General features: G+C 42.0%; 3 protein-coding genes and 4 non-coding genes across 10 annotated transcripts; 2 read left to right on the plus strand and 5 right to left on the minus strand.

Annotated features, from left to right (window-relative positions):
* Positions 1-101583: 101583 nt before the first annotated feature.
* CRH (corticotropin releasing hormone) lies at positions 101584-103551 on the plus strand. Its single transcript, XM_069466439.1, has 2 exons — positions 101584-101753; positions 102437-103551. Exon 2 carries the CDS (start codon positions 102451-102453, stop codon positions 103039-103041), a length of 591 nt encoding a protein of 196 aa, XP_069322540.1. The 5' UTR covers positions 101584-101753; positions 102437-102450; the 3' UTR covers positions 103042-103551.
* Positions 103552-104426: 875 nt separating this feature from the next.
* TRIM55 (tripartite motif containing 55) lies at positions 104427-147753 on the minus strand. Of its 4 annotated transcripts, XM_069466442.1 has the most exons (11): positions 147445-147753; positions 146728-146900; positions 141012-141177; positions 139057-139152; positions 127063-127296; positions 126704-126726; positions 126479-126603; positions 124960-125213; positions 123283-123570; positions 121913-122000; positions 104427-105453 (listed from the first exon to the last, which is right to left on the minus strand). In XM_069466442.1, the coding sequence occupies exons 1-11, from the start codon at positions 147610-147612 to the stop codon at positions 105443-105445; spliced, it is 1626 nt and encodes a 541-aa protein (XP_069322543.1). In that variant the 5' UTR covers positions 147613-147753; the 3' UTR covers positions 104427-105442. The 4 variants fall into 4 exon arrangements, with proteins under 4 accessions (XP_069322543.1, XP_069322542.1, XP_069322544.1 ...); XM_069466441.1 differs by lacking the exon at positions 121913-122000; XM_069466443.1 differs by lacking the exons at positions 121913-122000; positions 123283-123570.
* Positions 147754-158192: 10439 nt separating this feature from the next.
* Positions 158193-158265, minus strand: TRNAA-AGC (transfer RNA alanine (anticodon AGC)). Its single transcript has one exon. It is a non-coding gene; the product is annotated as a tRNA-Ala (tRNA).
* A 121-nt stretch (positions 158266-158386) lies between these two features.
* Positions 158387-158475, minus strand: TRNAY-GUA (transfer RNA tyrosine (anticodon GUA)). Its single transcript is given in 2 exon segments — positions 158387-158422; positions 158439-158475. It is a non-coding gene; the product is annotated as a tRNA-Tyr (tRNA).
* Positions 158476-158974: 499 nt separating this feature from the next.
* On the minus strand, positions 158975-159067 carry TRNAY-GUA (transfer RNA tyrosine (anticodon GUA)). Its single transcript has 2 exons — positions 159031-159067; positions 158975-159010 (listed from the first exon to the last, which is right to left on the minus strand). It is a non-coding gene; the product is annotated as a tRNA-Tyr (tRNA).
* A 351-nt stretch (positions 159068-159418) lies between these two features.
* Positions 159419-159491, plus strand: TRNAR-ACG (transfer RNA arginine (anticodon ACG)). The gene has a single exon. It is a non-coding gene; the product is annotated as a tRNA-Arg (tRNA).
* Positions 159492-173201: 13710 nt separating this feature from the next.
* On the minus strand, positions 173202-215248 carry DNAJC5B (DnaJ heat shock protein family (Hsp40) member C5 beta). Its single transcript, XM_069466445.1, has 4 exons — positions 215130-215248; positions 191579-191792; positions 188586-188757; positions 173202-173296 (listed from the first exon to the last, which is right to left on the minus strand). The coding sequence occupies exons 1-4, from the start codon at positions 215246-215248 to the stop codon at positions 173202-173204; spliced, it is 600 nt and encodes a 199-aa protein (XP_069322546.1).
* Between the last annotated feature and the right edge of the window lie 73110 nt (positions 215249-288358).

A 288358-nucleotide genomic window follows, 5' to 3' on the forward strand; every position in this document is an offset into this window, starting at 1 on the left:
AACCTCTTGTCTTTTGCCTTCATTGACTCTCTTTCTTTAGTTTCATCTCTTGCCACTTCCTGCCCATCCCATCCCCGACGTAGAAGCTGAACTGAAAGTACAGCTCCCCACATACCCCAGGCTCTCTCATCATCTCAGCTCATATGCACATGATATGCCCTCTGCTGTCTTTGCCCGGCTAGCTCCTATTTGTTCTCTAGGCTCAGTTTGAGGACCAACTTTTTAAGATTTTCTTGGCTGCCCTCTTATAAGCTTCCTCAGCACCCAATGCCTCCTGCTATCACAGTGTTTATCACAGTGTATTGTCACTGTCTACTTAGATCTCTCTCTCTTTCCAGACTGTGAGTTCTTCCACTCTGCATACCAGTGCCTGGACTGTGCCTGAAACATAGAGAGGCTCAATAGATGCTAGTTTAACAATATGGAGACAGATTGCTGGTTGGTTATTTTCAAGAAATGACCATGTTTTGTCTTTTAGCAGACTTTGAAATCTGGGCATTGGCTGGTGGACACAGTCAGTTTGCGTCTTGATGGAATAATGAGGCTGTTAAGACTCATTTTCCATGTGCCACCTTTAAACACAGCCCCTGTGAAGCCCCTCGATGCTACTTTGCTAAAAGAAGAGGCTCAAGGTGAATGACTTCTGAGCCTTCATCACCGAGGACAGCATGAAGCTAGCCACCTGCCATCTGGGTACACCTGAATGTGCCAAACCATGTTTAAAGGAGGGAGCTCCAGAAAGATATTAATACATTGCAGGCCCCAAAGAAGGCATGGCTCCTTGTGAGGTTACAATATCTGGCACACACAGGTAGCCGCTTTAGACTTCTGAGGAGGCAGGTAGGAGGTTTCCTTCTGCCACTGGAGGATGGGAAGAGGTAAGTCATTCTCCAAGATTCTCAGAAGCTTTTCCCTCTGAATGTGCTCAGTGGTTTCTAATGTATTTTGCTGACTCAGGCTGCTGCTACTTGCTGCTGATTGCTGGTAAATTGCTGGCAATAGCAAGTGGCTGTCCTGGCAGCAGCAATGGCATATCCAAGACAGCAGGAGTAGGGACAGACTGTGTACGTGGCACTGGGGTGCCTAGACCAGAAGCCCAGTTTGCTTAGGCAGCCTAATGGCTGCTCAGCAAGGGGAGTCCAAACAAAAATGTCACTTGGGAAGCCAGGGGCACTAAGAGGGACAGAAACAGAGGGCATGATTCCAGCAGGAACTGGGATTCTGCTGTGAGAATCTTCCTGCTGAAGGATGAATAGACGTTGGCCACCAAGCTTGAGGAAAGTTGCTTCGCAGTATCTCACTGTGTCAGAATTCTGAAGAAATCCAAGATAAAACAAGAGAAGTAATACCAAATGGAAATAAGGGAATTCAAGATTTTGATAACCTGGTCAAAATTAATGGAGGGTGTGCACACTGACGTGTAACAGGAAATTATTCCAGGCTACTGGGTTACCTGATAATGCCTGGCTCACCCCCTGTCTAGCACACTGTGAAGGAGAGCTTTCCGCCTTCCCCCTTCACTTCTGCTTTTCCTTTTCCTCTTCTGGCTGAGATGGGGATGTGGACAGAGGGAGTCCTTTTGACGTATGATTCATTTATTGGGAAAAACATTTATTGAACCCAATGACTGCATGGTACTAGGCCTTAGGAATATGACATGAAACTAGATAGAATTTAATTTATTTTAGTTCTTTCTGCTTTTTCTTTATTCCTCTGAAAGGCTGAAGCAGCTACTGACCCTGCCTGGATGCTCCTTCCATTTCTGTGGTTGGGGTGGGATGGATGGGGTGGGATAAAGGGAAGGCAAGTGCCACTTGGAGTTCATGTGCCGGCAGAGGACCCAAGGTATGAACATGTGGGGCACCATTCCCTACTCACTGGAACACCTACAAGTGTTAGGAAACTCATTTTACACATGAGGCATGTTAAGGAATTTGCTCAATGTCATATATCCAGTAAGTGGGGGACTGAGATTTGAACTCAGATGTGTCTGTGTCTAAATGTCATATTCTTCTGGCTGCAGCCATTACATCCCTCATTCAAGGCAGTCAGATGTGGGGTTAGGGGTGGCACCATCCTTACCTGTCCCTTTTATGAGGAAAGCAAAAACTACCTTAGATACCACCAGCAGACTTCCACTTATTTCTCACTGAAGAGAATTGTGTTACATGGACCCCTTACATGGCTCCCTTACACCCCCCAGCCACCCCCTTCAGCTGCAAGGAAGGCTGGGAAGGCAAGTGGTTGGCTTTTCCATCCCGTATTGCAGAAGTGACAAGGGAGTAGGGAGTCGAGAATGAATCCTGGGTCAACCAACTAGAGGCTGACTTCCTTTTACTATGGTTTTTGTGCCACTTTCTTTCTTAGGTAACTTTGGACATTCTGTCTGGTTTTGGATAATTAATGCAAGACTCTTCACTTTCTGGGCTTTGAAGGTGACAGCACATGTCTGATTTATTGTGTATTGATTTTACAGTTTAACTCTGAATGCATTTTCATCTGTCCTGTCTCTGAGTTTATGAGGGACACTTGATCAGAAAGCCCATGGACACTAACAATAATGCCTGCAGTGCCAGGATCAGAGATCAAGAGTGGAAAGTCCTGGGCACACTCCCTGTCACATAGCAGGCATTTAGCAAATAGTGACAGCTTTGGTGTGAATGTCCCCTTCCAAGCTCTTGTTGGAATGTAATTGCCATTGTAACAGTATTAGAGGTGGGACCAGTAAGAGGTAATTAGGTGATGAGGGCTCCACCCTCATGAATAGATTAATGCCCATTATAAGGGGGCTTGAGGCTATGAGTTCAGTCTCTTGTTTTCTCTCTCACCCTCTCTTTGCTCTTCCACCAGGTGCTGCCATCAGCCATGTTATGATACAGCAGGAAGGCCCTGGCCACATGTCAGCACCTTATTTTTGGGCTTCCCAGCCTCCAGAATCATACGAAATAAATTTCCCAGTCTGTGGTCTTCTGTTGTAGCAGCACAAAATGAACTGAGACAGCGACTATTCTCCTTATTCATCATTTTTACCTTCGAACGAGTCTTGGATGATAAAGGGAGATCTTGGAGGGAAGTGACTGGCTGTGCAGGTGGCGTTGACAAGTAGGGTTTGGATGTGTGAACCTTAGTTTAAGATACCAGGATGATACATTCTTGGCTGAGTGTAGAGAATGAATGGAATGAATGGATGGCAGAATGCATTTGCTCAGAAGCTAGCTCACAGAGTGCTTTAAACTGAATAGGGAAAGGAAAGAAGAGAAAACTACAATTAGAGTAATTGGTGAAATCTGTTCTATGGAGAATAGGAATTGTGAATTAAAAGAAGGGTAAAATTATGGGAAATAGTCGTGGTGAGTCATAGGAGAGATAATAGAGGAGAGACCTGGAGACTGTAACACTCTATTCATTGCCTTCTCATTGGCTGACCTCATTGTATGACACTTGTGTCATATTTACATTTAATTTGCCTCATCTACATCATCTGAGATAAGACAAGCACCACCCTAATTTTCCCAAAGAGGATGGAAATAGATTCCAGACCTAGAGATGACATTCAGTCTAAGTGACAGCCTAGATGAAGAGGAGATGTTCCTGGGTGCCTGCATGAGTGGTCTATGGAAAATAATATTGATATCACTTAAATAACATTTGCTATCTTCTGGGCACTATTTTAAATACTTCACTTAGATTATTTCATTTAATTTTCACAACAGCCTATATGGTAGATACCATCATCATCCCTGTTTTATAGTTGGGGAAACTGAAGCACAGGGAGGTTAAGTGACTTGATTAGGTCACACAACTCATAGTGCTTCAAACCCAACTGGTCTGCTCTGGATTCAAGGCTGGTTCCCTGTGTCTATGTGGGTAAATTCTGTTGGCTTAAACTGATTTCTTTCTTTGATAGGGTTACTGGATGACAGTTAGGGGCAATATGGTTGCAATGTGCACTTGATTTTGAGAATATTCAATGCTAATATGAAAGATGAATAAGTTTGTAAACCATAGGTGAAACATTTTAAGGCATGTTAGGTGTAGATGAGTCAATAGAGCACGTGTGAGTTAAACATAGATAGGACAGGATAAAAGGACCAAAAGATACCTAATATTCATGAGGCCATGGGTACTAAATATTCATCATACACTAAATATACATGACATGTATGAGATACTAAATAAAAAAACCACAACATATTCAAGTTACACTTGATGAGCACATAATATTCGTGAAGCCCAAATTCTTAGCACTCATTCTAGTCCCATGTGCCATCTGCCCAAGAAGCACAAGTAAACCCAGGGCTATTCATCAGCTAACTGGTGAGCTGCAACCGAATTTCTCCAATGGAACTAATGTGTGTCTTGGGCCCAGGGCACCTTCCTTCCATCCATGGGTCTTCTTGCTCAAATCTCAATTCTGGATCTTGTAACTATGCCATCAGTAGGAAAGGCTAATGTGTGTGTGTGTGTGTGTGTGTGTGTGAGAGAGAGAGAGAGAGACCTGAGAGAGAGAGAGAGAGAGAAAGAGAGGTGACAAATGAAGACTGCTAACCCAGCCCAGGATTCAAGCAGTGAGGTCCTTCTTACTTGTCTATACCCAATTCTAAGTGTATTAACTTATCCTGGTCCCTTTCCCCTCTTTGCTTACTGTGTGTTACAAACCACTCCATGGTAGTATATTTGGAGCCCATAATGACATCCAGATAATTTCCCACATGGCAGTGGTAGACATAGGCTATCAGGACCTCAGCAAGGCCCTGACAACTGTACATGAGCCCCTGGTGGGCTCATATAAGCTGGGAGATACTACAAACAGTGGCACTCCTGGTCTGCTGCTGGTGGCAACATTAGGGGACCAGTGTGACAAGAAGGAGGTTTCTGGTGATGCTCCATGTGGTTTATCTGTTCTGATGATAGGTGAAGACACACAAGATAAGTTATTCACATTTAAAGACAAGGAAAATATTGAAAGATTTTCACATTGGAGAGGAGTTTCATCTATTTTCATTCCATGAGTTGAGCTGCAGGAAATCAATTTCATTTTAGGGAAGATGATGGGATGTGAAGAGGTGGGGACGTGTGGGGACTGGCCCAGGGAATGCCGTGGAGTTGGGAACTTAAAGGTAAAGGATAGAAACAGTGGGGAAGCTGGAGGCAGAGCAGCTGAGTCTGCAGAACTGAGTGAGCTCAGGCAGGGAAGGGTGAGAGCAGGCCCAGGCCGAGGTGTGTTATGGCAGGAGGGAGGTAAGGAAGCAGGTCCCAGGTGAGGAGTACCACAGCAGGAGGTGAACAAACCCAGGGCATCCCAGTTGAGGGGGCCAGTGGTTTCCCTGGGCAATATGAAGGAAGCTGCTCTCACCCAGCTTCCTGGGAAACAAATCTCTTCAGCATCCAAGGGTTTGCTTTGCCTGTGACAAGCCAGCCTGGCTCGCTACACACCACTAACTGGTACGAAGGAATGCACCTCATGCCTGCTCAGGCAATCACTTGAAATCCTGTCCTTACTGTTTCTCATCAGTGCTTATTCTGCTTCCTTCAAACTCTGAATTATTGTGATGTGAGCTTTTGGATGGGGACTTCAAAATCTGGCTTTCTCTAAAGAAGTCGTTTTCAAAAGTTTTGACCCTGACCCACAATAAGAAATACATTTCATATCACAATCCAGTATATGCATACCAACATATACATGTATATGAAACCAAAACAAGAATTTCATGAAATTTACCTTTACTACATTTGCTGAACTCTGATGTAGTCCATTACATTTCACTTAAAAATAATGCTAATCACAGCACACTAAATTGGTGTGCATCCCACGAATGGGTTGTCTTGGTCTGTTTTATGCTGCTATAACAAAAAACCACAGACTGGGTAATTTATAATGAACAGAAATTTATTTGGCTCATGGTTCTGGAGGCTGGGAAGTACAAAGTCAAGGGGCTGCATCTGGTCAGGGCCTTTGTGCGGTCATAACGTGGCAGAGGGCATCATTTGGCGAGAGAGTGAGACAGGACAAGGTGGGGCCGAACTCGCTTTTATGACAAACCCACTCCCTAAATAATGAGATTAATCCATTTATGACCTAAACACCTCCCATTAAGCCCCGCCTTCCAAAACTGCTGTGTTGGGAATTGTTTCCAACATGTGAAGTTTGGGGATCACATTCAAATCATAGCATGGGCACGACTCATAGTTGGAAAAAATAATGTTAAATGCTTTGGACTTGACTTTTGCCCTTTTTGCAGTCAGGTCCCTGCACTACCTCAGGTAGCAACCCCTGCTCTACCCGATCCTGTAGAACGCAATCCCTGACGTCATCCACATGCTTTCCTTTCTCCCTTACAGATGCACCAGAGAAGAATGCGCATTTAGCGGGAAACCCAGACTTATGAACCAAATAATTTGCATTTACTTCTTCATGTAATTCTCATGATCTTCCTGTCCATTTGGATATTTTAATTCTTTCACAAATGAAGAAGACGAAGATCTGAGAAGTTATGTGATTCATCAGTGTTACAAAGGTAATTAGTGGGATAATTGGGCATTGAACCTAGGACTGTTTCACAATAGCTTCTGGACAAGATGCCTTTCCTCTGTCCTGATGCAATTCCCACCCCTAAATCTCTCCACTACAGCAATGCTGGAGCCTGAATTCCCCTTCCTTTTCCCTTCCTGAAGCCCAAATCTTTTCTTTGCTATGTATGCCACTGGAATAACTCAAGAGTAAAGATTCTATGTAGCAAACTTCTTTGTCTTATACAGTTATGAGTGGTGACTGTCCTCAGCCCCAGGGCAACAGTATATATAACCTCGTCTTATCCTCACAAGTGTTTCCTAAGCAACACTTTGACTGATGTAAGAGCTGACATTGCAGATGTAGCTGTCTATTATGTTGTCTCCAATGACATATGACAGTCTTCCTCCTCAATTAGGAAGAGAACCTATGTATGATTTATATCCCCAAGCAATGCCTCTCTAACAGGTGAAGTCTCAGTAGTTAATATTTGAAATATTCCTTTATAAAGCCTAAAGTTAGTGCAATAAAGTGTGAATAGCAAATTGGCAAACTGGTCCCTGGTAAAATTCCTTATTTTTCTATGTCTTCTTTATGTATGAAATAAATGTGCTAATATATATATATAGAGAGAGAGAGAGAGAGAGAGAGAGGTCTAGAATTATAGAATTTTAAAGCTTCAATTATATTTATTCAATTTTAGGGTCAATGTCTTTGTACTTGAAGGAAATTTTGAAATGGGTTGGGGTGGTTTTATTGCTGAAAAGGACACGAATCATGCATGAATAAGTGGAAAGGATTCTAGAATTATTTCAAGAGAATGGAAGCTTGACTATTTAAAAAATTCATTACTTTTTTACTAATGATAAATTTAATATAATTTATTATAGATAATTTTGAAATAAAAATATATAAATAAAAAAATAACATACTCTTAATACCTAGGGTTAAGTACTGTTAGGATTTTGAGGTATATTTCCTTTCAGTCTTTTTTCAGTATTTCTCTAAATGAATATATGTGCTCATGTTTACAAAATTGGGATCAAACTCATTAAACTCTACAACTGAAAATATAGTTTCATATCCTTTGCTTTTTTTTCTTTTCATTTTCTTTTTTTTTTAACTTATCGTTGTATCAAGAACCTTCCCCATGCCACTAAAATTCTTTGGAGATATATATTTAAATATATTCCTTTCTTGGATATTCTGGTTTGTTTTTAGACATTAAGAGTATGGTTAAATATGTCTATGTTTTTACACGCCAAATTGTGAAATCCCTGCATACATGAAAAGCAATATAAGAAGGAGGAAAACTTAGTGAAAACATAACCATTTCATATCAAATTGACTTTTAACATGAATGTTGCCTGCTTACAATGCTTTAGCTTCTGAGGGACACTGTTTTGCTTTTACAATGTCAGTATCTGTTTAAGTGTGTTATATGTGCACAGCACACTTCCTCCAAACACTCTCCTAGCTGTGCTCTGCTCAGAATGCTGCCCATGTCTTGGCAGTGGTCGAGGTTAGCTGATGGTGCTGATCAATTGAATAATTGGTGCCAACTTCAGAAAGAACGCCTTTTATTAATGACATTGTTTGACTGATAGATTTCCCTTGAAATGCCAAGTTTCCATAATAAAATGTTTCAATAAGATCTTATAATTACCATTTATAAAAAGGTTATTTCATAAAGAAAAGAGTTTGAAAGGACAAATACTCCACTATATCCTATGTTACCAATCATTTCTTCTTTTTGTTCTTCTTTTCTAAATTATCTGGCCCTTTTACAGTATAACAGTCACTTCTTAATTTAGCCAAGCCCTGGTCTGGGTTGGTCTTGGGACAGCTCTGGATTCCAGGGATGCTGCCCGTGGCAGCTGCCTGTCAACTGTTCATTGGAGCTCTTGGTTATTCTGTGTCTGCTTAATATTCCCCATAAAGATTTGATTTTTTTTCTCTGTGTTATGTGAATTATTAAACTAACTTTGTAACACAGTGGTTTTCAAATTATGTTCCACAGGCCTGAAGGCAGAGGTCTCTTAAGTTACCTGGGAAGTTGTTAAATAAGCTGGTTAGAGACTTTAAATCTGGAGATTCTGACTTACTAAATCTGGGACAGGATCTACATTTTGAGGATCACTCTCCTGGTGTCTTAGTCCATTCATGCTGCTGTAACAAAATACCATAAACTGAGTGGCTTATATATAACAGAAATTTATTTTTCACAGTTCTGGAGGCAAATCCAAGATCAAAGTGCCAGCAGATTCAGGGTCTGGTGAGGGCCTGTGTCCTGGCTCATAGATGACTGTCTTCTTGCCGTAATCTCACATGGTGGAAGGGGTGAGCAGGCTCTCTGGAGTCTCTTTTATAAGGACACTAATCCCATTGATGAGGACTCTATCCTCATCACCTAATCACCTTCCAAAGGCCCCATGTCCAAACACCATCACATTGGTGATTGGGTTTCAACATACGAATTGTGGGGGAACACAAATGTTTGTTCTATAGCACCTGAGTAGGGGTGGGGTAGTGGTAGGCTGATGGGTGGGCTTCAACAACTTCTGTCCCTATTCTACTAGAATAGAAAATTTTTTAGAAGTCTGAAAATAGCCTTTCTAAAGAATGCTATATTTATTCCACCCTAATATGAGCCTCAGAAAAGCAATGACTTTCAGAAGCTTACAGAGAACCAGGGACTTGCAAGAGGTGACTCTGTAACACAAGGTAGGGTGGCCAGCTACTAGAAAAAACAGAACAGAAAAATCTTCAGGATCTAGGGGTAGGCAATGAGTTCTTAGGCTGGACATCAAAACATGACCCATAAAAAGAAAATTGATCATTTGGACTTGATCAAATTTAAAACTTCTGCTCTGCTAAGACCATGTTAAGAGAATAATAGAAAAGCTACAGGCTGAGAGAATATATTTGTAAGCCATATATCCTACACAGGACTAGTACGTTTGTATGTGTCAAGATTGTTTTGTATTACAGGACTCTTTAGGCACAAGTGGAGCTTATTTAGACAGTGATATTTAACAATGATAATGTACTATGTACAGATAGATGTTTAGTCATTTTTGAAGATAAAAGATTTTTAGGATGTGGGGTGAAAATAAACTTCATTTTTGAGGCAAATAAAACTTCAAAAAGAGTAACTACTTACAATGCTTATTTATAAACTATGATCCCTTGAGGATCCTATACTGAAATAATACCAAAAATAAGCAGAGAGGCCAAATGAAAAGCAAAACAGAAATGAGGACCTGCTTCCCCTCAGAGTTTACTTTTTTTTGTGCTCCATTCCCAGGCCGGAAGCCTCAATTTTTAAATCTTGAGTTTTCAAGAAGGGTACTGTTTTGCATTTCCTGGACAATATATCATGCGGTGACTCACAGACCTGGGGTGCGCAGGGAAGGCACATTGGGTTGCTCTAACTGAGAACAAGACGACATGATGTCACAGAGTCAGCCCCAGGTAATGCGTCATCCACACAACATTACCAGGCAGCTCTTGCCTTGATTCTGAATCTCAGATGATGTTGCAAAATGCTGGAGGGAAAATCTGTCTTATGGGATTGCCTACCTCAGGCATAAAATGAAAACCAATTTGATCCTTTGGAGGTACCTTTGCTCCCAAAGGATCCCAATGTACTCAGCTCCCGCCCCGGGAGGATTAGTCATGCGTCTCTGAAACATCGCCTCCTCTGTGCTGGAAAAGGCAGGCGCCTCTGAGGCAGGCCCCTCTGCAACAGGTTTTATTTTGAGTGGGATATTAAATAGTATTTCTAATGAAAATGACAGGGGAAATTGTAGGGAGGTAAAATGTAATTTCCCATGTTGGAATTTGACTAAGACATAGTGGTTAATAATCCTCCTTTTTTAGAGGACTGTGTGATTTAAGTGGAATAGCCCCTCTTTTATTGCAGAGGATATAGTGTGAATTCTCAGGGACCTGGATTAGGATGGCAGGGTCAGCACCTCTGTTGGAGGAAGGGTGGACAGCGCTCAGTAATAAGGAGAGGAAACCAACCAGTAGGTTTAAATGGCTGAGAAACTGTGAGGTCATCATCTCTATGAGAATATGTGCCTGGTGTTTTATTTATTTATTTATTTATTTTTACTACGTTTTTTTAAATGATAAATCTTTTTTTTTTTCTTTTGAGACAGAGTCTCACTCTGTTGCCTAGGCTAGCGTGCCATGGCGTCAGCCTAGCTCACAGCAACCTCAAACTCCTGGGCTCAACCTCCTGCCTTCGCCCGCCAAGTAGCTGGGACTACAGGTGTGCGCCACCACACCTGGCTAATTTTTTCTATTTTTTGTGGAAACGGGGTCTCACTTTTTGCTCAGGCTAGTTAGTCTCGAACTCCTGAGCTCAAGTGATCCTTCTGCCTTAGCCTCCCGGAGTGCTAGGATTATAGGCGTGAGCCACTGCGCCTGGCCCTGTACCTGATGTTTTAGAATGTTTGTTAGAATTGAATTGGCCATCAAAGAACAATGTATAAAGGTCTTAAAGCTCTCAAATGTCTATCACCTTAAAGATGAAGGGCCCTTAAAGACCATCTTCTCACTCAGGCTGAATTGTTTAAAAGCATCTCAGAAAGATGAGAATCTACCCTATTTAATAAAAGAATTTCAGGGAAGGAATGTCAGAACCAAAGGTAGCATATTATCTATGCTAAATCTATATTAAGTCCCTCAAGTTTCAACTAAGACAAGGCTCTCCTTGCTCTTTGTTTAGAGGAGATAAGAAGTAGCTCTCCCTTGCATGAAAGCCAGTCCCACATTTGAAAGATACTGTTACATGGCTACACTCAACAATCCATTTCTTTAAAGGTTTTTCTAAGTTTTATTTCTTTATTCTGACCCTGTGAAGGTTCATATGAGGGTTTGATACTGAACAGAGGGGTACTTGAACCCTTCCAGGACTTCACTTACTTAAAGCATTTTTACTAGTATTTTCATTTTGAAGATCTACAGAGTCCTTCGTTGAAGAGACGGTAGACAGCTGAAAAGCAGTGGGGTAAGGGAACACCAACAAAATCTTTGAATTTGCCTGTCTGTGTTGCACAAGAACAAGTGACACATTATAAATTGGTGACAAGAAGCACAGCACAAAAGCAATTTGGAGTGACTTGAGCTTCCAGGTGGCACCTGTCAGAAGAGCCTTCAAGCAGGGCATCATGGGAGACACTGGCTAGTGCCTGTTCTTCTGGTCCAGCCACTGGCTGTGAGGTTTAAACACGGTGGCTTCTGTTTTCCTCCCAGCCCTGGTGCCAACTGGCAGTCCCACAGGCACACTTCCCAGGAATGGCTAGGATTAACGGAACAATTGTCATCACGTCATAGATCTGGGTTTGCAAGGGCAGTGCTCCAGACGCCATTGATTTCCTCCCTTGCAGATTGTCTATAATCTGGATTAGTCGATCTAGGTGGATGGTGTTGCTTGGCTTCAGCTTCTTTCTATAGGTGAATAACTATGTTAAAGGTAACATCACACGTTAATTGGATCAATTTTAAACTAACTAAAATGGTAAAATTATTTGTCTAAATAGTACATAGCTGTAGCAAATTAAAAAACCAAATACCTTGACAGGATGAAATGTAGATTTTCACTAACCTTGAACTCACTTCAATTTCTGCTTAGGCTAACCCTATCCTAAGGAAATATTTTTAAAAAACATTCATTCAACAAACGTGCTTTGAGGCATCCTTTGGTACCAACTACCGTGCTAGGCATTGGGTTTGCCATAATGACTAAGACAGAATTGCTCCTTATCTACAGAGAGCTTACATCTGCAGGAACATACTCTTCTAATGGGTTGCAAATCTTTTCTGAAATTGTAGTTATTTCAAGATATATATGGTGCCTGGGGTCTGGCTCTAGTTCCTGGGAGTTTCAGAGCAACACTGGTGCAAAAACCCTTGTAAGAAGCAGGGGAATAAAAATAAAAAATGCACCAGGTGAAGGACAGCCTTTCAATTGCCTGCTCCTAGCCCTCAGAAGAAAAGAATTGTTAACTTCTTCTCCCTGTGGCAAAACAGAAGATGGATCCTGTCTGCAGCATGAGTCTCATATTTTTTCTTTTTCCAGAAAGCAATTGCCCTGCTGGTTTGTAAGTCTTTCAGCTTTCCCCCACCTTCCATCAGATGAACAGTTTAGTTTCACAGAGTGGTTCCCTTACCTCCATCCTCTGATTCCCTGCGGTTTTTATGGTACGGCCACTGAGAGAGTTTACTTATTAATACATTTTCAGATAATTGTTTATTATAAAATATATCCACTAAAAATTGTGCATGCTCATTAAATTTGAAACATACAGGTATGAAGAAGAAAAAGTCTATAATCCCACCAAATAAACATATCCACCATTTATATTTTGGTGAACTGTGCCAGGCTATATATTCTTGTGCATAAGTTTTATTTTAAAATGTGAACTCACAACATATTATATATTATGAACACTTTGGTCCATCCCACATTTTGACTTAGCATTACATCGTAAACCTTTTCCATTGTAGAACATTCTTTTCAGAATCCTTGTTTTAATTATGTCTTAATATTCCATTGAGTGGAGTCACCTTATTTTATTTAACTATGCTCTCTCATACATAGACTTCCAGTTTTTCACTATTATAAACAAGGCTAAAATGAATATCGCTGTGCAGATTATTTTAATCTAAAACTAAGATGATACCAGTTTCTATCAAAACAAATTCATCAAGTACTTTTTAACAAGGCATAGGGCTTTAAAACACAACTCTAAGCCATCTTTGCATCCCAGGAATAAATTCCCCTTGATCATGGTGAATAATTCTTTTAATATGCTGTTGAATTGGGTTTGCTAGTATTTTGTTGAGGATTTTTACATCTATGTCTGTGGGGAGATGTTGGTCAAAGGGTACAAAGTTTCAGTTAGACAGGAGGAATAAGTTTTTGAGATCTATTGCACAGCATGGTGACCATAGTTAATAATGTATATTTCAAAATTGCTAAGAGAGTAAATTTCAAATGTTCTCACCATAAAAAAATGATAATTATATGACGTGATGGATATGTTAATTAGCTTGATTTAGTCATTCTACATTGTATACCTACATCAAAATATCACCTCATACTCCTTAAATATATTACAGTGATAATTTATCAATTAAAAATAAAAATAAAAAGACTCCCAGAACTCTAAATGGACAAACATTCCTGAAACTTTCCAGTCACCTGCTGTGCACCTCCCTCTGGTCCCCTGTTCTCTGTGAGGAGGAGAGTCTTGTTGCTCTGTGGGTTTCTCCTTTCTCCCGTCAGCTCTGTCATTGCTTCCATCCAGCCCTCGTCAGTCTGGTTTTCCAATGACCAGACTGTCTTTCTGGAAATGGTTCAATCAGCCCATATGTTCCTGCCTCTAAGTGAAGCATAGACTTTGGCAACTGTCTGATAAATTTACCTCAAGCTTCCTCGAAACAATTTAGGTCGAGTTTGGCTGGCATCAGGGACATTGTCATTTGGTGATAACCAGGTATGTTTTGTCGGGAGAGGGGCAATTGCATGCTGCTTGCTAGGCTGGGCATGTGAGCTTCTTCGGCCATAGCCTCTGCCACAGGCAGGGCCTCGCACTACTGACCTGCTCTTGGAGTCTGCAGGAAGAAGCTCTCTGTGCTAATTGTTCTCCACATGCACAGCTATCATGTTACAAAGGAACTAAAAAATGAAAGGGGTTAGAAGGGAAGCAAAGGTAGCTCTGCATGTGTATAATTGTGATTTTCTTTGTAGTCCTTCTCCTCTTGGGTTTACTTGCGCTAAGGTAACTGAAGCCACATAGAGCTATTCAGAACTTTCTAAGGGGAGATTAGATCAACCTATCAATACACCTACCATGGTTCCCAGGGCATCTTCCTTCCTGGCTCTGAACAGTGTGAAGAAGGAGATAAACGGGTGCTGTTGTTCTGTTTTGATGTTGTTGGAATATAAAGAATCCGGTGTGTTGCTCACGGTGCTAGATGAGTACTTGTCTTAGAGAAGTGCTAAAAGCTGTAATGTCCACCCAGTTCAATATTAGTGGGAACTAAGTACTCTAAGAAGTCAACATACTTACTGTTAAGGGAGAAGAGTCATTTTTCAAAGCTGATTTTTCCACTTTAGCTGCTGGCATGAGCCACACCTATCAGAATTGACTCAACTCTCCTCTTCTTTGGCACATCCAGTCTCAATCATGTAGTTACCCTGAGACGAGTCATTTCTCACCAAGCCATTCACAAGTGTTGCCCTGAAATGGATTCTGTGAAATCCATTATTGGAGGAATTATTGGTGGATGGAATCAGACCCATGTTAGGATGGGGAGAACTTGGTTTGGGGAACAGGGTCAAGATGGGTGGATGACTGTGATGTCACAAATGCCGGAGAGGAGAAGTTGCTGTTGGTTTTTTGTTTGTACTTTTTGTTTTTTATAAGAGAGGAAGAGTGATAGCTAGAAAAAGGAAGCACATTCACCTATCTTCATGGTGTGCAGGAAGCAAGTGACTGAGCAACCTCCACTCCAGAGGCTCTCAAGGAGGGTGCTATTGATACTCTTTCAGCAAATACTCATTGAGCACATCCTTTGACTAAATCCTGAGTCGGGTGTTGGGAAAGCAATGTTTTTGTGAAGTTTTGATCTGGGGAGATAAACATGGTGCAGTTCCAGTCAGCCTGTTTGTGAGCCCGCTGCCAGTCACGTCAAGAAGGGACGGTAGGTGGAGGCAGACTCTATGGAGTTAGAGGGTGTGGGCTGATTGGTGTGCAATGGACTCCTGGGGGTTTGAGGGGGAAGCGTTGGCTGGGAGGCAGCAGTGAGGGTCTAGGTAAGGGAACCAGGAAGTTCTCTTTCTTTCCTTGTCTTTGTTTCTTCTACAGCTGCTTCCTGCTTCATTTCTCCACCCCGACTTTTCCTATTGCTCATCCACTTGGCAGAAAATAGCTGTCCTCCAAGTCCCTGGCTTTTTCTTCTTTTCTTTTCTTCTTCAAAATCTCCTCTGTTCACAGGACCAGCCAAGATTGAGACTGGACACTCTTAGCCCTGATTCCAAATTCCCAACTGTAGCCCAACTTTGTTGCCCATTGCCAGGGGGTGGGCGGGGGCGGGCACAGGGTGTGTGTCAGAGAGTATGAATATATCTGGACGCTTAGCTTGGCAAGGGACATTTTCCAGAGAAGGGAGATCATTGAGAAATGGATGAACAGCCTAAAAGGTGTCTTCCCTGGGTCACCCCTCCAGAGTCTAAGGGTTGAGGGGATGTGGAGGGTGTGAGTCTTGCCGTGTGGCTTGCATGAGGCAGGTGCTGGAGTTAGGGTTCACTGGCACAGTGTTGCTGTTCCCCTAAAGTCTTCAGAGAACTCCAAAGGCAGAAAAATGCCAAAATATCCTCTGGCTTAATCAGATTAACCTTCATTATAAAGTGACAGCTTTCGAGCCTTACTCTGATAGTAGAAAGAATCAACGTCGGCCTTCCTTTTTCTGAGTAGGTCAACATTAATTGGCAGCATGTTTCTATTCATAAAGAAAATTCAGGGTATCTTTTATCCAGATGAAAATTCATATACATCTCAATGACAAAGTAACATTTTATTATATTCTCTCAACCCACTGAGCACAGGAGTCCTCTTTGCTTCTTAGACACGCTATTTGAGTACACCGGGGCAATCTGCCAAGGAGTGCGCAGTTGCCGGTGTCCCTGAGCTGTGGGACTCGGATGCACCCTCCTCACTTCCTGCTGCCGACGTCAGGATCGGCCCCGTTATTGATGATGGCAGGTTTGGCCTTTGGTGTCTGATGGATAGAGCCCAGCCCAGGTTTATGGATTCTATTTTCTTTTCTTTTCTTTACTTTTTTCTTTTTTTTTTTTTAAATCTTTGCTAGCAAAGTTTTGTTTTTAAAATAAATTGTATTGTGTATATTTGAGGTTTACCATGATGTATGGAATACATGTAGGTAGTTAAATGGTTACTATAGTGGAGCAAATGAACAGATCCATCATCTCACAGTTACTTTTTTTTTAGTGACAGACAAGAGCAGCTAAAATCTACTTATTTCACAAAGATATCTACTTATTTAACAAAAAAAAATGCAATTATATTAACTTTAGTCCTCATGTTGTACATTAGATCTCTAGACTTGTTCATCCTACATAACTGCTACTTTGTATCCTTTGACCTACATCTCCCCATTTCCTCTCCTTCCCCCACAGTGGTAACCACTGTTCCAGTTTCTACCTCTGAGTATTTGAGCTCTTTGAAAAAATATTCCACATATAAGTGAGATCGTATTTTTCTTTCTGTGTCTGGCCTATTCCACTTAGCATAATGCCCTCTAGGTCCACCCATGTTGTGGCAAATGGCAGTATCTCCTTTTTTAAGGCTGAATAATATTCCATTGTATGTACATATATAGATTATATTAATACATACAATAAGCATGGGAGTGAAAATGTCTTTATGTGGTGGTGGTGATTTCACCTTTGGGTATATGCCCAGAAGAAGGATTGCTGGGTCATATGGTACTTCTAGTTTTAATTTCTTTAGAAACTTCCATATTGTTTTCCATAATGGCTGTACCAATCTACATTCCCACTAGCAGTGTACTAGGGTTCCCCTTTCTCTACACCCTTGCCAACATTTGTTGTTTCTTATCTTTTTGATAAGAGCCAGATTATATTTTCAATGGGACACAATTAAAACCCAAAGAACCTGGCTGGATCCTTGGCTTGGCACTCCCTGCTTGGACAGACCTTGTCAACAAGATGAGAGCAGGTGGAAGAGGCCTCTCAGGGGTGGAGGGAATAAATCAGGCTTTATCCCTGCACTCATTTACTCCATTCATCAGTTCACATTTTCAACATGATATTGTCCACTGTGTGCACAGTAATGATACAGTGATCTGGACCCTACCCTCGGGGCGCTTTCTGTCTAGTAACAGGCAACATCCACCATGACGAGTGCTTCAGCAGGGGAGTAGAGGGGCCAGGAAATGCACTGACCTGGATCTCTGGGGAGCTCAGACAGCCTCCAGGAGAGATGCAGAGGATGAGCAGGTGTCAGCTGGTGAGGAGGATGTGGAAATCTGGCTCTAGGAACAGGGAACACCTGTTCTGGAGAGAGGAGAGCAAGGTGTGTCAGAGGATCTGTGGATGCCCAGGAGCACAGGTGTGGCAGTGGCCTGGGCTGGTGCAGAAGCCACGCTGTGCAGGCCTCATAACCAACCAAAGGGCTTGCACTCCCTCCCAAGGGCAATGGGAGCCACTGAAAGGCTTTAGGCGGTGGAGGGAGTTCACCCTCCCGTGGTGCCTCTGGCTCCTCCTGCAGGGTCACCGAGGCTTTAAGTCAATGTCACAAGTCTGGTTTTATAAACATGCTCAGGCTCATGTTCATCTAGTCCATGTGTGGGAATTAGAAGTAAATTAAAATGAAGAAAATTCATGTGTCTGGTCCTGTCTCTGGGGTCAGCCGAGGCCATTTCTCAGCTTCCTCTGTTCAAATACAGAGTTTTTACAAACACTGGACTCCTATACAGCGTGGCCTCTTGCCTTCACACAGGAATGACTTCTGTAGAAACCTGTAACATATTTTTGTCTCTGCTCACCCGGTAGGAGCTGAGTTACTTTCCCTGTGAGGCGTGCAGGAACCAGTGTCATTTCTGCACAGTCTATAGATAGTGCGGAGACAGGAACCCGAGGCACAGCTGTCACAACCAGGCTGTGCAAGGATCCCCACAGGGCCCAATCTGCTGGAGGCTTACTTGGGTACAAGGAGGTTATTTTCTCTCTTTGGTGCTGCTTCATTCTGTGCTTCCACTCAGGTGGCCTTTCTTGCCTCATCCCAACATTTGGATCATCAACTGGGGGACAGTGGGGAATAGGGTAGACAACTGAGGAAGATTCCAGACAGTTTATATGCTCTATGCTGGATGTGCGGAGGACAAGGTTACATCACAGCCCGTTCAGTTCAAAGTTTTGTTTCTGGCTTTGCTTTCTCAAGACCTGTAGGTGCTGAAGGTGATTTAGCCAGCAATGTGGGCCCTGGAATTGAGCCAACCTGGGCAGAACCCCAGATCTGCCACTTACTGACCATGCGAGTGTTTGGCAAATTACCCCTTGGCTTCTTCTCCAATAGAGTAGGGGCACGGCTGCTTAGTTCAGAGGGTGCTTTGAGGTGCTCAATAAATGACTGCTGTTGTTATTAATGAAATAGATAATAAAAAGTGAACCATTATTAGTATAACAACCAGTGACGGAAAGCAAAGGCTCTACTCTTAGGATGGGAACTCACAACCCCGAGAACGTTAAAGCTTCTCTGCAGTATGGAAGCGACAGGATCCTTCCCCCCTGTGCTGGCACTTCCCACACTGCGATTACATGCTTTGCCTTCACCATGAAGGATCTTAGCACATCAAAAGAACATATATAATACAAATTGGGGTGATGCCCCCCAAAACCCACCAGAGCACATTAGGAACAAAAGGGTAAATCCAAACATGATGTCCAATGATATTGTCCTGCTGGCTGGGCAGCCGTGCTGGGAGAAGATAGACTTACCTCACAGTTCATTAAGTTGGAGACTGCTATGGTCTGAATGTTTGTGTCTCCCCAGAATTCAAATGTTGAAACTTAATCTCCAATGCAATAGTTGTAAGAGCTGGAGCCTTTAGGAAGCAATTAGGTCATGAGGGCAAATCTCTTATAAATGGGATTAGTGCCCTTGTAAAAGAGACCTGGGGGAACTTGCTTGTTTCTTCCACCATGAGGACACACATAGAAGGCACCACCTATGAGGAATGGGCCCTCACCAGACAGCAAATTTGCTGGCTCCTTGAGTGTGGACTTCTCAGTGCCCAGAACTATGAGCAATAAATTTCTGTTCTTGATAAATTACCCAGTCTAAGGTATCTTGTTATAGCAGCAGGAACAGACTAAGAGATGAAAATGTCAACATAGGCATGCCAGTTATTGAAAGACAGCTGTGACCCATACTTCCAAATTAATCTTTGACATTATTGCTGCTGAGTAGAAAGTTAGTGGTTTTAATTCCAAAACTTGCTTCGAGCAGACCAGGTGCTACAGACAGAAACAAAGGGCCTGGCACTGAGCAATGTCCTGACTGCTCCAGCAGCGACAGGGACTGGGGCCAGCCCCAAATAGCCTTTGGCTGGTGGGGGCACAAACACGAAGAAGCAGTGGCTGCTGCAGCAGCCTTGTGACCACCTTGCACACTGGACATATTAGCAGCAGCTTTGAGTCTTCTGCTGTTGTCCCATCTCAAGGGCTCTCATCTAGAAGAATGGTTTACAGGGTGCAAAGAATGAGCAGAGAGGAAAACAATCAGAAAAAAAAAAAATCCTTCTTCATTTTGGCAACCACTTACCACCAGAGCTTGAAAAATGACATTGAGGGCAACGGTTTGGAGCTCCTGAAGTTCCACCTCATGGGTCCCTGTCTTTCTGAAGTTTCCAGCTGTTGGGACCAGGCTGGTATGAGACAAATGGGACTAAATTTGCCAGTTCATTTAGAGTTGGGACAGAGGTCACTCAAGCTTGCTGACCACGTGTTCATGTGTAATCCTGCAGTGAAGGCAGGTAATGGAGCCAGTACCATGGGTGGCAAACTCTATCACCATCTGCATTCATTTGTCAAGTGTTGTTTGATGGCCTCATATACCTGGTGCCGGGCTGAGTGGGATCCGGGCTACAGAAGCCTCAGTTCCTTCTCTCAGTGTCACGGTCGGGTGGGGAACACAGACAAGTGGACTCTTCATTATGGTATGAAGAGGACCAAGCAGGACAGAGAAACACAGGGGAAGGACATCCAAGAGACAGTGCTCAAATTGCAGCTTTAAGGACCATTCTGAGTTGAATAGCGACCTCCCCACCCCCAAGAAAGATATGTGGGAATCCTGACCCCCATACCTTAGAATTTTCCCTTAGTTCGAGTTAGGGTCTGTACAGAGGTAATCAAATTAAAATGGGGTCCATTAGGGTAGGCTCTAACCCAACATGACTGATGTCCTTATAAAAAGGGGAAGGTTTAGGCATAAAGACAGCCATGCTCACAGGGAGAACGCCATGTGAAGATTGGAGTTATGTGGCCACAAGCCAAGGAACTATGAGAAGCTAGGAGGGAGGCCTGGAACACATCCTTCCCTAGGGTCTTCAGAGGGGTGCGGACCTGGAGGCACCTTGATTTCAGACTTCTGGTCTCCAGAACTATGAGACAATAAATTTCTGTTGTTTTAATACACCCAGTTTGAGGTATGTTGTTAATGCAGGAACTAGGAAACCAATACAAGGACTGAGGGGCTATATGGGTGTCCCCTCCAAAATTCATGTTGTGACTTAGTCCCCAGTGCAACAGTGTTGAGAGGCAGGTCTTTAGGAGGTGACTAGGCCACGAAGGCTCTGTCCTCATGAATGGATTAGTGCCTTAGAGAAGGGCTTGAGGGAGCAAGTTCGCCCCTTCAGGCCCTTCTGCTGTGTGAAGACGTAGCATTCCGCCCCTCCACTGGATGCAGCAACAAGGCGCCAACATGGAGGCAGAGAGCAGCCCTCACCACATGTGGAACCTGCTGGCGTCTAGATTTTGGACTTCCCAGCCTCTAGAACTATGAGAAATAAAAAAATTCTATTCTTTATAAATTTATACCCAATCTCAGGTATTTTGGTATAGCAGCAGGAAAGGAGTAAGCCATCCTTTTTCTCCACTTGGATAACCTCTGGCTCCTGAATTAGTTCCTTAGTTCCTACCATAACAAAGGCTGGAGAGGAGGGTGTTGCTTAATCATGAAGACCTCGGCCTGGTGCTGTCCTAGGGAGTTTAGGTTTTATCCTAAAAAAAATGGGAGCTACACAGGATCTTCAGCACAGCTGTCATGCCCTGTTGACTAAACTGCAGAGATTGCTGCAAGGGGAGCAGCTCAGGGAGGGAGGCGCTGATGTTCTTCACAGGTTACCATGCAACCCAGAATCAAGGCTGTGCCTAAGGGAATAGGGAGAGGGGCCAGGAGGAGGCGCTGCTGAGGAGGTGGTGATTATTCTCCCCTTATTTGGTGGGAGGGGAGCTGAATGCCTGGCGGTAGTCACTGTGTCGATCGGGGAAGACATGGTGTTTGGGGCCTGCTGCATTTGAGGAGCTGGTAAAACCTCTCAGTAGAGACATCTTGCAGGGGCCTGGATCCGGGCAAGGAATTTAGGGGACTCAGCTAGACTCTGCTGGTGTGGACAGTCACCTGTGAAAAGTATGGAGAGGTGTTAGGGTGTGAAATCCCTAAGCAGGTGAGAAAGATTTCTCAGACAAAGTTTAGGATAGATAGAAGTGCAAAGTTTCTTTACTCTCTCTGAAGAGAGAGAGGGCACAGAACCAGACATGAAGAGAGACTCTGGCCCTGGGGCCACACAACTGTGACTCTTCATTAGGGCAGGCCAGGAGGGGTAGGGAATTATGACCGTAGCCCAACTAGCAGAAGACAGCTGAGAAAGGGCTGTGTTGGCTTTTTCTGTTTCTCACGTAGCAGATTGATAACAGAAATTAGTTTCTTCTTTCCTCTTGATAACGGGAGGCATCCGGTGCCATCTCTTTTTGAGGGACCAGGGGAAGTTCGCACTCCTACTGTCTGCTCAAGAACTTTTCCAAGGCTGTTTAAACAATACTCAAAAAACCCATACAGGCAGTGAATTTTAATGTCAGTTTATCAGATAGTCTATCATTTCCTCCCCCTCTCCTGGAGACATTTTTCCTTTGGAATGTGAATTGACCAGCTCTGGTGAATGTTAATGAGGATTTACATCTCTTTTGTTTGCTCAGCTTCTTTTAATTGCCACGTAAACATCTCTGCATGGGAGATATCCATGTTAGTAACCTTAGAGGCAGGGTTCATGCTAAATGCCTGCCAGTCAGAAATTTAGTTTTCTTGTTAGCCTATTAGTGAGACTGTTCTTTCATTTCCACCCGCTTTGGTCTAAAAAGAATTCTATTTAATGAACTCAGAATCTGGGGAATATGGGCAGAGGTCTCATCTTCTGTAGTTGTTTTCTGCTGGACATGGAGAGCGAGATGACCCTACTTGAGCTGAGGGTTCATTTGGGTTAAGAAGGGGGAGGGGGTTGACAACGAACAATCTTATAAGTAAGGTTAGAGGCAGAATGAGGGTTTCGCTGAAGAGAAGCAGAGAGGGCCTGAATTTGGTTTTGCACGTATGTTGTCAGTGGAGAATCTAGGGCCCGAAATGAGAGCTAAAAGCAGAATCACTAGGAGCCCCATTAGAGGAGCTAACCAAGAGAACCACGGCCACACGTTGAGTTTAAAATCCCACTAGTCAAATCCACTAGAAGTTCCCTGGTCATGAAGTATATTCATTCTTTTTAGAATGTCTTAAATGTTAGTTTGTATTTTCTCTGACTGGTTAACAAAGAAACAGCCATTCTCTCCTAGCATACGTACCACATGTGCCTCCTTGACTAGCAGTTAAGAGATCAAGAGCTTGTGTACTCTGTAAAACCACTCCTGCCATGGAAATTATTTGTTGTTGTACTATAGTAATTTGGGCTGAGTCCGTGGCCATTTGGCTTATTTGTAAAGACAATTTCTGTGCTGTAAAGATTGAACTCAGTAAGCCAGCAATGTTAGTAGCAAGCCCTGCTATTGCTCCAATTATTGCATGGAGGACGAAGGCAGCACACTTTGATAGGGGTATGAGGAATAAATGAGAGAGGCAACGTATCGTTGATAAGAGAAAGATTGGGAATTATGTATATGACAGAGGACAAGTACCCAGTCAATTTGCCAGGAGGCACAGATAAGCATTTGACCCACGAAGAAAGTCAGTTAGGTTTTTAGGGTTTAGACAAACATCTATGTATATACTGAAATAGGGCATTATAAGGTGGGTCTTATAATGTTCTAAGTCTTTATAAGTAGAAGCTAAAGTCATTCCAGCCAATGGAGGTAAGCATGAGGTTTATGCAGGAATAGTAGAGAGGTGGTATGTCCAGTTGAAGGCAGGAATAGTAGGATTTCATCCTACCTTATAGGCCTAAGGGGCTTTTAGTGTTTGACTTTCCCAGCAATTGATACCACTAGATTGGAACCAAAAGTTATGTCCCTTGAAGGGGCAAGATTGAGAGGGTGGGGGACAAACATGAGTCCCCAAATAACTTGTTTGGGTCCAATTCGTAGTAACATTGCAGGGTTTAGGAAAATATATGTTATAAAAAGGGATTCAGGTGGGTATTGTACCCCAAACACGGTTAGCAGTCAGCTGGAACGTGTGATTGTAAGCCGGGTAGTCATCCGAAAACTCTCCCACAAAACGGCCTGGGCCAGAGGGCTGACTGGGCACCAGGGAGCTTGCTGTGCCAGTGAGCCTGAGGCGAATATCTCTCCCTGGAGATGCAAGTTAACTCTGTTATGTAGACAGCCCAGGAGGAGGCAGTTTAGTTTAAAATGAGCTGATGTGTTTATAGTCTGCCCCATGCAACCTGAGTAGGAGGGAGTTACATAGGACTCTAGCTGATTCCATTCACTAGGGGGAACAGGAACAGCAACAAGCCCATTTTGTGGAGAAATATTAGCACATATTCAACATTTTGAGTAGGACTGAGAAGGGTCAACAGTTTTAAGAAGTTGCAGGGCCTCTTGGACTGTAGGCAAACAGGGATGTTGTATAACACCCATGGTGGGGGGTGTGGAAAGCAAGAGTATATTAAGGTTCCCAGCATGGGCAGAAGTAAGATTGGCCTGGTACATGAGCTGTGTTGTGGTGACATTCGTAAGGCCACCTGAAAAATACAAAGAAGAGCAAAAGGGCGATAAGAAGCCATGCATACCACAGTATATTATTATTATTAAAGTTCACGGGTCTGAGGCTTTTTGTCGGGTGAGGTGGAGTCTGGTATCTGCAATGGGCTGGCAGGTGCAGGCAGGTCTCGACTCTCAGGGGGCTGGTGGCGGGTGGAAGGCGGCTCCTCTGGGGGATCTGTAGCTTGAACCTGAAAGGTGAATCCAGGATGGAATTCCCAGAAGTCTAGCTGCAGTGGGGGTGGTAAGACTTACTTAAAAAGGCCCTTCCAGGAGGTTTGTAGGGGCCTTGTCTGTCCTGGCAGATCTCTGAGGAAGACCCAGTCCCCTGGCTGTAAGTGTTGCAGTCCCTTTAAATTAAAAGGTTCAAGTTGAGGAAGGTGCGTGTCTGCATATTCTCTATGAAATTGTCCCTAGTCAGTTTGACTGTTGGCAAGTAAGTGTGGAAAGGGGTGGGACGTTGAGGTGAAAGATGACAAGAGGACTGATCGCCCACACGTAAATTTAAAGGGGGCTGAGAAACAAAGGCGTCTTAGGGGAAATGTGGAGTTTGAACTAATATATCTCTTGAAATAGGCCCTTACAATTTTACATGCCTGTCTTTTTGTGATAGTCCCTGGTCCTAGGGGGAGAATGTTTGTAGTTTCAGTAGCAGTGAATAAGGTCGGGCCAGGCAGGATTTAACAGTTTTAAATCCTGGAGATATTAGATAAACTTTGTTATTTTACTTAATACTTGTCATGACTCTGGAAGACAAAGCAAGAGAATCAGTAATGTTTTTAAACAAAAAGTAGAAACAAATATGTTAGCTCTTTCCAAAATATTTTTTAAAGAAGCAAATCTTGGACCATAGCTGATTATAACTGTTGTTTAAGAAGAATCAAAATAAAACAATAATTGTCTGTGGAGACAAAAGGTCCTACAATAGTCATGGCCAAAGACGCAAAGGAGCCCTGGCCATCTCCGTGGCACACAACAATCTAGCATAGGTAATTATTGTTGACAATATATACCAAGGCATACTAGAACTTCAGGAATCTCACAAGCCTTGGAATAGATATTTATAATATGCTTATATAAATAAAGCCAGTGGTGGTTCCTCTAATCTGAGTCCTGGATCCCAGTTAGGGCCCCAGTCAGGGCCCTGGCCATGGGGAAGGTGGGCAGTGGCCTCGGTCCTGCTGACCGGAAGCTGGGCTGGAGCTGACGTGTTAGTTCATGGAGCAGTGTTTGGGGACCCATCCTAGAGATCCCACCAGTTTGCCAGTCTGAGTTTGCCTACAACTCCTGATCCAAATGCCCCATTTTTCTGATTTTACCGGTCTACACTATACATTATCACTGTGATTATGAGGTGTCGGTTGATGTCAGTGGAAAGACCCCTGGGCTTCAGTGTGGACCCTTCAAATGGGTCAGACCCTGCCACAGGCAGATTGTGTAGGTGGCTTCATTTCACTCAGTCTCCCTGTGCCTCAGTTTCCTCACCTCAGTCCCAGCCACAGTCACCATGGAATCAGACTGCAGAGACATCTGGCAATACAGGAGAATGCTTTGACCTCTCTGAAGGAGAAGCGCTTCACCACTGTACATTTTGTTATATTATTAGTGTTATTAATAAAATCTTCCCTGCTGGAAAGACTGCTGCATTGTTTTCAGCTCTCTGCTGGGAGGTCATGCCAATATTTGATTTCTCTCCATTCATACCTCACCTTTCCCAAACTGGCTCTCTTTTAAGACTCAATTTTCAGGCCCAGATTACCTCAGGACCAGTTTCCCTTGGTGTTTTTCTGTCACCTCTTTTTCAGGTGACTCTTGCAGCACTTGATATGCTTCTATTGAAGAACACACTCACTTTCCTCTCAGCCTGAGATGGGCACCTGGTGTCTCTTCCAGCAGCTGCTGGCTGCATTCACGAAGGACACATTCATCTTCCCGTCCTAAAACTAGGTGAATTATGTTACACTCTGCTCAAGACCGGTAAACCCACCACTCACAGTGAGAGGGAAGAACTGGATTCCCTTTAGAAAATGCTCAGAGGATAAAGGCAAAAGCTTTATTACTATTAATAAAATTTAACATTTACCAAGTGCCCAGGAGGGTACAAGCTCTGTACCTCATAGAGAGTAGCACAGCATTGTCATGGTCCAGAAATTCCGAGCCATTGACCACATGAGGGGGAGGATAATCATGCAGTTTCCCTTGGAGGCTACGGTTTCCAAACCTGGCTGTGCATCAGCTCCCCAGTCCTAGAAATACAGAATCTACAGGGCGAAGTCTAGGAATCTGTATTTTTATTTTTAAGAGGCTCCGTGGGGAGGTTCAGAGGCTTGCTTACATTTGGGGCCTGCTGTAATGCTCCTAGCGGGACCATCACGGACTGTACCGTCAGGGGTCTGAAGCGTTTGATCCTGCTCGCCTGTCTTCCTCCAGGCTCACTCTTACTCATCCATTCATCAAAAATTGTATTGAGGGGCAGGCTCCGGGCCAGATGCCGTGTCGCGTGTTCAACGAGCCCTGTCGACACGCGGATGGGCACGAAGGGCACAGTCCAAGCTGCCAGGGACCCAGCATGCTCCTCTGGACCCTCACCGAGGCTCCTCGGCGCAAAAGGACAGGGCCTGGAGCCCTGCTGAAGGGGGACAGATTCTGCGTGGCCGGGAACACAGAAGGACCATAGCAATTGGGGAAGACCATCCTTTCTCTTTCTTGCTTTTGCCTCTCTGCCACAAATACATACGGAGGCAGCACTTTATGAAGAACAAGTACATGCTGTGGGGCCAGATACCTCCGGGTCCTGATGCCCTGTGCGGGCAGTGGGGTGCAGGGCAAGTTCCTGGGGGACTTTTGGACTCCCAGGGCGCAGTGGGCTGCCGGGCGCGCACATGCGCAGTGCGGGGATGGGGGGGATGGGCGGGACACGTGAGCGACCCGGAAGCCAAGGGACGAGGCCCCGCCTGGCAGAGCGCTCCTTCCGCAGGGAAGAGGCCAGAGCAGACAAAGTCAGTCCAGGTGATAACGCTGCCATGAAGAAATGAAACCAGGCGATGAGATGGACAGTGACTTTAGTGGGGTGTGAGGGGAGGAAAGACGTTCCGTTTACCCTCTTGGGTTCCGTAACTGGGTCAATGAATTCAATGAACATCAAGCAGATTAACAGGAAAAAAGATGTACGAATGTATTGATTTCTAATATTACGTGCACGGGGGCATCACAGGAAACAAGAAAGTGAATACCCAAAAAAGCAGTGTAATATGAGAGCTTATACCCTCTCTTCAGGGGAAAGGAGGGGAGGGAGGCCACCTAGGGGAGAGTGAATGGTTTTTAGGAAGGATGAATGAGCCCTCGGAAGAATAAATGGAAGCTATGACAGTTGGAGACAGTTTGTCTGGGTGTGGTTGGACTAGTCTCCTCGCCTGTGGTAAGAGTCAGTGTCTCTGGTTGATGAAACTTCCAGGGAGGCGGTTGATGACAACGGGCTTCGTTTTGGAGGATCCGTCTCGAGGCAGATAAGGGGCGTGAAGAATGAGCTTCTCCCTGCATTTGCTATTTTTCAAACGCCTTCAGCTCAAAATAATCAATACACCAAAGCAGCGTGTTTTGGGGTGGCATGTCCTGAACTCCTTCAGGGTGACCCTATCAAGGAAGTGCTGGCTCAGCTGTGACCTGACAGCCAGGCTTGCAAAGATCCCAGGTAGGGGGTGGGGCAGGGGACAAGTCCCAGGCTGAGGGATGAGCAGGGGGAGTAGGTGGGGGTGGGGAGCCTCTGAGGGGCAGGCAGGGCTGGACCCTGCAGGGCCTTGTAGGCTAAGGATTTAGGATTTTATTCTAAGTGAAAGAGCAAGCCAATGGAGACGTTTAGGCAAGGGAGATACATGATTTAATTTAAAAGTATATCTTCATGCCCCTTTTGCAATTAAAATATCACCAACCCTCACCCAACATGAAGCTAGGTTGGTTTCAGACAAAATTTCTGAAAAGTGGGCCTTGAAAAGTCAGCAAGATTTGGGATAGACTCTTCCTTCCTCTTTATCCTTCTGGAAACATTGCTTAAATCTTGTTCTCTGGGACAGAGCACTGGGTACAAGACTCCTCTGTTCCCACTCCTTGGTCGTGGAGGGATGCTGCCGGTGTCAGGCTGGTGAGGGCTTTATAGAGGGCTGTGTGAGCAAGCAGCCGGGACTGTCTTTCCAGCCTCCGCCCAGCCCTGCGTCCTGCCCCAGTTGTGCTGTGTTACCAGCTAGGCTTCTAAGTCTCTGCCTGTTCACTCGCCTCTGGTTTGCGGGGAGGGCTTGTGTCCAGGACAGCCAGCAGCTTGTTCACAGTTTCTCCTCGTTCTGGGAGGCGCTTGGGTGCGTGGCTGTCTTGTGTGACTCACCTGGCACTGAGCAGGAATGCCGTGGGGGCTGTCGGGAGGGAGGGCAGCTTCTCCTCAGGCCTGTTTTGATTTTCCCAGGGGATTCAAGTGGATCTTCTGTGGAGTTTGCTTGCTGGCTTGTTTATGCTACCCCTACCTTATCCCTAATATGATTTAAGATATTAAATCATAAAATAGAGACTGGAAAAAGTTGAGAAAGAAAGAGGAAAAACAAGAGTGATGACAAAATGGTGTAGAAGTGAGGCCAATTCAAAATGCAAACTGTAAGATTTCATACTTGCTTATGGGTCAAAACAAATATGCGTCCCTCACAAGCAACCTAAGGGGCGTCCCTCCCCCTGCCTGCTCTGGGCTTACTGCTAGTCTCTGCGGCTGATGGAGGTGAAGGTGCTCCTGGGTCCCAGCCTCGATGTGTTGGATAAGGTTTCTATTCAAACACACATCCCTCCTGGGGACAAAGTGGATGGTTTGCCAGGTGTGTGTGGGGCAGGACTTCTGGAGCCGTGGGACTGAAGCAGAGAAGAGGTTGTGTGCCTTGGGGTGAGGCGCAGCCCAGCGTTAATTTCACCACTCTGCTTATTAGCTGTGTAATGTCGAGCAAGTTTCTTAACCTTTCTGAGCCTTGGTTTCTTCATTATAAAGTGAGGCTAATAATGCTTACCTTGTGAGGATGGAATGTTCTATCTTGACGCATAGCATATGCTTCAGGGGTGCAGCCGTCAGCATCATTACCACCAAGATCAGCATGCTGATTGATATTGGCTAATATTTAGATATTAATAGCTACACGAATATCTGTGTATTAGTTAGGATTCCCCGGAGAAACAGAACCAATAGGATATATAAGAGGAGATTTATTATGGGAATTGGCTCATGTGATTATGGAGGCTGAGAAGTCCCACGGTATGCTGTCTGCAAGTTGGGGAACCAGGAAAGCCAGTGGTATAATTCAGTGTGGGTCTGAAGGCCTTAGAATCAGGAGCTCTTGTGTCAAGGACAGGAGAAGATGCATGTCCCATCTCAAGGAGAGAGAATTTGCCCTTCCTCTGCTTTTTTTTTTTTCTATTCTGGCTCTCAACATATGGGATGGTGCCCACCCACATTGGTGAGGGAATCTTCTAACTCCATTGATTCAAGTGCTAATCTCTTCTGGAAACATTTCACAGACACATCCAGAAATAATGTTTTCCCAACTAACTGAGCATCCCTTAGCCCAGTTAAGTTGACACATATAATTAGCCATCAAACTGTGCCATTTACAATAACCCTAGAAGGAAGGTGTTATTACTCTTGTTAAGGAACTGTAGACTCAGAGAAGTTAAGGAATTTGCCTAGGATTCCCAGACTCTGTCTGCCTTGCCTCTAAGACGTTAAAAAAAGGTGCTTTAAGGAGGAACTTCAGTCCTGCCCAGAGAGTACTAATAGCTAATAGCATTATTAATTGTAAAAATAACAAATAACACTTATTAAATGCCCTTTTATGTTAGGCATTGTGCATTTTACATGAATCATTTTGTTTAATTCTTAAAACAACTCTCTGGCCTAAGTACTGTTGTTATGGTTGTTTTCTTGGTGAAGACACTGAAGATTAGAAAGGTCACCTTAGCAAGTTGAGAATCCAGAATTTCAGAGATGAGTGTAGGAAACTTTGTCCATTTGTGTTTTTCAGCAACTAGTTCCTGAACAGCTACCATCTCGCAGGCACTGCCCTAGGTCCTGAGGCTCCACAATGTACAAAACAGACGGGGTCACTGCCCTATGGAGCGTGGGCAGCTCCCATGGGAGTCAGTCACACCCAGGGCTCCCATCCCAGTCTCCTGTCTCTAATTCTGGGGCTCCTTCTCTTATACTGTACTGAAGGGGAGACATAGATTTTCTCCCAGCCTGCTGGACTGCAATCTGAGGCCCTTTTATTTCTGTAAAAGCCAGGTGGAATTTCATCAGAGTAAATGGCCTCATTTTCTGGACTAATGTTTTTGTTTGTTTGTTTTAGCTACAGCACTCTTCCTTCAAATAGAATCTTCCATATAAGCCCAACTTTGAAACAGAAAAAAGCTGACCCTTTCTGGTAGAAGTGAGGGATCGGTACCCCTGTCATCTCCCGTGCCACCAGGAGGCACCTCTCTGGATTAAAGGGGACCCACTTTGAAACTACTGGTCTGGGTCCTCATCGTGGTACCTGAGGCGTAGGAGCAGAGAGGCATTTCTATCGAAGGAAATGGCCCAGTTGGGGGAAGATGTTGTTCTTTTCATTCTCTTTCTCCCTCTGGTTTCACCTTCTTCACAATATTATTGCTCATTAGCATCTTTACATGAAGGTTGACAGGGAAGGTCAGTGCTGTTCGTTAACAGCTAGAAAAAGGCTTTATGTGATAGGAGGCTGGAAATGGAAATAAGATATGGGGATTTTCCACTGATTGAATTTATCTGAGCTCTGCGAATCCAGTAACCACAGAGAACCAGGAACTGTTGTAAGGTCGAGGGCATTTTTTTCCCCCCTCATTCAGTCATTTTTTTTGTTCTGTTATTTTCCATATTTGTTTTAGTGTTTTTAGTTTTCAGTCCCCTTATCATGAGTGCCAGCCACCAGAACACCACACAGCTAATAGGAGAAAGAACTTATTCCTCCCCTTGCTCTGTAGGCATGTGCAGTAGTCCATGTGACTAGGTGTCTATAGTCGGGTACATACATAAACACACAAACACAAATATATATACATATATGTATATATAGTGTTCCATGATCCGTGCCCATGTCTCGTGGGGCACAGACATAGCGGTTGGTGAGAGGGGATTTGCAAGTGATAGTATCATTTCCAGACTTCTTTTCTTGGTCAGGGCTTTAGGTCCACCCTAAGCAGAGATCATCCATCTCCATAAATGTGAGATTCACATGCTTCCACATACATGGGAGTGCTGAAAAGTTCATACCTCTTACGCCTATATCATCTTCTTCTGTTTATTCCACAAAGATTTCTTGACTACTTGCCAGATGCCACCCCTGGTACAAGCAGCTGGGATACAAGATTAAAAAACAATCCCAGTTTTAAGGGGTTCACAGTCTAGTGGGGAGATGGCCATATAAACACATAATTAAATATTGTCTGATATATATTAGGACAGAGAAGGGCCCACAGTGCTGTGGGAACCAGAGGAGAGAATTCTCAACTCTGCCAGGGCTGAGGAGAGCAATCAGAGAAGACTTCACAGGTGAGAGGGCTTTTGAACTGAGTTGGAAGGATGAGTGAGAGATGGCCAGAGACACAAGGACATTGCAGATGGAAGGAACACGTGTGAAGGCAGAGGGGAGACAACACCATGGTGTGCTTGGGAGTTGCTTGTGGTGCCATGAGTAGAGGATAGCTGTGTTATTGGGGTTGAGTGTTGGGGGAGTACAGGTGATGAGCCGGGAAGGGCTGTCTGGGTCAGGGCATAAAGGGCCCTAGAGCACCCTAGCAAGAGAGCAGAGGGTGGGTTGGAGGGCAGGGGCCCAGCAGCAGAAGTAGAAATAGAGTTGGGGAAACAGATGAAGATTAATTCTGTGGACAGCCTGCATTTGGATAGAGGGACTTTCACTACACGTGGCTGGGGCAAGTGGATGGCTGAAAGTTAAATGGCCTCTAACAGTTGGAAAAAGTTGAGCATGTTCTGGAATATCTTCCCTGGCCTTCTGGCTTTGATTATTGTTACAGCACACGCATAGCCAGGACGGAATTATACATATGTATTTCCCAGTGGCTACTGCTAAGCCAAAGGGAAAAGAGCATTTGCATTTCTTAAAGAATTGATTGAGATGCTAAAGCCACACTGGAAAGTTAGTGGTAAAAATGCACAGCTTGAAAGACTTTGCTTTTTGGCATGAGAGTGCAGACCAGATTGACTCTAACTGTGACGCAGTTTTTAATTAAGTGTTTATAATGAGACATTTATAGCCCTCAAGAGGCCTTTCTGGTCCTTTGGGGAGGAGACATGAAGGAGGAGATGTCTGTGATTCTAGCAGAAATTAATATATAAACAGATCTCATTGTGCGTTTAGAAAGACTCAAACAGGAGGAAGCACTTTGTGAGGTAAAATTTGTCATGCAAATTAAAACTGAATACAGTGGGGAAATCTAGGGAAATATACATACGTAGGTTAAGTGTTTTTCACTCCAAATCATTTGCTACAGGAAATCAGCATCAATATCAATTAGGAAATTAGATAACACTTTCAAGTTGATTAATTCACATATGATTTTGATTCAATAAGCATCATGTTAAGTAAATACCGAATATTTCCTTAAAGCAATAGCATTGCAGCTGAATTGCTGTGAAATGGATGGATCCGTATTTCTTACAGAATTATTAAACTCTGTCAGTGACTTGATACTAAATTCCCAATGACTGGCAGGCCAGTTTGACCAGAATTGTCTAAAACTAGATTCAAGTATGTTATGACTATCAGGGCTGAACTATAAAATAGTGGCTAAATTTCCTTCTTCTTACTCATACTTCCAAACACATAGTCTGAGCTCCACCACTGCTGTGATTCCAAGATAAGTCTCCCTTAGACTGGACTGTCTCTCTGAGAAAAGGGCTTGGTGTCTAATGTTTGTGTTTTTTTGTGTGTGTTTGGCATTTATATTTAACTATTTAAGGATCTGTGGGATACTTCATAGTGTCAGCTTGGTTTTTTCCCAACTGTTATTTGACTGGAAGCCTTTAAGAAGACCTGAGGTTAAATGTAAAGGCATTGTTAAGGGAGGCTGTTTTTTTAAAATGACAAGTTAAAATTGTTTACATTATGGTATACAACATGATGTTTTGATATATGTATATGTGCAGAATGGCTGAATTGAGATATTTAACATATGTATTATCTCACATACTTATTTTTTTTGTAGTGAGCATATTTAAATTGTACAGTCTTTGCAATTTTCCAATGTACAAAATATTGTTATTAACTGTAGATTGTAGTCACCCTTATGTACAATAGATCTCTTGAACTTATTCCTTGCCTCTAACTGAAATTTTGTATCCTTTGACCAACACCTCCCATTTTCCCCACCCCCCATCCTAGAGTAACTGCCATTTTACTCTCTGCTTCTGTGAGTTTGACTTCTTTACATTCCACCTGTAAATGAGCTCAGGTGGTATTTCATTTAACATAAGGTCCTACGGGTTCATCTATGTTATCACAAATGACAGGATTTCCCTTTTTTAAGGCCAAATAATATTCCATTGTGAATATATACCCTATTTCTTTAGCTATTCATCCATTATTGGATACTTAGGTTGATTCCATTTCTTGGCTATTGTGAATAATGCTGCAATAAATATGGAAGTGCAGGTATCTCTTCTACATACTGATTTCATATCCTTTGGATGTATACCAAATAGTGGGATTGCTGAATCACATGGTAGTTCTATTTTTAATTTTTTGAGAAACCTCTATACTGTTTCCTCCCCACAGTATCTGTGAGATACTTCATAGTGTCAGTTCAATTCTCAATTCTCTCCTGTTGCTGCATCCCATAAATTTTGGTGTGTTGCATTTTCATTTTCACTTGTCTTAAGATATTCTTAAATTTCCCTTTAATTTTGTCTTTGACCCATTGGTTACTTAGGATCATGTTTTTAGTTTTCACATAAGTGTAAATTTTCCAAAATTTCTCCTATTATTGATTTCTAGTTTTATACCATTGTGGGTGGTAAAGATATTACTTGATATGATTTCAGTCTTCTTAAATTTGTTAAGACTTGTCTTGTGGCCTAACATATGATCTATCCTAGAGAATGTCCTGTGTGTGCTTGAAAAGAATGTGTATTCTGCTGCTGTTGGATGGCATGTTCTGTGTATGTCTTTTAGGTACATTTGGTCTAAAGTATAATTTAAGTCCAATGTTTTCTTATTGACTTTCTGTCCAGATGATCTGTCCATTGCTGAAAGTGAGGTTTTCCATTCCTCTACCATTATTGTATTGCAGTACCTCTCTCTTCAAATCCATTAGTAATGATTTATATATTTAGGTGCTCCAATGTTGGGTGCATGTATGTTTATAATTGTTATAACACTTGATGAATCGATACCTTTATCATTATATAATGACCTTCTTTGTCTTAACGTTTTTAGCTTATTGGCTATTTTATCTAACATAAGTATAGGTATCTCTTCTCTCTTTTGGTTTCCGGTTGCATGAAATATCTTTTCCCATCCTTTCACTTTCAATGTATGTGTGTTATTAAAGGTAGAATGAGTCTCTTATAGGCAGCAGATAGTTGTGTCTTGTTGATTTATTTATTTATATTTCAGAATATTATGGGGGTTCAAACATTTTGGTTACACGAATTGCTTTTGTACAGTTTGACTCAAAGTTATAAGTGTGTCTATCACCCAGATAGTGTGCATTGTATCCATTAGGTGTGAATTTACTCATCCCTTCCTTTCCCCTTCCACCTGCTTGATTTCTGTTGAATTTTACTACCATATGTGCACATGAGTGTTGATCTATTAGCTCTAATTTAGTAGTGAGTACTAAGTAGATCTACAATTTGTTTTTGTAAATTAATCCATTCATTCACTCCACATTATTAATTGTAGAATTTAATTCATTTATATTCAAGGGCATTATCCATAGATAAGGACTGACTACTGCCATTTTGTTAATTATTTTCTGGTTGTTTCATAGATCTTTTGTTCCTTTCTTCTTCTCTTGCTGTTTCTTGCTTCTTCTCTTCTTCCTTTGTGATTAAATGATTTTCTCTACTGGTACATTTTGATTCTTACTTTTATCTTTTTTCTACCCACTATTGATTTTTACTTTGTGGTTAATATAAGGCTTCTATAATACATCCTGTAGTTATAACAGGCTGATTACACTTGGCTTTGATTGTATAAAATAATTATACACTTTTATTCCACCACACCCATATTTTATGTTTTTGATGTCACAATTTACTTTCTTTTGTATTGTATGTTCCTTAATGGATTATCATATCTATTATTATTTTTAATATTTTGCCTTTTAACCTTCATACTAAAGATATAAGTGATTTATAATACATACTACCATTGTAGTATTAGTGTATTCTGAATTTGACTGTGTACTTACTTGCATGTTTTTATGTTACTAATTAGCATCATTTTTTTCATCTTGAATAATTCCCTTTAGTAATTCTTATAAGACAGGTCTGGTGGCAATGAATTCCCTCAGCTTTTGTGTATCTGGGAAAGTCTTTATCTTTCCTTCATTTCTAAAGGACAGATTTGCCAGGTAAAGTATTCTTGGTTGATAGCTTTTTTCCTTCAGCACTTTGAATATATCATCCCACTCTCTTCTGCCTTATAAGGTTTCTGCTGAGAAGTCTGCTGCTAGCCATATTGGAACTCTGCTATATGAGATTTGCTTTTCTCTTGTTGCTTTCAGGATCTTCTCCTTGTCTTTGACTTTTGACAGTTGTATTAAAATGTTTGATTTAGGCTTGTTTGGATTGAATCTGATTGTACACCTTTGACCTTCCTGTCCCTGGATACTTACGTCTTTCCCAAGAGTTGAAAAGTTGTTTGCTATTATTTCTTTAAATAATCTTTCTACCTTTTTGTTTCTCTCTTCTGTTTCTTTACCATCTGTAACTTGACTGTTTGCTCTTTTGATGCTGTCCCATAAATCCTGTAAGCTTCCTTCATTTTTTTTTTTTTTTTTACTTTTTCTCCACTGAGTGTATATTTTCAAATAACCTGTCTTTGAGTTCACAGATTCTTTCTTTTGCTTGATCAGTTCTGCCATTGACACTCTCTATTGCATTTTTCATCTTATTCATTGTATTTTTCAGCTCCACAATTTCTATTTGATTTTTAAAATAATTTTAGTCTCTTTGCTAAATTTCTAATTTTGATAATTTATTGTTTTCCTGATTTCATTGAATTGTTTTCTCTATTTTTTGAAGTTCACTGAGCTTCCTTAAAACAATTATTTTGAATTCTTTGTCATACAGTTTGTGTATTTCCATTTCTTTGAGGTCAGCTAATGGAAATAATTGTGCTCCTTTGGTTGTGCTGTTTCCTTGATTTTTCATGTTTCTTCTTGCCTTATGTTAATGTTTATGTATTTAGTGGAACAGTCACCTCTTGCAGACTTTACAGGCTAGTTTTCCTATGAAAAGACCTTCCCTTCACAGAGAGGGTATGTGGGCACTTGCTGGCTGGGGTGCCATTGTTCTGGTACCAATGAGGGTGCAGCTTTGTAGTATTTGTGCAGCTATGTCACCTGAGGTCAGTGTTGTCAATGATTGCAGGGATCCTCAGCACTCTATGCTGTGGATGTCTGCAGTGGTAACAAGGGTTGTTGGATCTTTGATGGTGATGGCTGCTAAGGTCCTCCAGATGTATTTTTTTCCAACATGGAAGTTTTGGCTAAAGAGAATCCTTTCGGCATGGAGTCTGGTTTGAAAGCTCACTTGAGGTAGCAGTGGCACTGATGTTGTATGAGTGATGTGCATGGAGTGGCTACAGAGCTGAGGCCTGAAGCATGGGCATGTGCAGAGGGACTGCAGCTCTAGGATCTGGGTGGTAATACCACTGGTGCCCTGCTGCCCCCTTGGTAACAGCATGTGAAGTGTGGATGCTTGTAAAGTATCCAGGGAGCCAAGAATGGGAGCATAGACTAGGGGAGAGTTACAGTGGCCAGGATCATAGCAGGGCCTACCTCTCTGTGGCAGCTGAGCTGGTGCCTACAGCTTGAGCATGTACAGTGGAAGCTTGATGTCAAGGTCCAGAGTGTGAACTAGCTCACTGTGGTGATGGCTATGGTGTCTGTGACATGGGTGACAGGAGTGCAGCCGCAGAGCCCAGGTCTGCAGTGTGGGCACTTGCTGCTCTGCCTTAGCTTGGGGGTCAAGGCATGTGCAAGATTGGGAGAGGTGGTGGTTCCTTTCCTGAAGCAGCTCATTGGCACTGCTTCTTGAGGATGGAGGGGTATGCAGCCATGTCTCCTTCTCTGGGGTTCCATGACATAAATGGCTGTTGGTTACCTCAGTGGCAAATGACACTATTGTCCTCTGTGGAGCAGGTCACTGGGGACCACAGTCGTTCCCATCATGTGGCTGCTACCAATAACCTCTGCCTTTCTTCTTTGTTCCTAGCAGCGTCCTCAACCTTCAGGTATGCCAGTCTCACCGGCAATCCTCTCTGGGTGGATATTCTCAGTATTTTTGCTCCACTGTTTTCCTGTAGATTCTTCAAAGGGCCCTTGAGACCTCTCAGGGATATTCTGATTTTGCAATAGCTATCTATATTTTTTTTGTGGGGGGATGAAGGCTGATATCTCCCCACCCTGCCATCTTGATTATGTCCTAAGGGAAGCTGTTTGAATTGGGTGGACCAAATGATGTTTGTAGTCATTACATGGGTAACCCTTTTGGACAGAGCAAAGTAAACAGACTGCCTTCCAGAATACTCTAAATGACAACAACAAAATGAATTCTCATTTTGTGTGGCCACACAGTGCTAATATTCTGGGAAATCAGTACATATCCATTCCCTTCAAAATTGTGCAGCCTCTGGCTATCATTCTTTCCTACTCTTCTTCTGCATAATTCTGGAATTACAAAACTGAACTCAAATATTTATACATTTCCTGATTTCCCAAATGTAGTTAGAGGCTCCCATCTCTGTGCCCCTTCTTACTTTTTCATGAATCCCTGCTTACAGTAGTGATCATATTACAACTGTTTATCTTTCTACTTCTCCCACCAGACTGTCCTTGAGGGACTGTGCCTTACTCATCTTGTATTCCCAGAACTGTGCTTAGTGCCTGCCCTTCCTACCAAATGCCCATTGAATGAATATATGAAGAAAAGGAAGGCAGTGCTTAATAGATGGAGATATTTTCACCTTTCTCTTTACATTGGAAATGTGTTTCTTCCCTTTTTGATGACACATGTATGTGTGTGTATGCGTGCGTGTGTGTGTGTGTGTGTGTGTGTATGTATGTGTATGTGTATACCTACCTTTACACCTGGGGACTATTTCCTTTCAGTCCTAATTATAACTTACCCTTACCTAAACATAAAGCATATAAAAATAAAAACATAAAAGTAGACAGGGTCTTCTCCACTTGCAGAGACAGGTCCATTTTCCCGTAGGAAATGTACTTTCACTTTGCACCCTTAAACTTTACTCTTCATGCATACTTGTTGAGTGTCTGTCATCTCTCTCTGTCCCTAGGGTCAAGGCTTGAGATTCCTCCAAGCCAGGAGCCCAAAAACTGGGGCACCACTTCAAAGTCTAGCTATGGACTGAACCATGACAACCCCTGTAATAAAAGACATTAATAAGAGAAACCCAAACTAGTTTATTAATATGTATACCTCATATATAATTAGGAGATACCCAGAGAAAGGATTCTACTTAAATCTCAAAGAGGGGGCTTGGAATTCAGGTTTAAATACCATGGCTGCTGAAACAAAGAAAGATTTGGGGAAAGCCATTCATGGGGAAGTAACCAGGAAAAGTAGGATGAACAAGAGTAAGATTTGTTATGCAGATTTAGGTAGATTGCTTCTCTGTTGATTTGAACCTTTAGTGATTTAAAGTCACCTTTCTCTTCCTGGTACAGAGAGGGGGGGATATCCTTACAAGTGGAGATTTCCTTTATAGATGTAAATTTCCCATACAAAAGAGTAACTTCTACTCTGATTTTACAGCTTCTCCTCATTGGAGAATTGTGTCAGCAATTTCTCAGAATAATCAGCTCAAAATAACGACTATGCCAACAAGGCATATTTTGGGGTGGAATATTCTGGTCTCCTATAGTCCTATTTTGGGGGCATATTTTGGTCCCCTATGCTCACATCCTCACCTCACCCCTACAAAAATGTATAAAATATTGTCACTATTTAAAATTTTTTGGTCAGTTTTATGGTAAAAGAAATCTTGCTTAATTTGCACCTCTATAACTACTAGCGAGGTTGAGCATCTTTCATAGTTATTGGACATGGTATTTCATCTTCAAATATTGGTTCAAAACACGTGTCCATATTTTTATGGGCTATTTTTTCTTATTCATTGTTGGAGCTTGTTACATATTCTGGGTAGTAATCCTTTATCTGTACATAGGTTGCAATTTTTTTTCTCCCGATCTCTTGTTTTTAACCTGGTTTATGGGAGTCTTTTGCCATGCATAATTAAACTTTGAGCTTTTTCATTATATTTATTGATCTTTTCTTTGATGATATTTGGGTTTTGTAGCCTGCTTAGTATGACTGCTCCATCATAAGATTGTAAAAGTTTACTGCGTGTTTTCTTTACTTACTTTAAAAAAATGTTTTGCTTTAAATATTAGCTCTTATTCTATCTGGAATTTAGTTTTCTGTGGTGTAAGTAAGGGATAAAAATTTAATATTTTTCCTCAATGGAATAGCTAATAATCCCCAAACTGTTTATTGAATATTTCATTTTTTTAACTGAATTCTATTTTATTTATTTATTTTTTTTTATTTCAGCTTATTATGGGGGTACAAAAGTTCAGGCTATATATATTGCCCATGCCCCCCCATCCCCCTGAGTCTGAGCTTCAAGCGTGTCCATTCCCCAGACAGTGCACATCGCACTCATCATGTAGGTATGTGCCCATCCCCTCCCCCCACCCCCCACCTCAGTCCGATACCCAATTGGTGTTATTCCCAAATGTGCACTTAGGTGATGATCAGGGAAACCAATTTGCTGGTGAGTACATGTGGTGCTTATTTTTACATTCTTGGGATACTTCACTTAATAGAATGGGTTCCAACTCTCTCCAGGAGAACAAAAGAGATGAATATTCCATTTTGTTTCTGTGAACTAAAATAAAATCCTAAAACCCCCAGCTGACTGAACAGACCCTCTCATGGCCAAGGGGACCCCAGAAAAACGTTAAAACTGAGTTGCCAGCTATGAAGAGAAGGGAGGCTGGACTTGCCTCATTATGCCTCCTCCCTTTTGGAGTTAATTCTTTGTAACTCCAAATAAGATACTAAATCACTAACATGACTTGCAGCCATGAAGATAAAGGTTAAACCACATCTGTAGGCCATCAGTTTACTTAACAGATCATCTGAGTCAAGTATACATCAGGTGGCTTGTCTATTATTAACAGACTTCCTTAAAACATTCCAAACCTTTAGACAAGTCTTCATTTCTTTAACCAATTACAAATCAAAGAATCTTTAAACCCATCCACAACCTGTAAGCCCCTTCGTCAAGATGTCCCATCTTTTCAGGCCAAACCAGTATACACCTTCCATATATTGATTTATGATTTTACATGTAATTCCTGTTTCCAAGAATGTATAAAACCAAACTGTAACCTGGCCACCTGGGGCACATTTTCTCAGAACCCCCTGAGGTCATGTGCTCTGGGCTGGAGGTCACACACATTCAGCGCACAATAAACCTCTTTAAATTATTTTGCAAAGTTTGGAGTTTTTCTTTTCTGTTAACCTTTCCCTGCTCTGAAGATAAAATGTCCCATCTAATATAAACTAAATTCCAGAGTGTGAGCGTGTGTGTGTGTGTGTGTGTGTGTGCCTGCGCACACATGCACACAAGTATGTGCGTGTATGGGGCTGGTGGGGGTAGAGGAAGACAGAGAGAGACAAAAAGAGACAAACAGTATTATTTCTGCATTCTTTATTATCATCTATTGTTTAATTAGTCTATTTATGAGTCTACTGAGGGAGAAAAGAATATGCCACCCCAAAATATGAAGGATTGTGGAGCTGAAGACAATTCAGAAGTAGGTGCAAGAAAGCTCTCTGCCTGCCTCCTATTTGTCCTGAAAGCAGGATATAGATTTACAAAGACAAAAGATATCCTGCCCCACTCTTCTAACAGGGAAAACAAAGATAACCTTCGAACTTTATGGGCCCAGAGGTGGTATTAGAGCTTAACTAACTGGCCTTCATCTGCCAGTTATTTGCCTTTCCACAGGTTGTCACCTCTAGAGACTCAGAGTCCTTTCCCTTTGTCATGTCACTTCTCCAAAAATTTACTGTTCTTTGTTGATGATGCTATATAATCTGCAATTTAAAGTCACCTTTTTGGGAATTACTCATTCCCTGGGTATCTCCCATGTATATATAAAATATACATGTTGTTATGTTTCAAAAACATGATATATATAGTTTTCCTCTTTCATGAGAATTTTTGAACCATCTTGTTAAGTTCCCTAAAAATATTCTGTTGGAATTTGTATTGGGATTACATTTACAGATGATTTTTATAGATGATTTGGGGAAAATTGACAACTTTAAAAAATGATTTTGCTCCTTATTTATTCTAATCTTTTATTACATTGTTCAGTTAATTTTTATAGATCCTAAGAATTTCTTATTAGATTTATTACTAGGTTTGTTTATTAGTTTGAATAGAATCCTTTTTCATGACCTTTTAAAAATGATTATTGCTAATATATGAGATGTTTTTGGTTTGTTTGTATTCTGCAACTTTAATCATCTCTTATTTATTTCAATAGTTTTCAGTTGGTTCTGTTGGATTATACAGTATTATTTTGTACAAATCATGACACTTTTCTCTCATGTTTCTCTTTGTCATCTTAATACATTGGACAAGAGCTCAAATAAGTATTGCCTAGCTACCTGCTTCCTTGTTTTCTAGCTGTAGTGAGTTATTTTAACAAAGACTTTAAGTATAATATTTGTTGTATATTTCTGATAAATATGTTTTACCTTAAGGAAGTTTTATCCCTATTCACAGTATATTTCTTTTTATTGAGAAAGGCTTTAAATTTCATCAAATATTTTTTAGAATAATTTGACATAATCATAATTCTTGCATATAGTGTGTTAATCTTGTGAATTATGTCAACATATTCCTAATTATGAATCCTTACAATTCTTGGGTAGAGTCTACTTTTTCATGATGCATATTCAATAAGTATATTGTTGATTTCATTTTCTAATATTTCACATAGAAATGTTTGTAGTTATGTTCATTAGTGAGAATGACCTATAGCTGTGTGTGCATCTGTGTCTCTACTGTTTTTATCCAGTTTTAGTGTTGGGTTTAGGCTAGATTAGCAGAATGAGTTGAGAAGTTTTCTATTTATGTTCTGCAAGGGTGTGAATATTAGAAAATTTATCTGTTTCTCAAGAAATTTGTAGAACTCACCCCAAATCTGGTGGCTTTAATGCCTTTTTATTAGGGTTAGATCTGTGTCTGCTTTTTCATTTTTCTCCACCGTAACTTACTGTGCAGGTTTCTACCCTTCATAAGTTAATTTTGATAATTTTTTTTCTTTTTTTTACCTTTGTGCAACACCTTAGGGATCATTTTCTTTTCCTTAAAAATTATCCATCTCATTTGATTTCCAAATTTATTTCTATAAAATTTTACATAGTATTTTCTTATAATTCTAACATTTTCTTACATATCTCTGTTTCTATGTTCTGTGTTAATTTTTAATATTTTTATTTGTCTTTTCTCTTCTTTATCATTGAAACTTCCAAAGGTTTATCTATTTTATTTGTTTTTTGAATAAACTTGTCTTTGATTTTCTTGATTATGTCTACTCTTCTGTTTTCCATTCCATTGATGTTTTCCTGCATTATATTTTCTTTATTTCTTTTTTCTACTTCTGTTGATATTTGTTTTGTTGTTCTGTTTCTAGTTTGTGAATTTCATGCTTAGTTGATTTATTTTCTAATGTATAAGAGTTTTAAAAGAATATGTATTGTTTTCTGTGGTGTATCTATTTATCTATTAGGTATGCTTCATAATTGTATATTTCAAATACTTCCAGTCTTGTTTTTGTCCGCTTGGTTTGTCTGCCTCTGAGAGAAATAGTCTTATTTCTCTATCATTGCTATGGTTTGAATGTGTCCCCCAAAAAGCAGGTGTTGGAAACTTAATCCCCAATGCAAAAGTGTTGGAAGGTGGGGCCTAATGGGAGATATTTAGGTTGTCAGAGCTCCATCCTCATGAGTAGATTAATGTTGATTATAAAAGCACCTGAGGCTGTGACTTCAATCTCTTGCCCTCTCATGTACCTTCTCTCACCCTTTGTCATGGTGTGATGCAGCAAGAAGGCCTTTGCCAGATGTGGCCCCTTGATCTTGGACTTCCCAGCCTCCAGAACCATGATCCAAATGAATTTCTGTTTATTATGAATTACCCAGTCGCAAGTATTCTGTCATAGCAGGGAAAAAAAACCTAAGACAATGATTATAATTTTGCTATTTTTTCCTCAAGTATTTATGTAGATATTTAAGTGAAAAGTTGGTGGAAGTTGTAATAGAATCTGTTAGCTAGATGCTATTAAAAACTTTATTTGGAGTGTGATGTGCACTGTCTAGGGAATGGACACAATTGAAGCTCAGACTCGGGGGGATGGGGAGGCATGGGCAATGTATATAGCCTGATCTTTTGTACCCCCATAATGAGCTGAAAAACAAACAAAAAATAAAAAAAAAAACTTTATTTGGTGAGTTATTAATAACTCCACAAACACTGTTATTTTACCTTGAAGTGGCTTTACTAAATCATGGTAATTCTTTAGATTTAATGAATCACAACAGTGTCATATTAATAACTCTACCTCTACCTTGGCATTCCACCTTGTGAATATGATAATTTGTGATTTTTGTCTGTTCGCCTCCACCTAGATTGCATATTCTTCAAGGGACCAACTCTTTAATTCTTTTAAAAATTATCTAGTCTAAATACTCTGAGCATTGTGCTAAAAAAAAGTCTTTTTATTTTTCTCTTTATTCTTTCTTATAACCAGTCCTTAAGAGCTAATGAAAGGTGATTTTCTCTTCCCTCCCTCCCTATCTCCCTTTCTTTCTTTTTCCTTTTTGATTATGAGGGTTTAATTAATAGCATGATACATTTATCTAGTTCAGGATATCTGGTTAATTATCATTGACTTGGGTATTATATTTTCAAGCTTTCAGTTTTCATTTTGGTAATTTTCATATTCTATTGTCTTTTACTTAAGAATTCATGATGCAGTCATATTAGCTCAGTTGTATATGTGCTCATTATTATTTATAGAAAGAGAGAAGCTAGAATCTGCCACAGCATGTATTATAAGCATTTTCCTAGTTAATATTTAGTAACTATTATATTGAAATGTGTGATAAACACTCCTGTTTTATGGGTAGTTTTGTATAAAGATTACCTCATATTTCCCAAATTAAGATAAATTAATATTCTCTTGGGAATAAAAGGAATAATCACTATGAAATAGAAATCTGGATAGGATTTAAACCTGCCTCACTTGTTTGCCTCCCCAGAATGCTACTTCATTACGTTCTCCCTATGCAAGACTCTACAGTTAGAGTAGAACTCAATTTTGAAGGGCCAAACACTCATGTAATTTTGATAGTTCGTGTTGAGACAAAAAACATAAAAAAATACAAAAATTAGATACAGGATTATTTATATCAAGAAACCACAGGAAAGTATAGGTTTTTTAAAACTGATAAAAACAATAAATATTACAAAATTAAATACCTGATACTTTGCTATAGTATTTTCCCCCTACATTTTTGGCTGTAAATTCTTTACTATCTCTTCCTGTGACAGTTTTGTAATATTTCCTATAGGAAGAATAGAAAGACAATTCAGTCTTTTCTTTGTCATGGTTGATCAATATGTATTTTTTTTTTTTTTTTTTTTTTTGAGACAAAGTCTCACTTTGTTGCCCAGGCTAGAGTGAGTGCCGTGGCGTCAGCCTAGCTCACAGCAACCTCAAACTCCTGGTCTCAAGCAATCCTCCTGCCTCAGCCTCCCGAGTAGCTGGGACTACAGGCATGCGCCACTATGCCCGGCTAATTTTTCTATATATATATTTTTAGTTGTCTATATAATTTTTTTCTATTTTTAGTAGAGACGGGGTCTTGCTCTTGCTCAGGCTGGTCTCGAACTCCTGACCTTGAGTGATCCACCCGCCTCGGCCTCCCAGAGTGCTAGGATTACAGGCGTGAGCCACCGCGCCCGGCCGATCAATATGTATTGTTATTATTACTACTGATGGTTTAGAAAAAACATTTTCAGCTTCACAACTTGTTATTGTCATACCATATCTTTCTAGGAGTGGTCACAGATGTGCCGGCTCTTAGTAGTAGGGCTTTGTGCCCTGCACTGTAAACCCAGGGATTTTGTGCATTGCTTTCAGGAAGTTGGATATTCACGTGATACAGGAACCTTCCAGGGTATGGGCATGGGCGTCAGATGACATTGTTTGAATCCAGCAGTACCATTTACTGGATGTTCTTAACTCTTGGTTATTTAACTGTGTCTGATAAGATTAGGCTCCTGAGTGCTTCCAAGCCAGTTTTTAAAAAAATGTACATAAACTTTTTATTTTAGAATAATTTGATTCACAGTTTCAAGCTAGTGTTCATATGTTTTCTCATTTAATCCCCTTAATATTGTGAGATGAGAATTTTGAGATTTAAAGGGGTATGAGAATATTACCTAAAGTGACAGCACATGCAGGCTGTAGCTCCATGCTGAAGGGACATTTGTGTTAATAGCATTTATGCAACAAACATTACTGGGGGGAAGTAGCAATGGTTATGAGATTATACTTGGACCAACTTCTTTTTATGAGTTTAGCCATAAAACTTGGTAATTCATTTCTCTGTCTAGATTCTAAAGTGCCTAATGAAGTCCTAATAGGACAACTAACCCCAGCTCTCTTAGACTGACTCTCTGAGCATAGGAGAGCACTGCAGGGCTGAGCTGACCTATTGATTGGTTTCGTTAAGTGACCACTGAGCATAAGAAAGTGTCTTTGCCACTGAACAGGGAACATCTATCTTTTGATTTAATAACATTCTCTTGACCGACCTACCATAACTCTTGGTGAAGGCAAATTAGCTTGAAAGTAGGAAAATATATTATTGGAATAAATCATCACCTACAGGGTTGGTGGATGTCTGTTCTCTGTTGCCTAAAATGCTATTAAACACTAATGGAATAAAGAGTGAGAGCAAAGAAAAGAATAGAAAAGTTGACAGAGCCATTTGTTCCAACTTTTAAAAATTTTCTATCATAAAGAAAACCACTGTGCTAAGATGTCTTTGCTGTTAGTGGTGTAGCATAGTGGAATGAGCAAAGACACTGGAGTAAGACAGAACTCAGTTCAAATCCTGGTTCTGTCACAACTCACTATATGATATTGGGCAAGATATTACAACTGTTAAAAGCCTTGGTTTTCTCATCAGTAAAGTGAGGATAATTGCAAGCTTGTGGGATTGTTGCTGTTAGCATGGAAAACATGTGCAAAGTGCCTAGTATACTACCTGGTACCTGCTACTCATGTAACAATGTTAGCTATGTTATTACATTGAGTTGGAAGGCTTCTTCCTTGTTAAAAAAATAAATGAAAGGGACCTATCAGTGTCTTATTGCAGTTGCAATGGACAAACAGAACAAAGCAATCCACTGATGTATCTGGTAGAATAATAGGCCTATGGGGCTGAGAAGACAAAGATATAAAGAAAATTTATTGAGTAGGCATTTATGAATAACGTGGTATGATGGTTAAGTTCATATATCAATTTGGCTAAGCCACAGTATTCAAATAGTTGGCCAAACACAAATCTGGATATTCTGTAAAGGTACTTTTTAGATGAGATTAGCATTTAAATCAGTGAAGTTTGAGGAAAGCAGATTATCTTCCATAATGTGGGTGGGCCTCTTTCAGTTAGTTGAAGACTGACCTCCCCCGAGGAAAAGGGAACTCTGCCAGGAGGCTGCCTTTGCACTCGAGCTGCAACATCAGCTCTTCCCTGGGGCTCCGGCCCCCTGGCCGGCCCTGCAGAGTGTGGACTTGCTGGCCCCCACAATTGCATGCTCAGTTCATTAAAATAAATACCTCTCTCTCCTCCCTCCCTTCATCCTATTGGTTCTGTTTCTCTGGAGAATCCTGATGATATTGAAAAACATTAGTAAATATTGAGAAAGGTAAGTATTGATTTGTGGGGACCCTTCAGGTTTATATGGGGGCATCCTGTTTGGTTGGAGCCCTGCCTCCCTTTGGCTTATGTCTCTTCTTTTTACCCTCATTTTGATTTTCAGGTTTGTTGGGAGCAGATGTTTAACATCTTTGCTCAGTATTTGCCCTCTATGTTATGGATGATCAATAAAAGTGAAAAAATAGCAAATATTAGGTAATTTGTAATCATTTATTGTGTGTAAATATAAATATATATGTACCCAGGCTGGAATGCAATGAAATAATCATAGTTCACTGCAACGTTGAACTCCTAGGCTCAAGAGATCCTCCCACCTCAGCCTCCTGAGTAGCTGAGACTGAGATTACAGGTGTGTGCCAGCACACCTGGATAATTTTTAAATTTTTTTGTAAAAAAGATGGGGTCTTGCTATATTGCCCAGGCTGGTCTCAAACTCCTGGCCTCAAATGGTCCTCCCTCACAAAGTGCTGGGCTTGGTGTGAGCCACCATGCCTGGCCTATATGTATTATTCAATACAGCAATCCTCTGGGATAATTAAAAATATCCCTGTTTTATAAATGAAAGAATAACAATAAGAACAACAGAGTGTATTGAGTTCTTGCTGGGCTAAACATGTCACAGAGGTTGTCTTAGTCCATTTCATGCTGTTGTAACAGAATATCATGTACTGGGTAATTTATAAAGAACAGAAATATATTCTTTCACAGTTCTGGAGGCTGGGAAGTGCAAGATGGAGGCGCCAACAGGTTAGAGCCCAATCTGTCTGCCAAGTTGGCACCATGAATGCTGTGTCCTGTGGAGGGCAGGAACATGTGTCCTCACATGGCAGAAGAGCAGAGAGAGTGAACCCACTCCTGCAAGCCCTTTTTCATAATGGTGTTAATCCATGCGTGAGGGCAGAGCCCTCATGACCTACACACTTCCCACTAGGTCCCACCTCCCAACACTGTTGCATTGGGGGTTAAGATTCCAATACATGAATTTGGAGGGGACAAAAACATTCAAACCGTAGAAGAAGTTATCGCATGTAAACCTCACAGCAACCCATGGCACGGGTGCTTTTATTACTCCCAATTTATAGATGAGCACACTGAAGAAAGCATGAAATAAGGGACTGGGCTAGAACTTAAAATTAGATCAATTGATACAAAAGAGCCTGTGCTGTTTTCTCCCATGGAGAGGTGTCTTTTTCATTTTTTCCCTCCTAGGTGGAGAAGACTCATCTCTGAGCCTTTTAGTGGTGTAGGTCTCTGTGCTGGTGTTATTTCTGGAACTCAGCTAAAAGTCTGGTACTTAATTAGGATGGAGATCCAATGACTCTAGGCTGCAAGACCGTTGCCTTGCCCCTCCTGAGTTAAAGATTCTCATTTATGGCTATTAATATTGAACGGAATAAAATATATCTTTATATCTGTCATCAATTTTTCCCTGCTTTCATGGTGGAACTGTAGGACAACTCAGGAGAAAATTTAAGGCAACTGAAGAAGGAGAGAAAGTAGATAATTAGAGAACTGAGGAACTGTAGGACTCTGAGAGCTTCTTATCCTTCTCCTTCATTTGACAGATGAAGAAACTGTGGCAGGAAGTATCATTTCTCAGCCTTTTGGCTAATATCAAGTGTAGTATCTAAGGCAGGGAGTTAAGTCACCTGTTCAAGGTATGTTAGACTGGAGCACCTAAAATTTAATGTGCACATTAAATCACTTTGAATTTTATTAAAGTGCAGATTCTGATTCTGTAGGACTGAGTTGGGGCCCAGATGTCTGCATTTCTGACAAGCCCCCAGGTGAAGCTGATGCTGCTGCACAGTGACTAGGAAGGGAGAGTGGAGCCTTATGACAGGTAGGATAGTGCAAGGGGAAGGAAGGAAGCAGGTGCTACAGTTTGAATGTGTTCCCCAAAGTTTATGTGTTGGAAACTTAATCCCCAGTGCGACATTGTTGAGAAGTGGACCTTTAAGATATGATTAGGTCATGAAGGCTTTGCCCTCAGGAATGGATTAATGTCGTTGTCATGAGATTGGGTTTGTTATAAAAGTGAGCTTGGCTGTCCTTTGCACTCTCTGTCCATGTGGTGCCTTCTGCCATGTTATGAGGGAGAAGGAAGGCTCTCACCAGATTCAGTCCCTTGATCTTGGACTTCCCAGCCTCCAGAACCATGAGCCAATTAAATTGATAATAAATTATAAAATATAATAAACTATAAACTACTCAGTCTGTGGCATTTTGTTATAGCAGTACAAAACGGGCTGAGACAAAATCTTGGTAGTGAGAAGTGGGGCTGTTGCTATAAATACCTGAAAATGTGGAAGTGGCCTTGGCACTGTGTAGTGGGTAGAGGCTGGGAGAATTGGTAGGAGAAAGCTAGAAAAAGACTATATTGCCATAAACGAAGCATTAAGGGTGATTCCTGTGGGGGCACAGAAGAAGAGAAGAGCTATATGGAAAGTCTGAAGCTTCTTAGAAATTATAAGTAATCTCTTAAGTGGAAAGATTTGGAAAATTCTCAGCCTGGCCATGTAAAGAATACAAACGTGTGTTTGGAGAGAATTCTAAAGGTGTGGCCAAGTGACCATTTGCCAATGAGATTAATATGGATAGAAGAAAGTCAGGTTCTATTCATCAAGACAGCGGGAGAATGACCTCAAAGGCATTTCAGAGATCTTCGAGGCAAGTTAGGACCTTGAGGGCAGGGTTTCCAGAGAGGTGCCTGAGGGACCTCAGCATTCTCTGCCCTTCATACTCTGGGGACTCTGCTGCCCACATTCTGGTGTGGTGCTCCTTGGCTGCCCCAGCCGTGGCTCCAGCAGGCTCAGGTGTGGCTAGGGTGTGTGGTCACTCTGGAGGGTGAAAGCAGTAAGCTTTGGCAGCATCCACACAGTGTTGACTTTGCAGACATGCAGAGTGTGAGGGCTGTGGGGCCATGGTAGCTTCCACCTGGATTTCAAAGAATGTCACAGACAGCCTGAGGGCCCAGGCAGAGGCTTGTTGTAGGGGCAGAAGCACCACAGAGAGTCCCTAGAAGGGCAGTGCCTAGTAGATCTGTGGGAGTAGGGCAGCCCCCGAGACCCCAGAACTACAGGGCCACCAATGTGCAACCCCAGCCTGGGAAAGCTGAAGGCAGAAGACTCCAACCCATGAGAGCTACTGGTTGTACTGAGCCCAGCAAAGCCATCGAGGCGGGGCTGCCTGAGGATTTGGGAGCCCAGCCCCCACCCCAGTGTGCCTAGGATGTGGGACATGGAGTCAAAGAGATTATTCTCCAGCTTTAAGACTTAGTATTTTTTCTCTTGGATTTTGAACTTACTTGGGACCAGTTACCCATTTCTTCTTGCCTATTTCTTTCTTTTATAATGGGAATGTCTATCCTATGTCTGTCTTATCATTGTATTTTGGAAGCATGTAACTTGTTAATTTCACAGGCTCCCCAGTTGGAGAAGAATTTGCCTTGGGATAAATCGTGCCTTGAATCTCATCCGTATATCAGATGAGACTCTGGACTTTGGACTTCTGAATTGATGCATGAACAAGTTAAGACTTTGGAGGCTACTGGGATGGAAAGAATGTATTTTGCATGTAAGAAAGACATAAATTTGGGGGGCAGAATGTTATGGTTTGAATGTATTCCCCAGAGTTCGTATGTTGGAAACTTAATCCCCAATGCAACGCTGTTGAGAGGTGGGACCTTTAAGAGATGATTAAGTCATGATGTCTCTGCCCTCATGAATGGATTAATGTTACTGTGGAAGTGAGTTTGTTATAAAGATGAGTTTGGCCCTCTTTTGTGCTCTCTTACCATTTGATGCCTTCTGCCATATTATGATGTATCAAGAAGACCCTCACCAAATGTGGTCCCTTGATCTTAGACTTTCCAGCCTCCAGGACGATGAACCAAATAAATTTATGTTCACTATAAATTACCCAGTCTGTGGTATTCTAACAGCAAAAAATGGACTAAGATAATAGGTTTTAATAGGTCCCATAATAGGTGGTGATGGGACAGGCTCATCTGTAAAGTGTTGGTTAATACTCAGATGCTTTCTCAAAAGCACTAATTTATTGATGACATGATTTGGTAGTGTCTGAAATCATGTCATCATCAGTTGACACTGAGTAAATCACTTAGCCACGCAGAGTCTCAGGCTCCCCATTTGTAAAATGGGAAAAATATTTCTCCCTCTCTGGTCATTTTAAGGAGTCAGTGGGGTGATATGTGAAAACACATGGCCAAATGTGCCAGAGTGCTGATTCAATCACTTTTAAAACAACATAAAACTAGACCAGTCTAGCCACAAAAGGGGCTATCTCAGGAAGAAGTGAGCTGCCTGTCAGTGGCGGTATGCAAGTCAAGGACAATTAACTTCTTGGGAATCAGGGGTGAGAACCTTGCACAAGTTTTACTGCCAGACAGGAGGTTGATGTAAAATGAACATAATTTATAGAGTCCCTTCCAATTTTAAGAGTCTGTGCAGACTGGCATCACCATTCTCTTTCCCTGGCTATTAAAAATGCAGGTGGAAAAATTGCTTCATTCAATTGTAACACTATTCACCTCTCAACCGAAGATAGGGAAGCAGAAATGGACTTTATTTTGAGCATTTCATTCCCAACCCCCAAACGGAACTATCTTCCTTTGAATTCTAAAATGGTATCATTTCCATTTTATAAGGTTATCAAGGGCATAGCTCTCTTTAAAAATGGTACCATACAGAGTAGCTTCCTATGTGGTCTGATTTGAGGAGGGCAAAGGAAGACTCAGTTGCACCAAATTATTTTTCCCATTGGACCTGCATCTTAAAATTCTTGGCTTTTTTTTTTTTTTCATTTTTTTTTGTTATAGAGCTATCAAAGTATGAATGTTATCTTGGGTGACTAATGCCTCGAGCCATCATCAGTCCTTAACACCTTGGCCAGACTTGGTCTGCGCATCATTGTGTTACTGTGTGCTCATGAAAATGCACTGCAGTGGGGAGCATCGCTGGCCGGTGCCCCCAGCTGTCAGCTCTCTGGATCCTCCACCGTGTTTGCACACAGGCCTCTCAGCCAGTGGGCTGACCCTGGTGGTGGTACTAATGCAGGTCCATTCCTGAGAGATTCAGGACTCCTCCAGCAGGTGACTTTGACTTGAGGACTTACCATCAAACACCTGAACTTTTCTAGGAACTGGGCCGCAGTTCCAGACTCTTCCTACCCGATTTCCTTCGACCAGCACCGAATACCTAGTGTGGCAATACTCCTTGAGGGGACAGCTGACCTCTTGTGGTGAGCTGACCACATCGGGCTCCTTCCATCCTGAAGGACCAGCAGTTTATTATCGCAGGAATAGACACCTGTTCCGGATACAGATTTGTCTTTCCCTCAGCCAGCACCATTGCCAGGGGCTTATAGAATGCCCGATTCACAGCATGGAATCCCACACATCATGACATCTGGCCAGGGATCTATCTCATAGCAGGAGTGGTCCTATGACCATGTATCACATACCAAATCCAGAAGCAGCCAGCCTCATAGAGTACTGGAATGGCCTCCTAAAGGTGTAGCTGAAACGCCAGTCTGGAGGTGACATTTGGAAAGAATAGGTGCCATCCTTCAGGCTGTAGCAGTGCATGCATTAAATCAAAGACACATGTACGCTACTGTGTCCCCTATAGGAAGAATGCAGGGGTCTGGAACCAAGGGGTGGACGCAGGAGTGGCTCCACTTCCATCACTCCCAATGGGACACTCAGGGATTTTGTGATTCCTGTTCTCACAGTTGGAAGTGCTGGTTCCCAGTGGGGGTGCACTTTTGCAAGAGGTTACAATAAGGTGAACTATAACCTAAGATTGCCACCAAGGCACTTCAGACTCCTTGTGCCCAAGGGCTGGTCCGCAGGAAGAGGGCTGAGCATCCTGACAGGCTAACTGCCCCCGGCCAGCAGGAGGAGGCAGGCTGCCCCTGCACCACGGGGCAGGAGGAATCTGCAGAACCCAGAACCCAGGCATCCACTCGGAGGCCTCCTCATACTCGTTTCCCCATTTTGACTGTGAATGGACACATGCCACAGCTCCGTCCTGAGGAGAATATAACTGCCACCACCTCAGACCCCTCAGGAATGGAGGTTTGCATAGCACTGCCAGGTGAGCCGCCAAGCAGTGCTGAGGTGGTGGCCGAGGTAAGGGCCTTTTGAATGCAGAGTGGAGGAGGGAGAGGGTGAGAACAGGCGGCTCCCAGACTAACCGCAGCAATGGGAGCGATAGTTCCTATTCCCAACCTCCCTCGTCCAAATTTGTCCTCAGGAAGAGTGACCGAGGCAATCCATGGAGGAGCTGCTTCCTGAAACTGTGTAGAGAAGTAGATCGTGCCGTGCAACGGGGTGACCGTGGTGACCCTGAAACGCATAACTCGGATCTCAGTTCTCCTGCCAGTCCCAGCTGCCCCCCTCTGGGTCCACCCCCACATTCACAATGAGGCCAATGTCCCCAGGCAGCTCCCTGTGGTACTAACGCAGGTCCTCCTGAGAGGTATGGGGCTCCTCCGACAGGGGACTGTGGCCCAGGCCTGCCCGTCAGCTGGCCGGACCTTCTGGGAACTGTGCTGAGACCAAGGCTTTCCTTGCCTGTCCCCTCTGTCCCCTCCTGCTTCCATCAAAAGACTCTTCCTGCTTGCTCCTCCCCCCGCCTTTCCTTAACACGGGTTCTTCCGTTGCTTACGTGTTTAATCCTGTCTCCATGTCTGCTTCTCGAAGGACCCAAACTAACACATGTGCAGTGGAAAATGATTGGCTTTTGACTCAGCCCTGGATTCACATGTTATCTCTGCTACTTTATTAACTATATGACCTTCCGTCATTCAGCCTTTCCTTCTTTTCCTCATCAATAAAAATATTTTTTACTCCTAAAGTTATGGTGAATATTGAACGAGTTAACATTTGAAGAGCACCTACGACGTGCCTCCTGTAACAGGTCCCTGATTTGCTCCTTTGTCCTCATTGTCCTTTAGCAGGACAATGACGGAATGGGACTCATACTGTGCAGTTTGGGTGAGAGACGGTGAGGAAGTGAGAGAGGAAGGAGTACCCAGCTCCACGCAGCAAGCCGTGGTGCCTGGGGCATGAAGATGCTGGGTACCAAGGGAGGAAGGGACGGGGCGCAGAAGTAAGACCAAACTTGATAATTTTTTTTCAGTCCAGCACCCAGTTCTCTGTAATTCTCAAAGTTTTTTAAAAGAACATTCAAAGCGATCACAAGGCAGAGAAGTCTGTTTGAGCCGTGCTGGCCAAGCTTGACCACCCCCCGCACCCACCTCTGTCTCAGTGCCTCACACAAAGGGGCCGAGTGTCTGATTCACGCTCTGGGGAGAGCGAGTTCATGGATCAAAAAACATGACTCATGGCTGTGGACCTTTCTGAACAGCCCTGAATGTTTAATTATCATGAACAATTTAGTCTACTTCAAATGAAGTTTTCATAAGCTCTGCACACTTTGGAATTTCTTAGCAATATGGAGTAAAGCTTTCCATGAGGTCCCCAAGGTGACTGGGCCCCCATTTATGCTGGGCCCACTATCGGCACCGTCTGGGCCAGGCTGCAGAACAGCCACTCCTTGTGAATTTCCTTCCTGCCTGTGCTTGGGGACAAGATAAAGGGAGGAGGACGGACGTTGAAATAGGGAGAAAGTGCACAGAACCTGAGTTCTGTGTGGCAGGGCCCTTTAAAGTTAAGCAAAAATGGGGCTTTGAGCCCGTTCTCTCTGGGTTGATGTGAGGATTCAACTAAGTGCAAGACCATATTTAAAGCACAGAGAAAGTACCTGGCAGGCATTTAAGTGCTCAATAAATGCTTATTGTTATTGGGAATAAGAGCAAGATCATCTTTTCTGTACTAACCTTCCTCCTTCCTGTAACACTCCCTTCTCCCCCCCACCCCTCCCCCTCTTACCTGCCGTCTTGGCTGCCTTCAGTGTGACCCAGACCACCATGATAGGTTCTTTGCTTAACACGCTCAGAACTTACGTGTCCCCCTCAGTGGGCACAGACAGCATTTTGTCTTGGATTCTGCCCCAGGCACATATCTTATCTCCTTTGAGGCAGTGGCGGTCATGGTTAGAGCATGGGATGAGGACCCGGAATGACTGGGATCCCATGATTTACTGGCTATGTCTTTCCAAGCCTCAGTTTCCTTCTCTGTAAAATGGGAAACTACAACTTACCTCATAACACTGGTTGTGAAGATTTAGAGAAGAATATACAAAGCACCTGATACCTAGGAAGGAAATTATTTTATTATTAATTTATTATTTTATTTCTCTTTGTATCTGTCAGAGGATATAGCAGAAAGGACACAGTATTCACTTAAAAAATATCTGAAATAAAATTGAATTGTATTTTTGCAACCATTTTAAACATAAATATTGTCATGAAACTAATGGTTCCCTTAGCTTCCTGGGTATAAGAATCTCTTGGAAAATCTGATTTGGTTGGTCTGGAGTAGGATATTTTAACATGTACCTCAGGGTGTTCTAATATACACCATTTGGGAAAAGTGCTGTCAAGTAAACTCAAATGATGCTTAAAACCCTCAATGATTATGTAAATATGTGTGGACTTATACCGGCCTCTTAGTAATAATAAATGACACATTACTACCAAATTGATCTGAACAAAGCAGTCACCGGAAAAGGGCAGTATGGTGGGTAAGTCTCATTGCCGTCTAGGTACAGTTAAGTCTGAGCCACGAGCAGCTACAGTGGTGCTGTGTCTCTAAGTGGGCTCCAGGTACATTTTCTTAATTGAATGAAATCCAAAATTTCAATTTATTCCAAGGCTGCCTAACATGGTAATTAGAAGCCTAGTTACATCTAATGCCCTGAATGGAGCTCCCAGGGCTGTCCTGCCACAGTCAAGAGGTCTGAGCAGGTAATTATGAGCACTTCACTGTGACAACTGCCAGCCTCAGAGCTGCCGCCATGTTAGGCATTGTTATCAATGAAGACATAACCTCTTATGAAAGCAAAGAGGTTCTTTTACACGGCATTGGCTTCCTTTTCATTCTTCCATCCACAGTGAAATGGTTTTAATGAGGCACAAGCTGGGCTGAGATCACAATGAAAGTAGATAGACCAAGGGCCGATGGGAAGGAAAAAAGAACACTCAGCCCAGGGCAGCTTCCATTCTTCAAGGACAGTCTTGAAAGAGCATTTGCAGTTTTAAGAGCAGACTTGAAATTTAAGCTCTATTTCTTTCTGGGCAGTAAAGGAAGTAGCTTTAGAGATATCCAAGATATCTTAACATTCAGGTAGCTTCAAAACTAATAGACAACAGCACCTGAAATATTTCACAGGATGTAACCCAAGCAAAGTAATTCCAGAAAAGCAAGCAGTACTGTATGTGCTCAAGCTTCAAAATCAAGTCCAGAGATCCAACCGGCTGGTTTTTGAGCTCTTGGAATAGGCTGAAAGACCCAGAAAGCAAGGCTCTGTGTATTTGAGTTGCATGTACTACCACAGAGCATCACTGCTCGACATCACTCCTCATTGAAAACATTCCTTCCTTTCTACGTCTCAAAGTGAACAGTGTTATCTCCAGTAGACACCATTATATTACTTGGGGAAAAAAAGTGAGTAAATGTTGGAGACCAAAAATCCCCAAATCTGCTTATAAAAAATATTTTGAAATACTGATAGTAGTATTGATGTCCCTCTTTAGGTGATCATGTATGAGATTTGGTTGTTAATGAAGCATCTTATTTATGCTAAGAAAAGTCATACGTGTGAGTGAAGCCTGCAAGTTGAGACATTATGTCATGGAGACTCAAGCTGGGAGCAGGTTCCAGGATGTGTTGTATTTCCAGCCTGGTCTGTGATGTCAGGACCCTTAGGTAGTGAGTTCACCTAGCTGACTGCCCAGACCTCGTCTCACAGTGGCACTCATGAAATAAAACAAGTTGATATTTCTGTGGTTTAAAAAAAAAAAAAGATTTAAAAAGAAAGGCAACCCAGTGTTGCTGATAGAAGTAAAGAGAAATTTGAGATCAAAGACAGTTTAGTGCATAACTAGAAAATAGAAGTTTGGGGTAAATCAAGCAGTGGAATGTAAAATTCAGCAGTGACCTGGTTCTGGGAATTTAAACAATTCACCATATACTCTCCACAGGGAGAAGGAAAAAAAAAAACACTTTGTGAAACAGTTTCAGCTGGTGTCTCAGCTAGTATGAAAATTGCTCATCAAGTGAGAGATAAAATTTTAGTGGAAATTGAAAAGACAATTTGTGGTGTGATGATATGCACAAGAAGCCTATGCCTGTACAGAAAACTGATTTGGGTGAAATCCAGAAATTTCTATAATTGAAATCCTGGGGATTTGTGAAAACTAGATGCTTAACTTTCAAATGGATTAGGTATCTGAAGAAATTTACATCTGTCTATCTGTCTAATCATTTACCTGTCATCATCTATGTGTGTGTGTACCTGTCACCTATCATCTATTATCCGACTGTGTATCTATCTGTCCCTGTCACTTACCTATGCTCTGTGTGCATGTATGTATCTGTCGTCTAGTATCTACCTGTCTAGCTGTCATCTCTCCACCCATCCCATTATTCTTTTCAGAAAAAAACCAAGAGTGCTGTTTGTCAGACATTGTGCTAGGAGGAGGGATATGGACTTTAGGGGGGCTGCAGACTCCTGACAGAGGAGGTATGAAGCACATCGCCATGAACAGAACACTTACTATGGAATAGGGGAGGGCCTGGTACAAAATGGGAAAGAAAGTAACCCTAATGGTTTAGCTCCTCTTACCCACTTTTCACTCACTCTATTTTTGAGCTTTAAGCAATTTGACAAATGGGCAAATCCACTCAACTTTATTCATTGTTTTATTTCTTTTCTTTCCAAATATTTTTCAAATAATCTTTGATTACTTGGCCCTGTAATTATACATCACAGAGTAGCTTGTCTACAAGGTATAGAGAACTGACACAGGAATGGAAGGAGTAGTTGGTACCTTGGTTTTCTGTGCCTTTCTGTTTTCTATGGGTTTCTGGTGGCGTGAGACCAAGTATTAAGGGCTCTTTCTTGTTGCTGAGTGTGCTGTCCACACAGACGAGGGACCACCATGGGGATGATGGTTAAAATGGCTTTAGAGGGAGGATCCAGAGACTGGGACTGGCTTTCTGTCTTTCAGGGTCTCACCTTATTCCACTCTTTGGCTCCTTTTCTTACACCAATAACAATAATAACAAACTATGCCATAATTGGCAAAGTTATTAATGAGCCTTTCCTGTATTAACTCACCTATGGGTTATAACTACCCTAAGAGGTAGATGCCCTTATTATTCCCATTTTACAAATGAGGAAGAGGTCCAGAGAGATTAAGCAATCGTTCAAAATCACACGGCTCGTAAACTGCATAGCCTGAACTGAAAACCACACAGTCTGGCCCAGTCATTAACCACACTGCCTCTTGCACCAGAAGTGGCCAGACAAGGGAAATGTCCCTCCTCTGCCAAATCCTCACTCACTGGTGGGTGTGACAAGAGACTAGGGTGGTCTTCCTCCCAGTGGATCTTCTATTGAATACTGACTTTCCATCTCCGTTTCATTTGATTGACTCTTATGTTAAAAGGGCAAATATCATCACAAGCTTGACAGCTCATCCCAGGGGGACCCAGGGGGATTCTGAAAACTCTTTCCACGTATGCTGCAGTTGTGCTCCTGGCTCCATGTCAGTTGGATGCCATAAAGACAGTGGAGGTAAAAAAAAATGTCCTCAGAGGAAGACTGTGATGTCTAATAGACACATGTCCCCCTCACTCTTCAACCAGCAGGTGACGAATTGCCACCTGACGAGCAGAAGCAAGAAGCTGTTTGGCTTCCAGGGGCTCCCGTCTCTCCCGTTCCTCGCAGACGGGATGTGAAGGAGCGTCTGGGGCCAGGCCACGCCTTCCCTGACCAACGTCCTGAAGGGCCTTTCACTATCTCCTTTAAAGTAGCAATAAAATATATCAGAAATAAAAATCAAAGTCCGAATCCTAGCTTACAAAATGGGTGAGCCAGCTCTGTGTAACCTTGACCTTTTCTCTTTTCTGAGGAACATTTTTTGAAACTATTTTAAGTTGTTGAAGGAACATGCCACTTGAAGAAAAGGTGAAAGCAGTCGCGACGGTGGGACAGGGGTCCAGGGTAGCGAGCTAAGGTCGGGGGCTTCATTGACCTGTTTCTGCCGGTTTTGCAAAGCAGCGCAGCACCCTCGCTTCGGTGCGGCCGGAGGGCAGTCAGGGCCGAGACAGGCGGCCCCGGAGCCTGGGATTGTTTCTCTGCCCATCGGTGCAGGTGACCACTCCGGAGGGCGTGGTGGGCAGCCTGTCCTGAGCCTCGGCAGAGCTGGAGAAAGCCTCTCCCACAGAACATATTCTCTCTGCTTTTTCCTCTTTTTCCTTTCCTTTAAGCACCTCAAAGGATACGTTTTCATTGGGGGCAGGAATACAATCCAAAAATACGCATCCATATTCATACGCAATACATCCATCTAGACGTGGTTGTGGGTGTTTCTGTCCCAGCTGGGCTGGGTCTGATCTGATCGGACACAGAGGCCCTGAAAGCTTCTGCTGTACCGTGGAGATCCACAGAGCCGGGCGCTGCCGAATTTCTCACTTCACTGCTTGATTTGCCCAAACTTCTGTTTTCTAGTTAAGAGCTAGAACTGTCTTTGATCTCAGCTTTCCCTTTGCTTCTATCAGCAAGGGAACCCCTTGCTCCCTTTTTCTTGTTTGCATTATTTTCTTTCATTTTCCTAATTACAACAGTTTCTTTTGAAATAATTTAGTCTCAGGCTGAACTAAAAAGGCTGTCTGAATCCTCCCTTAGACTGTGCCTTCCCTAAGAGCATGGTTCAGTGACACAGCAGAGCTCAAGAAGTGTCCACTGAGTAAGTGAGTAAACATTCGGGCCGCTGTCCTCCACTGGAAACTGGCCCAGTCACATCCTTCCTTGCCAATGGCTGTAACAAACGTCTCGATTCTTGGTGCCATCTCCCTAAGTGTGAAGCCTGCACTCTACCATGTACTAATTTGTGTGACTCTGAGCAGGTTTTGTCACCTCTGAGTGCCTCAGTGTCCTCATTTATAAAAATGGCCTTCATAACAGGACCTACTTCATTGGGCTGAGGATTAAACGAGAAAACCCACGTGAAATCCTCATGGCATCACCTGGCTCACAGTACGTCCTGGGTGCATGTTGTCTCTTGTTCCCAGTGCAGCTCTCATGCTTCCCATGGGACGCCCAGCTGAGTTCCTCTTTTCTGTGGGAGGACACCGATGCTCAGCACATTTCCATGGCACAGATGACTGGTCTGTCCCTTGTGTAGAGCCTGGGCTTCCGGCTGCCATGTCTGAAACTGGGACGGCCCCTGCTCCACTTACTGCTGTTGCATGACAGACTGCCCAAACTTGCACGCACACAGTCTCCACCGCTGTGTTGCGCCCACACGCTCTGTGGGGCAGGAGTTGAGACAGGGCAGAGTGGCGTGACTGTTCTACAGTGCTGGGTCCTCAGCTGGGAGGACTTGTTTGGCTGGGTCTGGCACGACTCCCACGTTTGGCACCTGGGCTGGTATATTTATTTTTGAGAGCTGCCATAACAACATGCTACAAACTGAGTGGCTTAAAACAACAGAAATATATTCTCTCATAGTTCTGGAGGCAGACACCCAGACGTGCCCCTCCAAAGCCTCTGGGGGAGGATCCTTCTTTGCCTCGTCCAGATTCTGGTAGCCACGTGTGTTCCTTGGCTTGTGGCAGTGTAACTTCAATCTCTGCTACCGTCTTCACGTGACTGTCTTACCTATGTGTCTTCACTTATTGTGGCTCTCATATGAGGACACATTAAGGGCTCACCCTACTGCAATGACCTTATCTTAATTAATTACATCTTCAATGCCTCTACTTTCCAAAAAGGGTGCATTCTGAGGTACGAGGGGTTATACTTGAACATATCATTTTGAGGGTCAAAATTCAACGCTTAATAGCTGGGATACCTCAAAGGCAGGGTTCAGCTGGGACTGTTGACTAAAGCCTACATGTGGCCTCTCCATGTGGCCTCTCCACGTGGCTTGGGTGTCGCGCAGCGTGGTGGCTGATTCTGAGAGGGAGCATCCTGAAAGAAGTATTCCAAGAGAAACAGATGGGAGCGGCACAGCCATCACAGACCCAGCCTTAAAGTCACACAGCCCTACTTCTGCATTTCTCAGTTGGTCAAACCTGTCATGAGCCACCCAAATTCTACCTCTTGAGGGAAGGAATGTTGAAGAATTTTAGGGCCATGTTTTACCCCCCCATCCCTACCACTACCACACAGAGAGCCTGGGAACAGTTTTCTTGAATTTTATCATTTTGATTTCCATATTAAAATACAGAACAGGGCCAGGTGTGGTGGCTCACGCCTGTAATCCTACCACTTTGGGAGTCCAAGGCGGGAGGATTGTCTGAGGCCAGGAATTCAAGACCAGCCTGAGCAAGAGCGAGACCCTGTCTCTATAAAAAATAGAAAAATTGGCCAGGCATGGTGGCACATGGTGGCACAGCTACTTGGCAGGCTGAGGCAGGAGGATTGCTTGAGCCCAGGAGTTTGAGGTTGCTGTGAGCTACGAAGATGCCATTGCACTCCAGCCTGAGCAACAGAGTGAGAAAATAATAAAATAAAATAGAAAATAAAATAACATACAGAACACAGGATGTTCTCTGAGGAAATAGAGGGCTATTCCCTCCCACATTCCCATAAAATGGTTTCCAATGTCATTTTGAAGACAGGATACTTGGCTGAACTAGTGCATCTTTATAGTTTAATTCTCAAATCACCAGGGATTTTAAAGAGGAAAAAATTAGACTGGGAAAAAGTATTCTTGAAAAAAAAAAAAAAGAACTCTATATGAACTGAAAATAAGCATGACTGAGGTGCTTACAAGTTGTTCGGGGAGGTGGGAAGAAGCTGTCAGGTGAGAACAGCAACGAGAGCCAGAGCCGCGGCGCGAGCTTAGTCACCGCTGCTTGCTTTTAGGGAACGAACTGCCAAAATATTGTGCGGAGATGATGCGAATGTCAAATCATCTTATTTTCCTACTTTTTTCCTAATAGATTCCTAAATACACTCAGCAAACACTTTCTTCCTGAGCTTTCTAAAATGGGACCTGGAAAACAGATAAATACACAACCATCCGCCCTCAGGCCAGATAGTACTAAAAAAAGATGACTTGCTTCATACACTTACTAAAAGCATGTGTCAGGCTGTTCATAGCAGTGCTCTTGGAAATAGCCCCCAGCCGGAAGCCAGCAAGATGCCCATCAGCCGCAGAACGGAAACACTACTGTATGTTCACGGTGGGATTCTGCACAGGGAGGAGAACGAGCTACAGCTACACACACCAGCTTGGGTGAATCTCACACACACAGCTGAGGGAAATAACACAGATAGAAAAGAATGCGCTGAACCATTTCAGTTATGGAAAGCACAAACACAGCAACACTACTGTGTACTGTTACAAGGCCAGGCAACAGTTACTCTTTGGGGGCAGAGTGACTGGAAAAGGTCAGAGGAAGGGGCTTCTGGGGACTTCCAGTTTCCTGCTCTGGGTGCCTGCTACACGGGTGTGTGCAGCGTGTGAGGCTACATACACTTATGACATGTGCACTTGTCTCCATGTATATTTTGCTCCAGTGAAAAAATAAATATAAGTACTCACATTACCACCAGACCATGACAGAAGGGAGGATTCGGAGGACACACAATGAAAACTCTTCCTGCTGAGACTTACAGTGCTCATGCCCCAAGTGACTGACTCTCTTGGCCTTTCTGGTTATAGATTTTAATGCAGCAAATTATTTTTTTTACAGTGAAATGGGTACCTTCACGTAAATTTCCAAAAACATATCATTCAACTATGGTCCTTGTTTAAAGAGAGAGAAAGAGGAATAAAACGGCCTTTGGAGGCAGAATATTGTTCACTCATCTCTTTGAAGGGACCTGAGACTGCAGAACAGGAGAACCATTGGCTACATCTGCTGGGGCAGAGGGAGGCTGAGGAAGAGGCCATTATGATGCTACAAAGAAGGTGGGCTCTGCGGGGTCCCCCTGCTCACCTCCCTTCCCTTCAGATCCAGGCTGGTGTTTTCCAGGATTCTACAATTTTTGTTTCGTCTTCCATGGCTCAATTCCTACTGTCCCAAGATATCCCCATGGAATTCTGTGGAAACTTTGTCCTTTTGGGGTCCTCCTTGTTTTACTTCCCCTACTGAGACTAAAGGCCATCTGTCTTGAGGGTCCTTGGTCTTTTGTGACAAACCACCATCAGCAGGTTTCCTTAAGGCTTATTTGCTCAAGGGCCCTAGAGTATTTTGGGGGTGCAGACCCAGCTTCCAGGGGGCCTCCCGTGCCCTGCAGTGAGCTGGAGCCACAGGTAGGATGCATGTGGCATATGACATGTTTCCCATGCAGTGGCGGGAAGGAATGGGGTTTGTTGGTTATTTTGTTAAGGTGGCAGCAGCTGCCTTGGATCAGACCTTGTCACTTGTACTGATTCCAGTGAGCACCCAATGCAGGGAAAAGCAGTCATAAACCAAGGCTTGAGTGAGCGATTCCTTGAGTGCAGCCATCCGGGCACCGTGCACACATCACGGACCAGGAGCGTTTCCCTTTGCTTTGAGCAGCACTCACTTCCCCTGTGTTGGTGAGGTGAGTGCACATTTACTCTCAGCCCCTGGGGTCTTCTGCAAACCTCCCAGCTCTACCCCATTTCTCAGCTGTGTTTGCTCCTCCGTTCTCAGAGAGCAGCATGTTCACTTGATACAAACTGTGAGGCACCGTCTGGGCAAAGCAGATTGGTTGCTAACAAGGAAACTGGCACTGACAGCTTTTTGGGTTCTAATGAGAGAAAAGAGATGCCTTTGCATCCGAATGGTTTAACTCTCAATGTAGCACACCCACTGGCTGAAATTGAGAGAGAGAGGGAGAAATTTAGTTGTCAGGCTGTGGCGCACAGTGTCAAAGCTACTTAGATTATGAGAAATATGTCTTTTCAACAGCTTAAAGGCCACAGCGCTCATCTTTTTTTTTTTCTGGCATGGGCAGCTCAGGCAGAATCCAGAACCCCCAGCCTAATAACTCATAGTTCCGTCAAACACTCAGCAGAGGAAACAAGAAGTATTTGAGTGACGTATTAGCTATGGAATGTTCCCTGTTAATCATAGGATTCTATTAGCTCAGCTCATTCCTGTTAGATTTATAGAAACATCAGATAATTAGAATTAGAAGGGTCCAGAGAGAGTCTCCTGTAAGGATAATCCAGTCCCAGGCTCTCTCATTAAAAAAACTTTTTTTAAAATTAAACAACCACCGCCACCAAACTGGGGCCTGGAGAGATTGAGTAATTTGCCTAAAGTATTCCGTCAGCTGCAGAGCTGGGACCAGAGCCCAATCTCATGGCCCTCGGCCCACTAAGGACCCATTCATGGTGCCACTGTGATGACTAACATGGAGGAGTCTTGCAGAGTCAGAATGACTTCTTGGCTGAGAGAAACATGTCTCTAGGATAAGGAAAATTTCGGAGGTAAACAGGAAAGAAATAATTGAGTCTTTTGCCCCATGCCCTCCTTTCTGCACGAATGCAGAATATTGAACCATTTCCAGCATCCGAGTCGGTCTGGCACTTGAACACTGAGGACTTCTAAGGGGCCTGCTCCAATCTGAAATGGCTCTGGGGGAGCTGCCATGCCCTGAGCCGTTCCTGGTACGCAGGACCCAGGGGCCACTGGGGAGCATCTGGAGATGGGGGCTGCTCTGATTTAAGCCCCCTAGGAATTCAGTTCTTCATGGGACCCCCAATGCCACTCCAAATCTGCCCCATGATTCACAAACACCCAAGAGAGTGGAAATGTCCTCCTTTGTCCCTAAAGTCCTTGTGGTGTTGGAAGACCTAGGATGGGGGCAAAACTTTCAGAAACTTTCTGCTGGGGTTTAGATTTATGTCTTGCAGGCTTTAGACATTAGAAGACTGTAGCATTTTCCTAGATAAATTGCATTTCCCATGGTGGTGTTTATCCTCAGAAGATTTCCACAGTGACTCCAAGAGAAGATTCATGTATCTTCTGAACTGTACTTGCTCAGAGTTTTGGTGAGCAGGGTTTGCATCTAACTGCACTGAAGGGGAAGGACGTCACAGGCCACACTGTGTGCCACACACCACACACTGGATCATGGCGCAGTTAAATGAGCTGGCGATTCTGAGTTTCTGAGTCCACCCTCCCGACTAGTTCCACTGTCAGAACTAGAGGGCATATTTTAGAAAGATGTGAGATTTCAGACACCCGGCTTCCACATATTCTCTGTGTCTATCTCTCATTCCTTAATTTATTCAATAAGTATTTCTTCAACACTCACTGAGACTTGTAGATAACGCTGATAAATGAGCTCTTATTAAGCTCCTTCTGTGTAGCAAGCACTTACCCATATATTGTTTCAGTTGAACTCAAAATACTGTTATGTGTTAAGCTTCTTTCCTACATATTTTGAAATTGTGGCTCAGAGAGTTTAGGTGATTTGTTGAAAATACACAGCAGGCACAGAGCTGTGGCTTAACTCTGGGTCATCTGATTTGGGGTTCTGGGTGCAGACTCTAATAGTATACCCTCAGCAACTGAAATTGTTGACAGGAAAAAAAATGTGATTATTTTACTAAAAAGAACCTACCAGATTCAAAATCTTTGGTTTGGTCAACATTTTAATTTAACTATTTTCAATATGTCAACAATGATGATTTGATATGATGATGATGCATACCTAGAAATGCATCATGCATCATTTTGACAACAGATTTACCTGCATTGTTTGGTCAAAACTAATTTTAAAATTACTTTTTGTTTCCTAAGCTCATATCAATTTAAAAAAGAAGTAATCCAGATAGCAGACAGAAGTCAGCCTGGGACGACTGTGGGTTGTAACCCTGAGAATCCAAACGTAGGCAACAGCAAACAAACACAGCCTTGATGAGTAGAACAGAAGAAAGCATGCACCAGCCACCCTGCAGAACAATTAAGTTCTTCAAGAGTCACATAGTCCTAAACCTGGGATCCTTCGCAGCTGAGAGGATAAGCTTTGGAATCTGAGAAAGTTGGTCTAAAACTAGGCTCTGCCTGCCATGTACAAACTACAAGCAATTGAGAAGTGACTAAACCTGCTCTTAGACCCCAGTTTCCTTCCGTGTAAAATAGGGATGGGGTGAGTGTAATAATATCTCCCTCATAGAACTGTTGGTAGGCATAAAGCCCCCCAGCACAGGGGGTGACCTTGGAAAGTGTATCATAAGTGGCAGCTATTGTTATAATTGCTAAATATGATGTATGATGATAAGCAAAAGAATAATATAGCTTTACAACATTTTCACTGAAAAAATTAAATTTCCATCAGGCAAGCTAAGGAGTTTCTAGGATAAAACATTTGATGAGAGCTTAGACAGGATGACCTGTACAGTTGATTCCAACCCTGAGGGTCTGTGATTTTATAAGCTCTTTTAGGGGTTCAGTGCTACCTCTAAGCAAGTTCCTGGTGCCATGTTTTTGTCAATTAGGTGGAACATTAATGGATAGATAAGGCCACAGATTGAACACACGCATTTATCTCTACTCCTATCCAAAACTTCACAGTGAAGGAATTTAAAATACATGAACCTGTAAGAACTAGAGAAGGGAGAGGCGATGAGAGAAAAAAATAAAATTTTGGAAGGTAGAAAGCAAACAGAAGGGTGGCTTAGCAAACTAGGGACAGGTGAAGGTTGCATGTCTGCATAAGGAAAAGTCAACAAGAAAGAATGAAGGAAAAGCAAGGCAATTTTGATGTGAAAACTTAGAAAGGCTTAGAATAGGAAACAGATACATGAGTTGTGACACCATGGTTGGGATTTCTGTTTTAGCCATTCCAATGTATGCTTGTTTTTCCCTGTAGGTCTTCACTCATTTGTTTTGTCTCCTCTGCCCAGTGAACTTCTACTCATTCTTTGAAACCCAGAACTATTGTTGTTTCTTGGAAAACAGATACCAAAATTCTTTCAGCCTTTGCAGTGTGGATGTGAGTGTCAGAGTGGGAGATGGGGAAACAGTGCCTCTTTCTTTTAATATGCAATGGATTGAGTTCAGTGGGATGTCCAGGCTTCTCCCCTGAATACTTCTGAGATTGCTCAGAGAGTGCCCGCAGGTTCCTCAGGTCCTTCCTGGTTATCACATGTGCCTTCTTGCTCTGCCTACCGCTCCCAGCTTCTTCATGATTGATTACCTCTGGCCGTCTCAGAACTTTTCTGATGTGGCCACAGCCTTTTTCAGTCCACTTTACCCCAAAGCATGGATACAGCACCTTCTCTTCATTCTCTGGTGCTTACTAACACAACAGCACAAGGTAATGGTATCTAACAAATTTCACTATGTAGGAAAGGAAAACCTAAAACAAGATGCCATATATCTATTCCTAGATTTCGTCATCATATCCCTGTGAAGGCAGTCATCTCCTGGTCCTCTCTCATCTCTGTCCCCAGCCTCCTGTCACTGGAACAGGGGTCCACTCTTCTTCATGCTTGGAAGTCTTCTTCATCTTGTCCTCCCCTACAGTCAAAATATGGAAAAAGCTGTTGACAGCATGATAGACAATATGGTAGTTGACAGTGTAATTGATTCACCTTGCTCGATCTGAAGATGGCATGTGTCGTTGTTAGAGTAATGAACCTTCTCCAGGTGAAGCGTCTACAGCTGGAACACTCCTGCTGTCCAGGGCTTCTGCAAGGCCAATGAGTAGGTACTTCTGTCTACATATGACTGAAAAAGACTCACCAAAACCAACTGCCAAGAATAAATGGTGGAGAACCTACCCCAAGGATACAGTCTAAATTCTACCCTGGAGCAGATGCTGCTAACAACTCTCTAAAAAAAGCTTTTTTCTTCCTCTAACCCCAGATATGTCAAGAATAAGACGCAAGCTCTGAGCAACAAGAAATTGTTGGGCGCTTATCTCTAAAATATCATTTGGTTTCTTATTACATTTCCTTCCTGATTTCCCTAGACAGTATTTGTGGCTCCCTTATCAGTGTTCCCATTCTTGTAAGTTTATGCCAACAGCACTAAGACTATAGCTTTTATCATGGTGTACTATTGTTCTTTCTTCATGGGCCTGTGTGTCCGGGTGGGCTGTGAGCTGCTGGAGGGCGGCGAGTGTCCTGCCCGCCTTTGCATTCCTGGCACGTGGCAGGCACTCAGTCGTGCTGCTGCTCAATCAATCGGCTGTGGCGAGAGAACAAAATGCTTCTCCTCAGTCAGCATTTGTTTCCTAGGATCCATTCCAATATATTTCCAACTCAGAAATGTGATTTAAAAGAGAGAAACTGAATTGAACTGAATATTTCACAAAAACACCTTGTCTTTAAAGGTGGAAACAAAACCAACCACCCTCCCAAGATAGCTATTCTGTCTCACATCTTCTCGAGGCAATGAAATGATGAGTGCTGTGATCAGAGAGGACCCTCAGAAAACAAACAAAAACCCAACTCCACTAAGGCAGCCGCAAGCCGGGAGGAGAATGACGAAGGATATCATTATCATCCTGATATTTTTAGAAGTTCTTTGGTGACAGGTCAGATTTTTGAGAATCAGAAAACGATAAAAATAATCTTGTTATTCCACAAAGGAGGCTCTATATATATCAGGCCAATTTTGAGCACTGTCTGAGAATGTTGAGAAAATATTTTTAAATGTTAGTGAAGTGATTGGCTTTGGGGGCAGACCCAGCCTTGCTTTCTAAAAGATTTCTCGTGGGGGTGGAGAGATTTTAGTGACGTGGGTGTCACAGAGACTCAGCAGTGAGTGGCTGCAGGATTTTGCTTCCCACATTTCCAGAGAAGGGTCCGTGTAGAAGAATTTCCTAAAGTATGTAGAAAACTGAAAGTTGCTTTTGAAACTGTTAGAGGTGCCCGGGGAGTCCTCCTTGCCCCCACTAGCTGTCCACCCTGGCCAGGTCTTAAAGGGCCCTCATCTTTCCTCACCTTCAGCCTGCGGGAAATACAGGATTCTCTTTGCAGCCACGGCCACGTGGCCCCATAGCTATGTGGGACTTGGGGCTCTGGATTTCAGGTAGAAATGACCCTCCATTTATTTGAGATGTTTGCTGCTTTAAAGACTCAGCCATCTGACTCTCTAATTGTTCAGGATTAGTCATAAGTTAAGTAGGACAGAGAATATGTTATAAATAGTTTATTGCATATCCATTCAAGAGATTTAGGCAAAGTTTATATATTCTACCCACTAAAAGGAGAAAGCCTATGTGTTTATTTAAAACATTGTAGTTTCTTTCTCATTTAGAATAGGAGTTAATATAAAAATCGATTTTATATGATTTGTAGGTAAGTTGTTCTTTTTCTCATACTTATTTTGCGGCCTTTTTATTTCTTGTTTTATGTAAGTCTGAATGTGAGCTTTTAAAAGCATTCCCTGTATGTCTCTTTTGAATATTTTTGAAAACATGGATTAAAATTGTAACTCTACACATCAAGGAAACTTTGTATGTTTATTCCTTTGGAGTTAGGAGGTGATTTCTGTCATCACCTGAGTTTACTGTACAGCATATTTTTGACAAAGTGGATCTTACTATGACCAATGAGACCTGACTATACAACTGAAATAATGTTAAAATATAATATTAAGAAATATGTAGGTGCCTAAAGGAAAAGGCCTCATATTTCTACATCAGAGCACAGTTAACCGTAGGACCTCTAAGTGGCCTGAGTCACTCCTAGTGGGCCATAGAGGAGTGGCGCTGTGTGTGAATGGCATCGGGTGTTGCCTCCTTGAAGAGATTGGAAGAATCTGAGTCATTCGCTCCAAAGTGTCCTCCTTATCAGTCTGCCTGCCATGGGGCCCACACATTCCTCCACTGCTGAGCCCTGAGACTGAGGCACCAGAGACCTCCTGCAAATTGGGAACATGTCAGTGGGAGGGACAATCCATTAGTATATACCATCTGGTATCGTTAGTTATTAAGTTAACTGACGGGTCTCCTACGTGTGGCTCAGAGAGTAGGGGAAGGAGGAAGAGACCTGAAGAGGCAATGTTGCTCTGACCACCTGGGAGGACTGCCACCGAGTCCATCTCCCGGCAGCCAGCGGTGAGGGAGGGAAAAGGAAGGAAGACGGACCACGTGGGGACCAGGAGCCCACACTAACTTCACAAGGTTGCTACGAGGCTGCAGTTTCCCATTTGGCAGAGCCACATGGAATAAGTAATATTTTCAGTGAAAATGTATATACAGTCTCTCCAGTTTCTCACAGAATTTCTGCAGGTCGAGGACTCTGTTATTTTATTGGCAGGAAATAGCTTCTTTAGGAACTCAGCAGCCCATTGCACCAAGCATGAGTTCGATGCAGGTAACCTGAAGGGGACAGCATTCCCTGGAAGACAGACAGGTGCGGGGAAGTCCTCTCTGGCAGGCATGAGCGGCAGCCCACCCAGAATGTTCCTGGAGTTCCCACTCCTAACGGCTGCCTGTGCCAGAGGCATTCTCCTCCCTGCAGCACGAGAGAGAAATGCAGGAGTCTCTCAGCATCACTCGGGACTTGCAAAAGATGTCAGGAATGAAGGTGGGCCAAGCATAAGGAAAAGCGTTGCAGTCAAGGGTCCAGGTGGTCACATCCAGTGTGCCCTTGGGATGCCGCACACCGCGTTGGTGCCAGTCTCTCAGGGCCAGCCTTTCCAGGTCCTTTGATGAGTCCCTGCAGCCTTGATGAAGTTTGTTGTTAGATCGGGGGTGTCCCTGAGCCCGAGTGGAGAAGGAGGCTACAGTTCCCCAGCTTCCTCCCTCAGATTCCCAAAGGAGCTAACCTGTACCCTCAGGGAAGTGCATTATACAGACATCTCCCTGGGGGCTTGGCTCTTGAGCAGAGAATTTTTCTTATTTTTCTCTTTCTGTCCAAGAAGAGGCAAATATGGCGGGAGAGAAAAGAACTTAGAGTGATGAGGCCATGCATTTAATTTCATTCTAGCAATTTAAAGCTCATGTCATTCAGGACAATTAATTTAGTCTCATTGAATCTCATCTCTGAAATATAGATGATTGCAATAATTGCTTTATAGAGCTGTTGAGAAGATAAAATAAGGTCAGGAGTGAAAATGTGACATTTATCAAAATAATATTCATGAGGTTCCCAGTGGCATGGACAGCTTCTGATCAGATAGTCGGCTAGGATACATACCAGACTTTCTGAAGGGAAAAATTCCACGGTTCTTCCTGAGTGGACTAAGCTTTTTGGGAGCATTTTCCATGGATTTTAGACAAGAAAGGAACCCTAGAAATCATCTTGTTTGGCCACCATGTTTTAGGTTTTAAAAATTATATTTAGAATTTATTTTTTATTAAAGAAATGTCTATATATAGTTTTTAAAATTAAATATTTATAACGAAAAGCAACATTTCCCTACCCCACTGCACCTCAGATCCCACTCACTAGCAGATAACATCCTGATGAATTCAATTTTATACATTGTCTAGTATCTACTGTTCTGAGATGTGAGTATTTAGTTCATTACACACATCATCTTCCTACCCATCCGCCGCCCAGTATAGTCTTACCACTGTTTTTCATTTCTTCGTGGGATAACTTTGTAACTTCAGAAAGTCTACAGTTTCATTTCTAAATTTATCATTAGGCTATAATCCTGGATTCCACACTTTGGGAGATGAAGCCGTTGGCACCCTCCCTTCACTTCACGCCCCTCACTACTTCCCACGTCCGTTTCCGTCATTTCAATTTTTACCTCTACATCGTTAAAGGTGATGACATTTACATTCTATTTTGTGACCGTAACTGTCTCACGCCTTGTTTATGGTTGTGTATAAAAGCTTAAAATCAGTAGGCAGGGTTCACCCAACAGTGTTTTAGAGAGTGTGGTTTACCCTAGAGTCCAGTGGAAGACAGTGATTACACTGCCTTTATTGTGCAGCACTTTGTCTTCCCAAGGGTTTCTAGTTGCCGCGTTTTCTTCATTGCAATTTTGTTCTTATCATCTGCCCATTTCATAAAATGTTAAAACTACATTAGCTGTTCTTCAAGGTCTTTCTCCCTCCCCCAGGACCCGTCCTTATTCTCCTCTTCTGGTCTACACTGCTTGATTTCTAGATTTGTGTTTATATTTGTTATACCGGGATTTGTCTTTTTGCTTTTCTGGGTTGCATCTACTGTTTCCTGGATCCCAAGACTTCTGTTTTCTTGATTTACTTGCTGGGCTGGGTCACGTCCTCAAATAATTTCCTATAGACAGGGTTGCCCTCCGGTGTATGGGCTTCAGACAAACACTTTGTGGGGCCTCTTACTACATAAATAATTTGATTAAAAAGGTATCACAAAATTCACAGACCCATGAGGGGTACAGTATTTTGTCAAAAATGAATTAGAATAATGGAAAAAGATGAAGTATTCACATATTTCTTATTTAGTCAGTGTATGTGAAGCTTCTTCATGGTGTCCAGGCACCATCTCTGTGTTCTTTAATGTTAAATGCACCATGCTTGGCTAATTCCATTTCTCCAATCATGAGAAAAAAATAGCAATACTGTTATTACTCACAGTTCCAAGCTCTTGGGAACCTGTTTGCAATGAACAATATAGATCTGTACTGCTTTTGTAACACCATTTATTGAACTCCGGTGATCTATTACTTACGCTGCTGCATCATCCATCATGCCCCCATCAATGCTGGCTTCCAATGACTTTCTCAAAGGTTGTTGCCGTGCTTCCTTGATGATTAACAAAAATGTAGGTCTTATCCAGAGTATGTAGGAAAATATGAGCAATAATTTTCTTTCTGGTTACATTGAATTTGCCATTTGGAATTTTATAACCTGAACATAGAACAACATGTCTTCCAACTCTGTCTTCTTGAATGAAGTCTCCATGCTGTAATTACTGCATTCCTGGAGAGTGATTCTTTTAATGTTAACTGCATTACTCCCTTCCACTCACTGCCACCAGTGGAGGGGACTAAAGCAATGTCTGGCCCAAGGAATGTCTGTCTCTCATCAGGAATGGCTTTGCTGATCCAGGCATGCATGACATCTCCACGTCGGTGGAGGCAGGGGAGGATGTCAATTGGAAGAGCCCATTGGTGTGGCAGAGCAAAGATCTTGAAAGCACCTGGCAGAGAAAGGTGTAGCCACCCTCAAAAGACTGCCTGTCATGTGAGCAGGGCAGTGGGATGACCACCCTGGGTGTCAGCAGTGGGGTCTAACAGAGTAAAGGGTGCCTGTTGCCACCCCGGCTGCCTGTGGGTGATGAAGATCCAGAGCTGGTATCACAGAACACAGCCAGGTGAGAGCTGACCCATGGGCCCACACATGCAGCTCGAGCCAAGGGGCAGCAGTGCACCATCAGTACCCAGAACACTGCACTTGTCCTGTGTGTGATATGTTTGAGAGTCACTTAAAATCATCATGTCACTGGCATTCTGGCTGCCCAATTTCATGTGATTCTGTGAAAGAAATACAACACTGGGTAGCAGGAGCAATCCACTTGTCAGAAATCCCTCTTGGAACCAGGGCCTGGCCAAGGACTTCAAGACAACCCCTGTGGCACGTGTCCCAGAGCTCCTGGGGGCATCTAGGTAACCTCGCGAGCAGTGTGGGTCTTCTCTGACCCAGCCTGGCTGGTGATGCTGGTCCGATGCTGGCTGAAGTTCCTGGTTTTTATAGATATCTTTTAATTCCTCTCTTTTGTGCTAAACCTTCTCAGTATCTTCTCTTATTACTGATGTACTGAAATTTTCTAATGATGGGTCTAGATGTGTGTGTGCGTGTGCACGTGTATGCACATATGTGAGTTTGTCAACGCTAGCCGTGGGCACTTGTTTGGCTTCTTCATTTGGAGGCTCATGTCCTTTGACTCTGGGGAAATCCTTCGTGATAGTCCTTTGCTTTCTTTCTCTTTGTTTTCTCTTTCTGTCATTCCTATTGATCAGATGTGAGGCTCTTGGATTGATTCTCTATACATCTTATCGTTCCCTCTCATTTTCTCATATCCTTTTGCCTTTGTTTTACTAGCTGGTGGTTTTTATTAGATTTTACCTATTACCTGTTTGAATTTCATTATCATATTTTTATTTTTCAATAGTTTTCCTTTGTTAGCTATTTGTATAATACTGTGTTGACATAGTAATTTCTTTTACTACTCTCTCTAGGAATATTTATTAGAGTTTTTAAAGGTTAAATTATGTTTCTAAATTATTTCTGTTCCTTCCAGAATTACCTATGCTGCTTGTTTATCTCGGTTTCTCTCTTTTGTTTGTTTGTTTGTTTGTTTGTTTTGAGACAGAGTCTCACTCTGTTGCCAGGGCTAGAGTGCCATGGTGTCAGCCTAGCTCACAGCAACCTCAAACTCTGGGGCTCATGTGATCCTCCTGCCTCAGCCTCCTGAGTAGCTGGGACTATAGGCGTTTGCCACCATGCCCAGCTAATTTTTCCTATTTTTTTTTTAGTAGGGACGGGGTCTCACTCTTGCTCAGGCTGGTCTCAGACTCCTGAGCTCAAGCGATCCTCTTGCTTCAGCCTCCCAGAGTGCTAGGATTACAGGCGTGAGCCACCGTGCCAGGCTGGTTTCTCTCTTTTGTGTTGTAGATTTTCCTTAAAAGTCTGGTGATCTCTGGCTGTTCCATTTTATTTAAGAACCAGAGGATAGGCTAGTTCTGAGCTGTGTGTTGGTCGAGGGGCAGGGGTGGCCATGGTGGTGACTCGCAGTCACCTTTCATGTGATGTGGGGAGTGGGCAGTACTTCTGGGGACCCGTAATTGCCAGACTGGAGGTCTTTTCTCTGTGGCCGTTCTGTTTCTTTAGAGAAGAATCCTCTCTTTACTTGCATGGTGGGTGTATTCATTTTCTTGGGCTATCATAATAAATGATTACAGGCTGAATGGCTTAAGCAGCAGAAATTTATTTCTCACAGTTTTGGAGGCTGGAAGTCCAAGATGAAGGTGTGTCGGCAGGGTTGGTTCCTCTGAGGTCTCGCTCTCGGCTTGCAGATGGCCGTGTGCCCCCTCACCGTGTTATTACACGGCCTGTCCTCTGTGCCCACGCATCTCTGGCATCTCTCTGTATGTCCTAATCTCTTCTTACAGAGACCCCTGTCAGATTGGATTAGGGTGAACCTTCAAGGTCTCATTCTGACTTAATGACCTCCTCAAAGGCCCCATCTCCAAACACAGTCACATCCCGAGGCACTGAGAGTTGGGCCTTCAACATATGAACTCTGAGGGGACAAATGCAGCCATAACAGTAGATGAATACCTGTCAGTCTGCAAATAAGGAGACGCTTTGAAAGTGGGAGATCAACTCTTGGGTCTAGAGTGGGGTTCCTTAACTTGGGTATTTTGGACATTTTGGGTTGCGTAATTTTTTGCTGTGGGGGGCTGTCCTGCACATGTGGGATGTTTCGCAGCATCCATGGCCTCTACCCACCAGGTGCCACCTACCCACTAGGTGTCCCCAGTCGTGACAATCAAAGATATCTCCAGACATTGACAAATGTCCCTGACAGTGGGGCAAAATCACCCAGATCAACCTGTGTTTTTCTCCAGTGCTTTATTATAACTGGTGTCGCAGAATCCCAAGTCTCTCCCAGGTTCAGTATGGCAGGTGGCTGCATTGTTTTCCTTTGTTACTGTAACCTGTGGCTTCCTCCACCCTGTTCCATCAGTCACCACCCGCCCCATGTCTTCCACCCCCTGGAAATGTATTGATGTCCTGCACCCACAGTAAGTTCTTATAGTTAAAGAGTTTAACTTTTTTTGTCTTTAATATTTTAGAGGGGTCTTAGGAGGGAACGTAGATAGGTATAGACGGCCAATGCATTAGATTTCAGTAAAGACTCTCCACCCGCTCCATGCATTATTAAATGCATACAGTTACATTTAATAATAGTGAAAAGGGCAGGATTGGCATCCAGTTCAGTCGCTCCAGTGTCCTTGCCACTAACTCAAGTCTGTGGCTTCTGCACGACTTATTGGTAAACATACGACTATTCTCTTTGGAGAGATTTCCTCTCTTTGAAGGGAAAAAATCCCAACAAATTATTGAGTTTTTTAAGATAAGAAACTCTGGTACCAGTAAAAGCTTTTGGAGGGGGGAACCTTTTACTGCAAACTTTTGAATTTTTTTAAAAAATAAACTTCAGTATTAAAAACTAACTTTTGTTTAAAACAGGGAGGGTTGAGAGTGGATGGCTACTGTACTCCATCCTCTGTTAAGTGATTGCAGATAAAATAGTGATTTCATTCATACATTCATTTATTTTTTTAACTATTGTTCTAAACTCTTAGGAGGACAGTCCTTGCCATGGTGTGTGTGCGTGCTTGCGTGTGTGCGTGCGCACAGACACTCAGGTCCCTGTCTGTGTCTATGTGTTCTGGGTGTGTGTGACGTCTGTGCATTTCTATGCGGTATGTGTTCATGTGTACTGGGGACATTAAATTCGGGTTTGCTCAAAAGAAATAAAAAGAATTGCCCTGGAATAATTTACCAAATGCTTCCTCTAAGAGCAGTACACATCCTCATTCAGGTTTGCTGATTTGCATCCTTTGCATCCACACAGCACTCTGAGGTCTTTTCTGACACTTTGCCATTGGGGACTTGACCCCGAGCACCCTCACCCTGGCTCAGGCTGACAGCACTGGCAGTTCCTGCCGCCTGTCAACGATAGCTCTGAGGAGGCTTTCGAAAGATATGCGCGTGCCAAGCTGGTGTGAGACAGCTGCACGGATGGGACCTCCCAGGAGGGACTGAGAACTCTGGAGCTCACGACCTTGACCAGCTGAGGACACTGAATCCTGGGCCGGGAGCAGAGAGGGTGCTGTGGACTGGAGTCTGCAGGGATCCGGGAACCCGGGAGATGCCTGCAGACCAGGCTGCCGGGAAAGAAAGCACAGCCTGGGAGGAAGGAGGACAGGGGTCTGTTGTTTTCTTACCACATGGGCTAATTTTTTTAGTTTCTTCGAATATTAAAAATTCTATGATAGAAGGGGCCTTTCCATTTTCTTTTTCACTATCCCCCATAGGGCCCAGCAGCTAGTTTCTGAATGCTAGCTGAGTGATATGTGTGCCCTAGTCCCTGTTCCAGTGATGCCTACGTGGGGATTTCATTCATCATGGATTCAACAAATAGTTGTTGAGTGGCCACTTTATGGCAAGCATCATTTAACTCTGGGTTAGGGCAGGGAACACAACAGACAAAAACCCCTGTCTTTACGGGTTACATTCTGGGGTGGGAGACGATAATAAATCAGATAATTAAGGAAGTTAGAATGTGAGTGCTAAGAACTAGCAGAAAGGAGATTTCAAGTGTGTGGCAGAAAGTGGGCAAAAGTGTTGGAGGGGTGCGCAGGGGAGGCCTGGGTGAAGATCTGAGTGAATACCGGACAGGTTTCCCAGGCTGGAGGTGCGAGGCGCTTTCTGTTCGGGTCACTCTGTATTAGACCCAGGGCATCAACACATCTCCACCTACAAAGCGCGTGTTTTTGCGGAACGTCTTTCTTTACCGCTCACAGGAGCGGATGTTCTTGCTCCTGGCTCAGCCGACTCCTTACCCTCTGTGCCAGATTCCATCCTTCCCGTCCCCTTCGACACCATCACTCACCAGTATGCAGCTGTCACTGTTTTGCAGACTCAGGCTGAAACTTGCTTCAGGATCTCTCCTCTTAACAGACAAACAATTAAATGCCTTCTTGAGCACCACATCTGCCTCCTCCTCCTACTTTATTCTTGTCTCTCCTTCACCTTCAAAAAGGAAAACTTTCTGAAAAAATGGTTCCAATTTACTGTGTCCACTTCTGTTTCTCAGTGCATTGCTAGATGGCTGCCCTCCAAACCATTAAAACGACTTGTGACGGTCACTGCGCCAACTGCAAAGCAGGTTGCTCAGCCTCGAACCACCTTTCTAAACTCTGCTCTAGGATCCTGGGGCCGGGAGTCTGCCTGCTGCAGTCCTGCTTTGTCACCTGCTCTCCACTGGGCTTTGCAGACAGAGGACCCTAGAGGGAGGCAAGAGGATGGAGAAGTGATGCTCTTTCTCTTTTGTTTGCTGTTCACATCAGCATGGCCAGCAGCCACCCTGCACCCCAGCACCAGGCTCATGCCACCTTTCCCAGCAGTCCCAGCCCCTACGCCCCTGGACCCATCTCCCAAGCTTCTAAGGCACCAGCTCCAGTGGAACAGGACCCCTCCCCTAAGCCCCAGCTCCCTGAGGCCCCTCCCTGAGCCCGGGAGGTCTCAGCACCATGTGGGCAGTGCCCCCTCCTTGGCACTCCATGGGGCCTCCCTGCCAAGGGCCTGGATTCAGGAGACTCCAGTCTCTTCCCCTTTGTTCACCTGGCCCAAAGGGAGATAGTTGCTTCTTGCAGTTACGAGCTTGGTGCTTTCTCAGTGTTCCCTTTTTCTTTTTCAGTCCTCCAACTCCCATTTGCCCGATTCCTTATATTACATTTTTTCTGTTAAAATAACTAGTGTGGCTTCTATTTTGCTGACTGGGCCCTGACTGACACGGTCACCAAAAGTTTCCATGTTGCCAGATTCCATGGATATCATCTCTTAATCCTTATATCACAGTACTTCTAAGTAGCAGTCTACTTTCTGACCACTCTCCCTGGCCTCATGGCACTGTCCTTTCCCAGTTTTCCTTCTCGTGCTTGAACTACCCCTTCCCAGGCTCCCCCACGATCCTGTCTTCCTCCAGCCACCCCTGAAATCCTGGCTTTCCCCAGGCTCCCCCCAGCCCTCTTCTCCTCTCACCCTACTCCGCCCAGGTCAGGGAGAGCCATGGCTCCCGCGTGTTGGGAGAATTCCGGTTCTCTAACCCTGTCCAGATCTCACCAGCGCTCACATTCCTGTTTACAGCTGTTGCCTGGATTATTTTTACCTGAATGGATTATTTCTACCCAGGCTCTTCAGTCTCAGTATTTCCCAAATAAATCTTGTCATCTTCCCATCCCGACTGCTTTCCTTCCCTGTTCACCGTCTGCCTCATTGCCCAGGATGAAGTGATGTGATTGGTTTGGCCATCTCCCGCGGCCTCCTCTTGTTCTTAACGTTTCTCAAGACACTGGCTTCTGTCTCCAGCCTTTACCAGAGTTCAGACAGTGAGAACTACCACTTATACACACCTAACTGGGCTCCAGAAGCTGTACTAAGGACCTTCCATACCTCAGCTCCTTTAATCTGCACAGCAGTGACCCTGTGGGGTGGGTCCTGCTATCCTCAGGTCACAGATGAAGACACTGAGGCCCAGAGAAGTCATGTGACTTACCCAGTCACACAACTGATAACCCAGAGGGCTGACAGTTGGACTAGGGAGGCAGGCTGCCTGCCACTCTGTGTGACAGCGTCTCCAACACCACGGGCTGCTCCCAGCTGGCCAGAGTCAGTGTGAAGATTTCTGACTGGCATCTCTGGCCCTGCCATCTCCAATATCGTGCCTGGCACACATTGGGCACCCGGAAGTGCTTATCGGCATCTTCATCATGTGTGTTATCCATCCAGTGCAACTAGCCTGAGTATGTTTCTAACATGCAAATCCTCCCATGTCCTTTCCCTGTTTAAAGTCCCCCCTGACTCTCTGTCAGCCGGAATCACATTTCAGGTTCAGGAGCGGGCCTCCCCTCACCTCTCCAGCTTTACCTGTGAGGATGTCCCCCTCTGCACACCTTCATGCACTGCAGTAACCACCTGCAGTTCCCGGAACACCGAGAATTTTCTCCTGGCCTTGCATCTTCCCATCTGAGGCTGCGCTGTCCTCCCCTGTCAGGGGCAGACGCCCTTCCCTGTACCCACAGAGTGCTCAGCGTCAGTGTTGCTTCTAGCATGTCTTCCTCCGGTGGGCAGTGTATACCTCAAGGGCGGCAGGGATTTGATTTGTTCATTTTTGTCTCTAGCATTGAGCGTAGAGTCTGGGACATAGTAGATACTCAGGAACTATTTGGGGGATGAGTAAGAACACTTTTCAGTATTCTCTGGCTGGTTGGAGTTCAGTGGTTAGAACTGACTTGGGCCCTTTCTTTGGACACAAGTGAATCAGCTCAGGAACACATCCCAGAAACAGGTACAGAAACAGAAGTCACCTGTGTCAGGTTGAATTTGGCAGGGTCACCTTGGCTGCCTGGAGATCCCTAGGATAATATAAGAAAACTTTGGCAAAACACTGTGACCTGTGCTTGGCTTTCAGAATCTTTCTAATCGGTGGAGAAACAAGAAGCAAGCCTCACAGCAAAGGCAGATGCTAATCAGCTCCCAGTATCTTGTCTTGGGTTATAAGAAAAAAGAATCATGCAAATGTTGTATAATTGTTTGTCTTCATTATGTGAGCTTGTTCCTCACCTCATTATGCACAGAATTTTGCAAGTTGCTTTCTGCCGCCCTCCCATTTCAAATAGCTGATTTGAAACTTCAGCAAAGGTACATATTAATTAGCAGGCCCCCCATAGCAAATATCAATTTAGAAACTGATGTGAAGCATAAACAGCAACTTACAACACCCATTATAGAACGAGATACTGCAAATCTTTTCAAGGCCCTGAAATGTGGGGAGGTTGGAATCTGTTTTGAGGACCTGCATAGGAGCATTTGTTAGTAGGTTGTAACCGTTGCTCCTGGGAATGGCCACTAAGGATGGATACCGTGGGATGTTGAATATGGTTCATACAGAACAGGTGTAAGGATTAAAACTGAAGAGTATGAACCAGAAGCAAAGAGTGGAATGACTAGGGATAATGCTTAGATGAGTTTCCAGGGATGTCCCACAGGGCCGGCTGGTTTAGTCTTGCTTAAATGACATGAGCATAAACAGTATCATGCGTAGTCACACCTTGTAGTCCATGCTGAGGAAAGGGACAACCTGGGAGCATGTCATACAGACGGGGCCTGTTCCCACAAAACATGTGATACCCCCCACCCTCTCCAGAGCTCCGGGAGGCCCGAGTGAAGAGGAGGAGAGAGAGAGGGAAGAGAAGAGGGAGAAGGAGGGGGAGGGGGAGGGGAAGGGAGAGAGGGGGAGAGGGAGGGGGAGAGGGAGAGGGAGGGAGACAGGGAGAGGGAGGGGGAGAGGGAGAGGGAGGGAGACAGGGAGAGGGAGGGGGAGGGGGAAGGGAGAGGGAGAGGGAGGGGGAGGGGGAGAGGGAGAGGGAGAGGGAGGGGTAGGTTACCCGCTCTGAACCTCTGCCTCCCACCCATGCAATGTGGATGATATCTCCTACTTCCTAGCAGGGCTCCAGGGTAGAGGACTAGAGGTAAGAATCATAAGCCTTCTGAAACAAGCATGAACTAAGGAAGCCATTGTACTTTTCTTGACCAAAAGGGAGGGAGCTGCAATGTCCCGAAGTTCCCAGAGGAAAGGTCTCCGTGGTTAGTTCCTGAGAACATGCTCTGCCCCTTTGAGCACTCCCCAGAGGATTTCTGATGAAACCCCAGCAAATACAAACGTGATTCACATTTTTGTATTTCCCCAAAAACCCAAAACCCCAGTTTTCTGCCATTGTTAATGCTTACTTTTAGTCTTATTGGTTCTTAGTCTTGTACTTTGCCCAAAGGCGGTGCTCAGTGCTGGAGAGAGCTGATGTGGTTTCGGCCCCTCAACACTGCTTTGGGGATGTGACTGACAGTGGAGTGGACACGAGGGCCCTGCTTAGAGCCACCCCCTTCTTGGTGCTCCCAGCCCCCTCCGGGCCTCTCTGCCACCCTTTGCTGTGCACGGGGGTTGGCTTATGTGTGTGCAATTGAGTGCCTGTGGTGCCATTCTCCAGGAGCTGCCTGGGGATTAGACCCAGAAATGGGAGCAGGAGGGAAATGACAGCTCTTTGGGAGGAATCCAAATCACCCAGCCTTTGGTCAAGAGCCCTCTCTTCCCTCCTCTGTGAAAAGTTCAAGGACCCAGGGAGATGGCTTTTTAAAGAGCACAGAAAGACTCAAATCAATATATTTGTGCCTTTTCTAAATTAAGAAAAGTCTAAATTAAAAAGTCTCTTGTGGAGAGACTTACTGTTTGTAAGTGCTTGAAGGGTGTATAACTTCAAGAAGCCAAGGGAAGACTGAGGGCTGCAGAGGAAACCGTATCTCAGAGTACCTGGTGAAACAGGATGAACACAAAGTCATCAAGGAAATTAAGTCCGGAAGAGGCCTGCCAGCCTGGGCTGTCCTCCTGGGAAGGCGTGAAGGCAGCTGTGCTTGTGCTGTCTCCACCTCCTCTTTCAGGCTGGAGAAAGGGAGGATCCTCCAGGGATTGATTCAGGGAGACAAGCTGAATGAGTAAAAGGGGAGTTTTAAAATTTATGATGAATGATTATTTTGTATTACCTTGACCTTAGAGCAGAGACTAAGAATGGAATGGTAGTAAGGTTGTTCAGCATCAGTTAAGCTGTGGATAAAAAGAATCCCCAGCCAGCTTGCTATGAGTGGCCATCCATGTCAAATCTGGAGACTCTGACATGGCCATAGCAGCCTTGTGGGACAATAAAGGCTCCCACCAGGAAGTGACAAGCTTACTAATCCTTGAATGGAAAAGGTATGCATATATTCTTGTATTTTATTTTTACTTAATAATGCATTACCAATTAGCTCCTAATTACTAGGCATTTTAAATTATTTCTTTTGGCCCCTCCTTAAGATGCAAAATTCCCCCCCTGAGTGCACCTGCTTTCAGTTAAATTAATAAATGATTAGGCTGAGAATAGAGGTTTCAACATAGAAATACCCTTAAGTGAGCAGACGTTTACTAAGCAGAGATATGTTAGCCAAACGGATAATTCCCAAGTCAAAATGACACTATTCCCAAGTGAAAAATGTATCTTTGCTTGAATAGACTTGAAGGAACCTGAAATGCATATTGTGCAAGCAAAAGAAGCCAGTTAGAAAAGGCTGCATGCTGTCTGATTCCAACTATATGTCATTCAGGAAGAAAGAAAGGCCATAGAGACAATAAAAGGATCAGTAGTTGCCAGGGGTTGGGGGAAGGAAGAGATGAACAGATGGGGCTCAGGAGATTTTTAGGGCAGTGAAATTATCCTGTGTGATATTGCAACGGGGGATACAAATCATTACACATCTGTCATTACTCCTAGAATGTACAACACCAAGAGTGAATCTTAATGTAAACTGTGGACTGTAGTTAATAATAATGTATCAATATTGGCTCATTAATCATAACAAGGTCAAACATTAATGCAAAATGCCCATTATAAAGAGAAACTAAAGCGAGGGATAGTATTGGGGACGGGGAGAAAGCGTCTGTGGAAATTCTGTACTTTCTGCTCTATTTTCTGTCAAACTAAAACTGCTTTTAAGAAATAAAGTCTATTAATCAAAAAATATATATATTTTTTTCAATCAGCTGGGTGGCTGAAAAGCCTCTGGTATTAGAAGAAGAAAAACTTACTGATTACATTTATCTTCTTCTTTTATTTCATTAATAAACATTTATTATGCCTAACAGGTACCAGGCACAGAATGGTGGGCTTATAGGACCTGAGATTGGATAGAATTGCTGCTTTCAACAGGAAGGACAGTAGCATCAGCACGTCTGGGCAGATAGCATTCAGTCTATCCACTAATCATATAAACAATTACCAAACAGTGAGAAAAGCCTAAAGCTGGAGGTAAGTGTATAAAATCCATTTGGGGTGCCAAAAAGGGATGGTCTGGGCCTTTGGGGGCCAGTTTCCTTCAGAGATTTGGTGAGATTTACAAACAGTGTACTGGGAAATAATTTTGTCAGAGATATTATACACCCCAGGACAGTACCAACTATATATATATATATATATATATATTTTCTTAATTATCCCCCATTTGTACTTGTGTTCCATGTAACAGTGTAAGTGTAAGTTAAGAAATAAGTGTAAGTTAAACAGTTAAAAGAAAAGGGGCCATAGGGAGTCTGTTTGGCCCAATTTATAATCTATCCCATATTATAGGTCTATTGGCAATAGGAGGGTCAGCAGAAATTAAGACACATTTCTAAATTGTGTCAACTGTATGGCAGACTCCAGAGGCATATTTGGAGTCTGTGTAAATAGTGGCAGCTTTTATACTACAGGGCTATAGTAGCCAAAACAGCATGGTACTGGCCCCAAAACAGAGACATAGATCTATGGTCAGAACAGAGAACACAGATATGAATCCATCCTCATATTGCCATCCGATCTTTGACAAAGCAGACAAAAACATACACAGGGGTAAAGAATCTCTGTTCCATAAATGGTGCTGTCAAAATTGGAAAGCCACATGTAGACAGCTGAAACAGGATCTGCACTTCTCACCTCTCACAAAAATTAATTCATGATGGATAATAGACTTAAACCTAAGGCATGAAACTGTAAGAAGAAAATGTTGGAAAAATTCTTTTTTTTTTTTTTTTTTTTTTGAGACAGAGTCTCACTCTGTTGCCCAGGCTAGAGTGAGTGCCGTGGCGTCAGCCTAGCTCACAGCAACCTCAAACTCCTGAGCTCAAGCGATCCTCCTGTCTCAGCCTCCCGAGTAGCTGGGACTACAGGCATGCGCCACCATGCCCGGCTAATTTTTTCTATATATATTTTTAGCTGTCCATATAATTTCTTTCTATTTTTAGTAGAGATGGGGTCTCGCTCTTGCTCAGGCTGGTCTCGAACTCCTGAGCTCAAACGATCCGCCCACCTCGGCCTCCCAGAGTGCTAGGATTACAGGCGTGAGCCACCGCGCCCGGCCTGAAAAAATTCTTATATTAGTAGATATCAGCCTAGGCAAAGAGTTTATGAAGAAGATCCCAAAAGCAATCACAGCAACAACAAAAATAAATAAATGGGACCTGATCAAATTAAAAAGTTTCTGCATAGCCAAGGACACAATCAATAGAACAAACAGACAACCTACAGAATGGGAGAAAATATTTGCATACTATACATCCGATAAAGGCCTGATAATCAGAATCTACAAAGAACTCAAGCAAATGAACAAGAAAAAATCAAACAGCACCATTAAAAAGTAGGCAAAGGACACGAACAGAAACTTTTTAAAAGAAGATAAACTAATGACCAACACACATGAAAAAATGCTCAACATCTCTAATCATTAAGGAAATAAAAATCAAAATCACAATGAGATATCATCTAACTCCAGTGAGAACGGCTATTATCAAAAAGTCCCAAAACAACAGATGCTGGCAAGGATGCAGAGAGAAAGGAACATTTATACACTGTTGATGGGACTTCAAACTAGTATAACCTCTATGAAAAGTAGTATAGAGATACCTTAAAGAACTAAAAGTAGAACTACCATTTGATTCAGCAATCCCACTACTAGGTTTTTACCCAAAGAAAAAAAAGACATTTCATAAAAAAGACACATGTTTATAGCAGCACAATTCCTAATTTCAAAGATGTGGAAACAACCCAAGTGCCCATCAATCCATGAGTGGATTAATAAAATGTGGTATATGTATACCATGGAGCACTTACACAGCCATGAAAAAAATGGTGATCTAGTATCTCTTGTAAAAACCTGGTTGGAACTGGGGGCCATTCTTCTTAGTGAAATATTGCAAGGATGGAAAAACAAACACCACATGTACTCAATACTAAATTGGAACTAAGCGATCAACACTTATGTGCACATATGGAAGTAAAATTCAAGGGAAATCAAATAGGTGGGAGGGGGAAGGAGGGGGTGGGTAAATTCACACCTGACGGGTACAAGGCACACTAACTTACTGAAGGGCACACTTACAACTTTGACTCAAACTGTACAAAAGCAAATTATGTAACCAAAACATATGTACCCCTGTTAAATTCTGAAATTAAAAAAAAAATAGTGGCAGCTTTTTCTTTTGCCAATGTGCAAGTGTTAGTGAGGGCTATAACAAATTTGACTCAAGGCATTTTGGGGTGAGCTTTTGAGTATCCTGAGATTTTTCATATCCTAAGTAAGTAACAGTGGTCTGTACCCACTGGAGTTCAGACCTAGAGGCTTTATGGCTTCATTCAGCTAGAGTCTTGAAAAGAATGAGTCTAAGAGAGCACCCTGTTTATAAAGCAAAAGATTATCAACATATTAAACAAGTACTGGACAAGAGTGGATCTCTGGATAAAGGTTACAGAGTCTAAATCAGCTTAGAGAATTTGAGAGAATATTGAAGGAGACACACAGTATCTCTGAGATATTCAGGTCCATGTTAACTATCTCCCTTTGAAGGGGAATGTAAAGAGAAATTGTGAATCAGAGTATAACAGAATCGAAAAGAAAGTTGACCAGAGGCCAATTACTGTATTTTTAAAGTCACATGAACTAAGAAAAGCATTTGAACTAGTTTCTATCTTCTTGATAAAATATTTGATTTAAGTACTTATTATTTTAAAGCTAATTAATTGGAGCTCTTTTATATAATTTGGTAGTGAAATATTATATACAAATGACATATGTAGACACATAGACATATAGATATATAGACAGAAGCAGTTCTAATAGTTCTTTAAAAAAATTTTATTTGCCAGCTCTTAAACGTTACTATTTTTTTATTCCAACTGTTAATCTTTTAATTACCTATTTTGTTGTTTTAAGCAATTACTAGCTAGGCAACAATGTGCTTTTAGTAAGATTTTGCCGTTTCGGTAAGCGCTTGTTGTCTTTAGGGCCTAATATTTATGCATGTATAGGTAGGCATAGCTAGAAAGTACTCAGTTTTTCAGAAATTAAGGATCCTATTTTTACCTAAAAATTGGCTTTGGCTCTCATATTTTCATGATCAACTTTGGCAATGATTCTTCCTTACCCAAGAGCACAATAAAAAGGAACAAAGGGATAGAACACAAAAATCTCTGTGAATTCCTGAAAGCTGGAGTTTGCACCTCCTGTAGCATTTCCATTTACTATGAGTTTCTGTCTGACCTGGTCAGACATTTGAGGCCTCTAACTGGAATCTAAGCAAATCAGTTATCAGATAATCTGATCCCAGACCCAGATTAGTTTGTTGTGATTTCTGAACCCAGTTAGGATCAAAATTTCGCTCAAACAAACTCAGAGAGCTCTAAATACAAATCTGTGGCACTTTGGAATCTGAGAGAGGCCTTACCCACAAGCCTCAGTTGCAATGAGACAGCAAAGGACCACGGGTCCGGCAGATACATCGCTTGGACTCTCGGTGCTCTGGGTGGTCTCTGGGAGCTCTATCTTGGAACACAATTTTGATAAAAATTAAACTTAACAGAGTTTAATTGAGTAAAGAGCAATTCACAAGTTGGATGGCTGTGCTAGATGAGGTTCAGAGAGACTCTAATGCTGAGAAGATTTATGGGCACAAAAGAGAAAGAGACATACAGAAAATAGAAATAGCTGGCTTGGTTATAGCTCAGTATTTGCCTTATGTAATATAGTTTGAACTGTCGGTGTCCTTTGGCCAAAACTCTGTGATTGGCAAAGAGGAAGGAGTAGAAGGGAGTGAAGACGAAGGGAGCGCACTTTAGCTGGGACAAACAGCTGACATTTTGCTTTTGAACTAAAAAAGCCAATAAGTCTTAACCAAGGTTATAACTTAAAGGAAAAACAGGTGTCTTTAAAGAGGTGGAGAACAGTTTTTACAAGATCCAGAAATGCCACAAAACAACTCAAAGAAAGAAAAGTCTCACGAGTCATAAACAAGATGAAAGCCACAGTTTTTTCCAGTCGTATTTTCTAGGGTCCCAGCTTTTTAGTTGACCATTCAAACATGAATATCTAAAAGTCCCGTGTAGATCTACAGAACACAGCAAAGGAAAGCTGTGTACAGAAGGGAAGAGAATCAATGATTGATGAAAGTTGTACCAATATCAAGACAGAACAGGCTCATTCCCTGTCTGGGAACCAAACCTAGGCTATTCAGGTGAAAGCACAGAATTTTAACCATTAGGCTGTAAATTGGCCTGCGTCATTATTCCCACTGGGGCAGTGTTCAAAGGATTTTTAAATTTTTGTTTTAGATCAAATATTTGCTCTTCAATTTTGTCAAGAGAATTTTTAAGGCTAGCCACAACATTATGTGTCTTTCTTTTAATCTAATTTCTCTATTAATGCAAATAAGGCAATTGTTTCAAATAAGAGATCTCTAAAATTTATTTTTAAGAAAATTTGGAAGTTTTTTTAATTTAAAGGATCCATCTTTTGGCCATTCATCTCAATGGTATATTTAGTCCAAAAGTGACTCAGTCCAATGCCTCTTCATAGAAAACCCAGGAGGTAATTTTCCAGGTTTAGCCTGGAGAGGGCACAGAGGAGGCAGTTTCCAAGATCCCCAAAAATTTACTCTCAGAAATAGATGAGATAACAAAGAGGGTGGGACGTGGTAAGACAAAGACTTCCCCTAGAGCTTGACACGTTCAGCACAGTGTGCAGTTCAGAATCTTACCTGTCCGGGACTCCCCATCTTTTCAGTCTGGCTGCCTGACATATTCTGGAAGAAACATACCCCCCAGATGACAGAGACGGAGGAGAGCATTCCCACCCAATCACAACATAGGCTCGGGGACACATTGATTTTAAAACAGGACAAGAGGGAAACCTTATGCAGTTTCTGTTTTAGGGGACCTGCCACAACGTTTGTCTTAACAGAAACGGTCAGAACTGCACAACTGGCCAGTCCGTAGGGCCGGCTCGAACATGGGGCTTATAGAGGTGCCAGGCCTGTGTTCTACCGGTGGTAACCCTCTTTATGACAAAAACAACACAGACAGACAATCATCAAAGGAATGAACAACAACAAAGCAAAAAAAAGCTATTTCTGAGAGGAAAGGGAATCAAACAATATGAATATTCATACCACAAAGTACCAAAAATTATCCCAACACCAGAGTTGCTCACAAGACTAGTCACAAAAACTTTTCTCTCATTAGTCTTAAATTTGGAAAGGACAGTGATCTTTTACCGTCTGCTCACCTGGAGCCCACAGAGAGATGAAAACCGGGGGTCTGACTGGTAAGTAAGTCTTACCACGTTGCCAGCTGGGCAGAATTCTGATTTTCCTCACTGCGGCTGGAGCACAGAGCGGTTTTGAGATTCTGCCGACTACGCCAAATTGCAGGGGTGAGGGGAAACTTGGCCTTCCCCCAGCAAAAGTTTTCTGGAAGATCAACTCACAATTAAGGCAGATTAATAAGAGGAATGTTTATTTGCCAATACCATGCGCACGGGGAGAATTACATAGTGATTACCCAATATCCCAATGAAGTTCAGATATTTTTATATACGCCTTTTAGAGGGGATGGGGAAAATGAAGAGTATAGGCAATTCTGTTTAGGGGCCATCCACAACTAGGGAGGATGAGGGAAACAGACTGACTTGTTAATTAACCTGAGAGACAGGTATTGTGTTTCAAATGTTTTGGGCTAGGTCAGGTTGCCTTCTTGATCTCTTTTCCTGTAATATATTGAGATAACAGGGAGAGGAAGGGAAGTCCATTGTCCCCTTTGATCTTTTGATCAGGTCAGTCTGGTTTATGCAGATAGAGGGAAAACCTCTTCCAAGGGCTTGTTAATCTCTAGGAGCCTTTAATTCAAAAATATTCTTTATACTATGGAGTCATATTTTGGGGTGAAATTTCCAGAGGTCCTTCAAATGCTTATTATATACAAGGCCCTGAATGTATTATCTCATTTAATCCTACAACTTGAAAAGAACAAATAAAGAGACTTATATTTTAATATATTGGTTTGACAAATAAGGAAATAAGGAAATAAGTTTGGAAAATTTAAATAACTTGTCCAGGGTCACTCAACTTGTCCAAGGTCACTCAAATAGAGTCAGAACTGTCAGTCGAGATAGTCTGACATCTGCCATACTCAGATGCCTAGCATGTCCCCACAGAAAAATGTTGCAAAGCTGCTTTGAAGAGTTTTATCCTTAGTGAAATCCTTCAAGTAAAGATATTAGAACAAATTCCATTGAGAACAAGAATCAGATATGTTGTTTGTCTTAGTCAGCTTGGGCTGCTGCTATAACAGAATGCCATAGATGAAGTGGCTTAAACAACAAACACTTATTTCTCACAGTTCTGGAGGCTGGGTAGTCCAAGATCAAGGAGCCCGTGGATCCAGTGTTTGGCGAGGGCTCTTTTCATGTGGTCTCTACCTCCATAACCTAATTACCTTCCAAAGCCTCACCACCGAATTCCATCACATTGGAGATTAGGCTCCAACATATGAATTGGCGGGGGGAGGGGGGGTAGATGGAAACACAAACATTTAGTCCATTGCACCATTCTACTTCAAAAAGCAGAATAACACTTTTTACAGAAGAAATCTATCAGGTTATATAATTATATTTCACCATTCAAATAAAGAAAAATCCCATTATTGCAATTATTGTTGTTTCTGGGAAGATAAAAGTACATTAGCACACGGCAGAACTTTATAGCTATTAAGAATTAAAGTACAAAGAAAACAAGTTGGAAAATGAGGTAAGGCTCAAATATGTATCTATATTTAACTCTGTATGAATAGGAGCTTCAAACATCACTGCTGGCTAAGGCTGTTAAGTCTTTCTCTATTATCCTGGAAATGTTGCTCAGATCACTCCTAAAATTTATGCACAAAAGAAGAGTAAATGTGGCAGATCAGACAGAACCTTTCTTTCCCAGACATAGGTTTCCTATCACCACTCTTCAAGGATTCTTTGGCTTTCATAGTTATGAGACCACCTTGTATTGATGTATACTTTCTCCTAAGTAGGACACGCATGGTCAATTTCCAACAACCAATACTTACCATGTGTAAGCAGTGTATTAGGGTCACAGACGACAGAGAAGCAGGAGATAAACTCACAATACAGCTGGGAGACAGACAAACAAGCACACACACATAACAAAATAACTGTAGCTCTCATAATGGAAGTTAACATCACATTTTCCACAGTTGGATAAAAGAAGCGTTGGAGATGAAAAGATCTTGTTCCAAGGTTCACAAAAGGCCTGAACCCACAACCAGTAACATCTTTGAAATCCACAGCTCCTGAATGTTGGCTGCCCACGCTCCTGTCCACCCCTGCAGCTGTCACTGCTTACTGCCCCTTGAATACCTGAATTTCCTTTATGAAAAACACAACTTGCCCCGTTGCAGTCAGTTTTGTTGCCCATTTCACAATCAAAAAGGGTCCTCCTTTGCAAGGCAGGTCCATAGATTTCCTCTGGGCTAAATTCCTGCAGAGACCAACTCCTCCCCCTGACCAGGAAGTCTGCAAGTAGTCTTGACCATTTCGTGGGTAGTGAGTGGGCGTTCAGCGGTTCCTTGCAGTAAGACGACCCTCCATAGGGCAGGTAATCCCAAGAAGCACTGAACATGGTCGGTTATCCTTACCCAGAGACACTTGCTTCAAAGGCAAAAAGTGCCATTTTTTATTTTCTCCCAGGAGTGGTACAAAATTACCAGTATCTCTAACCATGGACTTAAATATTGGATGGCAAAGAAAGAAAGTCTAGCTGGACTCCTCTTAAAATGCTTTGGGCTTATTACTAATATATTTCCCAACTAGCTCCATGATAAACATGCTCTGTGGTGAAATAGGTCTGGGAAATGCTAAAGACTTGGGGATCTACACGGCCAAATAAAAATTTTAAAACACTAAAAAAATTTGCAGTAAAAAATGAGCTTAACTCCCCACCCCTTAATAATACCAGAAATATTCCCAGGAGAGTTCTTTGGGAAGTCTTTCTTTAGAGTCAAGTACCTGTTCATGAATATAAATACCTCTTCAGGGTGCTTGGTTGATGGATTTCTATCTTATGAGCAACTATTGTAAGATGATTAGTTCCTGCAAATTGCCCTTCAAGACAGAAAGTTCACACATGTCCTCTCACTGCCCTCCATCCGTTACCTGGAGCTTAAAACAGAACATTTGATGTATTATGATGTAAATAGAAAGGGCAGTTATGTCTATCAAGACCAGGGCTTGTCAGAGAAGCAAACACGTGCCCCTTTTCTGATGCTCTGAGTCATCTCCCTGGGGTCAATTATTTCTTAACTTTGGGAAAAATAGACGGGCAGGTAACAAAGTTCTTTCCATTTTCTGAGAATGGAGATCAGGCCCAAGTGATGATGTCTGGATGCTGAGAGAACAATTGATTGATGGGGAACTGTCCCCACCAAAACCTGGACAGTAGTGTGGCCGTCCACAGCAGAGAGTCCTGGGCTTGTGGGACCCCATCATTGCCGTCTACAGCTTCTGTTGTCCCTGGGCAGGTGAGGCTCATTCTACAGAGGTCCAATGCTAAGGACCCAAAGACTATAGCTCATTTCTCTGCCTCCTTGCCCTTCCAATCTACTCTCCACACTGCATTCAGAGGGATCTTTCCAAAATGCATGTGTGTTTACCTTCCCTCCCTCTGAGACCCCATTAAAATGATTGTATAAATCCCAAATGATGAAAAGAACAGGGTAAGGAACATAAGCAGGTGAGAGACTTTAACAAACTTCTGAAATAATGAGAGCAGAAAAGACGAAGTGGAGTTTGAGGGAGCAAGGCAGAGGAAGCGGCCACAGAGGGTCCACGATGGTGCAGGCAGGAGGAGAGCAGAGAAGATGGAGCGGCGACCGAGGGAGAGGCAGACGGCATGGCTGCAGGAGGCATGCAGAAAGGCGGTGGCTGAGGAAAGAGCCCACCTGCAGAACCCAGAAACTCCAAGTATCACCAAAGGCAGGCATGAGAAAAGGGTCAAAAATAAAAGGAATACTTGAAAGTCTATATATGAAAGAGTCAACCCCTCTACCAACTTTTCTCATCCTGTGTGGAGAATGACAGGCATTCAAATGCCTACCTGTTAGGCAAAAATAAATTACACTCAAATAAATAAACATTTGCAGAATATATTCTTATTGGCTGAATTGTGTCACCCCCCCGACCCCCGCAATGTAGAAAAATTCACATATTGATGTCCTAACCTCCCCATATCTCAAAATATGACTGTATTTGGAGATAGGGCCTTTGAAGAGGTAACTAAGGTAAAAGGAGGTCGTATGAGCCCTCTTATTGGCCCTAATCCAATCCGACTAGTGTCCTTATAACAGGAGGAGATTAAAACATGGACACACACAGAGGAAAGACCATGTGAGGGCACCGGGAGAAGACAGCCATCTACAAGCCAAGGAAAGAGGCCCCAGAAGAAATCAACCCTGCTGGCGCCTTGTTCTTGGACTTCTAGCCTTCAGAACTGAGAAAATACATTTCTGTTGTTTAAGCCACAGTCTGAGGGACTTTGTTATGGTAGCCCTGGAAAACTAATACAGATATTTTTCTAAAATGGAACTGAACAGCTCCAGAAAAAAAATTCTCTATAGTATGACATTTATGGGTATCCACAGAGTAATGACCAGTTCACTATCTGATCACCCTAAAGGGCTGTTGGTGACAAGCTCCTTGTCCTCCACATAGAGTTCCTGATCAGCTTTGTACTGACTACTTCTTAAATAAGAGAGTGCAACCATTCATGCACAGGGTCACCTTAAGAGATTTAAGGAAAATCTCCAGCATAAAATTGAGAAACTAAGATAAACAAAATTTTTAAAATGTTCCTGGTTGGAATAGATAATTCAGGGAAAGAAAGAAAATTTAGAGACCTTCTAGTTAATATTCTTTAAAAAATTTGAGAGAACATTTCACCATAAAGAAAGAATTGGGATTATAAAAAGGAAATGGAGAAAGAATAAAAATCCTGGACATTGATTATAGGGTTGTAAAATAAAAGTAACCGAAGAGCTGAAAGATAGTTTAGGTTATTAAGTATGAAATGTCCGATTTCCTTAAGTATTAAGTTTGACAGTTGATATCTCTGATATTTCACTTTGACACTTCTTCTTTTATTGTTATTGTGAAGGTACATCCTCAGTCTTTCCAACACATGTTTTGGCTTGTGATTATCTTTCACATTTTTTTAGAGTAATTTTTATGAAACCATGGATAAATCAAAAATTCGTGTTATTTTTTAATGTAAGTTCTGTCATGGAACAAATGCAGCGCAGACAGCTTGAAATATCAACAAAATGTTTGGGAAGGATGTGGCTAATGAAGGCACAGTATGTCGATGGTTTGAGAAGTTCCGTTCTGGTGATTTTAATCTTGAAAATAAGCCATGTGGGCGACCTGAGACCAAGGTGGATAATGATGAGCTGAAAGCTGTAGTGGAAGTGAGTCCATCTCAATCTACGAGCGAATTAGCATCAAGGTTTGACATTACTATTCCAACAACATTGGACCATTTGAAACAAATTGGCAAGGTAAAAAAGCTGGATAGATGGGTTCCGCATGAATTGAATGAGCATCAGCAGAGAAATAGCCTCAAAGCTTGCCTTTCTTTGCTGTCACGACATAAAGTTGAAACATTTCTATATTGTATTGTTACATTTGATGAAAAATGGATTCTTTTTGACAATCACAAGTGTTTGGCACAATGGCTGGATAAAGATGAAGTGCCAAAACACAGTCCGAAACCAAATATTCATAAAAAAAAAACTCATGGTGTTTGTTTGGTGGTCCAGTGCTGGTATTATCCATTACAGCTTCATGAAACCTGGTCAATCCATTACAGCAGATGTCTGCTGCAACCAACTGGATGAAATGATGAGGATGCTTGTAATTAAGCATCTGAGATTGGTCAATAGAGACAGGTCAATCCTCCTGCAAGACAATCCTCCACCACATGTCACACAAACAACATTGCTCAAACTACAGAGGCTGGACTTGGAAACTCTCTGTTTGTTATCCACCATGTTCACCAGACCTTGCATCAACTGACTACTACTTCTTCCAGACTTTGGACCACTTCTTACAAGGAAAAATGTTCAATTCTCAACAAACAGTGGAAAATACCTTTTGTGATTTCATTGCCACTTGCTCTCCAGCCTTCTTCGGTGCTGGCATGAACAAGCTACCATTAAGATGACAAAACTATGTTGATAATTTAGGCACATACTTTGATTAATTGTACTGCTTCTTGTTTGAGATATAGTAAGCTACACTTTTGACTCAAAATTGAACATTTCATATTTAATGACCTAAATATTTAAGGGTCCTCCCAAAAAGTAGAGCCCTCCCAAAAAGTTCTAACAGGAAAGAAAATAATAAACGTAGAGGGCCAAAAAAAGAGTAACAACTCATAAAGAATAGAGAAAATGGAAGAAATTATCATAGAAATAATACAAGAGATTTTTCCACACTTGAAGAGTAAGAGTCTCCAAATTAAAATGGGTAAATGAAAAAAAGACCTAAAGACCATTGAAAAATTTCAGAACATCAGCAATGAAAAGAAGAGATTAGAAGCTTCAAGACAGAATAAGAAAAAAAAAAAAAGGCCCTATAAAAAATGAAAATCAGAATGACATTGGATTTCTTATCAGCAGCACTGGATAATACAACACAAGGGATCAATACTTAAAGTTCTGCTTTAAGTATTTATTTACTTAAGCAAAATTATGTTTAAACTGAAATAATATACCATGCTAAAGTATCACTCAAGCATATGGGTAAAATAAAGCCATTTTCAGAAATGCAAAAACTCAGAAAATGTACCAGTCATACATCCTTTCTTAGAAAGTTATCTGGAGATGTTCTCTAGCAAAATAAAATGCAGAAATCAAGAAGGAATAAATCATGTGATTCTGGACAGTGAATTCAATCCAGGAAAGCAGAAAAGAGAAGTCCCAGGAAGACAGTTGTGCATCAGATTTGGAAAGTAACTGGTCTGAAAGCAGCAGGTTAGAGCACTCAAGGAGAGAGGTCTTAAAAAGAGGGGGAGGACCTGAAAGATTACTTATCATTGTTGAAAATCTGTAAAAAAGGGGAAAAAATTGAGACATAATTCTAGGAAAAAACAAAACTGGGAATGTAAAAATGGCAATTAGTTCTTGTAGAAAAGGACAAAAGCAAGAAAGGAAATATAACCAGAGTCTATGATGTTATTCTGCAATGAACAATATACAGTCAATATTAAAAATTATATTGATTTCCAACTTTTAGAAATAATCTATAGTCAAAGCACAGAAAACTTAACTATAATTATAAAAAATTAACACTGACAACCTAGAAGTAAAAGTACAGATGAAAGAAACTGGGAGATCAAGGTGCAGGAGGGTACACATGAAAACCTAAAGGGATACTAATATTTTCATCTCACAATCTCATAGTTAATAGATATTGTTTATATTTGAAGGTTCAGGGAATAATTCTGTGGGTATATTACTTAAAGGTGCAAGGGTAAGATATAGAAGAAGACTAAAAACAGTTCCTTAGGGATGAGGAATGAGGAATGAATAGAAACTTTGGCATAGCTCCTTGTTAGAGTACCATGCAGAAAAAAAAAAAAAGTCATTTAGATATAGAAAAATGTTTGAGATATAATTTTTAGTGGAGCAAACTAGATTATAAAGTTTTAGTTACAAAACGTATTTAGTTATTTCTGGATAATAAGCTTATGGGGAATTTTTCTATACTTCATTCAACAGATTTTCTGTATTTCATTCATTTAAGAGCTTACTGGGTATCTACCATGTTGTGGGCCAAAGAAATGGATAGAGCAACTTAGAAAGACAATCAAGGCCTTGCCACACAGCTAGTAGTTCAACAGGGAAGATATATATTGTACTAGTAATGATAACAAAATGTGAGCTTTATGATGAACGACATTTATGATGTTAGGAAAATATAAAGCACAGGTCCTAAACCTAATCTAGGAATCTGGGTAGGTTTTCTTCAACAAATTACTTTGTAATTAATTGATTAATTACTGTAAATTGACAAATAAAAATTGTATATGTTTATAGTGTACAACATGTTTTGATATATGTGTACATTGTGGAATGGCTAAATGAAGCTAATTAACATATCCATTACCTCACGTACCATTTTTTTGTGGTGAGAACATTTAAAATTTACTCTTTTAATTGCTTTTAAGTTTTAAAATAAGAGGTGTTTTTTTTTCTAAAAACAGACATTCACTACTAAGAACACAGTGTTATTTCAATTATGGAAAATGTATGAGCTCAGGAAAAATACTCAAGGGAAACAACAAAATAATAACTGTGACTATCTTTGGATTCTGATAATCTGAGTAATTTTGTCTTCTCCTTTATACTTTTCTAATTCTTCTAAGTTTTCTACAATGAGAGTGTATGGCTTTGATAATCAGAAGAGAAGAATAAGAATTGTTACAGTTAGCAGTTAGATATTTTGCTACTTAGGAGTGGTTGCCTAGCCCTCCTGTAGAAGCAGAAGGCAGCTACTGATCTATCTAAAGAACAGTTACAAGCAATTATCATACCACATGTCCACCCTAGGCATTTTTGAAGGCTGTCATTTGAGATGATTAGATTGATTAGATTGATTTCAACAAATGTTTCAGTCATCAAACCTGTAGACTGTACTTGTTTGTCATGAGCTTTGCTAACAGAAACAAGTGAAGGTACAAGCAGATGCAGGTGACAGAAATATGACAAGTAGTTCTTTATTATTTCTGATATTTCATTATTAATTAGACTGTTGTGCCATGTCTATTTAAATTTACCTACACCCTATGTTATACTGTTATTAAAAAATATGATTTCAAACATGAAATAATCCCTGTTCTTGCGCCCATGTGTCTTGGATTGTGTTTCTAAGTTCTAAAAGCATTTAAATTGGTTCTCTAAAGACTCCTTTCAAGAAGTTACTCCTACATGTAAGATCAGATCTGTCGGTGGTGATTTTTATGGACTTGGATATTTAGTTTACTGCACATATATGTCCTTTGCATTATGTTATTTCTCCAATCACAGGTTTACATCATAACTTTGAGACCCCTTCTTGCCCTCTATACTTTATCAAAAGATTACTTTTTTCAAAGGTCACCTGAGGTAAAATAATCAAATTAATACATTTTAAATTTGTAATACATTTGAAACTCTTGTGTAATAATGACAAGATTTGGCTGAAAGGTAAATTGCAGTGTGCATACAGAGATTTAAAGTCAGGTGCCAGGGACATCAGCATGCAGAGAGAATCTGTGTGTTCTCATGCCTTAGACGATTTAACCAATATAAGGAAAGTCTAAGTAAAGGTACCCCAGGATTGGTGTGTGAATATCTAAATTCATCTTCTCACCTCAATTTGTTCATGTGCCTCTGCTGGAAAAGGAAGTTCAAAAGGTATTCCTACGTTATGCAAATAATATGGGCTGGTAATCAAAAGAACTGGGTTCTAATTCTGATTTTACCACTAACTAACTGAGTGACTTTAGGTAAGTCACTTAACCTCTCTGGTTCTCATTTAAACCAAGTGATTGCTTCAAGTCATTTCTAATGTGAATGTTGGGTGATTTAATGAGATCTAACTTTTGACAAATTGTGGTGAGTAGGAGCTGCCCTGCATAGCTCTTCCTCCTCTGGGGTTCAGGACTTTTGTTCCCTAACCCCAGTTGGAGCCACTTTAGCCCCACCAATGACTTACTCCAGGAGAACCTCACAGCAAGGACTCAACAGTGATGTGGAGCTATACTGGAACAACATCTTCCAGATGGCCCAATGGGAGAGAGATCTGAAGAGGTTAGTCAGAGCTCACAGCTTGTATGAATTCTCTGGAAGAAGCCCCCAGACCTCCCCAGCTAAATGCATAGGTCCACTTCTGTGTCCATTTACTGCAGCTTTCTGCTTCCAAGTCAACTTTTCACCTCCAGATTGACATCCAAGCTGAAATCTGCTAACACAGAGAGAGAAGGGGTCATAAAGTAAGCAAAAACATTGAGATCTGTTTCAACTTAAAAAAAAAAAAGCCTACAACAACAAAAACTAAAGTTCTGTATGCCTTCCTACCAATGTAAAACACAGCTTTCCTCCAGAAGCTCAACCATTTTTCATAATCATGATCTTTTATTAACAACTCATATCTTTCCCAGTAGGCACACTTCTTTTTCTGTTCTCTGTGTCAAAAGTACATAATATACACTGCAGTGATTCAACTATGGGCTGGCTTTTCTGGAAACTGTCAGCATTTCTCTCCCTGCCTTCCTTTTGTTTCTAAGAGCAGTTGTGGATTGGTATAGACCCAAAATAGGAGTTGAAATATGCATTGCATCGTTTGTCACATCAGCTACAAAGGAAGCAGCAGAGGTAACCAGAAATGAGGAACAGGAAATTTCTGATAAACAACTCTGATGGTTATCTGGAAGCTGAATTAAATTACAGACACCAGAGTTTGGAATTGCATTTTGAATTGCAGAATTAAAGATAACTGCCTCCCACCTATATGATAGTGTCAATTTAATTCAAAATTTGGGTGTGCTTTTGTAGGCTTAGCATTCCATTCTGTGGTAGTGCCAGAGAGCTTTTATTTATTCATTAGGCTCACATGGAGCACATTTGAATTTGGAAATAGAAATGATAGAAAATAACATGTTGAGTGCCCTGATAGGAATACTATCATGGATGTTGATAGTATTTGGAGGTGAAATGAATGAGATTACCTTTTTACAGACTCAGTATTCATCAATGAAAATATGTGACTGGGCCAGGCGCGGTGGCTCATGCTTGTAGTCCTAGCACTCTGGGAGGCCGAGGCGGGTGGATTGTTTGAGCTGAGGAGTTCGAGACCAGCCTGAGCAAGAGTGAGACCCATCTCTACTAAAAATAGAAATAAATTATATGGACAGCTAAAGTATATATATAGAAAAAATTAGCTGGGCATGGTGGCACATGCCTGTAGTCCCAGCTACTCGGCAGGCTGAGGCAGAAGGATCGCTTGAGCCCAGGAGTTTGAGGTTGCTGTGAGCTAGGCTGACGCCACGGCACTCTAGTCTGGGCAACAAAGTGAGACTCTGTCTCAAAAAAAAGAAAAAGAAAAAGAAAAAGAAAAAAAGAAAATATGTGACTGAATGAATTCAGCCTTGTTACCAAGCGGTCCAAACCTATTGCAACATAAACATAGAACAGGAAGTTAGAGTGAATGCCTCTCTCATTGGGTTTGCATTGAATAGGCTAAAGATTGTTTAACTCATGTACCTCTCACTGTTCCTCTCTGTCTTTAATTTAGGAATAGAAAAGTCTACCATTTCAGATTCTGAGAGGAGAGACAAAGGAGGAACAGTGAGATTCTGAGAGAACCTGAAATCTTTGCTGTGCCCCTGACTAACCCTGGTTTGTGCCCCTTCGTGGTGGTGGTGGTAGCTCTTGTCATCGTTTGAAAAACTTGAGCTGCTTTTTAAGAGACTTTTTGGTCTTGCTGCTGTGGACTCATAATTCCTTTATCTGCTCTTAGGAGGAAAAAACAGATAGAAGTTTAAAAGCTGGATGTCTCCGCACTCCCACCTCCTGGCTCCCCATCCTTCTCCAGGCAGAAAGATGGTGGCACTCTTTGTCCTTAGCAGGGGGGTATTTTCAGACACTGAGGGGTTGTCAGTCAGAGACGGCTGGCCAGAGAGGTTAGCCCGGAGAGGGACAGGGAGGATCCAGACCCACTGCCTGTCACTGGCTGCTGCTTTCCTGGCAGGACTGCACTGGTAGACCTCCCTGCCTTCCCACGTCCCTTCCTCCTCCCATCTGCTGTCTCTTTTCCAGCCTCTATTTTGGCCTTTCATAGTAAGAGGTCAGTATGTTTTCACACTTGGGAAATTTCATTCAAGAATTTTTGTCAATGGACAAGTCATAAGAAGCCCTTCCATTTTAGGGCTCTTTGACGTCACCACAAAGGCGATAAATATCTGTTGATATAATTGGATGTGAGATTCAGTGTTGAGATAGCAAAATTCTGCCCCTCGCTCCTTGGCAGGGCCCTATGATTTATGCAGGAGCAGAGGCAGCACGCAATCGAGCTGTCAAGAGAGCGTCAGCTTATTAGGCAGATGCTGCGTGCTTTCTGAAGAGGGTCGACGCTATAAAATCCCACTCCAGGCTCTGGTGTGGAAAAACTCGGAGCCCAAGTCTCTTGAGAGACCGGAGGGAAAGAGAAGACAGAAAGAAAAAGAGAGGGGGAACAGGAAGGAGAAGGGAAGAAAACCTCCAGGAAAAGCCCCGGAGACGTCCCTCTGCAGAGAGGCGGCAGCGCCCGGCTCACCTGCGAAGCGCCCGGAAGGTAGGGAGCGCCTGGACGGAACGCGCCGCCGACCTCGCACGGCCTGCCCGCCGCGCCGTGCCCCTGTGCGGGCGTGTGTGTGCGTGTGTGTGCGTGGACTGTGCCTTCAGATTCCAATAGTAGCTGGGATGTGGCAAAAGCAAACTTAGACGGCTGCTCGTAGTTACCCGAACAGCAAGTTGCTCCTCGCTGGCTGTATAAAGGATCCCCCATCTATATACAGACACCCCCCAGAAGGAAGCGAGGGTAGGGATGGAGGCAGAGGAGGAGGAGGAGGCAGTCTCAATTTGGTAGAAAATGCTGAAATATCCAGAAGGGGGGTGGTCAGCACGAGGGAGATCTTACATTCGTGGCTCTTCTCTCGGCTCGGGGTGTTAGTTTTGGGGACCGGTCAGTAGAGGACTCAGGGACCGTCCCTTTGGGGTCTCCAAAGAAGGGTCACTCCTCCCGTGCGAGGGCGTGAGCTTTGGTGCCGAGCAGGCCAGACGTCCCCTTTCCCGCTCCGCAGGCGCTTCAGCACCGCGGACAGCGCCCACCCCGACCCCCGAGGCCAGAGCCAGGCACTTCTGGGGGTGTCCCGTAGGAAGACCCCGAGAGCACCTCCCAGTTGAGCTAAACTCTGACCAACTCTTTCTTTCTCTCTTCCCTTCTCATTCCGCCCCCCGCCCACCTCTGTGCCGCAGCGAGCGCCCCTAACATGCGGCTTCCGCTGCTCGTGTCCGCGGGCGTCCTGCTGGTGGCTCTGCTGCCCTGCCCGCCATGCAGGGCCCTCCTCAGCAGGGGGCCAGCCCCGGGCGCCCGGCAGGCTCCGCAGTCGCCCCAGCGCCTGGATTTCCTGCAGCCGCCGCCGCAGCCCGAGCAGCCCCAGCAGCCGCAGCCTCGGCCCGTCCTGCTCCGCATGGGAGAGGAGTACTTCCTCCGCCTGGGGAACCTCCACAAGAGCCCCGCCGCTCCCGTCCCGCCCGCCTCCCCGCTCCTCGCCGGCGGCAGCGGCGGCCGCCCCTCGCCGGACCAGGCGGCCGCCAACTTTTTCCGCGTGTTGCTGCAGCAGCTGCTGCCGCCTCGGCGCCCGCTCGACAGCCCCGCGGGTCTCGCGGAGCGCGGCGCCGAGAACGCCCTCGGCGGCCACCAGGAGGCACCGGAGAGGGAGAGGCGGTCTGAGGAGCCGCCCATCTCCCTGGATCTCACCTTCCACCTCCTCCGGGAAGTCTTGGAAATGGCCAGGGCCGAGCAGTTAGCGCAGCAAGCTCACAGCAACAGGAAACTGATGGAGATCATTGGAAAGTGAATCGGTGCGTTTGGCCGAAAAGATTCTGCATTTAGCACAAAAAATGAAAAAAAAAATTACAGTATTCTGTACTATAGCGCTGCTCTGATACCATTTGTTTATTTTTATATAGCTTGAAACATAGAGGATGTACAGGGAGAGAGCCTATACCCCTTAATTAGCATGCACAAAGTGTATTCACGTGCAGTAACAACACAATGTTATTCGTATCATCTACTTTTAGTTTCCACTTCCAGGTGTCTTTTAGTGGTGTTTTAAAGAGCAGGTAGATCCGGGAGGAAACGTTTTGAAGAAGCAGACAGAAGTCACCTAATTGTTTTTGTTGTTGTTTGAGCCAAAGAGAATGCCATTCTCTTGGGTGGGTAAGACAAAATCTGTAAGCTCTTTGAATCAACTTTTTCTTGTAAACGTTTCAGTAATAAAACATCTTTCCAATCCTTGGTCAGTTTGGTTGTGTAAGAGAATGTTGGATATTTATATTTTTAATAAAAGCTGCAAAGGTAATTGTGACTTTATTTTTCCTCTTCAATGTTAATACACTGGAAATACTCTCAGCTCTTAACTTTTTCAAAATTGTCTTCAGCACAAGGAAAAAACAAAACAAAATTTCCTGCATTTTATTTTCTACTAAAAATACAAATATGTGTCAGTGGCTCACACAGACCATGCAATCACCTTGGGCTCGTCTCTATACCTCAGACCACTACTCTGAGGTTGAGTTAAATAATTTGGGAAGTTGCTTCCAGGTCTAAAACTTGGTCATTCTATAAAGGAAAGATCAATTTATAATGGAAATAACATTTAACCCTGATTGATTATAAGATGTGAATTAATTGGGAGAGTGGGGAAGATGAAAAGAGAAGAGTCGAAGCAGACATTCCTCCTAACTATATGGCCAAAATGATGCATTTTTTTTTCCTGTGAGAAAGGTTCATTTTTTTATCAAACTACTACTTTGGTACCATGAAAAAAACTTTTTTCTTAAGCTATTTTCCAGTGACTACTTCTAATAGGAGAAACTTGATAGCATCTCCACTTAAGACAACCACATTTAGTTGTTATAAAATGGCACTTGGGAAAAATTTTCTTATAAAGAACATTTTGATTTTAATAACTACACAAATACCCTGCACATTTATGTCTATGCCAACCCTAATCACTTTGAGCAGCATGAACAATCTTCATTCACTTCTAAAACTGAACAGCACATCTAATTAGTTTTACAATGCATTTGCCTTTGGTAGTTTAGTTATGGTTTTAAAAAATTCAATTAAATGTTTAACACTTCAAAATTAATTTTGCTTCTTCCTCTGGGACCCTTGAAATACACATAACTAATAATTAATGAGATAATATGAAACACTGAATAAATCATAAGACTAAGTTTTTAAAAACAGCATTTATTTAAGAGTTCATAAAGAGTAAAGTTACACTTGTGTTCTGAAGGAGGCATTATGGTGAGACAAATTAAGCATGATTTAAATATATATATATTTTTTAATGTGTGATGTGTGTGTACATATATTTAAATACAAGCAGTTTTTCTATAATTTACCAGATTGGTGCCACAGTAGATACATGAGAAAGTAGACAGCTCCTGTTGAAAGGCCTTTTGTGATTAAAGTGCCTAATATTATCTAAAACTAAGACTAGAAAAGTGTCACAAGAGATGTCCTAGACCTTCAGCCTCTGGACTATGAAAGTGTCACCAGATTCAAAGGACATTTCAGGATATACCATCCCATGACATCTATTATGAAAAAGAGGAAAACTCCGTGAAACATTTCATAGCTTTGGTCAATGATTTACCTTTTGTCCATACATTGATAAATCAGTCACTTCTGAATTGACACTGAATTTCACTGACCACCGGCATTGTCAAAGAGGAAAGTAAATAAGGGCCATTATGATATAATAACAAAAAGCCAGTGCCTATTAGGACAAGAGTGTAGTGCCCACTTTTTTCAACACTTGCCACATTTTATGACACACACATGTACCACACCTACACATCCTTAATAAAGTTTCTCACACAATAAAAGATTTGCATAAGCTCAAGTTTCTTTTTTCCAGTGTTTTCTGCAACTATTTTCCCAAAGTACACTTCTTCCTTAATGTGTTAGAGAAGTCATCTGGAATTAAAGTTGTAGGTTTTGTTTTGTTTCATTTGGCTGAAATCCTGTTCAGCGGTCCCTTTCATTATCTGCATCATATTAACTTCACCTAGGTTCCCTGCCGCCTGTGTGCATCTCAGCCTGGCAGACACAGGAGCAGCAGTTGGAATGAACATCATTCATTTAGGGAGTTCAACCAGGAAAAGGAAAAGACGTGGCGAGCTGGCTCAGAATCAGATCCATTCCCACTCCCTGAAGCTGCAGCCTGTCCCTGGAGGGGAGGGGCTTCATAGCCAGTCTGCAACAGAAGAAAATGTGAATCAGAGAAAGCAGCAGCTAGTCCTTTTTAGATGGGCCCAATCGCTCTTTTACTAAAGAGAAAAGATAATAATAATAATAGTTATTATTATTATATGGGACATAATTATTATTAGGGCTGGGAAGCAAGCTCAGGTTACCTTGGCTACGGCCAAGAGCCATGAAAGTAATTCACACTCATGATGCACGAAGGGACAACAGTAATGCATGCAGTGGAGGAAAGTCCTTGGGGAAAAGAATCCAGTCTACTTTTTTTTCTTACGTCCACTTGTACATGAAAGTCTCATTGAAACTAATGGGAATTTGGGCTTAGAAAAGCTTGCAGAATAAAAACAAATTCCTAATTTAACTGACATTGCTTTACCACATAACATTGCAGGGCCTATAAAATAATCCCTCCACTGCTAAAGTAAGAAGTTTCTAATATATATACACATTATACTAAGTACATACATACATACATATACCTGTACTTAGTATAAGTTTTGCAAAACTGCAGGCTTAGTTTTGGGCAAACCACAAAGGAATTTTTTTCTCTATGTAATAAAATCTAATAACAACATCTATATCAAATCAAATCTAATATCAATTATTTCTAAAGAGATAACTATCTTTTATAAATACCTGACAGGCACAGGTTGTGATTCTGAATTAACGATTAACCTAATCTGAATAATAAGTAATATTTATTCATGTTGTTTTGGGTTTCAAAACTAACAACTTAATGAAACGAGGGACACTCATAAAAAGAAGTCTTGCTGAAATACAGTTCAATTTTATAAACTCTAACTCTTCACATTTAAAGACACCATGACAAACACAGTTCTTCCCAGGAGAACGATGGATAAACGAGCAAACACATTCTGAGGCTGTTACTGGTAAAACAATCCCACCAGATTAGAATGCTACTGATTTGAAAGCAATGAGGGAGCCACATGCATTCAGCTCAGCAGCCCTGGGTGATTTTATGAAGCTGCTATATGAATGGACAATATCTGGCACAGACAAAGCAGAACTTTGTTAAGTATGTTGTTTTATTGCCACTCAAAATAGCTTTGAGAGAAAATGAATTCTTGGCTTGCACCTTACTGGATGTTACCCACAACATATGATTGGGGATGATGGGTCAAGTGTAATAAAATGAACCCAAGTTCTTATAGCTTTGGGATCATACCTCACACTGCCACATTGCTCTCTGCCAGAAAGTTAAGAAGGGCTATGAAGCACACTAGCCACAGTGGAATAAAACTGAAGTACACAGTATTCTATGAAGAAATAGTTGAGGCATCAAGTGAAATTGGGCTTTTTGAAAAAAGACGTTACTAGATTTTACTGGTGATGGGTTAGATACTTCAATGTCCTTGAAACTGAAGTGGAATTAAACATCATCCTGATAGAATCCCATGCCTATTTGTACAGGTCAAACTCTTCCTTTCCCCACCATACACACCTTACTCTCACTAATCCTAAAAAAAAAAAAAAAAAAAAAAAAAATCCCACAAACACACACAAAAAGCAAGTGACCTGGGCATATCACGGATATTTTTCTAACCATGCAATACGAGTGAAGACTGAATTCTGCCTGCAGGAACAGACTGTCAGGGTCCATTTTATATCCTCTCTCTCTCTCTTTTTTTTAAGGCAATTCCTAATCTAGAGGAAAATCCCATGACAGCTGTTCTCAAATATCTAAAGGGTGCAACAAGTGGGGTAAGACATTTTCTGCAGAAGAATATCATCTTTGGAAAACTGGTGGTGGCCAGTAAGCTACTGGGACTGCTTTTGGAATGTGTGTAAATGTTTGTGCTTTTCTGTAGTAGGGGTTAAAATCTATTTTCCATTTAAAATGTTTTAGTTGTTAATGCCCTATAGCCTTCAAAATTTGAGATTAAACAGTTTGGGTTTGCTTCTCCTACACCCCCATGCTTCCAGGCAGTTATTAGGTTTTCCTCCAAACGATATGGACTGATGATATCTTCCAGAGAAGAAAAGCCAGTACCAGAGCGGGGCGAGAGTAGAGATTATCTTAAGTATCTTTAGATGATCGCATCACCTCCTTGGTCTTGTTTATATAAACTAAGGACCCGCCAACCACCATCTCAGCAGGGAAGTTCTGTGCAAAGAGGCTTAGTCTAGTTTTGAATCCCGGACCAACCACTGACTAGCTGTGTGACTTGGACAAGTTACTTAACCACTCTGAGCCTTAATTTTCTCTTTTTTAAAATAGAAATGAGAGCCTACTTCACAAGGTTGGTGTAAGGACTGAATAAATGAAGTACCACACATAAAGCACTTTACACATTCCTCACTTAATTAGGTCCTTCCTTCCTTCTTTCTTTCCTTCCTTCCTTCCTTCCTTCCTTCCTTCCCTCCTTTTCCCCCTCTCTCCCACTCTCTCCCCTTCTCCCCCTTCTTCCTTACAGCAGTGAAAAGGCTCCTCTGCCATTTGGAATCACCTGGGGACTGTTTATGGCGAACTATATACAACAGCACTGACCCCTAGTAAGGCAATACAATCGCATTTGCATTCTCATCATTACAGAATTGGACATCATTTAAATGATTTAATCCCTTCAGTGTGTTGCAATCATGGACAGCGATGACATGGTTGAGTGGATCTTCAAGAGGCCCAACTTTATATATGGCTACCTCATAAAGGAAGGAGTTAAAGATCTAGAGACCTCCTTTCTGTAAGCACAGCCCATCAAATCAAAAGCAGCCATTTTTCTACAGCATTCCCCAAATGGAACTGTATATATGTGTCCCTTCGAACAGTAATAGTTTTCTAAATGCTGGCTCTCCTTCATCACAGGAAGTGCTATTTCTTGGGAATACTGATGTCCCATGAAGCAGAACAGAAGACAGACAGTTACAAGCACTGATCTCCTCTACCTGCCTTTGAGCTTGTCTTGCATTCCAGTTTAGTCTGATAATGTATAAAAAGGATTGCTAGCACCATGTTACAGTCACCTGTTAACAATGAATATACATTGTAAGAAATGCATCATTACGTGACGTCATTGTGCAAACACCATGCAGTGTACTCACACAGACCTAGATGGTACAGCCTACTGCACACCTAGGCTACATGGGACAGCCTATTGCTCCTAGGCTACAAACCTGTGCACACTGTACTCAATAGTGGAGGCAACTGTAATACAATAGTAAGTATTTCTGTATCTAAACATAGAAAAGGTACTGTAAAAATATAGTATAAAAGATACAGAATGGTACACCTGTATAGGCAGCTCCATTATAATCTTATGGGACCGTCATTGTACTTGCACTTCATTGTTGACCAAAATGTGGTTATGCAGCACATGACTATATTTCTAAATTTTACACATTTTCCTCAGGTGATCAAACAAACAAACATACAACCATCATTCAACACTGTGCTCTAGCACTATGAGGCTACAGATGATATGACAAATATGACTTCTAGTCATAAAAGGAAACTGGGAAATTGAATAGAGAGGTGGCATTTTCTCGCCACCTCAACTGTCAGATGCGATTCAGCCGAGATCCACAGAAGACCAGCAGAAGGGGGTGATGTGTTTTTGCTCAGAGGAAAAACTATTGTTCTTACATGAGCCTGACCGGGAGTTCTGGGTATTCATGAACCAGACTCACTCAAGAACACAAAATCTTTTATTTTCCTTTGATTTTCTTTTCTGTTACTATCAAATGTCCTTTAAGAGGAAAAAATTAATGTCAGATTATGGCACTAGGGTATTGCTTCACTACACAGAAGAGAGGTGAGGTGAGGCACTTCCACCCAGAGCTGCATGATGTGCAGACATCCTCCTCGACAAGTTACATCATCCAGAACCATTTCTTGTTGGTGGGGATTAAGGAGTATCTATTCTGCCAGGGCCTTGTGGCCACCTGTCACTGTGCACAGGGCAGTTCCAGGTTACAGACAGTGTTTGCTTGACCTGAATTATGCATATGCACGGTATTTTGAAAAAACATGAAAACATTAAAAATCTAGAAGCAAGGATGTGGTAAAATTGGAACCCTTGTGCACTGCTGGTGGGAATGTAAAATGGCAGATGCTATAGAAAATAGTATAGAGGTTCCTCAAAAAATTAAACAAAGTTACCATATGATCCAGCAATTCCAGTTCTGAGTATATACTCAAAAGAATTAAAAACAGGAACTCATGCAGGTATTTGCACATCCGTGTTCACAGCAACAGTATTCACAACAGCCAAGAGGTAGAAGCAACCCAAGTGTCCATCCATGGAGAAACAGATAAACAAAATATGGTATGTACACACAATGTAATACTTTTCAGCCTTGAAAAGGAAGGAAATTCTGACACGTGCTACACAACATGAATGAAACTTGAGGACCTTATGCAAGTGAAATAAGCCGGACACAAAAGGGCAAATATTGTATGATTCCACTTACATGAGGTACCCAGAGTAGTCAAATTCATAGAAACAGAAAGTAGGATGATGGTTACCAGGGGCTGGATGGAGAGGGAAATGGGGAGTTTTTGTTTAATGGGTATAGATTTTCAGTTTTACAAGATGAAAAAGTTCTGTAGATTGGTTACACAACCACGTGAATAGACTTAAGGCTACTGAACTGCCCACTTGGGAATGGTTAAGATAGTAAATTTTATGCTCTGTTTTTTTTACAATTTTTTTTGAAAAAACTCAGGGGATATCACATTAAAATCTAGACTTACAGGTTCTCTGGACAAAGCAGACATTTAGCAGCCCAGAACTTGCTCAGAGAGCTGAGCTGCGCTGTGAGGTGGACGGGGCTGCTCCCTGCCGCTCCTGCACTGCTGGAACCAGCCGGTTCTCGCTGCGCCTGTACAGCTGCTACGCTCAGAGCACAGTTCAGAGAAAAGCAAGCCGTGTCCTGTATGTATGCTTCCATCAACATCTTTCTGCTACCGGCCTGGACTGCCTTTTCATTCATGTTACCTCCTTGTCCTCTAAAGGCAAGCAAGTTTGTTGCTCTTAACAGCAGGTGATTTTTTTAATATGAAAGTGTCAACAGAAAGTAAAATGCTCAACGGAGGCTTGATTTTTATGCTAAAGGCGATGAATAATCATAATAATAAAAAAGCCAAAATTTGTCTCATGGCAAGATTCTTGACAAGGAAAGCATGAAACTGCCTTCCAAGTTCATTTGCGGGCAGATGAGTCCTGGGCACCTCGCATGGGGGTATAACCAGGGGCATACTGGCGTGGGGTTAATACCAGTAGCCCCCTTTACCTAAATCTGTCTTGCCCCACATGAGGCACTGAACGAAATGACATTCACGCTGATGCAAGTCTGGGTAGCCACAGTTAGGACGGGCATTATATTTTAGCTGGGCCAAAGTAGAAGAACGAGCTTATTTTCCTCAGTGACCAGTGCCCTCACACTGCCCCCAAGCTGCCCAGGGCCTCCATGGTGTGCCAGCGTCAGCCTTTTCCCAAATGACTACTCTCTACACCACGCATGACTCAGCTCCCGTTAAATCTACCTGTCTTATGTTCCATTCTCTCAGGTTCAGCCAAGTGACAGTTATCAGTCTGATAAACTGCACTGCAACTAAGACATTGATGGATGACGATGGCTCAGTGTCTACCCTGCCACACAACATTTTACCTAGGGATGCCCATGCCTTCTGAGGGGTGACTGATGCCAGGCCATTGGGGACATATTGGGAGCAGTGAGGGAACTTGTGTCCAGACCCCCACATTTGGGCTGCCACCTCCTCAATCTCTGAGTGCTGCAGTGAATGCCAATCAGAAATTCATCCCAAAAGAGGATCTGTCTGGTTACCACTGTAGACTAAATGCCAATCTTTCTAGGTCAATTCAAAAGAAGCCTTGCCCACCTATATTGAACTCCATTTGCCTTAAAGGAACGTGGATAGGAAGGGCAAGGCCAGACTTGAGACCGATGAATGGGCAATGACCCAGGATCTATTCACCCTGCACCTGCTGGGCTGGATCAGAGACTCAGAGGCAGGCCCAGGGACAGGTGTGCGTAGGAATGCCGAGATCATGTTTGGAATGCTTACTCAGAAAGACCAAACCCGAGCGCTGGCCTGCTCCCCCGCCTAGCATTCCTGAAGCTCAGGCTGTTGGATGCCTCAGCGTTACAGATTCCTAACCGGAAGAGCGAGTACAGCCAAGAATCCGGGCCAGTTGCTCACCAAGAAGAAACTGAGGCATCGTCTGTGGCTCACCGCCAAGGGTCTGAGCCCTGGAAACTCTGCTAGGCAGCTCCGCCTTCATGGCCTTTCTGTCACAGGAATGTAGACGTTTCTGCTCAGGACAGAGCAATCAGGATATGTTAGGAGAGAGGCCAGAGCTGTGAATATGGCGCACACACTCCGTGAATGCTACAGGAAGCAGAAAATGGGAACCCCCATAAAGAGCTCTGGAAGGAAACACTCACTGCGAAGCACTTTTCCTTGGGAGGATTCACAGCCTTACACACTGCACGAATGATGGGATGGGAGAAGGAACTGATTTGGGGGCTCTGTTGCTATCAGCTGCCTCCTTCTTGCTGAGGGAAGATCAGAAACCAGAGTAATTTCCAGAGACCCGTGAAATAAAAAGAAGTTAAATTCACTCACTTTTTCTTAACCCAGAGGAGGATGGAGTGGTGTGTTCTGTTTGGTGTGTTTCAAGCACAGCGTCCAGGAATTGAGGGGCCAGAGTGGTGGGGAGCAGGTGATGGATGTCAAAGCCTTAAAGCCGGTCTTCCCAGCTGTGGCTCTGACCGTTGTGTGTCCTGTCCTGTCAGGGGTGTGTGTGTGTGTGTGTGTGTGTGTCTGTGTGTCCTCACTCTTTCTGAAAAGAGAACTGAATTACAAAGAATCGGATCATTAATTCTTCACAGACAGGGGCTTCTTTGCCCTGTGTTAGCCAAACAGGCCAAACAGATTGTCCTCAAGTCCTATGAGCACTCGATAGTGTTCTTACACCCAACTGACAGATGAGAAAACTCACACCCAAAACTTTGAGGCTCTTGCTCACAGTGAGGATCAAGTGCTGGCTGAGGGTTAACAGGGACCGCAGATCCAAAGGGAAAAGGGGGTAGCTGGTGCTGCTGAGCATGTAAGACTGGGGGAGAGGGCCAACCCTGCATTGGGAGGCAGGAGAGGCGGGTTGCTCTGCGGCATGGGATACAGCTAAAGGATTGGGTGGCTCTCCCTTGCCACAGACAGCCACTTCCCTGCCAGCAGTGGAGGCCTGGAAATGACCTCCCTGTGCTGTGCGGGGCTGTGCTGATCTGTCACGAGTGGTCAAAGGAGAGGACGCCTTGGCCACACTGATTTTTGTTTCAGTTCCAATGACCCAGATGAAGTAGGGCCTCACTCCCTTTTCTTAGATGCTGGCGTGGATTCTATTCTACCGCACACGACACTCCGTGGAGGAGGACAAGAGATCAGAAAGCAACAAGCTCTAGCTACTCTGTGATCTCTAGCAAGTCACGCATCCTCTAGGACTCTCATTTTCCTCCACTATAACATGGGGAAGTTTGACAGTTCCCACGGGAGAGGGCTGTTGTGGGGTTTAAATGGGAACATTTCTATGAAAGACTCTGTAGATGAGAAAGCGTTTAGATGCTCTTTAGACTCTTTAGACGCATGCACACAATGGTGCATTAACCCTTCACTTCGTGGGCTGCAGCGGGGGAAAAGGTGTGTCATGGAAATCACTGAGATACACAAATAAAGACAGAAAAAATCCACAGGATGTACAACACTAACAGGGGTCTTAGGTTAAATCAGAATAATAAACAATTTAAAAACACAGGAAGCGAAGCTCAACTAGCTGTGTCATAACAACTCCCCCAGAGAGCTCTCTCCGCGCCCGTGGTCCCGGAATCGCAGAGCTGTAGGCACAGGTTGCCAGGGGAAATGAATTCATTATACTGCTCACAATTTACATCATCTTTCCCTCTTTCGGATGGATACACCCATTTTAGCTTCCTATTAAAGTGACATTTACTCAGGATGCTACTTGAACCTGAGAAATATAGTCTACAGTTTTAGTATTGATTTTTTTTTCTTTTTTTGTGTATGTGTCCTTCTAGTAACGCCTCCAAACTGACAGTTACTAGGATGTCACTTTCCCAGAAAGGGAACAAAGAAGCCTAGAAAATTAAAACTGCAGTTGTAGGCTACAAAGGAAAAGGCATTAATAGTGTTAACATAGTGGTCTCCTTAAAACTTAATTGTTAAGAAAAACCTTACTCCTTTCTACAGTTTTTTCCCTGGGTCAAAATGCCTGCATTTCACTATCATAACTTCTTATAATTTCCAGGACAATGTTTTGCAGTAAATGTAGGCCAGTCCTGAGCACTGATCAGTTTTCTCTCTATTTTTATCAAGTTGAAATTCCAGCACAGTCAGGGTACGCCTGGCACATCAACGATCTGTGAGCTCGAATCTCCTAATTCATAAAACACAGAGCAATCACTCTCAGGAGGGATTTCTGTTTGAAAATAATTTGACACCCTGAAACCCTCAATTAAATTTAGAGAACAAAGTTAAATTTTCAGTCATTTCAGTTTGCTTTGGAAAATTAAATGGATCATTTCAAAGAACACGGGACCTATAGTCACACTCATGGGAAATCATGTTCTTGGTCTCCTGTTTTATTTTTTTTTAAATGCTCTATAATACCTTGTGAAATTAATCGTGCTCAGAAAAGCAGCTTCCTGGCCCTCTAGCCTCCCGCGCCCCTCACCTCTCAGTCTCTAGGAGCTGCTGGAGTGGATGTTTGTGCTTGAAATCAGAATGAACGGTTTGGTCTCAAAGGTCATTTGCATAAAAATGATTTTATCTTTTTGTCTGTTACACCTGGTGGAGATACAGCGCTCTGCACTGGCTGCTTCTCCTTGGAACTTTGGCCCATTGTTCATCCTGGCTTAGGAAAATCAGAATATTTTCATGAGGACTGAATCTTGGGTGAGGAGAAACTTGAGGGCTCAGGTCTAGGGACACAAGGGTGGGTTTTCTGAGAGCCTAGGAAATGAACCCTGGGCTTCAAGAGGGAAAAGACTCTTTGCTAGCCCCCCTACCTTGCTCCTCATCTGTCTTTTTAACCACTTAAACCATAGCTCTCTCTGTCCCTCCCTCTCTTTCGTCCTCTTTCCCTCCTTTCATTTTTCCTTTCCTCCTCCCTCCTCAATCTTTTTTTTTTTTTTTTAAATGAAATGTGTTTTATTTTCCTCTGGGGGCACCTTTATAATCTCACAGGACAATACTCCGTAGAGCCTGGGCTGGGGACTAAGATGGCCATGGGCTGGTTTTTCTGGGTGACACTTGCCCCACGGCATCTGTCTATGATCAGCCACTGGCCTTAACCTCCACACAGCCCCTCTGCTGTTTTAGAGTGCAGAGCCCTAAGGTGTGAGTGACCCATGTTGTTCCTGAGGCTCTGTCTCTGAGCTAATGATGTGTCAGAAAGAAAGAATCTGGGGACACGGGACGAGGAAGGGACCCTCTGCACCTTCTTGTTGACACTTGGGCTGGGGACCATTGGACCTTCTCGGCCAAGAGGACAAGCCTGGTGCTGGAAGCCACTGGCCTGTGACAGGAAGCCCCTGCAGTTCTATGGAAACTGGTTTAGCAAGGACAAGGGATGAACTAGGACATAGGTATGTCATGAAATGTCGGAGGTATTAGCTCATAAAGCAATTGGTACAAAACTAAAAACAGGGTCCCACAGAACAGTGACGACTAATTGCCAGATTGTGAAGTTCACTTCGCCATTTAAAAGTATCGAGAACCTCAACTGTCCTGGCCCTGGTTGTCTTTGGTGGAGTGTGGCTGAGGGAGGAAGGGAGACAGGCTTCTTGGGTTCAAGCTGTGAAATCTTTCTCATGGCCTGCCATTCGGAATGACACCTTCAGGACTGTCAGCACAGCTCTCCTCCAGGTACCCCTCCTTGCTCCTATCTTTTTAAAAGTACCTTGAAAGAGAGTGTATGGGAATGAGGGCCCTCTCTGCACCCATTCAGCATGCAGACACACAAAGGGAGAGGCAGATAAGAAGTTTTGTTTCTAAATACCACTTAACTTGCGGTCAGTTCTTCAAGAAAATAAACAATGCTAAATGTGAATGCACCTAAACAGAGTTTCAAAATACATGAGGCAAAAACTGACAGAACTGCAAGGAGAAATAGACAAATGCACAATTATAATCAAAGATCTCAAAACTCCTTTTTCAGCAATTGATAAAACAGGTAAAGAGAAAATCAGTACAGTATAGTAAACTTGAACAACACTATCAATCAACAGACTTAATTGATTTTTATAGAATACTCCACTCAACAACAGAAATACTTGTGTTTTCAAGTACACAAAGAATAGTCACCAAAGTAGATCATATTATGGACCATAAAACAATCTTAATAAACTTAAAAGGACTGGAAACATACAAAGTATATTCTCTCTCCACAACAGAATTAAATTGGAAGTCAAATAGAAAGATATCTGGAAAATCTCCAAATATCTGAAAATTAAATGCCACTCATCTAAATAACTCATGGATCAAAGAAGAAACCACAAGATAAATTAGAAAATATTTTGAATTAAATAAGAATATCAAACATATCAAAACTTGTGGGATGCAGCTAAAGCTGTGATTATAAGAAAATTTATAGCATTAAATGTATACATTAGAAAGCAAGAAAGATCTCAAATCAATGTTCCAAACTTTCAACCCCAGACACCAGAAAAAAAAGAGAAAATTAAGCCCCAAGTAAGCATAAGGAAGAAAATAATAAAGAGAAGAAATGAATGAAATAGAAAAACTGAAAAAAAAATTGAGAAAACAAATAAAGCCAAAATCTGGTTCTTTGAAAAGATCTGTAAAACTAATAAATAATCAAAATAATCTTGAAACCAGATCAAAGTTGGAGACTTATATTACCGTATTTGGAGACTTCTCTGAAGCTACAATAATCAAAACAGTGTGGTATTGGCAGAGGGACAAACATACAAATCAATGGTATAAAATACAGAGTCCAGAAATAGACGCACACATATATGGTCACCTGAATTTCTACAAAGTTATCAAGGTAATTCACTGAGGAAAAGGATAATCTTTTTAACAAATAGTGCTGGAACAAATGGTTATCTTGTAAAAAACAAAAAAGCAATAAAAAACCCCAAATTTTAATTCTTACCTCACATATACAAAAATTAACAAAATGATCTTAGATCTAATTTAAAAGCTAACGCTATAAAAATTCTAGAAAAAACAAGACAGAAAATCTGTGTGATTTTGAGTCAAGCAAGGATTTCTTAAATAGGACACCAAAGCAAAAACCATAAAAGAAAAAATGATGAATTGAACTACATCAAAACTAAAAATGTTTGCTCTTCAAAATACACTAAAAAAATGAAAAGAAAAGCCACAGACTGGGAGAAAATATTTGCAAAAAAAAAAAAATCCATCTGATAAGGAAGTTTTATTTAGAATACATAGCTTCTCTCTAAGAAGACAGACAACCCAATAAAAAGTGGGCAAAAGATGTGAACAGGTACTTACTTCACCAAAGAAAGTATAAAAATGGGCAATTAAGCACAACAAATAGTGCTAAATGTTAGTCCCCAGAAAACTGCAAATTAAAACTGTAAGGAAATATCATATATAACGATCCCTCCAGAATGGGTGAAATGTAAAAGACTCACAATACCATGAACTGGCTAGGATGTTGAGTAGCTAGAACTCTCTTATATTGCTGGTAGAAACACAAAATTGAATAGCCAGCATGGAAAACAGTTTCTTACAAATTTACTGTAAACTTACCATAAAATGCAGCATTTCATGCCTACACATTTACACGGGAGAAATGAAAATATATATTCACACAAAGACTTACATGTGAATGTTCATAGCAGCTCTATTTATAACAGCCAAAGCTGCTAACATCACAAACATCCATCAAGTGGTGAATAGATAAATTGTGACGTACCCACACAAAAAATAGAATGGAGATGCTGATACATGCAACAAAATGAATGAATCTCAAAAGCGCTATGTTAATTGAAAAAAGCCAGTGGCAAAAGTCTACATACTGGATGTTTTTATTTCTATGACCTTTGAGACTACGTGACAAGCAAATACATCAGTGGTTGCCAGAGGCTGGATGCAGGGAAGGGATTAACTGTAAAGGCACGTGAGGGAACATTTGGGGATGATGGAAACATTCTAGATCTTAATTGTGGTGGTAGCTGTACAATGCTACGCATCTGTCAAAACTCACCAAACTATGCACTTAAAATGGGTAAATTCAAGTGTTATACCTCGATTTAAAAAAATCACATGTCTATCATTTCTTCACCCATCTACTATTCTGTGACTGCCTCTAATGTCTATACTCTATTTTAGCTCTACTGGGCAATGAGGTCTATAAGTGCCTTTATGTGCAATTTTCATGGATTTTATGGACCATCATGGACTTTATGGAGTTTATGAATGTAAAGGAGGTAAGAGCAACTGCGTAAACATTCAGCTAAATGAGCGCTGAGGGAGAGATTTGGAAAACAGTTTGGGAAATGGAGATTTAAGTAAGAGCTTCAAGATAAGAAATATATTTTGAGAAATGCAATGGACTATTTCACTGAGAATCTATGTAATTATTGTCACTCATCACGACTTATGTCAGGCCTAAGTCCATAACCCTCCCAGTGAAAACATCCTGAAACAAATTATCAAATTCTTAGTACTCGGTTCTTCACTGCCTGATGTTGTGTAAATCCTTGAATCTGTTCATTGAGTAGTCCCTTTATTTTCCTAGTGAGAAAACTGAGGCTCAAAGAAATTGAGTGTCCTGAGTCAGATGCAGAAGCAGCTCCAGGACTAGGACCAAAGTCCTTTCTCCTAATTTCACTGATCTCTCTACTGCCTTGAGCCTTGGCAGAATTTTTACCCAATTTGTTTGTCTATTTTCAGGCTTGAAGAATGGGATGTGAAAAATGGGTATTCTATTCTTGAAATAACAAATAACTATGATGTAGTAAAGCTTTTAGGGTCTCTTACCATTACAGCTTCATGCCCTGGTGAAATACACAAGCTGTGGTTCTTTGTAGAGGCAGAAATTGCAGAGATTTCAATGCCAAGGTCTCCATCTCCAAAGCAATTGTCTCTTGCTGGTGTGTGTGTTGTGCATGTGTGTGCATGTGTGTGTGTGTGTGTGTGCGCGTGTGTGAGTGCATGTGATGTGGTGGGGGGATCCTCTGACCTTGAGGCAGCTGGAGTGTCCAGCTCAAGTGTCATCCAGAGCAGCTGCTGAGTTAATCCACCAAACAGGGAGCCACTTCTCTGGAAACCCCTGTTCCTCGCACAGCTCCCATGAAATGGTTTGGGCAAATTCTTCCACATGAGGCCACTAAGCTGCACTGGGAAGGGAGGAAGGGAACCAGGCGGGGGTTTTCATTGCTGCTGCTCTCACCTCTGTAAAAATTTAATTGCCACACGTACTCCCGGTAAAATGCCCAACTGTCCACGGGGAGTGGGTGAGGGTGGGAGCGGTCCCTGTGTTAACACTCAGGTGTCATTGGCATGGAAGTGCCATGGCAAGGGGAGGGGCAGTGGATGGAGGCACATGGGACCAGACAGGGCCACACAAGGCATGCCCAAGGGACAAAGCCCCCAGAAACTGCTTTCCAAGGGCAGCCAACCTGTCTCTCAGCGTCCTTCTTCCCACTACTATTGCCTTGTTTTCTAAGGTTGACTAGGGCATGGTGGAAGTTTTTCAAAATAAATTTTTAAACTAACTCATGGAGTAGATCAAATATTATTTCTGCCAAACTCTCTTTGCATTGACTGAGCATACAGCAGGCACAGCCCAGTTGGGTGGAAACTTAGAGGGCAATTCTACAGCTAAAGACCATGCAGGTAGGGGGGCTCTGCACAGTTTCCTGGGGGAACAGGGTGTGGAAGGGCTCCAAGTGCATCCGCAGAAGGATGGATGGGAATCAGGGCCTTTTATGAGATTCAAATTCCCAATAGGGCCGAACGCAAACCTTGTTGAAAAATGATGTTTTCTTAGAGAATGCGAGTGGGGAAGGCAACAATGCTCCTCTGATCTAACAAAAAGTAGAAGTCCCGCCATCACGAGTGGAGAGAGATGACATCTGGTTTTTGCCATGACTAGTATTTTTTTTTCTTTTTGCCTATGTGCTTGTGTGAAAAGAAAAGGCACATGATAAAAGTGGAGATTGTCTGGCATCAGAAATCACAGGCAGCAAAACCAAGGGCAGGTTTCACTGTGTAAAAGGATATGAGTAAAGCACCTAGAAATAGAGCATTTGCCTTGTTAAAAGGTTTGCAGTTCAGCTGATCGGGACTGAAGTGAGTTTACAGATCAGATAAGCCTGAGATGCTGCCGAGTTTCTAAGGCAACCTCACTCTCTGACAAGGGACCATCTAGCTAAGAGAGGTTAAGACCAGTGAATCAAGGTCTCTTACCAACACAGAGAAATCATAAATGTTTGAGATAATGGATATGCTAATTACTCAGCTTTGTTCCCTATACATTATAGGTATTGAAACATCACTATATACCCCATGAATATGTACAATTATTTAGTGTCAATTTAAAAAATAAGATTTGAAACAAAGAACTCTCGTAACACATCATAAATGTTCAAGGTGAGACTAATGATGAAATGTGAAATTCCAAAAAGCTAAGCTTGCACTGGAAAAATATTAATCTGACAAATTGGGTTCTGGGTGGTAGAGGTGAATCGGGCCTGCAAAAAGTTCACAGAGGCCAGGAATTTGCTAGATGGTAAGGTTGCTATCCACCTGTGCATTATCCCATCTCAGGGATCAAAGAGTGATACTCTATCATGAACAGGTTTCTTCTCTATGTGAAAGGCCCTTTCTCAAGCACTGAGAACTACGCAAGTAAGGTTCTTTGCAATCCTGAATGTCAATCCCCCCCAACACACACACCCCGCCCTCCTCATCCTCATCTCACCAGACAGGCGTGTGAATGTCAGCATACATGACATGGACTCGTGGATGGCAGCCATGAAGCGTGGCACTCCCCCTGCAGCCTCAGAGAAGCATTTCGAGGATATATACATGTGGTGACAAAGCCCCAAGCCCGAATTCTCAGAATGTAAACGGAACCCTTCAGACAATTATTCAGATCCACAATTAGGTCCTGGTTCCAATAAAGCATGGAGTTTTCTCTCTCCCCATCTGCCCCACCTAGTGCATGGCTGGTACTTCCTGCCACTGCTCTTCCCCACGAATAATGCTGGGAAGAGTTGGGCAGATGAGCAGGCTATAAGGACGCTCAGGATAGTCTAGGGCGCACAGGTTTCCAGCTGATTATTAGGCATTGGGGGCAGGTCCTACTCACAAACAGTTACAGACACAGCAGGGACCCATGGACACCCCACCGCCATTGCCAAGCTGACGGCTAATGAGGCAGAAGGGAAGTCTATGATGGGAGCTTCTGGAAGAGTCAGTGTCAACCCAGGGAAAAGCCAGTGAGCCACAAATAGCTGAGGCCTTTTGGCATCATTGACCCTGAACTGCTTCTGGGCTGCAGGTACAAGGAGCCGGGTCTTGGGCCCAGCAGGGTCATTTACTCAAAAATACATGAGGTTTGGATCTTTGAATATTAATTAAACTGATAACCTTCAAAAGGCTAATAAAAGAGTAAGAGGTCAGTCCTAGAGCAAACCTCATAGCAGTAATAAAGCAAAGACTTGACGGTGAGAAAGGTGACTCAAAAATACTAATAATGTGCAGGGACTGTTTGATGACTTTATGGCTTTTCTTTGGTTCTAATTCACTATGGCTGGTGAGTGCACTCTGAGCTGCTGGCTCTGTCCATTCGGGGCTCCCCCGGCTGCAATCCTCCAGACATGGCTACACCTGGGGCAGCTTTCTCTCAGGGGCCTCCTCTCCCAGGAGAAACACTGTAGAGCCTGAGGGTTCACAGAGAAGCCACCTGCTCACCCCTGTAGGAACTGCCTGGGGCAGCATTCCAGACAGCAGTCACCGGGCCACCTCCTGGGCATGTGGTGTAAGCAGATGAAATGTTGCTGTGTCATCTATAGAAACTTGCACTTTTTTGAAGGAGCCCTTTCCTGCTACTCTCTCTGCCTGAAGAGCAGCCAGTCCTCACAGCATGGTGGACAACTGTTGAAACTGGCCTTCCCTAGTGACCATTCGGGAAGGTTCATTCCTACTGGATTACTGAATAATTGCCCACAGAGTCACTGTTCTGAGTCAGGGTTCCCTCCATGCAGGAATAGATAATGGAGCAATTCTCCTCAGTGCCTTGAGGTCGCCAGTATTATCTGCAAACACCGTTCTTTTTAGATGACTGGGCCTCAAGGTTTGGGGAGAAACTCATCTCTGGGCCTACAGAAAAGGAACATTACGGAAGAAACTACATGAGATGTTAGTCAAGGGAAAAGAAAATATTTCCTACCCATTAAAGTAAAAATCAAGCACTGAATCTGACTCCAGATGTAGTGAAGTATAAGAAAAGCCAAAAGTGCTAGGCAGATTGCTAACTCCTGTGAGAAAACAAGAAAAAAACTTCACCGATATTATCACAAAATAATTTTTTTCAGCATCATTTAGATGGACTCTTCATTTTGGTTTGGAGCCTGACTGCGAGCTCCTTGTGGAGTATGGCACTACTGTTTTCAGAAAACAGCTCCTCCGCACACGACTTCCACTAAACAGGAAAGAATTTTACAAACTTTCTAGACATAAAGTCTACTCCGTTTTTTTAACCTAAAAACCACCTCAAAAGGTTTCCTCACACCAAACATTTATTTTTGTCACTTTTCAGCTGTGAAAACAAATATCTGGCCCCAAAGCATGTTATTTTTAATTTCCCAAATATCATTTCAAGTGGAAATGGAGGTCCATTTGAACAGATAGAATCAAGATAATGAAGTCATTTTCCCATTTTTTGAAAAAATGTTGTTTGTTGTTTATAATCACCTGATGACCCAGGAGCAGGAGAGTGTTTTTTTTTGACAGCCTCTTGTCCGGGCAACACTCACACCCTCACACCCCACACAGCATTTAAGAATGCTCATGAGTGTAACTATGAACATTCTTCCTGGTGAAGAAATTGTAAAAGATTTCTACCGACTCTCAGAGACATGCAAACAGCTAACCAGGTGTTAGGGAGAACATGTGGACTTCAGACTCTCACTATATAAAGAAAACAAGGTATCAAGAGCCTCTTCAAAATCTCCATGGAGGAAAACCTGTGCTTTTCTGCTCCCAGGAGCACATGCTTAGGAAGCACGGGTTTAGTCGAGCAAGACCGTGTCTAGCCGTAGCCGGCACACTCCCAGAACCCACGAATCAGAGGTTATTTTCCAGAGCAGGCTTAAAACTCAATTCAGATGTGCTCCTTGGGGGTTGCTGGGAACGACACAGAAGCAGGTGATTAGTCTTTGGAAGCCCAAGGAGGACACAGGGAAGCTTGAGCAAGGGCAGGTGGCTGTCGCAAAGGAGGACCAGGGACACAGCCAGTCACTGCAGACCAAGCGGCGCTCCGCGGCATGCCTAGGGCCAGGCTCGCTCACGCCCCTCCCTGGGAAGCCAGGTGTGAAGTCACCACGCATGGGCAGAGTGAAGTCAAATTTGTTTTGGTCTGTGTTTTGTTTCATATAACACTTTAAAAATAAGCCAACATGGCTGGTGAGTTGTATCTGTATTTTTCCCATGGCGGTGGTTTCTCTCTGTCCTTTGAAAGCCCTATTTTTTGCTGAGGCCTATTCTAGCGGGCCCCTGGGGCGTGGGAGAGCATTCAGACACAAGTTCATCAACACTAACCTTAGAAGTAGCTGCAGGTGCGCTAGTTTCCTTACCACTCACTGCTGCCCTCTCCCTGGTTGCAGCTCCTGCCACTGCTGCGTTCTGCACATTCGAGTCCTCAGAACGCGGAGGCCCTATTTGCCCCAGAACTTCGCTCCCTGGGGTGCAAGGTGGGTTGGTGGTGGCTTTCCGGGTTTGGCCTTTATACCAACTAGGGTAAAACAAGGGATCCGCAGTTTCCGCTGCTGCAGGGACTGGAGTTTCAGACTCTGTGGTCTGCTGAGAGCCACTGGGCACAACCTCCCCCTTAATTAGGACAGATAAATTCAAAAGTAAAAAAACAAAAAAAAAAAAAAAGAAGAAGAAGAAGAAGAAGAAAAGCAGTCGATTTTAGTTCCCTTCAGGTTTGAACACTGAGTTCTGTGTGCGGTGCCTGACTTAGTGGCTGTTTTAGTTCATCCCACCCTCCGAAGTGCTCAGGGTGCAAGACCAACACTAGCGGCCCTCTGTCTGGCGTTTGGACGTGCTGTGCTTGTCTTTCACTAGGTGGTAGCGTGGGTGGGCAGAAAGCAGACGTCTCAAGTGAAAGTTGCTTATAAAATATCAGATATGGGAGAAGGGTCAAACTATTGACCAGAATTAATTTGTTGGCATTATCTGTGGGCCCCCAAAATTAACCTCACTGATTATATCCAACCCTCATTTAGTAACTATACCTCTCTCGATTTCAACGTGATTGGTATACCCAGATTTTCAAGATTCTAGGAACTATAAATAACATTTTAGCCTGGTGTCCTGTGGAGACAGAGCATAGAAATACAATTCCACCTCTGAGTTCCCTTCTGGAGTTTTGGTTCTGCAGATGATTTCAATCTACTCTGAAAGCAGTTGCAAAACCAGGGTTTTTCTTTGCTGAGTCTGCATTGCCCACAAACTCACAGGTTGGGATCCTGTCTGTTGAGGTGTCATACATTTTAGCACGAAGGCTTGAAAACTGGGCAGTGACATCTTAAAAACACAAGGTCAGCCAATCTGGGATGAGCTGATTTCTTAAGATGTATTTTAAACAATTCTGTCAATATACAACCTTGTTGAATGGCCAATACATAGAAAACCAGGCTTCACTGCTTGCCCACTGAAGGAAAGACATACAAGCTGTATTTCAGGGTAAGCAGCAGGGACATAAACCAGTGTAGTTTCTCTACTTCCTCTATTATCTACAGAAAATTCAAAGTTCTGAAAGTGTAATAACTTCTATTTCTGACCCTATATCCTATATCATTTCTCATCTTACACCCTATATCTCTATTCACTAAGTAACAGAGAGCAGAGAATCCCCGTGATACAGGCTGTCTATGTTACTTACATAGACATGTTACATCAGTTAACATGTTACTTACATACACACACAGACACAAAATTTCCAGACAAAGATTACCTTAGATTTGAGGGTATTATTGATGGGAAAACTGTACTAAATTAGTCTTGCCAACCAGCTATAACAATGAACCTGTTGAATCACCTAGAGGACTTTTCTCCCTGACTTTGTGACTGTCCTGAAATCTTTTGTCTGCCACACACAAATGTCTGACATATATTATCTTTTTCTTAAGATAGACTCAAATACATTCTTTAGGCTGTTCATCAAGGAGACACGGCCACATGTCCTGCAGGAAGGGACTCATGAGTGGTTACCTTCATCACTGGGGCGTCCGCAGCAGGTGGCAGGGCTGGAGGTGGCTCTGGAGAGGAAACTGAAAGTGCCCCAGGGGCAGCCTGCGGCTCCAAGGACAGCTGAGCGGGCTCCAGAGCTTTTCCCAGACTTTCACCGTCTCCTGGAGCCTCTGTTTGAACATTTTCTACCTCTTCCACTTCTCCTACTTCTCCTTCCCCTTCCCCTTCTCCTTCTCCTTCTTCTTCTCCTTCTTCTTCTTCTTCCTCTTCATCCTCTGGTAAGGTAAGGAATCTTTTAAATCGTATAACTACCACTGCAGTCATGGAAACAGTTAATGCCCAGCTTAAGGTCGGGCTAGGGAAGTCCTTGCAAACAGACTCTGAACAATGGTCCCTGTGTGCCGTGAAGGGGCTTTGTGCTTCTAGTGAAACGTGGACAGGACGAGTGGGAAGGAACGTCCCCATCCTCCTTGCTCTCCTTCCCAGGACAAAGTCCTCACCCTCAAAGAGCACCGTCCATCTTACCCCCCTGCCCAAAGCTTGTTCACATTTTTATCATACTCTGCCACATCTACAAGTGCCTTGAGGGCTGCGATTGTCACTTGTTTATCTCTGTCAAACTAAATGGAGATGCAACTCTCTTCCCTATCTCAGAAAGCACACAAACCCTTGTCTCTTTTTCATTTCTTACTTCCTTCGTGCAGTGAAGACTGACCCTTGCCACAGTTAATGCCGCGACTCTTTTCCAAACCCACAGATCTTAATATTCTCTCAGGCAACATTAAGAATAGACAATATTAAGTAATAGTTTTTCAAAATCCACCCTGAAGATTTGCCCCTCTGAAACCAGTGGATGTTGGTGCAGCCTTTTGGCCTTATTTGTGGTGTAACCGAGGGGTGTAGTCACCTAGATGGGCTAGAATAAGTCAAGGTGATCAAAGTTTTGGTCAGCCCCAAGATTATTGTCCTCTTTTCAATTATTTCATCAGGATAAATTTCCAGGAGTGGGATTTCTGGGCCAAAGGGTAGGAATGCATTTATAGCTCATGGAGCACATCTGGTCACATAGACCCAGCTTTATTTACATGTTGTGACTTAGTCTAAGACTGTTACTATTCTTGTCCTCTAATGTTTGCTTAAGTTGATGGGCTCTAATATCTAGCCTAGATGTTGTCTATGTTTTATTTTTATCTCATCCTTAACCTTGCTCTTGACGACACCTCACATCACTGGGGCTAACAGTTTGTGTAAGGATGAAGTTGAGATATCATCATCACCACCAATTAAGTATTTGACTACTCAGAGTCAAATGCCCAATAATGGCATCAAAATAGGCTCTATAATATGCAAAGCAAATAAACACTGTCAACAAACTATATGATCCTGCAATGAAACAGAGCTTCACATTGGATCATGATTCTTGTAAAGTTGTCGACATTGATTCTGGACGCGATTCTGAATCCCCCTTCCCTCCCACCCAACCCCTCTGCAGCTCTCACACACCTGCAACTTTGACCAAGTGGTCAAAAGAATAACAAACCTCTGTAAAAATCAATTTCGCGTATTATTTTTTCTTCTCTATTGAGGTTGACTGTGAAGTGGTTCATGTTCTCATAGCCATGTTCTATTTTTTCCATCTGAAATGCCTTCGATGCTTCAGAGATTCTGCAACGAAGACAAGTTGCCACTTTGTCACTATTTAAAATTTGATAGCCTTGGGTAAAAGAGAAAATATGTGTTTTTCCACAAAATAAAAATTACTTACTTTTGTAACAGGGTTTTGGCATTCTGTGAAAGCAAAAGATAGGCTTACTTAAATTCTTTTCATCAAAGACAGTGGTGAGACAATTATTTCTTTTGCTGACTCTGAGAATCTCATAGCTTAGTTTCTAAATGCCATAAATAACTGCTGTTTTATATCTGAACCCTCTTATATTTCAGCAATGCCATAGATATATGTTTACTGAATTGTTTAAATAGATGGAGATAGAAGCGTAAAGGGGGTTCATATTTTTGTTGGCAAAATAGATAAAAAATGAAATGTACATAAAACAATGAAATGTGATAAATAATTTCCAGTACCTATCTTTTGGGTTGTTTCCCTGGTGCCAGAGAGAGACTCACCTGTAGAAACACTGCCATTTCTGGTTCATCCATGAACTGGATTCCTGACTCAACCAACTTTGTGACATTCTCCAAATGATCAGAATACTTTTTGATTAGAGCACGGACGTGTTCCAGTTTCTCCTCTTGGGTTCGTGTAATGACTTGGGTCATTTCATTCTTCCTCTGCTCCAGGATGCCGTACAGGTAATCAAACTTCTCGCAGAGCTCCTGCTTCTGCTGTCTGCAACATTCCTGTCAGTGGGGTTAGCTGATGTTAGAAAGTGTCCGAAAGGACGTCTGTTTGGAGAAATCACCCATACATTTTGGGAGAAAAGAACATTTACTTATGAAGGATATTTTTTTTTCTTTTCCCTTAAGATGTCACTTTAAGTATAGATATCTACTGTGTTGGTGCTTTGAAAAATCCCATTTTTAGCAAATTTGATACTTAGACAATCCAAAAATCAATCAAATTGGCTAAATGAATCAATGATTTTTCAATTTTCTATCTTCATAAATGGAGAATTTCATAGAAATTAGGATATATTTTCTTTTACATTATACCTGGAATATATAGGTTATAGGTTATATATTGCTTTGGAGAGTGTGTGTGTGTGAGGAAACACTGTGGTACCTTCTGGATTGTACCTCCAGTCTTTCTCTGCTCCACCTGTGCCAATACTGTCCTAGTTCCAGTCCTCCCATGTGAATTGTGTTGCTTCCCAAAGGCCTCTGAATCTGGGATTCCTCCTGTCCCTCCTAGCCAAGTTCACACAGCAACCAAATTAATTTTCTCGGAGTATAGTTCTAATCATGTTTTTTCTGTTATGACTCCCCCATGACACAAAGAATAACATTTAAACTTGACAACTGGCCTTCAAGGCCCTCCATGACCTGGTTCCAGCTTTCCTTCATAACAGTCCACCGTTCTCCACTGCATACCCTGTATTCCAGCAAAAATGAACCACTCACTCTCTTTGTTCATGCTGTCTCCTCTGTCTACAATGTTCTCCCCCAAGTCATAGTCACAAACTCTAAGCAATCTCAAAGTCATTGCTGGACTTCCACCTCTTCCATAAAGCTTCACTTGATTTTTATGGCTGAATATCATTTTTTAACTCTCTGAAATCCCATAACAGTTACCATTTATGGTATATACCTGTTTCTGCTAGATCCTTTATTTATTGAATACTTTCTAAAAAGGGGAAATACTGGATCTGGTTGTTTTTTTGTTTTCTCTTGAGACTGAGTCTCGTTCTGTCACCCTGGGTGGCAGTGGCATCATCACAGCTCGCTGCAACCTCAAACTGCTGGGCTCAAGCAATCCTCCTGCCTCAGCCTCCTGAGTAGCTGGGACTACAGGCATGCACCACAATACTCGTCTAATTTTTCTATTTTTAGTAGAGCCAGGGTCTCACTCTTGCTCAGACTGGTCTTGAACTCTCCTGAGCTTAAGCAATCCTCTCACCTCGGCCTCCCAGAGTGCTAGGATTACAGGCGTGAGCCACCGCACCTGGCCTGGATCTGGTTTTGCACTTGGGGAGAAAGGCTGTATTGGAAATCTGGCTTGCATGCTTGTGTTATGTGTCTGAAGCCTTACAGTACCATCCAGCTTCCTTTACTCTGAGACAAAGTTTAACTCATAATTAATTTTCCAGTTCACTATTCATTGGCCTTTTGGTATTTTAGGCTCCAATAAGTTTGGTATGTGTGTGTGCCAATCTCCTTGGACCTGGCCATCTCTGGATCCAGGACCTTTACAGCTGAGAGCAGGTTGTGAGCCATGACCACCCAACCTAGCTCTCTCACCTACTGGGGCTTCTTAGGAACACAGCTAATTTATCTCTGATCTCTCTGTGACCTTTATCACATGTTCTTTCATTTTGGTAGATATTGATCTCTTTGATGTCATGTATTGCTTTCTTCATTTATATGAGTTTCTTAAATACCTAAACTATAGTCTCCTTGAGGGCAGAATCTGGGTCTGCCTAGGAGACGTAGCACCTTGGATAGTAGATGTTCAATGAATATCCATTGAATCAATTTTTTAAAATTATGTTTCATTTCCCCCCAAGTCCTCTACTATTCTTAGAGTAAGAGAGGAACAAAAGGATGACCTAAACCAAATTGTTGGTTACGAAAATATTCCATAAAAGCAGAAGAAATACATCTGTCACTCCACTGCTTCCCCTGGAACACAGTCAATTCCCACTGCAGTTTCTGACCGAATAGTAACGCATGAAGGAGATCCAATGGAGCAAACCATTTTAATAGTCAATACCAGGTACTGTTGTCATCCATCCATCCACTCATTCATTTAACAAACAATTCTTAAGCATGTCATTTGTGTCATGCACTATTGCAAGACTCTGGGGATCCGAAAATGAATGAAATACAATTCCTTGTTCCCAAGGAGCTCACAGTTCACTGAGTGACAAAGACTATGGGCCAATAATGTAATTCAGTGTAGTAGGCTGAATAATGGAAACATATTAGAGATTTATAGATGGGACCTTGGTCCACCCCTTCATGCAGGTGGGGGGCATTTGAGGGAACTCAGGAGTGTTGACTCAGGAAAAGCTTCTTAGAGGAAGTGGTGCCTGAGTTGGCCTTAAAGGATGGGGAGGAGGAGAGGTGAGGAGTGGGACAAAAATGCTTGGAGTCCTGGTAATTGTCAGAGTAACAGGACAAGGGTCATGCAGCATGTCAAGACATGGAAATTTGGGGGGTTGCCAAATTTCCATCCATTTCCAGTCCTTTAGTTTAAGATTTGGACTGTTGCAACCCGGCCTAAGAACTGCAGCCTGTTAGTAGCTTTCCAATCAAACTTTCTTTCACTATATTACCTTCTGCTCTAAGTTTGCAGGCAGCCATGTGCCCACTGTATACGTGAAATACGCCTCTCTGATATTTAGAAGCTCTACTGCCGACTGTGCACATACAATGTTTTCCAGCTTGTTCTTCTGGAATGAATTGTGCACTTAAAACATTTATAAAAAGTATTATATTAAGATGTAATACTGGTAGAATGTCTTCACAAAAGTTTTCTTCTATGTGATTTAGTATGTGTGAAAACATTCAAGATCATGACAGCCAATCTTTTGCAATGAGACTGATGTGAAGTCATGTGCACCCTGGTGTATTCTCTCGAGTCTAATAAAGATCAGATCACTTATTTCAGCCATATAAATTTTATTTAGTGGTATAAAATGAAATAACTACTTTCATTCCTATATTAGTTTCAGTTCTGAGTATTATATTATTTCTATTCTGGTTTTTTTAATGACTTATACTATATTGAATTTTAGTAAAATTGCTACCATTTTAATAGCAAACTCATATGTGGTTATATTTTACAGTACAGAAAATGCTACCCCATGCATGGTCTATGCTTTATTGTAATTATTATATCATACACACTTTGTAAAGCACTTCTAATATTACCTAGACATAGTAGGTACTATATCAGTGTTTATTAAATTTAGGTCCAAATTCTTTAATTTGAATTACTCAGTTGTGGAATTTAGAAGCTGCATGGAATTCATTAGACTCCCAATTAATCATTTCACTCATGTGGAAAATGAAACCCAGCGGAGCTGTCACTTTCTCAAGGCCATTCTGCCATTTAATATTGGTGCCTGGCCTAGAATCAAGGTCTTTGAACTCCTGGCTCACTGCTGCTCTCGCCACACCCAGCTGGGCCCATACTTTTAAGTGACTTGAAAAAAATTTATACAAAGTACTTATAAATTGAATATATGCCTTTTAATAAATTTGCTATGTTGAGAATAGACTTTTTAAAGGCAAGAAACCTCAAATTGTTTCAGAATTATATTAATTAGTTCCTTTCTTCAACAAAATTCACTAGGTGCTTACTGTGTAACAGGATTTAAGATCTAAAAACCTGCCATCATTTTCCATTCTTTAGGAGAATAATAAATATAAAATTAATCATGAATGATACACATAAAATATAAAATCATTACATTAATATTTTCTAATTCTTAACAGAAAAAAATTTTTTTCTCTTGTTCAGTTTGCTTTTAATATAATTCTATGTAAAATATGGTAAAAGTTAGACAAATCTGTTTCTGAAATGGAAAAAAAATACATGCTTCTTCCTTGGAATTGTGCAACTGGGACTTATAAACTTTTAGAAATCTACTTAAGATATTCAGGTTAACCTAATGTCAGATTCAAATGTGAAATGCTCCATGAAATTGAAAATCTCCTATTTTTTCATACCCTACGAGGTAAAACCAATGCATAAGAGACTAACTTAGGTGCCCTTCAAACTTTCTTGGCAACAAGACCATCAAAGTGCTGTGAAAGTCAGAGAATAACAAACACCTCAGGTTATCAATTTCCCCTGCAAGCTAACTGGGGAACAGGTAAGTGCTATGAAAAAAAATGTTCTCAGAGACCACCTAGCTATTCTGAATTTTAGTACCTTTGTAAATGTGCCTTTGTAAATGTGAATCTGCAACACTTTCAACAGTGACTTTCTAGCAACCTGAAAAATGGAAGAGGAAAAAATGTGAACTTTTGCATTATCAAAATATCTGCAGATACCACACTTTAAAGGACCATTGTTACCTGCAAAAGGATGACAGCAACCTCGTTTATCTCTTCTCCACAAAAACTTCCTAACCCCAAAGATTTCTCTTTGCTTTTAGCATACTTTTTCATTTATTTAAGCAAAAGGGTATGTATCTTAAAGCCTAATTCCAGGCTGTATACCTACCCTCCTCCGTCCCCCTATTTCTCTGGATAGTAATTGAATCAAAATGTATACTTTTTGAACTTTCAAGTTTATCTTTTCAAATATTCTCCATATTCTTCCTTTGGATGCCTGTGGTTCCTGCATCCTGTTGCGTGCACGTGGCACCTGAGTGAGTGTGCTTAGCAAGTGCAGTGACCTCCATCACAAATGCACAATGTGTTGGTCCCCAAGCATATTCGGATGCAAAGCCTCTTGCTGCAGCACAACCTTCCTCCCGCGTCTGTCATGACAGCTATATTTACTGGTTTCTTAGGAGAACCAAATAAAAGTTGTCTGTAATTAAATGAGTGAGAATAAAATTCATCCCATCTCCAGGGAGAACCCAGTGTGGATGCAATGTATCAAAAAGGGGTGATTTTATAAAGTGATCCTGCCCATATTGAAATGGTAAGATGATGATGGGTGGACTATTTGTTTCTAACCAATACCAAAACTTCTGGATGAAAAGAAAAAAATCAAGTAGTCATTTGGTTGTTTCCTTAGAAGTCAGTAGGTAACCTTTAACTTTTATCTAAAGCCATTATTTAACTGTTGCCTTTGTAGTAATGTTAAAATTGGCAACTCCAATTTTTACCATTTTTATATATGAGAAGCTATAAGAAAAAATAAGATAGAAAACTACAAAGAGAAGCTTTTCATGGGGAAAAAAATCAACTGCAGATGATCTTTTACTAAAAGAGCAGATAGCCTATCAAGCAAAGTACCGACGTTTTTAATGCGTAGATTTTTATTGGCTCATTTTTCTCCCAGACACTTAATACTGTCTGAAATGATCCTGTTATTCATTTGTTTATTGTATAACTCCTCTGCTAGAATAAAATCTTCTTGAGAGCAGAAAGCTTTTACATTTAGTTTGCCACTGCTTCCCCAACATTATGTGTACAGAATATGACACATAGTGCACACTTGAGAAATATGGGTTTCCTGATGGATTGGATGAATGTATGAAATATGACTTGTGTCTGGAAATACTCAGCCCTCACACAAAAGCTTTAATTTTGCTCTGTTCCAAAAGAATAGGTATTTAAGTGGATACTTTAAGCTTCTGCTTCATTCAATGCTAAAAAAACCAAAGCAAAAACAAAAACAAAAAACAGTAAAATGTAACCTTAGGGAAACCATTTAACCTCAGGACAGTAGTTTGTTTGCTTTAATCTGTGCAATGAGGGATTGGATTGAATAATTGCTAAGGTCCCCTCTAACTCTACAGTTCCAAGATTCTACAACTTCAGGTAAACGTGGAGATATTTCAGAGAGTCTTCAAGCTATGACAGGCCTCTCTCTGTTCCCATCTGTCTCACTAAGACATACATTACATGCCCTAGCTCTGAAATGTCAGCACTTGCTTGGGCAAATGCCATGGCCACAACAGGAAAAACCTAAGGCAGCTATGACCACTGATCTTACCATGTAAGGATCCTGGTTCTGTGACTGAAATAGAACTGAAGATAAGCTCTCAGCCCTGCCACTTGTCACTGAGCAACTGTGGCTCTACCAGGCCCATTCATATCTCTACCACATTCCTCCAACATGCATCAAGACACATTTGTTTGGAGCTGCAGCTTCATTTGAAATACAGAACTTCAAAAGTCCCTTTATTAAGCCAAACAGGGTTTCCTCCCACTACCCTCCAAAAGAAAAAAAAAAAAAAAAGCAGCCAGTAGGTTAATAATATTGAAGAAAGAACTATAGTAAAGAAGGAAGTTCCTTCCAAGAAAATCAAGTCCAGCCCTTCATTCATAAAGCTCCAGTTACAAGAGCTTGGTGAAATTCCATGAGTACAGGCTAGGATGTCCCCAGAAAAGGGACAGATAAATCAGAAACACCACCATCCTCCAGGCACCCAGGCTGGGGGTCAGCCCTCCCTCGCCAGCGCTCAGCTCCATTCAGTGGCCGTGGGGCTTGGGTCTCCAGAATTCTGGCTCCTTTGTATTGTATCACCTTACCACTCCACGTTAAAAAGATAATTGTGTCTTAATTTGTGGCGTTTCTAATGCTTAATCTTGGGGTCCTTGGCATTCAATGTTTTCTGGGCTAGTCCAGATCATTACAATCTCCTCAAGTAACCCTATGAAGGCTGAGGGCCAGGTGGGCGGGCTATGACTCGAGCCCCGAGGTCCGGCAAGAGCCACATGGCAAGCCGAGCAGATGTGTAACTCACTCGGGTCTGCTGTGAGTAGTCAGCATGTTTCCCGGAAGAGGCTCTATCTCCCTTGGTTGCCAACATTTCCAGTTGCCACAAAGCCTCTTCCATAAAGAAGAGAGCTAATATTGAGTGCCATTCTCTCTCGATTTTTCCCTCTGAGACTGCTGCTCAGCCCCGCCATCACAATTAACCAGGGACTGTCTTTTTATGACACTGTTTAAAAGATGCTCCAGTGGTTCCAATGATCGGTGGTTCACATCACCAGAGTAAGTGTGCACTTTCCAAGCTGACTCTGAGGCTGACATGTGGTGACATTTACTGAGCCCTTGGCATGGGCCTCTTACCCCGATTTAGTCATCACAGCAACCCTGTGAAGAAGGTATTATCATCCCTACTGTAAAGCTGAGGAAGTTGAGGGACAGAAAGCATAAACAATTTGCCCAACATCATATAATTAAGTGGCAGAGCTAAAACTCAAACTCTGCAATCTGTTCTTTTAACGTATATGCTATATTGCCTTAAAAATTGTGGTATACCTATTAAAATTACTCTAAATATATTCAGACTTCATATTTGTAACTGCATGGACAGCGTCTCAGAGATGAGAAAAAGCTGTTTGGGGTAAAAATCACTGTTTTGAAAATACAGTGAATTCGTTCTCACTGTAGCTGGAGGATTGGAGGATTTTATTCAGTTGTTCAGAAAATAGAAATGCTCAGTATCAAGTATTTGTTCTTCAGCTTATAGCAGTTTCCTCTAGACAGGTATTCATACAAAACAGGGTTATTTCTAGGCCTGCCAGCCTGCCTTTGGGAGGGTCTTCCCCTTGGGCATCCAGTGACATAGGATAAGTGCCACTGGTAAAGACTACAAGGGGTAAAGACTGCAAGACTATGTTTTCTAGGGATGAAAAGTGAAAGTCAAGCACGAGTTTCCAGAAGCAGAGAGCTCCCGAGTGCACTTCCCCACTCCTACGAGCAGCCCCCCTCCCCAGTCCCAGCCTGCCCCAGAACATCTGCAGGCCTGGAAAGGCAAGTGAGGCTCCAGACCATGCTGGGCTCCTCCACAACAGCCCAGAAGTCTCTGCCAAGCTGCAATCCGGAGCTCAGGGGATGCCGTAGGCTGAGCCACCCTCAAGCAGCAGAGCTAAACAACCTCACAGCTCCTTCACCCACCATCAGCCCACAGCACAGAATGAAAATGCCACTCCCCTTTGACACAATTCAGACTGCCCTTTTGTGACTAATAGTCATTCTCAAAGCCTCTTGCATTATCACTGTAAATTCACATCAACTGTGTACATTATTTTTAAAGGATAACAGGAGTCCACTGTGTGATTTACCCAAACCTCAACAATGCTCCAGGGCTGGTCCTGGGCCAGAGGCCTGCCTGGGCCAGCCCTGCAAGACATTCCATGATTAGGGACAAAATTAGACATGTGCAAGGAACAGGTGCTACTACAAAAGGGCAGGCATCAGGGCCCCAGGCAGGGGGGCAAGGTAATTTTGGAAGGACAGTGCCCACCCCAGGGGCTGCTCTGTTTCCCATCCCTGAGGAGTTCCTTGCCAATCAGAAAAGGGAATCCTTTAACAACAGCTTCCCACCCCCTGGCCAGGAACCACTCCTGGCTTCTCTGAAAATGTTTCCAAGCAGGTGGTGAGCAAAGCCAGAAAGGGAAACAACAACCCCAGGCAGAGCAGGAGACACAGGAGCTGTGTCCCTAATGACAGAATTCACCCGCTCTGCAAGGCAGGACCATTTCCCTCCGTGCTGTCCTGCCTTGCAGGCTGGCAAGAAGCTGAGCCTCTGGGATTTTGCCCACTGGTATGGACCTGGCTCTGTGGGAGATCACCTCAGCAATTACAGGTGCACAGGATGGCCATTTGTGACAGTGTCTTTGTCCTCAGGGACTCTTCAAACAGAAGATATTGTGTCAAACCGGAATCATAAAATCAGAGACCTCCACAGGGCTTCGAGGCAACTCCTACATCTCCAGATGAACCACCTAAACTGATCTAAAAGAGGCATGCTTATGTGAGTCATATTCATTCATTCATTCTTTATTTTACTGGTTATTATTAACAAAAATATCAGACTTAATAGAAATGTGAGATACAGGAATATATAAGGAAGGCATTGAAAATGACCTGTGGTCCCACTATTCACTGCCCTTAACCTTTTGGTGTTTTTCTTTCCTCATTTTCCCCCGAAGAATGTATAGGAGGTTACATATGAATATATAAAGTCATGCACCACTTAACAATGGGGATATGTTCGGAGAAATGTGCCATTAGGTGATTGCATTCTGGTGGGAACATCATTGCATGTGCCTACACAAAACTAAATGATACACCCAGACTATATGATCTAGCCTATTGTTCTTAGGCTGCAAACCTGTGCAGCGTGTTTCTGTACTGGCGAACAACTGTAACACATGGTATTTGTTTATCTAAGCATATCTGAACATAGAAAAGGTAGAGTAAAAATACTGTATTATAATCTTATGGGACCACCCTCATATATGTGGTCTGAACAATTGACCAAAACATCAGTATTTGGTGAATGATGTACTTTTTATAGTGTTGTGTATGAATGTTTACATCCTATACAGTGTATATAAATATATATTTGCTTTGCTTTTTCATCTTATTTCCCTAAGATAAGATCCCAGAAGTGAAATAAACAGAAAAAGGATGGGCACTTTTAAAACTCCTGCCAATCTGCAGCCTCATCTTAAAGCCCTGCAGGGAGTGATTACACACCCTCCTCTAGTAACCTGTCAACATACTCGCAAAAGTGTGTCGTGCTGATGAATATTATTATCAGTTGAGAATGGGGTAATGATCCTGACTTTCATGCCCTGGACGTTCTTCCTGATATCCGCACTAATCCCTTCTGCAGAATTAACTTCAAACTTGTTCCTTCGTGTCTTGTTTTCAGTGAATAAAAACAGTGATTCGTACTGTGCCTCTGACCCGCTTCTATGAAGAAAACCTGTTGTGAATCTCTCCCCTCCCTCTTGGTGTCCTCCGATGCTGGCTAAACGGAGCCTGAGTCATTTGCATTTGCTCAAGGCCCAAATGTGATCCACAGGCCTTTTCTCCCGTGTGCATTCCCAGGCTGTCTGTCCCAGACAGTAAGCCTCTTCCTTCCAGCAGACATCTCTGATAAAGGCCTGAGATTACCTCATTCACCCACAAGCAACATGCTCCTATTTATACACTCAACGCTCAATGTGGGACCACACTGGACTGCTGATTCATGGCTTAATGATCAAATTGTATTTGCCCTTTATTGTAAATAAGTACAAACAAAAAAAGTTTATATTGTCCATTTCTGAATCTCTTTAGGCTCTTCACCAAGAGAAAACTTGCCTTCTATAAAAGGATCCCAGATTGATGGTAGATATTTTCAGGAATATGAACGTGGAGAAGAAAGGAGATTGATTTTAATGATGTGTAAATCTAAAATGGGATAATTATGGCTAATGTCTTGAAGCCATCATTTAGGAAATGGCCTTTGGCTTTTAATAGAATTTGCCTTTCTTTCTTTCTTTTTTTTTTTTTTAAGACACGGTCTCACTCAGTTGCCCCAGGCAGAGTACAGAGGCAGCATCAAGCTCACTGCAACCTCAAACTCCTGGGCTCAAGTTATCCTCCTACCTTGGCCTCCCAGAGTGCTGGGATTACTAGAATTTGCCTTTCTGATGATAAAGTAGTAAGAATAGTATTCATCGGACACTCGCCACATGCCAGGCACTGTGCTAAACACTTAGCTTCTGCTCATTTACTTCATTCTTCATGGTAACTCTATAAAGTAGGTACTAAGATTGCCCCATTTTTACAGAAGAGAACTGAGGAACTAAATGTCATTGTAGCAACATGAATGGATCTTAAAAAAATAATGCTTAGTTTTAAAAAAAAGTAAGAAGCAGAATGAGAATACAACACAATACCATTTATAAAATTAAAAGACATATATATAAAACAATACACATTTTTAAGAATATAGATAGAACATCAAACACATCAGAGAAGTTATCTATGGGGAGGAGAACAGGAGTGAGAAATGGCGATAAAAGGAAACAAATAGTAACAAGAGAAGCCTTGCACACAGCAACGAGAACAGTGCGCCAGGGACGGAGCAGGATAACATCTCTACCCTCGGCACTGAGGTCCAACGAAAATAACAAATGACCCCACGGCTTACAGCAGGGAGACAGTAACAGACTTCTCTGGCTGTCAGAGCCAGGGACCTGGACTTGAATCCAGGCGTCCTGCACCTGCCCCCTATGCAGCACAGCTGTAACTAGTCTGGGAATTTTCAATTCCTGAAAAAATATCTGCCACATAGCTAAACCTCTCAGGCTTCCACATTTTGCCTTGAGTAATTACGTGGTTTATCTGATCTCGAAGGAAAAGTAGATTTGCTCTATTTCTTATATGACAAGTTCAAATGTGAGCTGAACAGCCAGCCATTCATCCATTCATCCACCAAGTTTTTATTGAGTGTTTATTATGTGCGGGCATTGGGCCAGGCAGAGGACAGACAGAGAGGAATGAGCCAGAACTTTGGCCTCTGTGAGCTCCCAGACACTGAGCCACTCTCTAACCACAGTCAGGCAGATCTTTCTCCTCCTGATGGCTGGTGTGCAGCACTGCTGCTAGAGCACAGATGTGCCCCTCAAACCTGCACATGACTTTCTAAAGCACTAACCAGCATTCCTTAAGACAGTTGAGATTTCCACCAAGGAAGTTTGCTATAATAGCGACAACACTGATTTCTATGACCAGCAGAATTGATTTTTCTTGCAGCTAATCTTTCAAAAGGAGTTGAACAAGAAAGAAGAACATATGCAACAACAACCCTAGTAATTGTGGTAAAATCTGCCTCACTGACTCATGTCATCACTTCTCTTTCTGTGCCAAGAGGTGAGTATCTCAGAGACATAGCGGGAAGTAGGCCATTCTATAAGGAAAGAATGACATGTCGGAATGGGGATGTTTAGGGTGGCACTGAGGAAGCCACTAACTCCCAGGAGCTGCAGGCTTGGTTGAGACCCCCTGGGAGTCACCTGACTTACCTCAATAATTTTACAGGTGTCTTCCAGCTGGCTGATCACTCCCTGGACTCGATCATTGCTTCCCACAAGGACGGCGATGCCATTGCTGAGCTCAGACTAAACGAAGAGAAAAGAAGAACTCAAGATCCAGGGGTTTCCTAGTCACCACTGATTGTGGACTAGTTGTATTTAATAGTATTGTCCTTATGTGTTCTTAGGGTCCATGCAGCCCCTAAGGAGTGACAGGGAGGCTTGAACCTTCCAGTATTGCAAGCAAACTTTTGTATATGAATTCATTTGTGCAGGAAGAGGTTTCACAGATTTCACCACATTCTTAATAGAGACTCTGTTAAAAACATTAAGAACACTGAATTTATAGGCCATTGAGAATAGCATGTTCAAGCTAAAGAATTCTAAGTATGGTTTGTAAATGTAACGGAGTCTAATATATGACTTTAGGGACCCAAAATAATTATTTGCCTAGTGTAGCTCAGAATCAGTTTTACTTGGGCAATGTATATAGTAAATATTCATTTATTCGACATATACCTATTATGGGCCTACTATGCTAAGAATATAGTGTATAACATATATGCACAAACATCCACACACTAGACTAAGTCATTACAGACTTATAAAACTGGAACATGCAGCTGGTTCTAGGGGGAATATGTTAACTTTGAAATTCCTTTTTTCTTTTGCCCTGAGAAGCTATCCTACTGTTCATATTCACCCCTTTCCCGAGGCTGGCTTATGGAGCCTCAGGGAGCACTGAATGGGGACTTCAGATGCCTCTGTGCTTGGTCTAACTCTGTCCCTAACTTCTTGATGATGTTGCGTAAAACATATCAATTTGGACGTTAATTATTCCACATTTAAAGGAAGAAGGTTAGACCAGAACAGTAATTATAAAATATTTCAAAGCTGCAGAACCCTTTCTTCAAATGGAAGTCAATATGGAAACCTGTAGGTAAAAGTGAAGCTGCTTTGGCCAAACAGGATGTGGAACAGTCTGTCCTGTCCATCTCTCATGAATCTCCAGGGCTCTGAGGGAGGCAGTGTGAAACAGTGTCATCTAACTTGACTTTGGGAGATGTGAGGCTAGAAGAAGGGGGAATGAATTATAAGTGGATTGAGAAATAAATAAATGTTATAGATAACTTGAAGAATCCTGCTTCTTTAGCAGTTGGTGGTTACTGGTTGTAAATGCTGCCCAAGAGTTTGGCTTCCAAATTTGATTCCAACACTGATCTTCACAGGGAACCCCTGACGGACCGTGGAAGGATGATTCTAACTGAAAGCAGCTGGGAGGTGGAGTTGATCAGATCCTCAGCGCCTGGAGGGGCTGCGCCCATTGGGGCACCCAACCCCACCTTCATCTGCACCAAGTGGGTCAGCCCTGGCCCACTGGTGCATGAAACCAGGGTGGCAGGTTGGTGCTGAGCTAACGGAGATGCTACCCTTGGTCAGGATGAGGGGCTGTGGCTGAGGCCCTGGGGCAAGGAAGATGCACCTACTCCAAGGGGGCCTTTTAGCAACCGGCCCAGTGGCATGAGGGCCAGCACAAGGCAGTCTGTGACTACATGTCATTGTAGCTCTCCCTCACTAGGAGTGGGGGAGAAAAAGCCTTGAGGAGGGTAAAAGAAAGCTTTCATTGGTGAATGAAGGAAAGCATTCGGTGACAGGGGTAAAAAGCTATCCTTTCCTTTCCATAGTCTAAACTTCAAATAATCTTGAGCAGTGTGAGCTTAGGCTGGGTTCCCTAACACTACTCATCTTCAGCAACTTCCAAAGGGGCCAAAAACAGCGACCTTCTCCTGCACCCTTCCTGAAACCCGGCACCTCTGCCATGTCCGGCCTTCCTCCCCGCCCTCTAGGGCACCCAGCCCCGGCCACGTGCCCAGCAAGGAACCTGTCACACTGGCACTTGGAAGGTGCTGCTTGTGGGAGTGGGTGGGGGGGGGAGCAGCTCTTACCTTCTGCCTCTGGAACACGTGAGTGAGGGGAGCCACCTGGCAGTCCTTGTGTGCGCCGAACACCTTGCACAGGGAGCAGGTGGGCACCTCGCAGTTCAGACAGTAGATGTTGATGCGCTCCTCGTCGTGCTCCTCGCACATGGGCTGGTCGGACTTCTTTTCTGGCCTGCGAGGAGGTAGGCAGATAAAAGTCCGTCAACTCGCCCTGGGGCACAGCGGGGATTGGTGATGCGCCCTGCAACTCCATTCTAGAAGACTCCCAGGGGCCCTTTCTTGTCCCCGGAGCCCACCAAATTCCGCTTCTGGACGAGTTTAGCAGTGGCGTGCTCACAAATCTCTAACCACCTGCTTGGGGCTGGGGCCGGGACGTGGAGACCCTGATTCGTAGCATTTGCCTGTTTCTGTGGTGTGTTTCCACTCTGGCCGATTTCGAGTTATTTAAGATTTGGGAACGGGCCAGTGAGATTCCTGAAGGTCAAACCCTGGGCCCTGGCGAGTCGTTGGGAGCCCACTCCGGCGCCGTGTCCACACGCTCACGAGTTTCTCAGGAGACACTTTCCGATTATGAGCAAAGAAGGGGAGGTGGCTGATAACTAAGTCTCAAGTTTGCACAGCTTTGCGGAGGAGCTCGATCCTATTCCTCCAGCCTCTGGCCCCAGGAAACACTTTTTCCACCTGAAGGAGTGGCTAGCGGGAACTGAAATCTTCTCATTGTTGGTCTGGGAGGTGCTGGTCGGAAGTAGCTGTGCGTAAGAGGGAGGTGTAGCCTCCTTATACAAACCCAGGGATTTAGATATGTCCTGTCTAAAGACTGAGGCTGTTAATGGTTTTCAGAACTATTTTAGGAACTCCAATCCCAAAGCTTTCCTCATAGTCCCAAACCTATAGTTATTTAGATATATCTTAGATTTGGGGCTACATTTTGTTAGTTGCTCTAGAGATACATTGTTTTTAAACTGCAGGTTTTTTATGGGCCATGAAATCAATTATTATGGGCTATGAAATCAAATTAGAGGGTCATGACCAGCATTGTTAGAATCAAAATAAAATAGAATAGCAAAAGTATGTGTAAGTGTGTATATATACATTTATATATCCATTCATGTATGTAAATGGTCACTGGATCACAGTACTGGGTCACAGTACTTCTTACTGTGAATGGGGAATAAAAATGAACACCATTGATATTGATGTGTGTTACCATGCAGCTGCAGTGCCAGAAAGAGAAAGTCAGCGAAGGTGCTGACGTATCTCTCTACGCTGCTAGGTAGAAGTCCGGTACTCAGGGTTGGGCTAAACGTTGAGGGAAGCCCTGGGTCTGAAGAGGAAATTGCATGACTTCCAGTTTCAAGATGCTGCAGTCTGATTTTTACAAAAGGGATTTCCATCTGGTCTTGTAGCAATACGCTTTGCATGAAGTCTATGATCGCCTGACTCAACCATATGCTTGGAACTCAGATAAGGCAAGTGAACTCCACAATTGAGAAAATTATCCCCCCTCTCAGGTCCAGATCTGTTTCCTCGACTAGAATGCGAGCTCCGTGAGGCAGGGGCCGAGGGGTGTCTTCTGTTTTGCTGGAGCCCCAGGACCCAGAACAGTGCCTTGCATAGAGGAGGGCTCAGCAAATACTTGTTGAATTAATAAGTGAGAAGGTGAAAGGGAAATTGCCCTGTTAATGGACAGTATTTCCTGTGTTCTAACATAGCATCGCCCAGCTGGAGAAGGGGTGGGAAATACAGGGGAAGCCCAGGGTCACCTGGTACTCGGCAAAGGAAGAGACCAGACAACATCCTGTATACTCTACTAATAAATGACAACTCCCTCTGGAGGTTTTCTAGAGATTAGGACTAGTGAGTTGGTCTCTGCTTGGTCAAAGGCTTCTCTGCCTCAAAGCCCTTCCCTCCCGTGTATGTCCACCTTGTGACAGGTGTGGGTTAAGCAAGAGTCTGGAGCACATCTACTGGAAAAGGCACGGGCTGTGCTTCTGCAGCTCTTTTTCTCTAGACATTTCCTGAGGGCAGCCTGTGCCCCACATGCTGTTCTGATGTCAACAGCTGTGACTAGAGACAGTGTCATAGAGCACAGGCCTATGCAGTATATGCAAACATTGAAAGTGGGGAAACAGCCATAAGGCTCTATATTTAGTTTGTGATTCTTTTTGTCCCAATGGTACAATATGCACTGAGAACTATTTCCCATATTACTTATTGGGTTCTTCTTACTTCATTTGCTACCTAGGCCCAGAGGCACCGCCCACTTATAAATGAATGTGTAATGAAAACCTCTGTACTACTTAAAATGTGTAAGATACTGGAAACAGATAATGGCATGTAGAATAAAGATGTAAAATACATATTTATGAAGTGAGAGTGGCCAAGTTCACAATGGTGGTCAGGCCGGACTGAAGGATTCTGTAGCCTACTCTGTCTGGTCTCTGAGGTTGCCAGGACCACCCTAGGGTCTCCTGAGGGGTGGGCATCTGGTCTTGGTCAGGTAAATCAGGCAGTACCTTTGTTGTCAAATGGACCTTAAAGCTTTATTCCAGCTCAGCTTCTCTGTGTGGTGGCTGTGTGGCCTTAGGCAAGTTACTTAAACTATTTTCGTCTCAATTTTTACTCACATCTAAAAATTGGACTAAGGGTCTTCTAATTAAATATAGCAGAATGAACATAGGCATTTATTTATTTATGTTTTCTGCTGAAATCCTAGTAAAATGAGAGTAATGAAATAAAAAGGTATAAATCAGTGAGGACAAAAAGTAAGAAGATGACAGCAGAGAGATGTCAAAACATGTTGGAAATTAGGAACATCTGGATGATGTTTGCATCTCAGCTCTTCTAAGTGCCTGCAGGGAAAGAGCCTACGAGAAGCAAGCTGACTTGAGCTGTAGAACCCTGGAAAGGTCTGGAACTGCAGAAGCCGGGCAGGAGCCTGAAGGCAGAAGTGTGGAAAGTGTGAAAAGAGGAGGACTTTGTGCACATTTTAGGAGATTACTTGCGGATGTGCTCCATGAAAAGAAGAGAGTAAACCAACAAAGAGGGAGACCTGGGATAAAGGAAGAAAGAGTTCAATCCAGGGGAGAGTAAAGGGAATTCCCAAGTTGAGGGCAAAGCCCAGCCATGTGAGGGCCCAGTCCTGATCATCTACTGTGGAAAGTCAATAGATAATGTCTCAAAATGAAAAATCAAAGAATAAGAGCATACCAGTAGTACATATATGTCGTTGGTGATAAATAGCAGAAAAACAACTAAAAGAATTAAAAGTGATTGACTTTGGGGAGTGAGACTTGGAAGTGAAGAAAAAGTAGGCCTTGTAGTACTGTTTTAATTTTTTTAATTATATACTTTAATTACTTTGATTAAAATATTGAAAACCTTTAATAGAGTAATAATAATAATAATAATCACCACCTCACAGGATTGTAGTGAGAATTAAAGAATGCACATAATTCATGTGCAAAGCACCCTGAATAGTGTCTGACACATAGCACATAGTCATAGAATAGTTTTACTTATTCTATTTTAAAGTTAATTATGACTATGTTAATTACTAATGTTAGCCAAAATAGTGCCTTCTCTTGCCACTATCCCCCGCCCCGCCCCGCCCCAAACTATGGCTAGTTCAGCACCATGCCAGAATTCTAGACAAGAAGGCCAGGTTTTGTGGAGACCTACAGTCTCTAGCTTTTCTGTGGGAGGTCAGAGTTGACCAGTACTTCACAGTTAGTTGACACCCCCTCCCATTTTTGTTGCTGCCTCCAATGACCAGAGCTGGGCTCTTCTTACTCTGCATATCCAAGGTTATTCCAGGGTCTTCCAATAGACCCTGGGGCTCAGGTTCTGATAAGGCTGCCAGCCTTCAGGGGACAACTGGGTTTATGCCCAGACATGTGGCTAAGCCCTCTGGGCAACTTGTGGTTTTGCTACCAAGTAAAACTGTTCCAAAGCCAAGTCTCAAGTTCAAGAAACAACAGCATAAGAGTTTAAAAATCACAAAACCACTCCTGGTCCAATCAGCTATGCGCTGTATTGTTGGAAATTTGGTTCATTGCCTTTATGCAATTTGCTCCCCAGCCCCTGGGTATTATTTTTGGCAGCTACAACAAGCAGACTTGTAGTTAAGGTAACAATGTGTCTTATAGTTTTACTAATGCTACAAAGTTCAACATCTCCTCTTCTCTGGATTTCATAACAAGTATTGTTATTTTTTCACATTTCAAGTTCCCACTGCGGCAAATGGCAAAACAGAAAATTATTGCAATAAATAGAACATGTAAGAATATTTGTGGTGTTACTTAATCAGCTGCCACCTATGGAGCAACTATTCTGTGCAAGGCACTGTAACAGTTGTTATATAAACTCCCTTAATAATTGGTTGGTTATTAACTGGCTGCTTAAGTTTTTAAAGAGATAGTGGGTGTATTTGTATTTTAAAGTCATGAAATACAACGAGATAAGATCTGGAAAGTAACAACAACACTGGTACTTTCATTCTTGTCAAGAGACCTTGGAAGCAAGGGAAGCAGCTGGCTGCAATCTCTGCAATATGTCATCAGCAATTCTTTTTCTTCCCCAAACCCGTCTGTATCCTGGTACTATCTAATTTAGTTTTGGATCTTAAGCAGAAACTAATAGCCATAATAATTATAATAATTATGTTAGATTTATAGAACAGCTCTCCTTCCAAGAGTGTGAACCTCTTAAAGCCCTGCAGATGTTCCACAAATACATGTCCCCCAATAGAATCACAATGAGGCCATTTCTAGATGGTCTCAATGTGCTATCAAGCTTTGTGGACCGGACTGACCTGTACACAACTGAAAAAAGGGCTCTTCACACCGTGCCTTCTAGGAACAAACTCCCGCTATGTTGTCTCTAGGAAAGGAATTCTATAGCCAATGTGGTTCATGATTAAGAAGACTTTTTTGTTTTTTAAGTGAGTGGAGAGATATATGTACACACACACATATATGTGCATATGCATATATATGTATATGTGTGTATATATATGCATATATGTGTGTGTGTATATAGAGAGAGCATATCAGTCAGTCAAGTGAATGCTAAGACTATATGCAGTAAATAGAATCTAACAAATAGGGAAACATAATCTAAACTCCATCTTTTCTTCCCTCTAGTGTCTCTAAACTTCAAGTCCCTAAAGACCAGGGCTATGCCTTGCTTTGCAACTTGCCATAGAGTCAATATGGTAACAAACTGTGTTAGGGGATTTTGTTTTTATTATTATCATCCAGACAATTTTAAGACAAGACTGTCTGTACTAGGAACTGGGCCACTTTGGAAGATGCCAATTGCAAAACTTAATTTTCTATTAAGTTTTATACTAGAATTTTTCTGCTTTGTAGGATCTGGATCTACAAAGGACCTGTGAAGTGCAAAAATAACTAAAATGTCTGTAATACTAGTATTCAAGGGAGGAGGGGCAGCATTATGCCTCTTTCAGCATCACCATCTGGAAGGGATTAGTGCTAATGAGTCACGTCAGTCTTAAATTGATACAAAAGCATGGACACCAGCTTCCTTCTTTCTTCCCATGAGCAACTCTTGGTCTCATTGGGAAGGACTGACTTGGAAAAGCATTTTCCTATAAAACAATCAGTCTGTGATCGGCAAACAAGCATTCAGTGTAGCAACCCATTAAAACAAACAAACAAAAACAAGCCTCGCATGGGTTTGACACACCGAAGAGCGTTACCTCGTGGACTCCTGTTTGTAGATGTCAATGATGTTTTCCACCAGCAGGTTCCTCTGAAGTCCGTATACCCCATGTCTGTCCAAAACCACTTCATGTCTACAGGATGGGCAGCGGAATCGGCCCCCCGACGCCACAGTGGTGCCTCCTCTCGTGGGCAAGTACGGGTTAGAGGCCTGTTCTTGCCAAGCAAGGAAAGAGGAATTGAGTCATGCCTCAAGACAGCTTTTCTGAGACTTCTTTTCACTCTCTGTTACTACAAACAACATGAACTTCTATTTTAAGTTTGCTATAAGATAATCCCTCCAGGCCTTATCAGCAAGTGGTCCTGAAACACGGGCCAGCCATTACCCACAGTCATCTGCAATGTGCCATTGTCAGGATAAGGTGCTTTTCCAGCCAACGTTTTCATAACCAAAAGTTCCAGCCAGAAACTCCATATTAAAGTCTTGGGCGGTAATTCATTTACAATTTTGAAACAGATTCAATGGTTTGGATTTTTTAAAACACTAATGTGATTCTTAGTATTAAAATAAAACTAGATGTAGGAGTAAGGAGGAGCTGGATAGCAAAGCACAAAGCAAATCATTAAAAGAAATTTGTTTTTCTTGAAAATAAATGCGGCCTTATAAAGCTTTCTAGAGGAGTTCACCTCAGTGTTCAGACTTGATTCCAAGAGGAGGGAATTTGTTCCATTCCCCAAATTCCAAACAAACCTACCTGGAAAATATCACTGGCACATTTCCTACACAGGTTATGCTGACAAGGGAGAATGACCACGGGCTTTGTGAACATCTCTAAGCAGATGGGACAGATGAGTTGCTTCTCCAAGTTATCCATGGTCTGCTGCTCTTTGGAAAAAGACTTGTAATTCAAAGATGCGCTCATCTCCTGGCCGTCCCCACGTGCACCGCCAGGGAAAGGGTGCTCCGAATGGCTCCTGCAAGTGTTTCCTGGAAATAATTCCGAGGATTGTGTGATCAAGTGTCCTTTACATTTCTCTCGGTGGAGGACATTGTTTCAGGCCCTGGTTCGGAGCGGGTGCTGGAGCTGTTTTTAGCAGCCTACGGTCACGTGGCAGTGGGCTGACTTGTCCATATAAGCCAGTGACAGGAGGACGGATGCTGACAGCTGATGGAGAGCAAGAGTCAACATTCTTGCCCAAGGGAGGGAAGCGAGTGGGTGGGAAGGAGGATTACAAACCCCATTTAGACAGAGGTTGTGAGGACCGGGAGCTGACAGTTGTCAACAACAAATGCAAATGTGCATGCCCGGTCACAGAGCTGTGCCCTCTGTGAGCACTCAGACCTTGGTGACGGGCTTCTCCAGGAAGGGGCAGAATGCAGCCTGAGAGTCTGAGTGTATAATGAACACCGTTTCTGTCTTGAGAGTTTAGGGACCTAGTCACCAATAGTAGCATGATAACACCACCTTAGGTGAAAACAAACAAAACACGTCTTGAAAATGGTTATCCTGGCTTCACAGGGGCAATCAGCAAAAAAGACTTTCTTCATGTTACATACTTCATCTTTGCCAGGGTGATGGTCTGGGGAAAATTCCAATTTAAGAGTTGAATTCAAATCATTTCAGCATAAAAGTGTACACACACACACACACACACACACACAGAGACAAGTTCAAACACCAGTTGATTATCCAATTATTTAAGAAAAAAAGTTATATAATAAAACTCTAGCAAGCCCTTTTCCACGTTGCTTTCCTTCTCCCTGGGAAGGTAGGAACCTCTTTCATCCTGTAGCCTCCCACCCCTCTACATACACCCAAATACAGAAAGAAAATTTGACAGTCTTTAAAAAATCTAAATTTAGTTTGCAATAGTAATCAGTACTAAGGTAGCAACTGGCACAGGGAGGGGCAGGGGCTGGTGGTGGCAGAGCTATTGTTTCATTTTGCCACACATTGGGGGTCAGATAGGAGTGCCCTTAACAACTGCAGTGAGGATGGAGTCCTGCTTCCATTTCCGTTTTATCTGCCTCGGAAATACCTACACTCCTTTGCATTTGCCCCTTCTTCCAAGGCGATTTTTTAAATGACAGTTTCCCTAGTCATTTTTTATATTCTTGATCTGCTCTTAAGTCAGAAATATTAATTCTGACATTGGCCAGGATTTTGGGAAGCAACTGTTTAGCCAATGTATATTGTATTTAAAAATGTTAAATCAGATCAAAAATGAAAAAAAATCCATGTCTATTTATATGTGAATAATTTGCACTTTTATTTCTCGTTGATTTTTAAAAACCTTGGACAAGGAACATATTTTGTTAACATATCCCTGGTATAAAGTTAATTACCAGTAAAGGGTAGGTCAGTGTGACTAGCTCTGTGTGATTTTAGTGGTTTGCACGGAGAGCTTATTAAGAATCTAATAAGATCTATTAAGTAATAATAGGTTATATGTATTCATAAACATTTCAGGGATCTTTGGAGAATTCTTTTATTCCTTTCAATATTTATTTAGCAATGACAGTGAAGAAGGGAACTGGTGAAAATTTTTACTGAGTTACTTGAGTTCACCTAGCCTAGGCATTTAAAAGTGTTTATCATTACATGGGCTATGGGAGGGAAATCTGAGCACAATATGTGAGATATTTCCTAGGAAAGATGAAGTTTCTACTGTGAAAGTAGAAGACCTTGCAATCTAAGGAAAAGCACTTAAAGTAATAATGTACAGAATACATTAGTATTCACCTACTAATAATGTAGCGGAGCCTGTTCTTATAGAAGGAATTCATTCCCTTAAGACACGTTCGTTGAGAATTTATCATGTATGTTCATTGAACAAGTCTCTGGGAACCGAAAGATTAGCAAGACACAGGTCATCACCCTCAAGGAGCTCAGCCCAATAGTGGAGGGAGACAAGACACACATAACAGAACCATAGCACAAAACAAAATGTGATCCAGACACCTAACGGGTCCGATAACTTTGACTCAAACTGTACAAAAGCAATGTATGTAACCAAAACGTTTGTACCCACATAATATTCCGAAATTTAAAAAAAATTAAAAATTTTCTTAAAAAATGTGATCCAGAGCTGCAAAATTTCCTCAGTGGCTTCCCACTCGGGAGAGCTGCCCGGTGGGGGAAGCGTTTGAGCTGCTGCACGGAGGAACTGGGATGGACGCATGTGCAGTTAAGTGGGGCAGAGTTGGGGCTTCCAAGGGAAGGTGCAGAAGCGGGACACGGAGGCACAGGCGTGCAGGACTCTGAGAGCACAGGGAGGCTTGTGCTGGAGCGCAGACACGCTGCTGATGCATTGGCGGGCCGGGAATACTGGGCTAAAGAGTTTTTAACACATAATAAATTAGGCAACAGGAAGTCATTAAGTTTCTCACAGGGACATTTCCGTAAGAGCAGTGGTTGGTTAAGTTTATTGATTGATCTCGCAGTGGTGATTGGGGCAGTTGGGCACAAAGGGGACCTGGCTAATGTCCAGATCGGAGCCTGTTGCCCATAGTTCAAGTGACAGGTCATGAAGCCCTGGCACTGGCGATGGCAGTGGGGAAGGAAAGGAGGAAATGGACTCTGGGGCAGCTATGAAAGTGGAATCCACGGGGATGACTCAGATGCCCGAGTCTGATCAACATGATGCGGTAAGAGGCTGCAGTGAGTCAGAGACAGGCTTCTCTCCGGCTTCGGTGTCTACCTCGCTTAGTGGTCTGGGGAAGGTGACCTCACCTAGCAGGATTTCGGTTCTTTCATCTATAAGTAAGTGAGGTTCATAACGTCACTTGGCAGTATTTGTAGGAAAAAATATCTCTGAAACGGTATTAATTTTGGAGTAGAAAATTCCCAGTTGGATTATTTGATGTGCAGTTGATCTTTAGCCTTCTCTTTCTTTTTTCTCTCTGTTCCGTCTTGCTCTCTGTCTTTCACTTTTTCTTAGAACTGTCGCTGAAGGCTATGCAGGAAACTAGCATGAATCCCACAGGAATAAGAGCCAAGCTGATGAACAGCATCCACCTTCCCTCTTCATCCTCTTTTCTCCACTCCTTGCTACCCCTATTCTCAGAGACCCACCACCTATGGGTGGGGGTGGCAGCTGGGAGAGGGATACAGGCAGAGTGCTCTGCTCTAGGGAGGAACTAGATTTTAGTCTACTCCCAAATCATTTACAGAGTCCAGGAGGTAGGGAAAATTCTAGAATTGAATCGGAATTTAAGTCATCTTCAAGGCCCTGGAATTTGGTGTGAACATGAGTCTCCACAGGGACATGAAAACCAGCTGTTAAAAGAAAAACTTTAGACAAATTAAATTTAACAGAGTTTAACTGAGCAAATTGGACAGCCTCCCCAGAACCAGAAGTGATTCAGAGTGACTCCAGGGCTGCCTCAGGGCCAGATAACATTCATGGACAGAAAAAGGAAAGTGACATGTAGAAAACGGAGGTGAGGTCCAGAAGCTGGATTGGTTACAGCTGGACCTTGGGCGTATCTGACCCTGGTTCGAACAGTTGGCCATCTGTGATTAGCTGAGACTGGGTCATTTGTTACAAGAGTAGGTTACAGTCTGTTTACACCTCCAGTTAGGTGATGGTTCATTATGTACATAGAAACCTTTAGGCCAAATTTAAAATATGCAAGGAGGCAGCTTTAGGCTAAACTTAACACAGCTTAGTCTCCTACAGAGGGGTGCACAGCCTCGCCTTCTCCCTCCCCTGCCCTCGCCACACACAGAGGACACCGGCTGGAAACCGCTGGGAGTGATTACACAGGGAGCTGCCTTGGTCGGAAGCCCTAGTTGTCCCACATTTCTGAGTCCCACCAGCCTGGAAAAACAGTATGTTTAGACACATTGAGAAACTGAAGCGAAATCAGCACCACTCTCCCCTCCTCTAGCAGTTTCCCGATATTTTCCAGATAAGTCTGGGGAAATGAGGTGGGTCCCTAGGAAACTGAGTATGCACCCAACAGTGGATTTGGCACTGAGGGGTGACAACAAACAGAGAGGGCTTTTGACCTCTTTAAACCTCTAGCTGCCAGGCCAATTGGAACCAGGCTTCAGGGGCCAGGGCAGGGGAATGAAACATAGGCCTGCAATGCAATTCTGACACCAGCAGCCTGGAGTTAGGCCAAACTTCACAAGTTAAGGGCACAGTCTTCCATAGGGCTTTCCTCACTGCAGACACCAGCAGCAAATGTGGGGGTTCCCAGGCCTGCACTTCTGACCAACTGGTTACAAATTTGGGGGTTCCCACTACCCCCTCAGTTTGAAAATGTGCTAGAAGGAGTCACAGAATTCAGGAAAGCATATTTATGATTATAGCTTTATTAGAGCAAAAAAGAATACAAATTAGGCCCAGGCTAACAAAGGATTGCACAGGGATAGGCTGGGGGTGGGTGTCCCAAATGTGAACTTCCATGTCCTTTCCCAGTGGGATCAGGATTTGTCACCCTCCTGGCACATTGAAGCATGGCAATGCACACAGAGTGTTGTTATCTGGGAAAGCTCACCCGAGCTTCTGTGCCCAGAGTTTTTGTCAGGGTTTCATTACATAGGCATAATTGATTAAATCATTAGCCACGTGATGGAACTCTACCTTCAGTCCCCCTTGCCTCCCCTGAGGTTAGGCTGATGCCACGTCAGCTCAGTGCCTCAGCATTCTCATCACATGGTTGGTCTTCCTGGTGTGGCCGACCCCCAACCTAGATAACCTTTCAGGGCCCACAATGAATAACAAAGACATACCTATCACTCAGGAAATTCTAAGGATTTGGAGGCTCCCTCCCCAGGAACTTGGGATAAAGGCCAGTCAAATTCTTTAATATACAATAAGACCTCAGTGAGTTTTTCATCTCAGAAAAGGAGAAAAGGGGATGCTAAAATTACTTTTACTGTTATACCACCACAACCAATATAATAATATATACTGAGTACCTGGCATTTCATGTACTATCTCCCTGCATTAGGTATTATTATCTCCATTGAGCCAACTGTGGCTGAGCGAAGTTCTGTGACACAAATCAAAGACATATCTTTTGACTTCAGAGCCCATGACCTCACCTACTAAGCTCCACCATACCCACAGAAGGGCACTGCCCATTAGAGTTTTCTCCAGTGATGGATATGTTCTATCTCTGTGGTGTTCAACCTCTGGCCACCTGTGGCTACTTAGTGCCTGGAATGTGTATAGTGAAATTCTGGAATTTGATTTTAAACTTTATTTAATTTAAATGTAAATGGAAATGGCCACATTTGGGTGGTGGTTACCATATTGGACAATCAGCCCTAGGACCTGAGATACAAAAAAATCTTGGGGGAAAATTAAAATGTATTTGAAGGATTCTCCAGCAGGGACTGGGTCACCTCTTTTGGTGGATTTTGTACTCTCTTGTTGGGTGATAGGAATCCCCACTGGCCCCAGAATGGTTACAAGAACAACCCCAACTCTTGTCAGATCATTCCAGGAATAGGAGGCATTAGTAAAGTCCCAGGGAGTCAGTGTTAGGAGTGCTCCCTTTCCTGAGGATACCACAACATCCTTGGCATTTCACTTATCCTTGTTCTCTTTGTCTCTTTAGCACAGATAATAACAAGTCCAGGTAATTGAAAATAATCCAGGCTTAGCTTAAAGAACTATTTGTTCATCAAACAAAATAAAGAACTTCCAGTCAGATGGAGGGTAGAGCTAAAGGCAAATAAAAAACAGGGCTTAAAGCAAAGCAGACGGCAGACAGAGTACAGCTCTGGTGAAAGAAAACAGAAGGAACTGGAAGATTGATTTTGCTTCTGGCTCTACCTCTAAGGTAGGGGAAAAGGAGAATTCTTGCCTTCTTATGCACAGTGGAAGTAAGAAAGTTGGTGGCTGACTAAATAATTAAAACAGAGAAAGAACAGCAGATGATGTGCATGTGGAGGCAGAGAGTTGGGGACTGCTGAAGAAGAAGGGTTAGTTAGGCTGGAAAATGAGGGCATGAGTGGAACAAGACTTTCAGATCAACTCCAGCAGCGGTTAGATCTGAAAATTATTTTAATCCCATTCCAGAACAAAGGCTAACACCTAATCTTGTGCAGACCAGGTCCTCTTAAACTAAGACAATGATATTCTTAATTCTTCCCTGCAATATCCATCCATCCATCCATCCACCCATCCACCCATCTGTTTTTTAGTGAGAACACCATACATGACCAGTGGAGAGAAGGCTGCAATTCATTTGGGATTTAGATGAGCTGGTGTTCCAAGCACCAGCCTCTATTAATCAGTCCTGCCAGATATGACCCATCTGACCCTAAGAGGCATATATGGGGATATCATATCATTCCTTTCCTATCGTGGAGCTCAGGGTGTGGTCTAAAAAAAGCACTTTCTGTTACTTGGCTTAGGAATTTGCCCTATATAATACCTTTAAAAGTTACTCCAAAAAATACAGTCTAGAACTCTTTTTCCAGTAAAAAAGTTCTTGACATCTCCTTATGCTAAGGACTTGACTCATGACATCTACAAAATATTTAACATTTTCCTTCTGTCTACATTGTCAGCCTTTTCAATTTAGCTGTCTTGTCTGGTAACAGGCAGCTAGGATGTGTGATTTTAAAATTTATAAAGAAAACATTTTCCAAATCTAAAATCAAAAAGAAATGAACTAAGTTGAAAAGCACTTCACAGAAGCTAACACTATGGCATTTCTTTCATTAGAGAGTTTGCAAACTTCTAATTGAAAGATCTTTTCCATCTTGATAATTACTCCTTCAAATCTGTTGTTTATAGATTTTACTTCATCATAAAGATCTCTGAGGAAATGTTAGAAAACTAACATATTTTACTTTTCTCTGAACATTTCTTGGCATAATTCACGTGCCAGAAATAAGTAGTGATAGTCCCAAAAAGTAGCAAATGCTTTTGCCCAAGGTCTTCCCAATGCCACATGTCTGAACTCCTCACCTTGGCTCCATCCTCACCACACATACCATCCCCCACCTCCCCTCCGTCCTGGCGTCCTAACTGATTTCCCTGAATTCACTCTTCTCACACATCACTCCTCATTTAAATCCCATTAATGGTCACACTGCCCCTAGGATAAAGACAATTAATCCTCACCGTGGTCCCTAAGGCCTGAAGCGGTCTGGCCCCTGTCTGTCTCTCTTACCTGGTGAGCTGGTGTTCCAAGCACCAGGCTGTGTCCAAGGAAACAAGATATGAGTGACAAATGTGAGGCATAGATATAATTTTAAATTTCCTAGTAGCCATATTTAAAAAATCTAAAAAGAAGCAAATACATTAATTTTATTAATATATTTTTAACCTCAAAACACATAAAATATTATCATTTCAACATGTAATCTATAGTTTTAAAAATGAGATAGGTGTGAATGGAGACAGTTTTACTTCTTCCTTTCCAATCTGGAGGACTTTTACTTCATTTTTCTTGCTTTATTGCACTTAGTGTAGCCGAAAACGCAGAATGGACATCTGTGCCTTGTTTCTGATCCTAGGAGGAAAGAATTTAGTCTTTTACTGTTAAGTATAATGTAAGCTATTTGGTGTTTGTTGATGCCCTTTATCAGGTTGAAGAAGTTTCTCTCCCTTCCAAATTGCTGATGGTTTTTTACAATCAGGAATGGATGTTGAATTTGGTTAAGTTCTTTTTCTGCAACTACTGGAATGATTATAAGATTTTTCGTCTTGGTCTATTTGATGTTATGAATTACATTGCTTTTTGGATATTGAACCAGTTTTGTATTCCTGGGATAAATGCCACTTGGTCATGATGTATTTTCCTTTTTATATATTGTTGGATTTAATTGGTTAAAATTTCATTGAGAATGTTTGCATCTATGTTCATGAGCCATATTAGTATGTAGTTTTCTTTTCCTGTAATCTCTTTACCAGGTTTTGGATATCAGGATCATATTAACTTCATAGAATGAGTTGGGAAGTACTTCCACTTCTTCAATATTTTGGAGGAGTTTTCTATAATTGGTAATTATTTTTCCTTCTTTAAATGTTTGGTAAAATGCTCTCATCTGGAACTCACTGGGTAGTGAAGGCCTTGGTCCCTGCACCCATGATTAACCCATGACAGACAGAATGCTCTCTGGGACAGAGCCCTCTTTCAGTCCAGAGAGGCCAGGAATGCTAGGTGGGGAGGAATTGACATTCCAGAGCCTAGGCCAGATTGGGACCACTGAAGCCAGCTGGGCCTGGTGTTTTCTTTATGAGAGAAATAAATGAGTTAAGATATGTAAAGTACCTAGAACTGTGCTTGGCTTATAGAAAGTGCTAAATAAACATTAGCTGTTAATTTTTAAAAGTTATCTATATTTCCAATTAAAAAATAATAATTTCTTACTTCAGAAAACCTAGAAAATAGTTTAGAATTTTAAGGAAGAAAAAAAAATCACAGTAATCCTACTATCCAAAGGTCACTACTGTTAACATTTTAGTGCATTTTCCCAGTCTTTTCTATAGATAATTCATGCTTGTTTACATTGTTATTGCTTATATTGCTCTGTACCTACTTTGTTTGCTTAGCACTTCATTATTGACATTTCCCATGGTCAATAGAAGTTCTTAATAAATATAATTTCAAAGGCTATATATTTTCCATTGCATGGTCACACCATAATGTATTTAACCATCATTTTGTATTTTCAGGATTGTTCTTTCTACTTTCCCTACACAGTAGATCCAAGTACCTCTTTCCTGCACTTCCATATGTATCTATATAAACACACATGCAAACCCTCAGAATAATTCCCTAGGCCTTCACTTGATGTATGGTATGTTTACCAGGCCTCTAGATGCTAAAATGTGCCTCAGTCTCTGCAATTTGCCCAGAAAATGACACTTTATGTTTATGTCCCTCCCTCTCTTCCTTTCTTTCCTTCCTTCCACACTGATGCCACTTAACGTTTATTGTATGTTTACTATGTGCCAGGCACTGTACTAAGGGCTTTACACGTTATATCTTAATTAAAAGTAGGTACCATTATTATAATCCCCATTTACAAATGAAGAAACTGAAGCCCCAGGATGTCAAGATGTCAAGTGACCTGGCCCAGGTCATACAGCTAGGAAGTGGCAAAGCCAAGAAAGGCTACCAGGTTTCCCAGCCCTCCTGACTAGACGCTACACAATGCTGCCTCCTGATTTAGACCTTTGAACTTTTTATGTGAATTCCTTCCCTGCCTGGGTAGCTGACCCTGAGATGTTTCAGTTCTGGCCCAGGCCACCCGCCCCAAACATGTGTCCTCCCCCGTGGTTTCGGGTGCATTTCTTCCTCTTCCTTTGACTTACTATTCATTTCTTGCTCTTTTGGTCTGCCAGCACCTCCCCTCAGCCAGCTGGAACACCCATAATCCCAAACTAGTAATTGGGACATATCATCTGATTAAAGGATTCTTTCTCTTACTTTAAAAATTTGTTTTTATGAACATCATGATATTTTCAGTGACTCACCACACATTCAATTAAAAGACTATTAAAAATAATAAAATGAGGTAAAAATGGAGACCACCCTAGAAAATGAAAGATACAGCAATAAACCACAGCAGGTTGTACACATTGGTAACAAAAGTGTACAGGTTACCTAGGACCTTAAAACGAGCATGACATAAAGAAATATGATTTATTTATTGCAATTCTCAAAAAGGATAATACAGTAGTATTTCTGCGTTTGGAAGATTTGTGTTTCGTCTGGGGAGAACTGCAGGATGACTTCAATAGCTTTTTTTGTGGCTGTATTCTAGAAAATTAGGATAGGCCAAATTTATTTCCAGAAAAGTCTTTGTGCGTGTTCTGTTTAATCTCTGAATATTTCTCAGAGTGTGTGTATGTGTGTTTGTTTTGCTTGTTTGGTTTTGTCGTGCCTTTGTCTAACAAAATTGTGCTCAAGGGCTGCCCTAGAGGGAACACTTTTTTCCCCTCCCAAATCATTCTCTCCCAGTGCTGGCCTCTAGTTAACTCTGCACAGTTACTTCCCAGGAGGACGACGCCACTAGAACCCTAGTCCTGCAGCAAGCCCCTGGGTCCAGGGCCGTGCTCCATTTCTTCACCTCTCCCTCATCGGCCTTTTCGTATCTGCCTGGGATCTGCCCAGAGCCCCGCACCTCGCCGTGCGGAGTTGAGACGCAGCGCAACAGTCTCGCTTCCCCGGCTTAGCAGACGTTTAAAATAATCAGCGTCCGTTTCCAATTTCTGTTTCTTGTTATATTTTTCCATCTGTGAGTCCCCCCAACTATGGTCAGCTTAACCTCAGACGGGACCCTGGAAATGCAGGCATCAGCCATTTGTGAAATAAAAATAACCAATTTAATGAAGTAAATGGGTCTACAACTTTAAAATTAGGAAGATAAACAGCTAGAACCCAACATCCCGTGTGCGGGAAGTTTTACAGAGCGGTAACCTGGAGCTCGCCCTACTCTTCACTCGCCTGACGTCCTAACGTTTGGCTTTGGTTCGGGCTGAGAGAATCGAAAGAAAAACCACGCCGGACCAGGAAGAAAACTGGAGGATGCGGGCATCGATCCCGCTACCTCTCGCATGCTAAGCGAGCGCTCTACCATTTGAGCTAATCCCCCACCGCTGGGCACGGCTGCTTATCTGTTCCTCTAGAGAAGGGTCAGAGCATTGCGACGTGAAGATAGATTTTCTAGGTCATACTTCGCAAGTGAAGACAAAGTGACAAAATGAACACTCCTCTCCTTCGAGCCGGAATCGAACCAGCGACCTAAGGATGGCCACGGGAACGCGCCTACAGTCCTCCGCTCTACCAGCTGAGCTATCGAAGGGAGCAAGCGGGGAGCCCAGGTGCCCGTTTATCCCCATCGGACTATGTCATTTACTAGGCTTCGTGTGATTCGTACTGTGTTCTTCTTCGGGTTCCCAGGTTTCTGGAGCACAAGATCCCTCTTCCCACGGACTTCACGCGGCCGGAGCGAGCCCCGGGGTCGCTGACGATGCCCGGGGCTCTGAGGAGAAGATCTCCGCTGGCCGCAGGGCGTTCGTCCCCTCCTGTGTGACTTGGGGACCCGGGAAATGCCATAGACGGCTAGGGAACAAGCCTAACCCGGTGCCCCAGCGGAGCGCAGACACACACCTGCGCTGGGAACCTGCCCGGGCGCGTACCCTCTTGGGGAACTAACTGAAAAAGACTTCCCCCGTGGGATGCCATGGGCCCACGCTGCAGCGAGAGCGCGAGCCCTTCCAAGTGCTCGTTACCAGTAACTGGAGTGGCGCCTTGTGGCGAGGGGCATAAATCGTCGGCAACTGGGAAAAAACACACCCGTCTCCTTCGAGCCGGAATCGAACCAGCGACCTAAGGATGTCTCCCGCTCAGGAATCAGCTACAGTCCTCCGCTCTACCAGCTGAGCTATCGAAGGGACACGGGACACCTTTTGCGTCTCCTGAGATTCAACACATAATAACCAGAATGTGTACCCAATCGGCCGGAGTGTCCACTGAGCATGCGCCGGGGGACTGAGCGTGCGGCGGCATGTTGTACGCATGCGCAGAAAGGCAGCCCTATTCTGGCTCGCGAGCCTGACTGACCCGGGAAATGACCCCAGCCTGCGCGTTCAGCGCCGGCGGTGCCAAGACTCCGCGACTCCCCCGCCACCCTCGCCTGCCTGTTGTACTTTTCCTTCGTAGTCCGCGTTGTCCCCTGAAGTGACTATCGGAGATGGTCTCACCAAGCTGTAATCGAAATGGCCTCCGGAATCAGCCCATGTGAGGGGCCAGTGGCGCAATGGATAACGCGTCTGACTACGGATCAGAAGATTGTAGGTTCGACTCCTGCCTGGCTCGATCTTTTTGTCACTTGGGTTTGTAAAACCAGATGTCATTATTCCCCTCGAGGTCCCCAAATGCCCACACTTTAGGTTCCTGCAGTGTGGGTCCGGAGAGCCTTCCGCAGCCGCTGCCCGCGCGAAAGCCGGGCTGGGAAGGGGCGAGGAGCCCGCGGTCCCTGCAGACAGAGCTGGTTCGACCGCAGCTTGATTCGTAGGCTCTTGAAAATTATTTTAAGACATTACAGTCACTAAATTACTAGAGAAAGTCACCCCACCCGCCCCCTACAATACAATGCAAAGAGAGGGAAGAAAATTAAAATTATTTAAAATTATCTCTTCGATCCGATTCCTATTTTACATTTAATTGTAACGAAGATATTCACTCCAGATAGGCCTGTCATCCTGCTTGTCTGCCTATTTTTGTAGGCAGAGAGGGCGAATAAATTGTTAATGATTTGGGGTGATGCTCCCACACTCCGTGCCCCTTCGCAGTTGTTAGCACCGCGTGAAAACCTTCTAACGACTTGGGTTCTGCCCTTACCCATCTTTAACCACGACTGCGTAATGTTGGTTTGAGCAAACTGAGTTTTCTGTGTTCATGTTATTATGTTAATCTTATTTGCAGAAGGGAGTTTGGAATTATTTCTTAAATCTCCCTGATAAAATAGCAATGCCCCAAAGTGAAAGCTTTGATAAAATGTTAAGTTAGGAAAGAGAAAAACCGAAGTTAGGGAAAAAGAAAGGACTAAATTTTTAAGTGGGAAAGCAGCTTCCTCACGCCTGCACAAACATGGTCAAAAGAAGCTAAAATTTTAGAGGAGAGCAAACAGACTATTTGAACAAAATAATGGTGAGTTTTGTTTCTTAGTGAACATTTTGCTATTTTTGCATGTAATAGGCTGATATATCTTTAAAGTTATATAACATTTCTGAGAGTTAAAAAAAATAGATCTTCAGGGGAAGTTGAGATGTGTTGCACCCCCTCTGCCCAAGTTCATGGACAGAACCATGTAAGTCAGGCTAAGAGGAAAGAGCCTCCCTCTTATTCTTACCTTCTCTTTATTTTACAGTGGTGGCAAGCAAGGCATTTATTGTCTGGAAGAGGTCACCTTCATTGCCATCATTGTATTTTGGCAGAAACCCGGGCCTCTGGTGCACCCTCTTCCCGGACAGCCAAACTTTCTGGAGTAACAGGTTCCAAGGGGGCCAAGACCATGATTTCTGACCTTCTTACTTGTCAGTGACAGAAAATCGTAAGAGCTAATGTAACTTACAGTGACACTTATTATAATGATGTAGGAGTGTCCTCAGGAATGTAACTAGACTTCCTTAAGGTTTCTTGTTGAGTGCCTCTTGGCTCCTCTCTCTGCTCCTCTAGCACACACAGTTGGAAACACGGTGCTGCTCCCACCCTACAAGTTCCTGAACTTTATCCCTCATAGTCGGTCACCCAAAGACTCACTTCTCTTTCTCAGGCCTGACTGCAAGACTCTCCATTATTCTGGCCTCATTTAGGTGCTCACCCCCTATGTCCAGAGATCAGGATTATTTGGATGGTTGGGCACATATAATTGCATCTCCTCCTTCCCAGGAGTGCAGTGAAAAGACAATAAAGATATACAAAAAGAAAAAGTCTATTATAACATGGAAAACTACAATAGGTACAATCAACAAACCAGAGAGTTTAAATAATTTCTGGGAGGTGGAAGTCAAATGAGATTGTATGGACGTATAGGTCCCATACGGAGAAAAACAACAGCTCAAAAGACCATTCTGCAAGCTAGCAGAGACAGAACCATTCTCCCTGTGAGCTCCCAAGAGGTTCCAGGCACAGAGGCAGCAGCAAAGAGGTCAGTTACCCGAAGCACTGTGCAGCTGCTGCTGAATTTGTTCCAAGTTAGAGCCCCCTGGAGAACTGCTGAAGCAAACTAATTTGCCTGGAGAGAGCCTGTAGGGTGCTTATAGGGGTAGGAAGTGAGGCAGAGTAGAGCCTAGTAATAGACATGGTGAGAACAGAAAGGCCAGCCCACCCCACTCTCAGAGTGAGTCCCTCCTTGAGTTGGCAGTTTGGGGGATCCCGGCCAGCATGACTGTTACCATTACCGACCCATGCACTGTAAGTGGAAAAAGCCTGATTGTCCTCAGGATCCAGGCATTTTATGGATATGAATCAATGTAGTCCTTCATTCAGGAGTATGGACAAATGTTTAACAGACATTTGAGAGGAAACAGCAACGAAAATTTAAAAAAGCAAGTCCAAGATGAGCAAATTAAATAAATGACCCAGGAGGAAACAGAGATAATGCATAGAATAGAACTAGTTTTTTTAAAATTCTTAGTGATACCCTCAGAGACATCTAAGAGGGTACTACAGCCCTGAAAACCAGAACATAATGATTTAAAAGGAGCAACTAGAGAATGATAGAGTTCTTGAAAACTAAAAGTGTGATTGCTAAGATGAAAAATAACATATTGGTCATGGCCAAAGATCAAATATGAAGATACAGAAGATAAAATGGAAAATACCTCCCAAGACACCAGACCACAAAAGCAAAAAATACAAAAATAAAAGTATGGATGATAGATCCAGAAGACTCCAAAACTGTCTAATAAAGAGTTCCAGAAAGGGAAAACAGTGACAATTCTGGGGAAGGAATGGAAGAAAGACATTGGTCATCAGATGGAAAGGGCTATCCAAGTTAGGATGAATGAAAAACAACCAGGCCTTGACACAGCCTAGTAAATTTAATTTTGAGGATAAAGGTGAAACCCTAAAAGCTTTTGGAGATTGGGGAAAACAAAACAAAATATTAATGCAAACAGAAAACAGGCTAGCTATGAAGAAATAAGAATTCAATTATGATCAGACTTTTTGTTAGCAATATTGGTTGTTAGAAGACAGTAGAGCGAGGCCTTCAAAGTTCTGCAGGGAAATAATGTTGAACCTAGGATTGCATACCCAATCAAAATAACAATCACATATGAGGACAAATAGTTCACACTTGTTAGGCCTCATAAAGTTTAAACCCATGATTCCTTTCTGAAAGAAACAAGAAGTAAATAAACGTTATTTGTAGATATTATACCAATTGAGTTCTCCAAGAAGATGAAGGTGAAACAGAATTAGAGTACAAAATTTTATGGTGGAATAATATGTGAATGGAAAAGGGAGGGCACAGGATTTAGTAGGGGAAGCCATCAGACACTGATTTAGACCTGACTGAGTCTCTGCCAGCTCCTTCAGTAGCTCCAGAGCAAAGATTTCCTTTTCGAGGGGTCTGAAGTTGGGCAGAAATGGCTGGGCCTTAGTACCACTGCCTTGCTCAATCATTGGCCAGAGGCTGCTTACCTCAATTGGAAAGCTGAGGTGGACAATGATTGAGTTAGCACCTGTGGGTTGTTAGGTAACCATGCTCCTGGCAGCTGGGCAGTGAGTTCTTTCTTGGAAGGCAATGTAGCTGCGTAGCTTTGTGTCTGCCCCACGGGCACCTCAGCAAAACACAGTAAGACTCTAAGAAGGAGGAGTACATAGGATTTAAGAAAAAAGGGAACCAACCCAGGAATTCAATGAAAATAAAATCTCAGGTTGACAGTGATACAGTAGGCTAAGAAAGCAATCAGGACAAATTAGGGAGAAAAAAAAAAAAGGTCAGAGGACTCTGGGAAGATTATCTTTCAAAAAGAAGTGGATTCTTTTATGACAGTAATGTGATTAAGGACCTGGAAGACCTTTGAAATATGATAAAGGCACATAGCATTTTTCTCAAAAAGACAGAACAAAGATACTTATGAATTTCTAAAAAATACAAAAAGTTTTATTAAAAAAAACAGCGTTCTAATATAAAGCAAACTGACAGATGGCACAATTTTGAGAAATTGATGGCATATGTTGTGGGCTGAATTATGTCATGTCACTATCCTTCTGCTGCAGCCTTTACCCCCAGCACCTCAGAATGTGACTGTATTCAGAGATAGGGTCTTTAAGAGGCAAAGTAAAAATGAGGTCATTAGGATGGGCTCTATCCAATACAACTGGTATCCCTATAAGAAGAGGAGATTAGGGCACAGAGGGAGATGGCAGGGAGAAGACAGCCATCTGCAAGCTGAGGAGAGAAGTCTCAGTAAAAACCAAACCTGCCACCACCTTGAATTTTGGCTTCTAGCCTCTGTAAGGGTAAGAAAATAAATTTTTGTTGTTAAAAGCCACCTAGTCTATGGTATTTTGTTATGACAGCTCTAGAAAACTAAACTACATGGGGATGGTGAAGAAAAAGAAATTTACTTTCTTTTTTGCATTCTTTGACATTGTTACCTTTTTGTTTAACTTAATGTATATTATTTCATATAGCATGTGTGGGTCAGATAGTCCCATAATTGTCATCTAATTATAGACAACATCTAATAAAAATTGCTTAAAAATTAAGGAACTGATGCCCAAAGATGTGAAATAACTTAAGTCATAACAAAATGCCATAGACTAAGGTAACAGATTTGAGCAGTGGCTGATAGGACCTCAGGCCTCCTGAGTCACAGCAGGGACCCTTTCCTGTGGCACTGCTTGGTATTCTTGTCCCCAGTTGGACACTTGGGTTAAGGAAACTGGACTAATGGCTGCTACTCTGGGAGGAAGGAGGTTGAAAGGCAGATTTGATGCTAGTATGGTTAGACAACGACCCCAACATTCTGGGAGTAGCAAAGTGTTCCATTTATTAAGGGGAATCATCTTCTCACTTCTAAAACTCAGAGGCCAAATCACCCAAATTGGTTAACAATAGTGCTCCAAGGAAGTGTGTCAGGACTTAATGAGATGTGAAGAAAAAAAAACATTGTTCAACTTGAAAAATTATACGTTAGACATTTGTACATTAAAGAGCTTTCAAATTCTTCCTCTCAGTTGAGGAAATCATTCTCTGGATCAGGAAACTCTTACCAGAAAGGTTAAATAATCTGTGCAGGGAGACCATCCAGGTTAGGGAAGCAGGGCTGAACTCAGGTTTGCTGACTCCACATCCATGGCTTTCTCTAAATATGTATTGTCTCCAAGAAGGGTATTTGTGAGAAACCACAGAGATAATGTTTACAAGATCAGAAAGGGAAACATTCTGGGGGAATGCCAGGGGAGACACACTTGATTCCCATTATTCATGTAATTAGGTTCCATAAAGTCATTTTGAACACTGATTCAGTAAATGCTGAGCCATCTCTCCCAGGGAGAACACAGGGTTAGATTCCTGCAAGCCTCAGGTTATACTGTTTTCATCACCTGATGAATATATAACCTTGTTTTATGCGTGTTGAAGGACACCTTATTTAATACAATTGACCCTTTGACAACACAGGTTTGAACTGTGAGGGTCCACTTATATGTGGATTTTTTTCAATAAACATATTGGAAAATTTTTTGGAGATTTTTGACAATTTGAAAAAACTTGCAGATCAACTGAGTATCTTAGAAATACCGAAAAAATTAAGAAAAAGTTAAGTATGTCATGAAATGCATAAAATATATGTAGATACTATTTTATCATTTGTTACCATAAAATATACACCAATCTATTATTAAAAAAGTTAAAATTTATTAAAACGTACACAAACACAGATTGTACATGGTGCCATGCACAGTGGAGAGAAATGTAAACAAACATACAGATGTACTATTAAATCATAGCTACATAAAATTAACTGTAGTACATACTGTACTACTACAGTAATTTTGTAGCTACTTCCTGTTGCTATTGCGGTAAGCTCAAGTGTTGCGAGTATCCACTTAAAATGCTATGTGACACTAATCATTTCCAAATGAGCAGTTCCTCTCTCTAGTAAATTGTGTATCACAGGCTGGGCGTGGTGGCTCACGCCTGTAATCCTAGCTCTCTGGGAGGCCAAGGCGGGCGGATCGTTTGAGCTCAGGAGTTTGAGACCAGCCTGAGCAAGAGCAAGACCCCGTCTCTACTAAAAAAATAGAGAGAAATTAGCTGCACAACTAAAAAAAAAAAAAAAAATATATATATATATATATATATATATATATATATTAGCCGGGCATGGTGGCACATGCCTGTAGTCCCAGCTACTCAGGAGGCTGAGGCAGGAGGATTGCTTGAGCCCAGGAGTTTGAGGTTGCTGTGAGCTAGGCTGACACCATGGCACTCTAGTCCAGACAACAGAGTGAGCCTCTGTCTCAAAAAAAAAAAAAAAAAAAAAAAAAAAATTATGTATCACAGTAAAAAGTGATTACTCGTGGTTCTCAAGGATTTTTCATCCTGTTTAGTGCAATATCATCAACTCTGAATAACACCATGGGACCCAAACACACTGCCACTCGTAATGCTGGAAGTGCTCCCAAGAAGCATAGAAAAGTCATGACATAACAAGAAAAAGTTGAATTGCTTGGTATGTACTGTAGATTGAGGTCTGCAGCTGCAGCTGCCCGCCATTTCAAGATAGATGAATCCAACATAAGGATTATAAAACAAGAAAAGGAAATTTGTGAAGCTGTCACTACAGCTACACCAGCAGGCACAAAAACCTTGCACCATTGGGGAAATACCTTTTTATCTTGTATTGAAAATGCAACCTTTATTTGGGTACAGGATTACTATAAGAAAGGCATACCTATAGACTAATATGATTTGGGATAAATCAAAGTCAGTACATGACAACTTAAAGCAAAAGGAAGGTAAAGAACCTAAAGCTAGAGTATTTAATGCCAGCAAAGGATGGTTTGATAATTTTAGAAAGAGATTTGGCCTAAAAAGGGTCAAAATAACAGGAGAGGCTGGCCGCAATGTCTCATGCCTGTAATCCTGATGCTTTGGGAAACTGAAGCAGGAGGATCGCTTGAGGCCAGGAATTCAAGACCAGCCTAGGCAACATAAGGAAACCCCCACCTCTACAAAAAAATAAAAAATACAAAATTAGCCAGGGTGGCTCCTGTAGGCCCAGTTACTTGAGAGGTAGAGGTGGGAGGATCGCTTGAGCCCAGGAGTTGGAGGTTAGAGTGAGCTGTGATTGGGCCACTGCACTCCAGCCTGGGAAACAGAGTGAGATCCTGTCTCTAAAAAGATAAAAAATAAAACCTTAGGAGAAGCACCTGCGCTGACCAAGAGGTAACAGATGAGTTCCCAGATGCTGTTAAGAAAACCATTGAGGAGAAAGGGTGTCTGCCTGAACAGGTTTTTTAATACAGACAAAAGTGCCCTATTCTGGAGCAGAATGCCACAAAGGACGTTTATTAATAAGGAAGAGAAGTCAGCACCAGGATTTAAGGCAGGAAGGAATAGGTTAACTCTACTGTTTTGTGCAAATGCAATCGAGTTTATGATCAAGACTGTTTTTATCTGTAAAACTGCTAAACCCTGAGCCATCAAGGAAAAAAAGATAAACACCAGCTGCTTGTCTTTTGGTTGTACAGCAAGAAGGCTTGGACAATGAGAATATTTTTCTGGATTGATTCCTTAGATGCTTTGCCACTAAAGTCAGGAAGTACACTTTGCTAGAAAAGGGCTGCCTTTTAAAGTTCTTTTGATACTGAAAAATGCCCCTGGACACCCAGAATCCCATGAGTTCAACACCAAAGGCAACAAAGTGATCTACCTGCCCCCAGACACTATGTCTCTATTTCAGCCTCTAGATCGTGTCATAGAACCTTTAAGGCCCATTACACACGATACTCTGTGGAAAGGATTGTCAACACTATGGAAGAGAATCCCAAAAGAGAACATCGTGAAAGCCTGGAAGGATTACATCATCGAAGATGCCATCATTTGTTATTTTAAAAAGGCTGTGAAAGCCATCAAGCCAAAAACAATAAATTCCTGCTGGAAAAAACTGTACAGTTGTTGTACATGACTTCCCTGGATTTATAACAGAGCCAATCAAGGAAGTTACAAAAGTGATTGTGGATATGGCAAAAAAGGTAGGAGGTGATGGGTTTCAAGATATAGATCTTGGAAAAATTCAAGAGAAGACCGGAGAAATTAACACGAGATGACTTGGTGGAGACGAATGCCTCCAAACCAGTGCCAGACAATAATGAAGAAGCAGTGCTGGAAAACAAGCTGACATTAGACAAACTTGCAGAAGTGTTCTGATAATTCAGGATGGCTTTTGACTTCTTTTATGATGTGGACCTTTCTATCATATGGGCACTGAAACCAAAGTAAATGGCAGAAGAAGGATTGGTACTGTATAGAAAGATTTTTAGAGAAGTGAGAAAGCAAAATAGTCAGACAGAAACTACAATGTATTCCCATAAAGTTACACTGAGTGTGCCTGCTCTCTCTTGCCTCCCCTTCCACTGCCCCCACCTATTCTGCCTCCCCTGAGACAGCAAGACCAACCCCTCCTCTTCCTCCTCCTCCTCAGCCTACTCAATGTGAAGACAAAGAGGACAAAGAACTTTATAATGATCCACTTCTACTTAATGAGCAGTAAATATATTTTCTCTTCCTTATGATTTTCTTAATAGCATTTTCTTTTCTCTAGCTTACTTTATTGTAAGAATCCAGTATATAATAGAGTATACAATATGTGTTAATCAGCTGTTTATATTATCAGTAAGGCTTCCAGTCAACAGTAGGCTATCAGTAGTTAAGTTTTGGGGGACTCACAAGTTATACATGGATTTTCGATTGTGCAGGAGGTCAGTGCCCCCAGCCCCTGCACTGTTCAAGGGTCAACTGTATATACTGTTGGTTCATTAACATTGCACTCACTGCCAATAGCACTGTAACTCGTGCCTGAAGAAAGCTTATCTAACACACGTGTTTTCTCCCTAACACATTCTTGAGCTTAGGAACACTAGACAGCACTTCAGCACTGTGCTTGGGGGCCATTTTAAACAGCAAAATCACAAAAAAAAAAAAAAAAAAAAAGGCACAAATATGTGAAAACAAAATATGGCACTAAGTAAACCATGGAAAGGACAAGGTGAGGGGAAGAGAAGGGATGATAGAGGAAGTCTTCGAATTTGTTCTGGAGAAAGTCACAGGGAGTTAAGAAGGGAGATTACTTAGAGGAATCTCCTTGAGCTGCAAAGGGCAGTTGAAGAGGAAGGTAGATAATAAAGGGAGTGACAGGAGTGAGCATATTCTCTTGAAAATAAGAGAACTCTGGGAAGGAGTTGGCAGGGAGTGGGAGGTGGACAGCGTTAGTTGTTGGAAACACAGGATCATCCTGCAATATAGTGCAGCTGTTAATATTGTGGCCTCTGGACCAGCCTGCTCCACTCCCAACCAGCTGGGTGATCTTGGCCAAGTTACTTGACCTTTTTGTGTTCTAGTTTCTTAGTCTAAAAATGGGGAATGATGATGGTGCTAGTACTTGTCTCATAAATTGTTGTATTAAGTGAATCAGCATAAAGCTCTTAGGGTAGTGTCTGGTACTAAGCACTCCAGCTATTGGTTATTATTCTTCATTGGGAAGATTTATTAATACTTTTAATTTAAGAAAGAATGAATTGTCTTTCACAAATACCAGTAAATGCACCTATGATCTTAAAAGCCAACACTTTCAAATCCTCTATTTTAGGGGACAGGATGTGGTAGGAAGAGGTAAGAGAGAAAGCCAAGAAATGCAGAACATAAGCAGGGAAACAAATTGTTTTATTTTCTATTAAAACTTTACCCTCTTACTCAGGATAATATGTATCTTTCATGTTTTGGTAGCTAAAAATTTAATTTCTTAGTGTGTTACACATTGATTTAAAAAATAACTTCCATGCCAAATACAATAAAGTAAACTTCAAAATGAAAGCATTTTATATAAAACCATTATGCTAATAAGTTAATCAATGAATAGACTTAGTTTTTTTCATTGCCTGATGGCTTTCATTTATTACTTTTAAACCTAGGTTAGCTTTAAAATATTGCTTTCTGGAATTATAATACAATATAATACGTTTCTGCAATTATAATACATAATCCCCAAATGGCAGTTTAATAATTAGTTAATATATATATGCCTAAATAGATCATTTTAAAATTTTTAACAAAATGTTGGGATTTCATTCCCAAAGTGAAAATCTGCACTAAAAACTTTCCCCCAATTATTCTTCACCAGAAAAGAAAATGTGTTATATATGAAAACTTTGAGACAAGAAGATGAATCTGGACATCTCAGGAGTGGAGATACTGGGGTATCAGAGGAGATTACTCAAAAGTAAAGGAAAAAAACCCTTGCTAGCTAGGATTCCCTCTTTCTGGCCCTGGGAACAAGGATGTGCCTGGTGGGCTCTCAGGCATTGGGGAAGCTGATGATCCGATTTTCAGCTATTAGAAGGCTCAATTGGCAGCCCAGTGGTGAGCAGGATATATTAACAGATGTCCTATAATTGCTGATTTGATTCTAGGAATTTAGTTTTGCTTTTTGGGGACAGCCCTGGAACAGCAAGACAATTCCAGAAAGTTGTATCACACTTACCCTTTCATTTGGCACTAAGTATGTTTAGGTCTTTTTTTTTTTAGAGAAAGGCTTTTCCCAGAAATGGCTTATGTTGTGAGAATTAATCAATTAATCAACAGGTATTAATATTTATTAGTTTCCTACTTTGTTTTTAGCACTGTGGGGAATACAGATGTAAACTCTGATTCTAAGATGCAGTTCTGAAACTCACTTCTAATTGGAGTCATCTACAACTTGGAAATGGCTTTGTTTTACAAAACCCAGTCATACAGGACTTAATTTCTAGCCATTTATAGTCTAGGGTTGCTCAGGAATTATATAGAGATGAGTGTTACCTAGGTGCTTAGGAGGGCTGCAGGCTGGAGAAACGGTCTGGAAATCAGGACATGCACATCTTGGCAGGCCATTATCTTGCCCATCACAGAGATCACGTAGCCTTAGTTGGAACCCTCTGTGTAAGTCACAGAATCAGGCAGTGCACTACCGGGTGAGCCCATTTCCAAACTAGGCCATGGCAAATGTGTTTTAGCCTATGTACCGTTTGAAATGTAGAAACAGAATGTCATTTATTCTCAAATAATTAAGATTTATGTATTTTGGTATAGAAAAATGCGTATGTATTTTTTTCTATTATGTTCTAATGTAAGAAAACAGGAAAATAAATGGATGACTCATGAAACCTTATGAGACATCTCCCACTCTGGTAGCATGGTGCCCAGGGTTAGGTAGTGAGCCCCTGAAGTGTGCTGTTCATCCGGCCCTGCAGGACCACTGCTGGGGCTCACGGTCAGCATACCCCTTTCTTGACGCTTCTCTGCTAAGATGCTTGTGGGCTCAGAATGATTGCAGATAATTCTGGATAGCAGCGCCTGTTTGCCCCACAAGATCCTTATGCAGCTTCTCGTCAGATGAAGAGTTGATCCTTGTTTCCCCGTAGCTGAAGGGGCATTCTGCAGAACTCATTCCCTCATTCATAGGCATCCATGTGCTTGCATTTGCTGCACATCATTGTAACCAGAAACTAGCACTTTGTGAAGAACATTGGCCAGAATCCATCTAGCAATTTGATTCTACCATCTGATTCTGATTCTAATTCATGCCCTGTTCTCATTTTAACCACTCTTGGACCAGCTGCCTGGGCAAGCTGGGAGTGGAAGTAAAAAATTCCATGTGAGAAAGGAAAATGAGGTCTAGGAAACAAAAGGAAGGTGAGCTTTGTGATTTGTAAGTTGCTATTCAAAATAGTCCTGACCTTTTGCTTAAAAAGACCACAAAAAGGAAATGTAGTGGCTCAAATTATGCACGGTCTGGGCTATTTATCCTAGTGTTTCCTCTAAATGGAAAGCAGCATTTGTTTATTGAGTAGGGTTCCAAGCACTTGTTGGTTACTGGGGCCATTAATACTGCGTATCTTCAAAGGTCTTGTTGGGTGAGAGAGTTTATATGCTTCAGAAATCACATTACATTTGTCTGTATTTGTCAACATATACAAATTCATGTAAAACCACGTTACATTTGGTAAACACTTGACTTTTCAAAATGCTTTCACCTCTGCTATTTTATCTGGTCATATAGCAATTCAGAAGGTAGTCAGGGCAAGTATGAAAACAGAATCATAGATTAGCCATCTTCTTCTAATCTCACTTGATCACAGGGCTGGTTAGCGAGAGGTCAGATTAAACCAGGACTCTTAACTTTCAAACCAAGGCTCTGTCTACTTTATTATGCAGGAAAAAAAATTCCAGTAACTCAAGAGTTAGAACAGAATTTTAATGACTTCAGAACTGTCAGAGCTATGACACTAATTCTCACTTACAATATATATTTAGCAGCAATTGACTATAATTTTGTGGTGGGGGGAATAAGAAACAAATGGCATTTCATGCAATATTATATAAAAACATAACATCTTGAAAAATGTAATATTATATAAAGAAGTAAGAAAGACCTAGATAAAACAAACACTTTTGCTGCTGTACTATTTTAGAAATAGCACATGGTTTCCACCACATGATGAAGATAAGAATCAAGCAAATGCAGAGACCACCTCTAGGCTTAAATTGCCCAACATGCACAGAGTTGAACAATTTCTGGTCAAAACAATTAACTCCACCAAAAATGGGGTGATATGCCTTTAAATTTAAATGTAGACTACAGGATTTAAAATCCTTACCTCATGTGTTTTTGTTCCTTAGTCTGGCGAATCTGGGCCAATTATACAAAAATTAGTTTACTAAAAAATGATAACACACTGGGGCTGGTTCAGGCTCAGAATGATTTTCTGGGTCATTTATAAGATTTAACCAGGTCGAAGAGTTTATTTATTTATTTATTTATTTTTGTTTTGCTTTTAAGCTACAGCTGCTGGAATGGGATGTTTTGTTTAGTTTTTCAAGACAGAGTCTTGCTTTGTCTCATGGGAGTACCGGAGTGTCATCATAGCTGACTGCAACCTCAAACTCTTGGGCTCAACCTATGCTCCTGCTTCAGCCTCCAAGTAGCTGGGACTACAGATGCACGCCACCACACCTGGCTAATTTTTTCTATTTTTGGTAGAGACAGGGTCTTGCTATTACTCAGGCTGGTCTAACTCCTGAGTTCAAGCGATCCTCCCGCCTTGGCCTCCCAAAGTGCTAGGATTATAGGCGTGAGGCACCGCCCCCGGCCTTGTTTTGTTTTTAAGCCAACCAAAAAGTATATGCAAAACCTTTTTCTTCCTGGTTTTATTTGTCAGTTTTCAGTAAAAGCCAATTTTTAATGTTCCACAAATATACTTTAAAATAATGTGATTTGTCTTTTTAAAACCTAACCATCTCTTCCTGCCTCTTGAAATACTTCTGTAACCTTATTGAATATCAACAGGGAAAAGGCTAAACACACACAAGAAAATTCCTTGTAAATTCTCATGTGTGTTCGGGTGATGATGCTCATGGTAGATATGAATACTGCATTTAGTTAAAGGGATGAAAAGTGGCTTCTGTTTTGGAATATGACTTTGGTCTGTGAGGAATCAGGTCTGGCTCACAGAAAGGGCTGGCTCATACAGGCTGTTCAGTGCCACTGTCTTACCTCATGCAAAGAGTATAAAATAACTCCTCAGGCCTTTATTCATCAAAGTTGAATGTGTTTCATTAGGAATTCTACTCAGAGAGAAAGTCTGCATACTGAGAAAATTATGTAGCAATCATCTTTCCCTTACCTAAAAACATAATACAAATATGGAAAAGTTCACAGCATTTTATGCCCCACACGCTCCCCCATGACCACCTGGAGATGTGGCCGAACTGAGGGGAGGTCCTGTGGACTCTCCATGGGGTCACTATCAAGAGTCTGTGCAGTAGCATCGAGGTTCTTCTCTGATCAGCTGTGTTTTCTCATTTGCATTTGAAGGCTGGAGAACAACTGGAAAGTCTGCATCTAAAAATAAACAAAGCAAAACAATAAACACCCTCTTATCATGTTATAGTTATTTTAATGGGGCAAGTGATGGGTATTGTCGAAATTATGTCTGAAAAATCAATTCAATTTATCAGATATTAATATGCCTACCTTTTGAAGGATTTCAAAAGAGTGGAGGCACTGCCTTCACTCTTCATTCAAGTTGTTTCAGTTACATAATTATAAAACCAAAGCACTAAACCCAGCTTTCACCTTGAGGGCACTTGTTGAACCTGGTGAACTTAAACTTTAGGTTTCACCATCTTGTGGGGATAGAGACAGGACTACCACATATAGTTGTGCAGGTTGGACACTGCACAACTACAGGGGGCACCTTTCATATAGACTACACTGTATATCTAGGTTAAAGGTGTAGTTTATGTGAAAGATGCCCCCTCAAATTCTGTAGTGTGCAGTTGTATGTGTGGCCCTTGTTGGGACAAAAGTCAAAACCGAGGGCTTATTTAGGTAGAGAGTGTAATAGGAAGCTCCTCACATGAAGCTAGTGCCCAAAATGGTTATGCTCTCTCTAAAATCACTATGCCTCTAAATCTACAAAGATATTTGTTAGTCTTAAATTTTGATGCTGAGTTGAGGGAGCTACCCTAAAAATGTTTAATGGCAAGCCAATGAACACACAAGTTGGCAGACCAAGTTTTCAGTACTTGTGTGTTCTAAGAAACCTCAAGATGATAATTTAGTTTAACGTGGTACAATGTAAGATGTATTCCCAGGTACCTAGCAGAAGTGAATGACTTTATCTTCAAACTAGGCCTCAAAGAATCACTATAAGATTGAAAAAAACATATGCTCATAGTAAAAACAAATAGAGATAGAAAGATAGGAGAAAAAGTGATTACACTTAAAAACAATGCACACTCAATGAGATCCAACAGAAATAACAGAAGTCCAAATCAGACCCAGAAAGATTTCAAATACTGCACTTATCCGACACAAATACAAGAGAATTACATGTTTTTAAAGTTATCAAATAGATCTTGAAATTAATAAAAATCAAACTTTTAGAGATTAAAACATGAAATTAAAAAAAAACTTCATGAAAAGATTTAATAGCTAAAGAAAGAATTAGTGAAGTAGAAGACAAGTCTGAAGAAACTATCCAGCATGTAACACGGAGACAAAGAGAAAATATGAAAGCGGTTAAAAGACATGAAGAACAGAGTAATAAGATCTGATTTATATCTAATTTGACTTTCAGGAAAAAAATGAATAAAAAGAAGAGAGGCAATATTTGAATATTTGATGGGTGAAAATTTTCTAGAATTGATGAAAGACACCAATACACAAATCCAAGAACTAGTTAGCATAAATGAAAAAGAAACTCATATTTAAAACATCTTAGTGACATTGAAGAACACGAAAGACTAAATAGTTTTAAAAACAATCTTACTTCTCAATAGCCAATATGGAAGCTAAAAAAAACCCTGTGGAATTATATCTTCAATATGCTAAAAGAGGATAACCTAGATTTGTTGACAGACCCTCTTATTAAGTTACATTCCTTTTTCAAAAGGCTATCATATACAGGTATTTTTAGACAATAAAAACAGAAATTTTGTCACCAGCAGATCCAATTACAAAGATGTAATTCAGGCAGAAAGGCAGTGTTATTAGATAGAATATTTGAGCTGTAAAAAGAAATAATTAACAAAGAAAGTGGAAAATATGTGAATAAAACCAAACAATTATTGACTATATAAAGCAATGACAAAAATTTATGAGGTTTAAAATTGAGAAAAATCTAGAATACAATAGTGTGTAAGTCAAAAAGAGGATGATCAGAGCTATACCATTATAAAATTCTTGTATTGTTCAAGAGAAAGGTAGAGATAAGAAATAACTTTAAGCTTTGATAAACTGTGTGCTTGATAAATTTCTAGGGTAACTCTAAAAGCATAGAACAGAGAATATCATTTCCAAATCAGAGGAGGGAAAGAAATGAAATAAGAAAAAAAAAAATACTCTATAAAAAAAAAGAAAAAAGAGGAACATAAAAAATATGTCAATTTAAATTGATAATTATAATGATAAAAATATTAACAGAAAACATGTATATAGCACTTTTTGTGTTCCCAGCACTATTCTTAGCACTTTATTAACTCAGTAGTTATAATAGTGCTATGAGGTAGGGTTACTATGCCCATTTTAAAGATGAGGAAACTGAAGCACAGACTGTGTAACTAGTCCAAGGTTAGACAGGTAATAATAGGGCTTATATTCAAACCTAGACAGTATTTCTCAGAGTCTGTTCTTTAAAAACTATTTTTATACTGTCTCTCACAAAAAGTAAGTTAGAAAAAAAATCAAAATATATCATTTATTATAATAAATGCAAATGGTTTGATACTCTATTCAGAATAAAAATATTATCATCCTGAATCTTAAAAACCCCAGCTATATGCTGTTTACAAAAGAAACATCAAAAAACGTAATGATAAGGAGTAGAGATTAAAGGATGAAAACATATTTACCACACACACTCTAATGAAAAGAAAGCTAACATAACTATATTTTAACAGACAAAATAAAATATAAGACAAAAAGCATTGCTAGACATAATAATTACATGTTCAAGTCACCAAGTAGCTATAAAAATTCTAAACTTAAATACACTAAAAACATAGCCTCAAGATATATAAAGCAAAAATTGACAGAACTTTATAAAGAAACAGAAAAATCCATCATTGCAGTGGAAGATGACTGCTTCACTCAGTAACTGAAAGCAACCAAAAAAATATCTAACCATATGAAGAATTTGAAAAGTACTGTGTCATGGACTGAATTGTGTCTCCCTCAAAATTCCTATGTTGAAGTCCTAAATCCCAGTACCTCAGAATGTGACCATATTTGGAGATAGGGTCTTTAAAGAGGTAATAAAGTTAAAATGAAGTCGTGAGAGTGAGCCCTAATCCAGTAGGACTGGTGTCATTATAAGAAGAGATTTGGAAACACCACATGAAGTCAGAGAGATGACCAGCTATAAGACAAGAAGAGAGGTCTCAGAAACCAACCCTGCTACCTTGATCTCTGACTTCTAATCTCCAGAACTGTGAGAGAATAAATTTCTGTTTAAACTACGCAGTCTGTGATACTTCTATTGGCAGCCCTAGCAAGCTAACACATATAATAAATTACCCTTATTTATTAGGCATATATGGAACAAGAACCTAACAAATGCAGAATGCATTGTTTTGAAGCAATGTAGAACATTTGTAAAAATTGACTAAGTTCTAGGCTGTAAAGCAACTCTGAAGACATTTCAACGTATTGGAATCATACCACTGACATTCTCTGATCAAAGAGCAATTAGATGCAAACAACAAAAAGAAACCGGGAAAACACACACAGGTTAAAAATTAAGATACACACAAGCCTAATTTATAGACCAAAGAAAAAAATCATAATAGAAATCAGAAGATATTTAGAACTCAGATGATAAGAACAATATAAGAACATGTATGTTTGCATGTTTCTCTGTGTGTGTGTCTGAAGCTAAAGTGTAACTTATAGGAAAATTTATAGTCTTTAATGCTTAATATAAGAAAAGGGCTGAAAATTAAGAAGTATAAAATTTAAAAAATTAGAAAATGAATAATAGAATAAATTGAAAAATAGTAAAGAACAGAAACTAAGTAGAAACAAATATAAAAGAGAATAAAAAGTTGTTTATTTGAGAACACTGATAAATTGTCAAACATCTGGTGAGAATGGTTAAAGAAAGAGACAGTGGAAATGCCAATATAAGGAATGAAAAATGGGTCAATGATGTAGATACTATAGAAGTATAAAAATATGAGAAAAATTTGAAGAATCCATTTTTTTGAAAGAAGAAAGGAAACCTGAATGGTTTATAAACATTAAATTAATTAAATTAATAATTTAAAATTTGCACAATCACACATTAGCCCAGAAAGTTCTGCAAAACCCTATAGAAAGAATCCCAATATTACACAAATGTTTCAAGAGAAGTAAAGAAAGAAGGAATACTTCCTACTTTATTTCATGAGGCATAATCTTGATCCCAAGCCCAGTAACAAAGTTTGAGAAAGAAAAATTATAGGCTGCTTTCATTCATTAACGTTGTTACAAACATCTCAAACAAAGTATTAGCTAATTCATTTCATCAAAGAATAAAATAGTTAATACATCATTACTGCATTGGGTTTAATGATCTCAGGAATGCAAGTTTGTTTAAACGTTGCAAAATCAATTCATATAATTCTTCATCATAATAGCTTAAAGGAGAAAAATCATAATGATCTTAATTGATGAAAAAAGTATTTGATAAACTTTCACACTCATGATGAAATAAAGTTCTAACAAAATAAGAATAGAGGACAACTTTGTTAACCTGACTGAAAACCTACAGCAAACCTAACACCTATGATGCAACCTTGAAAGCAACTTCTTGTCAATATTTTACTAGTAGCCTTAGCAAACACATAAAGGCAAGAAAAAGGAAAAAAAAATGACAAGGGATGGAAAGGAAAAAATCAAAGCTATCACTACTCACAGAAAATATAAACAGTTATGTAGAAATCCTAAAGAATTTACAAATAAACAATTGGACATGGTAAGAGAATTTAGCTAGTTTCTTAGATTCAAAATGAATGTTTTTAAAAAGTTCATTTCTATATACCAAAAAAACAAGCAGAAATCTAATATATATATAATTTATTGATTGATAATAAATGGTAAAGTATTCAAGAATAAATGTAACCAAAATATATAAGATATATCTTTAGTGAAAGCCCATGAAGAAGACCTAAATAAATGGATATACCACATCACATATTAGAAGACTCAAATTCTTGAAGATGTCAGTTCTACCTAATTGATGTGTACAGTCACCACAATTCTAACCCAGATCCCAAAAAGTTTTGCTTAAAGAACTTATATTAAAGAATTTGACAAAGCTGATTCTGAAATTTATATAGAAAAGCAAAAGGCCAAGGATGCGTGACTTTCACAAAGAACAAGTGAGGAGGACTTGCCTAAATAGATATTGGGACTAGGCCTGGTATTGCATACAGATATTAATGGACAACCTGACCAATGGACCAGAACAGAAAGCCCAGCAACTACTCCATATATCTACAGAAACTCAATGAATATGAAACTAATATTAGAAATCAACGTGTTGGGACACATTGTTTTCTATCTGGAAAAAAAAATGAAATTGGAACCCTACATCATACCGCACGTAAAAGTCAATTCCAGGTGATTAAACACTTACATGTGAAAATGCAAAACTATAAAATTTTTAGAAGAGTGTATAGGAGAACACATTTATATCCTTGAGATGGGAAAGGATTTCTTAATCAAAACACAAAAAAACATAGTGGCAAAATTGAAAGTTTGTCTACATTAAAATTAAGAACTGTGGTTCATCAATAGATACTATAAAGAGTGAAACACCAAGTCACAAACTGGAAGAATTTTTTTTTTGAGATGGGTTCTCACTATTTTGCCCAGGCTGGTCTTGAACTCCTGGGCTCACACATTCCTTCTGCCTCAGCCTCCTGAGTAGCTGAGATTAGAGGCGCACTCCACTGCATCCGCATAAGAAGAATATATTTTAAACAAGCATAATCAGTGAAGAATTAATACCCAGGATATTTTAAAAATCACTAATGAAAGGGTAGATAATATAATTAAAAACTTGCAAAAGATCTGAATGGGCATTTCATAGAAGGAGAAACCCAAATGACCAATAAGCATATGAAAAGATGTTCAACCTTCCTAGTAATTAAGGAGATAAAAATAGAACCACAATGATATACCATTTCCCACCCACCAGATGGGTGCACATTTACAGTCTGGTGATGTCAAGTGTTGGCAAGGATGTGGGACAACAGGAACTCTTGTTAACTGTTACTGGGAATGTAAATTAGTGCAATAATTTTGTAGAACTACTTAGTCTTATCTATTAAGTTGTAGATGTACATATCCTTTGACTAAGGAATTCCACTCCTGTGTATATACCTAGAAAAACCCTAGCATACGTGCACCAAGAGATACGTACAAGAGCATTCATGACAGCACTGTTTGTAATGGCAAAAAAGTAGAAACTACTCAAATGCCCATCAACAGCAGAATGGATAAACAATGGGATGTTCTCCCAGAATATTATACAACAGTGAAAATAAATGAATGATAGTCACAGTGTGAATGAATCTCGGAGATATAATGTTGAGTGAAAAAAAAAAGCGAGTTGAAGAAGGATAATTATGAAGTATAAGTCCATTCATTTAAAGTTCAAAAATATGCAAAACCAAGTGATGGATATACCGATTAGGAATGTAAATACATAGCTGTAATAGTAAAAAGAATAGTAAGAAATCATCACAAGCGATTTAAGATAAGTACTTCTGAGAAAGGAAAAGCAAACAAGGAAGTCTAAAGGTAATGGTACTATTCTTTTTCTGAGATAGAAAGTCAGGGCATATTTATTTGTATCTATTTAATACTTAATAAAAACAATAACAGATAAAAGAGGTAAGAGAGTTACCCCAAAGCCTCAACCAGTAACTAACAGAGTTGGGGCTCGACACGGCATTGTCCGACTCTACAGTCCTCTGCCTCAGCCCTGGCAGTACTGCTCTCCAGGTGGCAGTGTGAAAGGTGACAGGTCCCTTTCCCAGCTCTGTGACGCCTCCCCTTAGGCCTGTGGGATCCTCCACTCCCGGCCATGGAAGAATTTGTAGGGAACAAAGAACCTTCTCCTTTTCTGAAGGAAGCACATTTATGGATAGTTTCTTTCTCCAGTCAAATTTTAGCTTACCCTTCCCTCTACTATTTTTCTTTTAATTGAGGTGAGATTCACTTAAAATTAACCATTTTAAAGTGACAATTCAGGGTCATTTGGTATATTCACAATGTGTAAGTATATAATTCACCATCTCTATCTAGTCGAAAAACATTTTCATCGCCCCAAAGGAAAACCGGCATCCACTAAGCAGTTGCTCCCTGTTACCTTCTTCCCCCTAGTCCCTGGCAACCCCCAATCTATATGCCTTCCGCATTTATGGATTTACCAATGCCGAATATTTTACATGAACAGAATCATATGATGTTTGTCCTTTTGTGCCTGGCTTTTTTCATTTAACATAATGTTCCCAGGTTCATCCACATTGTAACATGTAGCAGGACTTCATTCCTGTTTTTATGGCTGAATAATATTTCCCGTCTCCTCTACTTGTTTGCACTTTTCTCCACAGAGTGTCTTGATTCCTTTCCCCCTTTTCTGAGTTAATCCTACTGGTCTTGCTCTTCTCCAGAAGACTGTTGGGGATTCCAGCTCTTCCATTTATTACATTGCATTTTGACGGTTTGATCCCTTGTCTAAGCTTATCTCAGTTTAGGTTTCTTTGCAAATACAGTCTTTGTACAACTTCTGCTTCATTCAATTACTTGATAAAACTACTGAATAAAACAGCCCAATATGACTACACCTGCCCTGCCTGACATGTAGGACACCATTTGCCGTCTTATTCACAAGGACATAGGGAAAGACTGTGCCAAATGCTCTGCTTGTTTTAAGATTCACCCCTTCTAGAGTTCTCCATCTCCATAATCCCCTACTCCTTAACTCCTTCTCAATTCTTTAAATCTGCTTTAAATGTCACTAGCTGTCCTCACCTGCATCCAGGTGAGGCCCCCTAGTGTTCGCTTTCACAGCCCCTATGTGTCTCCTTTGGTGGGCTTATTGTACCTGTAAATTAACTAGCTCTTTGTATAGGTATCTGCTTAATATTTGTCTCCTCATCTCCTCTGCTGGGTTGTAAGGTCCAAGATACTGGGAACCATGTCTTTCTTTTATCCAGCCCCTTGCATAGTATCAGGCAAATATTAAGTGATCAATAAAAGTTTGCTGTTGAACAACTATCTCAATAAACCTTGGCAGCCAAAACTCAAAGAAATGTCAGGTCCACTCTGAGCTGCTTTTTGGGGGAGCTTTGTGAGCTGACTCACCTGTCCTACTGCCCTGGCCCAAGGCCTTGATAATTTTTACTTGATATTTTTATGTAAAGAAGCAGCAAAGTGTTCTGGACTAGGTGCAAGCATTATTTTCTATGCATTGTTTTCAGAAATCTGTTCCTTTTGATCAGAGGGAAAGGGGTAGGAAGGAGATTGAATGGGGAGTGGCAAAAAGAGGAAGGATAAATTTAATCTCTTCCTTGGTGCCCTTTTCCTGGGCAGTAAGATGTGATGAATGCTGAACAGCAAATGTAATAAATGTCTCAATATCTTGGCCAAGAGAGAGAGTCTAATTACAAGCCATATGGCCTTTTCAGCTCAATGGTTGTGAATGTGTTTGGGTTTTATCCAGGTGAGCGGCAAGAACAGTTAAGCAGTCAACAGAGTTTTCTGTGCACCGAATCTCACATTTTAGATCCAAGGTCAACACTATAAAATCTCCTTCTCCTTTAGATACTTTATACCCCCCTCCTCAGAAAAAAAAAAAAGGGAAAACCATGACTCCACAGAAATTTTTAGAGTATAGCTGGGAATTTTGGTTGAATTTTATTCCACTGCCTTCAGCTCGGAAGAAACATTGAATTTAGCTCTTGTATTTTCGGTTTGCTTTGCCAGGGTGTTCAGAGGTAACCGGTAACAATTCAAGCTTTTTCTTCTACACCTTGTTACACTGTCACACATACACATGTGCACACACACTCATACAACACACACATACACTTTCTCATGGAACAAGGTTCTACCTTAAGAGGGCTTTATAGGCTATAGGTTCTATCTCAAGATGGTCTATAAAGTTCTCTTAGCTAACACAATTCAGATTTCGCTATGGTTTTCAGCTAACAGAGGAGGAGTACAGTACAGGGTCTAAATGAGCTTGTTTAAGCACACTACTCAAAATCTCACAAAGTAGAACTTCTAATTTGTGAACATGTGAAAGTAAGAGAAATAACCAGGTACCCATTACCTTTTACCTTTCATGTTTTAAACAATGGGGTAAGGGCTTCTCTAAGACACTCTCTCTTTTCCGTTTAATCTTGATTGATTCATAAGAACAAAAGAATTCCCCTGTGTTCCTAGCATCCCACTGGAATCATTATTTTGAGAAAGAGATGGGAATCTGTCTACAAGTTCTGTAGTTACCAGTGAATACTGATGATACCACTGTTTGAACTTCACTCCTTTTATTTCTTAAGGGTAGAAGCTAGATTATGTCCTTTGATAAAGTTGAAAGAGACAAAAAAACCCAAACAAATCTCTACCTCCTGCTACCAAATCCCACCCGCACCATCACTGCTGAACAGAGACTGGTACCAGGTTACACCATCAAAAGGTATCTTAGACGTTAGCTAAGGTCAAGAACTAGGCATGTTTGAAATATATAACAGAATAAAAAAATATAAACAGAATAACAAATGTTCAAGAAGAAACCTTACATATATAAAATTAGAATTGTTAAAACTATCTCAAGGCAGGTGAAAATTTTCCAATGGTTTTTTATAAGTCAATTAGTAAAAAATGATTTGATATTTCAAATTTGAATTTTCATAAATTAAGAAACATTTATAATGTCCTATAACATGTTCTGAGAAGTGAGATTTGTGGTGTTTAGTCCCTGAATTCAAATTATACATGTAGTTTTCTACTTAACCCCTGTTCTTTCCTCTTATTTGTTATTCTAGCAAGGTATAAGAACACAAAGGGTTAAGCAGCTATTACTTTTATTCTGGAGGGAGGATTGCCTCATATTAATTTTGCTATACTTTGTATCTTGATGTTTCTGGATAAAAGACGGAGAATAATAGAAGAAAGAACTGCTAACCATGCTTCTTTAAAATCAGTGTTCATGTATGAAAAATAAATTTCTAGTTGGAATCTTCATATACTGGCCAAATCTCTAAGCACAATATGATCTGTAGCATAGCATTTAGATGGATAATTAATATAAATCCCTGGCTCCATCTACTCTTACCCACCCCATCCTGTCTCATCTCAATGAGCTTCCCTCCCCTACACCCGCCACCAACCAAAAGCAGAGTATTAAGCTCTGGTGACATTTTGTCTTAGTCCTTGCCAGTAAGTATTGGCTCCTCTGTTTTTATAAATATCCTTATCTAATATAGATTTTAAAATGTAAATGTAAAGGTAGACTATAGTTCCTTCAAAGAAAAATTTCTACTGACAAAAGTCATCAAGCTTGAAATCCAGATTTATAGCCCACACAGGGAAATACCCTCAGTACAGGCTATATAATTTGCAAAACCCAGTGCAAAGTGAAAATATGATATGCTTTATTCAAAAATTAAGAATTTTAAGACAGTGACAGCAGAGTAGTAAACCAATTGCTAGAAATCCTAGTCAGTGCAATAAGGCGAGAAAAAGAAATAAAAGGCATACAGGTTGTAATGGGAGAAATAAAACTGTTCCTATTCGCAGGTGACACGATTGTCTACATAGAAAAATCCCAAGGAATTCACATACATACACAAATCCAAACTACTAAGTGACCTTAGCAAAGACACAGGATACAAAGATACAAAGCCAATATACAAAGGTAATTGTAAATACTTGCAACGAACAATTGGAAACAAAATTTAAAATCAATGCTATGTGTAATAGCTCCCCCCAAAATGAAATATTTAAGTATCCATCTAACCAAACATATAGCAGCTCTGTATGCTGAAAACCACAAAACACTCATGGAATAAATCAAATGAGACCTAGATAAATGGAGATACACGATGTGTTCATGGATTGGAATATTCAACATAGTAAAGATGTCAGTTCTTTCCAAACTCATCTACAAATTTAATGCAATTCCAATAAAAACCTCAGCAGTATTTTTCTGTAGATCTAGACAACCTGATTATAAAATTTATATAAATTTTACATAAAGGCAAAGATACTAGAATAGCAAAAACAATTTTGAAAAAGAATGAAGTTGGAGGAATCACACTACCTGGTTTTAAGATTTATTTTAAAGCTTCAGACAGCAAGACAGTGGGATTGGTGAAGGGACAGACATGTACATCAATGGGGCAGACTAGACAGTACAGATATTGACCAATAGATTTTTGGCCAATTGATTTTTGACAAAGGTGAAAAGACAATTCAAGGAAGAAAGGATAATCTTTTCAACAAATGGTATTAGAACAATTAGATTCCATATGCCAAAATAACAAACAACAACAAAAAAGAGTCTGGACTTAAACCTCACACCTTACATAAAAATTGTCTCAAAATGGGTCATAGATCTCAACATTAAACATAAAACTATAAAATTTTTTGAAAACATTAGAGAAAATCTTCATGACATAAGATTAGGCTAAGAGTTCTCAGACATGACCAAAGGTACAATCCATTTAAAAAAAATCGATAAATTTTATCAAAATTTTTCCTCTGCAAAGAAGCCAGAAAAAAAACATAATAACATGTGGATATGATGTCATTTTTGTAAAACAAACAAAACTCCATAAATATTTGCACAAAAGTTTTAAAAAGTATTATGGTATCCTTCTGGCTGAAGGGTAGAATGTAGAGTTACCTCTGACTCTATACCCTCCTGTTGTGGTTGAATTTTTACGGGCGATTCTTTCTTTCATAAAAGGTCCCAAATCTCCCCACCATGGGCAGCTTTCTAAAGTGCAGACTCCTAGAAAACCCCTGTAGAGGTGAGGATTGACTCCTCTGATCCCTCCCCACTCTAGCACCCTAGGATTTTATCATTAGATCTGATGTGAGTATTGAAAATCCTCTAAGTGAGAAAATGTTTGCCATTTTTTATTTAATTTCAGAATCACTAAAATAAAATTCTCAAATCCCCAATGTCACCCCAGTGCCTCCTAATGGACTCAGACCTTGATGAATGCTGTTTATCATGTGGCATGAGTCATTTAATTTCCAAGTGACTAGTAGCCTCTTTCAAGTGTATTTTCCTAAATAACCTTGAGTGGGTCCCCTTCTTTTGCAGAATGGATCAGACCACAGTCCACTTATTGGACCACAGTTCAGAAAGCAAAGTCTTCAGATGGAGTCTGATTTCCATCCTTACCATCCTTAACTGGCATTAATTTTGCCTGTAACTACATTCAGTCTCTGAATTGGTGGAGTGCAAATCTGCATCTAACTAATGCAACTAACTGACTGCAAATCAGGCATAGATTCTCATCATGAAATGTTAGCCCCAAGAGCAGTGGCAGGTTTACCACACAGTTCATGAAACTTAAGCTCAAGGACCCTCACCTGTGCGGAGCCTTCCAAGGGCCTGTCAGGGCCCTCGCAATGTGTTTACATTTTTGTAGATTTTCAAAAGTAAGATATTTTGACCACAACATCCCTTTTCACTTTGATTTTCCTTCTGTCACTCTTCTCTGCCTGACGAGTGGCAATGCAGGGGCTGTGGACACTTTGGAGATTTGGTTAAGGTGATAAAGAGTTGGGGACAGGTTTTGTTTGAGTTCAGTGTGATATGTTTTTGTGGTTTGTAACAACTTGGTGTATAGTTAATTATTGTTAGCGGTACAGGTGTACGAATTTCTTTAGGTAGACTCCTACAGCTCACTGTGCCAGTTCACTCGCTGAAGCATCACACAATATGAATGTGTCTGATGGGCTCTGCCCCTGGATGGTGTAGGGACAGCAAGGCTTGAAATGTACAGAGTCAAAGGTGGTCTGTGGAAAATTCCTCCAAATCTTACAACCTATATATGAAATAAACTAGACAGGAGTTTTTCTGAATTTGACAACAACCCCTAAAAATGTAGACAGTATTATCAATAATGAGTTGTAAAGCTGAAGGAAAATTTTATAATTCGCCAAAAATAAAAAAAAAATTAATCAAACATGCTAGAGGAAAGGCAATTATTTTTCTATTCTTCCTATAGAAAGTGATATTAGAAAATTATGGTTACATGAAGAGGCAATCAAAGAATATGTAACCACAAAGCATCAGGGCCAAAGTATGACAGGTGTGCCAGGCAGTTGATTAAACGATTGCTATTTTCCTAGATTTTGTGATATTTATGGTGTTTGTCAGTTTTTAAGCTTTGCGATTTGTTGTGATTTTCTTTTTTTCATTCTAAATAAATATTCGCTTTCAGATCTAATTATGTGCTCTTTTTTTAAAGAGAGCCGCCCAAATTGTGTAAATTTCAGGCCCCAGAAAACCTGGACTGTCCCTGGATAGGAGCTTTTAAATATTTAGAAATAAGATAAAGCTTTCCCTTTTGGTTAAGGATTCTTAATAACACAGCCAAATGAGACTGTGGTTTACTTCATCTAGAATCTGACCTCTGCAATGGAATTGGTAGCTCTGGGGCGTCAGCACTGAGAACAGTCACCAATCACTCAGCAGGGAGGACACCTGGGTGGAATCTGGCACCTAGTGTGGATTTCTGTTCCAGAAAAGAAATATTCCACAAGGAAGGTCTAATGAAATGACCTGGTGGAGCTTTTATCTGATTAAAAACAAGAAAGACTTTTCAGAGAAGAGTGTGATAGACTGGATTTGGGATATCCAGGTTCAATTCACCTACGTTTGGTTTCCCCACTCTAAAAGAGAAGTTAAGAGAAGGTCGGCACAGTGGATGATGATGGCAATACTCTCCTCTCTCACTGTCCCTTCCTGTCATCTGTCAGTGACTGAGTACTGGGCCGGACTGATGGGTGTTATGGGAGATCCTGTGGACAGTGGAGCCAGAAACCCCGACATAATCTTACAACAATTTGTCTCTCTCACAAGAGCAGATGGCATTAAAGCACCGGGGTCATCACTTGTAAGCAAGTTGTGCCAATGTCACCGGCCCTTGCCTGGAGAGAAGGAGTTTCCATGCATATATCACTGCCTAACCCATTTATTAGTAATCTTGCTTGCTTGATCTTTTTGGTATATATGCCCCCATTAAAAGATTAATTCCTCCTTTTATAGCTCAAATAAAACAAAGGAATATTATAATTACATTTCACCGTGGGCCCACAATTTGGCTCCAAGGGCAGTCATAAAAAATGGTCTGAACACCTCCTCTGTTTGCTGGCCTGGCCACCCAGGGGTCCGCACAGCAAGGGGTCGCAGGTTGCAAGAAAACCCCTCTGTCCTCTCCGAGCTCCCAATCCTGAAAGAGTCTGGGACTCAGTCCAATTCACATGATTGAAGACTCCTTCCTTTGAATTGGACTCAGGGTGGGGAGTAACTGAATGTTACTTAGTACCATATTTGATAGGGAATAAAAGTTGTGTGGAAGCCTTTACACAGTCCCTGGGGCTTTCTGTCCTGGAATTTCTGTTTCAATGAGATCAAAAGTATCAGAGTATGGCACAATCCAGAGAAATGCACCGATCCCAATGTCAGCAGTTCTGGCAATGGCCCCTATCTGAGTTATCAAGTAATTCTTTTATTTGGCTGTCTAGGATTTTGAGGGGTTTAGTGATAAAGTCCGTAATCCAGAATAATGGTACATTCTGCAGGAGAGAATTTGACAGTAGGATTTTGGCGGCAAGAAAAAAGCAAGACAACAGCAGGTCTGACCCCACCTTGTTCAAACAAAGGCATTTCCCAGAGAACATAAAGTATTCCCGGTGCTGTGAATTCTGTGAGATCTTAACTTTCTTTACATTTTTTTTCCCTTTCCGGGTATGATTAACTGGAAGCACCAAGTACTCCGTCACAGCCGTGCATGCACAGCGGCACACAGCGTGCTTTAGCGAAGCAGACACTCCCATCCTCCACGCTGGTGGAGGCTAGCCCTGAAAGAAGCTGCATTTCAGGGAAGAAGGACCTCTTTCCCTCAGTTTTATCCAAAGTCATTACCAAGTTATCAAAAAGAAGAAAAGTCAAGGGTTGGCGGCTTTTCTTGAAGTGCATTCCCTTCTATTCCAATAGAGATCCCAAAAGCAACAGGCTGAAATTCTTTTCCTAGGAGAAATTTCTACCTGGCTTCTCCCGCCCTGGTCAGTCTCACCCAAACCTCCTGACTCCAGAGCTCACTGTTGTAATGAGACCGTGAATTGCATTTGCTTTCCTTTGTTGTCAGCATATTTCATGATTTCTTTCTAACAGTGTCAGGCTCTGCTTTTGTCTCTGCCTGGTAAAGGTAACTGTCTTTTCATCCATCTTGAAAAATGCACCGAAGCTGATGGTCTGTGAGATCCCCCCATTTGGTTGTTGGGTCTCTCCCACTCCCGTGGTAGCTGTTGCTGCCGTGGGACCTGGTGCTTGGTCGGGCCTATGAAGGGCCACCCACTACCCCTGTCCCCTGCTCTGATCTTACTCCACCTTTTTCCATGTCGGTCTTGATCTGCTCCTCGAGATCCTCTGGGGACACGTAGAAGTCCTCCTCTGGCGTCGATGATTTGGGCCGGCAGTGTCCACAGCAACAGTTGCAGCAGCAGCACAGACAGCAGCAAAAATAGCAGCCCGTCAAGAGGCCGATGATGACAAACAGGGTCTAGGGGAAACAGAGGCAGGGCAAAATGGGGGGGTGAGGGGTGGTGGGGCGAGGGGAGAACCCCAGAAATCAAGTCTGCACCCTTGTACCCCCAGAGACCTGAAGAAATCACAGTGCACCCCCCAGACCACATATTGAATTAATGAATGTATAAAGTAATAAATAAATGATTAACTTTATCTAGTGATCAGCCCCACAAACATAAAAAAGGTTTACTCACTAAGTTTGTCATAGCTAAAGATTAAAAGAAACTCTTGACTTCCCCAATTTGAAATTGTAAGAAGTCCATTTTTGTGAATTGAGCAAAATCAAAGTATGATTTTATTAAAAATATATTATTTGAAATAGAAAGTGGCTTACACATCACTCATTGGAATGCACCGGTTATCCAACTAAGGGAGCATGAGAGATAAGGATCACCTGTGTGCCCCTGTGCTTCCTCAGTAACCTTAGATCAAAACCTTAATGGTAACGACCCTTACCTGGGTCCTGCCTGGCCTCCTGCTGCCTGGCTCTGGCCCCAGGTGTGGGGTGGAGCCTCTGAGAGCTTGGGGAGCTTCGGTGACACACTTGCATGCAGGATCTCTTTGCTAAGGAAACTTTACATTTTCATTGTCTCAGGTGAATTACTCTGAAAACAACTATAACATCCTCTCCTCACCAACTGCCTCCAAGGCCCTTCTGTGCAGTGTTCTTGAGCCATTGCCCCAAGAAGCTCCTCCCTTCTTTAGCTACTTTTGCCCTTTTTGTTTTTACTATGCAATTTCCACATTATTCTCGTCTCTGAAAATTTTCTTCCCATTCATACACTGTTTTGTTCTTTCATTACTCCAACTAGATTGTTTGCCTTTTGTGGGAAATAACCTTGCCTATCCCTTACAATGTTCAGCACAGTACTAGGCACAAGTAGATGTCCAGGATTTTTTAAATACCTATCTTTGATGGCATGTTGATTCATTCAGGTAGTGCATACATGATTGCTGTGTGCAAGGCCACTCTGATGGGCACCGTGCAATTGGGTTTTGGTACAAGTAGAAGGGAAAGGTATATTTTCTTTTCTTTTTTTTTTTTTTTTTTTGTTTTTTTGTTTTTTTTTTTTTTTGAGACAGAGTCTCACTCTGTTGCCCAGGCTAGAGTGAGTGCCGTGGTGTCAGCCTAGCTCACAGCAACCTCAAACTCCTGAGCTCAAGGGATCCTCCTGTCTCAGCCTCCCGAGTAGCTGGGACTACAGGCATGCGCCACCATGCCCGGCTAATTTTTTCTATATATATTTTTAGCTGTCCATATAATTTCTTTCTATTTTTAGTAGAGGTGAGGTCTCGCTCTTGCTCAGGCTGGTCTCGAACTCCTGAGCTCAAACGATCCGCCCACCTCGGCCTCCCAGAGTGCTAGGATTACAGGCGTGAGCCACCGCGCCCGGCCTGGAAAGGTATATTTTCTATGGCCTTATTTTTTAAAGAGCCACATCAGAAATTATTTTGTATATCTCTCACACTAGTAGGCAGACTCAGCTTGTCTGTATGAATTTTGATCAATTTTGTCAACTTCCTGGGCAAAGAACCATATTCTCATTTTTACACAAGCAGGCCCCTGTAGGCACTCAGGTGCTGCCCGTGGGTGATTATCTGGAACTGCAGGTGTATCTTCCCATGGGAAGAAAACATGCCTAGAGCTGAGGTTCCTGTGCAAGCCCATATTGTCATATAAACGTTCAACCTATTGTCATAAATGACACTGTCAGTATGTACACTCTCATTCCAAGTTCCAAATCTGCTCAACAGGAACTTGTCTCCCTCCCAAGTCTTCAACAACAATGGAGAAAAGGGTTTCAATGGGACTTCCAGGTATCTCCAAGAAAAAGAACCCTGGGGATTGCAGTAGGCACATGAAGCTGTAGGTTGCAGACTCAGCATGCATATCCATAAAAACATATGCTCTAGCGGAAAAAAACAGCAATCAGAATGCTACCAAGCATGAAACCTGCCTTTTTTGGAGATTTGGGTTTTTATACTATAACAATAATAATAATGATGATTGTTATTATTAATTGCAACTTATATGAATGTGGAGTGAACTGTCCATAAAATATGCTGATGGACTAGATGTATGGCCCGTGTATAAATATACTTTCATCAGAAGATAAGGATATTAGAATTCATAAACACATAACAACCATCACCAAACATACATATATTAGAGATTCCTAGGAAACCAAACAAAATTTACTATAGAAAAGCTAATCCTGATTGCACCGAGTCCTTAAAAATGTTGCCTTTTTCTTAACCAGATATCCATTTCAGTCTGTCTCCCCCTCTCTGCCTCTCCAACTCCCTGTCCTTCACTACTTAATTCTCACCTTTCCCCCTCATTTCCTTCTCCACGACCTCACAGCAGGCTCCATGTGAGCCTCTGACATAATTACCACTCATTCTGCCCAGTATTGTGTTTGCTGATGTAGCCTAAGCTATAGATAGTAGAGTACATGGCTAAATTTGTTCTATAATAATTTATTAAGCAGTTGTCACACTAATAAATTATTTTTGGTTTTGAGCAATGAGTCAGTTCTTAATTAGTCATTACAGGGGACGAGGGGGCACTCAGAATTAACCTGAAGCTTCAATTTCAAATATAATTAATGTCTAAAAGTATTTTAAGTCATGTGGTATTTTATAATTATTTGGTGAGCTAAACCAAAAATGAACCTCAAATAACAGCTTTCGGTGGAAGCAATATCTCCTATGAGGTGGAGTCTTAAAGAGTGAATAAGACCATGGTCTTCCAGGAAATTGTTTTTGAGGAAAAATAAATAAATCTGATTCACCTTTGCCCACCAGCTTGACAGCATGAAGTAGGTGTTAACATTTTCGTCCCCAAATTGCTCGGCCACGTAGAGTCCCAGTGATCCGTACTTGTCGTATATGCTTCTCTTGGAGAGATCCGTGAGTATGGTGTGGGCGTTGTTGATTTCTTTAAACTTTTCGGCAGCAGCTGGATCATCGGGATTCTTGTCTGGATGATGTTTCAGGGCCAATTTTCTTTTAAAATAAAAAGAAGGGAGGAAAAGGGTTATTTGGCAAGAATTAAGGATGACATTTTAGAAGGGCACCGTTCATTTGTATAACCTTTATTCATGCAGATACTGTGAAGTTAGTTTCATATTCATGGTGATTTAACTAAGAAATAAGGTTTTCTTTCAATGGTGTCTCTTGTTTGTAATGTGGAGGCACAGTGGTCTTACATCTCTCATAACGTCAAAGGAATTCTCAGTGGCTGTGTGAGGCAGCTAGCAAGGGATTCCGGGTCACCTAAGGAAGAAAGCAAAACGCCCATGCGGTTCACCCCCCTACCCAGGCTTTCAGAGAGGCTCATGGGAGATCCGCATGCGCAGTAAGACCCAGGTCACATAACTGCAACTGTCCAATCAAGGTGGTTCCATGGTGACATCTGAACCATGAGGGAGGTCCCAGTCCCGACACTATAAAACAAGATCCAGACCATAACCGCACCCTTTTTGCTGTGACAGTGGGTCCGACCATTATCTGTGGCGTGTGTATCTATCTCGCTTTGCAAACCTGTATCTTGCTCTTACGCTATAATCCTATCCTTTTCTCCTCAATAAACCTCATTTTCCTGCTTGCCTTACTTTGGTGCATCTGGTCATTCTTTGGGCTATGAGTGTATCAAGAACAGACACTTCAGACAGCGACCCAACAGCTGCATTGTCGTTGAGCCTGAGACATTTTGCTGTTGGCAGCAAATGTGAAGTTTCTCTTTACCTGGAAGCTGATCTCTAGCCCATCCCAAGATACAGAGGCCCTTAAGAGTTCCAGCAACAGGACCAGTTTACACGAAAATGCCATTTAGAACTGGAAGAAATTTCCGGAATTAACAGAACTTCACATCACATATTCTAAAAGTTCAACTCAGCTAACAAAAAAAAAAAAAAAAAAAAATCTCTAATTTATCCTCTCTTGAACAACATTATGACCCCTTCATTAATCTTCCACAAGTCCTAACTCCCTTTTGGTTTTCTGAGCAAATACTGTGACTTCTCTTGTATTCAAATGCATATTTGGCCTCTTTCCAAATAGGTCTTTCCACTTCAAATAATCCGTAGAAATTTACTTGTGAGTGAAAGGCCCTCTGTCCTCTGCGGATCAGAACAGTTCCTGAGGGGTATGGCTGTGCGCTCTGCGTGTGGGGAGGTGAGGGTGGGATTTGGGGGTGTCCTTTATTCTTCACTTATGCTCGAGTATAAAAGGCAACCTGGAATATGGAAGTGAGAGCTCAGCTGTGAGTGTCAGACTCTTGGCTGGGGCCATGCCCCTCATTTCCCCTGCAGGCAGATTTAAATAATGATTAAAGCTATGTTCAAAATTGAGTCTGTGCCATTTTTGCCATTAAAAAGTCAATTAATTTTATGACTCTGTACTGGAAATTCCACATGACTCATTCTTCCTACTGTGCCTATCATGGGTATAGGTGGGAATACACAGTGAGCTTTTGTTTATTGTATGGGTTTAGATCCAATTGTTTCATTTTAGTACAGTAATAAAAATCCAGAGGCAGAGCAGCAAAGTAAAGTAGACTTTATATATCAAGGGACATGAGAAACTGAACAAATCATGCTCATTTTAGGAATTAAAGTGATTAGGAAGTAGATGAATATTTAAGCAGCTCAGCAATAGGAGGCTTAAAAAGTACCAAAATATTTAGAAGCATAAATCATGGCATATAATCCATTCTAACCCTGAACTCAGAATAAATTAAAAAGCATAAAACAATGAGGTTCATTTTAAATCTATTCAACCAGAACATTTTTCATCCTTTTTGATAGATGTTTGGAGTATTTAGAAATTCTTATACATAGGATCATTTGGCAACATGGGTTTTACGTGCAAGATTTCTGATGAACTTCTGTTGCTAATAGCATAAATGCCTATTTTTTCATTTTTAAAATTTTTATGTTTACCATGTGCCAGCACAATTGTAAGCATGCTATAAATATTAATTCATTAATCCTCACAATAACCCTATGAGATAAATATCATTGTCTCATTTTACAGATGAGGGAATTTAGACACTAAAAAGTTAAGCAACTTGCCTAACATCACACAGCTAATAATTAAAGCCAGGCTTTGAACACAAGCAAACAGGCCCTGACCTCATACTTGTAACCACCACTATGCTGCCTCCTGTATTTATGTTTTTAAATTAAAAAAGTAAGGCACACCGAATATTTAGTAGGCCATTGTAAAGACATTGGCTTTAGTCTGGGTGATGTGGGAAGCCATCAGAGTGTTTTGAGAAGAGAGATAGGAGGATCACTCAGTCTTGGAGAGGACGAAGGCAAGGCAGGGGAGACTCTTGTAGGAGACTGTCGTAGTGATCCAGGCACACAGTTCGTTGGTGTTTGGACTAGTGCAGTGGCGGAAACCATAGTGAGAAGTGGTTGGATTCTGGATATATTTTGAGGACTAGCTGATGGGTTGGATGTGGGGTGGGAGAGAAAAAGAAGAATTAGGAGGCACCAAAGTTTTGGCCTGAGCAATTAAAAGTTTGGAGTACTATGTAATGAGATGGCACGAGAATTTTTTTGGTAATGGGGAGTGGTTTGCTAGGATTCAGGAGTTCTATTTTGGACACCTTTGAGATGCCTATCAGACTTCCAAGTGGAGATGGAGGTAGAGGGAAATGAGTCTGGAGTTCAAGCAAGAATTACTGCAGGAAATGTACATTTGGGAGTTCTCAGCAGGCAGATGATATTTAGAACCATGGAACCAGAAGAGTGGGTCCAAGAAGTACAAAGACTGAGCTTTGGGAAGGGATAACCAGAAGAGGAGGCTAAGAAAGAAAGGCCGATGATGCAGAAGGAAAAGCCCAGAGAGTGTGGAGTCTTGGGATCCGAATGAAGAAAGTATTTTAAGGAAGAGAGTGATTATCTGTATCAAATGATGCTAGCAGGTCCTGTAAGATGAGGACTAAGAATTGACCACTGGATGTAGTGATATGAAAATCCTTGGTGACCTACACACACGCACACACACACACACATGCACACACACGCACACATATGCACATACATACACACACAATTGCATATGTGTATTTACACAGAGAAAAATAAGTAGAAAAGAAATAGGAAAATGGAAGATTATAACCAAAATTAATGATTCTTATAGCTGCACATTGGAATTACATATTTAGTTTTAGGTTTTTTGTTAAACTTAATTTTAGTTAACTAAATTTACTTAGTTAAACTAAAAATTCAGTTTTCTGTCAAACTTTGTTTAAGCTTTGTTTATTATAAAAATTTATACATAGCATTCGTGTGGTTTTTCCCCCTAAGCATTTTAAAGCTCTTGTCACAAATTTTGTTGTCTTTGGATAGCTGAAAGTTTGGAATTTGTTCCCGTAGCTGACCCATTACCAAATTAAAGGGGAGAAGGTTAAAAAAAAAAAAAGGAAGAAAGAAAAGTCCTCAAACCGTAACAATACAACAATCATCATGAAAAGACCTCAAGTGAACATTAGTTTTAACGGCGTAATATTAAACGGCATAATATTCAACGGCATACTATTCCTGGAATTCCCTCTCTGGGCCCTGGAATAGGTATCGCAGCATTTCCCCCTAATGGTTCCAAAGATATCGTGTCCGGCCCTATCAAATGAAAGGGCTGTTACTTCTGCCTTAAAAGCAAGAAATCCCTGGAAAACGCCTCTTTACATACATTTTCTTTTTTCTGGGGTTCAGTTGTAGACCGACGCACACTACCCGAGACTTCACCAGAGAAGCCTGGCCTCCTGCCAGGCTGCTTGGATTTCTGTCAGCTCACAAGGGCAGATGCACTCCATCCATTTATCACACTCCCAACAATGGACTTGGCAAATTCGGAGGGCTGGAACACCTCCATTTGTAACAAATCCAATTCCCGGTCATCTGCAGCATTTTGACTGCTCTTGGCAGATACTCTTGGCTCTGAGGAATCCTTGGGAGATAGGGCGAGCAGAGGCAGCTGCCAAAATTACACAACCATTCAAGCAGCTAGTAGTGCAATGCCCCACCCACCTGCAAATTGTCATTAGAGCAAGAAAAAACACCTGTGGAATTTAGGGTTTAAGGAAGTGCTTGGAGTGCATTTAAATGGAATAGTCACCTATTCATTTTAAAGGTATTCCTTGTCATTTCTAATTTTATACTGAAAGTGACATAATATCCAACCAGAATGTAAGCCTTTAATTCTGAATCTCTCTATACTCTTTGTCATCTGTTAATGTGGTATGGCTATAACATTAGAAATAGCATTCAATGCCTCTGATTTCCACTTCAAAACCTAATGACAGCTGTCAACTAAAATGCATAGTGAGTTCAATGAGTGGCAGATAAGATAGACAAACACGGAGTTTATAGTTGTCATTATCAAAGGTCTACCTATCAAAGGTCTACTAACATCCACCTACTTTGAGGCAATGGAATAATTCTAAGAATTGTAATGTTTTGCCCTGTTCTCTTCCTCACTCCATCTAACACTTTTAGTCTTCTAGAAATTTTTTATTTGGTTTTTAAAATTAATTTGTGGTATTAAAAAACACATATTCTACATATAAATTCTTTGTCAGTTATATGTATGACATGTAGCTTCTCCCTTTCTGGGGCTTTGTTGTTGTGACTTTCTTTACAGTAGCTTTTGGTGAACTGCAGTTCTTAATTTAGTTAAATTAATCAATCTGTTCCTGAATTCAGGAAGATATTGTTCTATAAAATCTTTGTAACTCTAAAATCTATATAGTTTTGCCTTTCTTATTTATTTTTTTTTAATTTTTTTTTTTTATAGCAGGTGAATTGTTACACATTCCTTAGCGGATTCCGACTTCCATGGCCACTGTCCTGCTTAGTTTTGCCTTTCATGTGGCAGTCTACAGCCCATTGATAGCTGACTTTTTAATGTAGTGGAAGGTAGGTGTCAATCTCACTTAATTTGTGTCAATTCCAGCTGTTGTAGCACCGCTGCTATATTGACTCTATAGATAAATTTGGAGATTGGCATTTTATAATATGTTTACCTATTTAGATATTTTTAATGAATCTTAAAGTTTTATAATTTTTACCATTTTTAGGTCGTATATATATTTTATTGGACTTATTCCTAGAAGTTCATTTTTTTGTGGTTTTGACATTTAAAATTTTTTTCCCAATTTTTCATTGCAGACAAAGAATTTTTATATGTTGATTTTTTTTATCCTACAAGCTTCCTAAGAGTACGTATAAATTGTATTAAGTTATAGGTTCTTTGGATTTTCTAACTACACAATTATATAACCTCAAATCATAATTGGATTTTTTCCTTTCAAATCCTTATATCACTTGCATTTTTCCTTACTGCCCTGGTTAAGAACTTCAGTGCAATGTCAAATAAAAGTGGCTAAGCAGGCGTTTTTCTTCATTTACTACAAGTGAATGAATGGGTATTGATTTTATCAAATGTTTTTTCTGCATCTAAGATATGTTGTTTCTCTTTTAATTTGTTAATGTGGTTGAGTTTTTGGTGTGTGTGGGTTTTTTTTTTTTTTCTTTTAAATAGGGTCTAGCTCTGTCACTGGCTAGAGTGCGGTGGAGTGATCATAGCTCACTGCAGCCTCAAACTCCTGTGCTCAAGCGATCCTCCTGCCTCAACTCCCCAAGTAGCTGGGACTACAGGTGTATGCCACCATGCCTGGCTAATTTTTCTATTTTTTGTAGAGACAGGGTGGTCTTCCTCTTGTTCAGGCTGGTCTCGAATTCCTGGCCTCAAGTGATCCTCCCATCTTGGCCTCCCAGAGTGTTAGGATTACAGGCATGAGCCACCATGCCTGGCCTGATTGAGTTTCTAAATGTTAATGAAGTTTGTGTTCCTGGCATAAACTCAACTTGGTCATTATGTATTTTTTAAAATTTATTGCTGATTCAGTTTTCTAATATGTGTGTTCAGCTCTACACATTTTCCTCTAAGTACTACTCTAATTGCATTTCATGTCTCAATATGAAATTGAGTTCTAGATATTTTCTAATTTTAATTGTGGTTTGTTATTTTGTCCATGAGTTACTTTAAACTATACCTCCTAATTTTCAAACATACAGAAATTTTCTAGTTATTTTAAAATTTTTGCTCTCTAGTTTAATTGTATTGTCCTTAGGGAACATATTTTGTATGATTGAAATCTTTTAAGATTTGAGACTTGCTTTCTGTCTCATTGTTTTTATAAATGTTCCACATAGACTTGAAAACAATATATATTGTGTACCTATTGGGTGCTTTGTTTGTATATAACAGCATTTGGTTTTGTTTGTTAATTGTTTTGTTCAAATCTTCTATATCCTCAGCCATTTTATTGATCTATCAAGCAAGATGTGTTAAAATTTCCTGCTATGACTATGAGTTTGAGGATTTCTCCTCAAAGTTCTGTCAACTCTCTGCTTTGTATATTTTAAGTCATGTGTTTTAGAAGCATACAAATTTACCACTGCTACATATTCTTGATGAATCAAACTTTTATTTTTATGAAGTATCCTTCTTTATCTCTAGTAATGGTTTCTATCTTGGTTTTAATAAAGCTATACTGCTTTCTTTTGGTAAGTGTCTGCATAGTATATCTTTGCCCCTCTTTTTATTTTCAAATTTTCTGTATTCTTAAATATCAGATGTATAGTTTTGGTTTTTTATTCAGAATGACTTTTTTTGTTTTAATTGAAGCATTTAATCTATATTTATTTTTAACATAATTACTGTTATTTTTCAGGTTTAATCTACCACTTCCTCATGTTCTATTTGTCCCCTCTAAAATATATTTCTTTTCCCTCTCCTTTTTTGCCTTCTTTTGGATTGATTCTTTCTTACTATTTTACATTTTTCTTCTGTTGGTTTGGAAATTATATATTCTTTTATTATTCTTTTTGGGGTCTTTCCAGAGATTACAAAATCCTTGGCTTATCAAAGTCTAATGTTAATGTATTTTTGTCTTTGTTCAAGATTATTTGAAAAGCTTAGAACATTAACACTGTTACTCCCCTCTCAACTTGTGTTGCTGGCAGCAGATACTTTAATTCTCTAAATTTTTTTAATCCCTAAAGAATTATGTCATACAATTAGTAGTTAAAGATATTTTATACAATTAGTATTTGTGTGCATTTACTTGCATATTTGCCATTTTTATTACTATTGGTTCTTTCCTGCATCTTTGACCATCCATCTGGGATCGTTTTTCTTCTGCCTATGAACATCTCTTATTATCCTCTTTAGCACAAAATCCGCTGGTGATTATTTTTCAGGTTTTTTTTTAAAAAAACTTGAGATGTCTTTATTTCATCTCAATTTTGAAGTGTATTTTTCCTGGATACAGACTTGTAGGTTATCAGTTATTTTCTTTCATCACATTGAAGATTTCAGTCCACTATCTTCTGGCTTCCATTATCTTGGTTGAAAGATCAGTTGTAAGTCTAATTGTTGTTCTTTAAAGGTAATGTGTATTTTTTCTCTAGTTGTCATAAAAACTTTATATCTTTGGTTTTTTGGAAGCTTTTCTGTGTTGTGACTGACCATAGAGTTCTTTTATTTATTCTACGTGGCTTTTAGTGAGTATATGTGGATTAATATCTTTCATGAACCTGGAAAATTCACATATATTATTTTTTTCAAATGGCTTCCTCCATGCTTTTTCTACTGTAGTTTTCAGACTCCAATTGCATATATCTACCTTCTTAATGAATCCTCAATATCTTTTATCTTTTCATATTTTTTCCCTGTCCTTTGTAATTTTTTCTAGCAATTTTCTTCTGACCTATCTTCCAGTCACCTCTCTAACCTGGTAAAACCCACTGTTGAGTTCTTGAGTTTGGTTGTTGTATTTTTTAGTTGTAGAGTTTCTCTCTTTCTTTTCTAAATCTGAAATATCCCTTTTCATAATTTTCAGTTTTCTTTAAAATTCTCAATCTTATATTTTATCTTCTTGGTCTAGATAGTTATTTAAAAAATCTGTGTCTGATAATTCACATGTCTAAAATTCCTATTGTTCTGTTTGTACCATCTTATTTCTACTGATTCTTGTTCATATTGTCTTGACTTGTGTGCTTACTTATCTCTGTGTGACAGATATTATATTTTTAAAATTTTTAAGAAATAATTTGAGGACTAAGAAGATGTTGTCTTATACCAGGAAACATTTTTATTTCCTACTTCCAGGTATCTGGGGATCTTTGAAAAACTGAGATCATCTTAATCCAATATTAAAAATCAAGATTTTCTTGGCTACCCAGATGGCTCAAAGTTCAGTTGCCATGCATTCAAGACTGGTGCTTTTATTATTATTTCTCTGTAACACATTACAGTAAAGTTTAAAGTTTAGTAACCTAAAAAACAACAAGCATTTTATTATTTGCTCACATGTTGTAAGTGGGCAGAACTTGGTGGGGACAAGTTCTACTTGGCTCTACTTGGCATTGGTTGAGGGAACTCCAATTGGAGCTGAGCATCTGTTTCCATCCAAGAGGGCTTCACTTACACGTTAGTGAGCTGGTGCTGCATGTGGCAGGGAGCTCAGCTAGAGCTGTTGGATAGGGGACTCTGTTCTCCATGCGGCTTCTCCTCATGGCTAGGTGGGACTTCTCATAAGGTGGTCTCAGGGTAGTTAAATTTCTTAAATGGTGGCTAGCTTAAAACAAAAGCAGAAACTCATAGGCCTTTTTAAGATTTAGATAGAGCATCACTTCTGCCACATTGTGTTGGTTAAATCAGGTCAGAGAGCCAGCCCAGATTCAGGACTACAAGACAAAGACACAAATACCAGGGGCATGATTTATTGAGGACCACCAATGTAACTGTCAACCACAGATGATTTGCTTCCAGTTTATGCTTTCTCCTGGGTTACAGAACTTTGGAGTCAATAAAATTGTAGGACTCTCATCCTTGTTGAGCTAGTGTCCAAGTTTTTTTTTCATTGCCCTGTAGAACTGTTTAAAAGCCTTCCTCCACCTCTCAGTTTTTCTTCTCCCAGAACACGGCCACATCAGTCAGCAGTAATTCTTTACTGTCCAATGCTTTTACAATATGTAGATATATGTGTGTGTGTATATATATAATTTTGCTTTCAATTTTTCTAGTTGTTCTCAGCAGAAGGAACAAGTGGTACACATTACCTAGTCACTCATAACCAGGAAAGTCCTTATTATCTTTTATTTCCATGTTCCCTTCTTTCCACTATATATTAATCCCACCAAAGGCTTTATACCACTGTTGTATAAATGAACCAACAATGGCCTCTGTGTATCGGCCCCTAGGTTGTTTATTTCCTCACTGAACTCTGAAACCCATTAGCTCAAAAGCCCACCAGAACCAAAGTCAAATTTTTACATATCCAATTATTTAAAACATAGCCTAACAAGCAGATTTTTAGCCACTCAGAGCCAGCCTGCTTTATATACCCTTCAAGACCTCACTCTACTTCTGCTGACTGTTGATAAGATAGAGCTTTGTGGTTAAAAGACCCCAAGCTGTTACAGCCCTTTGGGACTCTGACTCAGAGACTCTGTCATGTTTAGTGACACCACTAGACCCATAAGACCCCTCTTCAGCCCCCTCTCCCCTTGGAGTTCCCTCACCCTCCTCTCCTTCTGGATGCTGGCCCCTTGCTGAGAGCCGTAGGACAGTCTCATGCTGTGAGGACCTCCTCTTGCAGCACCACCCAACAAAGGTTATGTGCTACTGCCTCTCATGGTCGTATCTTTTCCCCCCGATCACCCCCCAAGTCCCCCAAACCCCTCACGACCACCTCATACGTTTGTATCAGTATGGTGGCCCTCCCCACAAGCAGCTTTAATGCCTTGTGCTGCTGAGAGAAAGCTGGAGCTGGAGTATCCATGGGGCTCAGGAAAGTAGGAGCCACTGGGCCGGGATTGGTGTCTGTCCTTCATGAGGGACAGAATAGAGAGCCCAGGGCACCATTTGGCTTCAAATTGCAGATAATGATGCCAGGACTACCCCTGCTGTGTAATTATTTCTGAAACACCTGCTACCGTAGCCCGTGGTTCAAGTATTTTGACCACCAAAGGCCCCACTGAAGGCACGCTGAAGACCACATCACACAGTCCTATGACTTCCTCACATTTGCAGATGGAATATCTGAGCAACTCACACTAGCAATTGTTACGATGTTCTCTAGTTTTCTGGGCTCTACAGTCGCCTTTGTGATTCAAGACAGACAGGATGGCATGAGATAACAGGAAGCCCAACTGATGATCTCTTTCAGAGAATAGGTCTTTTCTCTCCTAAAGAATCTCAGCAAATGTCAAGTGCTGCCCTCTGGTGGCAGTGAAGATGGTGACACTGGTATACGTCAGTGATTCCTTGACAAGTATCTTCCCAAATTTTTGCTAGAATGTGTATTAACTTGACTTTAGGAAGAATTATACTTAAAAATTTTCAAATATAAGGGTCTAAAATATAACAATACTTAAGCTTTCAAAAAGTTCAAATGCCAATTGATAGAGCTATGTTTTGGTAGTCACTACAATTCTTTTCTGTGGCTGATTAAGAGCCAGCTCGAATAGACTGGGATATTTGTACAAGCACATCAGATATTCACACCCAACTTTAGAAGTATTCATCTACCCCAATCATAAAGTACTACTTCAGGGAATGAAGGCCTGAAGTTCTAACATTAGTGGGTCACTGGCATGCTTCATAAGATCTCTGTGTGCTATATTATAATCCTTTCCTCACCAGTGACACTCACCCAGAATCTGCAGGCTGCATACAGGTCAAGATCTCTGTATCTGGCTCAAGCTCCCAACAAAGGTTTTGAGGCCTCTAACTTTAGTATGTTTCCTGGGGGGAAAATTGCATTCTTGTTTTTTCAAGGCCAGCAATCTCTACTGAACTTGAATGTCAAGCAAGAATAAAACTGGGCTGTAGGAGAAATGGCTGGATAGACCTTCTCAGCCTGATACCTCGTCTGCTATTCCAGCATCAGCTCCCACCATTGGTTCTAGGTACAGCTCTCAGCAGGCACTTGCTCCCTGCTGGTCTTCCCTCTGCTGGCTCCCGCCCAAGCTCCAGTGAAGGTGAATCACAGCAAAGCTCCAAGCAGGTCCTGGTAATTTCCAGAGGAAGTGCTGGCCGGTGGCTCTTGTAGGGCTCTTGGAGCCTCTAGTATTCTATTCTTTTCAGTGCAAAAACATACAGCATTATCCTCTGATACAGCTTTCCATCAAGCTCCCATTTTCTTCTTCTTCCTAAACCTGTTTTCCCCCTAGACTCACTTTTAAACCTAACAAGACCTATTCTTCTAGACGGGCAGTCTCACTGACTTCATTTCCTTAACTGTACAGTCTGAACTTTGTGTTCCAGGCACTTGAGTGCTGCTCAAGCAATCTTACTCAATTCCTTACTCATCCTTATTGCCTGTTTTACCCTTCAAGGAGATGACTCTATCCAATCTGCTAGATTCCACTCCCATTTCTGGTTTGCAACATCTGGTGCTAAGAAACATCTGTGAAAGGTGTTGTTTTTAAAACTCACATGCTATAGTTCCACTCTTGAAGATTTTGGTTCTGTAGGTCTAGGGCACCTGAATGTTTGCAAAAGCATGTCTCTAGTAACTTCTGTTTTAAAGTCTGTTTTGTCCGATACTAGAGCCACTTCAACTCTCTTTTGGTTACTGTTTGCATGTACTATCTATTTCCATCCTTTTATTTTCAACCTATTTTTCTTTGAATCTAAAGTAAATTCTATAGTCAAATTATGTTTTTTATAAATCCATTTGCCAATCTCTTCCTTTTAGTTGGAGCATTTAGGCCATTTACATTTAATTACTGATAATAAAGCACTTCTACCATTTTTCTATTTGTCTTTCATCCTTTTTCTCTGAATTCCTTCTTTTATGTCATTTTAATTTCTTTATCATTTTTTTGCCATATATTTTTGTAGGTCTTTTTTGTGGTTGCCTTTGTGATCACAATTAACATCTTAATTTATGACAATCTAGTAATACAATTTATTGTCAAAAGTATACAAAAACTTTATTGCTGTATAATTTCACCTTCCCCCATTTGTGCTCTTATTGTCACAAATTACATCCTTATACATTGTGTGCCCCCAACATAGATTTATAATCATTGCTTTATGCAATTGTCTTTTAAATCAGATTTTTAAAAGGAGTTAAAAGATATTAATTCTTTTATATTTATCTATGAAGTTACTTTTGCTTGTTCTCTCTATTTTTTAATGTGGATTAAAGCTACTGCCTAGAGTTTCAGCCTAAAGAACTCCCTTTAGCATTTCTTGTGTGACAGGTCTGCTAATGACTCAGTTTTTATTTATCTAGGAATGTCTTGATTTCTCCATTTTTTAAAGTAATTTTGCTGAAAATATAATTCTTAGTGTATATATTTTTTTCTTTCAGCATTTTGAATATGCCATCCTGCTGGCCTGCACAGATTCTAATAAGAAATCAGCTGTTGATCTTATTGAAAATCCCTCATGTATGATGAGTTGCTTCACTCTTGCTGCCTTCAAGATACTTGCTGACTTTGAACAGTTGGTTATGATCTATCTTGGTTAGGATCTATTTTAGTTTATCCTACATGAAGTTTATAGAACTTCTTGGATATGTAAGTTAATGTTCTTCATCAAATTTGGGAAGTTTTCAGCAATATTTCTTCAAATGTTCTTCTGTCCTTTTCTTTTTTTCCTCTCTTCTGGGACTCTGGTTATGTATATGTTGATGGTGTACCACAGGTCTCTTGGGCTCTGTTCATTTTTCTTCATTCTTTTATCTTTCTGTTCCTCAGACTGGATAATCTTAATTGATCTATGTTCACCTCTTCAATATTGATCCAGGAAGTCTACAGCTCTGCCTTGGCCTTAGCCTGCTTGCACAGAGCTTCAAGGTCTGCCATAGGTGGGAGCTTAGGGCCTTCTCAGGTCTTTCCTGAGCATGCGCACAACTCTGGGCATGAGAATGGTTTCTAGATGCCTCAGAATATGTCAGAGCTTTCCAAAGCTCTTTTCCCAAAAGCATCTCATTCCCTAGCCTTTCCTCCCAAGCTTATTATTTGCCCCAACTGTTATCTATTGCCACTGACAGCAGTGACTAAAACATTTGCCTGTAAATGTTTCAGCAACCCCTCCCTCCCAATCCAGATAGCAGTTTTAGTGCCAGGTGCTGGGTAAATTCTGATATAGGTGAGATAAGAAAAGTCTTTGAAGCAGGTCTTTCAAGAGGAAGCCACCAGATAGATAAACCAATGATAATTCTTCACAAATGAAGACTTCTCTGATCCCTCTTATTCCAGTACTGTGGTGGTACTAAGAGTATGGGGTTGTTTTCAAGGCAACCCCTGAGCTGGGGAGCAGGTATGAGGCTAGAGAAAACTAAAATGCCATGAAGTTTTCTGTCCTTACTGATATGTGACTTTTCTTTAAATAAGTGCACTCTGGTTGCTGCAAGCATTTGGTTAGTTTCCAGATTCCAAAAGAGTTGATTCCGACAGTTCTTGTCAGATATTATGCCACAGCCTCCCTTGTTTTCCTTGTCTTTGAGTGTGTGTGCGCACGTGTGTGTGTGTGTGTGTGTGTGTACTTCCTACTATGTAAAGAGCTTACTATATAGAGTGAAAAATAGTAAAGTTTAGAAGATATGTACAAAGGAGACTGTGATGAATGGAACAAACTTGAGCATAGAGTTCATATTAATGAACATAATAAACATATATGTATATTCATCTCTCATAGCATAATATAAATCAGTATGCAATACTGAATAGATATTGAGTGAATGAGTGAGTGAATGAGCAAGTGAAAAAGAAAACTTACTGATTGTAATGATTCTAGTGTCCAGGAATGACTGAGGTTGACGCTGCATGAAGAGCTAAAAGGATGGAGGGGAAGGTTGGGCGCAGAGAAGGAAGGTTACGCACCCCACCTGGAAGACAGCTCTGCCTTGGCCTCATATACTCTTCTTTTTAGTGGAAGGTTTTAGAATTCAGGAAACAGATTAGTGCTTGACAGAGATTAATTTCAATTAATCTTGTGAGCTTGAATCACCACTCTGCCTTGTAAATATTTACAATTCTTTTATTAGCTATGCATTCCCCTGACATTTACACTTTATTCATAAGCAGCCTCTGTTTTCACCTGTAATTGCTAATAAAGATGGGTGAAAGCACCACAGGTTGGGGTGGCCACAGATCATTATGGAAATGACACGCTTTCCTGCTCCTTGTGAAAACAGCATTTGCCTCACTTTGTTCTACTCTAAGGAAACGAGTCTCTTCAGATTTGGAAGATAATTTCCAGAAAGTTCCATGTGAAATCAAATGAAAAAGAAGAATCAGGAGTCCCCTGCTGTCCTGTGAACCTGATATTTGGTACCTTGTCAACAAGGAGAAATTAAGCTCTGTGTAATGTCTTCCATGACCCAGTGGGCTAGCATTTTGTTAGGCTCTTGCACCTAGAATGGCAGAGAAACCAGCCAGCCTCACTTTTGAGCATCTTAATCTTGTTCCTTTCTAATTTCAAAAATGTACATATCAGTGTAAATTAAAACCAACATTTATATTACACATGAGATTTTGAACCCTCGGGGCTCACATTCTCTAAATTGCGTCTGCACCTACTGGCTGTTTCCTGCAGAGTTTTCCTTTCCTTATCCCCTAAGTGACTGCTTTTCACTTGAAGGTCTCAGAGTCACACGAAATGCCCTGTGTGGCCAAGCAGAAGTTGTCATCTTTCCTGGCCGACCAGCCCCTCTTCTGTTTACTGGGCCAATGAATGACTCCCTGTTCAGCAAAGAAACCAAAGCAATCATTTGAGAAATGGTCCTGAAGAAGCCAAGACTACCATCCAGGAGAAAACAGACATACACCCACAGCAAAATCTATGCGCTGATCAATTCAGTTTTGCATTCAGCAAATATTAGCACAGTGCTAGGGCTGGAAGTGCCATGGGAGGCAAGGCACAGAGTCTGCCCTCAAGGAATGATAAGAGTAGGAGAGGCAGGAAAGAAACGCAGGAGTTACAACCCTGGAGGACTTGGTGTGCTGATGGGGTGCACAGCCGACCTCAGAATGGGCTCAGCTACAGCCCCACAGCCACATAAATGCCTCCTTGTAATCATTCCGAGTGTGATGCTTGGATTCCTTCTCTCTTCCACTCCCCACCCACTCTGCCAATTAGATTCTAACTTTTTGCTTAGGTATTCCTTAAAATAATTTTGAGAAACTGTTCCCCTTCAACATTTCTAACTTGGTATCTAAAAATTTTTGTAAGATTAAACAGATGTTGTAAGCATTGGCACGTTAAAACAGTTGTAACACTCTTTTAAACGTACTCAATGGAATTTAAATGTCACAGAATCTAAATATGCACCCCTGCGACACGCCTTGCAGAGTCACCCTTCGTCCAAGCCTTGCCAGGTTTGAAGACGGTGCTCCAAAAGACTGTTTCTCTGACCCTTATAGGTGTGCCGCAGTACCTGTGTGCCACACCTGGGCTGAGCATTTTATGTGTATCACCTCATTTAATCCTCAGCAATCCTATGAGGTTGGTACTGTTATCTACATTTTCTTTATGAAGAAAAAGAGGCTAAGAGATGGGATTTGATTTGAGGTCTTTCTTAGACCTGCACTCTTAACTGCTCCTTCACACTCAGAATACACTGCATCTGATGGATTTTAAGTGTTAAAGTCTATGCGTTCAACCTCCAAGGGGAAGGTGTGACTTCCAGCACGCTCGTGACACTCTACCCTCCTGCCCTGCTTTGCTTTTCTCCACAGCACTTAACAACAGCTGATATGTTGTATGTATTGCTTATTTGTTTATTATTAAGGCTTCCCCTTCCCCCTGGCCCAGAATATAGGCTTCAGGAAGCAGGGACTTGGTCCGATTTGTTCACTGCTCAATACCTAGAATGGTGCCCAGCACATAAGTGGTGCTCAAAAGATGTTAGTTGGATAATGAACAAGACTTACTGGCATAAAGCCATTGATGCTGTCAGAGATTCTGGACAGACCAGTGGTTTCAGAGGATCAGCCTTCCTGGCTTCTGCTATAATGAAGTAGCAGTATGAGGTGGGTCAACAATCTGCCGATTTCAGAGTGAAGGTTCTTTATGTTCCAGTGTCAAGAAAAGAGGAGATCTAATCACACACCCGAGTGCTTGCTGAGCAGCAGCAAAATGGCAAACTCTGTTTACCTCATTCAAGTTACTACAGAGAACACAGACTCGGGTAGCCTTGTCGTAGGACTGTGAGAGGGCTGCATCTTTGAGTCACTGAAGCCCATTGTTCATTGCTGGACGTTTGAGCACATCGGCACGTGTTTGGAAAGCTGAAGGCAGCAGCCTCCCAGAAGTCCCACAGGGCTGAAGAAACTTCCAGAAAGGAATCAATCCACTGCTGGGGCAGCCCCATCTGGGCACGTCTGAAGAACTGGAGGGACAGCCTGAGAGAGGCCTTTTTGAGGGTGGGATGGGAATGGCCGAATCTTCTGGAAAAGACTGCATTTTAGGGAAGAAAGAGCCAGGCATGATGATCTTGACCTAGGAGCAAAGCTAATCTGTCAGAGAGGATCGAGGTGCTAAGTACAGTGTCATCATTGCTAGCTCTGGCTCACCCATCAGCATGAGTCTGGGTCCTAGAGAGAAAGAGCTGCAAGGAGTATTGGAAGGAGCTTTTCTCCCAGACTCTGACACTCACGATGGCTCTAACAAAGAGGAGGGAGCCCTCCCCTCGCCCAGCCTCACACTTCCCAGTGGCACAGCCCAGCAGGCCTTGGGGACTCTCTCAAGTCTCAGGAGAAATAGCGGAGGAGGCTTCTGGGCCTGAAGGAGTAGTCTGAGGACTTGTGGACTGAGTCATTAGCAAGGAGCACCTGCTGTGCCTGCCCGACCCGGTGGGTGGTGCAGCCGAGAGGCCCTGGAGCTGCAGCAGCAGAGTCCAGAGCCCTGAGCTGCATCCTGCAGTGACCATGGACGTGCCCACTGAGGGAACCGCAAAGCAGGATCATCCACGCGGCGGACACTTGGCTTGGAAGACAACACGCTGCATGGGAATGAACTGACTCCCAGGCCCTGGGAGATTGTCTCAGAGGAGACTCCTAAAAGGCTGGGGTGGTGGAGACTTTGCAGGGAACCCAGGTTCCTAAGTCACTTGAAAAGGACTGGAGCCTGAGTCCTGGGGTTATGTGCAGAACACTCTTTGAGTCCTTTATTTCAGTAGCTATTCTCTCTCCAATTGTTCAGTTATCCCTCCGTTCACCCCCGTCTCTCTCCTCCTCACCTCCTTCCCCGGCTTCCTGACTCAAAATTCCTGTTGGCTCAGACAGACGATCTAAATTAGATGGGAAGCAAACATGCCAGTTTGAAGTAAAGGCAAAGATGTGAAAGATGGATAACCTCTTAGAAATTCTAGGTGTACTGGAATTTTTAAAAAATAATTCAAATGAGTCTCCTTCAAACAGCATGATAAGGAGAGGTAACAACTTTTAGGCAGTGGGAGAATGGGGTGAAGTATTTGCTCATCTAATGCAAACACTGGTAGGATTAAGTGATGTGACCCAGCAATGATAGAATTGGATTAAATGAGCCTTAGACTTCAAACACCATGGAGTGATTATGCTCTGCAATGCTAAAGGCAGATTTATTCCATAATGAAGGCTCTCGATGAGACTTACACCATGAGTTTCACTCCGTGATATTTCACTTTTGACATGGACCACAAATTCACCTTGTGCTAGATAAATGTTTTCTGAACAGTGGCACCAAATGGCAAGATAATTTTAGACTTAGAAGGATGATGAGGCTATTTGTTCTTTCACAATAGTACCTGGGATTTTTGCTGTGCTATTCCACAAAGGGCTCTACATACCTTGAAAAAATGATCTCATTTCACTTTACAAAATCTCAGTGAGGCAAGAGCTGCAGTACCTGGTGGGTTGACATGGTAAAAGCCTTCCTCTTGTCACCTTTCCCAGCTGTCCTTTGAGGTAGCTGGGGACTCCAATTTATCAGCTGACTAATGGAGTATGGTTGAGTTTCAGACGATGTAGGGAAAAGATGATCTATTCATAGGCAGTCTCTATGATAAAGATCTATACATAGACATGGAAGGGACTTTGAGGCTGCTCTTTATGGAAATTCTCTAAAGGAATAAAGAACTAGAGATATTTCATAGTTCTGAAGGCTGGGAAATAAAAAGGAAAAAAAAAAAAAAAGAACTAGAGATACTGATAATTTCCTTCCTTCCCAACTTTGTTCCTTCTCTTAGAGAACATTGCCTTTTTTCCTTCCCATAAAGTGGGATCTCACATCCTTGGTAAGTGGTCATGAGGCACTGTGATTCCAGATCTCTCAGCAGAGCTGGTTGGACTTGGATGGGCATCTGACCCAGCTGGCTCCATTAGGTGCTTGCTCCAGGAATTTGGGATTGGGACATGCAAATACTGGAAAGTGATCAGGAACCAAGATAAACTCCCTCTCCCCACCTCTATCTACCTTTCAGGGGCCATGGGGTTTCCCTTTCTGAAACATAACAAGTTGGTTTAAAAAGACAGCCTCGATAGGAAACAGCCTAAATATCTACCAAGAAGAAACTGACTAAATCATGGGACATCACGGAATACTACACGGCAGTCTGAAAAGAATGAGGCAGTGTTTTATATGATCTGCAAGACATACTGTTAAGAGAAGAATAGGCTGGTCTGAAGGTAGTGAGTTATCTCACTTGATTGTTCACAGTCAGTTACAGATTGAACTCCTTGTTCTACTACTTCCCCCCTCTTCTCACTACTGCACTTGACTAGCCTTAAAAAAAGAGAGAGAGGGAAGAATAAAAGCTACAGGATAGGAGGGACACCACCAATTGCATAAGAGAGGAAAATTATAACATACATGCTTACATTGTCTACACTTAATATAATTATTAGGTTAGGGCTTACGTCTACCATTTTTTTGTTTTCTGTTTCTTGTTCTCCCGTTTCTTTTCTTTTCTTTCTTTCTTTTTTTGTCTTCCTGTGCATTATTTGAACATTTTAAGGATTCCATATTGATTTATGAATAGTGTTTTGGAGTGAATTACTTTGCATAATTGTCTCAGTGGCTGGGCATTACATATACACAGGGGTGTGTGACTTACCGCAGTCTATTGATATCCGTGTTTTCCAATCTGAGTGAAGTGTGGAAGCCCTGCTGCCATTTAGGTCCCTGTTTAAATATCATTGTCTTGGCAGATGGTATTATAATTTTTGTACCAACCATCATATAGTAATATAATTTAGAAAACTCATGAGGAGGATAGTCTTTTGCATTTACCCATATTTCTGCTTTCTCCCTTGTTCGATCTTTCTTCCTTATGATCTAAAATTCCTTCCTTTATCATTTCTTTTCTTTTGAAGAACTTCCTTTATCTGTTCTTTAAGAGTAGATCTGCTAGTGACAAACTCCCTTAGATTTCCTGCATCTGAGAATGCCTTTGTTTCCCGTTCATTTCTAAAATACAGTTTCAGCAGATACAGAATTTGCAGTTGACAGTTCTTTTCTTTCAGCACTTGAAAAACGTTGTGTCACTTCCTTCTGGCCTTTATTGCTTCAGATGATAAAAATGCTGTCATTCAAATGTGTGTCCCCCTGTAGGTAACGTGTTGTTTTCCCTCTGGCTGCTTTCAAGATATTTTCTTTGTGTTTAGTTTTCAGAAGTTTAATTATGGTCTCCCTGGGCAGGGATTGCTTTGGGTTTATCTTTTGGAGTTCTCTCAGCTTCTTAAATCCATAGATTTGTATTTTTTGCCAAATCTGGGGAATTTTCAGTCATTACTTCTTTGAGTACTCTTTCCATTCCATTCCTTTTCTCCTCTCCTTCTAGGACGCCAATGCTACAAATGTTGGATCCATTGTTACTGTTCCACAGGCCTGAGACTCTCTGTTGTTCAGACTGGGTACATTCTATTGCTCTGTCCTCAATTGCACTGATTCTGTCCTCTGTCATTTCCACTTTATTAGAAAGCTTATCCAATTCGTTTTGCTATTTCTGCTATTTTTCAGTTGTGTAATTTCCATTGGGTTCTTTTTTAAAATAGTTTCTCTTTTTTTGCCAAGATTTTCTATTTTTTACTTGTTTTGAGAGAATTTGGAATTGCCTACTAAATTTTGTTTTTTTGGATGGTGGTTACTTTAAAATATTTAGCAGGTAATTCCAATATCTAGTTCATCTCAATGTGGAAGTCAGATGATTGGTTTTGCTTATTGAAGTTGTGATTTTCTTGGTTCTTTGCAGGGTGGGTAATTTTGACTGTATCTGGATATTTTGGCTATTACATTGAGAGATTCTGGATCCTATTTAAAGTTTTCATTTTAATAGGCAGGCAGTCATCATGTTTAGGTTTAGCATGCAGGTTGCAGCCTACTTTTGCAGATGATTTAGAGGACAATCTAATTTTCAGAGCCTTTACATGCTTTTCTGGCCTCCTTGGTTTGTCTTCTGCCCCTGAGGCTCCCACAGGTCCTTGTTGGTGGTAGTTGAGGAGCAGAAAGGAGTTTCTCCACGCTGGGGCCCCTGGTGCCTTTAGGTGAGGAAAGGGATCTCCAGCCCACAGGGACAAAAGCACTTCCAGGGCTGGATGCTGGTTGTGGTGGAATCCCCCTTGCTAATGTCCTCTGTCTAGTGGGGTCTCCAGGTCACAGAGCTGAGTCTCAGGCCATTGGAGGAAGGAGAGCACTTTCCCTGGCTAGTTATTGTTGGAGGGGTGGCTGCTCCTTCCTGTTTCTGCTGGGCTTGTCTGGTGGTTTGGCAGAACTCCTGCTCAATTTGGAGAAAAAATAAGGCTACCTAGATGCCTTCTCTCCTTGCTACTGTGTGGTTCCTAACCAATTCACCTTCCTCTTTCTACCTTTCAGAGTTCTCTTTTGGTTGTCTCTGTGTTATTTCCGAGGTTTTTAGTCATGCTTAGCAGGGACAGACAGGGAGAGACTGGTCTACATCATCTTCCTTGGACCAGAAGTTCTCTACATATGCTTGTATAGGCATAAGATCTCTCTAGAAGGGAACACAAGGATTGGATAATATTGCTTTCCTGGAGAGGTGAGCTGGGGGATATGAGGTAAGGGGGAGACTTTTTAATATACCTGTTTGTATGTTCTCATTTTAATCATATGAATAAATATATTATTTCTTCAAAGGTAATAATAAAATGTAAAAGAAGAAAGAAGACTTCTAACTCAGCTGTGTTGTCAAGAGCACAGCCAAAGATTACAACAGAGGTCAAGCAGCGTATGGATTCAACAGCTGGTAATTTTATTAAATTTCTCTGACTTTTAATTTCACTATATTGTGACTGCTTTGATCCAGATCCCCGAATATAAGAATAATATTCTCAGTAGATTTTCAGCTTGCTCATACATTTTGAATAACTTGCAGAATACAAATGTGTAATTTAGATAGAAGTAGATGCTTTTGGCAGCATACTAGTACCCTAATCAGCTGAAAAATAATATTTGTATGACATTAAAACAAAATTAATAGCAAGACACTAATTACATGAAAAGACTTTATGTTGTAATTATTTAACTTGCAAACAATTCAGCATAATTAATGCCTTAATTAACATATGACCTGAAATTTTAGCTTACAAAATTGGTAAAGACAATTAAAAGTCACATTTGTAAAGTGGGTTTTAAAAATTACAAAGTAGTTGGATATCACCTTTTTTGTCCTCATTTTGGGGAACATTTTTGTAGGTATTAAGTTTACAATCAAGGATTATGATTCCCACCCCATTCCCTAGCACAGTCTCTCAGCCTGAAGCCTTAAGAGTTACGTTTAGTGACCTTCAGCCAAGGATGTCCAACAGGGGGCTGGGCAGCTCCTAGGCACACGCCTTCTGGATGGATAGCTGTGGGGCGAGATGGAACCGCAAAGACTTTTCTTTCCCTAGCACCTTAAGTGAAATATAAACTATAAGAATCGACATTGACTTTGATTAGATTCTACCATTTTCACAGAATTATTTAGATCCAAACGGCAGTTTGCACCACTGTCATGTTTACTTTGATATGTGCTTCTTGAAGGCATTTCGGTTCCCACAGTTCACCGCATGGCGAAGGTTCTAATCCAAGGCCAAGGAATTTCCCATTAGCAGACAAAAATGAAGAATTCAATAAACAATGGTGGGCTAGTGATTTGGAAGAATAAATAAACCTGGAATCCTAACTCATTCCTTATGCCAAACTAAATTCCGAATGGATGAAAGATTTAGTGTAAAAGCAAAATCATAAGTGTACTAGAAGAAGATAGGGGTTAATACCTTTATAATATTATAATTGGAAGAGGGTTTTTAACCATGACAGGTAAAACAAAAGCCATAAAGGAAATGACTAACATATTTGCCTACTTAATTAAACATTTTAAACTCTCGTACATTAAAAAAGAGCCAATAAGTTTTAAAAACCCAATTCAAGATCAAATCAAGAAGTAACTCTGTCATTTATATTTTGATTCATGTTTTCCTATAAAGGCATACCTTTATTTCTCAATAAGAAAATAAGGAAATAATTGGAAATATTAAGTATAGGGGAAAATTTTAAAAAATTACATGTTATATAATAGCTCTTAAAGTGACTAAATAAATTAAAGAATAACTAAACCTAGGCTGCAGCCATTTAAAATGAGAATATTTCATAACAGCAAAATATTTGCATGATAAGACCTTATTAAAAAGAGAGGTAGTTGGAGAATATAGATGAATACAATTTGATTTTTGAATGTATTTTCTAGACAGAAAAAAAAAAAGACTAGAAGGAAACAATATCAATGACAGTTACTGCTAGAAGTGGAGTTCTGGATAAATGTTATTGTCCTCATTTTTGGTCATTTGCAAACTCTCTACAATAGGCAGTTATTTTTGTATTCAGTATCTTTTTTATTCCTTGGAGCTTTAAATAGAAGGATATTTCAAAATTTTCCCAAAATAGCTAACTTGGAACTAGATTAGGTATGAAATATCAAATTAAGGGCTTAAAAAGTGTAGCTTACAAATACAGCAATTACACCAAAGATGTTATATTCTATGGGTTAAATTACAGCTATTGGTTGTGGTTGGTTCTCTCTGTCTGTCTCTCTCTGTCTCACTGCAAGCTGCCCTCTCCTAAGGTCTGGCATCACCAGACAGTTCTTTCAGTGTCATGCCTGTCTCTTCCTAACTGCCTATGTTGTAGACTAGGGAACATGGGGCCCAAAATTTGGATTACCTAATCTTGGCAAGAAATGTATGTCTTTAATTGGAGGCACCTTCCACTTATAAAATAACTATGACTAGTAGCACAGGAAATGTCATCATTGAACTTCCTCTGTACCTGTAGGTTTTCTTAATTTCTTCATTTGATGCTCCCTTTTGCAGACCAAGAATTTCATATAGAGCTTCTCCAGTTGTTGACAGAGTCCGCTGTCTTTGGTTAGGTATGTTACATGCCATTTTCTCAGGCTGCAAAACCAAAGATGGAAAATAGCCATTATGCACACTGGAACCTACTCTCGAAAGGGGAAGACAGTTCATTTTTGACTGTTGTACATGATAATATGAAGCACATTTGTGTGCCAGCTGCAAAAGGAGGGGAGGAAAGAGTTAGAAGAGTCAAAAGCAGAGCTTTGAGACAGGGTGTTAAAGGACACAGGAAGCCACACAAATGGAATACACCCTCATCCCCATGGTTCAATAGAAGCAAAATGTTAACTAAACACCTAGCTAATTCAGTATTGTTGAGAACCAATCCTCACAAATCAGACAAAAGTAGGGTGTTTTTTTTTCTCGTTGGAATTTGCACAACTTCTTTTTTGTATGTTTTCCAAATGTCACCCACAATGGAAGTGATCATTCATTTTACTCCAACTCTAGTGGCCCACCCATTGTAAGAGTTTCTTTAAAAAAAAACAATTTTTTGGTTGGGTGCAGTGGCTCACATCTATAATCTTAGCACTCTTGGAGGCCAAGGTGGAGGATTGCTAGAGCTCAGGAGTTCAAGACCAGTCTGAGCAAAAGTGAGACTCCCTCTTTACAAAAATAGAAAAATTAGCTGGGCGTGGTGGCGCATGCCTGTAGTCCCAGCTACTCAGGAGGCTGAGCCAGGAGGATTGCTTGAGGCCAGGAGTTTGAGGTTGCAGTGAGCTATGATGACACCACTGTATTCTAGCCTGGGCAACAGAGGGAGACTCTGTCTCAAAAAAACAGAAACAAAGAAAACAATTTTGTTAAGTATCAGAGAAAAAATTTCCTAGGTTAGTACTTCTCTGCAGCTGTGGAGTCCCAGAGTCCTCCGCAGTGCTCATGGGTTTCTGCACCTGAGATAGCTCCTTTCCCCATGGTCTAGCCAAAAGGGGTTGGGCTGTCCCAGGTCCCAGGGAACCATGTGCCTGCTGCATTCTGACTCTGACAGGGAAGCAAGCCCACCTGGGGAGGGTGTTCCTGTATCTACCACTTAACCTCTCTGAGCATTAACGTCTTCACCTGTAATATTAATAGAAGCATGGTAAAGCCCACCTCATAAGAATACCTTCAGGATTTAGAAATAATGCCTATAATGTATCCAGGACATTATAAGTTCAAAGAAAAAGGTAACTATTTTTATTAAAGGCGGCACAGTGTGCAATTCAGACGGCACACTCCATGTTGGCATACTGGCCTTGCCGTGGCCGGCTGCATGACCATCTCATGTCTCAAATTTGAGACAAAAATATGCCTGAACTCATGGAACTGTTGTAAGAATTAAAGGAGTTAATATGTTTTTAAAATGTATACCAATGTTCATAGCAGTATTATTCATAAAAGCTGAAAGGTTGAAACAACCTGTGTCCATCAGCAGATGAATGGATAAACCAAATGTAGTATGTACATAAAATGGAACATTACTGAACCCCAAAAAGAAGTGGAACGCTGATACATGCTAAAACACAGATGAACCTTGAAAATATTATGCTCAGTGAAATAAGCCAGTCATAAAAGGACAAATATTATATGATTCCACTTATCTGAGGTGCCTAAAATAGGCCAATTCTTAGAGACAGAAAGTAGAGGTTGTTGCCAGGGGCTGGGGAGAGTGGGAGATGGGGAGTTATTGCTTACTCATCCCAGTCAGAGACTCTATCTCTGGAAATAGATAGCGGTGATGGTTAGATAACATTGTGAATATACTTAATGCCACTGCATCATACACTTAAAATGATTAAAATGGTAATTTTCATGTTACGTATATTTTATCACAAAATAAGAAAATTAGACTGCAAGCTCCCCTGACTAGAAATTCCTTGAAAATCATTATCCATCTCTTGGCCTTCTGTCTTGTGCAGAGGCTGCTGTAAGCATGAACAGATGTGAATGAATGAATATACCAGGGCTCAGGAGATGGTCAGGGCTTTGAAGACTCACATACAACACAAGGAATCCCTGGTGACAGTGACGGTGGCAGCAGAGCAGGAGACCTGTTGTACAACATGGTGACTATGGTTACAACAGTGTGTTGTATATGTACTTGGAAACTACTAGGAAAGTAGATTTTAAATGTTCTCTCTCACCACCAAAAAAGATAAATATGTGATGCAATGCATATGTTAATTAGTTTGATTTGACCTTTCCACAATGTGTACATATGTCAAAAGATCAGGTTGTATATTGTCAATGTAAACAATTTTTATTTGTCAATTTAAATAAATAAAAAATAAATAAATGCATCAGCATAATGATTAAAATCCTAGGACTATAGAATATGGAGTTAGAAGTTATCTAGGCCAGCTTAACAAAGGCCTTTTGGGGCATTGTGGCCAGACACCATTGCAGTAGATACTTTTCCTGTTAGCCAGTTAGCTCTCCCTTTTCTGGGGAGCACATAGGTCCCCACTGCTACGTGTGCTTTTCCTGAGACCTGCCTCCGTCTTACCCCATCTCAGCTGAGTAGACCAGCAGTGGGTACCCGACCCAGGCCAGATCGATTAGATTGCTTCCCTAGGATTTTTAAAATACACCGTCTTAGATGGTGAAACCCATAAAACGTAACATCCGAGTACTGTTGCCTGGCCTGAAAGGACAGAGGTTGAAACTGCAGACGAGGAGCAGGGCGGGAGACAGAGAGAGAGCCTCAGTTGTTCTCGGGCTTCAGTTCCTGGTTCCAGCTGTTCCTGGGTCCACTTGCAACTCTTACCCTCCAACAGTTTTCTCATCAATCCTTCCTTGGGTTGAACCAATAAAATCCCTCCCCATACAGAAATTGACACACATTTTCTTTTCTTTTGACTTGTGTTTTAGCAAGGTTTGGGTTGCTGTCAACCAAGACTCCTAAGTGCCCTATACTCTCTTAAACATGAGTGTGGTTCCCTGAGCACCTGCAAGCCAGGATAATCCATTGTGGATATTTCTTAAATCACTGCACCTACTCGTCCTTTAAGTTGAATATAGCTTCTGGGAACTTGGGAAAGAATACCGTGGAAAAATCATAGCGATATATTAATATATTAGACCAAACAGATTCAGATGTATTGTGTAGAAATTTCTAGTACAGATAAGAAGTGATAAATCTGGGTCAAGATGCTTTCATGAGGAAAATGAGTGAAGAGCCACTCAAGAGGACTAAGAAGAAATAAGACAAACAGTTAGCTTTGCTTTATAGATTTTTCTCTATATCCAGCATCCAGAAGTAAGTTTTGATAGTTTCCATTTGAGGGAGGGAAATGTATTCCCTCTTCGTCATCAGTGTCATGAAATAAGAGAGATGTGATAGTTCCTGTAAGTCAACAGACAGTCCTAAAATCAATTTAACAAGGCACAGAGAAGCACAATTACCACAACTGTGAGCAGCTGTGGAACCAGCTTTGGTTTCTTCCCACTTGGGTCTTGCTGTCACTAATCCAGGAAAAAGATTTCCAGGTTACTGAAGATAATCTGCTAAGTGGATTAAGATAACACCCACAGCAGACAATTCAATTACAGTCATGCATGGCTTAACGACAGGCATGTGCTTTGAGAAATGCGTCATTAGGTGATTTTGACATTGCGTGAACATTGTAGAGTATCCTTACACAAATCTAGAAGGTACGGCCTACCACACACTTAGGCTATATTGCTCCTAGGCTGAAAACCTGTGTAGCATGTTACTATGCTGAATACTGCAGGCAATTGTAACACAATGGTAAGTATTCGTGTGCCTAAATGTACCTAAGCAGAGAAAAGGGACAGTAAAAATACAGTATAAAAGATAATATATGGTACACCTGTATGGGGCACTTACCATGAATGGAGCTTGCAGGACTGGAAGTTGCTCTGAGTGAGGCAGTGAGTAGTGAGTGAGTGTGAAGGCCCAGGTCATTGCTGTATACTTTTTATGATTGGCAGCACAATAGGCTTATTTACACCAGAATCACCCACAAACATGGAAGCAGTGTGTTGCACTGAGCCTTACTACAGCTACCACATCACTAGGCCATAGGAATTCTTCAGCGCCATTATAATCTTATGGGACCACCATCACAAATGCACTTGATCACGGACCAAAACACTGTTATTCAGCGCATGACTATATTTACTCAAAGCCTGCAGTGTCGGCCAAGCCTTTAGGGAGGTTGCAGACTAATATGGGATACAAAAGTATAAGCCAATAATGTAACTAGTGTTCAGGGTCAGAGAAGTGCCAAGTCCAGAGGTCAAACAGCACAAGAGGGAATCTCCTGGAGGACAAGGATTCTGCATGAGAATTGTGTCACCAGAGCCTTAGTATCATGCCTGGCACAGATTAGGTACCCAATAAATGTCCACTGGGTGACTCAAGAATGGGTGTTTAACTTCAATCTGAGGAACAGCTTCACAGAGAAGGTGAAGTCTGAGCTGATGATAACGCTACCGCTTGTTTCTGAGGAACCTGGTATGCATTTTTCTATTACAGCCCTTATGTCTAAGCCTAACCTTGCATCCATGTCCAAATGAGGACTTTGTGGGTTTGGGGGCTGAAAGAGGAGGGAAAAAGTCTTGGTTGGGACCGAGCTCAGAGAGAGGATGAGGGGAGTCTACACTAGATAATGACTGAAAGGTCCCCTGCCTGCCCAAGGACATGTTTTTGAGCTCCTCTGGGGAGAGGGGTTAGAACCTGAAGAGATGTTTTCATGAACCCTGTTTAAGAATTAAAGGAAACAAAGATCTGGAACCTTGAAACCTCATCACAGGGAGAAGCAGCACCCAGGCCAGGCCAAGCCAGCATTTTCCTACCAAGGACGTTGAGGCAGAGGATGTGGCAGAGGGGCCAGGGGACCAGCTGCCCACCCATCCCTGGCCTGACGGGAGAAGAGTTGGTCTCGGACGGCCCAGAGTCACTTCTGAAAACATTTGCAATACCCCCTGAGGATACTCAGAAATATTTGGAATCCTTGGAAGCTCCCAAATTGCAATGAAAGTAAGATTTAGTACCAGCAAGAGGCAGGGCGGTGAGGGCGGGCAGCAGGGAGGGGCTTAAAGTTGCTTTGCCTATACTTTAGGTGGGATTTAAAAAAATCAATGATTCAAATAAAAAATGGGGTGATGTGGACTAATGTTGATGGAGATAATGGGGCGAAGGGTGGACACTAACACCCCTCTCTGCAAGGCTCCCTGAGCTCTGGCACGTCTTCAGGAGGATTTTGCAGGGGCAGGGATGACCTGCAGCTGTACAGATGAGGTCAAGCGCACAGCAGAACGGGTACCAGTGAGGCCACATTTATCCCCACTGCTTGTGGGCCCGAAAACAATAAGGTTATTATGCTCAACAAAACATTGTTATTCACTTCCATGTCTCCTTTCACCACTATATTCTGAGCCTCTTAGGGGTGGAACTCTATTTTGCTTTAGTTGTTTTAATCTCAGTGGCATAGCTCAGGGCTATGGCCCGTGGGGTCTTGGGAGCTGTTATACTGCATGAAAGGGAAGAACAGGGCACTGGCAGTCACTGAGCCCCCTTCTGTGGACCAGAAGGACAGCTTTCATACATTGTGTCATTTAATCCTGTTATCAGCACTTGGAGGAACAGAGAGGGACCGTAGGAACTTGTGACAAAGAGAAGTAAGATTGCTTTCTGAGAGTTAAACTGAGACATCATTGCGTGAAGGACCAGAGAAGAACTATCTTAACGTCATCTTCAGAGATAAATGGCTCCTAGGCCTGCACGACTTGATGGAGCCTGACTAACTGCATAAACTCAACAGAGAGCCTCAGGTTCTTGTGTTGGTTATTCAGAAGGATGATCAGATGTGGGCAGGGACAGAAGAACAAGTGCAGAGGCAAGTGCTGGCTGGGCCATCCAAGCACTGTCGAGAGAAACGGGCCAAAGGATTCAAGTCCCGCTGGCCAGGTGGTTCCTCTTCCAGGCCGAAGAAACCCATCTTCAGCCCAAAGTGGTTAGACATTTGATTCATCTAACGCCACACTCGTCAAGACACCTCTGATTACGACATGGTATCCCAGGTGGGTCTTCCTTGAGGAGGAGAAGATGCTGGTCACATGGAATCAGCTCTTCACACTGGCCCATGTGACAATTATGTCTCATAGTGTAAGAATAAACTGGCATCTTGAAGTTGATTTGTCTTTCCCCAAGGTCCACCCACAGGGAGGGCACAGGCTGGTGACATGTGGTCTAGTTCCCAGCAGAGCTGTTGCCCTTCGTGAAATAACAAACAGACACCCAGAGTTTCTGCACCACCCTGGAGGACATGGCTACCTGCATCGCACCCTCAGCGTGGCCCTGCTTCTTGGCAGCTGCCAAGTCAGCTGGTCCAGCTGATGAGGCTGAGAACCGGACAGTCTATTACCATTTTGACGACGGTAAGTTCACGACATAATGACAAATGCCACTTTGTGAAGCCTCTTAGAAGACAAATGGCTGGTGGCCCCCAACTGGTAGCAAGCACACTTTGCCGCTTTGCCATCCCATTGTATAGATGAGGAAACTGAGTCTGACAAAAGTAAAGTAACTTGTTCAGGTTCACAGGTGAGTCTTGCATTCAGAGGTGTCTGATTCTAAAGCCTATGTTCTTGCTAGTGTGCCATATTGAATAATACTTGAAATTTGTAGATGCTTTACAATTTACAAATAATTTTCCCCTACCAGTATCTCATTTAATCCTCACAAGAACTCTGAATAGTGGTGACAGGGAACCCAGGCAGCTTTGCACTGTATCCGGCGGTAGGCTGTGAGGGGCCCAGGCATGAGGGTCCAAGGTGAGAGGCCACAGGAGGGCACAGTGGGATCTAAGGGCTATGACCACAAGTTTTCTCCTTCAGTGCAGCCACTGAGCATGCATATGGACTAAGGCGGGTTCCTGAGGGTGAGAGTCAGGAAAGAAGGAGTTGGAAGTAGAGGAATGCATGGCTTACAAGAGAATTTAAGAACTGCTGGGAGCCCCGTTTTGTAACCCATATAGGAAAGAAGATTCCTGGCTGTTGGGTCAAAACTACCTGTGGCATCTCCAGTAAGCCCTGTGGCTACTCTCAGGGCTGTGGACACCAAATCATCCATAGCTCTGTGGTCTTCCAATCTTTGCTAAACTTCCTCCTACCACCCATGGAAAAACACTCTTCCTGCTCCATTCCGAAACTCCTGGTTCTTACTTATTTTCCCTACTGACTGGGTGGTGATGGGAAGGGGGAACATTAGATTGGGCATTGGGTACCATTTTTACCAGGTACACCAGTATCTGTGATCAAAGCAGCCTAGCCATTAGTATTCATGCTTTTCACAGAGGAAGACACTGAGGTTCCTAGAGGTTAGGGTTCCTGGACCTGGTCCAGTATCCTTTTCAGTATAAGGCAGCCCCAGGGAGCCTGCAAAGCCCTCTGGCAGCTTTTGTGAAAGTTCTGTTCCAAGGTTGCATCCTCAAAATTATCCCTGGTGTGGAACAAGGGAGACAGCTCAGGCAGGCTGTTCCCTTCCAGGTAACAGCCCTGGAAACAGCCTGGGACTTGCCTTTCCCTGCCCCAGGTCCATGCCTCTCCACACTCCCCTTTCCAGTGGAAAAAAGAAAAGCAATTCCATTTTTCAAACAGTTTCATACATAGGCACTCACACTCAGGAAGACATAGTAGCTAGCTATTCCTTTGCTTTATGTATTCTTTCAAATCATCATTTCATTTAGAAATCTAATCATATTATAATCTATTCCTGATAAATGAAACCTGCTAAATGGTGTGGATGGATCAGTATTCAGAAGGGGTGGCGGAGAGAGTTTATTGTCTGTTTCATCTTCTTTGCCCTATTGCCAAAAGATACCCTCAAGTAATTTTCTTAAAAGTCCATTTGCATCATATTGGAATGCAAGAAAAAGATAGTTGGTCAATGCGGTTAGTAGTTGCCTGACTGTATAGACTGAAACATGAAGGAACCAAAAGACTGTAAGGCTGCTTTGTGCACCAAGCAGCACCAACACACTACATTTTCTGTCCCCTTGCTGAGCTAGAAACCAGACTCTTCATGTATTATTGATTTAGATGACATTTAGTTTCAGATTCAATAGTGTGTAATACATTGAAATCCTTAATGTGTGCAAATAAAGATATTATGCCCTGAGAACATACTAACTACAGAGTAGTTGTCAAAACATTCTCTAAAAGCTCTCCCTAAATAATCTTAAACTACATAATGGAGTCATAACCTTATTTAACTCCTTATATAATATACAATTTTTATAAATCCTTTTCCTATAACCTTTTGAATTCTAATATGCCTATGCAAATTTCAAGTCTTTATTATTTATTCATAGTCCCTCATCTCTAAGCCATCCCAATGGGGAAAAATGTTGTCATGCAAGGTCATTAAGTAATTTAATTTTGATCATCCAGTACATGATACTTAATCTTCTGAACTTAAAATTACTTTCTAGCTGCCTTACAAGGCCATTAATGTCAGAATTTCTTAAAGCGTTCACCTCTATACAGCCACTACCAAACCACATATTGCTCACTCGTTTCTCAATAATAGAATTGAACAAAGGCAGAGCACCCCAATGACATGGGCATTGACTGAAAATAAACACAAATTTTAAAGGTTCTAACTCCAGGATTCCTAAGAGTGCTGTTTGCAATTTTTCATTTTGAAATGAAGTTTTCTTTTCAAAATGAAAGAAACTTCACCCATATCTGTTATGTGAACTTTGGAAAGTGAAAAAAGTCAAACTATGCCTTTCTTGACAGGGTCCCTTCACGACTAAGAAAATGGATGTGGGCAGAGGAGATTAGATCATTAAACACAGGAAAAACACGTTCAATGGCTGTCACTGGGGAAACCAAAACGCATTACCATTTTGTCATGACTTCCAATTCCTCCATAGGAATCTATTTAGTGAGGCAAAATCCACGTAATCCAAATGATGTATCTTAAAGCTAAACAAACATCCAAAGTGCTAATCCTATGTTTAAAAGTAATAATTCTCCCTAACATGATTACTTATTTGCTATTTGAAAATAATTGTCTCTTAATTGTACGAGGACTTGTATCAACAAGTTATCCTGGAGATGGGTAACTCGGAAAGGTTACAAACAACCCACTGTACCTGTTCCTGTAACTCCGATTCTCAAGCAGGAACAACTTGCTGTTTTCAGCTGGTCTGGAAATAGACGTGCAAAGAAACAGAAGGCAGGGGTGGAGGGAGTGGTTCCATACCTGTTCCACTCTTTCAGAGCACACAACTGCTCCTTTCCATCATTGCCCCCGCGCGGGGTTAAGCGGGTCGATAGAGTCAGGTTACTTTTCATTTGTGACTCCGTCAGCCAATTGGTTATCCCTCTGGAAAACACAACAGAGACAGAATAAAACATGCATGACCATCCAGTTTGCTATTACAAGGCATCCAGTGATACCAAAATACATGCTGCATCCACTTTTAATCCTTTGTCAACAGGTGCTTGGCTCAACCAAACCTACTTAGGGAACTGCCTCAGTGTTTCCACCAGGACTTTCCACTAAGAAACTATGCTAACCTCCTGATCTATGAAGTGAGTTTTTTCCAATTTTATTTTCTTTTTAATCTAAGGCCAGTACTAATCAATTGATTTAAAATTACTGGAAAAACCATGCAAGATTAATAAGGGAGAAACTTTAATTGCTCATTACATTAATCCAACTATTTACAAATTTCCACATTTTACCCTAACCTTAGGCAAGAGGCACTGAATCACAGTAGTGACTGAGGTGGTTTTAAGAAGTAATTTGGAGATATCTCAAAGAGCTAAAAATAGAAATAGCATTTGATCCAGCAATAGCACTACTAGGCATCTACCCAAAGGAAAAAAAGACAGTCTATCATAAAGACATCTGCACTCGAATGTTTATGGCAGCACAATTCACAATTGCAAAGATGTGGAAACAACCCAAGTGCCCATCAATACATGAGTGGATTAATAAAATGTGGTATATGTATACCATGGAGTTCTACTCAACCATAAAAAACAATGGTGAACTAGCACCTCTTGTATTATCCTGGATAGAGCTTGAGCCCATCCTTCGAAGTGAGGTATCACAAGAACGGAAAAACAAGCACCACATGTACTCGCCATCAGATTGGTACTAACTGTTCAACACTAAGGTGCTCACGTGGTAGTAATATTCACTGGGTGTGGGTCAGGTGGGGGGGGCGGAAGGGGTGGGTAAACTCACAACTAATGGGTGCAGACCGCACTGTGTGGGGGAAGGGCACGCTTGTAGCCGTGGCTTGGGCAAGGTGAAGGCACTATATGTAACCACAATGTTTGTACCCCCATAATATTCTAAAATTAAAAAAAGGAATTAAAAAATCTCTTGTTAAAACATATATTGATACAAAAAAAATTCATGTGAGATGACAGTTCCTATGATTTCAAGTAGTATCTTACAGACTGAAAAAGTCTTAAATGAAACAGGTTTTATTCCTGAATTTGGCCCTGTGGGATCTGGGAGGCTGAAAGAGAAGTTTAAGTGCTGCCTTGCAGGACAGGTAGCCAAGCCCGAGGCTATTTTGTGAGAGTGGTGCAGCTCACTCTTGCCTCTAGAGGGCGTTGGTTTTTCAGATACGGAGGAATAAAAGGCTATTTCTCATAGATCTGATTTCCAGCCAGAGTTTAGGAACCAGCCCATCATCACACAGAGAAATAGAAACAAAAACAAAAACAAAAACCCAAAAGCAAAAAGACTGAAGAAATTTAGAACCAAATACCCAAGTTCCAACATCAATTCAGCTTAAGGACAGTGTCCTTTGATGGAATGGAAATAGTTGCCATATTAATATGGTGAGATTATGGGTAGCTTTTTAAAAACTTTTTTCAAATTCAGTTGAATAAGAAATATTTTTAGTAAAATCCATTATTTTACACAATTAATCACTCTCCTTAAATCATTAATTTTTAATTTTTGAGAGTATTGCATAAAACATTAGCTTTAAAAAATTAAGTATTGTAAAACTCTTGAGTGAAGTGGAACTGTAGCTATGTTTCAAAGAGAAAGCATAGTTCCGTAATTAGCTACTCATTCAATAATTAGACACCTACTGGATCCAGGCACTGGACTCAGAGCTAGAAATATATTTGATAAACAAAAGCAAATACAGACCCGGAGTTTGTGGGTCAGAGAGTTATAGCCTTCCAAGAGAGACAGACAACAGAATAATCAAATGGTCACTCAAATAAGTGTAAAAGTGAAACTTTGGAGAGATGCTATAAGAACAAATAAATCAGTGAACAGAGGAATATCAGAGAAAGCTTCCCTGAACAAAAACAACCGCGCAGAGTTCTGCAAAGACTAGACGAAGGGGTTGCTATTAGAAGCAAATATATTCCAGGCAGGTGGAAGAGCATGTTCAAAGGCCCTAGGAGTTTAGATCGGAGAAGTGAGAGGGACATTCTGATGTGTGCTGTCACGCACAGGATGTCACTACATGCCTATACGTATATGGCTTCTGATATGTCATCAAAAGATACAGCCAGAGACCAACAGGGTCATGTTCCACTTAACCAGGTGAGGCTTTCTACAAGTGGTGAGTTGCAAGTGATGTTTGAAAAAGGAAATAACTCGTGGCAAGCACACAAACAATTCCTTGCTGCAAAATACACTAAATGTAAAAGCATAGCCAAGTGAATTATTAATGTTTTGAAGACGAGAACTTACAAGATCTTCCAAGAGTGAACCAGGGGGGCCAAAGGGGCCTTGCTGTGAGGTAGAAAATTAGAGAGAGAACCGTGTATATGTGGGGGGGGGGGGTGAGGGATGTTACATGCTAATTTTCCTTGTGTGTTCTAGTTATGGGGCCTTCACCGTTCCATTAGAGGCTCATAAGGACCTCTTATATCTCTCTCTCTCAATTACCACAGAGGGTCAGAGTTTATAAGAAATGACTAGTACCCCAGCACAGGATCTGCCGCAGGTACCAGATGAATTATCTGAATACTCAACCAAAACAATCTAACACATAAGCATTAGGGAATTAAATTTTATATCTCAGCAGGCTCGAGCACCACTCGTTTTGAACCTGTGACGTGCAGGGGCACATGGCTCCAACAGACAAACCCTGATCTGAAGACGAACAAGGCATCCAACGTGACAAACAAGGGCATCATTATTGCTATTGCTGTTGTTATCTTTATTACCTCTCTATGTCATTTATGTTGCTATTATTATAATATATGGAATTTATACCAGCACTTTGTATATTTCAAAGAGATAAGTCATCTGGTCAAGAGTCATTGTGTTAAGTGAATTTAGAGGGAAAAAAACAGGTGATTTATTTGATTGTATAAATTAAAAAAGCTGTCACTACCACTCCAATAGTACCTCAAACATAGCTATTCTGGCACTTCTTCTGTTAAATTAAGTGTTTATATGTTTCAGAAGAGCAAATTTGTTAATTCTTATTATGTTTCATAATTTTCCAAAGTTAAAATATGTCCCTTTTAAATGGAAGTTACAAAAGGGGACAGAATTTTAATGTGCTGGAATCTGTACATATGTAGAAAGTATAGAATCGTAGAAGGCTGAGGGGGAAGAACTAGACTGGAACTCTCTCTAGAATCACTTGGATAGATTTTAGGAGTTCTGATGCCTGGAGCCCACCCAGACTAAAAACCAAAATCTTACAGACTGGGGCTGGGCTGGGGCATTTTTAAGGCTCCCAGAGAGGTTCTAAAGCGCTGCTTGGGCCGAGAGCCACTGTGGACGCAACGTCAGAGAGATCTGACTGCAGAGAGCCCTGCAGTTGAGCAATGTGGAAAACACCTGCTGATCAGGCAGCTCTGGAGGAATTTTCCTCTGCCTGGGTTTCCTAAGAAAACATTTACTGAAGATAATGGCATCTGTGTGATTAAACACAAAATAAAATTTGGTTTAACTCAAGAAGGAGTATCCAAAAATAACATTCTTCTTTCTTAAACTTTGAGCAAGTTGCTCTCTTTAAGCCTATGTTTTCTCTATAAAACTGTACTAAAACATGAACTCTTTTTTTTCTACCAGACCTTTTGTAAAATGTCTACTACACTGTGCAAAGAATTATAGTAGGAGCTTTTATGTAGGTTTTTTCCTAGGGTTGAGGTCTGGGAAATTAAGAAGGTACCTTCTCCCTGGCCCCCAATATTGGAACAGAGTACACTGGAAGTGCTTTAAGATTTGAGTATGTAATCCCAGTAGATTTCATCCCAATTCTATAATTCATCAGTAGGTTGAATGAGTTATACAACAAATGGAAATTGCTCCTCTGTTATTAAAGGACAAGGCAGTGTACTGAGTATTGTGGGGGATTAAGAGGTGATGATGGTGATGGTGATTGTAATGATAGTAACTAACACTTTAACTAGATTATCTCATTTAAGTCCTAAAAAGTGTAAAGTGGGTGCTTTTATAACCTCATTCTCTAGAGGAGGAATATGAGATTGAGGAGGTTGCATGAACTGCCAAGGTCACCAGCCAGTAAACAGTGGGCTCCGGCTGTGGTTGATTCCATAGCTCAAGCTTTAACCCATTACCAAGCTTTGCTTCAGGAGCTTGTAATTCCCGGGGAATGCTGCCTGCTATAGTACCTTTTTTTAATCAGTCTGCGACTGAGCCAGGTGGTGCATCTGTTAAAGCTCAAGAAAAAAATTGAGGAATGGATTTAAACAAGGAACCACCAGCAAGCATGCTCACTAACGAGGTCCAACTTGCAGTTCAAGTGTCAAGGACAGTATCTATTTGGTTTAGCAAAGCTCTGAATCTGAGAACTGTGTTACTGGAAAAATTATTGACTGAGTCTTGTCCCCTGCTAGGAAACGTAATATGTATTTCACATGTGTGAAATTTAAACACCTTGTTGCTTACTTATAGTAAGCAATTGCTATAATAAACCAAGGTGGCTTCAGGTCCAACAGATGTGTTTATTTGACAAAATATCTGTAAACAGAACCTTGATCCTTGATTTTGCCAGTAGTGATTCCCTGTTCACATTAGTCCAAGATGTCTTTTATGTCGGTCAGCTAAAAGAGGTAAAAGACAAAAACAAGGAAGGTACTCCCTGCTCAGGGCAAAAGTCCTTTTCAGTAGGGTTTCTAAGACAGACATCATTCTGCAAATTGTCATCTGAATGTGGGTGAGCAGCCTACAAAACCAAGGGTACCCAGAAACGAAAATAATTTTCAATCCTGTATGTTTTGTGAAGGTGATAGGACTGGCCTGAAGATATATTTTTATCTTAACTCTAAATAAGCCACCTTTCAAATGGAGCCTCATTCAGCCCAAGGAACAGAGGTACATTTGAAAAAGAAGGAGATGCTAAAGATCCCCTCTTAAGATGAATAATTGTGTTTATATCACACTTGATCATTTCCTCAGTGCTTTTACAAATCATATATATTATGTGATAGTAGATGCTCATTTTAAGAAAGATATGCTATTGGGTGTGTGTTTATGTGACTTCTCCCAAACATGAACATCTATAATGAGGGGCAAAGATCTGAAACTGGAATTCAAGTGATCTGCTACCAAATTATGTTTTTCTATATACTTATTAAATAAAAAGACCAAACTGAGCAAGATAAATGACAAAGGGAATCCCCTCATTGTTGCACACGGCCAGCCAGCCCTGGCAAAGGTCACTGGTCTGGCCAACAGGATGGTCCTTGGCCTGCCTTCTGGGCCCATTACACCAAGCAGGTCAAGGCCTTGCATGAAGTTCTGGTATCCACAGTGGATCTTCTCAGTGGTACATTTCAGCTCATCAAGATAATGGGGAAGGAGCTCAGGAAATTTCACCCCAAAATATGACTCCTTGGTACAAAGAATATTTTGAATTACAGGCCATTCAAGATCGAAAAGCACTGGAAGGGGCTTTCCCTCTATCTGCAAAAACAGGACTGACCATACAAAAGGACTTCCTGTCCCTTCCCTGAATCTCAATATATTGCAGAAAGAAGATCAGAAAGCAACCAGATCTGGCCCAAATCATTTGAAACATAATACCTGTCTCTAAGGTGCATTTACAATTCAATCTGTTTCCCCCATCTATTCATCCTCCCTAAACAGAATCACCTATACTCCTCATTTCCCCCCTTCCCTCTAAAAGGTGTGTATAAAAATGTCTGGATCCCACTGGGATATTACTGGGTAATCGCTCTGTGATTACCCCCATGCGCACGGTAAGTAAAACTTTCTGTCATTAATCTGCCTTAATTGTGAGTTGATCTTTCAGCGTTGGGAGGAAAGGGAAGTTTCCCTGCACCCCTACAATGGCGCCTTGTAACTCTCTTTTATAGATGCATATTCCCTCTTCGATTTGTTAAAGTTTCTCTTTCATATGAACAGCCAGTTTTCACTAAATCAACTCACTAGTACAGCTTTTGGTCTGCTAGGCCTGCTTCCTTCCTGCAGAGTGGTACTTTGCTATTCATAGCAGGCCATTGGTGAGAACAGTCTCACCTCTGCTGAGTGTCACCGCAAGGTGCCCCAAACTGTACGGCTAAAAGCGAGCGGACTCTCCCAGGGGTGAGCGTGGAAAGGCCCTTTCTGAATGAGTTGTGTCATCCAGTGCAGATTCTTCCACAATGGCACACACACACCCTGGGGCTCCAGATGTGCAAGGTGACACAGGCCCTGGTGCCCACCTCAGGCAGGCACCTCTCCTGCCTGGGCTCTCCTCACAGGCCTCAGGGCTCCAAAGCCGAGCCCTCCCCTGGAGCCCGGCCACCCTTCCCAGGACCCTAACCACCCTGACAAGCCTCACCACGGCCCCTCAACAGCGCTATTCCTGCTGCTTCCAGAGTCTTCTAAGGGCCCTACCGAGTTGTCTGTATTGCTCCAGAAACCATGAATGCTCTGCCATTAGCAGGAAGCTACCAGAGGGTATCACTGGGAAACTGTCCCAAAGCCCCAGACACACAGACTGGTCAACTGGCCACTGTCACCCAAGCCTGGCTGCTGTTGGGGAAACAACAGTAGGACCTCCGCAATCCCTCGACCCTCGACCCTCCTCACGGGGTCTCCTCCATTGTCTCAGGGCCAGGCCTCACCTCCACACAGGAAGAGGAACAACCCCAGATAACAGGTTTAAAAGGACTGGCCCTGCAAGTGACAAGCTGGGTCCCTGAGAAAGGTAGCTCTTATCTGGAATACAGTCCAAACTCTCCCACAGAACTGGCCAGAACCGGGCAATCTCAGGACTAGGTGGGAGGGTGGGTGGCAAGCGTTTCCCCACAGGTCTCCCTGTCCGGGGCAGGGACATGCAGCAAGTGGCCCCAAAGCCTTCTCTGTACCTTTCCTAGAAGCCTGAGAAAAATAGTCAAACGAACAAATAGGTAATTCAGCACTTGTTCTTAAATGAAGAAAAAAAAATCATATATATAAATAGTGGTTGCTTCCCAGGATTTCAGTCCTAAAGCAAGGCAGACCCACTATTCACTATGGCTGTGTCGCCCTCTGGTGTTCGAAAAGAAATAGACTACGGACAGCAGTGTTGCCTTCAAAGTATTCCTCACCCCAAATCCCCCTTGATTTTCCCTATCCCGATGCCTCTCCCCCAGCCACCTGAGAGTACGAGAATTGCCGAGAAAAACACTCGTGGGAACAGCAGGGTGGGGCGAGCCCTGTCTAGAGAGGACGCCGCCCTTTCGTTGCATTCTTCAGAAACTGGAGTTTTGCAATAGTGTCCAAGAGCTCCTCAGTTGGGGAATTTAAATTACAATCTTACAAAAATCTGTTTGTGAAGCTTCTGTCTGAAGGGAGAAACTTTGGGGCAACTGTTGAACTTCTGAGACTTCAGATCTGGCTGAAGTCGGCTCATGGGCTGGGTCAAGACAGAAGACCCTTGAGTGATCCAGGTGTCGCAGATGACGGCGAGAGACCAGGAGTCGGCCGGAGACAAGCAGCCCATTCACAAGCCGAGAATGAACGCCTGTCACCTGCCAGGGCTCAGAGACGTCTCTCACCTGTCCGGGCATGTCAAAGAGTTCCCGGGTTTTCCTTGGCCGGCTTAGTGGGGTAAGCGTTTCACGTACACGTGGACACACTCTCCAGTTTGAAAAGGCTCTTCCACCACCCCAGCCAACATTCAACTGCACGTCCGTCTGCCGGTGTGGGAACTCTGGCACCACACACCTGGGCTCTCCGGGCCTGGGGGAGCTGCAGCCCCACCAGCATCCTCTGTAGGTCCAGTAGGGACTTCGACCCTTCTCTTCCGCTCCTCAATTCTCCCACCTCACTTCCAAGCAAAAGACTTTACCTCCTACATCACAGGAAAAAATAGAGACAATATTCTACCATTAACGAAGTATTTTCATGTAGGGTCACTTGACCTACACCACAGCTGGGACAGGTGCACAGGGAAAGTGTTATTCCCATTTTAAGAGTCAAGAACTGGAAGCTGAGAGGGGTTTCCTGTAAACATCAGTTATGAAGAGGCTGGGTAGGAACACGGGTCTGCCAGTTCTCAGAATCCCAGGTCAAGCCGTGAAGTGAGTGATTTGTCCATGGGCACCGGTGAGGCCTTGGTAGCCAGGACAAGTTCCCATGTCTCTGGGGTCCTTCCAAATGCTTTCTCCACCTCTAGAGTGTGCTGTCTTCTCAACGATGACTCTATTGCTCTCAAAGCACCTGAAGTTTATTTACTATTTATGTTAAAAAAAAAAAAAAAAGTAGAATGATCTTGAAAGGAAGAAGTTGTTTTATTTTCCTTTCCTTTGAGAATTGTTACCACCAACAATGTGTTTCCTTGTGAAAGTGTTTGTCTGGTAGAGTATTCTCAGAGTCCCAGGCTGAAACAAGACGGTTTGCCCTCTGCTCCTGTCGTCTGGCTCACGGCTCTGGAGACAATACCAGCCCTGCGACGCAGGGAGCCAGGGCAGGGGTCTGATCTGGAAGCGGCGTCCCATAGACGCCACATGCGTGTCCCGGGGCCTGCAGAGGAGTCACAGAGGACATCCACCGGGTGGATCCAACCCCGCGGACTCACGGATGAGCTGATTGTCTGTAAACACATGACAAGAGCCAAAGCCACTTCCGCTGAGAATTGGGGACCCAAGTGAGTCACTCGCTGCAATTCCAGACGGATAGGAATGTTCTCTCTTTCCCAGGCCTTCCAGGGAAGCACGTAGACCAGAGAGAATCTGCTTCTGCTTCTGTCAATAAAAAAAAGTACTTCCCTATCCAGTTTCTCTCCTAATACCTTCTTCGTGCTGTACCCACTTCTCTGCGCACAGAGGCGGATGTGCTGACCTCCCGCGTGGGCTGGGCCAGCCCGCGTGCCTGGCCACAAACGCCGCCTCCCGCTGCCCTACCCTCTGACCTGCCAGCACTGGGTGGCACCGGGAGGCGGCCCCCTCCCACCCGATCAGAACTGAGAGCTGATGTCCACGGGGCACACCAGCCGCGCTGCACCGGGACCTGGGTGACTCGGCTTCCAGCTGTGCGAACCTGGGAAAGGCACACGCCTTCCTGAGGCTCGGGTTCCTCCTCAGCCCAGTGAGAGGGTTGGTGTGGCCGACGGACTGCTTAGGCCCTCACGTCGTCGCGGGAGCCCGGCCGCAACCAGAGAGGGCTGCAGGGAGCAGAGGTCGGGGGAGTCCCCTTTACATGAGATTGATTTAGGGGCTTATGGTAAGTTTACCACCGGACGTTTCCTTAAAGTGCTGGTGGGAAGGCAGCACGAGGAACGACATGTCAGGCAAAGAGGAGTGAACCTAACGCAGGGAGAGCCCGGGCCTGTCCCGGGGTGAATCAGCAGACAGCACACCTGCAGAATTATTGATTCATGCACATTTTAAGCTGGTTTTATGGGCAGATTTTGAGGAGGGGTGGAACAGGATCAGACTGGCCCACGGGGACATTTAAGGCAACCTGGGGCACTCTTGGGGGCTCTGAGGACAGTGGTTTGAAAGGGAAGCCTCACAGTCCTTGCCCGTGGCAGACCCGTGGGGACCCCCTCCCTGCCCCAAGCAGAGCAGGGTGGTGGGAAGACCGCAGGATGCTGTGAGCGTTAAACAATAGCATCCACGTGAAGCACAAGCGCGTAGTTCAATAAGCGCTAGCAGCAGTTAATGCTCTGTGAATCACCTCGAAGGAAAGTGGAGCCCTCCGAGTAGCTCCCAGCTGCACTCAAGTCCCACATGCTCAGACGCCCGAAGACAAGAACGAGCCTGCCCTGCCCCGCTGCTGCCCCTGAGCTTTGAGCAACCGCCAGTGCTTTCAGCTCTCTTCCACCCCAGCGGGGAGCCGGGGGCTGGTGAGGAGTGCGGCACCCACACTGGGGGCAGGGACACGCCGGAGCAGCGGGCCCAGCTGAGTCATGCAGAGCTGGGCTGGAGTCCTGGCTCTGCCGTTTACCAGCTGTGGTACCTTAGACAGGTTACTGCCACTCTCGGAACCCCATTCCCCTCCTCTCCAAATGTGCAAACATTGGTTGAATAAATAGCTATTGAGCAAATGGGAATGAGACTACTTTCCACACGGGGTCTCTGTGACAATTACATGAGGTAATTACTCAACCTGCTGGGGACACAGTAGATGCGACGGTTAATTTTATGTGTCAGCTTGACTGGGCTGCAGGGTGCCCAGATGTTTGGTCAGACAGTAGTCCAGGGGTGAGTGTGAGGTTGCTTTGGAAGAGATAAACATTTGAGTCAGCAGACCCCATAAAGCTGATGGCCCTCCCGGCATGGGTGGCCCCCATCTACCAGCTGAAGGGCTGCCTAGAACAAGACTGACCCTCCCCCAGGTAAGAGGGAGTTTGCTCCGCCTGACTGCCTGGCGCTGGGACGCTGCTTTCTTCCTGCCTCTAGGCTGGAACGCAAACATTGGCCCTTCCTCGGTCTCCGGCCTGCCTGCTGTGTGGCTGGAGATCTCGGGACTTGTCAGCCTCCACCGGCAGTTCTGCTATCTCACAACTAAGCAAGAAATGGTGTCTATACGTAGAGCTGATTGAAATCACGTTGCTTAAGAAGTAGGGAAAATGCCGATAATGGCCTAAATGCAATGACTATTCATGGGCTACTCAGAAGGTGTATTTGATCTTCTAAAACCAGCATGCATAAAAGCCTATGTGTGTACGTGTGTGTGTGTGTGTGTGCATCAGCTGTGGCAATATTACTACCTAAAACTCTGGGAAAGGTACTTTTATATTTATATTTATAATTAACATCTGTTTGTATAGCTCTCTAAAATTTAAGAATATTACTTGTGCAACGATTTTATCGTTCCTTAGCTATGATGAAATCATCGAAATGCAAACCTGACTGTCTGCTAAACACAGGATGAAGAAAGAGCTCAGTAATTGCCTCCCTCTGCAGCTTGCAGAGGTGGTAAAGGGCTCCTGTGAGCACGGGCCCAGGACAAGGTCATCGCAACAAGATTCCAGGCACGAGGGAGGAGGGCTGCAAGCAGCCTCAAGAAGTCAGTAAAGGAAGGACATGCCACAAAAGGACAGGGAGAAGAGTGAAGGTCCCAGGAGGAGGGAAAGGAGGAAGTGGAGGAGGAGGAGACCTCCCACTTTGGCAGGTGGGATGGCCACTCACCAGTTGGGGGAGGGGGCACTGGTGGCAGGGTGGGGACAGAGCAAGTCCACCTTGACAGGTCATTTTGGAGATGTGCTGCTTCCTGATGACACGGGTGTGCCTCAAAGTGATGCATAAGGAAAGAAAAGATGCGGGCAGAAGAAACTGGATCTTCAGTTCCTTTAAAGTTCTAGGTAGTTCAAAGGACTTAGGTCTCCAGTGGTTTTTAGCTTTTCTTGTACAGCCCATGACTTTGAAAGAGAAAGGAAGATGCAGGAAGTGAAACATTCGCTTGGGGCTGGTGTCAAAGAACATGATTGCTTTTCTGGTGATGACTTTGACTACCAGACAATAAACACACTGCAGGGGACACCACGAGGCCTACATTAGGAGCTTAGCCAGGTTTCAACTGAAATCTGAGTTGGGGAGGAAAAGAAAGGGTGCGTCACAATTTAGTCTATGAAGTACAATAAAGGACAAAATGATCAGCAGATCTTAGAAAAAAAAAAACAAATGAATGAGACCCAGGCCCCATATCAGCCGGAAGCGTCTTCTAAAAAGCAGAGTGGGTGAGGAGCACTGGAATGTTCCTCTCTGAGGAGGAAGAAAACTCCTTCCTCTGAGCTTAATTCTCACTGGCAAAGAACTGGTTGCAGGTTGGCAGTGGGGCTGTGACATTTTTTAGTTTGTAACACCCTCGGTGTGGTTGAATAAGTATGCACTTTAGAAAGTGCATTTCACAAATTTACAGAAAATATTGATTGATTTCTTGCTGAAAGACTATGGATCTGATAAGGCAGATTGATGTCATAATCGCTACAATTGCCGATGATTCCAGGGAGGAAGAGGAAGGATCCACTAAATTCGTGTGGCTGCAGAGGGAGTTCTCTTACCTGGGACCTGACAAGAGATATGCATGGAAACTGTGGAAGGAGAACGCGACCCAGGGTGAGACCGGGGAATGGTTTAAAGCAGTAAGTGCACCAGGAGTTGAGCGTTGTAGGCAAGGAAAAGACAGGAAGGACGCTTTTAAAACCAAGTTTGACTTCAATGTTCATCAATAAGGGACTTGAGAAATGATGTAGGTATATTCTTTGCAGACATCAAAAAGAATGAAGCAGAACTACATGAGTGGATTTTCAAGTGGTACAGCAAAATATGTTTGCACACTTAAAAATAAAAAGCAAGGCATAGAAGAGTATGGAGAGTAATCTCATGGAAAACGAAAGTGGATCTGTATGTATGTATACAGACATAAGCATGTCTACGTACGTGCCAGTGAGAGTGTACACGGTATATGCTCAGACACGATTGTGTATGCACAGGAAATTCCTGGAGAGTATGTAAAACGTAAAAAGTTCCACAGAGGAGGCGAACTGGATCTGGAGTGGGAGTAGAATTGTTTTTTGTAGTGTAACATTTTGTACTGTTTAATTTTTTTTTTTTTTACCATGTACACATACGACTTTTCAATTAAAACCCTATTTTTTTTTTCATGAAACTGTGTGGGGCGGGCTCGCCGGGGCTGAGATGGGCCCCCTGCTCTGAGCAGCTGTGCCCAGCAGCACGTTGTGTCGCCCTCCACAGCCAGTGCCCTCCAGCCCATCCCGACCGGTCCTCCCCTTCCCAGGTTATCGGTCCTCCACACCACTTCCAGGCGTCGCTTTCAAAAATGTACGTTTACCTAAGCCAAGAAATCCTCGTTGCCTCCTATTTCCTGCTGGATAAAATCCAGTCTCCTTAGTGGCCATTAGCAGGAAGTGATGCCGCACCAGGGATGGTATTATCTCTGTGCCCCACCAGAAATCCTGGCGTCTCCCTTCACTCACCCTCTCTGTTTGATCCGTGCCTGATCCATGAGCCAGACCTAATCACTTCTCCCTTCTAGAGCTCTCTGGAGTCCACTGTCTTCCTCTGCTCCCCCGTCCCTACCCTAGACAATGTCATGTTCTCCGTGGTTTGTGCCACCAGCCTCCTAACAGATAGCCCTCGCTCCGTCTTTCTCCACCTGTTCCCCATATACTACATTCCTTTAAAATGCAAATCTTATTCTATCGCTGCTGCTCGGCTTAGAACCCCTCAAGCCTGCCCTCTGATGTTAAGCTAAAAATCCAACTCCTTAGCAGGGCCAGCAACCTTGGACTTGGCCCCTGCCTCTGTCTCCAGGGCCGTCTCTTACCAATTTCTTCCTGTCCACTCAGACCAATTCCCACTCACTGCTGTACACTGCGCAGTTCCTCGAACACACCGTTCTCATTCTCCTCCAAGTCTTTACACATGCTGTTATTCTCTGCCTTAGAACATTCTTCTACTCCTGCACCCTGGTTTTCCAGTCCCACCTGGCTCACTTCTCCAGCATAGAGGTCAAAAATAATAAAAATGTCACTAGCATGTCGTAAAAATGGAGGTAGAGCGCAGAGAGAAGACAGTAGTGGCCTTGTGAGGCTGCATTAGGAGCTCGACTGCCAGAAAAGCTGAAGAAACTGCATGAGTAAGACCACGGAGGCGAGGAAGGACCGGGCGGGCTAGGAAATAGAAAGTAGACAGCTGTGTCTGGCCCGTAAGGCGTGAGGAGGAACGAGTGAATGGGTGGCTGGGGGAGAGGCACGACCCAGCAACGCTAGAGAAGGTGAAGGCCCTGGAAGCCAAGGTGAGCAGTCTGGTCCTCGTTTTGTAAGCAATAGGAGAAACTTGAACTGTTTTTAAACTGGGGAGTGACAGTGTTTAATCCACCCTTTAGAAAGGTGTTCAGGGTGCACCAAGAGATTGCAAAGAGGCTGGATAGACGAGTGATCTCAGGGGAAGAGGGTGAGGGCCTGGGGTGGCAGCAGGCAGACCTGCCTGGAGGCAACGCATTTGACACAGACATGGAGATGCAACCCTCTAGGCTCAGGTTCAAGTGCAGGGGAGAGAGTGAGCACAAGGAATTGGAGAGGACTGGAGATTCTCACCGGAGTAACTGGGAATACGGTGAGGTCATGGGCCGAGATGGGAATCACAGAGAAGGAGCAAGTTTGGGAAAGAGAATGAATTAGATTTGGAACATGTTGACATGAAGGAGTAGGCTCAGGAAGCTCGTGTGCATGATTCAATCAGACACAGCCCTGGTTACTGGATGCAGGGCCTTTCACAGAAACCACCTGTCAGGGTGCATGTCATTGTTCCTGGAGCCAGCATGTTCCCATGACTCCTGTTTCCCATATTCCAGTGAAGCGATGTGAATTGTTTGCTTTGCACAAAGAACGAGTTGTTAAAGCAAGGGGAGAGTGGACACAAGGCTGGTGAGTGGGATGGGCTAGAGCCAAAATTTTCACTAGGAAATTGTTTTTCTCCCTAAGTTTGTGTCAGTCAGTCATATTCTGTTTCTCTTCCTTCAAGATTCCTCCCACGTCCCGAGGCTGCCCTGGCAAACCACCTGAACACTTCAGACAACTTCAGCTCCTCTTAGTTCTGAGCCTCTGGGGCACTTTGAAGTCTACAACAGCACATTTTTCACATAGTTACGTAGTTCTTTCTTTGCTTTTGAATTCTTTGCAGGTGTACATCTTGTCTCCCCAACAAAATTCTTACTTAACTCTTAAAGAGCCCAATTTATGTCAAACATTTTATTTTGCTATTGCCAAATAGTGTCTGGTACAGCCTTAGGTGCATATTAAGTTTTAAAAAAAATTGGATTGAAACTGACACTGAATTCATGCAGGGTAGGAAGGAGAGTGGACGATAACCACTTCAAGGGACCTGGTACAGCAGGAGGTGAGTTGTTGGTCAGGGGAGTCAGACAACTATCAGTGCCTAACACGCCAAGGAACATAGCCTAACATACAAAGGGTTTCCCTCTCTTTTAATAATAATGCCTTTGCACTCTAAATATCCTTGAAAGGAGGAGAATACTGGCATTCTAATTGACGAGGAAGTTGTCTTGTCAACTATTAATAGCTAAAAGGTCTATTTTCCTGGGACCACCTTTTGTGTATAAACAATATTGGTGACATAAAATATAGAACTTGTCATTTACAGTTACTTGTACTCAGTAGCACTAAACAGCACACAAACGGCAAGACTGAAGGTAAATCTTTCACTTCCTGCTCATTACAATTTCATTTGTGTGGCCATCATGTTTGGGCAACTTAAAAGAAGGATATTCATGACTCTGCTCAGGACATTTTCTCCAGGAAGAAGAGGTAGGACAGCCCCAAGTACTACGGTGGCCAGATTGTGTGTTTGTTATATGGAGGAAGATGTCTGTGGAGGAGGTGAGTAGAGGGGACAGGAAGCTAGTTTTGTGTCATGAGTTCATGAGTCAAAGATTTCCCAGGCTGCCCTGCCCCCAGTGCCTGGCACTCTGCCATGAACATCATGATTGAATATGGAGCCTCCGCTAGGACACCCTTCACCCTGTTCAGGGCCTTGGAATGATGGGACCTACCACGGGCAGGAGGAGGAGAAGAGTGGCTCAAAAGTGGATGGGGCCGGGCACAGTGGCTCACGCCTGTAATCCCAGCACTTTGGGAGGCCAAGGTAAGAGGATCACTTGAGGCCAGGAGTTTGAGACCAACCTGGGCAACATAGTGAAACCCCATCTCTACAAAACATTTAAAAAATTAGCTGGATGTGGTGGTGCGTGCCTGTAGTCCTGGCTACTCTGGAGGCTGAGGCAGGAGGATCACTTGAGCCCAGGAATTGGGGGCTGCAGTGAGCTATGGTCAGGCCACTGCACTCCAGCCTGGGCAACAGAGCAAGACCCTGTCTCTAAAAAAAAAAAAACACCAAAGAAAAAGTGACTGGGGTCTACTCTCTGAAGCAGCAGGAAGCACGCCTCTGTGGAGTTGGGCAAAGACGAAGGGAAGAGATACTACAGCGCTTGCTTCACAGTTCTGCCAAGGACTCTCTTCCCCCACTCATTTTAGAGCACACCTTCGTCCTCCTGAGGTTCCCACGGGGCACTGGGGTAAACAGCAGGAGAGCTCCTGCTGGGCCCTGGTGGCACCAACGCCCGTTGGCTCTGGGTCACATTCCTTTCCAGACTTCACAGGCCTCGGGTTACAAAGGCCTGTTGCACAATTCTCAGGAGAGTGGGCATGGGGGCTGGGCTGCAAGGAAGGGCCGTGTCCCACGTGTGTCAGAGATCCAGTGCGGCCAGACGCCAGGGGACTTCAGGAGGTGGCAGCAAGAGTGAGAATCTAATGTCTCAGGATCTCTGAAGACATAGCTTGCTTTTACTTTTTTTTTTTTTTTTTCCTCTCAAGGCTCTTAAGTAAGACGTATCAAGGCTGTATCTTTTCGGGTAATTTGAAGGAAAACATTTCAAAAGTTGACTTGGCATACCTGTGTTTCAGTTTACTGGAGAGATTTGAGACTTCAAAACCACCACGAAGAATTCTGAAACTAAAGCCCCTTTTATTCCCTCCGTCTTTCACTATTAGCTTTCTCCTGCAGTTCTACGCTGCAGTACATGAAAAATTACTCAATATATTACACAACTTTTAAAATTAATATGGAAACTGAAAGATCTTACCATAGCACTGTTTAAACCCTATGCCATGATGGAATGTTCTTTCTTGTTGGTAATAATTTCATAATTCTCTTTTATTAAAGACAATCTGCATGGAAAACCAGAAACATATGGAAGATCCCTACGGGAAGTACACATTTCAGTTGGCTGAGAAACAATCTAATGGCCTAGAAAATATTCATCAGACCTTTCCAAGGCCCGTGATGGAGCTGAGGACTATGAAAAATAGGTCTACATTTTTATTAAACAATTCATTTCATTTCATTTTCTTGCAGAATTTGGATCTTTGGGCAGACGTTAATACATTTACAATAAGTTCAATTGGAAAAGCTTGGAGTGCCTTCAACCAGGAGTGCCTGGGCTCAAACTAGCAGATTCACTGGGGACGCAAGACATGTGCAGCTCTACATAAAACAAACCCTGGACAAGCCTAAGGAGGCTCCTAAATTGTTGAGATCATTCCAAATAAAATATTAACTATTAGGGTAAGTCAGCGAAGGCTCATAGAGGAGATGCGTTAGCTAATAAGGGTAGGCTGGTTACCACGGATGGGTGTAATAGCCCCACACCTGCCAGATGAAGTGTTTGCTCACATGTACATTCACAGGGTGCACACATTCTTGTAAACAAAGTGTGACCTACCTATACTGGAAACAGGGCCACAGGAAGACTGTATATTTATTATAAAGCAAAAAGCTGGTAAGTTGTATAAATGCTTTTTTTTTTTTTTTTGACAGAGTTTTGCTCTGTTGCCCTGGCTAGAGTGCCGTGGCGTTGGCCTAGCTCACAGCAACCTCAAACTCCTGGGCTTAAGCAATCCTTCTGTCTCAGCCTCCTGAGTAGCTGGGACTACAGGCATGTGCCACCATGCGTGACTAATTTCTTTCTATATATATTTTTAGCTGTCCAAATCATTTCTTTCTATTTTTAGTAGAGATGGGGTCTCGCTCTTGCTCAGGCTGGCCTCGAACTCCTGACCTCGAGCGATCCACCCGCCTCGGCCTCCCAGAGTGCTAGGATTACAGGCATGAGCCACCGCGCCTGGCCTAAATGCTTTTATTTTAATGGACTACTTCTAATCAGGCCTCCATTCCCAATAGCCTGTCAATGTCCCTGGACTTATTTTCATCGTTATCTCAGCCTTTGAGATGGGGTCTTGGGTGTCTTTTCTTGCCCTTGACTAAAGCTTATTTTGTTTGGAGCTGCAGCGGCTAGGAGAACGCTTGCAGTTACCAATAACCACATCCAGGTGAGCAAAGGCGTTTTCCTACTTGTAGAATATTCTAAGTTAGAAATTAACAGAGTTCAAATGTGAACTAATAAATTCATTCAACATGCAGGGGGGTGGGGCAGAGTGTATTGCGGGGATCACCAGGCTGGGGGTGGGAGGATTTGCACTTCAGTCCCCAGCACTAACTAGCTGGATGCCCTTAGCCAAGGCACTTAACCTGTCTGCCCCGGTTTCTTCTTCTGGAACTGGAACTGTTGGAATGGAAGATCTCAGATCCCCCCAACTCTAACATTCTGCGATATGTGACTGACGGTGGCAGTATGTGACTAACGCAACAGTCAGAGAATATTATAGTCAATAAATGCAAATGTAGATGAGTTAGGACATTCTGTGTTTTGTGGACATTATTTTAGCCTAAACTTAGTTTTCCATGACTATCAAATGAATGAAGTCTAAAAACTGGACCAATGAGATTTTAATATTAAGGCCTGAAGAGGCTGGATCATAATGAAAGTCACAGTGACTTCTTTAGGTAGAAGTTGAATGCGTTCTATCAAGTTAACATGCAGGTATGTTCTGTTTTGCTGGATCTCTCAATATTTTGCATGCTTTGGGCTACTACTACTTTCATGGAGTATGAGAGACTGGGCCTTGCTGCCGTGATATATTTACTCACGATGTGTTGGTCAAGGAGCATTAAAGTTGTGTCTTGTGGACAGAGATTCCAACTCCTCCTCCTGCTGTCTACTGCCCTTGGGGTCCCCTCGGGGTAACTGATCTACCTGTCACAGCAGCGACTGCAGCTTCCACTAAACTGATCTTGCAGGCACATCTCGGCCTGGGATGTCCCGTGCGCTGACTCTGGGGTCGCAGTGTGCTGAGACCCAAGGGAGTCCAGATGGAGATGAGTCAGCCCTGGCACCCACCCCACGCTCCACCCTGCTGGTAAACAGAGCAGCTCTTTGCCGTCACTTGGAGCCTCTCAGGGCCCCAAGACTCCAGGAAGAAACAAATATTGCAGAAGCCAAAACCCCAAGGCAAGGTAAAGAAAACAGAACTGTCCGCATCACCAGCAGCGATCGCACTGGCGACAGTTTCTCGGAGGTGGGGGAGCTGTGGATGGTTCCAGCTGAACCGTCTCACTTGCTTCTCAACCAGAAGGCCCTTCTCTTTCACTGTTTACAGGAGGTGGCCTTTTGCCCTTTAAGCCTTGAAATTTCAAAACTTGCCTTTAGAGTCAGTCTTGGTTGCTAATCCATAATACATTTTTCCCTCCTCCTTTTATTACTTTGTAGTTTTTTTGTACTAGCTTCTATTAAAATACTTCTTATTAACTTCTTACTAACTTCTTGTTAACTTAGTTTTGCTTACTCTTCCCTGTCATTCCGGGGAGAAGCTATTGAAAGAAAAAACATCTAGATAGAAAAATAGCACCAGGCGACACATGTGGACCACAGCCTTGGAAATGTCCTCGTGACCTAGCTTCACGACAAGAAGCCTGGCTGGTGGCAGGATGTGCCCAGCTCTGGGCTGTTCATGCGGAACTTCACATCACCCCAACGTAGCTGGGGCGCAGTCTCTGTGCCTAGACTGTTCTTCCTAAGTCTGGAGACACACTCGCCTTGGGGACCTCTCCTCCTCCTTCAGATCTCAGCAAGTCCTGTTCTGAGCTTAGCAAAAGGCACGTACCTGAGCCGGAGGCATGGCTGGCCGATCCTGTCGAGCTCCTTCAGGTAGCGTCCCACCTCTGCTACTTCACTAACTGAACCTCCTGCCGCTTCTCCTTCTGGGGAGCTGAGGTCACACCTGGAGGGGGGATATTGTGATGTCACAGAGCGGAATTCTCCCTCCTCCCCCTGATCCCTTGGAGACCCTCCTGGACGGCACTTCCTCTCCTGCCCAGGGCGGGAGCTGGCAAGGACAACCCCCCCAGCCCCCAGCCCCCATCCTGTTTCCATTTTCTCAGCCACTCAAAACCTTGTCAGGGATCACAAGGAAGAATGGATACCCTGGCAGGTCACACGGCGACCCACAGAATCATGGGTTCTTACTGTGGGGACAGACCTAGGAGACCATCCACTGATTAGATCCTCACCCAACTTCCTTATTTGACAGATGAGGAAACTGAGGCCTCGCATGGGGAAGTAGCAGAGCTAACCCTGGAGCCCAGGTGCCCTCCGTGTGAGCCCCCGCCCCTCTGACCACACTCACACACACCCTGCTGGGCTTTCTGGATTTTGTTGACATTATGGTTTTCTGGTTGGCAGCTCATTGGATGATTTTTTACCTGAATCCATCTGCAACAAGAGACCAACTAGATAATGTTTATTATGGGAAGAGAATAGAGTCTCAGTGAAAATTATTAGTTTTTCCGACAACCTGTAAAGGTGCCAGAGTAGCTGGCCCTGGTCCTAGCCTGGACTCGGAAATCCCGAGCCGCCACAGACCGGTTCTAGACGAGCAAGTGATATGACTTCTGTGTAACCAATATTTTCATTGAGATTTGATGATCAATAAGCAACAAAGCTGGAATCAAAGTACAGAATTAGCAGTGACTGCAAGGCCGGATCAGGTTCTGGTGCTGTCAAGGAGGGGCCGCCGGGGAGGAACAATCTGTAAAGAGATACATTCTCACTGGAATTTAGTTCTTTTTTTCTTTTATACCGTTCACTTTTTCTAGACACTAACCCCATATGGTACTAAAAATTATCTGCATTGCATGAGACGACTTGTGTCTGTGAAGTCGGAGAATCGTGCCTTAAGAGTCTCTCAAGAGGAGAACATACCTTGCACTTTTATAATACCAACAACTAACATTTTATATCGTGCTTCAGCATTTACAAGCTATTTTCACATATATCACTTCATTTAATCTTCACAACTTGGTGAGGTAAACCGAGTTATTTTTAGTATAAAAATAATAGATGAGAAAATTACAGCATAGAGAGGTTGTGACTTGCGCAAGATCACAAAGCTAATTAAGTGCAAAGGCTAACATTAGCTACAAACCAGATCTTACAGCCAAGCATTTTCCCCACCGCAGGGCTCCCCCGTGGGGCTGGGGGTGGGGGGAGGATTGTCATTTGGTCCCAGAACACACTTGAAGACATCAAGCGTTAAGCAACCCTTTGAGTAACAAAGAAGACATTATTCCCATGGGTCATTAATACTGCTTTACTGACCTCCTTAATGGCTTCATAAAAACTTAGAGAAATGGTTAATGAACACTAATTTCAAACTTTAAAATAATTAATGCCCTTTCACCCAACAATGCCACAGCTGTGAATTCTCCTAAGGGAACTGTCTTGGATATGAGCCATATTTGGCTACAAGAGGTTCCATAAAGCATTGTCCATAATAGAAAACAACCTGAAAGCTCAACATTAGAGAAGTGGTAAAATGAATTATGCTGGACTCATGGCAATAACGTTGTAGGCCAGTTTCCCAGACATTGATCATTCACATGCCGTCTTCAGAATATTACGATCTTCACCCGTGTTTACTTAACATTTTCCTTTAAATTAACTCGCACATTTTACTCAAATAAAAGTATTTAAAGGTAATTTTTTATCCTTACCATGAGTGGAAATACAGTATTAATTACCTTAAGTGTCAGATAATGATAAAAACAAATATAATGAAAACAGAGTAATGTTATTAATACATGAATTTGGTCCTGATACCTTGCAGAAAACATATGACTGATTTAATGGAATCACAATTAGTACCCTTTATTTCCATGACAAACTCCACCTTACTGCATTAAAAAGCTTTTTTCACCACTGATCTATAACAGGTTCAGTGGAGAAAAGAAATGAAGTATGTGTCTGATTCCAAATCACAGTTAGGGGTATTTACACACACCTTGCATATTAAATCAATAATTCCCAAAATTTGCTTTAAAGGTCACCCTGCTTTGACCAGGGTTTTCCCATGGCAGGATGTGCAGGATGAAAGCCCCTTTTCCCGAAGTGATCTTCCTCCAGCTCTCATCTTAGAGGGAAAAAATTAGATCCTCACCCGTGCTTTGTCTTGGATGAGCATGTACGTAACATGTTACGTTCTACGGGAATGTGGTTTATGCTGTTTCCCTTTAGCACACGCTCCTGCAGTGAAATGCACACGGCGCCTGTCCCAGAGGTGGGCAAAGCCTCACACCAAGGACAGACAGAGGCTCCAGGTCCCCGCAGCAGTGGGATGAGAGAGGCCTATGTACCCCTCCATAAGCAGACATTCTTCAGGCCAAATGAAAGTTGCAGATATTTGTAAGTCAAATTCAAAGGTTTTTGCTCAGTTACGGAGGAGGATTTTGTAGGAGAAATAATGTTAATTTGTCAACATTTAAATTCCACTTCAAGCCACAATTTCTTAAATTGTCTACAGACCCCTTCATGAGAATCACCTACTTATTAAAAAAATTTTTATACACACACACACACACACACACACGCAGATTCCTCCACAGCTCCCTGGATTTACTGCCTCCCAATCTCTGGGGCTGAGTGAGGGACCCACATTTAGTCAAACCCTCCAGGGCTTCTGAGGCAATGCCTGAGAACAATGCTCTAAGGACAGAGGTTCCCAAATTTGCTTGTTAAAACACAAATTGATGGCCCCATCCATCAAGTTTCTGGTTCTGCAGGTGTGGTGTGGAGGGAGGCCCAGCACTTGATATTTTTAACAAATCCCTAGGGCCGATGATTGAGAACACATTTTGAGAACTTTTGCACTTGGCCCAAGAAACTGGGGAGATTCTTCTAAAGGCATTTTTAAAGGCCTAGAAAATGCAGTTTGGGAACTTGCATCTCTACCTACTAAATACTCAGAAAATAATTTGTAGATGAAGGAATTTTGTTCTTATTTTACATTTGTTTTTTAATTAGGATGTTTTCCTACACATAATTTTATTTTCCCACTAAAATGCTCACCGTCCATGTCCATCTGTCCAGGATTCTCCAAGGTTAGACAGAATCACTTTTCCTTATTTTGTACCTTTTAAAAATCTTAATGAATGAATTTTAATGAATGGATACAATTGGTGTCTGACTTTTCAAATACCTACATTCATGATTTTAATGACCCACCAAACACCGGTGTCAGCATAACCACGGCTACCAGAGCTAAACCTACCAAATAGGTAAGGGATAAGAACAGAATATGCGCTAGAGATTTTAGCTGAGCCTTAGTGACTCTGAAGCTGGACTCTCCTTTAAAGAATGTTATGAGAATTCAACATAATCCCGGAAAAGTATACGTAATTCCAGGTTTTTTTCTAAACCAAACTATTAATGCTTAAGAGAAATGGAAGCATTGCCTGTAGAATCAGAAAAATATTTCTTTTGAATCAGAAAGATATTGCTAATGTTTGCAACAACAAAACCTACCTTGTGTACTCACAAAACCATAATATTTTCTTGAAACAAAGGTAGTACTCTATACCCCAACAGAATTCATTTTTAAGTAGTACTAATGACATTATTAGAAGAAAATGTCAGCCAAGCTGCAATAAAACTTTTCCAGGCCAATAAAAATGTTTTGGGCTGAATGCTTTATAATTATTGGCTTTGAAAGGTTAAAATAATAAGTGATCACAGATCCGAGAAATACAATGCTCAAGTCTGTCAAAGGAAAAGAAGACAAAGTCTGTAAAATAATTTAAGGAGGTTTATTCTGAGCCAAATTTGAGGACCATAGCCCAGAGCCACACCCAAGAAGCCTTGAGCAAGTGGTCTCACTGTGGCTGGGTTACAGTTTGGTTTTATGCATTTAGGGGAGACAGGAATTACAGATAAAGTCATAAATCAATACATGGAAGGCATACATTGGTTTGGCCCAAAAAGCTGGGACATCTCAAAGTGGGGACTTCCAAGTCATAGGTGGGGTTAGGGATTCTTTAGCTGACAACTGGCAGAAAGAGTTCAGCTTTGTCCAAAAGACTAGGAATCAGCGGAAAGGAATGCTTGAGTTAAGATAAGGGTCTTCTATCTTTTATGTGATGCTATACTGGAATCAGTTCAGAAAGTAAACCACATCACAAAAACCTGTTTACTGAGATTTTATCATGTGTAGGCATGACTCACCAGGCCCCCTTAGAAAGGAATTTTTTGGATAAAGAAAAAGATCAGAGTTCAGTCCTCAAGTCAGTAGCAGAGACATTTTATGCTGTATCCTAAGTAAAGTATAAGGGACATCTTGGTTTTAGATCCTGTAAGGTGGTGGCTATAGGACCAGTGCTTGCCTTGTTACAGGGCCCTTCTCTGCAGAGAAGAAAGTTATCTATAGGAGCAAGAACCCAAACATTTTAGAAACTAAAAAAATTTATATTTGGCTTTCTAATACATTTGTGTGATTCCATTCAGACATGACTACCTGATATTTGGGAAATGCTTTAAACCAAACAAAAGACACACTGGTGACCTACATTCCCAGTGACTGGAGCTAATATTGGTCCAACTTTCTTATTAAGCCAGGTTCTCAGAATACTTTTTTACTTCTTCAATCTATGATAGTAACTCACCTCTTCTCTTTCTTTACCCCAAATAGTTATCATGGTTGCAGAAACTCATAACACCACGCAGACCACTCCACAGTGAAGAAGCTGCTAACACTGTGCAGACCACCCCAACCACACATAGTCTCTTCTGTGGTCTGAATGTTCTCCAAAATTCATGCCTTGAAACTTAATCCCCATTGTAGTGGCATTAAGAGGTGGGGCCTTTGGGGAAGTGATTAAGTCACTCATGAACAGGTTGGTGCCTTATAAAAGGGCTGGAGGGAACTGGCTTGGGCCCTTTTGCTCTTCTGCTTTCCTGCCATGTGAAGACGCAGCATTTGACTCCCCCAGACGGTGCAGCAGCCAGGCGCCATCTTGAAAGCCAAGAGCAGCCCTCACCAGACACCAAACCTGCCAGAGCCTTGATCTTGGACTTCCCAGCCTCCAGAACTGTGAGAAATACATTTCTATTATTTATACATTACCCAGTCCATGATACTTTGTTATAGCCATACAATGGGCCAACACAGTCTCCAACCTCAATTATGCACGCAACACAAGGCAGCTCTCCCATTGTCCACTGAATAGTCATCGTAAACCTTCTCCAGTCTCCTGAAGCCTCTCTCTTGCTTGTGTCCCTTTCAAGCTCAGCAATGAGCCTTATCTCCTCCGCAAAGAACTCAGAAGCCCTTAAGTATTCCCTCTTGCAACTCCAGCCCCACAGCACTCTGAACACATCCACCCCTGTGCTTACTCTTAACTTCTTCCTGCAGCTCAGTGGAAAGGCCTGTCTCCTTCAGACCAAGGCCGGCACCTCCCTGTGTGCCCTGAGCCCCATTTAATATTGCTATTAATACTTTTGGGAACTTGCTACTTTAATTATCCCCTTTAGTTAATTTCTGCCACAGTTTCTCTCTCTGTTGGCTCTCTGTTCTCAGCATAAAAACATTCTCAAGTCTCTTCTACTTATAAAAACACAAAACCTCCCTTAATCCCAGACCCCTCTCCCTACACAGCTACTTTCAGTTCATTCTTCTCATGCAAGCCAAGCTAATGGAAAGAATAATCTACTACATTTCCTTTCAAGCCACAATGCCAATGTCCAAAGCAAGACCAGGAGGATACAAAAGTACACAGGCTTGATAATAATTTCATACTTAATGACTTCCCTTCATAACATCCCTGCCAAATTCTCTCAGGACTTCTTTCAAGCTACAGCTAGAACACAGACTACCCCGCATCCTCGACGCATACACTGTTGGCAGTATTGTAATGTGATTTTTCTCATTATAATGCTGTTGCCAGGACATCTGGGAATGGAGTGTGTGCGGTTCAGGGTCAGATGGACTCAGGGCTCCTCCCAGTTCCCCCCTAGCTGTGTTTGTAGCTCACCTTGGCGTTGGGATCACAAAGAAATAAGCATTTGGAAGTTTCTGCCTGCTCAGGAAATCTCGGTGTCATCTGTATGTTTCCTTGAGACCAGTGACCTCACAATTTTTTATTTCTACTAAACTACCTCTGATCACCCTCCTGTTCACTTTTAAATGGATTCCACTCTAGATCCCTTCTCTGTTTAAGAAATCGAAAGGAATCTACCTCTCTAGTGACCCAATATTTTCTCTGAGCAGTTTGGGTTGAATTCAACCCAGGTGTATTTCCACAACTACTCCTTGATTCCACAATCAAATTGGTTAGGGAGACACTAAAAGGTTACTAACAGCTTTTCAGGAAAAGAAAAGAGGGGAAGACTACCATGTAAATCAAGGCATCAGTTGGACGTATGTTCCAATTGAAGAGACACTTAATGCTTTTTGGCATATAGGTATAGTATATACTTATGGAATATACAGTATAGAATATACAGTATAGACACTGTGATGGGATACAAAGAGATACAGAAAGTTACATAATCGTATCTGCTGCAACAAACTATCCCACTGAGTAGGGAGATAAAAACCACACAGAATTCAAATGCAAATCAAGTGTTCAAAGCGGTGTTGTTAAAAATACCATTTCCGGAGTTAAATCCTGAGTTCAAATCTTTACCCAGTGTTTTCATCTATAAAGCGGAAACAAGGATATCTCCTTTGCAGGAGTGCCGTAAGGAAGAAATGAGACACTGAATGCAGAGTTTAGCATGCTTGAAGCACAGTGGAAGTTTTCAATGATAAGTCAGTAAGATTTTTACCATTATTAGCTTTATTATATTATAGAGAAACAAACCAGATACTCTTTGGATTTAAAGGTGGTAGAGATCATATTTGCTTGGGAGACTCAAGAAAGACTTCATTCAGTAGATGGCCTTTGTGACGAGCCTTTAGCGTGAGTCAGAGGACCACAGCTCTCTGCCATCGTGGCACAGCGACCTTGAGCCTGCCAGTGCAGCCAGCAGGAGGGGCATGGGCAGAGATAAAACTTCGCACATGTTAAAATTTACAATACCTATTTATGATCATACCTGGTGAATTCATTTATTCAATAGATTCCTATTTATATCTTGGGTTTGAAACAGGCAATACTTGTTGAGCTGCTATAATGTTCATGAAATAGTCAAAAAAGCAAATAAAGGATACTTTGAATAAGTGCTATTGTGAAATAGTTTCAAAAGCGCGTACTGGTTATTAATGACAGGCGCTGTATTATGTACTTCTTGGCTTGTCATCCTGTCTCTGGAGTACATGTTGTAGAGGAAGAAAAGTGGGTAATTATATTTCACATGAACATCAACTGAGTGTTCCTTCCTGTGGATTTGTAAAGTAAAATTATGGCAAGATTGTCCCCAGTTAATGCCAGGAAAAAATGAAAAATAAATGTCTTTTTAAAAAATGTCTCCTAGATAAACCAGTAAAATCTATTAATGTGGCTTGCAGTCATTGAACTCACATCGATTCCCACTAAAACAGACTCCATGGATAAATCCAAATTATTTTGTGATGTTGGAATTTTGTTGTAGCAAACATTGCTTAGCATGAAATCAAATATCTAGTTTGTATCAGAGTGAAATAAATATCAATATTATTAGTTAAGCCATTCTTGGCAAACTCAAATATCTTTGTTATAAAAAGGGTTAAAATTCTATCTATATTCATCTTAACAAGTATAAATTTATAGTTCAGAAAATGAACAAGTAACTTTTCAAGCTTGTTCTATAAATATAGAAGTTAATTTCTGTCTCAGATGTCTGTTTTAATAATTGCTTTCAAGATATTTATCAGAGAAACACAGTTGAGAATGTGTCTTTTTTTTTTTTTTTTTTTTGCTCTGTCACTCAGGCTAGAGTGCCGTGGCCTCAGCCTAGCTCATAGCAGCCTCAAACTCCTGAGCTCAAGCAATCCTCCTGCTTCAGTCTCCCGAGTAGCTGGGACTACAGGCATGAGCCACTATGCCCAGCTAATTTTTCTATTTTTTCATAGAGACGGAGGTCTCGCTTGTGCTCAGGCTGGTCTCAAATTCCTGAGCTCAAGCAACCCTCTTGCCTTGGCTTTCCAGAGTGCTAGGATTACAGGCATGAACCACCACACCTCGCCAAGAGTATGTCCTTAAGACTTATGTATTCTGCATAAAAACGATCTAACATAGATCATTCTAGAACATAAAAATGTTCTAAGGTTCATTGGCATTCTATATCTTAGTCTGATATGTTTCTTTATTATAGGACTTTGGGACTATAATTATTGCCTGGGTTTTAATAGTATCACTAATTATTAAGGTTTGATATAAAACTCTACATAAAGAATACTTTATTGGATTCTAGTCACTTGAAAACATTTCTAGCACCTCTCACAGATGTGATGTTTGGAGCACTCTAACCCGATTTTGGAGGCAGAGCTAATCATTATCCGAAGAGGCCCTTCACCTTTCTCCCCCACTTACTCCCTCACTTTCAAATCCTATATAGAGCCATTCCTCAGTTCCCTTTGTCAGATGTGTTAATCAGCTTTTTCTGTGATAATGCTGTGTAACAAAAATACTCCATGATTTGCAATACCAAAACATTTCCATCTTGCCCACAGGTTGGCTGGTCAGCAGCCCTCAGCCCTACCCTGTGCAGTGGGTGAGGTTCAGGTCTGGTCCATGAGTCTCTCATGCTGGGACCTGGGCTGAAGGAACAGGGGCTACAGGGGGCAAGCTCTTCTTAATGGTAGAGTGGGAGGGAACACAAAAGGCGGAGAGGTCAAGCCAAATAGTGCAGCACATTCAAAGCCTCTGCTCACATTCATTGGCCAAATCAGCTCACATGCCCAGCCCCAACAACAGTGGAGAGGCTAAGATACTCTTAATATGGTGAGGAAAGGGGGACAGAAGTGAGTATTTGCCCACTGGTGCCCCCACTCAGCAGATAAAAGTGGAACAGAGAGAGGTTGACAAAATTAAACAGCTCGTTCCAAAAGGGGAAGTAGTCACCAGTCTGTGGCACTTGTGAAATCCATCGGGGACACATTCTACGGGACAGGCCCACTGGGTAGCACAGTAGGCCTGAGAGCCCACCTACCCCTCCAAGCCTGCTTTCCACCTCAGTGCAACCCCCCCCCCACAAACCCCAAACTCCCCAAAAGGGGAAATGACCACTGACAGAAGTGAGTTAAACTGTCAAACACATGGTATCTGCTCCACGAACTGTGAAACTTAAGTCCTGCACCCACGTAAACCTTTGTCTCTGTGGTCCCAGGAAGTAAGTAAAGAAAGAGCTACTGCAAAGTGAGTGGTGCAGTAAAAAATCAGTCAATCAATGCAGAAAATTTGAAATAATTCTGTTTATTAGCATTCAGAGAACTAGAAGGAAACAATTCCTGCCTGCGATAAAAAGAGACGACCTCACAAGATACCTTCTTCAGACTCTGACAGCCTTTTAGGAGGTGGAGAACATTGTCCATTATTCCTTCCACTTCCTGTATTGCAGATGAGGAGGGACTTGAACAAAGTCATGCAGAGGCTGGCACCATCAGGAATAATCCGTACCCTCATGTTTACTCTAAACAGATCTCTCTTTCCCTGGACAAAATTACTGTTCTCTTCTGCAACTGTTTTAATCAAGGCTTTTTGTTTTCAAGTAACATAAACGCACATCAAACTCACTCAGGCAAAATTGAATGACTATGGGTAAGGATTAGGGGGTGTCTCATAAAACCCAAGGTCAGGAAAGTTGGCCTTGAGAGTAACTGGAATGAGAAAGTGGCTGCTACAGTATAAACCGAGGACAAATCCGAGCACTATGTGTTGGTATCGATGCTTTCATGTAACTATTAATGCCACTTGCCCAGGGGACCAAATACTGGACTTGTCAAGTGCCAGCTGTGTCTATTGTCTCTTTTGCACTGAAATTGAGCATCCCACCACTTTCTACACAGAGAACAAGCGTGGAGCTGTTGTGACACATGGCAGCTGCTGGTGGAACCAGATGTGGGCACACAACCCGAAGGCAGCTTGTACATTGCTGGCCAGAAACCTGTGAGGTGGGCCGGTGGAAAGGGCTCACCCAAAGGTAACGGTGGCAGTTGGCCAAGCCGAATATTATAGTGCAGGTTACTTCAGGTTGGGCCATAAAGAAGGACGAGCCAGTGAATGGCCAAGGTAAACGGAGCCAACTTCCAGAAAGACATTCGAGCCGTAGCTAAGAGGCCGTGCTGGCTCTGAGAGCTGGAGTCAGCAGATGGCCCTGCAAGTGCCTTCCCTGTCCTAGTCTACATGTGCCTGTGTGGTCTGCCAGGGCTGCTGTGACCAAGTGCCACAGACCAGGTAGCTTAAACAACAGAAACTTACTTTCTCACCGTTCTGGAGGCTGGAAGTCTGAGCTCAAGGTGTCAGCAGGGTTGATTTCTTCTGAGGCCTCTCGCCCTGGCTTGTAGATGGCCACCTTCTCCCTGTGTCTTCACGTGGTCTTCTTTCTGTACATGTCTGTGTCCTAATCTCTTCTTACAAAGGCACCAATCATACTGAATTAGGACACCGCCCATGGCCTCATTTTAACTTAATTCCCCCTTTAAAGACTAACTCCAAATACAGTCAGAGTCTGAGGTATTGGGGTTTAGGACTTTGACATGTGAATTTGGGGAGACACAATTCAGCTCATAACGGTGCCTTCCCCCTTTCTTGAAGTGTCCTTTGTGGGTCTATGCAACGAAAAGGCCCTAACAAACTGTGTCAGGGCTGTCTGTTGAAAGCAACAGAAAAACCACGTCAAACAGCCTTAAAGAAAAAGGGCATTTACTGGCTTGAATAGCTGAAAAGTCCAAGAGTATCACTATCTCTAAGCAGGTCTGAATCTAGAACTCAAATGCTGGCATCGTGTCTGTTTGAGCCCCGACAGGAAAGAGGTGGCTCCATCCAACTGGATTTTAAAAAGGGGACAACTTACAAAGATGAGGGCAGGGTTTAGGAAAATGAGAAGGTATAAAAAATTGAAGTAACAGAGTAAGCAATAGCGGCACATTGCTGCATCTCCAGGCCGGCAAGAGAAAAGCAAGAGTGGTTGCTGGAGCCTGAAGACCTAGAGTTGTGTGGAGAGTCCCCGACAGGAGCTGCAGCCTTCAGTAGAGAGACACAGCCGGCCCAAGGAGACCCCCTAGAAAGGGAAATAATCAACCCAATTCTCCTCTCATCTCTTGACAGCATGGCCACCTGGAAGCCAGAGAGGAAGAGAGCTTGATAGAGTTTTTCTGGTCAGCCAATGGAGAGGAGGAAAGTGGAAAATGCTCCGAGGAAAGTGCTCGGAGCAAGTGGAAAATACCCCATACCATTACAAAGACATTCTCGTGCCACCTTCTTCCTAACCAGGGTCTCAGCTTGCCCTCGCAGCTTGCAATCTGTGGGAAGAGAGCTTCTCTTGCTCAAGTTTTTCCAGAAAAAAACAACAAACAAACCCCTGAATTTCTTCTCATTGGCCTGGCTTGTCTCACCAAACCCATCTCTACTTCAATCTACATTTATGCCCACCTCTAAATCACTTTGGCCAAAGTATGACTGCGCAGGTGATGATCACCCGAAGACCCGTGGAGCCAGGAGGATGGGGTCGATCCCATCAAGCACAAGGTGTGGAGTGGGAGACAGTGGCCACCCAAAGGAAAATTCAGGCATTGTCAACAGAGGAAGGGGAACACATGAAGGCTGGACAGGCAGAAACAGCATATGGACATTATGTCATCCACACGGCATCATCCACGTGGTACAACCTTTGGTAAATATGTACCCACTGACTGTGATGACTGGATGCAGTGTGTTTTGAGAACTATTCATTGCATGTAGTTGGTGCTCAATAAACATTTGCAAAAATTTGTTGGAAGGTAAGTGTTAATAATCATCAGATTGGAACTCCAAGGACAGAATTATTTTGCAATTGACTAGGAGACTTTTCTGAATCCAGAAAATACTTTTTTCCATTTTCAATCTTTACAGTGATCCTTATGAATGTTGACTTATGATCATTAACTTCTTGTTTGTAGAAATCTATATTTACACCCCCAAACACTGCCTCTTTCAGTATTCTGAATTATTTTGTAAACTCTGTTTATTTGCTTTCATTAGACCACAGTCTTGAGGATTTCTGGCTTGTTTATACACATCACCAAGTATTTTTTTAGACTCATTTACCAAAAGATCATCATGAAAGAGGCAATAAACTAAAGTAAGATTAGTGAACAATTTCAATTTAACTGTTAATAAGGCATCTTTGTTTCTATTCATTAAAGATGACTATCAATGTTGCTAAGAGCTGTTTATTAAACTGATAAAAATAAATATTGCCTTTAAAAAGTCAAGCTGTCTTTATCTGATCTCAAAGGTGAGCTTGTAAAATTAATCTTTCAGGTGTTTGCTTGTCATTCAAGCATAACTTTTCTTCTACCCACACCCACTGTTTTTTTTTGTTCAGCTCCAGCAAGTTTTTGGCAGTGGTTCTATCAATGGCTCTCTGAACAAGAAATTCTGCCGGTAGGATTTAAGCAACACTTTTTTCAGAGAGTGAGAGCAGGGGGTTGGATTGGGCTGACATTGAAAACCAAAGATTCTCCAAAGTATAAGAATCCCCATTATTAGGGTTTTCATACCATTGAAAGTTTCAGATAGGAAAAGTTCCCCTGTATGTCTCCCATATTCTGGAGAGTAATGACACTTTTACTTATTTATTCTATAAATATTGGTTGAAGGCCTGCTTTGTGGGAGGTGCTCCATATACAGTGGACAAGAGATACACCAGGGGACTCCACCTTAATGGAACTTCCTTTACTGTGGGGGACCCCAGGCGCACAGATGATGGAGGTTGTTACGGCCTCTGCAAGTGCGTGTGTGTAAATGTGTGTCATGGAGTGAACTGACCATGCACATTCACTTTGCACAGAACAGTAGTCATTAGCGGGATGTCAGGAAGAGTAGGAGAGAAGGGCTGAAGTCACGAGGCATCCACTTCTCCATCATCTGAGCCAGCAAAGGCAAGCAGCATGTAAAGAACTCCTCAAATCTCACCCGTTAGATTTGGAATACACCATGCACATGAACAGCAGGAGATTTAACTTCCTTCTTATGTCTCACACAGACATGCCGTCTATCTGAATTCCTGCCTTTTCTATTAAGCCTTACTGATTATTCCAGCTCAGAATGATCTTACTGTCTCCTGTCAACTCTTGCAGTGCTTCGACTGAATTATGTACTTCCTCATAGCAGTATCTGATTTTTGGCTGTCTCCCTATGCTCTTTGAGGGCAGGGACCAGATTTAATGCTTTTTTATAGTCTCTATGGCCCGTCGTCTGCGACAGAGAGGGAGCTCTAAAACCACTGACCAAATTGACACGAATCCTTTGCTTAAGTTAATGTTAGACTTAGTTTGTGTTCTTGGGCCATAAACCACCTAGTAATTAGAGGCCCATTTATGTAGGAGCAGCCCTGAATACACCAGTAACGGAATAGAGCTTGTCTGTTGGCTGGAGGAAGTAGACAAGGCCTAATAAACCACCTGATAAATTAGGTCAAAACTGACCCAGAGAATAGCAGAACTGGAAGAGTTTGTACAAAAACCATTTGGTTCACAACCTTCTCATTTTAGAGAAAGGGAACCAGGGCCCACAGAGGTCACAGCTTGCTCAAGGTCACATTGAATCAGTGATAAGAGCCCAGGAAGGTAACTATAGTTATTGACCAAGTCTGTGTTGGGTAAAGAGTCCGGCTTGAGAGCCAACTCGATGAAGGCTCAACCAGGTGTTTGCCACCTTCTCGTATCAATAAGTACCCTTTTTCAAACCCTTTTTAATGTTTCTGGCACCATGTTAAGTACTTCATCTAATCTTCACAACACATCTGAGGGAGGTACTGTATCAGTCAGAGTTCCACCTGAGAAACAGAACCAGTAGGAGGCGTATATTAAGAGATTTCTGTGCTGTAGTTTTATGTAATTGTGGGAGTTAGTTGGGAAAGTCCAAAATGCATAGGGCAGGCCGGCAGGAAAGGCAGGCTGGGACTTTGGGCACCAGGCGAAGCTGCTGTTCCCCGGTGGACTTTCTTCTTCAGGGAAGCCGCAGACCTGCTTTTAAGTCCTTTCAACTGACCGAATCAGGCCCACTCAGATTGTCTAGGCTGACCTCCCTGACTTACGGTCAGTTGACTGTGGACTTTAACCACATCTACACAACATGTTCACAGCAATACCTAGAATGGTCTGATTGAATAATTGGAGACAGTATCCTAGCCAAGTTGACACACAACACTGACCATCAAGGGTACTATTTTTTTTTAACTAGTTACCCAAGTCACAGGGCTGGTTAGCGACAAAGCCAGACCCGGGCCTGTTCTGCCTGTCTCCGTGGTCCCTGTCTGAGCCACACAGTGTGTGGTCTGTGTGTGCAAACTTGGGCAAGTTCTTACACTGCTCTGAGCCACAGATTCTCCCCCCTGCGAAATGAAGAAAATCATATTATGGCTCAGTGTTGATATGTGAATTAAATGGAAAAAAGTGAGTTAGCACATAGTGGGGACTCCACAAGTGTTAGTTTCCTTTGCTTCTCCTTCGTATTGCAGTTTCAAGGAGTGGCACATCTGTGACCTTCTCCACACATCCTTGGACGTTCTTTCCAGTGCTCCTCATATCCGTGTTCCGCTTTGACTCCCATCTGCCAGATTGGTTCATTTTCCCAGCCAAGCACAAGAGAACAAACTGGGTCATACTGGCTCTTGCTCTCTTACCCTTACTCCTGCCTTATCTAAATTCAGATCTCTTTTTTAAGAAAAAAGTATCTCTGCCTTCATGCAATAGTTATAAGAAATGATCTCATATGCTGGATGCTTCATGACATGTTCCCAAAATTCACTGTCCTACTGTTTCCTTTAAAGGTTGCCTGCAAGACTGAAAGGATTGGATCTGTGGGAAATTCTTTTGTCTCCCTGGATCTGGGTAGAGCAAGAAGGAAGTTAATTGCTCCTGTTTTGTTCTCAAGATAAGGGCAGGCACAACCCCAGGTCCAATAACCAAGGGGCACCATCTGATATTTTGCAGTTTGTCTGCCCAAACTTGAAATCAACAATTTTAGAAGACCTTCATAGCCTTGACATTAACTTCACCAAATGAAAACATTTCTTTCCCCTGGGAAGTCACAACTGCGTGTTTTCTCTACTACCAATCTGCACTTCCTAGTGGGGGAGCTAGTATCTTCTAAATGCCTCACCTGCCCCCACCAGCTCATCTCGTGACAGCGTCTCTGCACCTCATTCAGGTGCAGCTGGGGAAAAAAATATCCTTTGAGTCTCAGATATACTTGGTGTCTCAAACATGTGGTTCCACATGAGTGAGCCGTCTGTCATTTATCTTGTCCCTCTCCCATTCTTTACCGTCACTATTCCAAACTTCTCCCAATGTCCCCTGAACCAATCACTCTCTCCTTTGCTCACTCTCAGCAGATGATCTTGCCAGCTCCCTTGCTGAGAACTTGAGGCTACCAGACACCCCCCTCAGCCTCCGCCTAATCACTTCCTGGTTTCCTGCTAAAACCCTCCTGCGCACGCCACTCACCTCACTCCCTTCCCTCTGCTCTCAGAAGAACGGATATTCCTTCTATTCAAGGTCAATGCCTCCATCTCTGCCATTTCCATCCTGGACTTTCAGACTCTTCCATCACAAGATCCTACTCAACAGCCTTTAAAGAGGTTTACGTGTTGTCCAGCAGGAAGTAAGGAAAGGAAGGAGAGAGGAAGGATAGAGGGAAGGAAGGAGAGACAGAGGAAGGGAGGAGACAAACTCCTCTGGTTGCTGTCCCGTGCCACTCCTCAGATAGGCTTTCCAGGAGACTTTTCCTGGTGTCTGGAGTTTCTCACCTTTCGCTCTCTAGGAGCACACTGCAAGCTACCTTTCCCCGTACTACGCCACTAAAGATGCTTTTGCCGAGGCCATCAGTGACCTCCCAATTGCAAAGCCCAGCAGATACTTTACATTCTGTATTGGACTTGACCATTATGAAACATTTGACACTGTCTCCTTAAAAATGCTTCCTAATTTCCAGGACACCACACACTACTGGTCTTTGTCCACATTCCTGACAGTTTCTTATTAGATTCCTTCATTGGCTCTTTTCACCGGCTCCCTAAGCTTCTGTCCTGACTCTTGTTTTCTTTACACCTTCTCACTTTACACCTTCTTCCAGTGATGTCCGAATCTTACCAGCACTTTTAGGGCCTCCTTTCTCTGTGTGCCAGAGGCCACTAGAATCTGTACAAGCGTGGCAGCAGTTCTCTGCAGCTCAGGAATTTCTCCAGGCGACACCTTTCACCTACTGCTTAGAACCTTCTTCTCTCATTTGGTTGCCATCCCACTTCCTGGTATTAATACAAGGATCCTTGCTCTCCGCTAAGCCTCTTTGCACGCATGACTTATTTAGAGGATCAGCCTGGCTTTTGATTCCACTGTAACAGAAACAGAATCGTTAATGCAAGACTCCTTCCCACCTTTCCCCCACTCCCGACCTCTAAAAGAATCCTGACTTCGCTGGCTTCATTTCTTCTCCCCCCTGCCCTCCATAGAAGCCTCTTCCTGCCTCAACAGACTTTGGAAATCTTTGTAAAGAAGATTTGAAATCTTTGACATCTTCTTTGGAGATTACAGGATGTACAATAAGATGTAGAATAAAATGTAGAAGAAGGAGAAAGTGGGAGGGAGAGAGAAACAGGAGATGTGGGTGCTAGGACTAGAAGAAGGCTTTTCAGAACATGTAGGAGTGTTGCAGGAGCAGTTTGTGATGAGAGGGAAGGGAATGGGAAAGAGACAGGGGGGTTTAAGAAGTATTTCTATGGTCTGTGTATTCATTCAAAATGTTAAAGAGATACAAGCAAATAAAATAACTTGAAGGATTTGGGCAGCACTTTTGGCAGATTTTCCTTGATGACAGTTCTGACCTAAAGATGGGCCATGGAGTTCTTCAAGCATATCACTTCTCTCCCCAGGACTCTGAACTGTGGATCCCCATGTGAACACTGCCCTTGAACCCCAAGCTTCCTTATGCTGGCCTGAGGTCATCCTGTGCAGAGGGGAAGATCCACATATTCATCTGGCCCCACAAATAAGGCTCTGGGTTCTGAGCCTGAATCTCCAGGTCGGTTCTCTCTCCTGAGCTCCAAGAATACACTGAACTGTTTCCAAGACATGTCATCTAGACGGTCAAAGTACGCTCACATTTAACTTGTCCCAATGTTATCTCTTTATCTTCATCACGTCGTCTCCTTCTTTTTTTTTTTAGCCAGTCAAATTTAGGCATCCTCTTCTTAATGTCCTTCTTACATCTCTCAGGTTAAGGACATCACCCTTTGCCGAGACGGTCAATGCAGAAAACTGGGTGTCATTCTTCCCTTTGCTAAACCTTCTCACCCAGATGGCCACCAAGCTGCTTTTGCTTCTCAAACATACAGAGATGCTGAGCAACTTGATGTTTCCTGAACTCTTGAAGTTTTGAATTTGTTCACAATGTCAAGTCATTGAGCATCCTGTTGTTTTTGCACTTAATGTCTTTCCATTGTCCACTTCTGCTCATCTGTTCAGCTTCAGATGATGCTTAAATTTCTCTTCTTCAAAGTCTTCTTTGATTGTACCAAGTGGACCTGATCACTTTCTCCTTTGTACCACCATGAACTTACCAATATTAAGATAGTTTCACAATGTACTGAAATTATTTTATGCATTCAACAGTCTCCTAGACAGTGAAATCTTCAAGGGAGAACATTGTATCTTATTTTTGAATCTCTAGCACCTAGCTCAATAAATAAACACTTATTAATTACTTGACTGAATGAACAGTACATTTATGAGGTAGTTAGGAACCCAATTTTAAAGATAGGAAAGGTAACCTTCATAAAGTTAAGTCATTTGCCCAAAGTTACACAGTTACTAAGTGAGGAAGCAGATTATGAACCTGCTCTGTTACAAAGTCCATACTTTTTTCCACAACAATCATACTGCCTCCTAGCTGGTCAAAGCTCCTCTTATACTTTAGAAGTTTATGTAGAGATTTCCTTTGCTGACAACAATAATATGGTCTCTCTTTATGGTGACATTTTTAGGACATTTCCTTGGAGGCATTTCAAGGATGCAAGAAGCATCTCTACAATTCCGTATTCAGTACATAATCTTTACGCTCATCTTTGAAGTTTCCCCGGGGTTGTTCAAACTTTTTATGCCTTTTCTTCAGCACTTATTTGACAAATCCTAGGCGATGATGTTGTTGGGAGGTAGGTCACATTTGGACTGCCCCAGCTCTACTCATTGTCATTCATGGAAGGCCAGTCTTCAAAGCCAAGGTCACCTGGAACAAAGATAAAGGGAAGAGTTTATTTTGAAAAACAAATTAAGGGACACAGCTAGTTGTCTGAGAGACAGTGTTTTGTGCTCAATAAACCCTCACAATCACTCAGTAAGAACCTCCCTGTAGATTCCTCAGAAATCAACTAGAGTAGCCACTAATGCCCAGTAAATATACTTCATTGAATTTATTTCTGAACCTGTATCCTATTCATCTTCTGTAACTGCTGCCTATGGCAATGTGGTATGTGATGTCTGGACATATTATCTCAGAGTAGAAAAAGGAAATGTTTGGCAGTCCACACTCCAGTTCAAAAAAACCAGTTGGTCCGCCCCCATTAGAGGGTAGAGAGTAAGTGAATCAAATTCATGTTTGTTTGGTTTTTTTTGCTTGGTTAGAATACCTTTTTATTGTATCTGACACAAGAATGTACTATGATATATGGTCATTTTTAGTCATGAAAAAGCAATTGTACCACCTTGCTAAGTAGTGAAAGGCACCTGTATTCTTTATAAGCAGAGTATGAGGAAAGATGTGGCAATAACCACAGATTGGAGTCATTATTGTGTTTTGGAATTTGTATGGCCCCTTTCCTCCAAAGAGCTTAAGTTTCCTTACAAAACCTTCATTGACAAATAGGCATTACTCTTTCCAACACCCAGGGAAAGGTGAAAGTGTACACTTCTTCAACACTATTTAACTATTTGGGGAGAGCAGCCAGCAGCTCGCTTTCAGATAGAGCACGTAGGGAAGAAAGCAATGGAGATTTTTAATACTTTGTTCCACCGGCATTTACTAAGCCCTTTCTATGCGTCAGGCACTGTGCTGTGTGTTAGGGACACAGAGATTACACAAACAAACAGGGTCTCTACTCTCGACAAACTTATAGGAAGGCTAGAGGTCATAGCAATACATACCGAGTGAGGAGGGCCACGATGGCCACCGCACTGAGACCACGGGACACATGGAGGAGCGCCTTGTGGTGGGGACAGGGATGAAGGGACACTGCCCGGAGGTGGCGCCTGGGCTGGGTCTTGAGGACATACACAGATAGGCCAAAAAGAATACTAAAGACAGAGGAGCCTTTAATAAATGGCGCCTTTAATAAATAGAGGAGAGAAGACAAGGCCCTTTAGGGCACTGGAAGGATTTCAGCATGGCTGACGCAGAGACGTGGAGGCAGGGAGTCCTGTGAAGGGCACGGCAAGGGGTGAGAGCAGACCAGGCAGGACAAAGGTAAGAGCAGGGAAAGAGTTGGGGGGAGGGAGGGGCTATGGGACAGTCCCCTGGCTCCCTGTCTAGTCGGTCTGGGGGGACACAGCCATTTCCGAGGTACGCCCTCTCTTTAGAAACAGCCCTGAGAGAGTCGTGGCCTCAGAGCCCACAGAGCCCGCTCCCCTGTAGCTCAGGGACGCCAAGAGGCGGGGGAACAACCCTCCTCCCACCTCCCCCTTCCGGAAAGAACATACCCGGGAACCTCTCGGCCCCGTGTGAGAACAGGCCCTCCTCAGAGTCAAACACCGCAGGTCTTTACTTTCCATCCAGGCCCGCGGCCATCAGCATCCCAGCCCAGCGTGGCCCTGGGCTGTGGATAGCCACTGGCATTGCGTCACCGCGCGGCTGTGTACCCACAGGGCAGGGACCCGGCACTCAGTCTCCGACCTGTCTCTCCCAGCTCATTGCTTCTGGTAATTGCTTAGTAAATCCTCACATACACATTGACTCTCCTGAACTATTATTTAGTGATAATGGATTGGTGTTCAATAAATATTTACAAATAATAATTACCATGGGGCCCCACGGAGAGAGAAGAACAAAGGAAAGGGAAACGAAGCAGAGCGAGAGAGAGCGAGGGAGCAGAAAGAATGTGGAAGAAGCAGTCATTGACACTAACTTATTGAGTGCTTGCGAAATCACAAGTCCAAAGCGTAGGGCTCTATGTACATTACCTCACTTCATGTTTATGACAACTTATGATGAGCATTATTCTTATCTTTATTTAACAGGCAAGGAAACTGAGGCCCAGAGAAGTTGAGTAACCCTTCGCACCAAGGGAGTGGTTCTCTGACTGCAGACCAGGTCCTTATTTGTTCTATCTAGCTTCTGGGAAGAGAGGGAGAGGCCTTAGGTTCCTCTGTGGAAGCTTTACTAAGAGCTCTTCCTTGAGAAAAACAGCAGGAGATTCTGCCTTGTGTTTCAGTAACTAAAGATATAACTTTAAATCTTGCTTGGAAGGCTTAAACAATCAATGGACCCGGACAATGTTCAAGGACCACACCGTTTTCCCTGGACATTCTGAATCACCATTGTCACCTCCCTGCCCTGTCCCCTCCGTGCCCCCCACCCCCACCCTCAACACCGATTATCCTGGTCTTTGTTTGTAATCCTTTCATAGCCATTTTGAACGTCAACCTCCCAGGAATGACAAATGTGTGTGTACTTTTTAGGGCTCTCTGACTTAGCCGGAAAGTCAAAGATTAGGATCTGCTGTCTAACGTCTGACACCACGACTCATGCCCACGTTGACAAATGCTTTCCCACGGTGTAGGCTTGAGACTTCCCATCAGATAGGAGAAAAGGTTTTTCAATAGAATTACCAATGAATGACTAGTGGGTGGCTTTAAAAGCATGAATTTGTAAATGCACTCTGGCTATCAGATTGTCAAAAGTCCCACTAGAAGACTCATTTAAGGATTAAACACGAGTGTGTACGAAAACCCCTGCTTTTGCTGTACCTAACCTGAGTCTGTGCTTTCACGACTGATCATATATATCTAGGATGCAGACGTTCGGCCTTATTTAGCCTGAAGATAAAATATTGCTGAGTAAGTGAGCAGTAACATATTTCAGAATAGGTTAAGGGTGATTAAAAAGGTATATAAAAATGAGGAGAATGTCCCTCCGTGTCACAATGTCCATAAACAGAAGGTTAGTTTGTAGTTAAATGCAATAAAATTAAAAACACTAGGCTGTTTTCACATAAACAGATTGTTTATATGGTCCAATAATAATGGTTACTTAGTTGAACTGAAATACTGATTAAGAATGTAGTTTTAAGCATCAGATTTTAAAATTCATATTTGTTTCTACCTTCAATCATTCGTTCATCAAAATAGTTAATGAGCGCCTGCCTCATACCAGACACCAGGCCGGGGAGTGAGGAAACACTAGTGAAAAAAACAAAGTTGTTCCTTCCTAAAGCTGATGAATTCTAGTGGGGGGAGACAGAAAGAGACTGAAAAATATCTGATATGTCAAGTGGGCAGAAAATGAAGCCAGACAAAAGATCTAGAGAGTGGTGGGTGGTGTTATTTTAGATAAGGAGTCAGACAGGGCCTTCCTGCTGTGGGGGACATTGGAGCAGAGACCTGAAGGACGTGAACACATGAGCAATGCAGAGAACTGAGACAAGAACATTCCACAACACAGGAGCGACACAGGGAACTGAAAAAAAGAATGTTCTAGAACGCATGAGCCATGCAGAGAACTGAGAAAAGAATGTTCCAGAACACACGAGCCAGGCGGGGAACTGAGGGAAGGACATTCCAGGCAGAGGGAACAGCAAATATGATGGCCCTGAAGTGTGAGGCTGCTTGGCACATTTGAGGAACATTGAGGGTAAAATACTTGGGATTTAACACATTAACTGCCATCCGAGTTGTATTTAATTTACACTAGTTTTGAGCCAGGGGCCTAGTGAAGCATATGTAACTCACATGTCTCTTCACCTTGGGAGCCGTAAGAATTATTTTTCAAGTTGCATATAACTCATGCACAGAAAACAATAAAAAGATAACAAAATTTTCTTTAGATTAGAAAGGATCATTTTATTTTGGAAGTTTTTATTCTATTTTTATAATAAAACACCATGGCCCCAAGGAAAAAAAATTTTTTTCTAGTATGGCAGTCAATGTGTTAAATCTCAATTAATCATAAATACATTAATATAAAGCCTTTAATTCTAAATTTTCTCATTAAGCTGAAATATTTTTGTTTTAATCCAATTAAAAATCTTTCTGAGTTTCCTACTTTCAGTAAATACTATATAATCAACTTTTTAAAATTTTTTGTTCTTTCATTCATGTCTACCCTCTGCCAGGCACATGCACGTGCCATTAGGGGCCGGGCGAGCCTTGGTGAACATCTTAGACGTGGTCCCACTTCCAAGGAGTGCTCAGTGCTGAAGGATTTGCAATACCTTACAATCTTCATTTTGATGATTCAGTGGACCAGGGTTTGAGAATTCAGATAGAAAGAGGGACAGGGGAGTGCTGAGAGGACGGCTCCTCTTGTGCCAAGTATTGACTGTATACATAGACTTATTTGCCTCTCTCTGAAACACTCTCAATCCTGTGCTAGGAAAGGCCATTGTACTGCCTGTGCCAAACACATCCCAGGGAGCAGCACCAGGGGCATTATTCTTTATGTCTAATACCTTGCGGCCTACGTGTTGTCTGCCCACTCTATGCATCCATTGGACATTCTGCTGCCTGTACCTCAAGCTCAACATTGAAACTTGAGCTAATCAACTGCTTCATGATACCAGCTTTTTGTTTGATTTCCTATTCTGTTGTGTGTATTCCCAGTCATCCAGGCTTAAAGCCTTAAAGCCATCTTTGACGCTCCTTCCTGGTCCTCTATCAGTTGAAAATTCCTGACCACTTTGAATGTCATCACATCTGTTGTATTCCTGTTCCATTTTACTTCTGGAAAAATTATGTGAATTAGTGTAGAAATGTGGATTCAATAAAATGTCCTTATGGGGGCTGAGAGCCAAAAGAGGAGTAGTGCTACATTTCTCATGTACTCAGCTGCATTGAAGATTCTTGTCTCAGAAACATTGCAACCATTCTTAAAAAATTGTTAAATTTCCCTTCGTTGGACTGTTGAAAATGTCTGAATTTTTTTCCTTCCTTCTTTCCTTTCCCCTTCTTTAGTTTGATGGAGAAAAGAAGAGGGAGGTGGAATTGTTTATTTGATGTCCTAGAAGTAACAGAAAGGTTAAAGTTAACCTCTTCTAATAAATAAAGATGGTGACTCTGTTTAATAACAGAAGCTATATTTTAGTTGATTACTATGGCCTGGCACAGATGTGCTATTAACTAGTAGTCACAAAACTCAGGACTCATTGTTTACCTGGATTTCAGCAGATCTCTTTACAGAGATGTTAAGTTTTTTTTGTTTTTTTTTCCAGAATGCACTCAGGAAGTTACCATGTCAAATTGGCCAACCCGCAAACTGTTGAGCTTTAGTCCACAAAGTAGCTATAGAAACCGAAAGGGTCATTTAGAAAGGCCATGTTGAGTTAAAGACACCTGTGGTTAACACCAAAAAAGAAAGAAGGCAAGCCCGTTTACCCTCAATCCACTCTATGAACAGTTTTACTTCTGTTTCTGAACAGTGAAGTGTAAACCAATTTCAAAATAAAATGTCTCTGAACAAAAGAAGTTATAACGCAACAATGGCTGTCAAGGTCAAATCAAGCTATCCCTTTGGAGATAGGCAAATCATGTTTGATCCACTGCACATTTGACTAATATGGCTTAATAATCAACACTTTTCTAAAAGTTCTTATAAAAACATCATTTCCTAAAAGATTTCAATTCTGGTATTTATGAGGAACATCAGTTTCTAAAAGGAAATACTGGTCACATTTGTTTCACAACAGTCACATGTTTAGTCATGGTAGAGAGTTGTAAGGTCAGGGTCATAGGCACACGCTTGTGAAAGCCAAAGTCCAATATTAATATATTCCAATGTGGATAAGAAGAGTGACCATATTTATCACCAACCAGTGAAAAACCAAGAGTAGAAGGAGGAATGGGAAGAAGGAGAAAGCAAGTGAGGGCATGCGGAGTGGACGGGAAGAGCACAAAGTGGGGTCAAATCTTCATGCCTTACCACATCCCCCAGGGTTCTTTCAGTGAAAAATACACAGGCCCAGTGCCAAGCTCAAGTGTAGTGTGGGTGTGGGTTTGCCCAGAATGCATGATGCTTCCCTTAAGATCTCACAGTCTGGTGGGGGAGGCTGACATAGATCATGGAGTGCAATGGAAAGCCAGTCTTGTCGAGTACTTAACGGCTTTCTGGTACATAGCAGAACAGGGGCAGGAAGTTTTTTTTTCTTCCCCCTGGTAGGAGCAGGAATGTTCTGACAGAGAGGGTGAGATTTGAGCAGGTCTTGAATGATGAGTTGGATCAAGAAAGGTGGGAGATGCAAGAAAAGGCATCATCCAGACAGGTAGTGCGAGTTATTCTCGAGAAACAGCAAATGAGTTACGCTCTTGGAGCACAGTTTGCATGGGGAGTGATTGTTTTAGTCTGTTTGTGCTGCTGTAACAAAATATCTGGGACTGGGTAATTTATAAAGAAGAGAAATTTATTTTCTTACTGTTCTGGAGGCTGAGGAGTCTCAGATGAAGGTGCCACAGGTTCAGTTGTCTGCTGAGGGCTGCTTTCTGCTTCCACGACGGTGCCTTGTTGCTACATCCCCAGAAGGGAGGAATGCTGTATGCTCACGTGGCATAAAGTGGAAGGGCAAGAGAGTCAAATGCTGTGTGAAGCCTCTTTTATAGTGCCATCCAGGAGGGGCGAACTCTCATGACCATTTCTTAATCACTTCTTAAGGGCCCCACCTCTTAATACCATCACATTGGCCATTAAGTTTCAACACCTGAAATTTGGAAGAAACACATTCAAACTCAGCATTCCACTCCAGCCCCGCAAAATTCATGTTCTCACATGCAATATGCATTCATTGTACCCCAATAGGCCCAAAATCTTAACTCGTTCCAGCATCAACTCAAAAGCCTATCATCCAGACTCTTGTCTACACCAGGTATGGATGAGACATGAGGCATAATCACCCTGAGACAAATTTCCTTCCAGATGTGAGCTTGGGAAACCAAACAAGATACGTGCTTCCAAAATACAATAGTGGGATAAGCATAGGACAGACATTTCCATTCCAAAAGGGAGAAACAGGAAAGATGAAGGGATAACAGGTCCCGAGTAAGACCACCCCCCCCCCCAAATCAAATAACATTACATCTTGAGGCTTGAGAATAATCTTTGACTCCATGTCCTGCCTTCTGGACACACTGGGCCAGGGGTTGGGCCCCCACATCTCCTGGCAGTCCCACCTCTACGGCTTTGCTGGGCACAGCCCACACCACAGCTCTCAAAAGTTGGAATCAGGTGTCTGCACCTCTCCCAGGCTGGCATTGCACACTGGTGGCACTACAGTTTTGAGGTCTTGGGGGCAGCCCTGCTCCTGTGAATCACTGAGCATTGTGCTAGTGGGGACTTTCTGAAGTGACCCTGCCCCCTTGCCTCCAATAAGCATCGGACTAGTGGGGGCTCTCTTTGACATCCCTGCCCTTGCCCCTTTGACAGTTCTCTGCCTGGTTCTTGAGAGTCTCTGAGGCATCCTTTGAAGTTTAGACAGAGGCAGCCCTGCCTTCGCAGCTGTTGTACTCTGTGAGCCTGCAGAATTAGCACCACATTGTTGCTACCAAGGTCTACAGCCTGCACCAAGCCACACCTGGGCCTGCTCGAGCCACAGCTGGGGCAGCCCAGGAGCACTGCAGCAAGATGTGGAAAGCAGAGACTTAAGACGGCCCCGGGCAGTGGGTCCCCAGGTCCCATGGGCACCCTGGGCTTCTCCCTCACAGCCATTCTATCCTCAAGACCCTGGCACTCTGGGCCAGTGATGAGAGTGGTAGACTCAAAAACCTCCAAAATGCCTTCAGGGTCATTCACACATTGTCTTGAAGAACAGCACCTGGCTTCCTTCGGTCCATACTAATCTCCTCACCAATGGTCGCTTGGGCACACCTTGGTGCTCTCTCCTGTATATGCTTCTTCATTTACTGTACATGGCCAGGCTGAGAATTTTTCAAATCTTAAATTCTGCTTCCCTTTTGATGATAAATTCTGCCTTTATTCATTTCTGTCTTCTCACATCATACAATAAACAGTTAAGGGAAACCATGCACCACCACCCTGAACACTTAGCTGCTTAGAAATTTCTTCTGCCAAATATCCTAGTTCATCACTCTTAAGTTCTGCCTTCTACAAAGTCATAGGACATGGACATAGTTCAGCCAGGTTCTTGGCCACTTCATAACCAGGGTGGTCTTTCCGCCATTGTCCAATACCTTGTTTTTCATTTCCATATTAGACCTCATCAAACGGCCTTTAGTGTCCATATTTCTCCAGCATTCTGTTCACAACCATTTAGATAATCTCTGAAAAGACTGAGGCTCTCTCCACAGCCACCCTCTTCTTCTGGGCCCTCTCCAAACTCACCCTTAATGCTCTGCTCGTGGCAATACACTCTGTTCCTGGCATTCACTTCCAAACTCTTCCAGCCTCTACCAACACCCGGTTCCAAAGCCATTTCCACATTTTCAGATATTTGTTATAGCAACACCCCCACTTCTCTATACCGATTTCTCTCTATAGTCTTGGGCTGCTATAAACAACAGAAATTTATTTCTCACAGTTCTGGAGGCTGGGAAGGCCAATACCAAGGTGCTGGCAGATTCAGCGTCTGATAAGGGCCTGCTCTCTGCTCCATAGATGGCACCTTGTCATTGCGTCTTCACACAGCAGAAGGGCAAAGGAGCTCCCTTCAACCTCTTTTATAAAGTCACTAATCCCACTCATGGGGTTCTGCCCTCACGACTTCACCGCCTCCCAAAGGCCCCACCACTTTGTACTGTTGTATTGGAGATTAAGTTTCAACATGAATTTTGGTGGGGACATAAACATTCAAACCGTAGCAACTTCCCAGACATTTACTTTTTTGTCTAAGTTCATTTAAGACAGGGTTCTGTCCCTTGCAGTCAGAAGGATCCTGAGTACAGGATGCTTGGGCTAGTTCTCTCCATTCACTCGTCCAGTTACTCCAGCCATGGACCCTGTTTTGCTCTGTGTCCCCAGAAGCTCACTGTGTGGACTGCACCATGGGCTCCCTCGGCCTCCTGCTTCTAGCTGGGGTCAGCCAATGGGAGTCCCTAGCAGGAGACAGAGGGAAGGAGGAGCGAGGCTGGCTGTTTATTCCCCTGGCCCTGTTCTGGCCAGGCCCTGCGGCTTGTGTGCTGGCCTGTCCTGCGTGCACAGCTCCTGGCAGCAGCCCTGTCCACGCAGCTGTCTCCAGCCTTGGGAACCGCTCCCTTCCTCCACCCCTCCCCACTGAGGGGTGGAAATGGCTCCCCGCTTTGACTGGCCTAAAGTAGGGCACAGTCCTTTGTTGCTTTTTCTAAACCCTGCTCACACACTTGCAAATAGTCCTTTTACAAAAATCACCTAATTACTCAGCTGGAGAGTGTTACCTCCTTTCTTCCAGGTGACTGGTGAGGGATATGAATCTTTCCTAGACCAGGACTCTTGGGATCTAAAGTATAAACAAATTTCTAAACATCTTGGATTATTCTGTTTTGAAACAATAATTTTCAAATTACCATCATCAACTGATTTTAGCCTGTAGGAGACGTGCTTAGCCCAGGGTCCGTGGCCGAGGCTCCGACACCTCCCATTCCCACACCTTATATGAGCTCGTTAATGAGAGTCCATCACCCTCAGCTCTGTCCACTGTGCCCTCCGCAGTCACCATTAGTCCATTGCACGATTTTCCACTTTTGTCCTGGTATCTGCCATGCCCAAGACACGTCCTCACAGCACAGGGACAGCCAAGAATCCCAGTGCTCCACCTGGGCCCCACTTAGGTGAGAATCCTTAGGCCAGAGCTAAGTTGGGGATCATTTGCCCTGGAAGTGCCTGATCTTAGCTTTTCTTAGGGCAATTTTTGGAAACAGACTCCTTGCTCAAGACCTTGGTCACCTTGGTCATTTGTGCCATCTTAAACAACCTTCCCAAGAAATGGATTACATGCATGAGACATCAGGATCCTTAGTGAACATTAGGGAATTTGGTGATGAACTTTACAGATGTCTAGCTAGTCACAAAATCTCACAGTCAGTAAGCCTAAACTTCTCTATGGTTTTGAAAAAATAGTTTTTCTCATTATCCCTATTTTCTTTCTGCAGAAGAAATATTTTATACAAGATACTGAATGACATCCCCCAAGCACACCGCACTTCCACAGGTGTGTTAGTTTCGTAGGGCTGCCATGACAAAGTACCACAGACTGGGTGGCTTCAAACCAACAGGAATTTATTGTCTCAGTTCTGGAGGTTACAAGTTAAAAGCAAGCTGTCAGCAGGGCCATGCTCCCTCCAAAACCTCTAGGGGAAGAGTCTTCCTTGTGCCTTTCTAGCTTCTGGTATTCCTTGGCTTGTGACTGTGTATCTCCAATCTCTGCCTCCATCTTTCCACGGCTGTCTTCTCCCTGTGTGTCTCTGCCTCCTCACGTGGGATTCTTTTGTATAGTGACAGCCATATATTAGATTATGGGCCCACTCTGCTCCAGTATGACTTCATCTTAACTGTGTCTGCAATGACTCCACTTCCAAATAAGCTCCCATGCTGAGGTTCTGAGGCTTAGGCCTTCAACATACCATTTTTGGGTGAAACAATTCAATCCATAACAATAGCTGTATCTGAGATTGGTCACAGCTCTTTAGAGTATCAGCCAGAAGCCCGAAACTTTCTTTCGGATTCAAGAAGACAACATTGGAATGCAAGCGTTAGTATGTTGGTATAGAGATAATCTCGAATTTGTTCTAATTTTTTAAAAGAAAAGATCATAAGTCTTATTAAGTCACAACTGACAAGCACAATGATTTGTAATAGAAAAAGGCACTACCCAGAGAGCAAGGAGTCTGTCTCCAAAAATTGCCCTAAGAAAAGCCAAGATCAGGCACTTCCAGGGCAAATGACCCCTAACTTAGCTCTGGCCTAAGGATTCTCACCTACGTGGGGCCCAGGTGGAGCACTGGGATTCTTGGCTGTCCCTGTGTTGTGAGGACGTGTCTTGGCCATGGCAGATACCAGGACAAAAGTGGAAAGGTATGCGGTGGATTGATGGTGACTGCCGAGGGCATAGTGGACAGAGCTGGGCGATGGACTCCCATTAACGAGCTCATATAAAGATATGGGAGACAGGTTTTCAAGGCTGACTTCCTCCCCTACTTACCACGAGTTGACTTTTGAGAAAGACACTTGGTCCCTCAATTTCTGCTCTCTCATGTTTAAAAATACCTAGCATACTTAATATTACAGACCATTTGAGATGATAAATAAGATAAAAAGAAATAAAAGCACTGGGTAAGCTGTAGTATAACACAAAGGCAAATGGTTGTCATCAACATTAACTGCCCATTGACACGAGTAAATTCACTGATGCTGTTAGTAAGCCAATATACAGAAATTCTGGTTCATAACTCTGGAAAGCATGTGTGACCTAAATGATGTGCTCTAGGAAATGGAATTATAATATAGATTTTTCTTTTAAAAAATTGGCTTACTGTCATCAAAGAATAAATACCTGAACAATAAATTAATACATTAAATTAAAACAATATTAAATCTTCAAGTGGCATTTTGTTTCCTACCTCTAAGGAATTATTTCTCAATATAAAATTAAAGTTAATTAAAGAGACCAAATCAATTTCCTAGGGGAAAAACAGCAGGTTTTTAAAATATCTCATTATTCATAAAAAACATAACAAAGTCAGAATGGGATATTTGTTAATTCTGAATTTCTTAATTAGCAAAATACTACCCAATCATGGTATGCTTATTTTCATGCTCATATCAATGCTCTGAATTCGATAAATGCCCCTTGAAACATCTGCTTTTTCTTTCAAAGTTACCTTATACTATAGAGGGATGATATCAAGGGAAAACTCCAAATGGGCCATGCAGCTATTTACAATTTAGTGAATTGGAAATTGTGGTAACAGATCTAGATATATAAACTGCTTTTAATTTTTAAAAAATGTTTTATAAAGATTTAAAAATAAAAATTATTTTTTTCTTCCTTACACAAAAATATAGATTTTAATGAAGAAGATCTAAATAGCAATTATTAATACAGAAAAATTAATAATGTACGTAGAAAGCTGCATGAAGGATTTCGATTTTTCCATTATAAGTCCAAAACATACAAAAAGGCTGAATCCTCTGAAAGTATTCTGATGGCCAATCCTATGGGTCAGTGAGCAGAACACCCAGTCAGGTGCTAAAAAGGGTCTTGTCCAAAAGCCTGCAGAGAATTATACAAGTTTATTGTTCTTCTGGACTATATTACCATGTCTCAGATGGCCCTTGTTAATACGCAGTGTAGACCAGGAGAGTAACACCTTGGCACATCCTTCTTTGAATACTGTAAGATAAAGTGATTCTTGACACTTCCAACCAATCTCCATGTCCTATGGATTCTAACATCTAGACAGATTAAGAATTTGTCCATTTCTCCCCATCCCTACTGTCTTTAACCTTGCACAAGCCATTGTCACCCCTCACCAGACCACTGCATTATCCTCCCAGGTCATGCTTCCAATCTTGTCCCTGGCCATCCCTTCTCCGTCATGCAGCCAGAATGTCTACTGCATACTATATGCATAATATATGCATATTTCAGTCTCTAAGCCGTGTCTTTTCCAGTGGCTTTCACGCTTATGATTCAATCCAAACTCAGAAGCAAGGCCTTTCATGATCTGGTCCCAGCTACCTCTCCATCTCTGTCTTAGCATTTGACCTCCTTCCTCCTCACCTACATGATGAACAAGCCACAGCCAATAATAATAGCTTCTAGAGAGGTAGTAAAATCCCAGCCATGACCATTACTGGCTTGGGATCTAAGCCAGGGCTGTTTGACTATCATCCACTTCCTAATTTTGTCACTGACAGTCTCTCTAATGACTTTCGTTATTATTATTGATGCAAATTTATTGTTGTTACTAATATTCATTATTTTTATTTTTAAAATATCCCCTTGTGCAGAATTAAAACTCACAGATGATTTACAAAGTCATTTTCAAAAATCCTGCCCAAAAATATACATTGAAAAGAGGGAATTCTTCATTTATGTCTCTCATAGAATAAGAAAAGCTATTCTATTGTTCTTCTCGCAGGGCCAGCCTACAGAGTGTTTCCGTGAGAGATTTTGTGGAGAATTACAGCCAAGACCAAAAGACAATCTAAGAGTAAAGTGCACACTCTTTAGAGGACAAAATGATGCAATTTCTTCATCAATCCAATTATTATTTATCAGGAACTTACAATATCACAAGAAATAAAATATTTTGAGGGTTTTAAAAGTCTTTTGGAGGAGCAGGAGCCTTAGAAAGGCTTAAATCTGCTTTTCGTTTTCATGAGTCATCTTTGACGCCAAATCTCAGACTCATCGTACGGAACCATTTTCCCCATAAGAATGGGTGGCAAACTGGCATGAGGCCGGCCTTCCCCAGTATGAGTAGTACCCCGCTAATTGCTCCTAGAGTGAAAAAAAGAAAGAATGAAAGAAAGAAAAAAAGAAACCACCTCCTCCAATCATTAGGGCAAAGCTTTTCTTGACCTGATTTAATCCATACCTGGAAGGTGTGAATTAAACCAGGAGACATTAATTGTATCCAATAGCTTCCAATTTGTGCCAACCTGACTCTCCCTTCAGTCCTTCTCAATGAATAAATTCTTACCAGCGGAACATTGTACCACTCTGCAGCTTTCCTTTGATATGATCTTTAGTGGCTGTGGGGGTAACCATTGTTGGCTTGTTTGCACTTGTCCCAGGGGCTAGGTGGAGGAAATTGGACACAATAATTAATTCAGATTCAATGCCCAGGGGTGCGGCAGGGAACCTGAACTTAAATCTCAGGTTGCAAAAACGTAATTCAAAGAGAACATGATATGCCTTCTCCCTTGGCATTTTGCTGATAGAATTGTAAAGATGAATAGGAGATTACCCCCTACCGTATTACATTCACTGTAAACATCCTGCATTCTAAGAAGCAGTAAAACTACAAGTAAAATGATATTACCAACGTACTTCCTTGGTTTAAAATATGAACAGCATAAATCTAATTTGAACTTTTAGAATAATCTTTGGGGGGAAAAAGGATCTTACTTCTGATTACTCCTGCATTAAAAACACATTGTATCATGGGACTGCTGATTTTTTTTTTCTTCCAAGAGCAATTTCATAATGGAAAAACACTGTGACCTCAACTTTAGGAAAAGTTGAAAAACACAGACACATTACGTTGAACATAAACAAAAATATCTAACTACCAGACTTATTTCCTGCCCAGTAAGCATTTGATGTGTTTATGAAGCCTTGTAAAGTATTACAGCAGCTATGACTGTATGGAAAGTCTCCTTGGGCAGGTTGGTGCATGACCTCAGTCTTGTGTAGGGTTGTCGTCAGCTCCTAGGAGGATACTGGCTTTTCACGGTGGTTGGTCTGTGATCCTCTAGTTGTGCTTTCCAGAGTACAGTCATCAGCATCTGTACGATTGTTTCATGCACTTTTTAGTGATGCTCATTAAACAGTTATATGGGAAAATTTTCCCACTTAACTACAAGCACTGTAATGTCATTTCTTGTCTCATCTTCTTTTACGTATTTTTTAATTATAAGGACAATATATGTTCTTTTTTAATTTGGAAAAGTAGAGAAAAGATTTTTTTAAAGACTCTTTTGTCACCTCATTACTTCTTACATCGACTGTTAATATCTTGGTGTATGATCTCACCGCTTATATGTACATGTTGGTTATTATGTGAAAAAGTTGTGTAATTAACCAAGGTATGCGATTTTGTGTTCTGCTTTTTTTCAACATTGTATCATCACTTTTGTTCATTTTTAAAATTATTTTAATGTCTGCAAACTATTACATAAAATATTGGTGCCATAGTTTGCTTAACTACACTGGCTGTTTAGTTTTTGCGGCTCATTCCAACAAGTACTTTCTTCTGCTGTTATAAAAGATATTGTAAAGATCGTCTTTGTGCAAAAAGAAAGAATAGCAAATTCCAAAAGTATAATGGGTCAAAACATATTAATGTTTATGGCTTTTGGGTCAGCATGCCAAATTACTTTCCAAAAGAGCTCTGTTATTTTACAGACACTAGTTACATGAGGGTACCCAGCTAGTTTATCCTTCATTGCCATTACACATTGTGACATTTTTAATGACTTCTTTAGTTTAGGAGGTGGCTCTGGTAGCTCAGATTTACGATTTTCATCTTTTTTGATTACTAGCAAAGTTCTCTTTTCCCACTATTTGGTTCACTATTTATATTTTTTCTCTTATAAACTGTCTTGCTGTGCCCTTTCCTACATATCTATCACTGTTTCAATGTTCTTCTATTGATTTGGGTGAACTTTTAACATTTAATACTTTGGTCTCCTATTTGCTGCAAATGTTTGTTTTCCTTTTAAACTCATACACACAGAATTTTAAAATTTTTTGTGTATTTTTCTTTTATTGACTTCTGTTGATTCTGTCCTTAGGAAACTCTTCTCTGTGCACAAAATGGATAGATTTCAATTCCACGTCCTTCTAGATTTTCTGTTTGCAGTGTTTAACCTTGTAAGTTATCTGAAATCAATATCCATAATGTTGTATAGGTCTAAACGGTTTTCCCAATGATAGCTAATAATCTCACTCATTTGCTGAATAATTATAATATTATATAGTATAGATGTAATTCTTGCATTTGAGGATCAATCTATTCTGTTTTACTGAGCTGTCTATTTAAGACTCATAGCTGAAATGGCTGGGTGCGGTGGCTCACACCTGTAATCCTAGCACTCTGGGAGGCTGAGTTGGGAGGATCACTTGAGGTCAGGAGTTTGAGACCAGCCTGAGCAACAGTGAGACCCCATCTCTACTAAAAATAGAAAAAATTAGCTAGGTGCTAATGTTGGGTGCCTGTAGTCCCAGCTACTCAGGAGGCTGAGGCAGGAGGATCACTTGAGCTCAGGAGTTTGAAGTTGCTGCAAGCTAGGATGATGCCACGGCACTCTAGCCTGGGTGACAGAGTAAGACTCTGTCTCAAAAAAAAAAAAAAAAAAAAAAGAAAAGAAAAGAAAAGACATAGTACATGGGTAACATTTTTACACTAGAATGTCTCTTGGATTTTACTACTCAAACTTCATTGAACATATTTTTTTCACTACAATATTTTTTCATCACTTCTCATGTAGGAAAATTGTATATTTTTCCTAAAACTCAATACCTCATTTAAACAAAACTATGGATAGAATAAGTCTTGAGTTAATAAAGAATAATAAAAATAATGTCTTGAGTCAAATAAAATTGGTAGATTATCGTAAGCATATTATAGTATATAGACCATTTTGAAAAGCACACTAAGTGACGGCAAAGGGGATTATGTTTGAGATGTTGCAAGCAGAGCAACAGTTTATTAATAACCGTATTAACTTGTGATCAGAAAGTGATGTTTGAAATGTTTCATATACTAGCATGGTGGCTTTGATATACAGGCATTTTACTGTGCTTTGGTTCCAGGTTACGCAAAATGATTAGGTGCTTTGGTTTGATGTGTCAAGCATATAATTTTTCTCATTTAAAATAATGTGAGAGAAAGTAAGGGGAAATAGGCTCCCAAGCAGCACTTTTTGGGCAGTAAGTCTGATTATCAAGAAAAAATTATTGACTTAAACGAAAGAAACTGTTCTTTATTATCTTGTGGGACCAGAACTGCTATACCATTAATATTCATTATTCTTTTTCTTGTTAAACTTTTTTAACTGAACCATTCAGAATAAGTTGTCTACATGGTGTCCCAAAACCTCCAAATATCTTAGTACATAATTCTTATAAACAAGGACATTTCCTACATAACCACAATACAACTACCAAAATTGGTAAATTGACACTGGTGCACTACCATCATCTAATCCATAGACTCCACCCAAATTTTTACCGGTGTCCCAATAATGTTATTTATGGTAAAAAGATCCACTCTAGAATCATATGTTGTATTTTTATTGTCACATCTCTTTAGTCTCCTTCAGATCGGAATGGTTTCTTGGTGTTTTCTTGGCTTTTATGACCCTGACATATTTGAAGAATGTCCCTCATTTTGGATTTATCTGATGTGTTCTTATAACTGAATTCAGGTTTTGAGTTTTTGGAAGGAATGTCACAGAAGTGTTTCTGTGTTCCCATTGTATCCTGTCACAGAGAAATACTAAAAGTTAATTGGTTTCATACCCAAACTTACAAAGAAATAAAAATAAGCAAATTTCCTAAAACTGGACAGAAAAACCAATATTTCTCCACTTTGTTCTTGATTGGCAATAAATGAAATAGAAGGTTGTTGTACCACTGTTAAACAGTTAGCTCTTTTTTTTTTTTTTTTTTAACAAACCACTTCAAAACTTACAACTTAACAGCAGCTCCCATTTTTTAGTTCATGATTTAGGCCAGGTCCAACTGGGTGGGTTCTTCTGGGCTGGGCTGTGCTGGGCTGGGCTGATCTCGGCTGGGCTGGGCTGATCTCAGCTGGGCTTGCTCATAAGTCTGTGGTCAGCTGGAGGGTCAGCTGGAAGGTCAGCTGGAGTGACTCATGCCTGTAGGCTCCAAAGCTTCCAAGAGAAAGAGCAGAAGCACACACAAGCTTCTTGAGGCTCTGACTCAAAATTAAGACATCATCACTTTGGCTGCATTCTATTGGCCAGAAATTATCATTTCAAATTTTGTATAACTAACAATTTTCATGATGGGAAGAGCAAGTGCTTTTGATTAAGTAGTGAATTCAAAATAGAAGTTGTTCTGGTGATCTATCATTGTGTAATAAACTAAACCAAACGTAGTAGCTCAAAACAGCCAGTTTATTTTGCTTATGATTTTTATAGGTCATGAATTCTGAAAGAGTTTATTTCTGATCCATGAGGCATCAGCTAGGACCAGAGGACCTACTTCCAATAGGGCTGTCACTCATATGCGGTACATCACTTCTCTTTGGTTCTCTCTCTCTCTGTAGGAAGCCTCCTCCTCTGGGGCTCTCCACGTGGTTGGGCTTCTCTCAGAACGGGGGTGTCAGTATAGTCATACTTCTCAAGTGGTGGTTGGATTCCAAAACTGAGGGTTGCAAGAAACAGGAAGTGAAAATTGCCAATCGCCTAAAATCTAGATCCAGAAATTAGCACAACTTCACTTTGACCATATCCAGTTGGTCAAAACAGCCACAGAATCTAACCAGATTTAAAGGGAGGGGCACAAACTCTCCGCTTATCAATGGAAGAAGTGTCAAAGAATTTGTGGCCATCTTTGATCTGTCACAGTCTGCCCTGTGGTCACAAACTATATTCTTCCTATGTGCAAAATGTGCTATTCCTCTTCTGCAATCCCCAAAAGTCTCATCCCATCATATCATTAAGCTTAGGTGATCAGGTCCAGGTACAAATAAACCACCTTGGGTTTGCTTCCTCAAGTATATGTCCCCTCAGTCTGAAGTCCTTGAAAATAAAGAAATAAATTACCTGCCCCCTGACTTTCTCTCTCCCCCTCACCTTCTCTCTGTATACACAAACACACCCACAACATACAATGATGGAACAGAAATGTCTAAATAAGCCCTTTCAAAAAGGAGGAAAACAAGATGCTCGGAGCAGTATTGTTCTGGAACAATGCTGACATCCAGTAAAGCACGTGTTGCCAGTTCCTTGGTTAGGCCCTGGTCCTGCACCCTTGATGTGATTCTCTGCCCTTGGTTCTGCCCTATAAGTTGTTCTTCCTTTTCCTTAAGAAATAGCCTGTACTTTATGCTAAATAAATTCCTCAGTCTGAATCTTTCCCATATTAGTTTGGGGACCCAAAGGCTTTTTTTAAATTTGATATTGACTCTGATCCTTTCAGTCCAAAGTGGTACACTTCCTTTAAAAACATCCAGGGATTCCTGTGTATCAAATCATAGTCTATTTTGTTAGATAAAAGTCATGCCCACAAATCTTTTTGACATAGGCTCTTCTCTGCCTTGGGCCCTCTGCAAAGCTGCTTAAGAATGGGACAATGTCCTTAAGATTATTAAAATCTCTATTGCTTAACAGAGAGGTCTATAAGGCACACTCTTAAAATCCTTAGGAAATCTTTTGTCTAGCCGAAAGAGCCCATGAGGCATCAACTTACATTTTTCTGAGGTCGTATCAAAGGGATTTACAGTTGCAGCTTTGACTTCATCTTTACCCTGAGTTTGTTGCCCTGGTTTTGATCTCTACCTAGAGGCTATCTCTTGCTTTAAAAATGTTTTCTTAAATGGAAAACAGATGAGAAATAGTTCTATTTTTGAAGCCAATAAGTCCTGGCTCCTATATATTTCCTCTAAATTCTGCTTAAAAAATTAAATAATTTATTTTTTAATCTTATTCCTCCCTCTCCATATTTATCATATGAAGATACAAGAACAAGTTGGCACTTTTAACATTCTACCTGGAAATCTACTTAGCAAAATCCATCAGTTTATTAGGCCTACTTTTTATTTTCCAAAGTAACTAGGGTGACAGTTTTGCTAAGCCTCCTCCTATTACACAATATGTGTCACCCTTCTGCCAACCCCCAGTAATGACCCCCTGTCCTTCCAGCCTTCATTAACATTCTCCTTGACAACTTTTTAGTCTTTGCCCACTGTCCAGTCACAAAACCAGTGCCACGTATTTTAGATTTTTGTGATGGCAGCACCCCTCGCCTAGGTGCCTATATCTGTTCCTGTTATCTATTACTGCTGCATAACAAACTACCACAGAATTTTGTGTCCTAAAACAACTATTTTATTTGCCTAAAATTTAGGGGTCAGGAACTCAGGATGGCTTCAGCTAGGCAGCTTGTTTCCGACCCACATGTTGTCAGCCAGAGTCACTAGGGCTGAGCATCCACTTCTAAGATGGCTCGTATGTCTTCCTCACATATTGAACGTCTCAGTCCTCGGTCTCTCTCTTGCTCCACATGGTATCTCATTCCCCAGAGCCTCTTCACATGGCTTTGGCTTCTCACAACATGGTGCTGTCAGGCTAGTCGTACTTCTTACGTGGAAGCTGGCTCCCAAGAGTGAGTGTTCCAAGTGACAGGAAGTAGAAGCTGCCAATCTGTTCAGGCCTGGGTCCAGAAACTGGCCCAGTGTCATTTCCACCACATTCTGTCCATCAGAGCAGTCACAGAGCCCACCCAAGTTCAAGTGGAGGAGACTCAGACTCCACCTCACAATAGAAGTATCAAAATGTTTTCGATCATCTTTAATCCACCATAGAGGTGAACCTATAGTTTTTAGCACTTTAACAGACCAGGAGATTTGGAATCCAAGACCTGCCAATATAATTTGAAGCCCAAGTCTAGCCTCTTTCACTGAGGTATTTATAATCTTGGTGTCACTATCTTTCTTTGATCCTGTTTCCTCATTTGTAAATACCATGGGCCATAACATTCCATAATCTAAAATTTATGGCTACATTTATACTAGAATCATCCTGAAAGTCCATAACATACAATAATCTGTCATTTTGGCTGAGGTGTCCATTTAAGTCATGTTTATTGTGAAGCTACTGTGCCTAGTCATCTACGTTTAGCTCATTTCTTTTCTTTTACAAGTTAGTTACATTCTGTCTCATAGCTATCTAGATTTTTCCAATAAGTCTTCCAAGTCTTGAATCTTATAACTTCCAACCTTTCTTCTACCCAAGGCCAATAATCCTGGATTTTATTAGACAGTCTTGGGTCAGGTGACAATCTCTGTAGCAATCAAGTGTGATTTAGAGTTGACGAATGTTGTCTTTGGTCCAGATGGGTTCCTGTTTCCACTCACAAACCAGTCCACTATGGCCAGGATGTCATGCAAAGACATAATCAGGTCCTAACGTAGTCACGAGGACGAGACAATTCGAATTACAAGAGGAGAAGTAGGTACGGTGCAAGATTTCCTGGGCAACAGTCCCACAAGTTTTTAAAAAGCTTGCCATTTAGTAAAAAGTTACTTAACTATTGTCTGTTTTTTCACATCATTGTCCAAAAATACACACTTAATGGCTGTGTCAAAGGCCATTAAGGCCTTAGCCATGGTTGCACAATCAGACAAGACATTATCACAATTACCACAGAACCAGCTCCTTCCACCACCTTGGCTTCTAATCTCTCTGTCTCCAGGCTGGGAATGTTGGCAAGCTATGGTAAAAGATCAGGCATTTGGGATTCTTCTCGGATATGCTGGCAAGGAAAAGCTGATTAGTTCATACCGTCAGAATTTTGGTGGCCTATCAGGTAAAAAAATGAGAGGTTCTGGAAATTACAATCTATTGATATAAAATACCCCTGCCACATTGGTAATAACTTTAAATTATAGTCATATTCTGTTATTTCAGCAACAAACTGCTCAGTTGCCGCTTATTCAAGAAATATTTATTAAGCCTCTACTAACTATCTACAAAGTCCCCAAGAACAAGATAACACATAAGTACGTAATTTTCATGCACAGTGATAACCTTAATGATAGAGGTGTAGTCTTGGGGTGTGTCAAGTAAGAATACCTAATCATCCTGGCAGTCTGCCTAGACTTCTCTGAGATGACCCTTGAATTAAGTTTTAAACAATCAGTAGGAGTTTGTCAGGCAAAAAGGAGGAAGGAAGGTATTCCAGGAAAGTATGAAGAAAAAGAAGCATCATACTGTGAGCAAGAAGCTCAAAATATGTTTATGTTCTTGAAAACATAAGGAAGGGAGTGGCAAGAAATGAGGCTGCAAAAGAAAACTGAGGTCATATGATGAAGAGCCTTGTCTACCGTGTTAAAGAAGCTTAAATGTTATCTTAGAGGGAGTGGGGAGCTATTGAAGGGTTTCACAGAGAGCAACACGGTCTGATTGGAGTTTGTGAAGACCAGCGTGGCTGATACTTGCAGGAAATACACGGCAGGTACCAATGATGGTCCCTGCCAGGTTTGACTCGTTTTACTGTAATTCATGTAGTGCCCTGGTCCCCTGAGAGCATATCTGGAAGGGGTTAAGGTCTGGGAAACAGCACAGTGGCCAGTGGAGCTAAACATAATTACAGCCTTTATTCCTTAAATGTTTAGTTCCAAAGGAAATCTACTTCCTATCCAGGACTTCTCATTCCGTTTGTCCTCAGTATCTCTGCATCCCTCAGGGGCCCCAGCGTTTTCTCTTCCTGCCGTAACATCATCTCCCCACTGAGATTTGGGGAAGTGTGATAGACACACAGCAGTCATTTAAAACTCTAAAATCCCACTGGGTAAATGTTGAAAGGGCCCTGTACGTAGGGGCACAGGGGTACTGTGACCAAATGTAAGTTGATCATCTATCCGTTATCCTGCTTGACACCCTGAAGTGTTAGAGAATATGCCTCCCTCGGGGACTAGCTTCCTGCCCAGCAAAAGGAAGGACCTGAGGTTCCTTTTAAGTCTTGAATGTCACAGACTGGTTTGGCCAGGGGTAGGGGAGCTTAAATAACAGAAGTTTATTTTCTCAAAGTCCGGAGGCTGTAGGTCTAAGATCAAGGCGTTATCCGGTTTGGTTTCTCCTGAGGCCTCTTCTTGGCTTGCGTATGGCCACTGTCTTGCTGTGTCCTCATGTGGTGTTTTCTCTGTGCACATTTCCCTGATGTCCCTTTGTGTGTCCAAATTTCCTCTTTTTGTAGGGATGACACCCAGATTGGATTAGGGCTCACCCATCTGACTTTAATCTTAGTAACTTCTTCACAGGCTCTATCTCCAAATACAGTCATTTTCTGAGATACTGGAAGTTAGGGCTTTAACATAGGAATTTAAGAGGGGACAGAATTCAGCCCATAACACCATGTTATTTGAGTTTGGTAAGAAAGGGGAAATGGCTATTTAATGAAGGAGACATTTAAAAAAAAATAAGATCTATGGATTGGAGGTCATGTTACTGTCAAGGATTGTTTGAGCTCTAGAGGAAGTGCACTGTCTCTGGTGCCCAGAGTTTGGGATACTTGGAAATGAGATGATGCAGTGTTTGCAGTTCTTGATAATGGCGTAGTCTAAGATATTTCTATGGGAATGGGCAGCTGATACAGAGAGTAAAACCCGATCAGTGGAGAAAAGAAGTTCATGGGACTGAGAGGCATTGGAAAGACCACACAGGTGTACTTAACAGGAACCTTATAGAATATAGTGTTGTGAGCAGGAGATAAAGTCATTGAGAAATCAGGACTAACATCCTAGAGATACAGATGTGACAGCAACAATGAAGTATATTCAGTGCTGCAATTTGATGACATGACATTCAAAAGAGAGAGACTTTAGGGATAAAGGAGGGAGAATTGTATGAAAGCAGCGATGAGAATTAAGGAGGACACTTACCATACCTACAGGCTTGTGCACACCTGAGAGCTGTGGGAGAAACACACAACTGCTCCTGCAGAGAAATCAGAGTCCTTAGGGAAGAATCAGGTTTTCTATAGAGGGAGAAGTTACAGGGAATACTTAAGGAAGAGTATGTAAGATAATATAATGCTAATATGCAGAGTTTTAGGAGCTGGGAAAGTGTGAAATAGTGTGGTTTAGTAGAGCTCTGCTTGAAGTGCTTCAGAAATTGAAGAGGAGCTGAAGGCTTTCAGAGTTGGGGATGGGTGGTTCAACAGGATATGAAGGGCCACATGGACGTTAGTGGGCAGAAGATGAGATGACTGCATGTCTTAGTCTGTCCCGGCTGCTATAACAAAGTACCATATACCATATAGTTAATAAACAACAGAAATATATTTCTCACAATCCTGGAAGCTGGTAAAAGTCCAAGATCAAGGTGCCAGCAGATTCAGTGTCTGGTGAGGGCCCACTTCCTCATGCACATCCGTCTTCTCATTCTAACCTCACACGGCAGAAGCAGCAAGGGGTCTCTCGACACCTCTTTTATAAGGGCCCTAATCCCATCCATGAGGGCTCCACTCGCATGACCTAACCACTTCCTAGAGACTCCACCTGCTAATACCATCACCTTGGGGGTTAGGATTTCAACATATGAATTTTGGGGGAATCACAAACATTCAGACCATAGTACTTGGGTTTCCGGGCCTTCCTGTGATGACTAACATAAACACATCAAGGGACCTGTTTAAATTAGATTCAATCAATTCAAGGCTGATTGTGGTGGCAAGGGTGGTAGCATTGCAGGTAGAAGGGATAATTCTATTGCCCTGTCCAGATATTAGTTGATAGAGGCAGAAATGTCTGGGAGAGGAAAGTCATAGACTTGTAAAATTCAGGCTCATGGATTTTGGGGTGATAAAATTTAAAATTTAGTGGGACATATATACACACGCACACACACATATAAAATTGTGAGTTCCTTGCATCCAATAGTCTTTGTTAAGAGAATTGTGCTTTTCATGTCTTTTCCCTAAGCTCTTTTATCAAGTTAAAAGGATTTATTTAATCCATTCAGAGGTTTCCATGTTTGTGTCTTGATTTGCAATGCGTTTGCTAATTTTGTCTTTTACTGTTTGGGGTTAATAATAAGCAATAAGCCTCTGCCATATGAGCTCCAAAATTTTTTGAACAGTCTCTATTTCTTTTATTTTTATTTCAAAGCAATTCTCTTCTGAGCTGATTTTTTTCTTGTAACACCTCGATAAGTGTAGCCAACAGCAACCAACACATGCTACTAATATTTTGTCATCCAGCTTCTTTCCCTAAAACTACAAGTGCGTTGTGTACAACCTTCTAAGTTTTCAGACGTGAGAGAGTTACCAAATGTTTTGCCACTGCATAAAGGGAATCACTATCCTTGAAGTTTCCTTGCTACTCGTGGCTTAGGCCCTTAACTAGTAGGTACCACACATTTCAGTTTATTATCACATCAGTATCTCATACCTTATATCGGTTTCTCTATTAGTCAAGTTACGCTGCAGCAACAGATAACTCCAAAGTCTCAGTGACTAAAACCAACAAAGTCTTACTTCCCACTCTCACCTTCACATGCTCTGAAGGTCAGTTGTGGCCTTTGCTTTATGTCACCCTCGCCAGGGAGCCAGGCAAGGAGAAGCTCTCTCTGTGCTGCCATGCTTGCTGGGGCCTGTGCTGTCAATTTGATAATCACTGTCCATATCCAGCTATTGTGTCCTTGAAATGTGGCTCGTCCGATTTGAGATGTGATTGTAAAATACGTGCCAGATTTCAAAGACTTAATTATGAAAAAAAAAAGACTGTGATATATCTCACAAATAGTTTTTAATATTGATTACCTGTTGAAATGATATTTTGGACATATAGGGTTAAATAGAATATATTATTAAAATTAATGCTACTTTTTTCTTTGAACTTTTTCAGCGTACCTACTAGAACATTTAAAATGTCATAGTGGCTTGCACTGTATTTCTATCGGATGACGCAGGCCTTGGCAGAAAAAAGGAAGTATGCCAAAGTACACAGAGGCTCTTGAAGTTTCCACTTGGAGGTGACACATATCATTTCTGCTCCTATTTCTTTGTCCAAAACAAATCACATGGTCATTCTTGACTTTTTTAGAGCGAGGAAGTGTAATTGAACCATATTCGCTCAGGAGACCAGACTAATTTAGTCTACAGTGCTAGCGACAACCACCCATGCCTTCCTTAAACAGTTTCATTAATGCTACCTACACGACAGACAATAGGAAAGTCAGTAAAGGCTAGATGCAGGTCTCCCAGGAAGCTCTGAATGATGAACTAACATGAAA

The sequence above is a fragment of the Eulemur rufifrons genome, chromosome 3 (genome assembly GCF_041146395.1).
Source record: "Eulemur rufifrons isolate Redbay chromosome 3, OSU_ERuf_1, whole genome shotgun sequence".
In the NCBI taxonomy this organism is placed as follows: domain Eukaryota; kingdom Metazoa; phylum Chordata; class Mammalia; order Primates; family Lemuridae; genus Eulemur; species Eulemur rufifrons.

Bases quoted from the DNA above. Each gene is read 5' to 3' on its own strand.
- TRIM55 (XM_069466441.1), bottom strand. From the start codon at position 147,612: ATGAGCGCATCTTTGAATTACAAGTCTTTTTCCAAAGAGCAGCAGACC. The intron at 126,727-127,062 runs GTGAGTCTCTCT...TTGCTTTCACAG, and splicing joins AAATGGCAGTGTTTCTACAG to AATGCCAAAACCCTGTTACA. The intron at 125,214-126,478 runs GTTTGTTATTCT...TTACCTTACCAG, and splicing joins CGAAATTGATTTTTACAGAG to AGGATGAAGAGGAAGAAGAA.
- CRH (XM_069466439.1), top strand. From the start codon at position 102,451: ATGCGGCTTCCGCTGCTCGTGTCCGCGGGCGTCCTGCTGGTGGCTCTG.
- DNAJC5B (XM_069466445.1), bottom strand. From the start codon at position 215,248: ATGGCATGTAACATACCTAACCAAAGACAGCGGACTCTGTCAACAACT. The intron at 191,793-215,129 runs GTACAGAGGAAG...TTATTTTAAAAG, and splicing joins GAAATTAAGAAAACCTACAG to AAAATTGGCCCTGAAACATC. The intron at 188,758-191,578 runs GTGAATCAGATT...TGTTTCCCCTAG, and splicing joins TGTCAAGCTGGTGGGCAAAG to ACCCTGTTTGTCATCATCGG.